Source organism: Abramis brama (assembly GCF_963993115.1).
Source record: "Abramis brama genome assembly, chromosome: 10".
NCBI lineage: Eukaryota > Metazoa > Chordata > Actinopteri > Cypriniformes > Leuciscidae > Abramis > Abramis brama.
In genome coordinates, this window is record NC_139972.1 from 17174978 (window position 1) to 17463335 (window position 288358).

The following is a 288358-nucleotide window of genomic DNA, read 5'->3' on the forward strand; positions in this document are numbered from 1 at the left end:
AAATTAGAGGAAGTAAAACCGAACGGTATGTGGAGATCAGCTACTTCCAAGACTTCCCATGGCTGTTTCTGTAACCCATAAAACCAATCCTGAAACTGTGTCTGCATGTGACAAGCATAACATCAGAAATCTATGAAAACAAGATGGTGTTGCTGGGGACTCAGCTGATGCTTGTTTGCAATGGAAGTGACCTCTGACCCTATAATGTATGTTGGAGGTGGCCTTCTCATACTGTGAATCAGTAAATAGGAACCTAGAAAACAAGTCTAGAGGCTTGATTTACATCTTGGAGGAAATGTAGCCTGAATTGATAAGCAACGTATATCCTTTCCTGTGTTTTAGCAGAATTTAGGCTTGTTTTTGGCTAAAGTTCTGCATTGCGTTTTTACCATTTATTTACTTTCAGGCCTTCCACTTTTATTAGGTTAAGTTCACATACCCATCTCGGAACAGTATTGTAATTGTTAACTAAAACTTAAACTAAAGCTATTCAAATGTTTTTGTTTATTGAAATAAAGCTGAAATAAAATAAGATGAAATATAAACATTAAATGGAAAACCTGAAAATGTTGCCTTGGCTTTGGCAATCAAGTACAATGAAGTTGAAGTACTAAATGACTAAAACTGAAATAAAAATAAATTAAAGAACTAATAAAAATGACAAAAGTGCAACAAAATGACTTGTCAGACTGAAAATATAAAAATAAAAGCTTAAGCTTTGGCTCAAGCTTTTACACTTATAAAACACCATCATTTATGTAACTTAAAGGTATAGTTTACCCCAAAAATTTCAAGTTGGTCCAAACCTGTATGAATGAACACAAAAGAAGATATTTTGAAGAAAATGGGTAACCAAACAATTTGAGGGTGAAAACAGAATTTTCATTTTTGGGTGAACTATCCCTCTACTAAGTCACATAGTTATTAACAGTAGCATTTAACTAAATAGTACATTATTTTGTAAAGTTATTGTAATAAAATTTTGTATATCGCTAGAAAACGAGATGTAAAATGCTGCACATGGATCTGTGTAAGGACCCAAAGGAGTCATTCAACAATTGATTCAATAAAATGAATCAGATTCCCAATGACTCATAAAGAGGAAGAGGGATTTTTTTTAGGCAAGTCTGATTTCTTCAGTCTGCTAATTAAAGTAGCTAGGTTATACTCATATGGAAAGTAGCTTGTTACTGAAACTGAGCTGCTGCTGTCAAGCTACTTTTAGTTAGCAAATCGCTAACACGGCAGATAAGATGAGCACGTTCCACCTGAACTGTATCGTCGGCCTGTGGTTTGGTCAGACTGGAATACCCAGTTTCGGGATCCAGCACAGGGGTCAGTCCAAGATGTCCTTCAACGTGTTTCCCCCACGGAAAAGCTTCCTGCTCCACTCAGTAGATTCTAATCGTAGCTCTCTCTCTCTCTGAGTGAGACTGAAACCCACTTCCTTCCTCTACCTCCTTTCCCACACGAGACTCCATTGTGCAGTTAATGGAGCTGTTGGAGTTATTAGAACTTACACTGTAACAATGAGTTCCTCTTAGGCTTGGTCAGCAGTTTTGAAGATAATGTACAAGATATTGCTGACCTCACAGTCATAAAGTATTCAGTCAGGCAGAAGTAATATTCAACAAATGATGGGATCTTCCGCCTTGATGTGTTTTTTTTTTTCTTTTCTTTTTTCCAGTGATCGGTTAATAACCTAAATGATGCAACAGAAGCAGGCAGTTTTCTCAAAGCTTTAACCTCCACATTCATACTTGGCTGGAGTCCTGTCCTCATTCTTCATGATCACAGGGAGAGAAATGCATGATCGATATTCAAGAATGTCTGATTTATTTCTATTGGTTTAGCTTCAATAAGTCTGCCACTTACAGTGACATACGGAAGTCTTGAGATCTATAGTGAAAATGCTTCTATTCGTTTTCGAATTTAATACAAATGGTCTATTGCGCAAAACAATTTGAGTGGAAAGTTTAAAATAATACAAAATTATAATTTATAATTCATTTCATAATTCATAATCAGGCATTCTCTCCCTGTGATCACGAAGGTTGTGGGTACGATTGCAGGAAATGGTTTGCAGAAAAGATTGCATGACTGAGGTGCCCCTGAGAAAGACACCTAACCCCCAATCGCTCCCCGGGCGCCGCAGTGAATGGCTGCCCACTGCGCCGGGTGTGTGTCCACGGTTTGCAGTGTGTGTGTGTGTTCACTCCTCACTTCTCCTAATGTATGTGCACTAACTTGGATGGGTTAAATGCAGATTAAATGCAAATTCCGAGTAAGGGTTACCATACTTGGCCTTCACGTCATGTCCCTTTTTCCACTTTGATTTCTTGGATATGTTTAGTCTTCCTCCCCATCTCTTTGGGAGAAAAGGGGTTTGGCGAAGCTCCACTGACTGATGTCTGAGGTAGAGAGGAGGTGGACAGGTGGTCGGTCAGGTCTGCTAGAGTCATCTGTGTTAATGTCCCTGGTCACGCCAGTTCCCTATACTCTCTTTCCCACGCTGCCCGGGGTCAGAGGGGAGCAGCCTGCCGGATACAGGCCTCCCTCAAGACACCATCCACCAAACACTGGGCTTTCAGATCACCCTTAAAACTCTCTCACCAAAGCCAATGTCCAGCAGAAGCCATTTCTCTCTGATACACTTGTAGAAATACGAAACCCTTTAATCATAGATCTTCTGCCTCTTTAGGGTCATTAAATAATGACCTGTTAGAGAGCTCTCAGACCTCATATACAAACACGCACACAAATATTGCTACAGTTTTAATTTCATGAGAAATTAAGATCAACAGATCAAGATTTGAGTCTTCAAAAACATTCATAGATGAGGCAGTATCATAGAGTTGGGCAAACAGAAAGAAAAAGCATGAGAGCTCATAATTCTTCAGGGAGAACGTAAAGAGACAGTCTCAATCTTAACACTGGCAATTGCTGATTTACGAACCCCACCATCCTCAGCTAAAGTTCCTCTCTTGGGACGGGGTTTGGAAGGAAAAGCACGTGGGGGGATAATGTTCTCGGTCTGTATCCCACTGTTCTTGTTTTTATTTATGTGTGGGAGTTGATGTTGCCGCTGCTTTTTCTCGGGCTTGCAAAGCAGACAAGAAGCCTCCATCTGTTCTTCGCTAGAAAGGGGAACAACAACATTAAAAAAAGACATCATTAGCATGAGCAAGCATGTTTAGACACTTAAAGGAATAATTCACCCAAAAATGAAAACTCGGTCATCATTTATTCACCGTCATGTATTTTCTTGTAATGTCTCAGGGATTTATTTCTCTTGTATATAATGAAAGTCAGTGGGGTCCAATTATGTTTTGGTTGATATCTGCTCACCTTTGGATTCCCAACATATCAGAAGTGTGCATAAGCAAAATTGTGACTAGGTTGTTTCCCTCAGAAACAATAGCAGGAAATCTAGTGACCGTTCAGTTAGTTTTTTCTTCTTCTTTCAGTTTGCACTTGTTTCGCCGTGTTTCTGCTCTGTAAGTGCACATTGAGATTGTGGAACTAATTACAGTGAGGAAGGGTCTCTTGTTTTCTTTTGAAATTAGGTTTGTTGACTCTTGCTCTGGCATGTTTTTTTTTCTCTGTTTTGTTATTGCCCGCTGTGACAGCACCCACCCCTACCGCATTCTCTTTCCTCCCTCCACATCCCTTCCGAAAAATCCACTCCGTCAGTAGGGCCTATATTTGTGTTGGGCACTTCCTATTCGTTCTGACCTTTGACTTTCAGAGGCCGGGCAGCTGAACCGTGGAGGGTGGTGTCAAACCCTGACCTCACAATGTCTCAGTACAGACAACACTGCAACCACATTCCCAACATGACAAAGTAATGTTTTACATTGTGAAATCTCCTGTTGATGGGTCAATGACATGATGCTCAGTTTTTTGGGGGTTTTTTCCGTATCAATTAATTTATTAAAAATACACTACTGTTCAAAAGTTTGAAGTCTGTAAGATTTTTAAATGTTATGCTCAATAAGGATGCATTTATTTGATAAAAACAGATTAAAATGTGAAGTAACTGTTTTTTAAATGTATATATTGTATCATCAATGTTGAAAACAGTTGAGCTGCTTAATATGTTTTTAATATGTTATTTTGTGTAAAATATCATGCGTCTCACCAAACTTTTTATATTTGTTATTAATTATATTTAGGGAAATAACTTTTTACCTTGAAAAAAGTGTAATTAATGATTAATTGTGTAAGAAAAACATGTTACTTTTTATGTTCAATTTATATGCTTTTTACTTGATGGTTAGACTACATGACATTTTTAGTGTAACTGAATTAAGACTTTTCTTTACTTTCTTTTGGCTGTTTGTATATGAGTGAACATGTACGATCGAGGGTGTGTGGTCAGGAAGATGCATGGTTTCCTCCTCACGCTAAAGGAAAGAATGGGGCCTAGGAGTGATGAGTGTGCCAGAATAAGGTCCACTTCCCTTCCCATGTCAAGACCTATAAATACACCAAAAACAGGAAGCCAGGAGGGAAGGAATTGTGGGTAAAATTTAATCCTAGATAGACAAACTCCCCCCTATATTTCCCCCGACCTCACCAATATTTTTATACATATACAAACACGTACCAAAGCACACATGAAGTGTTTCCTTGAAACTCTCAATCATGCATATCTTGTGACAGAAGCCAAAGGTTTATAGTAAAATGAAAGAAGGCAGTTAGATCAGGGTGTAGCTGATTGTAAGTGGAGGAGCAGGTGGAGTGTCATTCTTACCATGACATGTTGATGTGTGGTAATGGGTCAAAGAGCTGTACTGCAAAGTTTTATTGTCATCTTTCATCTTACCTGTAACAACTTTCCACAACCAAGAAAGCAATTCATTTACAATGAAGCTGAGTCATTAAAATCCAGTTTGCAAATTTCCCAGATGTGGGAAATTTGAAAGCATTATTTCTGGAAGCTCAATGACCTGTTCACACAGTTCATAAATTCATACAAAGCTGTAAAAATACATTCAAAAAGCCATAAAAATGTTCACAATTACCCTTAGAGAGCTCTCAAACCCCCACAGATAAACACACACACACACATTAATATAGTCTCCAGCTTCACTGAAGTACTAAAATATTACATTATATTAAATTAAATTCATATAAAGTCATAAAAAAATCAACTTTTCAATACTCAATATTTGAACTTTGAATTACTCTTAAAGTTAATGTGATGTAATGTAATGTAAAGAAATGATTGTTTTCAAAACTGCCCTGTCTCTTATCTGTGGCTGGCAAGAGCTGCTTCCAAATCCTCAGTATTCATTTTGCTGGATCTGTCTGCTGCTTTGACACAGTTAACCACCAGATACTCCAGTCAACCCTCATGATGAAGGTATCTCTGAAACCACACTCCAGTGGTTCAAGTCTTACCTCTCAGGTAGGTCTTTCAGGGTGTCATGGATGGGTGAGGTTTCTAAGTCGCAACATCTAGCTACTGAGGTGCCTCAGGGCTTAGTGCTTGGACCATTTCTCTTCTCCATCTACATGTCATCACTATGATCTGTCATTCAGAAACATGGGTTTTCCTATCACTGATATGCTGATGACAGACAACTCTACCTCTTATTCCAGCCAGATGATCCGATGGTAGTTGCTCGCATCTCAGTCTGCCTGACATAAATGTCATGCAGGATGAAGGACCTCCTCCTTCAACTCAACTTTGTGATGACAGAACTGCATGTGCTCTCAACCAAACCCAACACTTCATCACAACTTCTCCATTCAGCTAGGTTCATCAACTATAACCCTATCCAGGACAGCCAGAAACCTTGTAGTTGTGATCAATGATCAGTTAAATTTCACAGACCACATTGCTAGAATTGCCCGGTCCTGCAGATTAGCCTTGTACAACATTAGGAAGATCCGGCCCTTCCTATCGGAGCATGCTACACAACTCCTTGTCAAGCTCTTGTTCTATTCAGACTGGACTATTGTAATGCTCTCTTGGCAGGCCTTCCAGCATGTACTCAAACCTCTGCAACTGATCCAGAATATTGTAGCAAGAGTGGTCTTTAACAAACCGAAGAGATCGCACATCATACCTCTCTTCATAAATCTGCACTGGTTGCCAATTGACGCTTGCATCAATTTCAAGGCACTGATGTTTGCCTACAGAACAACCACTGGCTCTGCACCCCTATAAAAAATCACAAAATCACTTCCACGGGCCATTACCTTGACTGTTGCTGGTGGAATAACCTGCCATGACTTACTCAACCCGAGCTGCTGAGTTTTTAGCCATTTTCAAGAAATGGCTGAAGATGCATCTTTTTCCTTGACCCATTAATACTAACACTTACTATTCTATATTTATATTTAAAAAAAAAGTTAAATACACTTGCTACGTGTACTGTGCTAGACTAACTGGGACTAGTCACAGCACTTGCATATTATTGGCCTTTTGTTAGTTTGATTGCTTCTATTGTTCTTGCTTTATAAGTCGCTTTGGATAAAAGCATCTGCTAAATGATTAAATGTAAATGTAAGTTACATAAACAGTCACCTAATCTGTCGTTGGCTAGACGTACAGATAGCCCCGCCCCCCCAACTCACACTACTGGTTGAGCCAAATGTTGCTATGCTGGGCTTGACAATATGAAAGATCAGATCAGACTTTTATTCAGCAAGGATGCATTAAATTGATAAAAGGTGACAGTAAAGAAATGATAAATAATGTTATAAAAGATTTTTATTTTTAACTTTCTATTCATCAAAAACATTCTAAAATAAAATGTATCATGGTTTCCACAAAAATATCAAGTAACACAGCTGTTTTCAACACAGATAATAATAAAGTGCATGAAGAAAAGTCAGTTTGTGGTTTTAAACATGGTTTATGTGGATGAATGTGAAAAAATATAATATTTTTAATGATAATTATTTCAGTTATTTTTGTCTCATATGCGCCTAATGACCTAAGTTGCACATGCACTCACAAACCAATTTTAAACAATGAACTAAGACCATCAGATCACCATGTGTAAATCTTTGCCACTGCCCATCAAAAAGAAAAGAGAATATGAGTTTAGCTGAGATTGGCAACTGTCCTTTTAGAACATGTGCGTGAATCGTACATTTCCTCTCTCTCTTTCACAGGACGGACTCCAGACGGGGTTCTTAGGGTCGTGAAAAGAAGGAAGAGGGGTGAAATCAGCAGTGATGTAGTGATGACAGGTGTGTCTTTAATCTATGTGGGTTTCTCCCTTTTACTGCTTAGTCCTTTTCCTCCTTTCTTCTGTCTTCATTTCTTTCTTCTGCCTTCATCTTCATTTGTTGCTTCCGTCCTCCTTTCTTATTTACATTTTACAGTAATTACAGTGGATAATTAAATTACTTCACTCATACTTATGACTGGAAGCTGATGTTCTATAGACCATAACCAGTCTCTAAATAAGGAAGTGATTACAGTAGTAAATTATCTTGGTATTATGACATCATGTTCTTTTGAACTGTTTGAAGATCAAACTGTTACCGATTCACTTGGAAATGTCTGGGACAGTGATGGGATGTAGTCGTTCGCCCTGCAGGGATACTTTTCAGTTTTCGAGCACATATTTCCCTGTGTTTTACAATTTCTCACTAAATACGTTCACAGAGACAACCCTGACATCCCCCACTCTACAGTCAAGAAAAGGGAAATACGATGAAATCCCCATTGTTGATCAACCACAGCTTGGTTTTCTAAGAAGTGTAGATGTCACAGTTAGCTGGACTTTTAGCACTAGCTAAACATCTAGTTGCAAATCGGCACTACACAAGTTCAAGACACAGTTCACCCAACAACTAAAAGACTTTCGATCACCTTCGAAACACAATTGAAGATATTTTAATGAAACCTACATTAAAGTTTCCTTCTACTTTGACAAAAAGTTATTAGAAACATACCAAGTAATAACATACCACATAACAAGTAATAGTAAAAAGTAAAGTCTTCAGAAGAGACACGTTGCTTTATATGATGAACCGGTTTTAATTTAGGCTTTTATTCACATATAAACATTAATCAACTCACATAACATAGAGCACATAAAATATGGTCAATGGCAGCTCAACCGCACTTGCTTGTAGTAGTCATTAATGTGACACTTTACGGCATGTACACTGTCATATAGTGTATGAATTTTTGATGGAACACTTCCTTTGATGGAACACATCATTTTTCAATATACAGGAACATTTGCTGTTCCATTTAAAGGAAATAATGTTTCAAATGCACATGATGTGTTGCTGTTAGCTTTAGCATGTTTAGCCTTAATAGCCCCATCCACCATGTAGGGAAGGCTGTGATAAAGTGTCCAACATTACACACTTCATTTTTGTGCATTTTTCTGTGTGAACTTTCTGTGTGAACACACTACTTAAGGCCTTTTCACACCAAGCACTATAACTAACTCATTTTAACAATCATTCTAATTCTATGAGAATAGGGAAGTTCACACCGCAACAACAATAAAAACCACATAGAGGAACAATTTTTTTTTTTAATCATTTGAAGAATCATTGTTTTTTTAGAATCCACAGGCTTTAATGAGTGTGAGCGTTTAAAGCGGCAGATGACAAAACTGCATAGCACGCTTATAGTAAACAGAACATTGTTGAGCATTCATGTGGAAGCTTGTTATTGTTATCTTTATAGTTAGTTATATAAACTGTTGTTAGTGTGAATTATTTTTATTCTAAAAAATGACTTTCTCTTACCAAACAAACCTTGCTAGCATATAACCTCTTGTTAGCCAGTTAGAAGCCACTCCCAGCTCTGTGTATGCAAATATATATCCTGTTTTGGCCTACCATATAGCCAGTTCAAATTTGCTGGTTATCACTCAAAAAGTTCAAACAACACAACAGTGACCAAATTTGGACATTAAGAACGTGGTGGGCTTATACATCATGACATAAGAATGCCAAAGCAGTTAATCATGTAGCCTTATCACTATCTCAATATCATCAGCAGGGTGTGGGTTCACACATTGACAGACTTCCTGATAATACAAAGCTTGAAAGAGAAAACAAAACCAATCGGTTTAAAAATAAAACATTGATGTTCAGTCTAAAGATCCTTATCACTGCATGAACTGATTCAATGACCTTCCCTTTTCTTTTTCTTTCAGTTTGATATGAAACGTTTGTGAAACTCAGCGTTACACATCGATGACCAACATTATTCTGCTCATGGTGCAGCTAACGTCACTGTGACCAATTAGCTTAGCCGCCCGCAGGTGCCTGCTTATCTGAGAGGCACAGAAAACTGCAGGGAAAAGATTTTAAAACTCCCACAAAGCAAACAAGACTGACGAGCGGACAGATGGAATGAAGAGTATGAAAGGGGAGTAAACTTTCATATCGGGACTTTATTATCAGTTTAAAAATCAAGCAGACTGTAAGCATAAGTGAGTGCTAACACAAGTCATTTACAGGAATAGGCTACAATGCTATGCAACTTGAAGCTAAAGGAAGATTAAGGGATTAGTTCTCCCCAAAATGAAAATTCTGTCATTAATTACTCACCCTCATGTTGTTCCAAACCCGTAAGACCTTCATTCATCTTCGGAACACAAACAAAGATAATTTTGATGAAATCCGAGAGCTTTCTGACCCCTCCATTAGACAGCAACGCAACAACCACTTTCAAGGCCTAGAAAGGTAGTAAAGACATCGTTAAAATAGTCCATGTGACTACAGTGGTTCAACCTTAATGTTATGAAGCAACGAGAATACTTTTTGTGCGAAAAAAACGACGACTTTATTGAAGAATTTCTTCTCTTCTGTGTCTGTCTCCTATGCTGTTGACGTAGTAAACACACTGCAGCGCTTCCGGGTTCTACGTCACAACGGTAGTTTTGTATTGGCCAGCTCCTGCGTCAGCATCACACGCATGCGTCATGGTACTCACGTGAACAGCCTCGGCCAATTGACATCTGCGTTCTGACGTAGAACACGGAAGCGCTGCAGTGTGGTTACAACATAGGAGACTGACACAGAAGAGTCTCCTGTGTTCCAAAGATGAACGAAGTTCTTACGGATTTGGAATGACAATTTTGGGTGAACTAACCCATTAAATGAAAATACAAGAAAGCATGTTATCACTTACACTATCATTTAAAAAAGGTTTGGTAAAAAATTTGTTTGAAAGATGTCTCTTAAAGGAACACTCCACCGTTTTTTCATATTAAACTATGTTATTCCCTTAACTAAGACGAGTTGATACATATCTCTCTCGTCTCAGTGCGTGCACTCAATCGCTCTGACGCGCGGCGACACTTTGATAGCACTTAGCTTAGCCCAGTTCATTCATTAGGAACCAAACAGAGATGAAGTTAGAAGCGACCAAACACCTCCACGTTTTCCCTATTTAAGTACAGTTACACGAGTAGTTACACACGAACAAGGAAGGGTTACACAAAATAAAACGTGGTGCTTTTCTAAGCGAGTAAAAAGGATAACTTTAATGTATGGCGGAATAGCACTGGGAGCACTTCGACTCGGCGCAGTAAAAAGTCACGCCTGAAAAATCCTCTCCCCCTCTCGCTCTCACTTCTGTCATTAGAACCAACGTGACTTTTTACTGCGCCGAGTTGAAGTTGAAGTGAAGTAACTTAATCTCTGTTTGGTCCCTAATGAATGAACTGGGCTAAGCTATGTGCTATCAAAGTGTCGCCGCGTGCCAGAGCGATTGAGTGCACGCACTGAGACGAGAGAGGTATGTATCAACTCATCTTAGTTAAGGGAATAACATAGTTTAATATGAAAAAACGGTGGAGTGTTCCTTTAAGCCAATCAAATACTGTAAAAACAGTAGTATTGTGAAAAATTATTACAATTTAAAACAACTGTTTTCTATATTAATATAAATATGACTTATTCCTGTGATGGCAAAGCTGAATTTTCAGCATCATTACTATCAGTCTTCAGTGTCACATGATCCTTCGGAAATCATTCTAATATGCTGATTTGATGCTCAAGAATATTTTCTTACCATTATCAATGTTGTTCTGCATAATATGTTTGTTTGATGAATAGAAAGTTAAAAATAACAGCATTAAAGCATTAGTTCACCCAAAAATGAAAAATTCTGTCACTCACCCTCGTGTTGTTCCAACCCCGTAAGACCTTCGTTCATCTTCGGAACACAAATTAAGATATTTTTGATTAAATCTGAGAGCTGGATCACTCCTCCATAGGCTTCTAAGTGATTTGAACTTGCTGGCCCAGAAAATGTATTAAAGACAACGTTAAAATAGTCCAAGTGACTACAGTGGCTCAATCTTAAGTTTATAAAGCGACGAGAATACTTTTTGTGCGCCAAAAAAAACAAAAAATAACGACTTTATTCCACTATTCATTTCCTTCTCTCTGGGCCTCGAGTCTTTTCACGTAGTATAACTGCGCAGCGCATCTGTGTTGTACGTCACACGTAGGCTCACTATTGGCTGACGCTGGTCATGTTTGTGATGCGTGTGACGTACAACACAGAAGTGCTGCGCTAAAACACTACGTAAAATAACTCAAGGCCCAGAGAGAAGGAAATGAATAGTGGAATAAAGTCGTTTTTGGAATTTTTGTGTTTTTTTGCGCACAAAAAGTATTCTCGTCGCTTTATAAACTTAAGATTGAGCCACTGTAGTAACTTGGACTATATTAACAATGTCTTTAATACATTTTCTGGGCCAGCAAGTTATAATGCCTTAGAAGCCTATGGAGGAGTGATCCAGCTCTCAGATTTAATCAAAAATCTCTTAATTTGTGTTCCGAAGATGAACGAAGGTCTTACGGGGTTGGAACAACATGAGGGTGAGTAATTGCTGACAGAATTTTCATTTTTGGGTTATTAAACTAACCCTTTAATTTGAAATAAAAAAAATCTTCATAAATGTATTTATTTAATGCAGCCTTTCTGGATCAGTTAACTCAGGATGATTCTATAATTATTTATACATTTTTGAGAGTTTTGGTGTGATAAATAGAAAATCTTAATGGTGGGTCTCTGTACAGAGACAAATCTGAGTGTCTGTGGGCTGGTGGTGAGGACAGGTGTCAGACCAGGCTGGGCCCACATGTCAACGCTCCCCAGGGAGAGCGAGAGCAGCTCAATCCTCCCTCCCCCCTTTCAAGCCCCGGCTTCTCTCTTTGAATAGAGGAAGAGGAAGAATGGGGGGTGAATGGCAGGTGATCCTGTCTGAGAACCATTAATAACCCTTCACAATTTTCTCTGCCTTCATCTGCACTGCTCTTACCAGAGCTGCTAACAGCAAATCTGGCTGCCAAACTAATTATACAACACAATAATTACTTTATGTGAATTAGTGAAGTTAATTTTAGAATTCTGATTAATTTGACTAGAAAATTGTACACTTACAGCTGTCTAGATAATTTCCTTTTCTAATAGTGATCAAACCTTGAATCATATAGGGTATAACATTAATTTATAAGTTCTTTGGATGTTGCATTTATGCCATAGGCGGTAAAACAAGTCTAATCTGATTCAAACTAAAAGCTGAATAGATCCATCCTGGAATAACCGATATCAGTTTCATATGAAGAAAAACAAGTCATGATACAAAGTAAATTATTTCAGGATTTATTGTATGAAAAAATATATATTTCTGGCCTTGTGACAAAAGGCACAATACATAAACATATATACATTTATCTTTTATAAATACAAATTATTTACAATCCAATTAAATAGTACGAATATTTTGTACAATATTGCATTGTTAAATTAAGAATGACAATATAAAATATAAAAGTATCTATTTTGGTTTAAATGGTTTAAAAAAATATTAGGAAACAAATGCCACATACAAAAAAAAAAAAAAAAAAAAGGAAAAGGAAAAAAGAAAAGAAAGAATTCTACTCTTGATGATACGTTTTTGTTTTTGAAAAAGACCCTAATGCAGAGGTTCACAAAACCAGGAAATCTTGACAATAATGAGGCTATCAGTTTGAACCCACTGGTCCTTTCGAGCCCTGGGAATGTCGGAAATAGCTTGGCAGCAGTGAACGGTGACAGGATGAAAACTGTAGACAACAACATCCATCATGCACTGCTGTTTAAACAATTTGAACCCAAGTCATTTTCTCGTTGAAAAACATACTCCTGTAGTTAAAAAAGTTATTTTTTTTAGTGTTTCTAAGGAGTACCTTCTTCATTGAGCTATAACACATTAAAAGACGAGGCACTTAATCAAGATTAGGTTTGGTTTGAGTGAACATCACTGATAGTCAAATCCATTGGAGGCACTAAGTAAAATCACAGCCATAATAAACTGTAGATTCCCAAGACATTTGTTCACAGCCGAAACAGTTTGATTGCTTATCATCACAGATCCATTTATAAATAGCATTTCGAACCATATCCGAAAAAATTTAAATAATAAAATACTCCACGGTCACAGTTCCAGATCCTTCAGTTGCACCTCCTTCGCCCATAAGGCTGATTGACTGGGCTTCGTGTGATTTATAGAGTGAGATGAACTTCAGGATGTCTGTTTTCTTCCTTTTCAAGGCTTCTGTGATTAATGAATCCTTGTTTCTTCTCAGCTCTTCCAGAGAGTCCTTGTTCTTTATGTACATTTTAAATATGATGAAATATATATAGATTCTATTTGGGTCATTTAAAAGAAAAAAAAAAAGAGGAAAAGAAAGTAGTGCAAATAATGCAAGTCTTCAAGTCTCTTGCTTTGTCTTCGCAAAATGTCCATATCAAAAAGTAGTCCTTTTACTGAGCAGCATGAATAAATAAATAATATAATGCAGATATAATATATACTCTCTTCACGTCTTCCTTTTGTCCTTTAAGACTGTAAACATTTTGGGGGTCGGGCCCTCTGGTGATTAAGGGACTCCAGATAGAAAAATACTGTTAAACCTGAAGAAGAACGAAAAGAGAAGGAAACTATTAACGTACGTTCTTTGAAAGCATCACATTGAAATCATAAATATCAAACTGTCTGGAGATGCTTACCTCAGTAGCAAATACACATTGTTCTATGTGTTCAGGGATGATGTACACAGGGTGATACACTCCCTCTTTCGGATAGTTCAAAGGTGGAACTAACAATGTCGATTCAGAGTTTTTCCTGAAATGAAGCACACATAAACGTTAGATTTGCACATATGATGCCATCAAATAAAAACATGCCATCAACATAAAAAGCATGAACACAAACTTACATGTCTAACTTGTTGTTTGTAGGTTTTTCGTCAATGCTCAGATTGTAGTCCACCATCTTCTGCTTGTAATTTGATTGAGAGTCCACGGTGGTAGATCTGAATGCCACATCCTTATTGGACACCTTAAACTGACCACCAGGAATGAGGAAAGCCTCCTTCTCTCTACCTAGTGTCGAGGACGGGTTCAAGGAGACGCGGTTGTTGATGGACTCCAGGTCGTTGCGCACGGTGGTCGAGGTGACTTTGCAGTCTTGTCGCATCTGTCTCAGCACCACGATGGCGGCGCAGATCACAAGAGTGAGAGTGATGAAGCCTAGAGTAAATGAGACCACCATGGCCGCTGGAAGAGAAGGGCTGGTCACAGGGGGCTTCTCGTTATACTCGCATCGTGTTCCCATGAAACCTGGTGGGCAATTGCAGACGGGCCCGGAGAAGTGGGTGTAGCAGGTCCCTCCATTCTCACAGGGCATGTGGCTGCAGGCAGCAGAGCGGACGCTGCAGTATTTGCCTGAGAAGCCAAGCGTGCATGAGCAAGTGTAGCCGTTGATACCGTCCACGCAGGTGCCTGCGTTTTGGCAGGGGTTGCTTGCGCAGTCGTCTATGTTTATTTCGCAACGTGAGCCCTTGAAGCCGGGGCGGCATTTGCATGTCAGTCTGCTACCCAAATCGAGACATTGGCCACCTTTAAAAAAACCCAAAGAGGATGTTAAAACCACAAACTATGTTAACGTATTAGCCTAAAAATAAGGGAAGGTGAACTGAATAAGGGCAAGGGAGTAAACCAGAGCAATTATAACCCCTGGGAATGCAATGGTGATTTATTTAGACTGATAAAGGTCTATTGCTTTATGACAGCTCTATCTCGCAATTCATATCAGTGTAAGAGCCTCACTGGCGTCTTTTCTATCAAGCTTGACTAGTACGTCATGCACTGTGGATGCATCTCAAAACAAAACAAAAACTGAAGGATCAGCAAGTTGCCTGAGACGGAGGACGATGGAATGCTGTGGTGGACAAAGTACACAAATCAAGTACTTAAGTAATCTTTTATTAGGGTATCTGTACTTTTGCTTAAGTATTATGTCCTTCTTTTCAATTTCACTTGAGTAAAAGTACAAAAGTACTTGAATTTGAACGTACTTAAGTATTAAAAAGTACTGTTTGATGAATGTATATTTATTTTGCAAATTTATACTCCATTCTACTGCTTTCATTCAAGCATTTAATACTATGGGCTTAAACACCTCACCTTTTACAGCAGATTTCATTTACAAACAGCTGACAGTCGTGACCTAAATATGATTATCATTTACAATAATAAATCCTAAAATTTCAATCAATCTCCGAGGATCCCGTTCTTGGCTCGTTTTGAGTCTGACTTGTAAATTCAGTGAATTGTTAACTGGAGACTCGCTCTGATCGGATCATTTGAATCAGTGAGTTGTCGACTTGAGAACAGATGCAATCGGATCAGTCCAATTCACAAATGAATCATTCTGTGCGATTTGCAAACCGATTTAACAGGTTCATTTGAAAAGAATCAGCTTGTTCCACGAAACGGACACCGCTATCACGTCTCGGAGCGGGTGACAATAAAAATACTCCAATAAAGTACAGGTACTTGAAAAATGTACTCAAGTACAGTAACTATGTAAAAATACGTTGTTACTGTCCACCACTGCTGGAATGTTTAGCATTTATGACTAAAGATAAGATAAAAATGTGCTTACCATTGGCACAGGGGTCACTGCTGCACCGGTCGATTTTCTTCTCACAGTTGGAGCCCATGTAACCGGCAAGACAGCGGCAGGAGTAGCCACCGGTCCCCTTTTCTGTACAGGTTCCTCCATTGAAGCAGGGTCCATCGGCACAGGTCATAGCGCTGACCTCGCAGTTCTTCCCATAGAAGCCCTGAGGGCATGTGCAGGTGTAATCGTTCACCAGGTCCTGAGAAGAAAAAGAAAAAGCCATTAACGTTCGAGCTCCACCAAAGACGAGAAGGGGCAAAACTCAAGCGTATAGTGTCGTAACCAGCTGCTTACATTGCAACTGCCTCCGTTCTTGCACGGATTGCTGTCGCACTCGTTGGTCTCGATCTCGCAGTTTTTGCCACTGAAGCCCGGCTTGCAGATGCAGGTGTAGCTGCCCTGGCCGGTGTTGGTACAGGTGGCGTCGTTCATGCAGGGCTTGTGATTGGTGCAGAAGTTCAGATCCTCGTTGCAGAACAGGCCGCCCCAGCCTTCCTTGCAAGTGCACTGAAATGGCTGTTCACAGGTGCCATGCAGGCACCCCGGGTATCGCTTGCACTCGTCGCAGAGGGGGCCTTCCCACCCGAGGCGGCACTTGCACTCACCCGGGGCCTCACAATAACCGTGCTTCTCGCTACAGCCAGACGAGCAGATGGCTGTTTAAAAGGGAGAGGGAGAAAAAGGGGGACATTAGAATGACTGGCATCATAAAACAACCCCCCTTCTAGAGGCTCAGGCACATCAAGTATTTGTTAAGTACTAAACTAAGCAGCTGGGGGACACACAAAAGAAACACATGCCGCCTTTTTCACGGAAGGCAGAGCATATTAGGTTTCAACGCGTGTCCTTGTTAAATTATGCTCTTTGCTTCTATTGTTACAGTGAACAAAAGCTAACTTAGAAGTTTTATGTGGAAACCGTTGAACTTGGCCGCGATTTTTTTCACTTTTTTTTTTTCTTCATGATCTCTACGGTGCACATAATAATGCACAACATTCGAAAAAACACTTACGTTCTGTTTTTGAATACACTTACGTTCTGCGCAATATTCGCCTTTCCATCCCGGCAGGCAAATTCTATTTCCAGCGGCGTCACAGTTGGAGTGGCCGAACGCATCATTGCGTGGGCGGCAGAAACCCGAGCAATCCTCGCCGTGGTAGAATTCATCGCACACGACGCGATAAGAAAAGTGCAGTTGGCTTTGCTCTCCGCGATGCACGTCCTGGGACCAGTCCTCGCCGATAGCGAGTCGCCGTTTGGTGGCCAAACGGCTGATCATGTTGTTGATATTCTCTGAAATGCATGTAAAATATGTGTTAAATACAGAAGTAGGCGTAACAAATAAAAGTTTGTTAACTACTGAAAAGAAGAAGAAAAAAAAACAGGTGAGGGCGCATACCTGTTGACTGGTCAGAAGACTCTGCGTTCCAGGCTTCGATTATCAGCGAGATAATCCCCTGTAATGACAGAAAACTGTTAAATATGTATGCATGCATACATAGGCCTACATAAGAAGTGATAGTGAATCGTATAAGGCTGATTGTAAGCTACTCACCGGCCACTTGAAATTAAAAGGCACGCGAATATGCGCACTGCTGGAGATGGAGTCCGCGCTGAATATGTCTGTCATTCCAGTGCCGTAAGTGCACGGCGGCTCGGGCAGTATGATGTCTTGTGAATGCTTCAGGCAAACGCGGAAAAAGATCTGGCAGTCGCTGGACTGTTTACACACACTGCTTGTGCTTGTGAAAGAGTGCACTTTCAACTCAAACACACCGGATGATTCAGCCTATGGAAATAAAAAACAGGACTAAGATTAGCACTGTGAAAACACTGGTCAAAGGAATCGGCTTACATTCAAATGCATGTGAAATAGCCTACTCACCTGGTGCGCTAATATCAAAATAAAAAAACACGTTAATAAAACACAAGCCATTTTGGATCTTCTTGTCTGCTACTGAACGATAGCAGACTGTAAGAGTAGTCCGATATGAATGTTTGTAGTGGTATCCACGATTTAAAGAAAAAAAGTAGTTGAAAAAAATATCAAATGCAAAAGCTAAATTAGGCTACAAAACTGTTTAAAAAATCTTAATGTCGTCTGTGTTGGATCTTAAAAAGCTAAGAGAAACAGATTTCTTGCTCAAGGAGACTTTGGACCCGTCAGTTCGTGGAGTGTGGAGTGCGCGTGGGGTTTAAATAGCGAGCCAAGAGAAGGCGTGGCTTATGTAATGAAAAACTCATAAAAAGTGCTTTAAAATGTGCATCATGGCGCTTTACGTTCATTTCATAGTAAAAGAGATATAGGGCATATTACAGAACAATATAAACTGTAAATAACACAGGCGTTTGGAAACTTTAAAAAGTAGGCTAATGTTTAAAGCAAATTAAATATTAACTAAATATTTACACTGCACTGGTTTCTAAATGATTTCAAACGCCAAATCACTTTTGTTTTTAAATGCTCCACACTGTGTTCCCAAAATTTAGGCTAGGCCTATAGGAATATCCTAAATTCGAAACCCCTTTTAAAAAATATATATTTTTATAAACAATTGTCTGGAGTGTTATTAAACCTGTGCCTTTTGCCATAGTTTTAAGGATGTGAGAAAAAAAATCGAATTAATGGCTCATAATGTCTTTAACCAACTATACGCACAGTTTATTATTTTTTCGATGCCGCGTGCCACGCAATTCTCCAAAAGTTTGTTTTCGTCTTAAGAATTAATGTTCGTCACCGATCGCGGAAGGGGGTGGTTGGGGGTGATCTGCTCATCCCATTTTATTCAGCCCTAAAATCTGTAATTGTTCTGACGCGTGTGAGTCGTTAAACCGGCAAGCGCTTTATTGTGCCCTGGAAAGATCCGGAGGGCTCTTTTGTTATCTTGGGTTTGGATTGTAGGTCTTTGGTAAAGAGGGTGAAATGGTGGGGGGTGCGCAGAGCATTTAAGATTGCAGATAATTGCTTTCTGCAGTAAGAGTGTGTGTACGTGTGCCGGGAGGGGGGCACTCGCTCACTACAGCTGTATGATAATCCTTGCACCTGCGCACTGTTTGCGCTTCGCTTTCTTCATTTATAAACACACACACATGGAAATGTAGGCTAGGCCTATATAGAATGTTTTATCGTCTTCTTTACTAATGTATTTATTTTCATTAAGTTTATTTAAATAACCCCAACTGGCATTCATGATATCAAAGTTTAGCTACTTGAATGCGCAACAACATGCATGCAACAGCAAGTTGCTGAAATGTTAATGGAACACAAAAGAACTGCAGGTAAAAAATTCCTTTTGCAAATGCATTAACAGAGTATGAAAGGAAGGTTATGTCGCTCATGTTAAGGGTAAACAGAGGAGACACGCGAACAATGCGCCGCGTTCCAAACTGTTGCTCGTGCTTTAGTGATTTTCTATTGTGATTCTAATGAGTGCAGCGCGTGCCTCCGCTGGCCCCATCTTTACCCCAGGCACGCTTTGCCTACTGGACGGCACCATGATTAGGGGGTTAAGAAGGACCTCTATTGTTAATTTATTGTCGGACAATTATTAAGACAGTCTGGTTTCTTGGCTTCTGATGAACACAAGGATGAATACGTAAACAATAGTTATTATCTGTGTAAACAAGAAAAGCAAGTAAATAACTGGGATTGGCGAATCATGGCTCTTGGTTGAATGGCACCATACAGCGATTGTGTGGTTTAATGCAATATATAGCCATGTCATTAGACAATATAATGTTAATATCCAACTTACCAACTTATTCGAGCTATTAAAATTGAAAACCAAATTAAAATGGTAACATTTTAATGTTCTTCCTCCATAAATTTCAAAGCAATGTATATTTTTTAAATTAATAATGCAACCAGGCTATACGCAGTCCAACAACCATTTTAGCATTTTTATATTTTTTGTTCATTTTTTGGATATGGATTAGCTGTAGGCCTATGTATACATTTTAAGGTAGTCACATTTCCAGGTATGTCTTTTAAAAAGTAGTTTTAAACGTAACTTAGGTTCATAATAAAATAAGAAAACTTAACTTTTTTTTGACCTGGCCCCATTCTGAGATACGTGCGCGTGCCCAAGCTCGTATTGATGTGCGCTATGGGGTACATGTTCAGCAAAATAGGTGTCGTGTGCCCATTATGTTCATTCGACAAAGAGAGTGATGAGGGGAAAGCGGGGAAAAGTCACAAAATCAATAGCCATCTGGCTCAATCGAAGACGCGCATGCTGCATCTCTGATGTTTCCTGATATAGGTGAACGATAGATCAAACTTACACCAACCCCCTTTACCCCGGGTACATTAATAAGTGTAATAAAGTCACCACTATAATGGTTTCATCGCCCGCTTTTGCGACTTACAAAATTAAGCGCTAGATGTTTTGCTTTGCGCGCCCGTGTTTAACACTTTCCCATCCACGTGTCTAACATCCAAACGGTGCGAGAGTCGTCGCGTTTGCTGGGATAAAGCGTGTCTGTGGGTGCTAGTGAATTCTGGCGGGAGGGGAAGGATTGGCACATGGGGGTGAAATGACACATGGCGACAGTTATGGTGAGGTGTTAGCCAGTGGCAGAAGGCGCGTCCATAAATGTGAATTGGTGCCCCTCTTCCAAGGTGTGAAGTGCGACACGCGGTGCCCGACGGAGACCGGTTCCCAGGCTCCCTGCACGTGCATGATGCTCGGAGGTGTCATTTAATTCGCATGTCATTTGTTCACACCTTTGGAAAAAATCTGTTCTGCAACTGGCAACTTCATTTCATTGGTCTGGGAAAACAGTTGTGCCACATTTGTACAAACTTTCCGAGAACCGAGTTCGGAATACGTAGGCCTACCATTAAAAAATAGGCTAGCCTACTTGAACTGAGTGATTTGTATGACTTTCGGTTATATCGCACTACTGTACATAATCAGTGTAGGCTAGGCCTACTCTTTGTAGCCTACTTATTATGAACACAAATTCGCGAACGAATAACTCTTTTCAGCTGATTATTTTTGGTCAATCAAAAATTCAGTGCGCTTTGCCATTATGAGTCGGTTCTTTTAAGTGAGTCAGCGTGAACAGTGTAGTTCGAATCACAGGCGAATGGCTTTAATGAGTCGTTTTTTTTTTAAAATGAATCAGGTTCTCAAACGAATGACTCCCAAGAGCCGGTTCAATTAAAATGAATCAAAAACACTCGGAGCGGTTACTGAATTAATTTATCTTACTAAAGTTACTTCTTTCGTCATGTCCTACTCTAAATTATGAATTTAAAGCTCGTCAGACTTTGCAGTTACGTCATATGACAACGTGTATTTAAAGTTTATAAGTTTGTTCACCTGTTTGTATAGGCCTAAATACAAATGAATGATGTCCCCTCATTTTTACTCACTAGTTTACTCTGCAGAGGCCAGACAGACGATTCGTGCAACTCAGTGGTTACCATAAAGGCATAATTGGCACGTGTGCGTCTGTCAAACGCAAAGGTGTGACATTGACAAAAGTTTAACACCTCGCATTCTGTCTCCCAATTGACTCAAATTGTGTGCGTTGTGAAGCGTGTTGCTGGGGCATCGGTCGGTCAGAGAGGTTGTCCACATTATGTGGGTGACTGGGTGTTATTTTAAGTGCACTTAGATCGAGTTAGAGTGTTGAAGTTAATAGTAAAAGAAACTGATTTCGTACTGGATTCTAATTCACACAAGAAAAAGGAACACAAGTTTGTGTTCACAAACATAACGACTTTTACAGTAGGGTATGAATTTGTAATATGTGCAACAAATCCATTAGTTACATTTAACCATCTAATTCTTTAAGTCTGATTATATTTTTAAGGCATTTTATTATTATTTTTGCATCAAAGACCATACAGAACAGAACAGTATTTGAAAATGGCAAGAAAATTCTAACTAATTCTCATCTCAAAATTTTGTTTCCTGAAATAAATACTGCAGCCACTCAATAAAATCAACAATTCACATTAATTTCTCTGCAATTGTTATATTTTTTTTATTTACAAACATAAAGGCCTAAAAGAGTGCACTTTTAAAAAAATAAATAAAAGGCACTAATAATAAATAAAACCATAAAATGCAGTGTTAAAAAGGCAGCGTGTTTATTTTTGTTTACATTACATTATGTGTTTACTTCAGGACCACATTTAACTACCTGCCATAAATATATATATAACAAATTATGATTTATGATAAACTACAGTACAAGTTTGTCATTGAAAGCAACACAATTAAAGGTGATGAAGGCAGATTTGCTCTGGATAAGACCTTTCAGCATTGAAAATAAAATACCATGACATCACACATCACACACATTATGTTATGGTTTGTTTATTGGAGATATTCTGGGTGTTTCACAACATAAGCAATACAAAGCACATCCTTAGACATGATGGGCCATTTCTGAAATAGCACCGGATTGAGCTCGCTTTATTTGAGAGGTTCTCCTCAACACACTGCAACAGAATCACCATGACAAAGACAGTCTTGCTGGCAGCATGGACACAAATCCAAGGTTTTGCTTCATGTGCCGTGTCATGATCAGAACTTATGGGAGTCTAATATCAGGCTATTGCCTACAGCATCAGTTATGGGTTTGAAATGGGGCCTACATGATGGAAACAAGATCAGTTCTTCAGTTCACGTGGTGCTATGCAGTTCTTTGCTCTTGCAGAGATGAGGGAGCCATAGAAGTGGACAAGAACAAGTCCAACAACCCTGAAACAATTTCTAATCAGTGAGATCATAAGTGAGGGCACCGTATCTGTGTCTGCTGTCCAGGAAGTGCTATCTCCCACAGGAATGAAACGTCTTTTGGAGTCGCTCGCTCCTATCCCAACACCTGTAACAAGGTAGCATCCCTCCAGTGTAGCCGATTGGATGTTCTTTCCACGCATGCCCTTCTGGTCCCATTCTCCCCTCCCGCCCACATACACCGTCCACCTGTTTGACTATGACCTTCATCTCAACGGCTGGTCACAGTCGAGGTGGGACCGTTTTAGGTGGGTGTGAGCAGGACGAGTCCTCACTGCTGCTTCCGAGACCAGAAACGACCTGCGATGGTACCTAATGAAATTCCCTGTTTCTTCTGTTGCGCAAGCTCCGAAAGTCTCTGTTCTTCTTCCTGTGTGTGCAAAAATATTCATGCAATATTAGCAAACACCTTGAAATGTGACACCTGACAGGGAAAAAGAAAATGTGATGAGTACCTGTGCAAGCTGTGCTTGCCTTCTTTTGAAAGCTTCAATGGGGTCTTCCTCGTGGGCGTAGTTCTCTAATACTGAACGCACATCCTCCACTCCGCTGATGGCAATCGCTACACACCATATACAAGGTCAATTGAGTTGTACAAATGAACAATACAATACAATCTGACAACATCTATTTGCCCCACACATGCATACTCACTTTTAAGGAAGGCGGCCAAGTCATAGAGCGTGCGATCCTCTGAGTTGCCGTCCCACTTGCACAGCGCCAAACCGTTGAAAGGCTGTAGACCGAAGGCCTCTCGCTTACAGTCCACCACAATGACTTTGGAGGTATCTCTGTTCAAACAAGACACGTCCTGCAAGACAAACAGAGTCATTAGTGAATATCATTTTTTAAATAATTGTTCAGACTTTAATTTCTTTGAGTCTTTGGGATGTGCTGGAGTAGACCTTACAGAGTGCTTGACTCTTGCATTGTCAGTACAAGATCTTGACCAAAAACTGATGATAACATTTCCATCAAGAGGTGAATTTAAGGTCTGGACTCAGAGGTGCCAATTCATGAGTAAAAAATTCTTCATGCTCCCTCCCAACCATTCTCTCACTATTTGAGCCTGATGATGTGTCTTCCTATGTAGTTGTTTAAGAAATAAAAAACTACACGCTCCATCAATCAAGGCCCTTTCACACTGAGCGTGACTCGATAAAGCCAAGCGAATCGCCAACGAACAGAGCTTTCACACTGAACGCGATGGATGACGCGGACCGAGAATACATTTTTCCTCATGTATGCATCTCGTAGGTTTCCCATTTGGCATTAACCTCATCCGCTGCACAACATACAACAGTAAATGAAGATAAATAAGCAGCAGCTTGGTTAAGCTCAAATCTAATTGGACGGCTTGTTTCATTGCAGGGCGATGAGAAAGAAAGAAAATCTCACAATCTCACTTTGTCGCGTTGCGATTGATCGCGCCCAGTGTGAATAGCTCCATAGGGATCTATTGTTTTCGCCATTTAATCGCTCTCAGTGTGAAAAGGTGCTTTAGGGTTAGAAGAACTGTTGCCAAACATATAACATGCTAGAAACATAATAATCACTGCAATAATGACCCAATCATGCTTATTCTCTGCTTATTTAAATCCAAACAGCAACTTTTTTTTGGCTGGGCATTCACACATACATATACACAAATTTGTAAAATTGTATATTCTTTATATTTTATTTTATATTTTTTATCTATCTGTATATATGCTGAACATTGCATTCTTTAATGATATGGCTGTGGTTAACGTTTAAAAAAAAAAACACTTGAGGCTGTGTGGTACTGTAACCCCTTACCCATGGTAAAATCACTAACTCTTGACCTCTTGCTGCTTATTGCTTCAAATGGCCTGACGTCTAGCAAAATAGGTCCAGTCTGAGTCTACTTATCACAGCTATACATACAAATTGAGGTTAAATGTGACCTCTCACACCCCCAAACGTTTGTGTGACACTGATGTGAACCATATTTACACCTATGCATTTGTGGAGGGGTGCAAAGACTTAACACCAGCCCATTGCCCCCAGTTTTCGCTCTCTCGCTCGCTCACACACGCACACACTCTATCCGGGCCAGCTGTCTCAGTGGTGGTCCTACAGAGCAGATGGACAGGGACGCTGCACTCTCTCTATCACTGAGGTCATCAGCATCCCCCAGAGAGACTGAAAAAGTTGCGTGTGCGAGAGAGATGGAGGGGCCCCGAAAGGAAAGCCCTCTTGACGGCGGCACACTCCGTAGCATTTACAATAAATTACCCGCATCTGCTTTCCCTATGAGACACGCCCAAACCCCACCGGGAGTGCGAGTGTGTGTTTCAGTGTATTTGTTATTGAGTGTATGAGCGTGCATGTATAAATAATGAGATTTTTATGGATTATAGCAACAGGCGAGCTTAATGGCGCCCAAATCGCATTCAAAATGTGAAACTGAACGATAATTAGTACGTTTTACGTAGCTAGTGTGTATTCAGTGATCTTCAGTGTGGGTGTGTGAGCAGAGCTGTGTAACGCAGCTGGGCATAAGAGTGTCATGTTGCCGAGTCAAACAGCCTCTTCAATTCCCCAGGTAAAACATTGGAGCACGAGCCGGAGGAAGCGTGCCGCTGACTATACGCACGTGCCACGCTATGCACCTGCCAATCAAAGCCCAGCTCGCCCCCCCCATCTGTGCGGAGGACCTTGGCTGGGGGAGGGGAGAAGCATCTACTGGTGTCATATCTGTATGAAACAGTTCACAGAAAGGTAGGGCCCAATCAAATCAGTTCTATTTTTTCACAAATTCAGTTTCTTCCATTTTCCACAAAATTTAAATAACGAGTCAATACATCATCAATCCTTCCAAAATGTGTTTTTGTCTGACCCTGATTCTGTAAGTCTATTAACTTTATATTTATGACCGGGCGGGATGGTTTTTGCCGGAAACTGCATATATGTGCTCGGGTTACTTTGACGCGTGTATGGTGTAAGAGTGCCATAGGTTAGTTGTTACAACGAGCGAGAAAGGTTGACATGGAGAATGCTAAATCTCGAACTTCCGGGAAATCACCCGTTTTAAGAAAAAAAAAAAACGTAGAATAGAGTTTGCTGGTAAATGAGAAAGCAAGTCACAGAGCTCGTAATAAATCGAGAATCAACACTGGCTTTTCAGAGATACTGAGAACTGAGGGTATTGCTACAGTAACGTCTTCAGCGAGTTCGTTTGAGATCCTTTCCATCTAAACTGGTTAAATCTTTTAAGTCTAGTAGTGCATGTTTTATGAGCAGTAGGATAACCATATTCATCCACACAGTCACCGAGCTGAAGCACAACCAAAACAATGTTCTTCCGCAAAATGCATGCAGTTTTTTTTTTAAACACTAGAGGGCCAAAAGTTACATAGTTTACCTTTAAATTGTATTAATCAAAGAGCATGTCCAATTAACTAAATTCATAAAACACAAAATTGGCGTTGTAAAAAAGAACAGACAAGTCGCATTTTATTACATTCAGAAATAATGTAAAATAGTAGTGCATAACCTAACTTAGTGGTGTTTATATAAACAATTTTTATTATAAATGCCAAGCCTAAGCGAATTTACAAAACATATCTGCACAGTAACACACTCAACCGCAGGAGAAAGCTGTTCTGCAAGCTTTCTCCTCCAGCTCAGGGCAACAAGCTTGTTTAGTTTTCATTTCATTTAAGGTAAAGTATGTAGTTTCGGCCACTCTTGTGGCACCTATGCTAGAACTGTATTGTTTTTCTTGTGTATTTGTGTGTATATTTTGTGTGCTTATAGGCCGAAAAATACGGTACATGTTGTTGATGAAACTGCGCCACTCATTCACACAGCATGCAGATTTCATAATTAAATGGCAGTCTTATGACACACACTAGTCAATAATCGCAATTTGTTTACAGCCCTACTTTTGATTTATTCATCCATAATTTGCCAAATTCCGTGATATTGCGCAATTCAGTCTGCATTGCCATAAACATGCCCAACAGAAAGGCCATCCTGGGAAACTGAACGCATTCGTGAGATTCTTATAAATACCAGGGAACTCTTCCTTCATGCATCACTCAAAGCGATCAAGTTCATGCTGGCCCAAAATGCATCATGGCGCTGTAGAATTTGCTTTCAGTGTCATTATTGTCATGTCACCAGTTTCACAATTATTTCACGTTTTTGTAACAAACTGTTTTAGTCATACATTCTTGTTCATCTGCAGCTTTTTAAAGCTTTTCCTTCTTAATTCTTCAGAAGGAAACTCATTCGACTGCATTTGATTTCTCCTTCCCCCTCCCGCTTCTGAGGGCCAGATGGGAGGTGAGGGAGGGGAGCGAGAGGAGAGGAGAGGAGGGTGAAGCAGAGTGAAATAAACGTGTGTTGGCAGAAGGTGGATGGAGAGAGAGTGCTGATGGGGGTCTGGTGGACAAGGCCAGACAGGCAGTGGTGAAATGTGACCGGAGTGAAGACCTATTGCACAAATACGCATGCATACACTGTTACTTCTGTACGAGCACTAAGCAGTTACCAAGTAGCGTGACTGTAAGAATAGAAAATGGTTTCAATTCTGCACATTAACAATTAAGGCTGGATACCTTTGCTGTTCACTTAAAAAAAAACACTGTTAAATGCAATCTTTAGCAAATCTCAAAATGATCATCTATTTTTCATGACTGCACATTATTATATTGAGATGCTTAAATGCACTTTGGTGAATGATCTACTTATTTTATTTAGACAAAAGAGTATATAATTTTAATAATATTGGATATATCAGTTATATGGAAACATTTTAGTAAATGAAAATTAGAAAAGACTTTTGCTCTAATTTGTTTCAATCCAAACATGTTCTACAAGTTTAAATGTAAAATCTTGATATTAATAATAGTATTTTAACTATATGCATTTAAGGACACAGAGTTAAATGAATACCTTTAGAATGTTTTATACACCACCATTTAAAAGTTTGTTTTAAAAGTAAAATAGAAAGTTATTTTGTTACATTATAAATGTCTTGACTGTAACTTTCGAACATTTTAATGCATCATCGCTGAATAAAAGTATTCAATTCTTTTTAAAAAAAGACCTGAAACTTGTGTATAAAGAATAAAATAATTCTATAATACCCTCCAGCAACATGTGACACTGTAATATCACCATGGATGCTAAAAACTGATTTAATTTGTACACTAATGCAATTGTAAATTTGATCTTAAAGGGATACTTCAGGATTTAGCATTAAGCTTTGTATTAGTAGAAAACCTGTAGTATTTTCGAATTACCATGCTTTCCACCCTCATATCCCCCTGAGACAAGAGATTGATGTATTTTTTGTCTGGAAAAAATCCTCCGATGACGCAAAAATCGTCATTTTGCGTCATCGGAGGATTTTCTGGCCAGAGGCTAAAGACTACAGCCAGTAGAAGGCGTTGTTCCGCATGTTTTCAGCCCGCCCATAGAGGGTGGGATCTCACTCACAGAATGTACACAGTGTCAGCCGTCTTTCTTTGGAAGCTAAACTAGCAGGCTTTTGTTCTGTGGAGAAAGCTGAGTATTAGGGGTTACCCATAGACTGTAAAAAATAGGGGTTACCATCCTCTTTTTCCCGGACTTGTCCGGCGGGCGAGATCGTTCAAAATGTCCGGGATTCGGCTTTTGCTTTCTGCAGTCGCCATTCATTGTTTACATGCACACCTTTTGTTTCAATCTAACTGAATTCATTCCGATTGGTGAATCTGAATGTAGTGTTTACATGAACGTTAAACAAGTGATCGGTTGATGTGCGTTTTACCATTGCTAAGAAAATTCCCGCTCCTCCGTGAGAGATGCGAGACCGCAGCGTCTCAGTGATGACGCCACCGGCCTCGCGCCGTTCTCCCGCGGCCGTCAGCCTCGTCCTGCTCGCCACAGTAAACATGATGAATGGCGACTGTAGAACGCAAAAGCCGAATCCCGGACATTTTCGGCGATCTCGAAATCCCTGGCAAACTCATCACGGAGTCACAATAGTAGCCTAGCCTTGTTGTTTTCAACTGCGCTCTCTTACCGGTAGGCGTGGCCTCCTATGGGCAGCGAAGCAAGTGCATTCTGGGAGTTGTTGTCTTTCATCCACATAAGCCAAAAATACATTTTCTGTCTTTTCTCAGTCTAGAAAGCTCCAAATTCAAAAATTTCTTCACATTTCTTCTACATAAATTACCTATTTTAAATACACATTCATCTTTCCAGAGGTGAAGTATCCCTTTAAGCTTTAGATGTGCACCATTCATAAGCCTAATGAGGAGAGAGTTTAGGTAACGGCGGACGGCCTAACGAAGGAAAAAGGAGGGGGAAGAAGGTTAATGAGGCCTGAGAAGAGAGAAGGGAGGAGGAGGAGAGAAGGAGGGGAAGAAACTGCTATTGTCTTGGGCTGTTGAGAAAAGAAAAAAAGAATAAGGACATAGCAGTGGGGAAATCAATGGGCGAACAGAAGGACGGCATGCAGCAGAGACACGGGGGGCATCGCGCCATAATGTTGCCCGGGTCACTCAGGAGAGGGGGCCCATGGGGCCGGGATCTTGAGCAATAAGATCAGACCATACTGTATTACATTCACATGGAGGAGCTTTACTCAGAGCGATTCGTAATAAATGAGGAAATTAGCAAATGTAACTAAATCTGTATTGCAGGATGAAAGCAAACATTTTGAAACTATAAATGGATTTCCCCAAGACGTGTTGTCTTTGTTGAGATAAACCATTAACATCTGTACAAGAAAACACAACATCTGGTCAAAAAAAAGCAGCTTCATAGTTTGCAACATATTGCTTATCTCTGATGATTTTGATGTGACTCAAATAACTTGTTGGGGTGAAATACCAGACAGCTGGATTTTACGGTAAGTGGCAGACACTGTTTACAAGAACAGAGAAGTGTCCTAAATACTGAGAGTGAGTTTGCACACGTCACCAACAAAGCATGATACTGAGAAGCAGACCTATAGGCAAGCAGACTGAAGTTTACCTTAACATGGTGGCCCTCCATGTAGCGTGTGGCATCCCGAAAGAGCCGGTACATCACGAATCCTTGAGGATCTATGCTGTCAATCAAGGGGTACGCCGTCTGCCCACACACAAACACACATTGCAGCATTCAGGAATCATTTTTATGTTTTACAATGAGAGATTGTCTTTACGTGAAGTTAAATATCGTGCAGGGGAAATCAAGAAATCTAAAATCTAAACATCATATTTACCCATAAAAAGCACACATTACAAATGCTAGTTGTTATTAAAAAAAAATTACACTGCTGAAAAGCTGAACTGACTTTCGCATGCATTAGAATAAAACAAAACACCAGCAGCAAAAGGCTGTTCAAACAAAACAAGGCTCATTTGCATGACTTTACAAGTGTGCCACACCAACAGACACACACAAACACTTGCAGACTGAAGCTTAGCATAAAGGTCCCACTAATGGCATCATTTGGGAAACGTTATATTTGAGCACAAGACGACGTGTTTGTAGAATCAACAAAAGCGTAGGTGTGCCACTGTATCCAAAATAGCATCTATTATAAGTGGGTTCAATGCCAAGCATGGTTCAAGAAACTTTTCCTTTTAACTGCAATTGAAACAGTGTATGCAAAAACAAATAAGCCAATCGTAATGGTATTATTGTGGTAAACAGTCCTCACCACCCCTGAGACTCACCATGCCTGTCTCTGATGTGAAGATGACTATCTCGTAGAGCGGGGCCAGTTGCTGGAACAGATAGTCTATGCCAGGCCTCTTCTTAAAACGCCAGCCTGTGGCCAACTAGAGGCGGCAGAGGAGATCCATAAAACATTAAAACTCAAAAAAAGAGGTCCAATGTTTTTACATATTTATTAGGCCTAACAATAGGGTTTAGAATAATTTAACATAACAGAATGACATTTTTTTTAAAAGTTGATTACAATTATTTTTAACTAGACCATTTGCATCCAAATATACACAATCATTCAAAAGTTTGGGGTCAGTACAATTTTTTTTCTTTGAAACAAAAGAATACTTTTATCCAGCAAGGTTGCATTAAACTGACCAAAAGTGATAATGTTACAAAAAGACCTCAGTTTCGAATAAATCGTTTCATCAAAGAATCCTGAAAAAAAAAAAAGAAAAAGAAAAAAGTATCACAGTTTCCCAAAAAATATTAAGCAGCACAACTGTTCAGCATTGATAATAATAAGCAAATCAGCATATCAGAATGATTTCTGAAGGATCATGTGAAACTGAAGACTAGAGTAATGATGCTGAACATTCAGATTTGCATCACAGGAATAAATTACATTTTATAAAATATTAAAATAGAACACACTCATTTTAATTTATAATAATATTTCACAATATTACGGTTTTAATGTATTTTTGATCAAATAAATGCAGCCTTGAATAGCTTCTTTGAATTTTTGTTTTTGTTTTTTAAACGACCCCAACCTTTTGAACGATAGTGAATATATTTTCCTTTCAAAATACAGTGCATTTTTTTTTTTATGCAGTCAGTTCCTTGTTAAAGTAAGAAAAAAATTAAAAAAGGAAATTCGTAACAGATTTTTGCCTAAAGCAGCCAACAGCTGGACGTCTTATGCCATTTACGACATGTTTTGCATATACACGAGTATTGCTATTTAAACTCAAATATCTTTAGACGGCCCATCTGGAATACATCTATGAATGAACATGAAGTTAGAAAGACTTTCTCAATAATTAACTGGAAGCCTGACTATTCCGATCATTAGTCAGTAGAAAGAAGGCATAGCAGAAAGCAGCATTTTACGTCAATTGACTGGGTTAAATATATGCCTTTAGTCACTGAAATTGCATTTTACCATCGAACTCAACTAATTCTTCTTTATTTAGATAGGATTCTTACTTTTGTATCATTTAGAGTAACAGATACTTTAATTGTGCTTTTATCTGGCACCGAACACCTATATCGGAGTATACATGTCAAACAAAGCCAAAAACAAGAGTACAGTCACAGACAAAGCTTCACTTGAGGTTCAACAAAAATCACTGTGCCGTGCGCCACGGTAACAGTCTGCTGAGGTGTGTCAGATTACAGGTAGGCTATGCTCCACCTGTCACCTGTGTGTGGCCCTTCCCTCACAGCTGGCCAGGTAGAGAGAACAGAGGGAAGGAGGGAGCAGGTAAGGGAGGCGACAGGTGGTTCGCCCAAAACAGCATTCCAGATGGCCTCATGCGATTAACAGGAATTGATAAGGAAAGTTTGTAATAAACAGATAAGTGACAAAGGGTCGTTTAATAGTAAATCAAATAGAGACACTTTATTGCATATGGGATCTGAGTGCACAAATATACACACAGCACGTAGAGAGTATGTACAAAATATACTAGAGTGGTTGCAGCTGTGTTTAAATTGGAACAGCAATAGGCCTGCAATTAGGAGTAACATTTTTTTGGGGGGGGATTTTACCAGAGATTTAGAGTCTAATGATATGAACTGGCATCAAGCAGACTGAAACAATCTAGATTTAAGAGTAATTTCATGTTAGACAGAGTTCTGAGAATGCTAAGTCTTTGTCCCACAGCTCAGTTAGAAGGGCAGTAGACATTCTAAACTCAACCTAAAACTATTTTAAGCAGCATTTCGATTATTTTATAATTATTATACATGCAGTATGGCAGCCGTTTCCTAAAACAGAGAACAAAATAAAGGTATTTATGTGATAAAGTGTGAAAAAAGTTAGATTTTTTCAATTAATCGAAAAATACTCAATAGATTAATCGATTGGAAAACAAATAGTCAGTTCCAGCAATATTTTCTATTTTTAATATATTCTGAAGTGAAGCTTTTTCAGCATCATTACTCCAGCCTTCGGTGTCACATGATCCGATTCCATTCAGAAATCATTCTAATATTCAGATTTTCTCCTTAAGAAAACTTTTTTTAAAAATAAATGTTGAAAACAGTTGTGCTGCTTAATATTTTTGTGGAAACCATGATATATTTTATTTCATTCTTTGATAAGTAGAAAGGTTGGAGCTCAGGATCAAAAGTGACAGTAGTGTACATTGGTCCTTACTTGATCCTCAAATGCAGATGTTCTCTTGGTTACATTAATTGAGCTGTGACACCTACCGACCACTCTGGATGGAGGAGGACATCGGTGAGCTCCAGCACTAGAGTGTATGGAGGCTGGTAATAGGGTTCTCGCAGTGGGTCTGGGAGAAGCTTTGGGCTTGTGGGCTCGATGATCATCTACAGAGAAGCAGAAAGAGAAAGAAAAGAGAAACATTTGGTACCTCAGATTCTTTCTTATGAGGATATAAATGGGGATTATTTTCTGTATCCTCTAACCTGTCGGTAATCTTTGAAATATTTGAAGGTTCTTCTGAGCTGCTGGATGACGGGAACATCTAGAGGACAAAAAATAAATAAATTATAAACTGATGTAGCCAGATCGATAAAATATCATTCATGATTAATAATAAAAATAGTTTCTTTAAGCTCTTTGTACGTCTTCAACTTACTGTATAAAATGCAAATATTAAATGTTAAGTCATTTTAAATGGTTTAGGGCTTACTGATAACAACTACGTCAGCACATCAAATACTAATGGTCACTTCAAGACACTATACAACATCCCCACATCATTCAAACTAAAGTGATTAGCCCCATTTTCATGGCTTTAGCTCCCTCCAATCGCCACATGCCATATGCCACCTCAAGCGGCAGAATGGACAGATAAAGTGGCGGCACACAGGTTCCATGCGCCTCCTGCCTGGCTCGCTGTGCGTCTGTTAAGGCAGCCAGCCCGCCAAGGGGCCCATCAACAACATCAGGGCACGAGGAAGGAGGTTGATTGGGGGAGGGACGACACAAACTGCCTAAACACCCTCTCCTCCAGCCCTATCCCTCCTTTTCTCCTGTTGGATTAGTTTGGAGGGGGAGTGTTTGCGCTCTTTGAGGGAGCATGTGCCTGTTGGCAGCCTCCAATGGAATAAGCTTTCCCTTGAGGCTAATGAGCGAGACGAGATGGACGTCTCCTTATCATACTTATGTTGAAGAGAGACAGTGGTGGTGTGAGTAGGTTCCATTTACATGATATCAGCATCACAGCTTTGTTTCTGAAAAGTAATGGATCAATGAAGAAACGTAGCCGTGTTAGACAAAACACCTGTTGAACAAGGAACAGTAGCTCCGTAAAAGTGGTCCATAACTATACCTCGAGTCTTCTGAAGCCATACGCTAGATTTGTTTAATAAAAACACCACAAGCACATCATTATGCAGATCTCAAATCAAACATGGCACCTGAGGTGGATGAATCACTTTATTTGAGAGTGAATAATGACTTAAATTTCATTGCGCTTATAACAATCAAGCGTATATCTTTCAGAGACATTACATATAAATATATTATTTATAGGGCTGCTTTTATGGTGCTTTTCTAACTTTGTGGCACATTACCCGCTTTCTGACCGGAGGAACCTTTTCACAGTTCCTAGAACTATTGGCTAATGTACCCGGATGTCGGCGTGTTCGCACCGCAGGAACTAGGAACGATTTTAGTTCTAGGAACTCCATTTGGAGGAACTAATTTAGGTCCTACTTCAGAGTAGGGTCTAAACCAGCACTATAGGAACTACCCGTGACGTTAGTGTACGCTGATTGACCGAACGCACGCGGAACACCAGCACCCGCCATTTTTAAAACAGCTATAGGCTAACACACAGATTATAGCCTATATATTTACTCCAGAAACTAACTATACAAACATGGAAAACAGTGATAGATGGGTCTCTAAACCTTTATGCTGAAGAGAAAATCCAACGCAACTTTGAGGGGACCAAGCCAAACATGATTATGTTTATCTGCCCAGCTAGCAACACTGGACATCAACCACACGGCATAGGCTAATAGCCTTTTTTTCATATACTGTCTACTTTCTATATCAGTTCTATCTAATAACATATTAAACAGTACTGTTAGACAGATCGCTAACTAATAAACACAGAGAATGCGAGCATTGTTTGCTATGGCGTTCTCAGCGCCGCCAAAATAAAGGTCCGTCGCGCCGTCAAAATAAAAGTCACCGTGCTTGCGTCACTCCCTTACCCCTCCTACCAGTTCCTATGGCCACTTGGCCAGTGCGAACGCAAACAACAAAACCGAGTTTGGGGGAGAGTAGTTCATAGAACTGTTTAGAAGTTCCTGTAACTACTTGGTCGGAAAGCGGCTATTGTAAATGTGAACAGAAAAGTAGAATAACATGAAGGCGAGTTAATAATGACAGAAGGTGCTGAATTAAAGAATACATTTCTTTCCCTCTCCCAAAAAAACAAAAAATCTGATCCCAAACCTTTGAATGGGGTTGTCAGTATTACTTGTAGTGTTTTCTAAAGAGATTTGTTTAGAGAAAGTTTATCCTCTTCACATCGACCCCAGTCGTCTGTTTAACTCCATCCAAACTGGCACACATCTGTCCCGGCATAAGTCCTTCCTTCTCCACAAGTCCAAGATCAATACAAAGGGTTGAACAGTTGCAAGAACCGTTACCAAGACTGATCCAAGACGACACCGGAGAAGCGGGGAACCACTGGGTGCGCTTTGAAGAGTCTCTTGTGCTAACCTTGTTTGTCAGTGTAAATGGCGAGGAGTCCCATTGTTGCTTCACAGAGGGCCTGTGTCTCTCTGGAGGGATGTCCACTGAGTCTCAGGCGAGGAGAGAGGGAGAGGAAGATCGATGGCTAGGCCTCTGGACACAACAAAGGCCTCCTTTAATCCTGCACTGGGTTAGCATATGCTTCGCTAGTTTGCCAAAGGCCATTACTCAATTGCCTTTCTTCCATCCCTTTCTTTGGGAGCCTCTTGCTTTTTTCTTCCCTGTCAATCGCTCCTTTCTGCAGCTGTGAAAAGTGGTCTTTAGGTGCAGCCCTTCTCTCATTGCTGTCATATGGGAACCTAACCGATCTGTGGATAGAGTACCAGGCCTGTGCTACATTTTCCTGGATGATCTACAGCTCGCTGTTTGTTTTCTTTGAGAACTGGAGGTTCTCTAAACACAATGTTAATGTAATGTAAACAAGAAAAACCACAAAAAATAAAAACACATCTAATATTTTGCTCCATATAACCATAACTCTACAATATTACTGGAGATTTTTGAATCATTTTTGATGCCAAACTGAAATAATCACAATTTAATAGTTGACCAATATATCGTCAAAGCCTTCCTTAAATATTAAAACAGCTAAATATGTTCATATTTAAAAGATCCATATACAACTGTTCACTGTGTAGACTATCAGAGGGATGTTAAATGTTTACTTCAAACTATTTTGTAAAGTGCTTTTCACAATAAATATTGTTTCAAAGCAGCTTTATTTAGAAACAAATTGTTTTAAGCACATTCGTTTGAAGTCAGTAAGATGAAGAAATATATACTTTTCTTAAAGCAAGAATGCATTAAATTGATCAAAAGCGACAGTAAGTAATATCTGCTATATTTAATGCTTTGTCTGACACATGTACTTCCTCTTTAGAGAGTTTGGGAAAAGAATTTAGGTCATGGAATTGATAATGCAGATTGGTCTGCTGTATGTAACAATTTGTATCTTAAGTATACTTCATTGGGGGTTCACAAACTTTATTATAAATTCATTAATAGAATCTCTCACACACCATTACGGCTGAAGAACATTTACAGAAACTCTTCTGGTCTGTTTTAATTGTAAATTCACTGCTTTTGGTACTGTGATAAAGTCCAAAATACATAACTTCCTACAAGAGCTCCTAAAGTTGTCATTTTGTTTCTCTTTGGAATTGCATCTGTTATCTATCAGAGTGGAGACAATGTTTGACTCATGCTAAACAAATGTTTTTAATTTTGGTTTATCTGGCAAAGAAATATATATAGTTTCTGTGGTCATTCCCTCAGGTGCCGCACTTTTCAAAATGTGTCTCAAATATCTGCATTACTACCACTCGAGAAACTCACTTATAAAACACATCAAAAGTCTAACGACTTTTGGCAGATATGGACACCTCTTTGGCACCATGTTAATAACCTCTCCTTATTCCCTACTCTGCTGTGTATATTTACCGTTCTGCCTGAAGTTATTTTTTTTATGGATTTATTTTTCTCCCTTTTGTCCCTCATTGTATGTTTGAGGCTGTATTTGAATGCATCTGGACATTGGAGTAACCGACAAAAAAGAAAAGAAAAAAAAGTGACAGTGAGAACATTTATAGTGTTACAAATGATTTCCATTTCAACTAAATGCTGTTCTTTTGAACTATGTCCATCAAAAAGTCCTGTATAAAAATATTACTGTATTTAACAATAATAAGAAACGTTTCTTGAGCAGAAAATCAGCATATTAGAATAATTTCTGAAGGAAACAGAACATTATCATCTATTGGTGTGGACGCTATATAGTTACCATTAGTTACAGACTTTTAAAAAAGTTTTTCTTTAAGTTAAAGTGCAATGCCTTAAACAAAAATTGAGCTTTCACACCTGAGCATGTTACACAAACCATCCTTTTTTATTTCCAGTTTGTTGTTGTTGCGATTGGTTGGAGATTAAATCTTTGTATGTATAAGCTCAAGCAAAACAACCCCTCCTCCTGGCACATTTGAATTCACACTGTACCACCTCAAACAAGACTACACTTGTCATTTCAGATATCAGACCAAGTGATGGGTGAATCTGTCGTTAAATTCCACTCCAAAAATACCAGTAACACAAGTATAAAACCAAGCGGTTTCCAAGGTTTTAAACAAACAGAGAAGACAACTTATTTATAGTCTCTATGATCTCATAACAAAAAAAAATTCATGCGACTCCATTAATTATGGCACTGGCCAGTTGCCATCCTGTACAAATTGAGTGATGCAGCTTTGTATGAGGCGGCGGGCTGGCACAAGATGTGCATGTATGCGTCTTCCATTGAATGCCTTCACTTGGCACGGCAGAAAAGGTTTTTTTTTTTGCAGTCGCGCCTCTTTGCCTTGTCCCTTCTCCCTGAGGATGCCGCTCATCAAGGGTCCACTCTTCGTCCCCACGCTGGCCTTCTGCTATTTTATGCAGGGTGATCATGGGCCCAGGAGGCAGAAAACCTGCTTCTCCACTCCCATGAGGGAGTAGGCGTTTCACATCGGTCCCTAAAGTAATCATGGCCCTTCGTTATGGCATTAAAAGCTATAAGAGCATTAGTGTTGGACAGCAGCGCTCCGGGCTCGGAGGTAATAAATCGAGGTGGGGGGAGAAAAGGACACTTCAGGGAACGTGTGGAATTAATTACGTAATTATTATGAGACCGAACGATTGCATAGAGCAAGCGAAAGCAGCCTGTTATCTCAATTGGCATCAGAGGTGAATGAAAAGCGCAGGTGGTTTGCTTTTATCTGATATGTGGCGTCTCTACCTCTTACTCTATTAATGATAATGCCTGCTCCGAAGACAGCATACTGGTATCTGTTGTTGATGGTGTTATAAAGACGTCAGTCAAATCACCATAAAAACCAAGCCATTTCACTGACACGAAGCCAAACTTAAAGAAACAGTATACCTTAAAAAAATGTAATTCTGTCGTCATTTACTCACCCTCATTTAGTTATTTTTTGGAAGACAAATGATGAAAAACGATCAAGCATGTAACACTACCGTTCAAAGGTTTGGGTCAGTAAGATTAAAAAAATATATATATATACAGTGAGGAAAATAAGTATTTGAACACCCTGCTATTTTGCAAGTTCTCCCACTTAGAAATCATGGAGGGGTCTGAAATTGTAATCGTAGGTGCATGTCCACTGTGAGAGACATAATCTAAATAAAAAAATCCAGAAATCACAATGTATGATTTTTTAACTATTTATTTGTATGATACAGCTGCAAATAAGTATTTGAACACCTGAGAAAATCAATGTTAATATTTGGTACAGTAGCCTTTGTTTGCAATTACAGAGGTCAAACGTTTCCTGTAGTTTTTCACCAGGTTTGCACACACTGCAGGAGGGATTTTGGCCCACTCCTCCACACAGATCTTCTCTAGATCAGTCAGGTTTCTGGGCTGTCGCTGAGAAACACGGAGTTTGAGCTCCCTCCAAAGATTCTCTATTGGGTTTAGGTCTGGAGACTGGCTAGGCCACGCCAGAACCTTGATATGCTTCTTACAGAGCCACTCCTTGGTTATCCTGGCTGTGTGCTTCGGGTCATTGTCATGTTGGAAGACCCAGCCTCGACCCATCTTCAATGCTCTAACTGAGGGAAGGAGGTTGTTCCCCAAAATCTCGCAATACATGGCCCCGGTCATCCTCTCCTTAATACAGTGCAGTCGCCCTGTCCCATGTGCAGAAAAACACCCCCAAAGCATGATGCTACCACCCCCATGCTTCACAGTAGGGATGGTGTTCTTGGGATGGTACTCATCATTCTTCTTCCTCCAAACACGTTTAGTGGAATTATGACCAAAAAGTTCTATTTTGGTCTCATCTGACCACATGACTTTCTCCCATGACTCCTCTGGATCATCCAAATGGTCATTGGCAAACATAAGACGGGCCTTGACATGTGCTGGATTAAGCAGGGGAACCTTCCGTGCCATGCATTTCAAACCATGACGTCTTAGTGTATTACCAACAGTAACCTTGGAAACGGTGGTGCCAGCTCTTTTCAGGTCATTGACCAGCTCCTCCCGTGTAGTTCTGGGCTGATTTCTCACCTTTCTTAGGATCATTGAGACCCCACGAGGTGAGATCTTGCATGGAGCCCCAGTCCGAGGGAGATTGACAGTCATGTTTAGCTTCTTCCATTTTCTAATGATTGCTCCAACAGTGGACCTTTTTTCACCAAGCTGCTTGGCAATTTCCCCGTAGCCCTTTCCAGCCTTGTGGAGGTGTACAATTTTGTCTCTAGTGTCTTTGGACAGCTCTTTGGTCTTGGCCATGTTAGTAGTTGGATTCTTACTGATTGTATGGGGTGGACAGGTGTCTTTATGCAGCTAACGACCTCAAACAGGTGCATCTAATTTAGGATAATAAATGGAGTGGAGGTGGACATTTTAAAGACAGACTAACAGGTCTTTGAGGGTCAGAATTCTAGCTGAAAGACAGGTGTTCAAATACTTATTTGCAGCTGTATCATACAAATAAATAGTTAAAAAATCATACATTGCGATTTCTGGATTTTTTTTTATTAGATTATGTCTCTCACAGTGGACATGCACCTACGATGACAATTTCAGACCCCTCCATGATTTCCAAGTGGGAGAACTTGCAAAATAATGGTGTTCAAATACTTATTTTCCTCACTGTAAATATAAAATATATATATATATATATATATATATATATATATATTATTTCATTAAGCAGCAATATATTACATTTATTAAAAGTGACATTAAGGACATATGTAATGTTATGAAAGATATGTATAAATGCTGTTCTTTTGAACTTTCTATAAATAAAATATAAATTATATATATATATATATATATATATATATTTTTTTTATAAAATTAAGTGAAAGAGGACACAGGGTTTCAAGCTCCAAAATAATGATGTCAAATGTTCATTTTATGCGTAAAAACACAAAAACAATGTGTGTTTCATGGATGAAAGAAAGTCGTACAAGTTTGTAACGACAAAAAGGTTACAAATTGGTGACTGATTTTCGATTTTTCTGTAAACCAACCCTTTAAAACTGACAAAAAAGAGGCACAAGCCTCATAATTCAACAACCCGCAATTAAGAGTCAATGCAGCATGAATGAAAGCAATGAAACAATAGCCAATGTGACTGGCACATGTGCCACAGGCCACTGGTTAAGGGCCAATCAGGGTATGTGAGAGATTGATGCTTGCAGGGGTCATGTGCAGAGGTTCGGTCCCATGAAACATTTGGCTGTGAAGTGGGTTGAAACCCGCTGGCACTGGGTAAAGAGTGCTGCATGGCACCAGAAATCCATCATGAGCCTTGCTAACCTGACAGGTGAACAAACACACAACAAGCAGGCCAGAAGGGTCCTCATCTGCTAAAAAAGGACCGCACAAGGGAACGAACAACAATACTCTGCATTCAAAAGGACGGGGAATAACAGCATTTCACGCTTGTAGACCAAAGGTCTGCAAATAATGGAGTTCTCAACTTTCTGTCATGTTAACTTCCTCCTGAGCTTAAAGCAATGCCTTTCAAAGCCTTTAAACAAAGTGAAACTAAATTCTTAGTCTTATCAGTTCAGTGAACATCTGTAAGACATTGGATTAATGCGTGTAGGAATAAAATGGCCACTACAACAGGCCCACGCTTAGGCTAATATATAGATCATTTACGGTTATTTAAAAAAGCATAGTTGGAACGTGTCCAAATCGTTTAAAAAACGAAGGGAGATAAACTTACCGTTATCAAACTCATCTGGAATCTGAAAAAAACAAAAAAAGAGAGAGTTAAAGTACAAGACGACATGTTCTTCATGCACACTGGTATATCAAGTTATGTTTGTACCACATGTGGGTATGAGCAGAGTTCAACCAAGTGTCTTTATACAAACTAGACACCCACACCAAATGAACAGTAAAAGTTTGGAGAGAAAAAAACGAGTCTTTTAGACGAACAGGGTTTAATGGATGGAAGCCTTTGGACACCATGTAAAAATTGTGTAATTCTTTGTGATGTTTCCTGAATTCCAAAGAAGGAAATGTTTTTCCTCACACACACACACACACACACACGCGCACACACGCACACACGCACACACGCACACACACACGCACACACGCACACACGCACACACGCACTATAAAAACATTGACAGCCAATCAGAATCCATCCTGCTTTAAAGAACTCGAGCATTTAAAGTGGTGGACGACAAACCTGCAGTGCGTGCTTAGAATAAATACCTTTTTTGGCATATTGCTGTTAGACATTATTGTAAAAAATAAATAAATTATATATTGGTCTTTTAATAACAATACACCAGTTCACCAATAAGCGCCAGACCAATGAATATTCAGCTGCATCTGTCAGCGTGTTCTGGCCCACTTGGGATCCAGGATCACCACATGCTGCCTTGTTGGGACCCCACACAGCACAACAGGGGGCAGAGGGCCTGTTTAAAACCACTGTCATTCTCCTACTACTGCAATCATATATTGTACTGGAACCGCTTTGGCGCCCTCCACTGGACAAATGGCTAAGTGGTATTTTTGGGCTGAAGGGGAAAATTGAATCCTCAAGCTCCAACTTTCTGGTTTATCACAGACAAAAGTCACTCAATAATATATAATGGTTATGGTTATATTATAATGGTTAAGTGAAAATAGTCAGTATAAATAAATAGTGTTAAGAAAAGCATCAACACCCTTGTTGAGAATGAAGAATATACTCTGCCTCCTGCTGGTGAACTATATTTTTGCACTTTGTCAGATTTGAAGAAAACAAGGAAACACTGCTTGATTTAGCCGATTTGTTAAAAGGGACACTTCACCCAAAAGTGAGAATTCTGTCATCATTTGCTCACCATGTCATTTCAAACATGTAAAACAAAAAAAATATTTTGAGAAACGTCTCAGTATTGTTTTGTCCATACAATGGACAAAATTGAACGGACAGAACTATTGGTTATCAACAGGCTTCAAAATATCCTCTTTTGTGTTCCACAGAAGAAGTTTTGGCTAAATTATAAAAAGATAAAGAAGCCCGATAATACAATGGGAGAGATTGCCGTTTATATTATTATAGCCATATGGATAATTATATCCATATTAAGTTATGGAACTAACACACAGGACTCTGGGCAGCATATGCAAGTGCCAACTTGTCAATGCCAAGTGAGCATGCAAGCAAAAACAGACCAGATCTGTTTTTGTATTTATTTGCCATGAGTGAGCTATGAATTTTTATAATAAAAAAAACCACAACCACTTAAGATGAAAAAAGTGTAACTACACTGTACTCTTATCTACCCACAAACACACTGCTGTTCAACATAAATTAGAATTCCAGGTGAATACACTACCATTCAAAACATTAGGGTTGGTAAGTTTTTTTATTTTTTTTATTTAAGAAATAAACATTTTATTCAGCAAGGACACATGCTGAAGCACAGAGACAAACTTCAACAGCCACTGTAGCCATTATATGAACCAATAAAGATTCGATTTTGTTCTATGAGAAGAGGATTCAGCCTTTGGTCTCACACTGTCACTTCCTTTAAGTGCCCTTCAATTAAGACCTTGGGTTGTGAAAAATGGCACCCAAGAGCCTGGCACACTCCACAGATATCTCCAAAAAGGCCTCAACTACATGTGAAGTGTGCCCTGTTAGGAGACCACCAGTCCAAAAGGGTCAATATACCAAAGAAGTGTCGGCAACAAACATTACCACATTGTGCTAAGTCTGTCCTTCAAGTCTCTTGTTTCTGGACATCACTCAAAAGTTTATTTCACAGGACAAATGCTGTATAAACAGTCTGTTTGAAGGCTATGCTTTGGTGAAGGTTCCTCCTTTCAAAATAGTCCTTGAGCTAAACTGTCACGTAAAATTTGTTCCTGCTTGCAGGAAATGATAACAGCCAAGCACTTTTTTTGTAAACACATAAATCAAGTGAAATGTGTGCGATTGTCAAATGTGAAACAGTGGGTGAGGACAAAATGCACATACAGCGTGCTTTCCAAAACACTTTCCTGTTACAGGTTAACACTTTCCTGTTACAGGTTAAACTGGTTGAATGTTCTTGAGACCTTCCGAACACTAAATGACTGAGGTGCGAAAAAATTCTGGCAGTGTGACAAGACCTTCTGTTGAGAAGGCTAATGAGCGTAGTCTCGCTCAGTGTCTTGTGCACGAGACGCGTGACTCATCTTTGAAAGGCCAGGCACACGCCATTCACAAGTCTCATTACATCTCAACTGACTGCGAAGTGTGCCCATTCAAAGTGATTCACAGCCTACAGGAACACAAGCTTTGAGGTAGCAATCTTCCCGAGGAAACACCTCAAGCCTTTTTACTAGGGATACACCGATACCACTTCTTCTGTAATATTACAACAGCTGTACTGTTTTTACTTACATATACAATTTAGTTTGAATCCAACTGACGCTTATGTGCTGAGAAGTGCTTTCTCTCTCTCGACCTTCAAGAAACATTAGTAATGGGTGCACGGCTATCTTTTTTTGCTATTGACGCGTCCAAATCTAAATGACCTATCTAACTTTTCAGCGATTGTCTGTGAGAAAGGGATGAGAAACATTAGAAATATGAAGCAAAGACTCGACTATAAATTGATTCTCGATTTTATAGTCGATTTTATTCTGAAATTCAAACAATAGGTTAAATGTTGTTTTGGCACACTTTAATATTTTGTACAATTCAGTTTTAGCTATTTGAGGCCTGGTTTCACAAACAGGGCTTAGATTGAGCCAGGATTAAGCGATAGTTCAATTAAGAAATTTAATTAGCTTTTATAAATGTGCCTTAGAAAAAAAACTAAACAATGGCACCGGCATAATTTAAGATGTGTCGGTCCAAGTTACTTTCAATTTTAGTACATGCATTTTATTCTGGGACTAATTTAAGATTTGCATGGCTTGATGATTATTTAAAAAGTTTGATTAATTGATTGATTATTCATTTTTTTAATTGATTATCTATTTTCGGTTTCGGTTTTTGGCCAAGTGCATCCTGAATTTTCGGTTTCAGACCAGAATTTTCATTTCGGTTCATCTCTGATTAGATATATTTACTTCATAGACCTCTTTAATCTCTGATGTCTCCATATCTCTGTTTGTTCTGTTGTCGTGTTTCTTTGTCTGGATTCTCCGATTCTGAGCCGGTCCATTTTGTTTCCAGCGGCACAGGCAATAACGTCAGCTGCGCGTTCTCACTCTCTTCTCTCCGACGGCGAAGTGACACGCACCCGCCTCCTCTCACTCACTCGTCTCATTCGCTCTGGATAAATAGTGCTTGTATTGTGCATAATTTTACTAATTCCCGCAGGTTTCGTTCCCACACAAAAAGCGCGCACACCACTGATCTACAGTGAGGAAAATAAGTATTTGAACACCCTGCTATTTTGCAAGTTCACACACTTGGAAATCATGGAGGGGTCTGAAATTGTCATCGTAGGTGCATGTCCACTGTGAGAGACATAATCTAAAAAAAAAAAATCCAGAAATCACAATATATGATTTTTTAACTATTTATTTGTATGATACAGCTGCAAATAAGTATTTGAACACCTGTCTATCAGCTAGAATTCTGACCCTCAAAGACCTGTTAGTCTGCCTTTAAAATGTCCACCTCCACTCCATTTATTATCCTAAATTAGATGCACCTATTTGAGGTTGTTAGCTGCATAAAGACACCTGTCCACCCATACAATCAGTAAGAATCCAACTACTAACATGGCCAAGACCAAAGAGCTGTCCAAAGACACTAGAGACAAAATTGTACACCTCCACAAGGCTGGAAAGGGCTACGGGGAAATTGCCAAGCAGCTTGGTGAAAAAAGGTCCACTGTTGGAGCAATCATTAGAAAATGGAAGAAGCTAAACATGACTGTCAATCTCCCTCGGACTGGGGCTCCATGCAAGATCTCACCTCGTGGGGTCTCAATGATCCTAAGAAAGGTGAGAAATCAGCCCAGAACTACACGGGAGGAGCTGGTCAATGACCTGAAAAGAGCTGGGACCACCGTTTCCAAGGTTACTGTTGGTAATACACTAAGACGTCATGGTTTGAAATCATGCATGGCACGGAAGGTTCCCCTGCTTAAACCAGCACATGTCAAGGCCCGTCTTAAGTTTGCCAATGACCATTTGGATGATCCAGAGGAGTCATGGGAGAAAGTCATGTGGTCAGATGAGACCAAAATAGAACTTTTTGGTCATAATTCCACTAAACGTTTGGAGGAAGAAGAATGATGAGTACCATCCCAAGAACACCATCCCTACTGTGAAGCATGGGGGTGGTAGCATCACGCTTTGGGGGTGTTTTTCTGCACATGGGACAGGGCGACTGCACTGTATTAAGGAGAGGATGACCGGGGCCATGTATTGCGAGATTTTGGGGAACAACCTCCTTCCCTCAGTTAGAGCATTGAAGATGGGTCGAGGCTGGGTCTTCCAACATGACAATGACCCGAAGCACACAGCCAGGATAACCAAGGAGTGGCTCTGTAAGAAGCATATCAAGGTTCTGGCGTGGCCTAGCCAGTCTCCAGACCTAAACCCAATAGAGAATCTTTGGAGGGAGCTCAAACTCCGTGTTTCTCAGCGACAGCCCAGAAACCTGACTGATCTAGAGAAGATCTGTGTGGAGGAGTGGACCAAAATCCCTCCTGCAGTGTGTGCAAACCTGGTGAAAAACTACAGGAAACGTTTGACCTCTGTAATTGCAAACAAAGGCTACTGTACCAAATTTTAACATTGATTTTCTCAGGTGTTCAAATACTTATTTGCAGCTGTATCATACAAAAAAATAGTTAAAAAATCATACATTGTGATTTCCGGATTTTTTTTTTTAGATTATGTCTCTCACAGTGGACATGCACCTACGATTACAATTTCAGACCCCTCCATGATTTCTAAGTGGGAGAACTTGCAAAATAGCAGGGTGTTCAAATACTTATTTTCCTCACTGTACATAAGGAGCGCGCACAAGCCGCCTCTCAGTCTCAAAGCAGCTTGCGAGTCACAAGTACCAAAATGAGTGGCTTACTGTGCTTAAACAGTCAAATACACACAAAATTATGTCAAAATGCCCATCTTGGCCAGTATTCAGTTACACAGTCAGTTCTGGAACCTAATTAGTTGAAAAAGATAATGCTTGTTGTGTAACAGTATATTGGATCCCATAAACTCTTAAAGTGACAGCGGTCTAATATTCTTGCTGCCGTCTGTCATGTTAATAAAAATACAAAAGACAAAGAAAATCACTCTCTGCTCTTGACTGAATAACTTCTGTAACTAATTGTAAGCATTAATCTGTATTTGATTTTTACAATGAAGACTATCCAGTGTTATTTTACATTTGATTACTTTAATTTCTGTAGTATTTCTTATCTGAATACTGAATAAAAACACCTGAAAAACTTAAAGCCATATTTATTTCATATCTCTCTTTATTCCATTGCATCTATTTGAGCTGTTGTTTGAAAATTGTTTATTTGTTCTTATTTTATTTGTATTTTTATGAAAAATAAATTTTGTATTGAAGAAAATTGACAATTGCATTTTTCTTGGCCGATTCCGATTTCCAATTTTTTTTTGCAAATGGTGCATCTCTAACCAGGACCGGTGGAATTTCAGACAACAAATTTCAGTCAAAATGGATTTAGACCAAAACAGTGACATTTATTTAGCGTTGCTCCGATGACGCATTTTGACTGTCAGTGTCTATTTTGCGCAAATTTTGGATACAACATGACAGCTGTGTGGACGCTAAGGCTGAGTTGACAATATTTATTTCTCATTTTTAATTAATACTGATATGGGATCAAGATTAATATTTTAGTCCAAGTTGTTTTCTGTCAATAAAACACATTGCTTGTAAAACGTTTTGGGTGAGCCTAAGGCACAGTAGACAAAAAAGATATTTAAAAACAAATTCAAAGCAATTTGAAAATAAAATGGCACCTAACAAATAATTTTCTGTCCTAAATTTAAAGGTAAATGGTTCTTAAATGTCCACCTGGCGAAAAACAAAACAAAAAACCTGTCCATGGGAAGAGAGCGAGGTTCCCAGTCCCACACTGTCACACAATTGACATCCAATTGGAGTGGACAGAGGTGACAATTTTTACAAGCAAAGATCTGGCACACTTCACATTTGTCTCCTATGTGGTTGCAAACATATGTTAAAGTGTGCCCTTTGAAAAAGGTGAAGGAAGCAGACCAGGAGAGGTGGCACCAGCGAACAAGATTTTCCCATGCACACACCTTAGCCCAGCACATGCCACAGTTTAAAGAGAACTTGAAAAGTGTGTGGTTTATAGAGCAAGCAGCAATGAGGTGACACCCATGATCTCACCCCGAGAGCTGTGAGAAGCGTGTCTGTGCAGCGGACCCTAAAACATAGAGGCCTGATAATGAACACCTAAACATGTGGTGTCTAAATCCCACAGTTAGGAGAGCTGGCAATCCTTCTGAAATTAACATTTTCCAAGATCAAGACCAATAAGGTGTCTACAAATTTTAATTTCATACCTTACTCATACTCATACCTTACTCATACTCATACCTTAGTTTTAATAATAGAAGTAATTACCTTTAATGCCATTTGATCCTTCAGCCAATCTACTTTACAGTAACCAAACTAGCTATGAAAACATACTACCATGACTCCAGCTATAACTACTAGATTAAAAACTGTTGTTCATTATTAGTTCATGATCCAATGATCCACCCCCTGTGGTGAAAATCTAGTTTTTAATGTTGTTTATATGTCTATGTGGTGTTTTTAATATGCTTTAAGACAAACCATGTGCAAATTCATAAGTCAGCATCAATGCTGAGTATTTTCTCCTTACAACTCCAGTGAACCAAAGACAGTCTCAAAAACACGGTTTGAAATCGCTGCTGTTTCTTACACCACAAACTACCTCGTAACCAATCACGTCAACGTGCCGGCGGGCTTCAGCATATCATTACTATGCTGTGAAGCAAGGGAGTCTCAAGAGAAGCCATTTTACCCTGGTATATTTTTATGTTGATATTAAAATTAATTATTATTACATGTAGCAATATAGCGGTGAAGTATGTGATGTATATTATGATGAACTATATGCTTTTTTCCACTGACATTCTATGATGTTCAAAGCATTTCTAAGTATGCTGATTTTTAGAAGGCAGACTGAGCTGGCGAACGGGAAATGGTTTGTGTAACATTAGAAACACATTATTAGCTGTTTGATAACATAGTCAAGCAAAAGGCTAATCATATTAATTACCGTTATGTGTCCGACATTGTAAAGAGCGATACCATTGTGCAGCGTTTACTACAGTAAGTTGACCGAGTGCATCTCTGAGCTGGAGTGAGTGAGTGGAGGCGGGGTTAATTTGCATATTCATAGAACCACGTATACTAAATGAAGCAAAGGTTTGGAGTAACATTCAAGCTATTTTATTTTTCACAGGAAAAAATATTTAAATATGTCATTTTGGTGATCAAAGATGAGTTTTAAGGGATAAAAGGATTGACTACTACAGGGGGATTTTAACAAATTCTTATTTAAAGTTTTATAAAATATCTCAAAGTTTTACTAACTAATATCAACACTAAATTAAGGTTACTGTAATGCTGCTCATAATTCATCTATGCAAAATAATTATCAAACTAAAAGCATATATTTACATATAAAGCACAGATTTTTTTAATTAATAATTTTATTAAACCAAGATGTTAAAGATATGAAATATATTAAAGATATTAAAGTGACAGTAAAGACTTATAATATTACAAAATAATTATTTTTTAAATAAATGCCATTCTTTTGAACTTTCAATTCATCAAAGAATCCTGTTTCACGGATTACACAAAAATATAAAGCAGCACAACCGTTTTCAACATTAATAAGAAAAAAATATTTATTGAACTTTTTTTTAGGGTTGGGTGGTATGATGATATATATCACCATGATGATGTAAAGTGTCTTATCGCTAGATAGATTGCGGTTTGTAAATGTATCCACATTGCACAGCACTACTTAAAGTTCTAGACACTTTAGACTGATAAAGAAACCTGAATGAATGAGGAATAAAGAGTGGGACATGCATAAGAGTTAAGCGTAATAAGCCGTGAAAAACGAACCCTGACTGACGCATCCAAAGCAAGCGCACAAAAGGACGCCTCTCCAGACACCATGCGATCCCAAATTCAGTTCTCTCTCACAACTTAAGGAGCTTGAATGGTAAAACACACACAATTGTACAGAGAAAGTCAACAATGCACTGTTATTTTTACATTTAGTCAATTACAGGCCGATCTCGAATTTACCTTTTCTGTCAAAATTAATAGAAATGGCAGTATCCTCACAATTATGTTCCTTTCTTGAAAGAAATGATATCTGCGAGGATTTCCAGTCAGGATTTAGACCATATCATAGTACTGAGACAGCTCTCATTAGAGTCACAAATGATTTGCTCTTATCATCCAATTGTGGTTGTATCTCTCTATTAGTGTTACTGGAACTTAGTGCTGCATTTGACACTATCGACCACAACATTCTTTTGAATACTTGAAAGTTATGTTGGCATTAGTGGAAATGCACTAGCATGGTTTAAATCATAATTATCTGACCATTATCAGTTTGTAGCAGTAAATAAAGAGATGTCATATCGATCAAAAGTTCAATATGGAGTACCACAATGCTCAGTACTAGGACCGTTGCTGTTCACTCTGTACATGCTACCCTTGGGAGATATCATTAAGAAGCATGGAATTACTTTTCACTGTTATGATGATATGATCATACGCAGCTCTATATTTCTTTGCGCCCCGACAAAACACACCAATTCACAAAATTAACGGAATGCATAGCTGATGTAAAAATTTGGATGAATAGTAATTTCCTACTACTTAATTCTGAAAAAAACAGAGTTTCTAATTATTGTGCAAAAAACCTCTGCACGTAATAACCCAGAATACTCTCTAACAAATTGATGGCTGCTCTGTCAAGTCTTCATCGTTGGTTAGGAACCTGGGTGTGCTCTTTGATAGCAATCTTTCATTTGAAAGCCACGTTTCTAGCATAGTCTAAATTACGACATATGCTCTCATTGACAAATGCAGAACAGTTAGTTCATGCGTTCATGACCTCAAGGCTAGATTATTGTAATGCTCTATTGGGTGGTTGCCCTGCACACTTAATAAACAAACTCCAGTTGGTCCAAAACGCAGCAGCTCGAGTTCTTACCAGAACCAGGAAATATGACCATATTAGCCCTGTTCTGTCAACACTGCATTGGCTCATTATTAAACATCAGATACATTTTAAAATATTGCTGATTACTTACAAAGCACTAAATGGTTTAGCTCCGCAGTACTTGAGCGAGCTCTTAACTCATTATAGTCCTTCACGTCTATTGCGATCTCAAAATTCCGGCCAGTTGATAAAACCTAGAATATCAAAATCGACTGCTGGTGGTAGATCCTTTTCCTATTTAGCAACTTTACTTTGGAACAGTCTTCCTAACATTGTCTGTTCCTAACACACTCTGTCAGTTTAAACCAAGACTAAAAATGCATCTCTTTTACCTGGCATTCACATAGAACATTACATTTCTATTATTCAAATCAGTTAATTGATTATAAGGCTGCATAGATTAGGTCAGCCGGAACCGGGGACACTTCCTATAACACCTGATGTACTCGTTACATCATAAGAAGGATAGCATCTACGCTAATGTTAGTCTTTCGGTTTATTCCGAGGTTTACTGAAGACAGCCGGATCCGGGCCGTATCCAGATCAGATGGTGGACCTGCGCCTGGACCCATCCACGACGCATCCCTGAGGTGCCAGCCTGACCCTCAACAAACTCGTCTCCATACCAGCGTGATGACTCCGACTCCTAACCAGATGGAACTGGATAAATATTCTGAATGTTCTGATCCAATCTGACTTCTGACCTGTAATGCTGCCTGAATCATAATCATACACTGTTCGCTCGTTGGCCAGAGGAGAACTGGCCCTCGACTGAGCCTGGGTTCTCCCAGGTTTTTTTTTTCTCCATTCTGTCACCTGATGGAGTTTTGGTTCCTTGCCACTGTTGCCTTGGCTTTTGGCTTGCCTAGTTGGAGACACTTAATATTCAACAATATTATTGATCTGCCTTACTTAAGGTGGACGATGACGCAATTTTCTTCAAGAAACAAACTTTGTTGTATTATTTTCATGTTATCACTGTGAGTGTGAAGCTGCTTTGATACAATCTGTATTGTAAAAAGCACTATATAAATAAAGGTTACTTGACTTGACATTTGATTATTCAGTTTCTGTAGTATTTCTTATTACATGGTAAATATAACTACTGTACCTAATGACAATAATATTTATCAAAAAAAAATAATACAAACATTTAACTTCAAATTAGTTTCTTTGTTCTATTGTATTTGTCCTATGGTTTGTAACTTGCTTCTTTGTTCTTATTTTAGTCACAAAAATTAAATAAAATAAAAAAAGAACTATATTGTGATATATATCGTTATTGTGAAAAAAGTTTCGTATAGTGAAATAAGATTTTGGTCACGTTGCCCACCCCATAGTATTTTAGATCAAATAAACGCAGCCTTGGTGAGCACATGAGACTTACCGACCCCAAAATTTTAAACTGTGGTGTATATAAATGTACAATTGTTTCTGCTATAAAAGTTTCTTAATATTGTTCTTCTTCTGATTTACAATAAGGGCAAGAAGACAGAAGCGTGGGAGACCGATCATAAAGCCAGTCCCTGAGACGGAAATTTTTTTTTACAGTACGGGAACAGGACGAAGGTCTCGTGCTCACAATAAGATCACAAGAGCTGAGAACAGTAAAACCCCTCCAATCTAACGAATGAGGTGTGTGATCAGGCACCAATGGCCCTCTGAACTCATGTGAGGTCACACTGACCTGTGAAGTGTGCCCTTACAAGTGGGCTCTAATTAAGCAGGTAACAAAACAGGATGTCTAACAACGGTGGAGGTGTGCTCTTTAAAGTGACCACCTTCCTTAATCCACACCTCATACCTCTGGCACATGCCTCCAGACTAGGTGCATTTGGCATCTACTTGTGAAGTGTGCCCCTTTGGAGGTGGGAAACAGTGGGTGGCTTCCAGACACATTAAAGTAACCTTGCTAATTTGATCTTTAAGAAGCCAAACAGGCATTAATGCTCATTTATGAGCTCCAAGGCCTTTAACACCATAAAAAAATAGTTCACCCAAAATCTCTATTAGTGTTCCACAGATTGAAACAGTACAAGTTTGAATCAACATGACGGTAAGTAAATGATGACAGAATTTTCATTTTTGTGTGAACAATCCCTTTAAGACATTGCGATCACTCAGTCATATTTATATAATGATAGTTCACTATGACATTGAAAATATGGCACTGAATTTATAGAAAGAATCTCTTCGGAGCATTACATACTATATGCAAAAGGAGCATCAAAAATACTAAATACTGGTCCTTGTCACAACATCAAAGTCAAGCTCCAATTACAGTAGCACAGGTCTTCCACACAGGGGAGAGAGAGGTACAAAACGCAACACCAACAAGCAAAACACATTTCATAGAGTCTTCTGCGAAACTGGCTTTGTAAAGTGAGTTGTTTGAAGTGGGCCACCTCGAGAAGTGCTAGAAGTCTGCTCCCTGAATAAAGGAAATTCACAGCACTGTGAGAAGTGTGCCCTACAGAGCGAAAATCTTCACACCGACACCTGATTGAACTGCCTGTAAACCAGAAGCCATTGTAGTTTCAATAGAAAGAGACTGGTGGGGGAGTGCAGGTGAGAAAGTGTGCCACGGGAAATAGCACAGCGTTAGAGCTTGTTAAAATAATCATATTCTAAAAAAATGGAGGGAAACGATGGGACACCATTAAGACTGCTAACTTAATCTATTCAACAAATCTGATATTAACTTTTTTCTTTATTTGAAAGGTGGTGAAATTCATAACTCATTAGAACGTGTAGCCTATAGAAAATGTATGGGCGATGTCAAAAATGTTGAAACACTGCTCACTGATTCCTTGTCAAACTCTTTAAAGGAATTTATTAATTTTTTTGCACACAGAAAGTATTCTCGTCGCTTCATAGCATTAAGGTTGAACCACTGTAGTCACATGGCCTATTTCAACGATGTCTTTACTACCTTTTTGGAACTCGAAAATCGAAACTCAAAAGTGGTAAGAACATTGCTTGCTCTATGTGGGGTCAAAAAGCTCTCGGGATTTCATCAAAATATCTTCATTTGTGTTCAGAAGATGAACAAAGGTCTTACAGGTTTGGAACGACATGAGGGGGAGTAATCAATGACAGAAATTTCATTTTTGGGTGAACTAACCCTTTAATACTAAGGCTAAAAAATAAATAAATAAAAAACTATAAAACCTGGTTTTATGATAGTTAATGCTTACCTTATTTCCTTGTTCATCCACGGAATTGCTACCTAGAGACCAGAAACACTCAATTTTAGTCACATGATTTCAAACCTTTGAGAGCTTATGCAAGCAACAAAACATTAAAACAAAATTAAATGAGATAATAAATATCTAATATCTAATAGATATTAGAAATTTATTTGAGCTTTTTATGATACATAGAAGTCTTTTTTTTACATTTGCATAATAAAATGTCTAATATTTTACACACACGTTTATCCACTTAATTCATTCTTTTATCTAAACAAAGACAATGCATTATTATTGAACTTGCATGCAAAACAAACATGTTAAAAGGTAATACGCAGTGTTGGATACGTTACTCTAAAAAAGTAGGCCAATTAAGCTACTAATTACATCCTCAATGGAGTAACTACATTACTGTACCAATTACTCTCTCTAAAAAGTATTGCATTGGTTATTATTAATTACTTTCTAAATACCGCATCAACCTAGACCAGTTGAACAATACAAGGACAGATATAAAACTGCTCTTAATTCTTTCAAATAAAGTATATATAAAATTGCATACATTATTCTTGAACTAACCAAAGCATTTAAAGGGAGAAGGTTTAATTAAAAACATAGACTTTAACATTAGACACTAAACTTTGATGCTTTATATAGAATTGTTCTATAGTCTATACAGTATTTAATGCAGTTCCATCAGAAGTAACTAATTAAATTACAGAAAAATTTAGAGTAATCCCTTATTTTACTTTTTATGGGAACGCATTTAAATTACAGTAATGAATTACTTTGTAATGAGTTACTCCCAACACTGGTAATAAGTATAAAAATGCAAGTTAAATAAATTTTTGCCATTACCACAACTTAATCTTCCAATACAAAAAGTATTTAAAAAAAATAATCACCATAGTAGCCCATATATGTTGATCACATATGTGATGATTCATACAAATTACAGGAACAATTCCATCCCAATGTCTTCATGATGATCCAGAATAATCCAAACAATAATCCAATAATATAAAAAATAATCCAAAACATGCCAGTCACAAAAGTTTCGAAATAATCCAACGGATGTTGAAAGAAAATCTTCAAGCTTATAAAATTCCAATCCTCTAGTGCCCAACCTTAGCTTAAGAAAGCAACAGGCAAACTCACCGAATATGTATACGATTCCGACTGTGCCTCCAAGTCCCATAATTCCCGCTAACCGAAGGACCATCTTCTTAGCGTATGCCGTGTTCTCTTTCTGTTTCTTGTCCTCACCCTGTTCATCTTTCTTGTGAGCGGAGTCATCACCCTCTGGAGGAGGCTGGTCCTGTAAACGTGTCAAAAGCATCCCACTTTATAACTGCCTACATTACAAACCATGGGATTCAAGTCAATTTCTCAACAAGACTGCCAACTCTTCAACCTGGAACGTTACACAGCAGCCAGTTTTAATCATTCCTGTAATATGCACAAATTACATTTTTCTGAACAGCTGTCACTGTCACTCGATGAAACTCACGGTCCTTTGACAGACATTCAGCCCTCAGCCCTTATCTGTATTCAACAGTCAAAAGAGGATTCCTGACCTTGCATGATACAGCTCTAATGTGAAAGTCATTCAAATGTCATTTTAAACCACACTCAATTGTAATTTAAGGATATAACAAAATCAAACTTTTTTTAAAAAGTAAAGTTTAACCCTATAAAGTCTACTGTATCATATTTGGTACATGATTTTCTATGGCCTCTAAATTATCAACATGGTCAAAAAACATGTTGCCCACCATATTCTACACGTTTTCAGGCACGTGGACTTTTTGCTGTGAAATCTTTAGTGATTTTTCTAAAGTAAATGTAAGAATAACGTTTACACGTTATTTTCGTGTTGTTGCCATTTCAAGATGAACATTTACTTCATAAAAATCATGTTAAAATGCAAGTATGAAATGTGATACAAAGGGCTTTTAAGGAATGTTTATTATGTTTTGCCCCACACAACAAAAACTTCAGAGCTTTGAACTAAGAATTTAAATATTTAACTGAGACATATTATTGGTAGATACAAATGATATTATGTACATTTTATGCAAGTAGTCTGCTGTACTGTTGCAAATCTCATTGATTTACATTACAAGCCATCAGAACTTCATCTTAGTTTTTTAAGTCTCAAAGTAAAATTGAGGTCTTTTCCTCCTCGAGTTTGGGCTCCATATCATACAATAGGAGCCACAAATTTTGATGTATCAAGTATGATACAAAACATAAAAAAACCATGCCAACCTTTTTAAGATGTTATTTTCTAACAGTTCCATTTAAATAAATTAGATTTTTTTCTTACATTTTTTTTTTTTTAATCTGTCAGGCTTTATAGAAACTCAGTATCTTCATACAATTAGTATATGTAATCTATCTCTTTGTATAGTCCTTTCATAATGCTACATATTTAAGACTAAAGGTTATAACCTGCATTGATTTCTACTGATGATGTGAACATGTAACCAATGTCCTTGGTCTATCATACATAACATTGTCTGCTGTGTCTGAATTCATTCAAACCACCACCTGTCGACCTCTACTAATCAGACCAAAGTGTGGTCGTTTGTGCATCGACATACTCAACACCTCAGTATTAACATGTAAGAATGTAAATATTTTTACATAGGCAATAATTGGCTGTCTAATACCCTGTCATGTAGGAATGTCAGGCGGTCATTCCTACCTGGCTTTTCTGCTGCTGAAGCCTGTCTTGCAGTATTGCTTGGGCCAGTCCACCTGTGGCACTACTGCTAGATGTGTCAGCGGAGAGTGACCGGACAACATCCAGCACCGCAGGGGTTATGGATCCATTGGCCCCCTGCCTCAGTCGGAGGAGGCCCCGGCTCGCCCGGACACACATGGGATACATAGACACCGCAGACATCTTGAATATGATGCAGCTACTACCCGGAGCGCGAGTGGAAAGGACAAACGACTTTGATTGGTTACGTCTGTCGTGATTGGCAGGCAGAGAGAGCCAATCGAACATATGAACTACGCCGCGAAGGCGGTTCTTAGAATGTCGTCACTGTCACCCTCAAAAGCGGCTAAAAGTTCCCACAAACTACAAATAGCATAATTAAATGCAATGCCTACTTTATTAATAAAAATAGATATTGTATAATGGCTAACATGTAGAAGTCTTAGAATAATGGAGATTTACATTCTATATTTCCAGAAATCTAGAACATTCACTTGTGAAATGGGTACATTTCAAAATAAAAGTACTTCATTACTTGTGAAATTAAATACCCAACTTGTGAATATAAGAATAAAATACGATATTAAAGATATATTAACTAATTAAAACGAAGATATATCATTTTTTAAATGTGAAACAAAAACAGAAAAAAAAATCAAGTAACACAATGTTTTGAATTAAAGTTATTACAAAGTGGTTTGGCTGAGAGACTGGTTTTGTAACTATTAAAATGATACCATATATAATTGAACATGATTTTAGGTCATGGAAATGGATATAAAGGTAGGCTAGTTGACTGAAAAACTCGGTTTTACATCATATTGTAAATGTTATTTATTATGAAAGATAAGATTGTACAAGTAGGTTGACAATCCCTGCACTAGCCACTGGGTGGCAGTATATCCTTATCATGGTTTAACCTGTTGCTATTGTTCTTTCAAAGAAGAAGAAAAACACACCTTTGTATTACTACTGAAGTTTGAAGTAAAAAAGTGTTTTCCCTTTCTAAATCTTCAGATAGACCTGTTTACTTTTTTCTTATAAAATATGCTCGAAGTAAAACTGTCGAACTAATCAAGTCTACGGGTTCAGTTCAACGCCCACGAGTTACCGCAGCAGAGTGGGTGAGTTTTCTAGATTATGAACAGTTTCATGATGGCAAACTTGCCTTAACATTTCAGTGTTTTGAATTAAACCAACTTGACTACTTTTAGCTTAGCATTAAACTTAACTATAGTCTAGAAAAGGTGTGGGTCGTTTGATTAAGTGGACCAGACAGGTTTTGTTAGGAATCGCCAGTTTATAAACACAAGTATTTGCTAGTGTATGTATTATTATATAATGTTATTATTATAGGGTTAGGGTACATATATATTTAATAAATAAATAAATAATAATAATAATATTTTATATATATATATATATATATATATGTGTATGTGTGTGTGTGTGTGTGTGTGTGTGTGTGTATATATATATATATATATATATATATATATATATATATATATATATATAGCCTATATATATATATATATATATATATATATATATATATATATAATATTATTATTATTATTATTATTATTTTAAATATATGTAATATGAGAGAGAGAGAGAGAGAGAGAGAGTGTCAGTCAGTTACGGTCAAAAGTGTGTAAATATTACTGTTTTTCATGTTTTTGAAAGAAGTCTTATGCTCATCAAGCCTGCATTTATTTGATAAAAAATGCAGAAAAAACAGTAATATTTGGAAATATTATTACAATTCAAAATAACGGTTTTCTATTTTAATATACTTTAAAATATAATTTATGTGATGCAAAGCTTTATTTGCAGTATCATTCCTCCAGTCTTCAGTGCCACGTGATCCTTCAGAAATCATTATAATATGCTGATTTATTATCAGTGTTGGAAACAGTTGTGCTGCCTAATATTTTTTTGGAACCTTTGATACTTTTTTTTCAGGATACATTGATAACTAAAAAAGTTAAAAAGAACAGCATTGATTTAAAATGTAAATCTTTTTTAACAATATAAATCTTTACTATAACTTTTTATCAATTTAACACATCCTTGTTGAATAGAAGTATTAATTTCTTTCAAAAAAAAAAAAATATATATATACGGGGCCCCAAACTTTTGAACGGTATTGTAACAAATACAATTACAAAGGTATTGTTCTTTTTTTAAACTTTTTATTCATCAAAGAATCCTTAAAAAAGTATCACAGGTTATAAAAACTTTTAAGCAGCACAACTGTTTCCAACATTGATAATAAATCAGCATATTAGAATGATTTCTGAAGGATCGTGTGACACTGAAGACTGGAGTAATGATGCTGAACATTCACCACAGAAATAAATTATATTTTAAAGTATATTCAAAAAGAAATCCATTATTTTAAATTGTAATATTTTTTTCTGTGTTTTTGATCAAATAAATGCAGACTTGATGAGCAGAAGAGACTTCTTTCAAAAACATAAAACAGTCATGTTTCCAAACTTTTGACCGGTACTGTGTATATAAAGCAAATATTAGGCTAGAACACACAAATATGTATATCTCTTTAGTTGTACACATGTTGTTCTAGGTGATGTGTAGCATGTAGGTTTGGCATCACAAGCAGCCTGCCCAGCAACATTCACCACGGCGGGGGAAATCAGACCCATCGTGTGCAGGGTGGTTATCTACCTACAGCGGGACATGTCAGGAGAGAGCTGCCTGCACCAGCTTCAACCGCAAACTGGGCCCATTGTGTCGGTCTCTTCAGTGGCCTGCCCCAAGACTAACACTTGCACCTACCGCGGTGTCACCGGCAACAAGTATGTACAGCTCAATGTTGGCGGAAATCTTTACTATTCCACACTGCAAGTGCTCACCCGACAGGACACCCTGCTGAGATCCATGTTTAGCGGCAAAAAGGAAGTGCTCACCGATAAGGAAGGTAAAGTTATTTAGACATTGCAGAGATAAGACCTCTTTAACCTTGACTAAGTGCTGATGTTGTTAAAGTGAATTCTCTGTTATTTTTTCTTTAGGTTGGATCCTAATAGATCGCTGTGGGAAACACTTCGGTTTGATTCTCAGCTATCTCCGAGATGGATTTGTGACTCTGCCCAAGAGCAGACAGGGCATCATGGAGCTCCTAGCAGAAGCCAAGTATTACCTGATCCAGGGCTTGATAGATTTGTGCCAGGAGGCCCTGCAGGTTGGTTTAGAATAATGAAAGGATGTTGTGCACTCGCTTGATTATGTGTGTTCTTGCTTTTGTGTTATTCTCTTGAAACCTGTAAAAAAAAAAAAGAAAGGTTTTTAAAAAAAAATATATGGATATGCAAGTCAAGCACATTTCCACCACACATTTTTTATTGTTATTCATTAAGATTTCATGGTAGTGAGAATTGGGGCAAATTCCCATAATGTTGCTTGTTAAAAATGTAATATATGTTAAAAAAAATAAATATGCAAAATATATGTATATATTTTAAAGGGATATTTCACCGCTGGAAAGATGAATGTGTATTTAAATTGGGTCATTTATGTAGTAGAAATGTGAAATTATTTTAGAAGTTGGTGCCTTCTAGACTGAGAAAAGCCAGAAAATGTATTTTTGGCTCATGTGGATGAAAGACAACAACTCCCAGAATGCACTTGCTTCGCTGCTCTACGAGGCCACTCCCAAGCCACGCCTACCGGTTACAGAGGGCAGTATGGAAGAAATGATACAACTAGGCTACTAGTTGACTCGAAACTGAAAAGACGCCGTTTTATCGTGAGATCCCCCTATGGGCGGGTTGAAGAAATGCGGAACTAGCTCCTCCTACTGGCGGTAGTCTCTCGCCTCTGGACAAAAAAGCCTCAGATGATGCAAAATGACGTTTTTTGTGTCATCGGAGGTTTTTTCCAGACACACAATACAGAAATCTCTGGTCTCAGGGGGACATGAGGGAGGGAAGCACGGTTATTTGAAAGTAATACCGGGTTTCTACTGATACAAAGCTTAATGCTAATCAGTGAAGTATCCCTTTATAGTAGTATTCATTAAGAAAAAAGTATTTTTTGTTTGTTTATTAGTTGAAATGAGACCCAGATATTTTTGACAGTCTTTTTGAGATGGATGTTTGTTTGTTGATATATTTTTATGTATTTGCTTGCTTGTTTTGTTGTGTAGGATAATGAAGAAAAGGCTCTGTGTGTTATCCCATTCATAACATCTGCTAAAGAGGAGGAGAGACTGATACAAGGCTGCGTAAGGGTGAGTCTATCCCGCGATGCAAATATTCCCCGTCTTTTGGTGTCTATGTTCATTGTTCACATAAAAACAAGATAATCTACAATTCTAAAAGTCTCCTGGCATTATCATTTTCTCACTTACAGCCTGTTGTGAAACTACTTTACAACCGAGGTAACAACAAATATTCCTATACAAGGTAAATACAAGTGTTTTATCCTCCTTTAACATTCAAGGTGATTTCACTTTTTGAGAGATTCGCATAGCTTCTCCTGTCAATACTTGTCTTCTTGATTGGTTTTATCTTCCTCAAAAGCAACTCGGATGACAACCTACTCAAGAATATCGAGTTGTTTGAGAAGCTGTCCCTGAGCTACAGCGGTCGTGTACTCTTCATTAAAGATGTCATTGGAGACGAGATCTGCTGCTGGTCCTTTTACGGACAGAAGCGTAAACTAGCAGAAGTCTGCTGCACATCCATTGTTTATGCTACTGAGAAGAAGCAGATAAAGGTAACTCCCGTTTGAATAGGTATTTGCAGAGACACGTTCATAGCCTGTTCAAATGTATCAACGAAGGACTCTTGTAATGCTCTCAGGTTGAGTTTCCAGAAGCACGGATCTACGAGGAGACACTAAATGCCCTGCTTTATGAGACTCTCCCAGTCCCAGATAACTCCCTGTTGGAGGCCACCCGCAGACGGAACAATTGTTGCTCACACAGTGAAGAGGAGGAGGCCGTGGAGCTGAGGGAGCGCGTGCGTCGCATCCACATTAAAAGATACAGCACTTATGATGACAGACCGCTTGGACATTAGCCTAACTGTGAATTGAGGCTTCCAAGACACTAAATATCCTTCCAACTAGTGCTTCAGTTTTCACATTGTCTGTGGAGAACACTAAACTACCAGCACCCTTTAACCACTTTGTAATTTGCTGCCGGTACAGACTGCTGCTTTCTTTTTGTTTTGTAGGGGCTTGACAATCAGTGTTTTGAATGAAATCTGTCTTAAACATTAATGTGAACCGAACACAAAAAGGTTGATCTTGAATTAGCATCAATTCCTATATTTTAATTTATTGTTATTTTATGAGGAAAACGCTATGTTTTTAAATTGTAATCACTAATCTAATCATAGAATGTTTTTATAACATCTTGCCTAGATAAATCTGCCAAATACAGTACATCACTCTGTTTCTGCTAACCATACAGGATCATATATTCTGTTACAATCTTGCCTTATGCCTACTTAATCATCCATACTGTGATTTAAGATGATTAATATAGGAAATAGATTTGAAAACAAATTCTGTATATGGACTTGGGGTGATGCATTTGGGAAAATTAGGTTGTAGTGTTTGATTTTTTGTGTAGTGTGATGAGAAATGTGATGAAAAAATTTGAATGCCTAAAGAATGAATGAATGTGCCCTAGAAGTTTACTGCTCATGAAAAATGTCTATATTAACTTAAAGTGATAGTGCATCCAAAAATGAGAGCACAAGAAAAGATATTTTGAAGAATGTTTTTTTGCCCATACAGTGAAAGTCAATGGGGTCCAAAACAACACTGCTCCTCTTTGACAATGAATTGACAAAAAAATAAAATAAACGGACACATTTTTCAAAATTTCTTATGTATGTTTCGTTTTTGTTACAGGTTTGGTATGTAAATTGTACCTCAAAGCCCTTAAACAGCTTCTAAATATTCTGTATCAACTCAATAGTTTCATTATTTTGGTTTCATTTGGATGCACCTGTGCCATTTATAGGTAATAGCTAGCTGTGCCTTCCATAATAGGATGTGAGACTATAACCATCACGCTTATCACGTATCTTTTCATCCAGTAGGTCTTATGAGCATCATGTCTTGATGAACGCCTAATGACAATGCCTGATTGGTTGAACCACCGCGAGCGCCTCCATCTGAGCTGTCAAATGTGGAGGGGAGCTAAAAATAAATCGCCGTCACTGCCTTGAACAGCGTACGGCGCGTGAAGAGATTTATCCCATTGATCAACAATGAAGAGGGGGCGGGGTCAGCGGCGATTGCGTCATAAAGGAACCGAAGATGGCTTCACGATGCGCTTCGGCAATGCTTAGATGCGTCAACGCTCAGCTGTCAGTACACACGTTTATATGAAAGGGGAGGAAGGATTAAATAAAACATTGGGGGAAAAGGCAGGCGAGCCGTTCAGATTTATGTCTCCAGACAGTTTATGCTGCACTTGGGTTGTTTAACAGTCAGGGACAATGGGTTCGACTACAGATGAAGAATTTAAAGAGAAATTACTATGGAACGTCAAAAGAGAAGTAAGTATAATTCACTTAAATATATTCTCTTAGTTTTGATTGCATGCTGAAAACACGCTTGCACTATTATTTTGCAAGCTTTGTTGTTGCGATGTGCATCCGAATTAAGTGCATGCATATGGAAGTTTCAGATGTGCTGATGGTTACAGTGAATCAATTTAGCTTACTATTACAAGTCACAGTTTGAGTCTCCAGGTAGGCTATAATATCTCCTTTAGATTCACGTTCAAACCCTTTTACCTGTAGAGCTGAAGGGTTCGGATATTCCCTTCCTCATCCGCGTAAAACTTAATATGGCTATGGGAGACAATGATTTAATCAATGGTTTCTGCGGTGATCAGATTCGTCCCTCTGCAAATGGCTAAATACATCCTAAACCGCATGGACGAATTCGTTTTTAGTGTCGAGTATGCTCCTAGTCGTTTGCAATGTAAACAAAAACGAGCCGACACCGAATTTCCATTGACAGATACTTGAGGGGCTGAGCGCTCAGAGCACGCGAGGTTTATTTATAACGCGACTGCAAGAGAAAGAGCGTTACTTTATTATTTGACTGATTAGAAGACATCGGTTGCGTTATGTGCTTGAATTGAATGTTTGCTCTGGGCTTATTTTCTTTTTATCGCATGCAGAGACTAGTTAAAAAAAAAAAAAAAACTTTCTCGTGTGGAAATTCAACAGTAACCTAATTTTTCGAGCTGTTTACACTCATTTCAATGATCTAAGTTTTTATTTTATGTGAGGGGATTAGTAAAATTAATATCTGCATAATATAGGACCATTATGGCCGTTGTTGGTTTACGCTACAGGTTGAACTGGACAAGGCATAGCCTACTTTTGTATTGTAAATTCAAACTCATTATTAAAAACCATTTAATTCGACCACTAGATTAAATTAAGTAAGAGATAATGTATGTAAAGTGTATAATGTCATTAAATCACGGGTTTATTTTGCTATAATTGCCGGCGTATTGATAAAACTTGACATTTATTTGTTAATTGACCTCTATGCTAGCATAAATCTACTAATAAAAGTTGACCAATAGTCCATTACAGTACAGAAAACAGTATAGGCCTACGAACATCTCAGTGGTGAAATAGTTTAGTGATCATTATACAAAATATTATACGATTGACCAATCAGAACCAAGTATTCCATGAGCCTTGTAATAGTATTGGAAAACAGATTTATCCAAGTATAATCTTAACCTAAAAGAAAAATGTGTAAACAATATTAAAAAAAATTATGTGCTAACCATACCACTTCAAAAATAAGAACACTGAGATAACATGAATGCACTCTTGAGCATATTTTGCATTAATTATTTGATAAGACTTAACATTTGCATTGAGTTTCGAATGTTTTCACTCCAGGAACTGTATAGTGGAAGAAGCTGTTACATTCTTTTATATCAGTATAATTAATTCTTATCTTTTCCCTTACAGTGCAGGGAACGCTAGTTTTAAACCCAGCCCTCATGAATAATAGAAATCTTGAATGAATTGCTGCAAAGAATAGATCTCCTAAATTGGTACCAGGATGTCTCATGTGTCAGAACAGACTGTGTCCAAAGCTGATTCAGCCTCTTCAACTTAATGCCCAATCCTGGCAGACATAATTTCTCATGATAGTTAAGGGCATGTCTAATAAAGGCCAATAATCATGCATGTGAAGAGCAGCAGTAATTCTTAAGGTGTCTGGCCTCATGTGGCCCGGCGGCCTGGGTTAATAAGGAAATCAATTTTTAACGTCTCGGTCATCAAGTTTTAAAGAACTTTTGTGCGTCATATTCAATTAAATCTCCTATTTTTGCAGCTAAAATTAGTTACTTCCTCTACAGAGATGTCCTGGACTCTTTTCACCAAAACAACAACAACAATTTCCACTGATTTAACACAGTGTTTCTCCTTCAGTGACTTCCACAATTACCTTTCTTTCTTCATTTGGGGCATAGAAGTACATGCTATTTAAAATGAAACATATCACTTCAAAAGACATTAGTTGGGTTAAAACATTCTTTTTTTTTTGTTATTAGTTTCCAGCTGTTTAAACAACTTTATATATATATATATAAGGAAATAAATGTCCCGTTTTACAGGAAATAACAGTCCCGCTGCAATACACACAGAATTAGATTTTTCTTTCCTCCATTGACTTTCTTTGTGTAACATCCCATGTCTCTGTCGCTTTAAGCTGCAGTCAGCCGTCTTCTGGTTGCCTAGGAACTGAAAGCATCAGCAGCTACCTAAGAAGTTAAATTGCATCAGTGGACGATTAATACAGCTGCATGAAGCAGGGATCCTCACAAATGGCTCCCACAAGAGCAAAACAACTTAGTTTTGTTTTCCTGTTCTCTGCTTTCCCCCCCATCAATATTTATTGGTTGCACCATTGCAATTATCTATTTAATAGGTACTGAACATTTTTGCATTTGCAGAAATACATCCCCAATTTTATTATTGAGGTTTGTCTGATTTTCTGTCAAGAAGCTTCAGTAGCACTTTATTTTACAGTCCTGTTTCGCATTACATTCTATGTACTTAATGACACTAACTGGGTAATAATTAGGTATCAACCCTTAACCTACCCCTAAACCTAACCTTAACCCATGTTGTTACCTTACATTACTCATTTTTTTCCATGGGTAAGTATACTGTAAGTACATTGAAAGTGCACATACTGTAAAATAAAGTGCAACAGACTTTTCATTTTATAGCTGTGTGTGTGATTGACTGCAGGGATGTGTGATTGACTAAAGGGATAGTTCACCCAAAAATGAAAATTTTGTCATTATTTACTCACCCTCAAGTTGTTACAAATCTGTAAGTTTCTTTATTCTGATTTAGATATTCTGAAGAATGTTGTTAATCAATGGTAGCCATTGACTTCCATAGTAGAAAAAAAAAATACTATGGAAGTCAATGGGGTCCATCAACTGTCTGGTTACCAACATTCTTCAAAATATCTTCTTTTGTGTTCAGCAGAAGAAAGAAACTCATACAGGTTTGGAACAACATGAGGGTGTATAACTGATTACAACATTTTCATTTTGTGGACTGTGGAGCATGGGTTACAATAAACATTTACAATTTTGTGTGTGCCATTCGAGCGTCCAACCGTTCTTGAGTCTTTCGAGGCGTGTTATGTAATGCATCAGGCTACTGTAGTTAACTGGCTCCACAAGTTAATTTCTTTTCTTTTTAATCCCAAGGACAACTGGCCAAACACTTGATATCAGCCTTTAAATCATCCTTCTCTTGCTGTCTGTTGGCCTTGTGGCAAATCTCATACCATAGGGTGCGCACAAATCATGCCCGTAATCAGAAGATGCCCATAATTTGCGCCTTCCTGTTGCTACAATTACCCTTCTACTGTTCTTCAAATTACACACAGTATAAAGCCGCCTGCAAGGATTGTGATTAATTAGTCTGGGATTTGCTGTATACTGACAGTTGGAGGAGAAAAATGTGACAAAGCCTCATTCTACACAGTTCCTTGCACTCCCAGGGAAACTTATCAATTGAATGATGCTAATTAAAGCATCTGTGGTTCCGCTGTCATGATTAATTAGTTGCTTTTGTGCACCCGATTCCAATGTGCAGAAAGAAGTTTGACTTGCCATTATTTTTCGCCGGCTCCTAATTGCATGTCTTTCCATGTCTAGGTGAAGCAGATTATGGAGGAGGCGGTGACCAAGAAGTTTGTACATGAAGACAGCAGCCACATTATTGCACTTTGCAGTGAGTACAAATCAAGAGGTGTTTTTTTATCTGATTCTGATTGGCTGATTCAATCCAGTTCACTTAAGTTCACATTTATTTGTATAGCGCTTTTCACAATGCTCGTTGTTTCGAAGCTGCTTTACAGAAAATGTATATTTCTACATTACAATTTAGAGTAATCGTTCATCAGAGGTACAGAAATAATGTCCATATGTTAGAAATGTGCAGTTCTAAGATAATACAAATCATGCAGATAGTTAACATCATGTAGGCCTATTCATTTAGGCAGAAACAGTGAGCTCATTAAAGCAGTTATTACAGGCTGTGATCATAATGAGGCTGATGTGACATACGGAATGTTGATTGCACTGATTTGAATGTCAGCATGTTATTTGGCTGGTTAACGGAGATAAGGTTTGAAATTGTGAGAACTTTCAAACTTTCAAGGATCTTTTAGAATTGGTTGAAAATAATCAACAGTATAAGTTGAAATCGACAGTTGGTTGAAAATCATCATAGTTAAAGTGGGTTTATGAATTTATCATAGTCAAAATGTCATGAATTAAACTACAGCTGCAGAATTTCCTAACTTTTAAGCATTATGAATGAATGAATGAATTAATATGCATTCAGTATAACTTATTTTGTAAAGAAAGCCTAATAATTACTCAGAAATGTACTCTAAATATAGATAAAAAATAAAATAAAAATAAAATAAAATAAAAAATTAGCTGCTCAATTTCCCATTGTGAATGAAATTATTAATTAACTAATAATTATTATACATAAAAATAACTTTTTGTAAAGAAAACCTAATAATTACTGAGAAATATATATGTATATATATATATATATATATTATATAAAAATATAAAGATATAAAGATATAAATAGAAATATAAAAATATATTTCTTTCTGACCTATAAAAATAGACACAGTTTCCTAGCTGTAATTGCAAATTCATATTGCAGAATAAATGATTAATTAACTAATAATTAATATATATATATATATATATATATATATATATATATATATATATATATATATATATATTGTAAAAGACAACTTGGCATTTAATGAAAAATATCTTTCAGACATATAAAATTATGTTTGCTGAAAATATAATAATAATAAACATTTTTGCAATGTGGGCAGTGAAAATACTGGCATGGCAGGCACTAAACTGAACCAGGACCAGCAGAAAAAAATAATAAAATGGCTGGGGCTCCATGGCATGATAGTTCTGGAGTTTTGGATCGCTGCCTACAATAAGGTTAATTTGTCCAGTGCGGATTACTGGGAATGTGTGTTTGTGCATGTGTGTGTGACTCACACGCTTTACTCCAGTGACACAGAGACAGGCCAGAACATTAACCCATCCTCATTACGTCAGTGAAACACCAGTGCTGCGTGGCACCACAGATATTGCTTAGTCAAGTTTCATCAGTGCAGAAGTGTAAATGCTGTTAGTATATGAATGGAAATACATATAGGAATAAGAACAGGGAAAGGAATAGTAGTACAGTAATGTACTACTGTATTTCACTGCTTTGTTACCATTTACATGCTCCTTTTGCCTTTGTGTTACAGTAAACAGTGCATTTACCACCAGAAAGCACTTGATCTGTGTGTTTATGCAAATATGAATTCAGTTTATAATTTGTGGTCAATCTGTATTTCACACATAGCAGATATTCTTGCACTGCCGCTGCATGAGCTTGTTGATATTTACAGTTTGTGTCTCTTTTCATCCAATATGGCGTGCCAGCTTTTGCTTTGAGGCTCAGTTGTTGTGTTGTGTGAATTTCAAAACCACAGAAGAGCAGTAAGATCTAAACACAGTGTACAAGACATCAGGACATGTCACTGCAAATCAAAATATACAAAATGCTAAATTTATCCAAACTCATGTTGTTTTCCATGACTGCTCTCATTTAAAAGACTAAAATGGAACGGCTTCTGTGTCTCGAGGTTAAAGGTCACACGATAACAAGCAGTGATGTCAGCCCTCGGCTACGCCGTGACTCATCTCTGTCCTTCCGTTTGCCGGTTAGCGCTTTTTAATTGTGGAACATCTGCTGATAAATTTGAATTATTACTTCTGCTACTCAGGCACTTTTTTTTGGATACCGTAATGAGTACATCTTCATTCGGTGCTCCTTTTCATTAGCTCTAAATTGCAAGTTGGAATATGAGATTTGCTGTGTAAATGCTGTAGCAATACCTGTTTAACTCCATGACTACAGCAGATCTAACCTTCTTAATGCTTAATGTTAGTCCTTTGAGATAATGTGTTTGCACTCAGTTTATGTGAAACCCTGTGGTTCACGGGAACCTTTCAAGATGTAAATCAGGTGAACAGTGGCACAAATAATACAGTGCAAAAACTACACAATTTGGATACCAATCAGGGACATGCCAATATCAATATATAGGCCTCTATAGATTAATAGGCATATATATATATATATATATATTAATACTGTATTCATGCATATGTAATTCTAATTATATATAAATATCTATTTGGATTTATTGAGAAGTGTAGGACTGATGCATTCACATTCTTGTGTAGTTTGTAGTTCTTCTCATTTCTTTTATTTAGAGTGGCAAAGAAAGAGGCTGATTTTTGTGTGCTTTCTCCTCTCACTCTGGTTTTCACACTCTCACTGCAGGCGTTTTACATGATGATTTGGAGTGTTTTTGGGTGTCTGAGGATAAGAGCATCTGAGTCGTGACTCGTGACCGTGAGCGGGGTGATGAGGTTTGGTGTGTGTGGGGAGGGGTGGCCTGGGAGCGCTGCCAGTCTGTCATCACTACCAAAAAGCAAGAGCACATCCCCTGTTTTCCAGGCAGTCGACGGGCACGGATTCCCCCACGCAGCCGGCCACCCCCTCACTTTCATCCTGGAACACGCACTCACCCACGTCACACCAGCTTGTGACAATGCACTTCCCAGCTAAATTATGTTTCAGGGGAATAAATCAAAAGGAATTGTGCCTGTGCAACGTAGGCTGGTTGAACGGTGTGCGTGTTATGGAGGCGGCATGTTGCATTTGAGCACTAACATAAGGCTTTGTTCTGATCTAGAAGGAGAAAGCTGTCCGTTAGCATTTCTGTTCATCTCAGTTGCAGTTGCCTGGCTGGACTGTGCCATGATGCCAACCAACCAAACCTTGACCGCTCTCTTCAGACAGTCAAATTATTTTTTTGGCATATTTGATTCGTATCCATGAAGTAGTTTGTAGTCTGCAGCAAAAAATAAAATCATGTGGAATTTGTTTGAAATTTACAAACGAAAGGGTCGATTTGGGACCCATTTTTTAAATGAAAGATAAGCTGATTTGCTGCTCAAGAAACATTATTATTATTATTAATGTTGAAAACACTGCTTAAATGTGCAGTATGTAATACACATATTGGTTGAAATGGGTACTGCAGTCTAAGTTCAAAATATTGGAGAGAGTTGTTTCTCTTCAGACTCTGTGCTCATGCGAGTTGCCAGATTGAGGACACGCAACAGTAGCACGCGCAATTGACATTGGGAAGTTGATCAGCTAATGTATATGTTTGCAATTTTTTTTTATTGCCGAGGCTTTTTAGGTTGGGTACAATCTGCGATTTTTGACCTAGTTCGTTTGCTGGCTTCAGTGGCCGCAATGCACTGTGTTTTCCAACAACTGGCAACCCGGGGTGTTTTTTTTTTTTTTTTTTTTTTTTCAGGATTCTTTGATGAATATAGAAAGAATAATTTGTTCTTGCTGAAGAAAAGTATTTCTTTTTAAAAAAAACGTACTTATCCCAAAATATAGCAACATGCAGTGTCTGAAAAAATGGATCTGGCTGTATTATTTTCAGAATAACTGATATAGTCAGTCATAACATTGAAAAACCTCAAACATGTTTATGTGCTAAGTCACAAAGAACTCTCTTAGTCTGGCAAGAACATTTATTTCCTAAACTGGTCACTTTTTTGGCTTCTCTTCAGAAATGAGATGAGTCAAAAGCCTAAAACTGGGTTTCCCAGAAAGCATCTGTCAGATGCTTTGATCCCAATGACGTCTTTTTCAGTGTGTTTGCTATTGGTGTTGCTGTCTGATCATGTGCCTGTACCCTGCTGCCTCCCCATAATGCAGAGCACACACTGTACGGACATGCCAAGCCATTAGCCACAGCAGAGTTGAATAATAACCTCTGTCCTAATGCTGCCACTGTTAATGCCTGTTTGAGAATTACATGGGTGTGTGCACTCACAGATCTCTCTGTGTATGTAGTGTCAAAAATAAAATCACACTTAATCATGATAAAATCATACAGTCGTAATCATCTGTCAAATCATACAGTGACTTTTAAGGCTTTTATCGTAGCTTACAATAAAGTTTTCTGTTAACATTTTTTAACACATTTCGTATCATGAACCTGTTCATAGGGTTAATATTAATATTTACATGCGCAATGCCATTTAAAAGTTTTAATTCGATGAGTAGAAAGTTCAAGAGAACAGCATTTATTTGAAATAGAAATCTTTTGTGACATTATCTTTATTGTAGTGTGTAAACTTTGAAAATTTCAAGTTGTATAAATTATTAAAACGTTATTTTTTATGTATTATGAACAAACATGAATTGGCGCTAATAGAAGAATTCAAATTTAGCATTAATGTAGATTAATAAAAGCTGTTAAAATGTTATTCATAATTCATAAAATTAGGTATCATTAATTATCTATGATAAATCTTTATTATGTTAACTAATGTTTACAAATTAGACCATATTGTAAAGTGTTACCAGAATTACCATAGTAAATGTTTGCCATACAATTTGTTACAGTCAAACATAGTTAATAAAGTGATTGAAATGATAAATAATATATTTATGGTTTGACGAAATTGGATAAGTGCTACTTTCTCAGATGAATACAATTTCTGTTTGTGATACAACTCACAGGTGAGTCCTGGCTAACTTGTGATATAAGATTACTGAAACTGAGTTCAGGACATAGGCCCTACCTTAGTTTTGGAATCAGGGCATATTTAGGCGAGTTATAGCTGCTTTTTTAATCTATGCAACGTAAAACATAAAAAATACTATAATCTTAGTTATCAACAGTATCTACATTTTCTACATGATTCATTCATTTACTCCAGCATGAAAGGAATGTCCTACTGGTTTCCCATGGGTAGTTTCGTCATTGTGCTGGTGTTCATCTTGCAAATAAACATGTAACCATTTTGACTTCAAGACTTATAGACAGCATATATGTATGTCCATCACTGTGCTGATTTTGCCTCAGAAGAGTTTGGCTAGCATGTTCTAAAAGTTTTTGTCCTCTGCATATTAACAAGCAGTGGGTTGTGTCGAGGGTCAGTTGGCTCCAGGCTGTGTAGCCCACTGGCTGATCAATGCAAAGAAAACACACAGACCTAGTAAATCCTTCAGGCTGTGTTTCAAACCAGAGCTGAGTGTGGGTGGGGTCAGGGGTCACCAGAAGAGGGTGAGAGCCCAAATTGCTATTTACAAATTTAATATGATTTAAAAGTTTTTGAATTGTCTTTGGACTACATTGTATTATTCATTAATGGCACCAAATTACAGAATAGAAGCAGAGATAATTAGTCAAATCCTCTAAGATGCTGATTTTCTGCTGTTAATATGTATTCGTAAAACTGCATCAGTTAGTTAAAATCAATGCAACCCCCAAGTTGTTGTGATATTAAAAGTTTACACATTAAATTGACATCCCTAAAAGCGACTTTAATTTGAACGAGTGATTCAAATCTGATTATTATCGGTCACAGTCTACCCTAATATGAAAATCCATGCCGTTCCAAATCTGTGACTTTACACAAAAGTACATTTTTGAAGAGACATCTCTCAAAATATTTATTTTATGATCCGCAGAAAAAAAAAGTCATACAGGTTTAGAATGACATGAGGGTGACTAAATTATGGCTGAGTCCGAAATCGCATACTGTCTTGAGTAAGTACTTATTTTGATTTGAATAAGTAATTACTTCACGACCGCTAATAAGGTACGTTCTAGTATGAATGTAATCTGGACGTACTATATTCACCATATTGTCATTATCATGTGACCTACCAGCATCAGTTACACCCCTTCACTGCCATTCATAAATCCTTTCCCGTGGCCGACATGGGATAGTAAAGTGTCTATCGCATGCACACTTCAGAGTCTCACCGGAAGAAGAAGGTCATCCGGGGACTTTTAACCTACTCTTTTATGAGTACTGTGAATTCATACTTCTTTTGTCACATACTGTTTTTCACCTACTATATATTAGGGAAGTATGCGATTTCAGATGCAGCCTAACACAGAATGATCATTTCTGGATGAACTGTCCCTTTAAAGGTGCAGTTTGTAAAATGGACAGCTAGTGGTTGAAATGGGTACTGCAGTCCAAATTCAAAAAAAATTGGAGAGAGTTGTTTCTCCTCAGACTTGGCGCTCATGCTGGTTGCCAGATTAAGGACAAACAACAGGAACACGCACAATTGACAATGGAAAGAGATTAGCATTACACTGTAAGCTGATCAGCTAATGTATTATATGTTTGCAACATTTTTATTGCCAAGGCTTTTTAGCTTGGGTAGAATCTGCGATTTCTGGCCCAGTTCATTTGTTCGCTTCCATGGCTGTGATACACTGTGTTTTCCAACAATTGGCATCCAGGGTGTCAAAATACTATTGGATAAATTGGCAGTGGGTTGGATCACACAGACCAAAACAAAAACAGACATTGACATGAAATGCACATTTCAAGGTAGAAAAAACACCAAGTTCTGTCACGAAACTCTAGATGGCGCAGGCTGATGGTTCCTTAATGCTACCTGATGATATTTACATTGTTTACTATGGCACAATCTGATTGGTTCCTGTCGCATCTGCAGCCAATGAGTTTACTGCTCAACATTGAAATAGCTGATTAGAGTTTACTATAGCAGTTTGCAGCACTCTTCAGGGTTGAAACCCTGAAACCCACCACCTTCCCGAGCTCCACCTGTATAGATCTGCTACAGGTAATTTTATATATCCTTTGTGCAGCAGCAGTATGTCTTGCATGTCACAGCAGCGTGTCGGTGTTTGTATTGGAAAGTCCCTGTACTTGCACTACAGGAGCAGCAGCAATACAATCTACAACAAAAACAATAATCAATATCAGCAGCAGCGTAGTCAAGACCAAATACATTAACATTGTCATATCCATTACCATGCTAAAAATCTTTGAGTTATCATAACAGAATTGGTTGTAGCATTGTTTTTACGGAGAAATAAGTATTTAGCAACTTAGCATGTTTCCTAAATCTCTGCAAATATTATGGTATTCTTATGCTTACAGTACCTTTAAGTCAGAGACTTGAGAGGAATGACTGGTTACGGCATAAGGTCACATCATGTGATATCCGATACTTCCTGATTCATGGAATGCTAACAATACCAGAAGGCTCAAGGAAGTAAATCACTGTGTTGTTGTTTCCTATTTTCTTGTAGAAAAATACGAATCTTTTCACTTCACCCTGTCTAACTTCCTCTGTGCTGCATTTTTAAGTCTCTTAACGTCATAAGGAGCTGAAAAAGAACTTTCTCTCAAACACCTGCTCTACTGTGTTTAATTTTAATGAGTGAATGAATAGAGTTGTGAGTCATGTCTGTTTACCCAGCTAGGATGATGCTCGCAATGAAGCATCTTGTGAATGAGTCTTACTTGAGACACAGATTTAAATTAGACTGCGAGCAGACTTTATTTGTGAAGCACACAGCTGTTCGCTCGGATATGGCCAAGTCGAATGTAGAACAGGTAGTGAATTTTCCAGATCGGATGCTCCTTTTACCCATTGACTCAAAATCGCGGGAGTCATAGAGATTTTTTGTCGCTGCAACTGCAGGGTTTTAATTTAGGAAGGAAGCAGACAGAGCAGGGTTATTTTCTGAATGGGCATGAGTTGAGATTGTAGGACACGCATGCTTAAGAGACTAATAACATCTGTACGTGAGACAGCTTTTCTGTCTTTGTTTGAATCACTAGAATTGGCTACATGTGCAGATTAAACTGGTAACTGGCAACCGATAAGTTTTTAGTGTCGAATTTACAAGCCACGTCCACTTTAGAAAGTGGGAAATGGGAGTTAATCATATTTTAAAGCATGTGTCAGACCATTTCAGACCATGCCCCCCTCCCCCCACCCAATAGAAATACCATCTGAATGTTTATGACTGAGTGTTGCATTTTAAGTGTGGCCTATAACAACATGTCTATGGCATCATATTTATGTATTTACATTAGGTATGCACAATATATTAGAAACATTTTAATTCATTGATACACACACACACACACACACACACACACACACACACACACACACAGACACAGACACAGAGAGAGAGAGAGAGAGAGAGAGAGAGAGAGTAACTAAAGATCTAAACAAGGAGCTGGTGGAACAAATCAACCAAACAATAAGTTGCCATGACAACAAATGAGAAAATTCTAGAAACCAAGGAAATGCAGGAAACAAAGATCTAAAGACTGACGCTGCGTCCGAAATCAAATACTTCCCTACTATATAGCGACAAACAGTAGGCGAAAAGTCTCCAGATGACCTACTTCTTCCGGTGAGATTCTGAAGTGTGCATTTGATGGACACATTACAGGATATATGAATGGCATTGAAGCGATGCAATTGATGCTGGTAGGTCACATTATAATGACAACATGGCGGATGTAGTATGTCCGGATTACATTCATACTACGCACATTCATACTATATCGAACATACCTTTTTAACCGTTGCGAAGTAAGTTCAAATTCAAATGTAGTACCTACTCAGACAGTACGCGATTTCGGACGCACTGTAAAAGTCCAAACGAAACTGAACGTTACAGAAAACAGTTGTTCTGTTTAAATTTTTTATTTTTTTTTGTATTTTCAAGGTTATGATGAATAGAAACAAAATGCAATTTGACATAATTGGCAAACCTCCAGTAATACTGCAGTGGACTTTCTTTTAAAATGTTTATTATGCTTCGAAAAATATATACAGTTTTCCGTGTAAAATGATGACTGATTATTAAAATTCTATGTGAAAAAGGTTAAAATACCTGACATTTCTGTAATGTTTTGTTTTAAGGTTTCATATATTAACTCATTTGAGTGTATCCATGGAAACTAGGAATTCAAAAATGATGTCATACTCATGAAGAGAGGCTGATCAGATTTATAATAATCCACTCTACATTTTAATATTTCTCCTTATGCCCCTAGATGCTGATACTGTCAAAATGGTTAAACATCGGCTGACACATCATTAGTCTAGCTTTCCCTTTTGGCAGTCAGTCCTGTATCTCCACATATGTGCTTGTGCATCATTTAGGGAGACCACAGATGCTGCAGAAGACTCTAGTATTTCACTAATTATGGTCTATCTCCATGACAACACAGTTTCTATACAGGGATTTGGCCATGTCAGAGGCTATTACGCACACATTTGCTGAAACAAACACACTGGTTATATAACCCCCTCGGTCGGTGGTCTTCTTTAGGGTTATTTCTGAAGACAGTGTGCTGTGCCCTGAAGTGACCGTGAGGGTGGCCACAGCTGGCAACTTGGACACTGACCGCCCTCCAGATTTGTAGTAAAGGTGCACCATGCCTGCTTCCTCACAGTATGATACAGGTGCTAGGCTGATAAATAACATCGGCTGTGCCCACAATTGATAAGATTATCCCTGGCACGGTACTGAGGAGCTCACAAGCCCCCTGCACGCCATCGCTCTGATGCTGTCTGCAGGGGACTGCGCTCTGGGGACCAGGTGGCCTTCACAGCTTGAACTCCACCAAGGTTGTACAGTTCGCTCTGCTCATGAGGACAGGGCCGGTGTCATATTCCCGTCGATTTCATCAGCTACGAGAGTGCACCGAGAGACGCTTTATGTTGAATGACATGGACTTTCACGGAGCTGTCCACTGGGGTTGATGGGAAGACCTGTTTCAGGTGTCTCTGACGGAGGTATTTTTGTTGTTGATGATTGGCAGTCTAGATGGGATGTTATTTATGTGTTGCCATTTGGGGTTTGTGGCTGATTTTCACCAGTCGTTCAGTCGTGATCAGCTCACCTGTTGGAATGATGTGTGTGTGTGTGTGTGTGCTGGTGTGTGACTGGATGACTGTAGGGAGCGCTGCTTAGATTGATGGGGGTCTCTGATGGCTCGTTGTTATCTCTTCACTGATTGGACAATGAGACTGTTAGACCTGCAGAAAATCTGTCTATCTATCCTTTTATCTGTCTGTCTGTCTGTCTTTCAAACAAGTCTTTGTCAAGACATTGTTTAGAATTTGTCTTAATAAAAAAGTAATAAAACATTAGTTGGATTTCTTTATAATTGTCTATTTACTTTACTTATGCTTTTTTATATATTCAAATTTGTATTGCAATTCTGTTTCCTGTTTGCTACCTCAATTCAAATTCATAAAATTGATTTATTTGAAAGGCATTCTAAATTCAATTCTGACGAAGCATTGGTAATGATGTCGTTCTACATACATTCTCTGACACTTGTCACATATATTTCTGAATATAATTTCTAATAATAATTGTTTTAAAATTATTATCTTTTTACTGAGATAATGAACAAAAAAGTTTATATTGTGTGGATTCTTCTTTGATTTGGTTGGTTAAGTTTATGACTTAGAAACAAACAAACAAACAGAGACACATTTCAATCCTCATTACATACCTATTTGCAAACAATCAGGTTCTCAAATAATCTGGCTTAATCCCATCTGTACCAACATTGTGTTAGCCTAAATGATGTCCCACTGACTTCTCTAAACCCACCTCAAATCCCACAATCCCCAGCTGCCAGACGGACACGACACCTGATGCTCCTCAGCATTCCTTAAGACATTAACCTATGGCAGTATCAACTGTTGTTCTTGTTCTCTCAGTGTCTCCATGCCGGGGCCGGACTAGTTGATGTTGTTTCCCTTCATTAGAACCGAGAGAGGTAGTGCGTAGGAGTGGCTCCCCAGTGGGAGACATGCTTATTTGGGATTGAGAAGCTTTAGCGCATGTCCATTTCCTGTGGAGCATGGAAACTGAAGTGCACAAAATTCTCCTTGTCTTGTGATCAAGAATATAAAATATATCATTATATTTCACAAGCTTAGAATTATAAGGTTCTATCTCCACTTTTGATAGAAATTGAGTTTTTGACATAATCTGATCCATTAGGTGTTTTAATGCCTGTGTGGTGTTATTTTTGTAAAAAAATATTTTGTTAGTTATTAATAAAATTATACTACATAACAGTTTTGCCAGCTGGGATGTAAAAACTTTGATGCTCAATATCTCAGAACTACTCTAAACGGAGATAGAACCTTATAATTCTAAGCTCACGATTTGATATGGTTGCATGAAATGGGCCTAAATGTTTTTCTACAAAACACATTGGCCACAATTATTGGCACCCGTAGAAATTCTTATGAGTAAAATATCTCTGCATATATTTACATTTATATTTAATTTTTTTTTGCACACCAGGGTGATTAGGAACATGAAATTGTCTAGCTGTGACTTCTTATTTCACAGGAGTATAAATATGAGGAAACACAAAGGCCTAATTCTCTTAATCATCCATCACAATGAGTAAAACCAAAGAATATAGTTCTGATGTGCAGCACAAGATTGTTGAGCTTCACAAAATAGAAAGTGGCTGTAAGAAAGCTAAAGAATTGAACATCCCCATTTCTATCATCAAAGCAATTATTAAGTAGTTCCAATCAACTAAAGATGTTACGAATCTGCCTGGAAGAGGACGTGTGTCTATATTGTCTTAATGCACGGTGACGACGAGGAGGATAGTTTGAGTGCCAAAAGACTCTCCAAGGATCACAGATGGAGAATTGCTGAAATTAGTTGAGTCTTGGGGTCAGAAACCCTAAAAAAACCCTACATCACCACATGTTGTTTGGGAGGGTTTCAAGAAAAATCCTCCTCGCTCATCCAAGAACAAACTCCTGCATATTCAGGTGTCAGACATGACTGGAACTTCAAAAGGAACCTGGATCTGTGGTCAGATGAAACAAACAAAAAAAAAGAGCTTTTTGGCATTAAACCCCACCAGAAGGGTTTGGTGCAAGCAGGGATAAAAAGTATCCCATGCCCACGGTTAAATATACCGCTGGTATATTTTTTTGCTGGAGGTCCTGGACATCTTGTTCAGATACATGGTTAGGGTTGGGTATCATTTGAATTTGAACGATTCCAATTCCGATTCCAATTCCTTGTTTCGATTCCGGTTCCTAACGATTCTCGATTCCAATTCTTTTAAGAGGCAGGGTCAAAAAAGTTTAGATCAATTTTAATTCTATGAACTTTTTACTTTTTATGAACTTTACTATGAATTTCTCACAGGGCTGTTTTCAACTACAATATAAATATCAAATCTATTTTAAACAAAACTTTTTAGGATATTTTAAATGAGCTAGCTAACCAACGGTCTTTCTGAAGGAAATAGTCTGACCTTCTCCATCAATTGCTATTTTCACAGCTAAAATGGGCTATCAGGTAAAATAGGCTAAATAAGGTTGTTTACACTCATGTGTAAATGTGTTTTCATTAAATTTTTTTTAACGTTCGCCGTCATCGCGCGCAGTTTTCAAACGGACGAGCAGAGGATGAGAGAATATGGTTGCAACTTGCAAGATACCGAAGAATAAGAAAACATATAAGTACGTTTTTAAGGTTTAACGCCAGGGTTGTTTGCTCTGAATAAATTTTATGAGACACTGTGAGTTAATAAGGCAAATCACACAGCATCTCATAAAATGTATCGGTTCGCAGTTTAGCATAACAATCCATATACGCTTACACCTGTGCTAGTAATACACGCATTTACCATGCCGTGTGTACGTTACAGTTTACAACGTTTAACTAATGTGGGGAAGTAGGCTACAGCTGTCAGTGTTCAGCGAGTTAACATTTGGCAGTTTGAAATCGATTAGGTAGTTACTTCAGTTCAGAATAGGGCTAGAAATGATCAAATTGGTAACTTAGACAGCGGTTTCTTCTTCCGGTCAGCGGACTGTGAATCGAAACTAGGAATCGAAATTTAAACTTTTGAACGATTCCGGGAAAATCACAAAGCTAGTCCCGGTTCCAATCGATACTCGATACCCAAGCCTATACATGGTATCATGGATTCTAGCAAATACCAACAGATAAAAAATCAAACCTTACGCCCTCTGCTAGAAATCTTATAATGGGCCGTGGTTGGATCTTTCATCAGGATGACGATCCAAAACAAACATCAAAATCAACACAAAAATGTGTCCCTGGCCTGAGCACAAAATGGCCGTCCCAGTTCCATGACCTGAACCCTAGAAAATGAGTGGGTTGAACAAAAGAGGAGAAGCATCTGGGAATCTGAAGGATCTGGAGAGATTCTGTATTGAGGAATGGTCTCTGATCTCTTGTCAGATGTTCCTCAAATTCATCAGGCATTAAATGAGAAAACTCAGAGCTGTTATATCTTGGGAAAATGAGGCAGCAAAAGTATTTAATAAAAGGTTGCCAATAATTATGGCCAATGTGTTTTGGTGAAAAACATTTATTTCAAATGGAATGTGATTTTTAACTTTTTTTCCCCCACAATTTCAATTATTTTACTTCAGTGAAAGGTTAGATTTTTTTACTCTCCAAATGCAGTCCCTTGCAAAGCATTGCTGGGAACTACAGGTCCACTAACTACAGGTTAGTTGTCAACAAAAAATATTCATGTAGTCCCAAAACAAAATAATTAAACAAACTTCAGTTTTAAATACATTAGGTCGATTGAACACAATGAAATTAAGTTGTGACAAAATCATGTTACTTAAATTGAACAAGGCAGACATCGTTGAATTCATTTTTTTGAGTGTACAATACAGTTCACAAACAAACCATGGGTGCAAAACATGGTTTGTTTGATGTTTTAAGACTGAAAATTCACAAACCACTATCGTAATGTCAGCTAGCTAGACAACATTGATGACATATTCATCCAGCCCAAAACTCGTTCTCATTATTACTTTCAAAAATACCAAAAACAAAGTGTACTTGCATTTGTTTTTTAATAATAGTCCCTAAAAACACAGTGCTGTCTCTAACAGCGGTATCAGGGAATGTTCTCAGTGGGTGTTTCTGTCAAGTGAATGCAGCATTGTCATGTTTTCCTGTCTCTGGAACAGGTGTTTGGTCACCGCTCTACTCTTCCCCATAGTGTCAGCAGCTGTGGCTGAGCACTGCGCATCCCTCAGCTGATCAAAGCATCTCTATGTTTCGTAGGACAAATAGAGTGTTGATGAAGTAAACACTCTCTTTCACACGGTGGATGGAGGGTGGTGCAAGCAGATAGATATCTATTCAACCTGCACATCTTTGTCCAGAGAGATTAGATAAAACCCAAGCTTGCGATCACCGCTGTAATTCTCAGAGACGAGATTGCTGGTCTGATGGACCGTTAGAGTGAATCAATATTTAATCACCTGGTATGAGAGGATGACCTGCTAGGCCATGGGAAATGGAGGCACATTTGAACAGTATCTGTGTCAGATTTAAGGTCTTAGCATGTTAATTTATGCATCTATAATTTATTTTTCATCAATAAAAGTTTAATTTATGCGAAAATGCAAGCAAAAGTATTATCAGCATACATTTTTTAGTTAAAAGTTCTATAAAAAAAAGACGTGAGCTTGTCATGACTGAAGCAACCACAGCAATGTCACTGAATAATGTAGTGAAAGGAAGTGTGCTTATAATCGAGAGATTCCACTTAGGAGTACACTGTTGGTCATATTATGATGCTTGTACTCGTTCAGTTCATTTGAACAGTATCTGTGTCAGATTTAAAGTCTTGGCATGTTAAAGGGTTAGTTCACCCACATTGAACATTAGTTCACTGGATGTAACCGAAGCTAGTGATTATGGTTTATAAATGTATAATTATAGATATTTTTTATTACAAAACGCTTCGCTTCAGAAGGCCTTTATTAACCCCCTGGATCCGTATGGATTACTGTCATGATGGATGGATGCGCTTTTTTGGGCTTCAAAAAACAAGGTACCATTCACTCCAGTTATAAAGCTTGGAAGAGACAGGATATTTTTATATAACTTTGATTGTGTTTGGCTGAAAGAAGACTACTGTTTCTAATTTTGGGGTGAACTAACCCTTTAATTTAAACATCTAGAATTATTTTTTATCAATAAAAAAAATAATTTATGGAAAAAAAGCATGCAAAAGTCTGTGGCCACTAGTGTTTTTTTTTATTCTTTTTTTTATAGGCTATTATCAACATGATTTTTTTTCCCCAAATATTTATTTTTAATTTTATGTAATACAATTTTTTTTTTTTTTATTACCAATAATTCAAATTTATTTTTTATTTTTTCAAATTTTAGATTTTCAGTGTGGCCTTAGACTTTTGGATTCCACTTTGTCAATCTATCCTGGTTTCATACAAAGACTGAGATGAATCCAGCCATGTGAGGTTTGTTTGACTGAGAGTCACTGGTTTGGAAGGAGACACATAGCAGTTATTAGGATCATGAAAGCAGGAGTCTCAGGTGTCTTGAGAGCAGGAATGGGGTGAATACATCATAAACTGTGTGTGTGTGTGTGTGTGTGTGTGTGTGAGAGAGAGAAATGTTTTCTGCCATTTTGCAAGGCTTCCTGGTGACAGGAATGGGTTGTGTTCACACTTTACTCCTTCCTTTCACAAAAAACTACAGATGCCTATATTAATAGAGGTGTCTAACTGTTTAAACTCGGCTCATTCTCACCTCATAGAAATAGCATAGCAAAAAAAAAAAAAAAAACATTGTTTCTTTTGAGAACAGCATCTGTAGAGTTCACGTTGAAGACTCTGCATATTCTGTGTGTTACTACCTCCCAAGGTTTCTTCCTCATCCTATTGACCATCATATGAAGCTTTCCCTTGCATTCTTAGAACAGTCCAACCACCCTAATTATGAAAGCTTAAAGGTATACTCACCTTCATGTCGTTCCAAACCTGTATGACCTTTTATTCTGTGGAGAACATAAAAGAAGATATTTTGAGGCAATGTCTTTTTATTTTTCGTGGTGCGTAAAATGGAAGTCAGTGGTAACCAAACGTGTTTGAATACCATCATTCTTAAAAATATCTTCTTTTTTGTTCTCTTTTTTCATACAGGTTTGGAACAACATAAGGGTGAGTAAAAGGACCAAACAGCACCAACATCATCAGAGCCATACTCGAGCTTTGAATGAGAAACAGACTGAAATTTACATTGTTGACAGATAATCTTTCCCTATGGAGAAAATCCAGGTCATTCAGACAGAAGTGTGACTTGTCATGGCAGTTTCAAAGTCAGAAGTGATGTGCTTTCAAGGGGATAGACAACAAGATCTGCAGCAGAGGGGCGATTGGGAGATACCGACCTCTGCGTAATGGTCAACTTGAATCATGTCATTGATTTTCGCACAACTCTGACAGAAATTCAATCACTGTTTGTGGATAAATATATAGATATACATAGAAATGAATGAGAAGTGTCATAAACTGAATCAAAATGGTCTCAATCCAAAACTAATGTTTAATGACAAACATGGTTGGATATTGGCCGACAGGCTGTCGATTCTTTGAATGATAAGCCGTTTTATCACAAAAGCAGTTTATTCAGCATAGTGAAGCCTGTCCCCCATTGATATCAATTTGTTACACTTTTTTTTTGTGCCAACCTTGGAGGCTTGCCTTAAAGTGGATTTGATTTAGTTTAAGTTTTAGTAATTGTATGTGCCTTTGTCATCTTTATAAGTTCTGTTTTTTTACTTTTCTATTTAGCTAAATTATTATTTTATTTCAGTTTTAGTTAACAGTAACGACGCTGGTAGTGTCTTTGGGTGAATTTTTTTATTATTTCAGCTTGTGCAATTGAATTGATTCAGAATTGAATAAAAAATGTATTGAACTGAATCGAATATTGAATCGAATACCCACATTTTCTTAACCAGCACTTCCCTGTGGGAATGATCAGTTCCACATAGCACTGTCCAGTGGAAATTCTCATCTTAACTGGTCGTCATTGGTATTCAGATGAACAATCTGAACATGCTCTTTTCCATAAGGCCAGCGCTTGAAGTCCAGACTGAGGGACAAAGATCAGGCTGATTAATAAGTACAGCAATGCCAGAGAGCAGTGAGTCACTGAGCCTCTTCCATTTTCTTTCTTCCCCTTTATTCTACTTTATTAATCTCCTCTTTTGGGTCTGTAGTTTCTCTCACGCTCTCGCCTCTCTCATTTTCTCAGTCTTCATCACTTTAACTCTGGCTTTCTTCTGGCCTGCCTTTCTCTGCCCCTCATTTTCAGTCCTTGTCTATGCTGCCCTACAAAGGCAAAAGACCTTAAAGCGTTAGTTCACCCAAAAATGAAAATGCTGTCAGTAATTGCTCACCCTCATGTTGTTCAACCCCGTAAGGCTTTTGTTCATCTTCGGCACACAAATTAAGATATTTTTGATGAAATCTGAGAGCTCGCTCACTCCTTCATAGGCTGCTAGGTAATCGATATCTGCCAGCCCAGAAAAGTTAGTAAAGACATTGTTAAAATAGTCCAAGTGACTACAGTGGCCCAACCTTAAGTTTATCAAGCGATGAGAATACTTTTTGTGCGCAAAAAACAAACAAAAATAACGGCTTTATTCTACTATTCATTTTCTTCTGTGTGGGCTTCTGAGTGAGTTCACGTAGCGTAACAGCGCAGCGCTTCTGGATTGTACGTCAGAACGTAGGCTCACTATTGGCCGACGCTGGTCATTTGTGTGATGCATGTGATGCTGGCCAATAGTGATAAACTTAAGGTTGAGCCACTGTAGTCACTTGTACTATTTTAACGATGTCTTTACTAACTTTTCTGATAGCCCTCATCACAGGCGCTTCCTGAGATTCATGTGCGGATTTATTCCGGACGCTGTGATTGTAGATATAACCCGCTTGTAACAGCTGGTCTGATGTATATGCACTTGTTGCTTCATTATGTTGTATGCACCAATATACCCGGGCCGTGTTGCTTCATTATTAACACTCCATGTGATATATTATTCCTGCGTCGGCTCGACCGTGTTTAGGGCAGTGCTGAAGGCGAGATTTGGCACTCTGCCAGCTAGATGAATGAGTGTTTCAATCAGGTCCGGTACCTGAACTGGGTGAGGCGGGGCTTTAGTTCTTTGCTGTATTCATCTGCTACGGCATGTGTAACATTTTTCTGTCAACTCTGCATATATCCTTCGCGATCGATAACGCACGTTTGTCGATGGAGCGGGTTCAGACCATACTAAATGTTCTGACCGCGTTTGTGCAGGACAAAGCTCTGAGGACATCAGAAGTTACAGGGACTGATGGAAGCTGTACTTAAGTACACAGGCTACACCGTAATTTCAATTTTAATGGACAGTAAAACAAAGGCAGAACACTGTACAATCTGATAGGTATCATTATTTGATAGAACACCAGCACACTTCATATTGACGCAAAGGCAGAGTACCGTAACTCAATTTGAGCGTTCCAAAACAAAGCCAAAGAGCGGTAACTGGTGTTACGGTGTTCTGCCTTGGTTTCTCATGGGCTTTTGGAAGTTACTGTTAAGACAACCCATTATTTTCTCGAAAAAACAATGGAATTGACTCAAGATACTTATCCACATGATAAAGGAGGTCTTGAATGTGCCAAAAATATCAATAACTAATTTTCGACCAAAAACGAAGTTACGGTCTTTTGCCTTTGCACGGCAGTATGGTCCTCCCTCGCCTCCTACGCTCTGTGCAGCTGCCGAGTACCTCTGTAATGCAGTTCATACTGTCTATTATTGTGACTCACAGCTTGACTGCACAGTCTCAAGTGTGTTCCCCTACGGACGGCAGCGATCGCCACCATCCAGACCCCACCGCTCTCAGATAGTAGCTCTGATTACAACCATCGATCAGTGTGTATAGTCGGTTGTGAGTGCGTTCACGTGTGTTATGTCATAGCGCCTCAAAAGCTGATCTCAATATAGTGATGTGCAACAATATATGGCTAAAACGTGGTCTACTGTTTTCTGTCAGTCTGAGCTTGATAAAAGTTATGGTTAATTGTGCCTCTTAGCCTCAGATAAGGCAAGACACCATGAATAAGGTAAAATTGTTAACTGAGAGACGTCACCATACTTCCCCAGTTGATTAATCACAGTACGTTAAGTCAATTATTTTTGTATTAGCCTACAGGTTTTCTGCACTGTTATGTTTGAATGTTGCTTGGTTTTTTTTGTTTTTTTGCATTGTAAAGATTTTTCCAGAGAGGATTTTTGGATATCTCTTTTTATCGTTCGTTCGTCATTTATTTATTTATTTATATAGCACCTTACAGGCTACACAGTAGTTCCAAAGTGCTGTACATTACAATAGAAAGCAAAAGAACAACAGGACAAAACATACTAAAATGCCAAAGAGTACAAATAAGATTTTAAATGATCCTTAAAAACATTTAGAGTTAAGGAAGATCAAACATCCAATGGCAGATTATTCCACAGTCTTGGACCAGCGACTGAGAAATGATGATCCCCCTTCAATTTGAGACACGCACGGAGAATAGTTAGAAGAAACTTGTTCGATGATCTTAGTATTATGCCTGGACTGAAAAATAAAAAAATATAAGCATGGAGAAATTTCTTTTGGTTTCAATTTGATTATTCCTTAAATAGAAGAAGCAATTACAAACCACCGTCTTTATTTATCGATCAAATATGATGGATAGTCAAAAATAGCTGCCAAATTCTTTACTTGATCCTGCAAGTACCCCTTCCATGGGCCTAAGTTTTCGTTTAACTTAGGCGACAAGCTGTGTGACCAAAAACAACAATTTTTAACAAGGTTTTCAGCCATCCACAACTTTACTTCCTCCAGACACTTAAGAGGTATGGCATTGGAATCCTTACTACTGGGTCTCAACAGCAAGTAGACTTGAGTGTCATCTGTATAGAGATGGTAAATACCATACATCTTAAAAATCCTTCCCAAAGGTAGCATGTACAATGAAAACAGGACTGGACCCAAAATGGACCCTTGTGGGACCCCACAGGTAATAGGTGCTGGAGCAGAGAAATAGTTACCAATTTTCACTGAAAATGATCTACATTCCAATAAGAGGCAAACCATTTTAAGACCATCCCCTGAATACCAACAAACTGCTTTAAACGAGTCAGAAGGATCAATGGTGTCAAAAGCTGCTGACAAATCCAATAAAATGAATGCTGCTGGATTACCTGCATCGGTAATTAAAAGAAGATCATTAACAACCCTTAAAAGGGCTGATTCTGTGCCCACCCCAGACTGAAATTTATCTAAAATATTATTCTTTGTTAAGAAAGTGGATAATTGTTTCAGCACAAGTTTTTCAAGTACTTAAGACAAGCCAGGCAATCTATCACTCTATAAATCAGAAGAAAAAAAAAACATCTTTCAACAGCCAGAAATATTTTAAGGAATACATTTATGTATAAACCAGGTGAATGATATATGAACGAACCCATCAGTAAAAACCTTAAGATATAAATTAAACTCGAGCATTTAGTGTATGTAAGTGCTTCTGAAGTGGAGATTTCTGGCTCAGTGCATGAGGAAAAGAACTCTTGTTTGAGAAAACAAACATATGTATTGTAATTGAAATCTACAATTGCTTGATGTCGCTCTGGATTTGCATATGCTGAATAAATAAATGTAGATGCAAGCAGATGGAGTAAAATAAACATTGTAAATGTGTATTTTGGATATTTTCATTGCAGTCTGAAAGGAAGCATGTTCTGGAGGCTAAATAGACCAAGCTCTTGATATTGACCAGTGCATGAAAAAAAACAATACTTTTGCCTGTAGTCTTTTGCCATAAGCAGAGAAATGTTTAGATAGCACCACAAAGACAAATCAAAATTTGTCACATAGGAAAGGAATCTATGGATGGCGTACATATAGTTTTATAAACTTGGATAGAAGTATTTAAAAATTACATAGCTTCCATGATTGAAAGAACAATGGAGTCTTTCAGTCATTAATGCCCCATTAAGAATAGCAACTGCAGCAAATGATTTATAGAGGTAATATGTCTGATCTGTTGTTCATTAAATCCACATGTGGTCTGTCAGATGCTCTTCTAATGCAGTTCACCCTTGAACCAAATGGACCATTTTAATGTCTCTGTGATGGGATACTGATATCCCATGTGCATTGTTTCAAAGCTTTCTTAAAGGGGCTGTATGCAACTGTTTCCCCAAAATAAACGTAACAATAGCCTTTTTATTTGACCATGTATGACTCAAACATCTCCTGATGAGCATACTGACACCTTGTCCGCTCACAGTGGGTGCACCTATAAGCCTGTATCCTATTTTTCCTATTTTCTGTCGGGTCGGATTTTTCGCGCGCTGTCTGCGGATGTGACGTCAAGCGCGTTCATGTTAAACGTTTCAGATCACTCTGCCACCACCGCTAGTCAGCAAACAAACTTAGTTTCTCAAACAATATATGTATTTGACTGTTCTTACCTCTGTAAACATAATGTTGACTTCTTTGCAGCGGATGACTTGTGAAGTGTGCACGTACGAGAGCGAGCAGAAAGGACGAGCAGTTCCGTTTTTTGGCCACATGTGTCAGTCGCGAGTTTAAATTTCAGAAAAAAGCATATAGCCCCTTTAAGTTAAATGCACAAAGCATCTCACCCATATGAGATACGAGTTAAATGTATATTGTCATTTCCACAATGAACAATTGAATACAAGATGAATAGATAACATGAATAAACTAGTGAGAGTGTGAAAAGTGTGTTTATTTGTAGGCATTATTTTTTCCTAAAATTGTTGTGTGCATTCAAATGTGTGCTTCGAGCATGAGACCAGAGTAGCTTGTGGGTGTATGGATGCACACAGAAAGTAGTGCAAACCAGCAGGCACAGAGAGATTATGTAAATACATCTTCATGAGCGTTCAGCTTTTTTCTCAAATGCACAGCATTTTGTCTGCACATTTGTTGCTCATTGAATGATGGATCCGAGAAACACGGGAAGTGCCGTTTCTTATAGTGCCTCTCAGGGCATCACTGTTCAGATCAGAGATGCTTTTGGGAGAGGACGGTTATCGTTCTGGGTTCTCAAGGGGAAGTACTTAACAGCCACTTAGATGATTCATCTCGTTGTATGCTCTGAAATTAGACGTGTAGATTAGAAATATATTTGCAACTTGTTAAAGTCTCTTTCTGCATGTCTGCACATCTTCAGAGTAAAAAAAAAAAAAGTAAAATCTTGTTAAAAGCTATTGCCATAGTAGTTGACTCAAACTGTATGCGGTGATGGGCCCTGCTGTTCAGCTTCTTTTGTGAGGCCCCTGGAAATAGTCCTATGCAATCCCTGTCTGCATGCATTTTCCCTTCATGAATGTGCATTTTAGCTGTCTAAATGTATCATAAAGGCTGTTAACGGGAAAAACTTGAAGCTGGGAATGCTTAAGCCACTGCCCCCGGTGGCACAAGCCGAGCAATAAAAGTGCTATTACTGCCATAAACATCTGATTGCTTCCGCAAATGCAGTCGATTATGTAGCAGCGAAAGGACCTCGATACCGCTGAGATATTGATAGCATCAATCACACAGCGAGTCGATAGGTTGACTTTACTCAGCTGTCACGGCAGATGCAAATCTCATAACTGGCCTTTCATTGCGATCATGTAAAAAAAGTATTTTAGTTTCTTTGCTGGGCAACTCTCCTCATATATCTTGATTTATGTTATTCTTGGCGCACAAGCACTTGGCTACTTGTCAAGAAAGATGGACGAACACATTAGTCATGCTTTCGCGCCAATATGAACATCCTCTCCATCCTTCATCGGTGAGTTTAGGGGGCTGGGGAACTGTTGCCGTTGTTTATTTGTTTTTGAAGTGAGCCCACAGCGCTTGAGGCGGTGAAATCCCAGGCGCGGTAACAGGTAGTTCGCCCTGACTCTGCCTTACTGAAATATTTAGCTGTGCTCCAGGAACCAGCGGTAAATCTCGTTCCCAGTTGCAATTGTTTTCCCGTCATGGCTGTTTACCTCACAAAAGGAGAATGAGTATGAGGCAGAACACAATTACTTCTGCAATAAGATTTTCCTTTGCATCATGTTCATAGATAGCGAAGCCCATTGGGAAAGAAATGGAATTAAAAACTTGACTTGTGAGAACAAATGGCTGTTATTAAAGGAATTCATGAAGCAGTTGGAAATAATAAGATGCTAATTGCTTAAGTTTATTCAGTGTTCTGTTTGATCTTTCCCTGCATACCTCTTATCAACTCCTCCTTTTATGTTCCTGCAGGCTCCATTGAGGCTTGCTTAAGCCACCTGCTGAAGCGAAGAGCGGCCGGATTCCTCCGCAGCGATAAGATCGCCGCCCTCTTCACCAAGATCGGCAAGGTGAACACCACGGCGAGTGAGATCTGTCGCAAGGTTCAAGAACAGCTACAGCAGCAGGCCGAAATCACCAGGTCTGACTTCTTATTGTGCCCAAAACTATGCCCAATCTAATTGAAATTTGTATTATTTTATTCATCTTTTCATTTAATTAAACAATTTTCTTTTCAGCTGATATCACCTTGGCCATGTGGGCTATTGGTTAATCATAGTGTACACCAGGGTTCACCAATCTCGGTCCTGGAGGGCCGTTGTCCTGCAGAGTTTAGCTCCAACCAGCTCCAACACACCTGTTTGAAAGTTTCTAGTATGCCTAGTGAGACCTTGATTAGCTGGTTCAGGTGTGTTTAATTGGGGTTGGAGCTAAACTCTGCAGGACAGCGGCCCTCCAGGACCGAGATTGGTGAACCCTGGTGTACACTATCCCTTAAAGTGTTAGTTCACCCTGTAGCCCAAGACTGGCTGCCCACTGAAGCTAAACAGGGTTGAGCCTGGTCAGTACCTGGACGGGAGACCTCCTGGGATTTCTGCTGGAAAGGATGTTAGTGAGGCCATCAGGGGGTGCATCATCAACGTGCATCATCCTTCAGATGAGATGTTAAACCGAGGTCCTGGCTCTCTTGTGGTCATTAAAAATCCCAGGATGTCCTTTGAAAAAAAAAAAAAGTAGGGGTTTAACCCCAGCAAATTTGCGTATTGGCCTCTGTCCATTATCATGGCCTCTTAATTATCCCCATATATACTGATTGGCTTCATCACTCATCACATGTCTCCTCTCCACCAATAAGCTGGTGTGTGGTGGGTGTTCTGGTGCACTGTGGCTGCCGTCACATCTTTCAGGTGGATGCTGCACATTAGTGGTGGTTGAGGAGATTCCCCCCTTTCCATGTAAATATTAATGTAACAAATTATTATTATTATTATTATTATTATTACCTTTCTGGGCCTTGAAAGTGGTGATTACGTTGCAGTCTATGTGGGGTCAGAAAGCGCTTGGATTTAATCAACAATATCTTCATTTGTGTTCCAAAGTCTTACGGGTTTGGAACGACATGAGGGTGAGTAATTAATGAAAGAATTTAAATTTTTGGGTGAACTATCCTGTCCAAAGTATACTTGGGACAGTATCTTTTCGCGTACGCTAGCATATGCACATAGTCGAACACGTAACTTTTTAAAAGTATACTCCATTTGATAGAGTGCACGAAAGCAGGGGTCGACATGTGTTCTAGAAAGTTTCATCTTTGTCCAGTGTCTGCGCTATTTTTCTCAAAACCCGAAGTATACTTTGGGCTTTAGCCTTGTCGCGTCCCCCTTTTTATAACTTCGGGTCCCCCCTAGGGGTTGTGCCTCCCAGTGTGGGAACCACTATCATAGCCAGTAGCCACATAGCTTTTGCTTTTGATTAGGTTCTCCAGCCTTTATAAAATCTGGTTACCAATGAATAATGTAACAAAGTTTACGGAAATAATGTCAAATCACCTTTATTTATATAGCGCCTTATACAATACAGATTGTTTCAATGCAGCTTTACAGTGATAAACAGGAAAATAATTATTAACGATGCAAACAGAATTCAATTCTGTTGTAAATCAGCTCTAAAAAAGACAATTGTATCATTATTCATCTGAAGGCAGTTCAGTGTTGATTCGGTTAGGTTCAATAACAGTGTAGATGGTGCAAAATTCGCCAATTATGAATCAGTATATTAGGCTGCCCCAACATACAGCAATGATATACTTTACTTTTAACAGTCTCTTATTCTGCTTATTATTATGAATTGTAAGTAGAGTAAGTAATATGCTAAAAGGCAAAGAAGCCATAAACTGGAACTGATCATATTAGTGATATAAGCAATGCTTTATGACTGATAAGCTGTTGAGACAATGATGAAAGCAGGAAGCAGATCACATCTGGTGTGTGGAGAGGGATGATTTGCTGCGTTGACTGGCTCTGCACCACTCTAAATGAGGGATGGTTTGGGCGGATGCTCCAGGGCTTCGGTCAGCTTCTTATTTTCCAATTAACTCTCCATTAGCGGAGCCACATGGCCAATGTGTCACTCAAGAGTGGACCTCTCTGGTCTAATAGCCACAATCTCCAGGTGATGTGGTCAGAGATTAGTTGAAGCCACTTTGGTGTGTCAGTACAGTAGCTCACACACACATATTTAAAGCATTATTGTGGAGTGCTGCTAGTCACATGATCTGCGGTGTTCCCTGCCTGTCCATTTTAACCACCCATCCCCCACCGCACACACTCGGTTACTGACGTTGCCACAGCAACACCATGGTGTCACCATTGCTAGAGCAACAAGATGCTCGCTGGTTATTGAATACCTCTACCGCAGCGATTCAGGGCTCAAACTCAGATCTAATAAAGCAACTGCATGTCATTAATTTCTTATATTGCACTCTAAACACATTTGTACTTCAGTGGGGGGTAGACCCCTGGGGGAGGGGGTGCCAGAGTTATAAAAAGGGAGGCATGGCAAGGCTAAGGGATAGTGTACAATCAGCAGATTGTTATATAAAAGAAACCTCCTCAGGGTGATACAAGACCCCACTGCGAAATGATCCCGCTTATTATGTGGCTAATTCAAATAATTGAACACAAAATATTAATTTGACATATTTTATTACCTCAAGATGGCTTACAATACCAGCTTGAGTGGTCTGTTCAGTTGTAGCGGTTGCTATCATGGAATAACACACTGCTACATGTGAAGAATCGGGATTGATTATTGCAAGAAGCTGTGTAAAAATATAAAAGAATGATGCATGGTTCTGCATGGACAAGTTTGTGAAAGGACTGCCAGTGCCAGGTAAACGTAAAGCAGGTGATGAATCTACTTTAAACGTTAAAACTTTTAAAACAACGTGTCTAGATGTGACACGAACGTTGTGACGCGACAAAAACAAAAAGAACCCATAATAATCAATGATGCTGTCTACACTGGATGCGGCGTGGCACGACAACAAATTACCGACAGTTAACTGTTAGATTTCATTATATTCCCATTATATTTCTGACGTACTCCAAATGTTTGCGCAACTTCTGACATAAAGGACAAATAGATTTGCTGTACAACGGTGATAAGGGTATACCTGCAGCCTGGAGATCTCCAAATTGGAAATAAAAAGCTTACATTATAGATTAATATGTTTATTCTATATATAAAATAGTAGTTGATTTGTTGCTCCTCCCTATTAAAGACATGGTTATTATATGTCAATTAGCTTAAAGCTAAGACAAACACTGCAACAATATTACAGTTTGCAATTGAAGTTAATTTTTCAGTTGTTTAGCTAACATATCTGTGTGTCTCTTACAAGTTTGTTGTTTTTCTGAACTATGTGTTTGTTTTCTTGCTTTATAAATGGATACTCCTGAGCTTGTAATCATCTATCAGAAAGTTGCAAGAGTGAAATACATGTTGACATGAACAATGGTTAAATATACAGTTTAGCTGACGTTATACAAAAATACGTGCAATTTGTGGATTAAATATGGATTCCCTTTATTAATAGCCTCTGAAGCTGCTCTAGATGCTCTGCATGGTGGCTTTTGTTGGATCTGAAATGCACAGTTTCATCTCCAGAGCATCTGCATAGCTCATCTCAGGTGCATGGATTTATTTGCTTGTTTATACTGAATGTCCACCGCTGTGGCCAACACTCACACATACAGTGTAAGTGGCAGGCCATTATGGGATCAATGCTTATGTAAATCAGAGAAGATTAGGGCGCTGTTGCATAGACAGCAGACTCATCCATCTCTGGTGTGCCTGCAGCTGTGGTGTAGTGTGATGTCCGGGCTGGAGGGAGATTGATGGCTGCGGGGTGTTATTGGCTTACACCCCATGATGGACTCCCTCAACATTACAGAAGTCTTCCCAGCTCTCCACAGCCTCCGAACGGATCTCAGAATAGCTGGCTTAGTCACAGAAACTGTCTGAAAGGAATATTCCTGGCTATTTAGTGATAGTTTAAGTGATGAAGTGGTAGTTCACCCTAAAATTATTCTTTTACTCACCACCATGTTGATACAAAACTAGTATGATTTTCTGCCTTTCGTTAAACATAAAACAATAATTGAAGAACTGCTTTTTTCTATACAATGAAAGTCAATGGGGTCCAAAAACAGCAATAAAAAAAAAATTATAAATAGAAGACAAAATATGTTCTTTTGTGTTCCAAAATAGTTGAGAAATATTTTTTAACTCTTCCTCAAACATGCTGATCTCCACCACGGGTTTTCCTCATTTTTCTCTCTTATTTTTCCTGAACAGCTCTATTCAATCTTAGCTTTCTGCTCTAACTAGACAGTGCCCTAAAGCAATATGTTTTTGTTTTTGTTTTATCTTCTGTAATTTCTTTATTTTCTCCAGGTGCAGCAACGACTCTGTCACCCTAGAGCTGGTGTTTGGTTCTTAGTGAAAACTAACAGTGCTTACTGAATACTGTGATGTAATCTCAGCCAAAACATACAGTAGCATTCAAAAGTTTGGAGTTGGTAAGATTTATTTCATTTTATCAGAGAGAATTCTTATGCTCACCAAAGCTGATTTTATTTGTTCAAAAATACAGTAGACAAAGAAATATTGTGAAATATTATTACAATTTAAAATAACTCTTTTCTATTTGAATATATTTTAAAATATAATTTATTTCTGTGATGCAAAGCTGAATTTCAGCATAATTACTCCAGTCTTCAGTGTCACATGATCCTTCAGAATTCATTCTAATATGCTGATTTGCTGCTCAAGAAACATTTCTAATTATCAATGTTATTATTTTTATTATTATTGAGAAACCCTGATTTTTTTTTTTTTTTTTTTTATGAATAAAAGTTCAAAAGAAGAGCATTTTATTTGAAATCAAAATCTTTTGTAACATTATAAATACAAAGTTCTGTCATAAAACTCTAAATGTCACCAGCTGATAGGTCCTTGACTCCATCTGTTTGCAATCACATCATTCTCTATGGGGAACAACTGATTGGTTCCTGCTGTATCAGCAGCCAATGAGCTTGCTGCTCAACATTCAAATACTTGCCTATCGTTTGCTTGGCATTTTGCAGTGTGCTCTCAGAAACCCTCTACAATTTCCCCAGCTTTCATGTATGCTTGTACAGCAGCAGCATATCTTACGTGCTCACAATAGTGTGTCATGTCTGTATTGGCAGTGGCAAGTCCCGTACTTGCTCTGCATGCAACAGCTTTAATCAACAGCAGCAGCAATAACAACAGCAGTAGCAACCAAACACATTAACATTGTCATATTCATTACCATACCAAACTCTCAGAGAGTTGCCATGACAGAAATGCATTTACTGTCACTTTAGGTCAATTCAATACGTCCTTGCTGAATAAAAGTATAAATTTATTTTGAAAAAAAGAAAATCTTACTGACCCCAATTTTTTGAATAGTAGTTAATATTGCAGGGATTTTGCCCAAAAATACTTTTCAGGAATAAGAGGAAATACTGTTTTTGATGAGTTGAGTGGTCTGGATGACAGATGATGCAATAATTCTAATCTTAGATGTTCCAGCTCTCGTGTTACTCAGTCTTTTATCTGTGAGATTGATCTTTTTTAATACGCTGAGGTGAGTCTTTTGGGATGACACATGCTCTGCCCCTGTCATTGTGTAAATGTGTGTGTGTTGTCTTCATTGGCTGAATGGCCTGGCGGGTTCGAGTGGGCTTTGTGACTGCCGCTGGCCCTCCTGCTCTGTTGTAGATGAGCAGCCAGGTCATCCTTTTGAGATGCTGAATGGAGAAGTATATAGACGCACAAACACTTAGAAACACCTACTGACAGGCACAGTCATGATCCCTTATGTGTCTCTTGCTTCTTTCTTAAGACCAGACAATGTAAGGGATTGTTAGAAGGTTATATGAGGATAAACAGAAGTACAAAATGAGTGAAGGTCTAGTCACGACAAGTCTTTGTAACTTTTTTTGAGACTTTTGTCTTAAATTCATATGTTTTGGGAGAAAACTTGCAAATTGGTGTGCAAAAATGTGTTCAAATATTGTTGCATTTGGTCACATCAGACTTGACTTTATCTATGTTCTTATGTTAAGTGAGCATTTTTGTCATATTCACGTTTGATCTTGTGTGTGAATGTGTTTGTCATTGCTCGTCTCGTTCACAGGAGGACTCAGAGCACAGGACAGGAGGCTCTCAGGAGGCAGGGCTCCTCTGCCGGACGAGCACCTCAGCCACTCTCCGCACAGGCCATCAAGCACATATGGGTCCGCACGGCCCTCTTCGAGAAAGTCCTGGACAAAGTGGTGCAGTATATTGTGGATAACGCAAGGTAATAATTAGCATCAGTACTTATTATGCTTTATTTTGTAGGATTCAAATTGAATATCTATTTTTTTGTACTGTATATTATAATATTGTGATCTGGGGCGTTTATCTTTTAATCAATCCTGGGGCACAGGCCCTCCATCTGAAAAAGTGTGCCTATATTTTGATACTCTTTTTATACTGTTTTGGATATAAATGGATCTAAATCGTCTTTACAGAGTCGCATAACAGCTGCTTCGTCATTTACAAAATATTGAAGACATCGTTTAATAAGACTTATTTTTCGATGTAAGTACATAGTACTTAAAGCCACTTAATATAAAGTGGGACCTAATCATTTATTCCCTTGTTTTAGTAAAATCAAAACAAGAGAACGAATAAAAACAACGTGGCCAATTCTTAATTCGTAGTTATGATTTAACTAAAATGAGAGAACGGATTAGTAAATCGTGCCTGTGGTTATTGACCATAACATGAATATAATTATCAGCTTATTGATATCAGCCATTAGCCATTGCTCATATTTCTTATTCATGTTATTCTTTGTTAAGATTAAGGCTAGGCATTCCTTTTTTGTCCATTGTGATTGATTGGACTGTCATATGGAGCTGATTGAAATAATAATGGGTTATTTGTTCAGCTTTTGAAAGAGATCACTGGTTATTGACATACACATTGTGTGTGTTTGCTGTTGGTGTGTGTTTGCAGTAAGTATTATGAAAGGGAGGCCCTCATACACGACTCTGTATTCGGCCCTATACTGGCGGCACTGCTAGGTGAGTCCATCTGATGCATAAAACACACTCTCTATCTTCTCATAATGCAGCTAAAAGAGATTGACAGGCCATTGTTCATTGAACTTCTTAATTGAAAAGAGATATAACATATTAAAGCATTCAAATGTTGTTAGCATTTCATTATTTTATTATGATTCACTGTTGTATCACATTAGAATTTGTTTTGTGTGAAATCACTTTTTTTTTTTTTTCATCTATAGTTGGGCCTTGCGCTCTAGAGTACAGTAAGCTTAAGACGTCAGATCATTTCTGGACGGACCCGTCGGCCAATGAGCTGGTCCAGAGGCATCGCATTCACCGGGCCCACAGGGGCCAGGACGTGTCGCCAGGACGCAGGCCTGCACTTGGGGTGAGAATATCATACATATGGGGTGATTGTTCAGTATGTTCAATATAAACTGCATGAATATGTCATATTCATGGTACTTTCCTCAGATCCGAAAGCGTCAGTCCTCAGGAAGCATGTCTGAGGATAAGTTTGCAGCCTCGGCGAGAGAGTATGTCGAATCCCTGCACCAAAACTCACGCGTTCACTTGCTCTATGGAAAGAACAATGTACTCGTTCAACCGGTAAGACGGAACACACACACAAACACACACACACAAATGCACTTACAAGAAAACTAGTTAAATTTGCATCTACATTTCTTTTGATGGTTGCAACAAAATGGATTGATTGTAGATCAGTGTATCTCGTCTAATCAATAGAGTGGAGCTAAAAGACGGCTGGTTATAGGAAGTGAGCCACAGCGGTGGACTGTAGTTAGAAAAGATCATTGATCTACTGGTCAAAATTTGTTGAATAGTCAGATGGATCCGGCTCCCTTTATCCCTGGCATTTTTAGCTCTGCGGACTTCCTGGCTGATAGTTGTGAACTGGAAAAGGCAGCCTGGATTAGCCATTACACCACATTAGATTTGTCATCAGATGAGTCAGGCACGGACTGGATGTGTGCATGAGAGTGTCTGTGAGATTTGCAACAGTGACTGATGTAACTGGGCACAGAGAGTGCTGGGTCTGGCGAGGACTTGTAGAAATCAATAGTGTAAACGTCCCTTGCCAAAAGGATTGCAGTGATTCAGGTCTAATTGGATTTCTGTGTGAAACCTGATGCGTTTCGCAGTTCTCATCATCACAGTAAATCGTCATTTAAAATCGAGACATTTTATTTATGTCACTCTGTTGCTTATTTCACTCGCTTTTCTTTCATTCTGTGATCTCACACATTTTTTTTCATTTTCTTGTTAACTTTTAAACAGAGAAAAAAGTGTAAGGCTGCTGATTTTACGAGTTATTGTTAGACTTCCTGTAAGAGGAAATCGGGGAAGCCACTGTGTTTTATTGAAGAGACTTTGTTCTTTGCAGAAGAAAGACATGGAGGTGCTGCGTGGTTACTTGTCCCTTCATCAGACGGCAGAAACACTGACGCTGAAGTGGACGCCCAATCATCTGATCAATGGCACTCTGGGAGACTGTGACCTGGAGAAGAGGTAAAATATACTGTATACACACACACACACACATGGGGAAATCATGGAAATTAGGTCATCTGGTAAAATGCGCCACAAGAGCTTGATGAAATGATTTGAGATTGCCAATCACTGCAAATAATTTTGCCCATACTTGGTAGAAACTGATTTGATTGGTCTGAGATTGTTTGGTCAGACAGAGCAATTACTTTTACGGAGGATTTGCAGGAAAAGCATAAGATGATTGTCCTGATTTGCTGATTGCTGGTTTGCAATGATATGGTTGATGTGTTTGTGAAGAAGAAATAGACATCTGAATGTGTGGTATCAGGAATGAGATTAGCAAAGCAACCTGGTTGATTTTATGAAAAAGTTTATTTAGATTCTGATCTATTTTAATAGAACAGGGGAGAATTTTCACTCTCTGCCTCTTTCTCTCTCTTTCTTATGTTTCTAATTTTTTAAATCAACCTCTATCCCACTTTAGTATTTATTGGGACTACGCTTTGACTGTGCCTTTAAGACAGATCGTCTGCATTCATTGTCACCAGCGCCGTGAGTCCCCTTCCTACACCTTTGATTATATTATATTATATTATATTATATTATATTATATTATATTATATTATATTATATTATATTATATTATATTATATTATATTATATTATATTATATTATATTATAATGTTATACAGTTTTTCAAACCGCTTGTGCCATATAGGTTTGCTGGTGTATTATATTATTTAAAAAAATGTATTCATGTGAATTTGTCTTAGCGGACTGTGGCGGTACTCTGGTGTTAGTAAGTCAGGATGGGATCCAGCGGCCTCCTCTGCACTTCCCTCCTGGGGGCCACCTGCTGTCGTTCCTGTCCTGTTTGGAGACGGGTCTACTGCCCCGGGGTCAGCTGGAGCCCCCCCTCTGGTCCCAGAGGGGTAAGGTGAGCGTTTTACTGCAGCAGTTCTTAAAAACATCATGTGGCAGAATGTTTAGATGTGTCAGCAGCATTTGAACCTTCCACACTCATTCATTCTCATTGCCAGTGATCTACTGTTGATTCCCTCACTGCCTTTTTCTGCATTCTAGCTTTTTGCTTGTTGACGCATTGCAAATTAATTCGAAGATCTTTATTTGGAACCTGAGTTTAGTTTGAATACGGCTCTGTGTGTTTGCTTAACAGGGCAAAGTCTTCCCTAAGCTTCGTAAGAAGAACAGCACGGCCCGTTTGGTAGATCAAGACGTGGATGGAGAGGAACAAATCGCTGCAGACTATGTGTTTCGCATCGTTTATCCAGGGCATCGTCACGACTCAAGTGAGTTTCAGCCAAAATGTGCCTGACCTGTTCACATCTGTATGTACATCCAACTACAGTGACCCCAAAAGCATTAAACACTTAAAAGTCTTTAAGAATCTTTTTGCATTATAATTAAACTTAAACGTTTTAAGTACTCACGCATCCTGTTCAGCCAGACCTGATTTCCTGGATGTGTGAACACTGAAGAGGGCTGTATCAGACACCATCCCCGCATATCATTGTTGTCTGTGTGTTTTGTTCTCACTTTTTCCTGGAACATAACAGCCGTTGTGGAGGCTGCTGGGAGGGACGTGGGTATTCAACGCAGAATTTAGATTTTCAACTGTTCTTGGGATGACACTGCTCCTTTTTATATCTGTGTATGTTTGCACTGCAAAAAAAATATTTTTCATGTCAGTGTTTTTTGTCTTGTTTTCCAGTTAAAATATCGAAGCATTAAGATCCATTTACTCGAGAAGCAAAAAGTTATTAAGATTTGTTTGCAGAGAACATCAACATAAATTCCATCAAATAAATCAATGATTTTTTTTTAATAACAAGAAACGTGAAAAAATGTAGAGTGGGACTTGAGTTTGTCTATTGGGAATTAATTGGATGGTTGTGGTTTGCTATTGGTTGATCTCATGTGAGTGACTGTAAACACATTATCAGAGAAGAGAAGAGATGTTGCTTCAAGAGGGAGGGGAAGTTATTTTGATGAAAGCTTTTGAGTCGCATGTATAAAAAAAAATGACGTGCATGAATAAATCATTTATATTTACTGAAACATTCCATAATAAAACAAGAATTTTAATTTAAAAGCTTAAAATTAGGCTTAAAACAAGGCAAAAAAAACCTATAAAAATACATTTCAATTCAAGATGTGTTCTCTGACAACCAGTTTTAAAGTCTTATCTTATGCGATTTCACTTGTTTTTAGGATGTTTAGATATTTTACTTAAAAATAAGACAAAAGTACTGATTGAAAAATGTTTTTGCAGTGTGTGTGTGAGTGGAATGTGACTTTGCTTCAGAGACGGGTGCTAAACTGTGTTCTTTTATTGCCCAAGCAGTCACTATAAACTACCACCACACCACGGGCAGTCGTGCGCCCTCTCTGGACGACGATGAGGAGGAGGAAGATAGACTTCACGCTATGATCTCTATGATCTGCTCACGGAACCTCACAGATCCTAATGTCATGAAAGGTTTTTATCACCAGTGGCCCACTTCATTCTCCCTTCCTCCTTTCATACATCCTCTCCTCCCACTTTTCTTTCCATCCCAACTGTTACCTGGTCCCCACAAGGAGCAACCCAGCAGTGCGACCGGTTGTCGGTCAGTGAGGGCAGATTGAGACACAGTAGGCGTCTCATGGTTTCCTTGTCACTCTTTAAGTTGTTAGCCTGATCTGTGTGCTTGTAACCATGGTGATATTTGCGGCTAGGACAAAAGCTAGGTCAAGTCGCACAAGACCCTGAGTGTGTGTAGCACACATGCATTCCATTGATATAAAATATGCAAAAAATCTACATGTAGTACTTAGATGTTAGCTAAATGAAAAGTAGATCAACACCACAAGATCATACTGTGCTAGTGATGGGAAAGTGTGTAGTAAGATAGTATGGCAGTGTTGGGTGAGACTAATACATCATGAATTGCTCTTAAATGCCATGACCTCCTATGTTGCGTATTATACGCTTTTAAACATTTAACTGCTCACCTCCAAGGCTATTTTATTTTATTTCATTTTATAATTATTTTTTTTTAAAATGTCTATAGTTCCTAAACCTAAAATTACTAATAATTCTAATGATTGATTTTGATTTAATTTACATAATGTGAATGTATAAGTACAATCTATTCATCACAAATCTATTTAACTAAAATTGATGTTGTTCTAACCTGAAATAACGACAAATGTCGACAAAGTTTAAACATATATTTAATTCAAAAAATGTGAATGAATTCATAGAATTATATTATATTATATTATATTATATTATATTATATTATATTATATTATATTATATTATATTATATTATATTATATTATATTATATTATATTATATTATATTATATTATATCAATGTAGCACATATGTTTTCAGAATGAATTAGGGCCCAAGCATCGATGGTGTGAGGACCCTATTGGAATCTCTCCATTTATTATTGATTGAATTTTCATTATATCACTGATTATATTTTATGATATTATTATATATAGAATTTATTATATCTGTTCTTCAAACCGCTTGTGCTATGTAGGGTTGTGGTTGTATTATATTATATATTATATTATTATTAATAATGGAATATACCTTATTAATATAAGAGGAATATACCTTATTTTTACATTTGGGTTTGCAAGCAAAGTTTACACGTATGTGTGTGAGGTCAGCACAGTGCACATCTCTCCCCTCGACTCACTCTCCTCCACTCTTTTCCCTCCACGCCTCCGTTGCCGTGGGTTACCTACTCTAACCCTTTTCACACTCAGGAGAGCTTCCACTGCCCTGCCACGTTGTCACACTACTACTCTGTCCTTGTCCTTTTTCCTTCTCACACATACACAGACACAACCTGACTGGCCTAGGAGGTATATTTCTGGCGGTCGTGGAGTACAGACTCCTCACCTGAGCGCTCTCCTCCTCTCTGCACTGTTGGGCCTGACTGTGGTGGCCAGGCAGCAATGCTTCCAATGATTTGCTCTATTTTTCCTTTTGCACTCTTTGGTTGACATGAGTAAGTTCTTATGAGAAGTCTTGGTTATTTTTGGGTTCCGTATCTTTATTTGGTCTCACTGCCAAACGCTCAAGGGCTTTGCATGTCGAATTTGCACACGTTGTGTCTTGTATTTTCTTTTTTCTTTTTTATCTTTGCAGCGAATGTGCTCCACTGCTTACTTGTCAGAACTGTCTCCTTCCCTTTATTAATTCTCTCTTTTCCTCTTTGGTTTGAGTTGTTGTTGTCGTTGTTGTCGTCGTTGTTGTTGTTTTGATGTTCCTCCTGTGTTGAGCCGGTTTTCTGCAATGCTGTTCACTGTAATTCTTCACTAACTGCAGTCACCTTTCATTATATCAGTTAGGTCCTGTGGGGTTCTGGTGTAGTAGACACACGAATCGTTCTGTGAACGCGTCGCCCATTCGATCATAGCCTTATCAAAGTCCTATAGCTCACGTGAGACTTCTAGGGACACATATTGAATACGTGCTCTCCGTCCACTTTTGTTATTTTGGTTACAACCAGGGAAGTTACTGTGTATAGCAGGTCACCAGCTCCAACCTGAAGAATTAAGGTGAAGAGCATTTACGTTTACTATCGACTCTTTTGGTTCAGTTGGTTCACTATCACATTTAATACAACTACGCACAGTATACATTTCTCTTCTTTATTTGTCTTTATTTTTGTCATGGTTTAATCTGATGCATCCAGCATGGTAGGAATGGTTACTGTCTGTCCTTCTATATTCCTCTCAAAGCTCTACCAGTGCCTGGCTTGATTTGTGACACTGTGATTGATTGATCGACTGATTGGCAGGTCTCCTGGCATGGCATCCCCGCATCGTTTTACACCTTTTCCTTCTGTTCATTCATAGATGCATGTTTTTTTGATATCCTTATACTTCAGGTTTGCTTTGATTTCATTATCTGTGTTTAAGGACATCTGGTTAATGCCATTTCTGACAGGAAGAAATATCTGTAAAGATAAGTACATCTAAATTGGGGCTGTCAATTAAACATGTTAAATATTTAAAATAAAGCAAAATAATATGTCTAGAAAGGGATATCATTATCGAGACAGAGATGCTGTCTTAAAAACGTGAGATGCTGAAAAAAACAGCGAGACTTTACTCTACTGGCGTGAGTTTGTACATATGCCGAAGTTTAAAAAACCCACGCAGACATAATGTCTTATGTAAACAGCCCCAACATATAATCGGAAAGACTTATGCCCAATGATATGAAAATAAACATTATATCGACACTTTTTATAATGTTTCTTAAAAACCTATTTACTCATCTGCCACAATAATTTAATATCTTTAATGAATTATTTTGAATTAGGGGATGATTTCTCAATCGAAGTGAATATGGGAATAATTGCATTTATTTTGGTTTCATTAATCAATATATCATTAAATGAATTCATGTAATGAATATTTGATTGACAGCCCTAATCTAAATACCATCCAAAATGTAAAAATTGATAAATATATAAAACATTCAAATCAGATATATTTAAATGCAGTTTAGGATGCATTTAACTCTTCCTTAATTATCTCATGGTTGAGCTGAGGCCTGTAATTCAGTGAATCTGAGGCTTTTAAGATGAATATGGTGTTTTATGGCCATTCTATTCCAGCTGTAAGAGCTTAATTTCTGGGATGTGAAGTGAATTCCTGTATGGCATCTTCCCACCGTACAACAGCTTCAAATTGTAGAGTAGCTCTGAGAGGAAATAAAATCTATTTTCAATGATTCTAGTAATATTAATACTAATATATCTTCAAATGCAGGTTACTAGAGCAGGTTTCATAGTTGCTTATTCATCTCTTATTTCCTGTCTCTCTTTCTCTTGCTCTGCCTCTTTTCTGTCTGTTCCGCTCCCACGCCCTTGTAGACCACGGGGACATGATGGAGATGCAGGGTTTTGGCGGCAGCCCGTTGTCATGGCAGCAGGGCGAGTACCCCAGTCATATGTCATCTTGTCTGTCCTGCTCCACTGGGGGCAGCAACGCTTCCGTCGAGCTTCCAGCGAGCTGCACCTGCATGCATGACCGGTGAGTGAGAGACCTTTTACACTTCTGGCCCTGGGGGTCATTTATTCCTGTGATCATGTCAAAGCTGAATTTTCAGCATCATTACTTCAGTCTTCATAGTCACATGATCCTTCAGAAATCATTCTAATATGCTGATTTGGTGCTCAAAACACATTTTAAGGTGTCATAATTATATATTTAAGTACTGAGTAATATTATGCAACTACATGTACTTACTATAGGGTTAGGGTAGGATTAGGATTTGGTTGAGGGTTAGTTGCATGTAATTATGCATAATTTACTGTTATTACTATGGTAAGTACATGTAAAATATGTAACAAGGACACTGTAAAATAAAGTGTTACCAACATTTCTTAGTATTATCAATGTTGAAAACGGTTTCCACCATAAATATTAAGCTGCACAACTGTGGAACATTTTTGGAATAAAATGGCAGACAACTTTGTCTTGTTTAGCATTTTTTGCATGTAAATTCATGTAAATGCATGCAATTAATTAATGTTTTCACACTTTATTTAATATTGCAATTTTTACTGGAAATGACTCAAATTGACATTTTTCTTGGTTTTTCTTTGTTTCTTCACACGTCACGTCTCATTTTTCATCTTAAGATTTTTACTGACACTTAGTGAAAACTATATTAGTGGTAATATTGTTGATTGTAATGAGAATGACAGACAGTCAATTTGTGTAAAGATTGATATAAATCACATAGTAAAATTTTTATTGTTTGTATATTTCACTCTGTTATGGTTGTCAATAGATTTTCATATTTAAGATAATATAAAATGAATACTGTCACGACTACCTGGCTCACAGTAGCAATGACATAGGGGAGACCACACCGTTTGTTAAGTTAAATCATAAACATCATTTGAAAAGTAGCAAAAACAAATGATGAAGGCATAATAAAAAAAAATCCAAGATTTAAAAATGCTAATGAGTGCATAATATATACAAAGTTCTGTCATGAAACGCTAGATGGCGCAGGCTAATATGTCCTTAACTCAATCTGCTTGCAATTACATTGTTATCTATAGGGTACAGCTGATTGGTTCCCGCCATTTCAGTAGTCAGTGAGCTCGAATACTTGGTTAGCATTTGCCTTAGCATTGCAGCGCACTTTCAGAAACCCTACACCTTCCCCAGCTCCACCTGTATAGATCTGCTACAGCTAATTCATGTATATTGTACAGCAGCGTGTCGTGTATGTATTGGCAGTTGCAAGTTTTTCCTGTTTTTGCAAAAGCATCTGACTAGTCTTCCTGTATTGAAAGATGTAATGGATATTTTCCTTCTGTGTCTAGAATTCCACTGAAGATGCTGTGCCAAAATATGAAGAGACAGATTGTGTCTCGAGCGTTCTATGGCTGTAAGTCCAAAAGAATCTGTGGTATAATTCATATGAATTAGTATAATAAACCCTCAGCTGTGCATAAAGTGCTTTAATGCTCGTTTTGCCTCTTTCCCATTTGTAGGGCTGGCCTACTGTCGGCACCTGTCCACTGTGAGGACGCACCTTTCAGCACTGGTCAACCACAACATTGTCCCTCCAGACAAGCCCTGTGAAGCCTCTGGAGGGCTCAGCAAAGATGTGTGGAGTAAATATCAGAAAGATTGTAAGGTTAGCCTAGTACTCTTCAGCTCCAGTCACTAGAGGGTACTAGCGGTCAGTGTCACGTACCGTAGGTTGCCGTAGTCCCACTGTCTCCATCTGTCCCGTATTCTCTCTTGCCAGAATTATAAGGAGCTGGAGCTGCTGAGGTTGGTTTACTATGGAGGGGTGGAGCATGAGATCAGAAAGGAGGTGTGGCCGTTTCTGCTGGGACACTACAAGTTCGGGATGGACAAGAAAGACATGGCTCAGGTAAAGAAGTTCCTAAAACTTTGTAGTGTGTACATGGCTTTTGACCACCCTTGTGAAAAAGAAGTACACTTTGGCATACCTTCAAAAAGAGTCGGGTACAAAAGAATAAACATTCAGTGTGAGCTGGATGTCATGTTTGCAGTCACTTAATTGCATTACTTTTTAATAGTAATTGTTAATTGCAATTTAATGTAAATGTATTATAGTTTACATTCAGTTAGTTGATTTTTAGAGTGCTTTTTCTGGCTCACTTAAGTATGACTTAAGTACATCTTTATAATTAATTTCATAATTACTTTATTGTATATGAAGTATGGTAAAGTGTACCGCTGAGTGTACTGACAAGCTAAACTAAAATATAATTTCATGTAATTTCTATTGAAACTTGTGTCATTGCACATTTGTAATCATTAAGTTTAAGTACATTTAACTTCAAATGTAATATCGAAAAACACACTACAGTTAAAAGTATAATCAAGTACTTTACATGTACTTTAGTATGTTATTAATTGTACTTTAGTCAACACGTCAAAATAAGTGTATTTCAAAGCATGACAAAAGATTATTAAAACAATCATTAATTTACTTTAAAGTAAAGCTTTTAAATTTGCCAGTATTACAAAGTGCACTTAAATGTACTTAAGTGAGTTAAGACACATAGACTTTAAGTCCTTTTATTTTTTATTATATTATCTGAAAATACAGTTGTATACTTTTAAGATCTGAAGTACACTACAAGTGCACATTCAAAACAATTAAGCACTATTCTTTTTCACAAGGGTAAATTGTACTGGTGTGATAAACGTCTTGTCTGATGTGCCCTTGTGTGTTTTGTAGATTGATGATAAGATCACTGCAAGGTATCAGCAGGTGATGCGGGAGTGGAAGGCATGTGAGGTCATTGTGAAGCAGCGGGAGAAAGAGATGCAGACGGCCATCTTTGCTAAGTTGTCATCAGGGAGCAGTATAGACAGCCACGTCCTCAGACTCATCCATAGGGACTCCACCATTAGCAACGAGGTCAGTCAGGCTCTGTTTGAGCAAGAGAAGGCTAATAACTTATAAACTCTAGGTGCGTTCCAGTTGACAGGGTCCCTAAACAGTGTTCACAGCTCCCTATTCCCTGAGCATGGGATATCCTTTGAAATGGACTTCGCTGACAATAATCACTCATTTGGAACTCTCTACACCACCATCAAAGAAAAGCAACAACGGGGTCGTGCAGTATATGATATATCAAAAATATTGTAATTTACTTTACTTTCAAATTTAAAATCATATAATAGGCCTATACATATAAAAACACATTATGTATCTAATAAATATAATTAAAACATGTTTATTACATAGACTGCTTGTATTTAATTGACTATTACAGCTATTAAAATTGACTCAACAGATTTGAAGCTGTACTGTAACTGTCATTTAATCTGAAAATAAATTTTGATTTGGTTAACTATGTATAAATGTGTTCTTAATCAATGGTCTTATTAATTGTAACCGTATCATCAGTGCGCTGCATAGTAAACATTCCTGAGGTAAATAAAGTAAAAATAAAATATGACCGCGCCTCAGCTGCTTCTCAACACTTTTAGAATAGAATAGAATATGCAAATGTAACATTCATCGCCATAACTATTCATAAATATTCTAGTTGGTATAATAACAACAAAATATTTATGAATACTCAAACGCATGCGTAAACTCCTCCATCGCAGAGCCGTTTAAATATTCTGCTTTTCAACAGCTCTGCTGGTGATGTGATGCACAATGACAGAGTGGGTGATTTCGCTCTCCACTTCCTGTGAAGTGTTGCTCCCTTATTCCCTATGCTGTTCTCAGTGCTCCCTTCGGATTAGAATCTCATGGCGGAATATCCTAATGTTCATATAACTTCATAATTGAATGGTTTGGGACAGTAGTACTATGCAGCACTTGTATACTGTAAATAAAATGGCGTTCCACCTCAACTTGCAATTGATTTCAATCTAGTTTGCCATTAGCATGTTGGTAAGCTAAGTGTTCAGTAAGCATAAACGTGTGGCACACACAAATATGAGGTAAATTACACATTACACATTTTGATACTTTTGAATATTGAATGAAATTTATATGCATCATGTAGTTTTAGCATGTTGCTAATCTAACGGTTCAGTACTTTAATAAGCATAAACAAATGTGGCACACACAAATATTGGGTAAAATTGTGTTTTTGTTTCAATATGTTTGAGTATTGAATTAAATGTATGTTTATTTATCATGTAGTATGCTAAGAAGCATTGTGTAGCGTCGTCATATCCCATGCATCCCATCTCTACTCTCTCTTTAGGTATTCATGTCTGTGGATGAGCCTGATGCAGGCGGTCACGACACCTCATGTGAGGGAGGAAGTACTCCCACCTTAACCACTGTGGTCACCCCGGCCATGTTAGCCCCAGATGAGAGGCCTCTGGTGGAGTTTGACTCTCCAGACTCAGGCCTGCCCTCCTCCAGAAACTACTCCGTAGCCTCTGGACATTCCCAGATCATGTCCAGCATCGAAGACGGACAGAGCATGGAGGAGGACACTACACCCACTGGGGTAATGGAGGAGCAGGGTGGACGGGACTCTTTGAGTGAGGACAAACTCTGCAGTCAGCTGGACAAGCTCGCAACCACCACTGAGGGCTCTACACCATCTTTCTCCTCCTATACGGTACATGTGATGCAGATAATACGTTATAGATATTTCATCAATCTTGTCAATCGGTCAGATCTAGTTTTGAATCCAATGCTGTGCTTGTGAGCAGATTGAGCTGTTGGACACGGTGGCGCTGAACTTGCACAGAATAGACAAAGATGTCCAGCGCTGCGATCGCAACTACTATTACTTCACTACCAGCAACCTGGAGAAACTGCGCAACATCATGTGCAGGTCAGTAAAGGACAGTGTTGATCTCTGTGATCTGCTTTGTGTCTCAGAATAGCAGCTCATTGAATTTCAAATCAGTCAGTCTGTTAGGTTAATTGAAACATAAATCATAGACTGTAACTAATTTTCTAAACCGGCTGAACTCAGTCTACCTCAGCCTCTCATGTCTTTGTCCCTGTTTTATGATCAGTTACGTGTGGGAACATTTGGAGATTGGCTATGTGCAAGGCATGTGTGACCTTCTAGCCCCTCTGATGGTCATTCTGGATGATGGTGAGTGAGACATAAATTTACAAGTCGATGACGTAAAACATCTGTCTATCATGTTTATCATACAAGCAATTTTATGAAATCCACTCGAGACTGCTGACTCCATCACAACTTTCAAGAAGCAGCTGAAGACACACCAGCCTTCACACACCACTTAATGCACTTACACGCATACTGTAAAAAAGTTTATATATTTTATATATTTTTTCAACAAATGTAATATTATTATTATTTTACAGAACTTTAAATAACATTTTTGTAATATTTTTGAATGGCGTATTATAAACTTTTTCTCAAAATCAAGATTTTAAAAGTAAAATCATATAAAACATAATATCAACATGATACCATTTTATAATATTTTTATATTATATATTGTAATCTTTTTTCAATAATAAAAGTTTAGGTAAATTTATATATAAAATTTATTATGTTTATTATTATTATCATTATATTTCATTCTCTTTAACCCCTAATATGATGTAATATGTAACATTAAAATATATATATATTTATTTATACTATTTTATAATAATTTTTTAAGATTTTAAGTTCAAATTATATTTTTTCAGCAAAATTTTAGGTTCAAATTATATATAAAATGTAACATTGTTATAACCATATTCTCTTCTTTTTAACCCCCTCTAAAGAGTACTTGGCCTACAGCTGTTTCACTCAGCTGATGAAAAGGATGAGTCAGAATTTCCCTACCGGAGGAGCCATGGACACTCATTTCGCCAATATGAGGTCACTGATTCAGGTAACATGACACATGACCTTTCCTTTCTTCCTGCCTGAGTCACGCTGTGATTTGTCTGTTCCTCTGATGCAATCTGTGACATTATGAGCTCTTAACTTGATGATTTTTCTTCAGATCCTTGACTCAGAGTTGTTTGAGCTCATGCATCAGAATGGAGATTACACCCATTTCTACTTCTGCTACCGCTGGTTCCTCCTGGACTTTAAAAGAGGTAGCGGCACACAGACACTCAAATGGAGCCTGTATGATATCAAACTCTGTGAAGATATTGTACCCTCATTGTTTAACTTGCTGTTTATTTTGTGCGTCTGTGTCAGAGCTTCTCTATGAGGATGTGTTTGCAGTATGGGAGGTTATCTGGGTCGCCCCTCGCATCTCCTCCAAGCACTTTGTCCTGTTCATTGCATTGGCTTTGGTGGAGGTGTACAGAGACATTATCCTAGACAACAACATGGACTTCACTGATATCATCAAGTTCTTTAATGGTGAGTGAACTGAACAGAGGACAGCTTTAAAGCTGAAGCGTGTCATTTGTGCACCACTAGCATTGCTAAATGAAATTGCAAAAATTCAAACAGATTTTCCAAACACTTCCCATCTTTCATTGATTAACTAAAATAGATAGCATCACCCCAAACTAACACAATTGGTGGAGCCAACTACATTCTGTGGAATCTTTCTCCATTGACGGCTAATCAAAATTAGTAGTGTGTTCTGACAAAATAAATGGTTTTGTTAACAACATACACTACCGTTTCAAAAGTCTCTTATGCTCACCAAGACTGCATTTGATCCAATATACAGTAAAAACAACAATATTGTGAAATATTACTACAATTTAAAATAACTGTTTTCTATCTGAAAATATTTTAAAATGTAATTTATGGCCAAGCCGAATTTTCAGCATCATTACTCATTACATTACATTGTCTTCAGCTCACATGATCTTTCAGAAATCATTCTAATATGCTGATTTGATGCTCAAGAAACATTTCTTATTATTATAAATGTTTAAAGGGGTGGTATAAATGCCCCTTTTTATAATATGTTAAATAAGTCTCTGTTGTCCCCAGAGTGTGTATGTGGAGTTTTAGCTCAAAATAACCCACAGATAATTTTTTACAGCATGTTAAAATTGTCCCTTTTTGAGTGTCAGTAAAAATGCGCCGTTTCGTGTGTGTCCCTTTAAATGCAAATGAGCTGCTGCTCCTGGCACAGAGGGCGGAGCTTCAAGAGCTTGTGTGTGTTAGCAGCTCCGATTACCTCACGCAGACAAGCACTAAAATGCCAGAAACTGTTCTGCCTTTTGTTTAAACTGGAGTCGGACAATGATGGACTCAAGAAGAAGTGACAACATGTAGAATGCAACAGGACGTTTCTGAATGGTTAGTTGATGAATTTATGTTGCTGATGTGGAGTTAACTATCTTTAATTAGTATATTCTGTCATGATAATCTATAAAATCGCTCGTGTTGGAACTGTTGTAAGATGCCTATAGAGTGCTATTGCATTTGTGTTACGTACTGTATTGCATGTGAAAAGACGGATGCGACAGCTTGAGCAGACTCACAAATGTGCTCTACTACAAAAACTCTTCCTCTTCTCAACATGGACTGCGTGTTCCCGGAGGCGGGGTTTATGTAAATTTTAGGGATAGTGATGTCACTAACCCGGAAGGAATGTCATGTAGTCCCTACCAGCCGTTTGTTGTAGTCCTTAAAAAACGATTTCTTTAAAAGCAAATATCTCCCTTTGCTTTGAACTTGAACTTGAGCATTGTGACTTTACAGATGTTGTTTATGCTCAAACAGCAACATTACACACTAACTAAAGTTAGAAAGGTGAAATCATAACCAGCCACCCCTTTAAAACAGTTATGCTCCGTAATATTTTTTTGTGGAACCATGATACTTTTTTCAGGATTCATGATGAATAGAAATTCATTCGAATTTTTTTTAAAATAGTGTACCTTTAACATAAAAAATCCATCAAAGTTATTACAGAGTATAACATCAAAAAAGAGACACAATTCAGCTTTAAAGTATGATGGCACAACAGAGTGAAATGTGCAATGTGATATAAGCAATGTGAAAATGTCACTCTTCTGAATCACTGTATTCGTTGTGTTCCTCTCTAACAGAGATGGCCGAGCGCCACGACGTGCAGCACATCCTCCGAATAGCGCGGGAGCTGGTACACAAGGTGCAGACCCTTATCGAGAACAAGTGAGAACAAGAGTAGGCTGCTGCCCACCTCGCCGAATCTCCTTCTCTCCTTCCCAACAAGGCTTGAGACTGCCCGGGATCTGCCTCGACGTCTTGACTCTTTATATCGTTTGCCTGCCACAGAATGCCGTTGTGTCAGACCCTGGCGTTGTCTGCATGCTCGTGGTGTTTGAGCACACTGTGACTGAGGTTTTTTCTTTCCCATTTCTTGCTCCAGCACACGCCGCACCAATCAGGTCCTTTTAGATCTGCTTTTGTAAGACATGAGAAGCCTCGTACAGGGGTCACAACCGTTTCCCTTCCCTAACGGCCGACAAATGTTATTATTCCACTCTTAATGGAGACAACGATATTGTCTGCCTCGAATAAAACATGCCGTTGGACAGTTTAGCTGAGCACAGTTTTTAATCCTCAAACAAGGCTGCGTTAGCTCCCTTAATAACTAAGCCACGAAAAAGTTGTCCAAACAGTATGTGACCAAAAGGACTGTGCCAATAACCTTGTACTAGTATTCATTGTTTAGCGTCTTGCCCCTTTTGCCCCTTTTCTTCTGTACAATTCGTTGATGGTGATGACGACGATGATCTCGGAATAAAAGTAGTTGACATTGCCTTTGTAACACGTTTCACGACCTGTGTCCATACTTTTGCACTTTGAATCTGTCACTCTGTGACACCTGTGATGCTCCTCTATGACAGGAAGTGAAGGGGCTGAGGTGCTCACCACACTTCCCTCAGTGTCCTAAAGTCTGGAAAGGGTCCAGACTCTTCCACGGGTCAGCAAACTGCTTCCGCATGATGGAAAGAGTGTGACGAGACTAATAAGCCTTTAGCGTGTCCCATTTTAGATGCTGGTTGTCTTTATCTACTACCTACATGCTTTGTTCACTCTACACTTACTGTACACTACTGTTTAAAAGTTTGGGGTCAGTAAGATTTTTTTAAAAAGAAGATAGTACTTTTATTCAGCAAGGACACATTAAATTGGTCAAAAGTGATGCAAAATTTCGGTTACACTTTATTTTAAGGTGTCATTGTTACAGTGTAATTATATAATATTAAGCAACTACATGTACTTACTATAGGGTTAGGGTAGGATTAGGATTTGGTTGAGAGTTAGTTGCATGTAATTATGCATAATTTACTGTTATTACTATGGTAAGTACATGTAACATATGTAACAAGGACACTGTAAAATAAAGTGTTACCAAAATTTCAAATAAGTGCTGTTCTATTCATCAGAAGCACAACTTTTTTAACACTGATGATAATAACAAGAAGATAGAGATATGCGAATGTCCTTGGCACCAGTGGTACCAGTTTTCAAGTCAATCGGACTGACTGTTGTGTAGCTATAGCTGTTTTCATGTTTTTGTCATTTTATAGCACCACCAAGTGGCCAGTCGCCGCGTCTTTTTTCACGTGACCACAGACCAAGCCCATACATAGGTGTGCCGAGTTTGGTGAAATTATCTCATTCCGTTCAAGAGTTATAGCTGCTTTAGTAAAAGTGGCCACGCCCACTTCGACCATTTTGGTGTCCCGTCATGGACGTTAATATTTTTTTTTTTACTTTTTTTGTTGTTTTTGTAACTATTGACAATCAGACTCTTTCTGCGAGAGAATCTTTCTGCACTGGTTTGGTTCCGATTGGGCGAAAAACAAAGGTCTAGTTCGCGAAAGTAGTTTTTTCGAAAAATCCAAAATGTCTGAATCCAGAATCTGAGATGTGGATTCCAAGCCAAGGATTCCATTGATATAAGACACTTGAGCCTGCGATGAATGGTTTAGAAGTTATGAGCTATTGTACTGTAGCGCCACCATCAGGCCGATTGGGGGCGATTCTTGGTGACGTTGTAGACAGGGAGAATGCTGATCCTTGGAAATTCTAACAATTACAAATACAAAGATCTTACCAACCCCAAACTATTAAACAGAAGTTAACATAAATCATGTCCCTATTTTCACATCCAATCTTTACGACTGATTATCATGTCCCGAATCATGAAAAACAACTACTTGAATAAATCTGATCTGACTGTTCAAACTGAAATGCATTTCCGAAATGTTTATTTTAAATGACAAATGTCACTAAATTTGACCTGCTTTCAGCACGTTATGGCTGTATTTCATCAAATGTGTCTCATTGCTCTTGTTAGACACATTGCATACTGGTTGCACATTTTTAAGTATAATTCATCTCCATGCTGTCTTCCCCATTTTCCAACTATTTGATGCCTAAGGCTGTTCAGAATGGATTACTAGCTGACTGAACACTTCATACAGTAATACTGCCTACTATTTGTTCATGAATAGTATATAGTGCAGTATATTTTGGAAATATTTATAGTTAAACATTTCCACTTTTGGCATGCTGATCAAATTAATCAATTATATCGTATTGGAAATGGATGGTTAAATATACTGCACATTTGGTCATCAGGGTATTTCACGCACATGGACAATTCACACATTGTGCATAGTATGCATGCTTTACACTACAGAAGTAGTAGTATGGTAAAATGCTATTCTGAACAGCCTAAATCAGTCCAAGTCCAAAGCAACAGCTGACAGAGATTATGGGAGAAGAGTTCTTATGATGTGACTATTGGTCACCGCCTCACATCTTGCCAATTCCGTTATTTTGGTTCCGGATGAATGCGTGGGATTGTTTCAGCCCTTATGAAAGGTTTCCTTCTGACAGGAGCTCATGTACCAAAGTTTCTAAAACATCATCATCCTTGTCATACACACACGTGCAATGTTAAACCATAACTCAAAGACTGTTGATAGGTGCATACAAGGCAAATCATTTCTTTTTATTTCTACTGTGAAACATTTATTATCCTCCTTTCCATGTGTATTATTGCACTGTAAATAAAGAAAAAGCCCTGGATTTCTATGAGGACACTACTGTCAGCTGTATTTTTTACTTCAGTTTAGAGACTGTGCTAACCTGGAGAGCTGTACAATTTGAATGTGGGAAACCTTTGTTACTTGTTGACTGTTATGTCCCTTATCAACATCGTGCACTGGTTTCTAATCGTTTAAAAAATATATATATGTACATTTTTGTTTGGATGCCAACATCAGAATGAAGTATGTATTGTAACAGATGTATCATTAATCTTGAATGTACATGTATTATGACAAAAAAGTTGTTCCTTCCAATTAAAACATTTTCATATGCAGAAAAACTGTCGCTTTTAAATTCTGAATTGCTTGCACTGATAACATAATCTGGATGACAATATCAGATTCCTTATTATATTACATACTCGTAATCAGACTATGATTACATGTTATTCTCATTCTTTATTTGATTTATCACTGTTATTTGCATTGCATATGCTTCCCCTGAGCTTTATCTATCAGAAGTACAGCATATCTTAGCTCTGTTATGCCGATGATTCCCAGTTTTATTTCCCAGTGAGAATAGACAAAAATTGCTCATATGAGAATGCCTTAAATTGTTTTAAAGATATCAAACATTGGCTGGCTAATAATTTTTTACAATTAAATGAGAGCAAAACTGAAGTCTTGATCTTAGGTTCCTCCTTGTCCTGTTAACCTGGCCTAGCTGTCCAGTTAGGCCCGTTATCGTTGAACGTTCAAGATCATGTGAGGAACCTTGGAGTGATTATTGACTCATCTCTACTTTTCAATAAGCAGATCATTGCTGTTGTAAAGAGTTGGTTTTACCATCTGAGATCAATTGCTAAAATAAAAACTTTCCTTTCCCATTCTGACTTGGAAATTGTGATCCACTCATTTATTTCATCTAGGTTAGACTATTGCAACCCATTGTATAATGGTCTGCCCCAAACTGCATTATCTCGTCTACAACTCATCCAGAATGCTTCTGCCAGGCTGTTAACAGGATTGAGAAAAAGGGATCATATTTCCCCAGTTTTGGGGAAATCTCTACACTGGCTCCCGGTGAAATTCGGGGTGGATTTAAAAATTTTGACTTGTGTTTACAAGGCACTGTTTGGTCTCCCACCCAAATATATTAGTGACCTTTTAAACCCTTACTCCCCAACTAGAGCACTCAGGTCTTCTGACCAATTGCTATTGACGGTTTCTCTTTGCCGTTATAAATCTAAGGGTGCCTTTTCGGTCCGAAATTATGGAATAGTCTTCCTTTCCATGTGAGGTCATCTTCATCGCTAGCCATTTTTAAGTCTTCTTTAAAAACATACCTGTTTTCTTTAGCTTTTGAATAGATCATGAAGTGGATTTTTGAAGCTGATAGAATGTATGATGTTGTATTTACAGTAAATGTGTTTATTTATTCTTGCTTGATCTGTAAAGCACTTTGGGTCAACTTCTGTTGTTTTTAAATGTGCTGTAAAAATAAAGGTTGACTTGACTTGACATTTAACCATTACTGTGTTTAGGTTTTTGTCTTTCAGACACATTAAAATGTACAAATTCACTTCATTTCATATTTACATGCAATGCAGGGATTCCCCAACTTTTTTTGTCAGCTGAACCTCTTTGACCAAATATATTTTCTTGATGTAACCTTGGATTTTAAGTTAATAAGTTAGGTCAATAACAATAATAATAATAAAAAAAATGTTGTAGAAAACAAAGAATGGAATATATTTTCTCTTTGTATTTTTGTCAATATGGTACAAGATTATCCTATTCAAATCAATGTGATAAACGGGTTAGGTAAAAAGTAATCTAATTAAAAAGTAATCAGATTATATTACCTTAAATGTGTAATGTAATGTGCAATTTTTGTCATGTCATTTGGATTCAGTAACTGAATCATTAATATAGCCTATATATTAGGCTACATACCGTTGAAAAGTTTGGGGTCAGTAATAAAAAAAGAAATTTAGTTTCAATTCAATTTATGCATTAAATTTATCAGAAGTTACAAAGTTTCTCATGAAGTTATGTCGAACTTTCTATTCTTCAAAGAATCCTGAAAAAAATTACGTTTTTCCACAAAAATATAAAGCATCACACCATTGATAAGAAATGTTTCTTGAGCAGCAAATCAGTATTAGAATGATCTCTGAACGATCATGTGACACTGAAAACTGGAGTAATGATGTTTAGCTAAACTCAGCTTTGCATCACAGGAATAAATTACATTTTAAATGTTATTTTAAACTAGTGATGGGGAACCAAGGCTTTCTGAAGCGTTTGAGGCTTTCATCAAATTGAGCCGACAAAATGTTTCATGACTCGAAGCTTTTAACACAATGCGCATTAGCGACATCTGGTGGTCAGACTTGTTTTCTCCACCATAAATCACGACAGAGCAGAAACAGCACGTGGACTTCGGAAGTCCGTGATATACAAAAGTTGGAATCAATCTGGGATCAATACAGTTCTGTCTAATCTGATCTAAATTATGTCAATGAGACCACAACTCGTGTCATGTGCAGCCTGGTCAACGGATTCACATATTGATCAATAATATAAAATATACAAATATATGTGATCATAATTAGTAATAAAAAATAATAATAATAATAATAATTAAAAAAAAAATATATATATATATATATATATATATATACTTTTTTTTTTTTTTTTTACACAATTTATGTTATAGGGAAGTATTGTGTTAAATCATTTAAATAAAGCCTCCTCGATAATCATTTCCCTTTTTATGCATCATCGGAAATCGCCATTTTTTTCAAACCAGCTGTTCCGACCTTGCGAATCGCTGCATGACGTTCGAAGCTTCAAACGTCATCAATCACGTGGTACTGTCATTTCGATACAAGTATCGGTAGTGTGTGATACAATAGTGCTTAGAAAACTGAGTCGGAGCATCGGAGCCCCGGTATTAACCGTCCCATGACTATAAACTGTAATTATATTTCACAATATCACTGTATTTTTTATCAAATAAATGCAGCCTGGTTGAGCATTAGAGACTTCACAAACATTTTAAACAGTATTGTACAGTACAGTATTGTGTAAATGAAAGAAGGGAAGAGCATGTGTGCAGTGTATCAAAGTAACCACTAGAGGGAGCCATACATATGACTTCTACCACATTATACTTCCACAGAGACTGTAAGTGAAAACCTTGTTTCCTGCTGCTAATACAAGAATCTGACTATCGTCAGCAAATTGGCTGCCAACAGCGCTTAGGGATTTATTTCATTGAAAGAAATAAAAGAGTACATAATTATGATTTACACAAGTACAAAAATAACAATCGTAAAAACAACATCACCGATGTGCGTTTCTCTGCCAATGGAGAAAATGTCAATGAGCCTCTTCCGTTCAACACTGGCAGCTCATTTATTACAGCTCTTCTCAAAGTACATAAGGTCACTCCAACGCAAATGCAGAGAACAAAATGCATGTCTATCTCTACACAAGATTGAATTCTTGCACATCATTCAGTACCCAAGGAATTGCACATTACGAAGGCATGAAAATAAAAACCAACATTAAAATTGCGTCTTCTAAAGCCAAAGCTCCTCCATAAATATTTCCTTGCTGCTAATTAAATCCACTGTATTTTCTTATAACAGAATCACAGGTTTATGAAGCCAGGAAAATTAACGGAAATTAAAAGAGTAGTGTGGAAAAACAGAAAAGAAGAAAACACAAAATTCAGAACAGCAATGACATTCTTAGGCCACAATTGTTACAGTACAACATCAAAGGCCAAAACTGTCCTACAAAGAGTGTTCTGAGTCCAGAGGCCTGTGTGTGTGTGTGTGTGTGTGTGTATATATTTGTGTTTGGTGTGTGTGTGTGTGTGTGTTTCCATGCATGGAGGTCCCAGCATAGCGGGGGTGACGCAAGTCCATCATGGTCCCACGGCATCTGCTTCTACTCAGCCCTGAAACACAGCAAGAGCCCGTCAGCGGAGTAAAAGGCCAACTGTGTTTAGCACAGTGCGCTACGTCACTACGTCAGCATCATCACCAGTCACTGCTGACATCAGAGGCCTGACTACACAACTGATCAAATTAACAGAATACTGTCACATTATTCTTTTATTCCACAAATCAATTACCACAAGCCAAATAAATGTTTGGCTTTTGTTAACCCTTTAGAACCTGAAGCTAAAATAGGTGTTTTTCACATAATTTGATTTTTTGACTGTAAAATTCTAAAACAGTGTGCTATCTTCATGTGCAAGGTGTCATCTTTTTCAGAAAAAGGTAAGCTTTCAACAAATTACAGTTATTGACCATTATTGTGTGTGGTGAGTTTGTAAATAGAATTTAAATAGACAAAAATAAAAAAACGAGAATAAATTTACTGATTTTTATTTAGAAAAAAAGCAGAAAAATCATGAACGAAAGAAACTAACACTTTAAAGTTGAAAAATGAACTATAATACATATATACAAGTCTTTTTTGTGACATTGGGTTGCACAGTTTTCATGTAGGACACTTTTTTTCATACACGCACACATACAAATGCACGCATTCATAGGCATGCACACGCACGCACTACATGCTTACATACGTGAAAGAGTAACGGCCATCCGCCTCCCAAATTTCATTAAAAATCATCCCAATCCCCTCTTCTGCTGTCTAACACTTCTTTCGCCATGTATTTGTTCGTTTCTTTTATTATTTTATGCAATCCAAAACACTCTAACCTGCCGCGCGTCGAATCTCTCTGTTCAAATCCTTCCATCTCGCGCTGCTGTCATTTGCAGACGGAAAGCATGAAAGCATGGTTCGCATGATGTCTACTTTCAGGAACTATTTAAATTATTTTGATAGTGCAAACGGTTGAAGAGTTACAGTGACATGAATACAGCTTGGTTGGCTGTGTCGTCGACGACACATCCGGTTTTAAAGGGTTAATCAGAATATTTACATGTCTATTCATTACCATAAAACTTTAATGGTAATGGGAAATTTAAAGCAATTATTTTTTGTTAATTAAAACATTAAATATCTGATTTTCTGTCTTCTGTTCAACATAATTATGCTGTGAAATTATTTGATATTTCTGGCATATTTAAAGGAGAGACAGAGGTTCATTCTACGGGGAAATAAATCAGTGATACTTTTTTTTACAGAAAAAATATTGTGCTTGGCACAAAACACAAGAATACTGACAGTAAATAATGTCACGTTGTAAAATAATAACAATATTATTTATTGTTGTTTTGTATCTAATTGTTTATAAAAACAATTAAATAGAAAATAATAATAAAAAACTTATTTTTTTTTGAGATTTGTTAAAACTAACAAATTCTTATAAATAATTAAATAGATAAAATGTATTATTATTAAAACAAATCAATGGATAATTTATTATTACGTTATTTATTTGTTTTCAATAATTATAATAATAATAATAACAACAACAAATTATGTTATATTTAAAAGTATAATATTAATATAATAATAGTAATAACAATAATGCAAAAATAATTAGTTTTGTATCGAATTATTTATAAATAATAATAATAATAATAATAATAATAATAATAATAATAATAATTATTATTATTATTTATAAATAATAATAATAATAATAATAATTATTATTATTATTATTATTATTATTATTGTTGTTGTTTTCAATAACAACATATCTATTAAATTGTTTATAATAATAATAATAATAATAAACTATTTATTCAATTGTTTATAATAATAATAATAATAATTAGAATACATTTTGTTATATATTTAATAGTGTATAATAATATATGAATATAATAATAATAATAATAATCATAATTATTATTATTATTATTAAACTGTATTATTAATAATACATTTTTTATTATAAATAAATAATATTATTATTATAAATAATTTAATGGATTATAATAATACAAATAATAGCAATAAATTATCCATTTATTTGTTTGAATAATAAAAAGAATACATTTTTATTATATTTATTTAATAGTATATAATATATTTATATAATAATAGTAACAGCAACAAAGCAAAACATTTATTCATTCTTCTAGCAGAAATGGCAGTTTTAACACACATACAGTAAATCTCAAAAGGCATGTTAAGAATGCAAAACACTATCTGATCCAAAGAGGAATAAAAGTTTTCAGAGTAGAAAATAACTCACTTCTATTGAAAAAGCTCTTGTCTTCTCCTCCTAACTTGGGTTTGGCTTTTCTGGAGACTTCTGAAGCTGTTATAAGACAAACATCTGTTACACATGTGTGGACACAATGCTGTACAGTATAATGTGTGAATGAACAGTTTCAGTGTATTGTACTGTTCTGAGCAATCATGTTAGTGCACTTCACAATATAGTTTTCATTTCCTATTTAGATCATTTTACATACAGGAGGAGCAGATCTGATGAGAGTGTATGTGATATGATATTCATTTGTGAATATGATTCATATTCATTAGCCAAAGATTTTGAATTACAGCAACCTCCGTCCCTCTTGAACTTCTCAACACCATCTAATCCAGGGGTTTTCTTTTCTTTTTTCCCTCTTTTTTTGATGCCAAGGACTCCAAAATATGATGATCTTCTTGCAAGGGAGCCCAAACTATAAAGGCAGCTAAATATTAACTATAAATATTAAAGAAAAATATTAAACATAATACATAGAGACAGCATTTTGTCTGGTAAATAAAATCATTGTTTTTTTATATTATCACTAAACTAAATCCAAAATAAAAAATGTAAATATTGAAGGCACAGTATGTAAGTTTCGCCGCCAAAGGTCACTTTTTTAGAACAAAGGCGTCGCTTGATGACGCTGTGAATGAGCGTGGAATCATGGGAGTTGCCGTCTTCATCTCCAAAGTAAAGTCAAAACAATCATACTAAATATATTTGAGTGTTGAAAGTTGTTATTACTATGTGCGTTCGTTCGCTCGGTGGCTGCTAAGAGACAATTGTTGCTCATTGCACTATCTAGATCGATATTAGAATATCATATTAATAAAAGCTGGATGACTTGTGTTGCTAAATGGCATGCAGTTAATTTTAAAATATATTGTATGATGGAGAAAATGCTGTATTACTGTTACTACAAATAAAGCTGTTTCTCGTTATGCTAAGTTAACTACTTGACAAAAATACTGTTGTCTCCGAGGAATGGCACAAGCATGGTTGTTTTCGCGGTAAATCAAGAAAACAAGAGATTCAAACAATAAGACTAACCGTGTTGAGCTTTATAACAATGATTAGTTTTCTGTCGATAAAGGTCGAAAACAGTTGCTCACCAGTCTAATAAAACGCATAATATATTAAAGTGTCTTTGGTGTTTCCATGGTCGGCGACGCAATGGCATGGGCCGTTAAAATGGCTGATTTCTCTGGAACTAAACACTGTTAAACTTTTGGGATAATGCAAGTACACAAGGCAACAAAATAAATAACATTGCTTTAGTGTTTTTTGGATATTTTATATATATATATATATATATATATATATATATATATATATATACTTACATATTGTGCCTTTAACTGAAAAAAAAAAGTATTTTATATATATATATATATATTTATTTATTTATTTTTTTTTTTTTTTTTTTTTTTAGTATTCCCACCCACTTTTGGCTTGAAAACCTCCAAGTACTACCTTAATGGCACTGCAAATCTAACAGGATTTGTTTGTTTTTCTATAAAATTTTTGCTTATATTTTGAGCTCAAAAATATTGCTAAATGCAAAATCGTTCCCATCATCTGTCCAAGAGGGGGCGGTATAAGCCTTCTATCTAGAAAGCAGAACTATGCACACAAAATGAGGCCACACACATTTCTAGCAGCTAATGTGATCAGATAAAAAAAAAAAATGAAACCATGAGATCAGAGGAGCGCAGGCTGGAGGAGATCAAGACACCTTATTAACCACCATTATGATCAGAAATTACGTGAAGAGAAAAGAATCAGAGTGAGTGGAAGCAGATGGGAAGTGAAGATCTCTAATGACCACCATTTTATTTACTAGCGGTGGGCATACTGTAACAAACAAAAAAGGAAGAAGAAAATCAATAAATTAAAAAAAAGAAGCCATTTATGAAGAGCTTAAGGACAGGCCGGATATCTACCATACCTGTGTCTGTTCTTTAAGAAAATCAGGTAGCTGAAATTCACCCTTAAAGACCTGGAAAAACAGAGAGCTGATTTTAGAGGCTGTCACACTGTGCAAACACAGGATCTACAGTCTTTCCACAAAGAGAACTGCTCATTCATTACACAGTTCAAACTTTTTTCTGTTTTTATTTCTCTACCTGAAGTTATTTTAATCTCTAAAAACATCCTTCTGAACAGCATCGATACAAACGGTTTTATATGCCTCCAGAAAGCAGTAATGGCCAAATGAAAAGTCCGGCGCTGAACGGATAACAGAGTCCTCTTATGTGAAACGCTCTCTCGCGCCGCTAGGAGGATATTGTGTGTCAATTCCCAGGGTGTCTAACTTCACAAAATTCACAAGCTCTATCCAGGGAAGAAAGAAAGAGTGAAAGACTGTGAGAGAATGAAAGAGAGCCAGACTGAATGCTGGTGTGAGAAGCAGCCAGTGTGTCTGCTCCAGAGAGGACGACAATCTCCAATTAAGACACGTCCAGCTGATCTCATTTCCTGGCTTTAGTTTCTAAGCTGAGGAAATTTGGAATGAGGAGCACAGAGAATCGTGCAAGTGTTTGGGGTGCCACAGGAAAGAAGCGCTGACCCGACAGGAAGCTGGACAACTTGGCGATGGAGCCGCGATCTGAAAACACTTTCCGCTGCGGGTCAGTTATTGCAGCTCTATGAAGGGGGTTTTCTTATAAACAACCCATTTCATTTGTGCAGGAGACAAAAACTATATGCATGAGAGGCAAAGATCCTAAAAAGTGATCAAGTCCTGAACAATAGAACAAAAGATAGATGGAACAATAGAATGATAGATAGAACGATACATAGATAGAATGGTACATAAAACAATAGATTGAAGGACCAAACAATAGAACGATAGTTAGAAGGATGAAAGACAGAAACATAGGACCAAACAATAGAACGAAAGATAGACAGAAGGACCGAAGGATAGAAAGAAAGACAGATAGTAGGACCGAATGAAAGATAGATAGAAGGATATATATATATATATATATATATATATATATATATATATATATATATAGAGAGAGAGAGAGAGAGAGAGAGAGAGAGAGAGAGAGAGAGAGAGAACAGATATAGACAGACAGATTTTTTTTTTACAAAGTGCACGCCAAATAAAGTTATCGTCTCATAAAAGAAAGAATCGATTCTGAACTATTGAAACAAGTCACGTAACATACCAAAGCAACAACGTAACAAACAACGTAACAAATTTGCATAAAGGCAGTATATGATCTTCAATGGCCGCCAGAAAACATCTACTTGACCCGCACTCAAACACTGTAGTTTTAGCGGAGGCCTAAAGAGTTTAGTTTGTGTTGTCGACATGTTGAGAAGATGCTGTTCTCAGCGCTGTGAATCCACTTTGCATGCACTTAAAAAGGATGAGGACTCACGCTGGAATTGATACAGAAAAACCAATGCCATAAGCAAGCAGACCAATAGACTGGGCCATCTGACCAATCAGAGTAGAGTATGCTTGCAGAAAGGAGGGGTTTAGAGAGACTAAATATTTGCACATCCCTTTTTCTGAGAGTGTTTGGGTTTTTGGTAGAGGAGAACTGAGTGGATTTTTACAGTCAGCTGAACTGTGGGATATGGTGGTTACGCAAGACTTCAGACCCAATTACAGAGAGGAGTTTCCGGGCTGCTGGTTAAAGAGAGCTGGAATCACTGGTGGGTCAAGAGGCGGGGGTTAGCCGGTGTAGAAGCAAGCGAGTTCGGTTGGGGTTCGTTTGAGTCAAGTTGGCTAGCCAAACTTGCGGTTTAGAGCCCGAGTGGAATTCATTTGCAATGAGAAAGGCATGCATGTTTCCAAATTCCCTGGGTTACATTTTGTAATGACCTATTGCTCATCCAAGACTGTTACCCGCACTAAATCCTGTTAATGTTGCGTTAGAGGTGGCGATTCGTCAGACATATCCCCATGGCTGGAGGACAATCGATGGTTAAAAAGAAAGTCCAGCTCACATGTCTTGGCTGTGACTGGTTCTGATTCGTTCATTTTGTTAGTGTGGATAACAAATGAACGAGTAGGATTTGTAGAAGTCCCAAAAAAGTCAATATTATCTTATCCAATCCCCAAACACTCCTTCACATCTCCACAACAACAAGCGTCTAAAAAGAAGGTCTGTGTTGGCTGCAATGATGTATCTGTTTCTCCATGTTGGATATAACAGAAGTAACACGCAAAATGAGACAACCAGGACCTCGTATGACATTTGTTTGGTTCGCTACCATGGTAAAGTAAATTTTTCGTCACTGATGTAACAGGACACACTTATTCTTCAAGCATAAGCTGTTAGTATAGAGAATAATTTGACAAAACCTGTGAGTAACTGAGGGCGCGTGCGACTGAGACGGGCAAATTCTTCAGATCCTCAAAGTTTCTGAGCTCCAGGGAGGCGGCGGTGGAAAAACTGACTGTGCGGCCCAGCAGGGGAATATTCTCTACTGGAATGTTTACATTCAGCCCTCCTGTAGCTTTCAGCATGGACCGCTTACCGAACAGTAGGTTTGACTTCTATAAATACATGGAGCAAGAAAATTAATCATTGGAATTATGTCATATTTGGCCAATACAAAAAAGGGACAAAAAACTATATAGAAGTAAAAAAAAATACCATATGTTGTTTCAAGACCCATATGCCTTTCTGTAAAACAAAAACAAAAAAGCCATAAAAGCAGTCCAATTGATTTGTTCACTATATTACAAACCAGCTGAAGCCTTTTGATAGCTTTATGTTAGGAACAGACCGCATAACAGGACGCATTAATGCCTAACATCTTTTCGTTTAACATTTTGCATTCCACAGAAATCAATCAAGTCCAATGTACACTACCGTTTAAAAGTTAGGGTTCAGAACGATTTTGTTTTGTACAGGGTATCTGCACTATTTTTAAAGTCAAATTTAAGGCTTTTTAAGACCTTTTTAAGACCTGAAGAAATCAAAATTAATACCATACATTAGGGGTGCGCAATATTGACAAAAATATGTCTAGATATTTTCAAAGTTTTGTTGATAATAATTAAATGATATTTTACTGATTGTATTTTTGTACTGGTACCCTGGCTGGTTTAGGCCTGTTGTTGACAGCAGACTCACTAAGATATTCATATTTTTTCTTGCAGTGGTCAGTTCACAGTAGTGACCGAAATTAACATTTTTATTAAGGGGCAATATTTGCCACCTTAAATTGATTTCCAGGGGCATTTTCACCTATATATGGATATTGTTTCTAAACGTATTTAGAGGTATGCATCACCTTTTATGTCAAATTCTAACATTCAAATTAAATTATATTAGAATAACACAGTACCAATGTCAAATTAAATCATTAAATTAAAATCCATCCTTGCAGTGCAGAGGTGACACAGAAGCGGCATCAAAACTGGCATTACTATATTCATTTACAATTGCATGAATAAAGCTATTCAATATTTAAATATGAAATGATTTATAATTTTAACGTTTTAATTAAAAGATACTTTAAATATGAAACTGAAACCACCAGTAGGTGGCGGCAAGTCACTGTCGTAATAAGCGAGTTGTTGGAGTCAACCGATTTGTTCAAACGGCTGATTCATTCAAGTGATTGTTCATTGAATCGTTAAAATGATTCGTTCAAAACGCGGATTTCAGTAAAAAAAATAATAAAATAAAAATAAAAATAATAATATATATATATATATATATATATATATATATATATATATATATATATATATATATATATATATATATATACATATACATCATCGCTGTCTGTTAGACCACGGCTTCATTATGAAATTCTCGTCGGCAATATAAAGTGAAAATTGACAATATTGTGTCCAAAAAGTAACTCACAATGTTAACTTTATTGTTAATTTAACTGTTGTATAAAAAAAATAGCACATTTGCAATTGTGCACAGGAAAACGGCACTCTTGCTCATGTGATATTCTAATATAACAACATATAATATAAATATAAGACAAAAACTAATTTGGGGACATCTATAACTGCACTGACACATCACGCAGTGAAAGCAAGCATGAGAGAAACGCGATGGCAGCTCGCACTCGCAGTGCCTCGATCGTACATAGTTAAACAATGATTACAATATCATCATAGTTCATAGACAATATCGAACACTCCTAAGCACATAAAGAATGAACTTACAATTGAACTGACATTTACTCGTTTTCTTCTCTCCTCTCGCGTGCAGGAGACAGACGTAGGCTAATATACTGCCGTAAGTGACGCGAATTGTCACGTGAACAAGCAAATCCACCAAGATAGAATTAAAAAATAATAAGAGCCGCTAATTAGATAGACTTATCTAAATGCTTTCGAAATTAAAACTAAGTCAAAGTGTCATCTAAAATTTAAGACCTTTCATAAATAAAAATAAGACATTTTTTTAAAAAAATATAATTTGTAAGACTTTTTATGGCCTTAAATTAAAAAATGTAATTTAAGACCTTTTAAGACTTTAAGATTCCGCGGGGACCCTGTTGTAGAAATCAATGCTTTTATTACCTATAAAGCCAGAGCAGAACTGTTGTGAGTCTCCGAGAAACACACGGCGGTGTTTCAATCGGGTGAACCAATGATTCAATGGCCCATTCATATAGAGAGTCATTTATTTAATTCCTGAACAAATCAGCTGTTTGAATGAATCGAATGACTCAATGACTTACTCATTTGCTGCCACCTACTGGTAAATAAAATATTTATTTAAAAAAAAAATATTTAGTAAATCAAATATTTATTTCTAAAGCTATTTTTTTGTTATGTCTATTTGATGCTTTTCTCCTTTAACCCAATAATTACTTCATTTTTTTCAGCCAAATTTGATGTGTGATTAATTAGCAATTAATTAGATTAACTAATTGGCACATCATGTAATTATTTCGATTTGTTTTGTTTTTTTAAATAATCGCTTGACAGCCCTAATATCCATTTCAAATAAATGCTGTTCTTTTAAACTTTCGATTCATCAAATAATTCAGATCAGAAATAGATCAGTTTCCACAAAATTATTAAGCAGCGCAACGGTTTTCAACATTGATAATAATAAATGTTTCACTTGATTTCATTTGTAGCATTTAAAATGATCAATTTTAGTTGAGTGATTTTTCAAGATATTTAGACCAAATAGCACAGAATTTTATTATTATTATTGTCTGAACTTGAAAATAATTATCGGCTTGATATCGCTGTATCCTTAAAAAACACATTAAATTAACAGCCCTTAAGTAAACAAACACCAAATTACTTTAAACTAGATCTTAACTTGAAGATTTGCATCAAAAGAGGTAAAAGGTATCAGCAAGGGAAATTGTCTTTCCTTTTCCCTTATGTACACACATGCGTAAAGATCTGATCTTATAGTGTAATGGCTTAGACACATTAGGGTGGTCTGGTTAATCCCTAATGGGCTTCAAATGGGAGGTGGCGAGCAGACAGGGATGTTGACAGATGTGTGCAGCTGACTGTGTCTCAGCCTCGGGTAGAGGAACCGTCGGCCCTGATCTCCCAGAATCACCTGCTGTAGCCTCTGACGACAGACGCAGTGGAACGTAGCAGAAAGCTGGTGCTCACTGTTCCATATCACAGAAATATGGCAAAAGCAATTCATCAAATGAATTAAACTGTGGTAGGACAGTCATACACCAACAGCTCCTCTAATGCAAGACGACACTGCTGACTCAATGTGTTAACACACACAGCAGACGCAGAGGGTTTTACCTCGGTGCCATGACTCTTTCACACCTCTTCTTACCTTGGGCGGCACTAGACACGCAGGAAAGGGACATTTAACATTATTACACGCTGTATCAACTATGGGTAAAAAGTTATAGCTTAAGTATTGAGCTTCAGCGTGTAACCACACTGGTTATCGTTAGCTAAAACTAAAACTATTCATTTATTTAACATTTTTAATAAAATGGACGTGTTTTTTTATTATTTTATTTTGTTTTTCCAGAAAATCTAGTTCTTGTTATACAAGTTATATAAGTATTACACAAAACTGAATCGAACTTCTAATCCACATGACCTCCTTTTCTGGTCAACAAACTGCTGTATTTGGCATGTTGCTGCCAAGCCTCCAGCTCAACACTACCATTTCCACATGATGCCACTGGCAGCGCAGTTGAGACCGACTTATTGACCATAATATCAATTTCCCAACACGAATCATGGCGAAGCTGCAAAGTCATTTAATAGGTATCGATTGTGGCTTTGGACAGGATTCAAAATGTACTAATTCACAGGAGACCGATGACAGACAATTAAAGGGTGGAGAAGCAAATGACTGTCACTTATTCTCTGCATTCTGCATTATATAGAAGCCTTTGTGAAGTGCAACAATATGGACCAGGAAGAGTCAATCTGTTGTAAAAAAAACAAAAACAAAAAAAAACACAGAAACTAACAGATGTCTTGATAAGATAATGTCACTGAAACCTGGGCAACTATATACATCCGTCCTCATGTTACCGGTGTCCTACATAGTTTGGGTGGATCATGTTGAATCTGCATAAACAAACCAGATGAAAGTAAGATAAGCAAAAGACACCAGCTAAGCACGATACATGAGACAGCTATACAAGCAGTTGACAGGGATCCCATGAAAATAGGTTTTTATTGCATTTAGTCCATGTCTATTATCATTAAGTGTATGTATAGTGTCTTTCACAGCTGTTTTTCCTCATTTCTTGCTTACTCATGGCATGACTACACAGGTCAAGATTGCTGTGACCTGGTAAAAATGTCAACAGGAGCTAAATTCACAGCTTCAGTAGACACAGTATGACCATTTGAACACTCAAAAGTGTTCCTTTTACCTTGCAAGCATTGAATTACGCTAATCTGCTTATTTTTCACTAAGTGGTAAGCAACTGGAGATGTGATAGTGCTACCTTCATTATGCCCATTTAGTCTGGAGTGCTCAGATCAATATTACCAACTAAAGCCACAATACTTAATTGCAGAAATGGTGCATTACTGCCACAAGAAATTAGGTCTAAGTTTAATTACCACAGGACACAAGCATTGTAAAAGTGCAATGATATTCAGAATGAATGTCAATAGCTTTCGGGCTGTAAAAACGCTGTAGTTTCAACAACCTGTTACTGATGTTTTATAGAAGAAAAAGGGTTCTTAAAGGGATAGTTCACACAAAATGTATTTTGTATTTTCCTTACAAAAAATATACTCACCCTCATGTCGTTCCAAACCCATAAGATATTTATTTTGCAGAATGAATCGCAAAAGAAGATATTTTGAAGATTATACACAACGGAAAACAATGTGGTGCGATGTCATTTTGGACCCAATCTACTTTCATTGTATAGACAGAAAGAGAAACAATTTCAAAATATCAAGAAGTAGTTAAGTCATGCACCCTACGAAAAATAAAAGTTCAATGGGGTTCAATGTAGAACTGTAGGGTTCTTGATTCAGTTTTAAAGAACCTTTTATGATAGTTCATCCTAAAATTAAAATTCATAATTTTTTTATTAATTTTGAGCGGAAATGTCTTAAATTATTAATTATTTCATGTTTAATGGGTTATTAAAATTTTTGTACACATAATGTATGTTTATTAGCTATTTAATTCATAAAATGTAATTCAAATTTAAAAATGTAATCTCATTAAAGCCTCTGTCACTTCACAAATTGGAAGTTTGGAGTTTTTTTTTTAAATATTACATAATAAATGTTCATTTTCTTTGTGGGTACACTAGCATTTAGATGCCCTCAATGCTAACAGACATGGACTAAAAGCCACAAAACTCTCAATTTGGTTTCATCAGGTCTTAACAAGAGACTTCATGAAAACAATTAAGTTTTTAGTGAAAATGCAAAGACAGGAATTTGAATTTGATCATGTAATTGATGCAACACTAAGAAATGCAACACAAATAGCTGGTTTGCCTCGAATCCGCCTCAAAAACAAGGCAGACAAAACCATGACATGTTAAGGAAGCGCAGCTGCAAAAGCCATCAGCTCTCACCAGACCTCAGCTGTGGCCCTGTGCTCGAGTCGAGGTCTCTTCCACAGACCAGCACCATGACTGTGCAACATTGCAGCTTTTTCTCTGATGAGCTGGAGTCTTGCAGTTCGCCCCTGTTACCAAGGAAACCTCGTTATTTAGAGGCTTGCGACTTCAGAGCCATTTCTACAGCTATCCAGATACTGTACAGAAATGGCAAAAAGACTTGCATTCAGAGCTTACAGCAAAGACATCATGTGAAGGAGACGGCCGAATCAATCAAAAACACAGACGGTCGCTGAGAAAACCAAGCATTCAAGTACATACAAGCCTAAATGCTCCTCTTACACTGAAGGTTTTCATTTTGAAACATTCCAGGCAGTTGTTTTATATGCAAATGTTTGCAATAAGACACACATTTTGAGTGATTTTATAGTCGAGTGCTCTGACGCTTAGAATGAGCAATTTATTGGAAATTAAAACTTACATGTATCTAACTTCTTTTACATTTAAAGACATTTTTAGCATTTCACATGCTTATTCAGAAAAAGAGGTGATGCATGGTGAAAGTCAGAGCCTTTTGCGTATGATTGCTTATACCGGTCTGACAAACGACAGTTTCTCGTGCACTTCTCAATTTCTTCGACAATAAGCAGATCCTCATCCGGTGGGACTCTAAGGAGAACTAAATATACCAATATGAATCAAAATACTGCCACACTTGGATGCTCATGTGGGTACAAACCATCACCTCTCATCACTTCAATACTGTATCCACAATGTCACCAACTGCATTCCGCTGTACTCATGAGAATGGGTGAGAAATTCAATGTGAAAGTACATTTCATTGTTGCCTATTACGGCAGTAAAAAAGTCAATTTGCAAGGAATTCGAGTGGTGTTTTGTCAGTCAACTAGCAATGATACGACGCTCATGTTTTGTCTGGATCTATTCATTTATTCAAATATCAAATTTCATTTATTTTATGACAAGGTGTAGGTTTGGTAGTAAAATGTCATGTGGTGCGACTTCCCAAAATCTTAATATGTATGAATTATTTTATGACATATGTAAAACTTTTTACCTTGTAATATACATAAATGTTCAAAAGTTTGGGGTCAGTATGATTTTTAAAATTTAACACTTTTATTCCATAAGGACGTGTTAAATTGATCAAAAGTGACTGTAAAGACATTTCTTATGTTACAAAAGATTTATATTCCAAATAAATGCTGTTCTTTTGAACTTTACTATTGATCAAAGAATCTTGGAATCATAGTTTACACAATTATTAAGCAGCACAACTTGTTTCAACAACGCTTCTTGGGCAGCAAATTAGCATATTAGAATGATTTCTGAAGCATCATGTGACTCTGAAGAGTGTTGTTGTAATGATGCCTGAAAAATCAGCTTTGCCATCACAGGAATTAAAATATATTTTAATAAAGTATATTAAAATAGAAAACAATTATTTTAAATTGTAATACTATTTCATTTATATTTTAGATCAAATCCATTAAGCCTTGGTGAGAATGAGAGACTTATTTTAAAAACATTAAAATATCTGACCAACTCCAAACTTTTGAATGTTATTACTTTTAGTTGATGTTACACTACATGACATTTTTAGTCATTAAATTAATTACATTAAATTAACCAAATCGTATTAAACCAACATGCATGTACTCAGAGTACATTTCAAGGCACAAGGCACATATTGGTCACTGACCTACATGCTTAGTTAGCATTGATTTCAGCACACCAAGGCCTGAGAATGCAGTACGAGCAAACGAGAGGCCTACCGACCTATCCTGAAAGCACTGCAATACTTCAAGCACAGAAAACTCTGAATTTAAAGGATGTTAAAACGAGTCGAAATAAAACGGCTCATATTCTTTGCCCTCTGAAGCTCAGCTTGCTTCTTAGACTTCAAAAATAGTCGCACCACAGTTCACACAAATTTTACTGCACTCGCTCTGTGTTACGGTCTGTCTGCATTGCACACCTCGTGAGCAGATCTTAGATCTTCGCTGTTGTGTGTGTGTCGTACTCCATGTCGGAGGAGGGAAGGGGGGAGGCTTAACGACTGATCCATGCAGCTGTGTTTGATCCAGGGGAAATACACATTAATGCGGTGCAGATGTGCTTCTCCCAATGTCTCGCTCTCTCTCACTCACACACACAGCCTTGAGTCAGAAAGATGGATCTGAATGTTGAAGGAGAGGGACTACAACAATAGCTTTTCAAAAGAATGCTGAATGAAATCTGGACTGCTTCGTGGGGCACAAGCATGCACAAAACCAGCCAATCCGTGCGTAAAAAAACACAACCAAACAAACAAAAGATGAAATACTAAATTACAAACAAACAGCACACTCCTGTGCCCAGTTTTAACCCCACCCCATACCCCTCAATTTCCGAGCGAAACAATAAACATTCACGATTTTGCCCATGTGCGTAGAAAACTTTAATAGCTTCACAGAATTTGTTAGTCGAATAATCCTCCTATTCAAAGAAAACAGGGCTTTGAAGATCACAGTGTTTCGGTGAGAAGAACATAATGAGTTTTACTCAACATAAGAAACATATGGAACTGACAGGGATTGGCGCCAATTGAATCGCTGGGAATGAAATGTCCATAAAAAAATAAAAATAAAAAAGCAATTGCTCAACTAAAAGGAATCTTCTCTGTGTGGGAAAAAGGGAACAACTGTCATGACAAAGCAGAGCGCAACTGCAGTATAGTACAAGGTTGACAACCGTTTCAGATTGTATTAAAGGGACAGTTCACCAAAAACTCATCCTCAAGTTGTTCCAAAATTTAATTTTTTTCTGTGGAACACAAAAGAAGATATTTTGAAGAATGTTTTTTGCCAATATAATTAGCCTAAATTCAATAAGGTCCAATGTTGTTTAATTGTATTGACAAAAACACAGAGACATTTTTCTACATGACATGAAGCTGAGTAAATAGTTTTCATTTTTGGGTGAGCTATCCCTTTAAAAACATTCACATTGGATTCCGAGACGGCCCGATCACAATCACGTTCCTACAGCAAAGAAAAGGGATGAAGATGTGGCCAGAAAACATTGCCCAGCCATTTCAATGCCACTAGATAATTTCCCAAGGATAGGAATCTGACACAGCTTTCCCATCAAACCCTCCGACGCACTGATAGAGCTCGACAGGGGCCTCTTCCAGACCTTGAAGGGGACAAAAAAACAACAACGCACTCTTCACCGTGACTGTGGTTCACTGCTCAAGCAGCATAAAAATGCTTTCCACCACAGTCAGCACTCCATCAAGTCATGCAATTTTCCTAAGTTTTGTGTTGATTCAACATGGAAAAAGACTAATATAGTGAAGATTTATCTTGACCCAGTCATAGTGAATGACAAGACCACCTAGCCCACCTTGAGTGGCATGGTATCCATTATTTAGTAAGGCACGTGGACAGTGCAACAACCAGGCACAACTGTAAATCACAGCACCTCAAAACCTTGAAGGCTCTTACGGAGTATTAAACACATTTTATATTCTTTTTTTCATAGTATGTTCCTTTTTTTTATTTTTTTTTCATAGTTTAGCATTTGATTTCATCATTAACTGCTGCAAATGGATAGCAGCTGTGAGGGAGTGTGGTGTAATACTGCTGATGTAAGAACTGAGCCCAAGTTCTCTTTACAAAAACGAGACTTCCAGTCAGAGCGAGAAGAAAGGGACACTCCGGGGTAATATTTCCGTCATGTGTGTGATGATTCTGAGCTATTTATGATAAAGTAATTCTAGCAGCTACAACTATTCTTGAACTGTCATAGACTAAATTAGCCTCCAAATTGGTCTAATCTTTAGCGCTGTAAAGAAGATCGAGACGGCAGAGATAGTTTTGCAATATATCCATATTCTGTAAGCTTCACATTAAAAAGAAATAACACATAATGAAGTGAAATTAATAGAAAATAATGCTAATGACGGAATGTCAATCGACAAGCTTGGCTCGTAATAGAATGTACATTTATTAAGGTTTAATAAATAGCAGGCGGTAAGCTGGGTCTACATCCACCAGTGAACCATGAATCATTAGCAATCAATAACCTCAGAGAAATGATGACGACTTCGGATTCAATAGTGTCAATCAATATTTGGTTCTTTATAAAGAATACCCACACCACACTCAAACACAACTATATCAACATAAAACAAAATGGCCAATGTTTAACCGTATTTATCCTTAATTTCTTAAAGACTTGTCTTTTTTGAGATAGGTGATTGCTAGCCTCTAGCTTTCTAGGTAATAATAGCTAAAAAAAAAAATTTATATTTTACACACACACACACACATACACACGATCTGCATAACCGATCTGCACTAATCCCAGACGTGCAACTCACACCTAAGTACCCGTTTCACACATGGAGATGCTCGCGCCTGCAGGATGTGTGGAATATAAATGGCTTTTAATACTTGGATTAGAAAGTAAAAAACAAATACTGAGCACAAAAGCTAAGCGTTACCAAATCCTCTGATCCCAGTCTCATAACATATAGCCCAGCTTGAGGAACACTTTCAACCCGCATACTTGGCAATGCGTCAAATACGTACATGTCTGATCTAATAATAGCAGCGAGATGATTTAGTAGCGGATGGAGGAAAATGAGGTCGAGGTGCTTTAAGGTACAATTGAAAAAAAGTCACCACAGAAGATAGAATGTAGCGATGCTCACCCTTCTAGTGTTGTCCAGGACAAGGGGGTCGGGCCGGCCGTAGTTGGGAGGGTTGGCGTGGGGATCATAGCCGAGCCTGGCCAGCATTGGGGCGATGACAGGCATGTCCCGCAGCACATCAGGGGGGATCTTACCCACCCACTTGGATAAGGCCTCCACGTTGACAGGCTTGATCACCTGGTCTGTAGATCTCTCTACCCTGTACAAGAAAAGGAGTGTGTCATTGGAGCAGGAACACTATACAGTAAGACTGTAAAGCACCTGTGTATGTCTTACTTAAACAAGTATTCATTACTTCAATGAGCTCATTGTTTCTGCATTAAATTATTTCATTGTTTATATTAATACATTTTTAGCCAACTGTGATTTTGTACATGTACATTTATAACTTAAGACAGTTACCTCTGTTAACAGATCACTCTAAATTGTAAAATGGACTCTCATGCAATGCACTTTCTGTAAAGCTGCTTTGAAATGTGTATTGTGAAATGCGCTATACAAATAAATGTGAATTGAATCTTCCCACAGTAATGGGTCTGATTAGATCAAGCAATACAATTAAAGAAAGCACTAGGCTGTGTGTTATGCTTCAAATGAATGGCCTTTCATTCTCCAAGACAATCTCCCAAATGTATCAATTCATATTCCACAATATCCTTGTATTTGATTAAGGTACAATGGCATTGATGAATGTTTCTTGATTTGCTAGTCTAGATGTGTAAGTTTCAGCACAACCTGGCAGAGTTTCAATGGCTTCATGCTGAAGTAAAATAGCTTACCGGTTTTATTGAACCCTAATAAATATTTATAGTCTAGTTTACTAGTTTACTATAGTCTTGCTTACTGTAGAGCATATCCTACTTTCTAACAGCAGAACCTGCTAAATAAGCCGCTTCCATCACTGCACCATAAAATATGTGGATTCAAATTTGCAGAGATATTAAAAATGAATCAGGCATTCATGTCACACCCTGGGTAAATTATTCATATGTCTGAAATTAAATATTTACAAACCCATGGATAAACCAGAAGATGTCAGATATTTGTTTAGAGAGAACTAGGAGTGGCTTACTCAATTAGTATTACATTTAGATACCATTAAACAATGGAATCAACTTCCAGACAGTCTAAAGTTGTCTGTAGATCTGAATAATTTCGCTCGAAACTTAAAGAAATACATCCTCGATAACCAGCTGTGTCAGCATCAGCACACTTAAAGTCTACAAATGTAATATTGAAGTAAATGTTTTTGATTATGTTGTATATATTTTAGGCTGTGGTGGTTTTTTGATTAGTTTTTCCATTTAAACATCTGATTAGTTTTAAATGATCATTGTTTAACTAATATTGCATGTATTTTTTAGTGCTACTGACAGTTTTTTGTAATGTAATGTTTTAATATTGTGTGCACCTGCCCGGGGACTGCAGATGGAAATTAGCATTTGCTAACTCTGGTACAAAACATCTTTTCGTAAGATTAATGTATTTTGTACATTGTCCCTGACAAATAAACTAATTAAATAAATAATTAAATAAATAAATTTTTTAGGTGTGCCGAAAGAACACCATAGACCCAGAACAATCAACATGGGAAAACCTCACAGTAAAAAACAAGCAGCTGTGCAAAATATGATACACCGGCGTTTTGCCAGAAGAGAAGTTTATCTATGTATAATCTTTTTACTCTTAATTCTTTTTATAACTATCATCTTTATATCTCTTTTAATTCCTTTTATAACTGTTTTAATTTTCCTTGCTTTTATTTTATTTATTTTCTTTTATTCCTTTCTGTGTAAAGCACTTTGAATTACCATAGTATGAAATGTGCTATATAAATAAACTTGCCTTGCCTAGGAGGATATAGGTAGATATCACTAATATTAGAAGATGGCGCATGCTCTGCTGCGACAGCACGGTCTCTTAACCTCATAGAACTTAATAATCGAGCTCTCACACGCATTGCAATTTCAATAGAACAGGACTCCACACATCCACTTAATGAGTTTCTAGCCCCACTGCCCTCAGGGCGTAGGTACAGGACTCTGAGGTGCAGGAGGGCTCGCTTTGGAAGAAGCCTGATTCCTGCAACCATTACATACCTCAATAACCGACATCATTGAGTGTTACTTGACTTTTTTTTTTCTCTCTCCTTCCCTTTTCTCTTTGTATTATGTCTATTTGTATTATATTGGTTATGTTGTGTGTGTTAAACAAGTGCAGTTCTGTGGAAAAGAATTTCCCCTTGGGGACAATAAAGATAAAGTAAGTATTTGCACAGATAAAGATTAAATAAATAAAAAAAATTCCAAGAACACCCATCTCCTATGACAGCAGATGGGAACAGCAAATATTGGGTCAATCTCACAAAGCCTGTCGAAAACATGTTTGGGTCATATTACCCTTGAAAATAAAATTATAATAATGTTTTCTTGACAATTAAGAACATTATTCCCTCCATCTCATTATTATAATATATACAAATAAGTAATTACACATAATTTTACATAATCTGTATGCTATTTTTTATTTGCTAATTTTTATTTTAAAAGTAAAGTGTATTACAATGATACTTTTTTACATTACAATAATCAGGCTTTTTGGTGGAAGTTAAGTTAAGTTAAGTTATATGTATATAATATTAAAATTAAACAGTATAGTGAAAGTGAAATATGACCTGGATATGACTCACAAATGCTCACTCTCTCTCTGTTTTCCCAACTTTCAATGCTGCCTCTTTTTTGGGCTGAGATGACTGCAGTTGGAGTCGGATAGAGTCATTGAGGCCATATTCCCCGTTTTATTATTTCTTCCCTCATAGAAAACACTGGCTCCAGATGGGAAACAGATTATTATACTCAATCCCCGTCTGCAGCCAAGACCAGGGGGATCGTCAGCTCCACATTAGAGTGCTGTGTGGATCCAGTGCAAAACAGCCTGTGAACACCCTGAGCCTATAATCCCTCAGTACAGCAAACAATGACACAAAACCAGCAGCAAGACTCATGCTGGCATGCTTTGTGTGTGCATGTGTGCAACCAAGCAAATGACCCAGAAGTCACAGTGACAACCTGCCTCGTCATGCCTCCTCAAACATCACTCACAGGGCCGTGACTGGAGACAGTCATGAGCTGCTATACTTTTCAGAAATACAATCGTAATGTCCAGTATTCTGAGGCGTGTATATGGCGAACTAAAGATTTTAAAGAGAAAAAAAAAATCTAGCCCTCGTCTCCTCTTATTCCTGGAATGCAAGAACACAGCGGTCTGTGAGTTATTGAATTCACCTTCCCATCACACCCTCCCCGACCTCAGCCTCAGCGTTAGAGACCTGCCTCTCTCCCCAGGCACCACAAAGTCCATTTATACTGGCAAGCCGCTCCGCTGTACATTTCATTGTTCAAGTCCCTGGCCGACGCAGTCCTTCACTTCTCTAATCCATTAACATTGGAATTGCACTTCGGCTATAACATGATTAATAGATTTATTCTTTCCCAGGACAGAAAGGACTGTTTTCTTTCTTTGCTGTAGTTATTTTCCTCAGTGGAAAACTTCAAATCATTCATTAAAAAACAGAAAAAGCAAGCACGAGTAAGCGTGGACAGGAGGAAAAGCCATTTCTGACAGCCTGGCAGTGGATGTGTCATGCTATTCTCTAGAAAATAACATCCTCTGTTCCGCAGTTGCTATGGCCAACACATGCCAAACACGCAGTCAGCCTGCACTGGTATGAATCTCTTTATGATACAGAGCTGCATCTGTAAGCTTTGTAAAAGCACAAATATAAGATGATTGACATGATCATTTTCATGGCCATTATGGACAAGGGGTGGGACAAAATATCGATATATCGTTGTACTTCTCTGTGCGATACGAGAATCGATATGCTGGCGCCAAATATCAATATTTTAATTAATAAAATAAGGCGCTCTAAATAGATTTCCCTGCTCCCAGCGTCACTACTTCATGGCTCCTCGAGGTGGCGCTCAACACATAAATGAGGGAAACGAGAATATAAGTTAACTAACCAAACATGTTTATTTAATAATTGAATACATAAATAAATAGTATAATGTCGCTCTGACGTGGCATTTAATTTACACAGTGTTTGATATGAAATCATGAGAATGAACAATTAAATATCCAATATCAACCAATACAACACATTTAAAATTGTATTATAATTTTTTGACATACAGGTCATGGGACTGGATTTAAAAACAGTGATTTAACACTTTCAAAAAAATGTGACTATTTGATTTTCTTGTCTTTATTTTTGGCCACTCCATTTAACAGAGAAAAGTGTAAAAAGGAGAATAGATGATGGAAAGAGAAAAGGAACAGGATGGAAGTCAGATCCAAACTCGTGTCACCCACATGTGTAGGAGCACAAGTGCCAGCCGCTAGACCACGTTCCCCTTCAACGACACATTTAGCCATGAAAAATGTTCTTATATTCCCATATTTCCCATAAAAGGGGAGTATCTTCAGTGCGTGTTCACCACCCACAGCGCATATGTAGAGTACAGTAACTGCTCCAATAGCAACACAAATCACTATGCTGTCTATAAGCGCCAGAGTTAGAGAGATGAAAGAGATGATTCAACTTCGCTACTGCTACATCCATTACTCCTCAGCAGGAGCTATATGACAGCAGATGCTGAATATATCATGATACTGACGGTGGCAATCCACTTGATTTTTGCAGCTCTCAAACAAATACGCTGCCCTTTTCTCGCCTTATTGCGAGTACACAAACACACGCATACGCGTTTGTAAGGTCACGCGGAGCTACCTTCTGGAAGACTGGCTTAATGGTCTCTGGCTGTTTGTCAATTATTCATGGAGGGCGCTAGAGCTTTTTGCATGGCGGTGTAGCACTAAATCCAAATAACAGAGCCCTGAGCTACATGGGCCACTCGTGCTAATGGCCAGGTCTCTGCTACCAGTCATTTAAATCATGCACTCAGAATTGATGTTAATTAGCAGGCTCATGTCTGGTGGCCCATACGTTTGTCAGAGACAGAGTCAGAAGTGGTGAGCCACTGATCAATAGCAAAAAAACAAACAGATAGAGACCCGCCTCTAACAAACCTAAGTGCAGAGAGCCGCTCCCCTGGCAGGTGTTGTGGGCCAAATTTAATGGACTTGTATTTGTACGTCCCCTCTGGGATGAAGGGCGAGGTTCAGTGTTTTATCGCCAACCATTAGATCCCTAAAGGCTCCCCTCTGCCTAAAATCATATCAGTGCCTTCTCCGAAATGAGCTATGGTGGTTTCGTTCCCCTCAAGGACTGCAGAACCATGAAGGCTTGAGCTGGCATGCTTTTTTCTGGTGCCTCCAAGGAGAGCAGAGACGCCTCTTTGGCCGAGTCCTACAAGAGAGCTCCTCTGATGGGCTGCAACATCATGTTTGAGAGGTGTTCTGACTGATGAAATATTCATGAATGTGTGCACAATGCTAATTTATCGGAGACCTTTAGATCAAATGTTACACAACAGACATGAAACCCCTGACATGAAATCGTTATACCTACTTGCTGTATTGGTGTTTCAGAGAAGATATTTTTGCATATTTTAAAGTGCCCATATTATGCTCAAGTTTAGGATTTTATTTTTAGGGTCTGCTATAATATATTTACATAATTTAAAGTTGAAAAAAATTCTCATATTGTACATTGCTGCAGCACCTCTTTTTAACCCTCTGCTTGAAACGCTCTGTTTAAATTCCTGTCTCTTTAAAGCCCCCCTTCCAAATCTCAGTCTGTTGCGATTGGTCAAATGCAATAGAGTGTGTGTGTTGGAAATGTAATGCCTTTTACCATAATTGGGGTCCAGCTCCCAAGGCTTTATCTGCAGCTGTAAACATTATTATATCTAGGGTAACTATGGTGTCGGCATTTGAAGTTCACACCATGTTTTTTGGCCTCGCAACTATTCTTTGAGGGAGGATGGCTAAAATCAGGTTGATCCAGTTCAACTCACTGGCTGAAAAGTGTCTTGGACAAAATATGTCCATAATGCATCTGCAAACAAGCTACATATAAATGTCCCCCTTTTAAATGTAGACGGTGTTCTGAAGAATGCATGTGCTATTATTTGGACATAAGAAATCAAGATCCACCCATCCTTTCTCCATCTCTCTCCTGAGGGATAGGTTAGGACCCTAGTCTCTCAAGCCTACTGTCACTGAGACGTGACAAACAGCAGTACCGGTCACTTAGCATTCAATAAGGATTTTTATGGATATCCAAAGCAGCCAGACAACCCTTCAAAGAGCCCACGAAAGTACAGGAATAGGGATTTTGTCAGTAGAAGGACTCTAGTTAATTTAACAGAGGCCGGGTTGGGTTCACTGAAGCAGACACCAAGAGCACTCAAGTCTTGCCTCAGGACACATGGGATATGGTAACTATGGTAAAACAGCAGCCACCAATAACATGCTGAATGCTCAAATCTCAATCCCATTTTAATACACAGAGATTGACTTCATATAGCTTTAGATTTAGTCTGCTTTATGTAAGACTTCAGTATTATTATTATAAATTATTAATTAAACTTAAGTGTTATTTTGTTGGCAATGTAAAATTAATCTTGAGACGCAATTTAACACGTTTTCATGTTGCCATTAAGTTTTCTAAAACCCTGCCAGTAAACAAGTTTCACACCCCCTCCTTGTGTCATGACTCCTGAGGATTAACGTCTCTAATATAAATTGTAGAACAATCTGTGCATTGATTCACACAATTTACCAAAATCAGTGTTTTTTACCATCACTCAGTTTCACAGAGGTTTCAATTTATTTGCTTTAAAAATAGCGAAAATATGTGAGGTAACCATCACTGTATATCTTTTTACCTGTATACCTGGTTTATCTCTGTATACAAAGCATATAGTAAATAAAAATGTTTATATATCTATTTTTAAGTTCATTGCATTATTTTCGTATCTAATTTTTAAACATTTGCATCTAAACATAACATTTTAGTAAATACATTTGCAGGTAAATATGACTGTTTATTTTAATTGCATGAAAAATCTAATTTTGAAATCATCCTTTTAAAATAAATAAGAGTACTGTACATAAACATTCTATGTGAAATAGTGCAAAAAAACAAGTTGTGTTGTTGTTGTTGCCTAGCTCTAATCTAAAGGAAGTGAAAAGAACTGAGGAGGAGAGAGGATAGAACAAGGTCAGAACAAGTTTGCGGTTCATTCAGCTGAACATGAAAGACAGACCTGAGATGCTTTGAGAACAAAGAGGGGAAAGAAGAGATACGCTACAGCATCCAAATTCCAAATAAAGAAGAAAAACAATGTGTGGGCCCTCTCTGACCATAAGCTTTTCATTTCTAAAAATAGACACTAGACAGAAGCCAAATTTCTTCATGGGACATAAAAGGGCTCAGTTGATTCATGTATCAATGGCGGTGACCCTTTGTGCTTTGGAGATTTCGATAACTTCTGCAGGCCATGTGTATATCTAATATGCCTTAAACCACAGCCACACCATGTGACCAGCACTCTGTAGTTGGGATTTTTCTTCTCAGAGTGATTAATGAAAAAGCGACTAACCTTGTTCTGTTCTTGAATATGTAGCTCCCTAAAGTGCAGAAATAAATTACATCTGAAAAGCATTTGACAAAACAAGGTTGCATTTACAAAAAAAATATATATATTTTTTTAACAAACTATGACATCAGATGGCAGTCTTTATATTATACATCAATTTTTCCTATTGAATTTTTTTTGGGAGACTCATGTTCCAACATGCAACTACGTGTTTTATTGCAGAAGGAATGTTGCCGGTGAACGTCATCCATTCGTTTGGTCTATTCAGGGCATGGACTGTGCAGAGAACTCATTAGATTCATGAACATACCCTAAAAGCTGCAACACAACATATTGTGGTCAAACTGATCCTGTACACAATTGCACCCTAGGGATTATCAAGTTGTTATCTGAGAATAACGCATCCCTAGTCAGTGAGAAATTCAACACATGTACAGTTATAGTCTGAGTCTGACAGAGAGAAAAACGCCCACACACATCTGCAAATAAATGATCACGGTTAGCGCATACACAAAGTGTTGTTTATGTTTGGAATAGCACACCACCATACTAGTCTGACTATTTCTGGAGCATATAGTATGCATACTAAGCACAGTATATGAACTTTCTGCATGCATACCCAGGTGATCTAATGCCTCGCACTTGACTTTACCATCCATTTCCATGGTGGCGACAGAAGTAATTACCAATCACGATATTTCATAGCTTTTTCTTGACTAATCACTTGTTTTTGTGATTAGTCAAGAAATTGTCAAATTGTCTTTGTAACTTAAAAAGCTGAAATAAAATAAAAATTAAATGAAAAACTTAAAATAAAAACAAACAAATGAATGAATATAAGAAATGTTTCCTTGACAACTAATTGCAATAAAATAAAAATAAATTAAATATAAATATAAAAATAAAAGCTATTTCAGAATATTAATAAATACTATAAATAATGCTAAAATAACAATACTATGACTTAGGGCTGGGTATCGATTCAGATGTTACAATTCGATTCGATTTCGATTCGCAAGCTCTCAAATCGATTCGATTTCGATTCTCGATTCGATTTTCGATTTCGATTCTCGATTCGATTTTTCGATTTCGATTCTGAATTAGATTTCGATTCGACTCAATGAATATTTAATACAAATCCTATATTTATTAAAAAAAGAAAAAGAAAAGAAAAGAAAAGTGAACATAAGTTTTCAAGTGTTTAATTAATAAAAAGAAATTAAGAGCCACAAACCTGTATATTAAACTCTTTTTATTTTAGGTACACTTGGGTATTAAAACAGAACCCAACTCTATATTTCAAATGCATACAATGAATAGACAGGATTTTGATGCAAGATGAAAAATTGATGCTGAAAATTGGACAAGTCAGAACAGTCACATGTCTTGATCAAACAGGTTAACAATCCTCACATAAACCCATATAAAAACATTGCATATAATTTTTATCTGTGCCCTTCCTGTCTAACAGCTAGGCCATATACATAAATTGAATAAAGTTATCAAACAGTCTGTGCTGCATTAATTATAAATTATATATAGACTAATCAAAGTTAAAAAAGTTCTTTAGTCAAGAGCAGTGAGTGTTTTTCTCTGTTCCCTTTGTTATTTGATTAACTTTAACGACAGAGATAATTAGTGGCTACTGTGTACTGTCCCTTTAAGACCAGCCGCTGTTGACAGAGACGCGGATCTCACACGCGCCTCATTCTCTCACGAGTCATAACTCTTCACGTTCATCATAAGACTGCTCTTATGTTATGAAAATACTCAACAAAAATACATTTTGGCATTATTGTGTGTTTTATTGTTCGTTCAAGCGCGAAAGATAACTCTATTCTGGGCTGTCTTGTGCGCACGCACGATATCATCGCAAGTTTTTCTGTCACAGTCAGGACATTCACAGGCAGCGAGATCTATTTTGTCTTGTCGCGTATGAATGGTTTAAAAGCATTTGCATGAATAAGAGCGGGATCATGTAACACTAGCCAAAGGATGACAAAAAATTAACAGATGCTGCATTGCGTTAAAAGCCCAGATTTGTTTATTTCATACAAAATCGCAGCATTTTGCGTCATATAGCCTAATTGCGTATAGGCTTGACATCGCGATTGCGATATGATTAAACGTGCAGCACTAATTGAGGTTATTTTATGATTTAGATAAAACTAACATAAAATCTCACAGCATTAGCTATAAAATTGAGTTTGCAAGCCTATATGAACAGTGGGTAATAGATAAATAAAGATGGAAAAAAATCGATTCTTGGCGTTTGAGAATCGATTTTGAATCGACCACATTTTAAAAAACGATTAATCGAAAAATCGATTTTTTTGCCCAGCCCTACTATGACTTGCAGAACAATGCAATGTGACAGCAATGTTCATCACACACTGTTCCACAGTTTCTGTATTAATGAAACAAGGAAGTCATGTAAAAGCAATGAAGTGTATTACTGTTTAAACTGTCATAATACGGCACTTACTTGGAGAGCGAAACACCTCCTACTTTTCCAATGAGATCCTCGTGGTGCAGAACTGCATCATTCCAAGGAATGTTCAGGAATTTCAGAAGCGTCCTCATCCACTTTTCTGGGTGCAGAACGAGCTGTTCGTAGTGCATAGGAAGGCACTTGTCCGCTGCCTCCAGGCACTGTGTGTACATTGTCTCAATGGCCCGGTTCCACTTTGTTAGGCAGTCCCGGTAGCTGCTCAAGTCAAAGCCAGCAATGGTGACCTTACGGGAGATCATAGAGTGGACGGAGGCCCTTCCGTCGCGGACCATGAGGATGAACTTAGCATGAGGGAAGATCTTAGCCAGATAAGTGAGTGATTTAAGAGCAAAGGGATCTTTATTACATAGGAAGTTGGCAGGTTCTCCGTGTTTTACGATAATCTCCAGTAGGAAAGCTTGCATGGCTGAATCCAAGACCTCATCCGTCACTCCAGCTTCATCTAGACGCATTTTCTCCCGCCCAGAGCGGCTCCACATCTGCTTCATGGCCAGGATGCGTGGGATAACACGCGTCTCTTCCCCACAGCGTACATCGGGGTGAGCGTCCAACATGGCCCTCATAAGAGTGGTGCCGCTGCGAGGGACGCCGCCGATAAATATAAGAGGCATGTCTTTATTGTAGATGAAGGGGTTGCTGAGGTTCTGGCCCGTACGCAGAGTGGTACGCAGGCTGCTCACCAGTGGCTGACTGCGCTCCTCTATCCGGTGGTGGCACTCCATGGCATGCCTACCCAAGTAGAAGACTGTGACGGAGCTGATGACCAGGCAGGCCACTAGTAAGTTCTGCTTCAGCTTGCCGATCATCTCGGGGGCGAGTGGGAGGGCCGGAAGAGGATCCAGTGGAGGAGTGGGATGGGGAAGAAGCAGATAAAGGAATGGTGAGGTCGGGCAAAGTGTGTTGATGTGAACGCCCGATACTCAGGACTGGCCGTGACGGAGCAAGTGGAGGCTGGGATCTGCTGTACGCAGCTTTCGTTGAGTACCTGAATCCATCAGGCCTGAAACACACAATAGAACAGATTAACCTCCTCATATAAGAGCAGCATTTGTTTGTCAATGACTATTATGCATGACCATGGTAAAGGTAACAGTCTAAGGAAACTCTAGTTTAAACATGTGCCATGTAGGGATGTCATGGTAAGAAAAAATTTCCACCACTTAATAAACTTAAGCTGCCTTTTCACATTCGAATTTGCAATCTTGATCAGGGAGCGGCAGTGGTGCTGGAAGTTGTTGCCCTACGCAGACTGCCTACTTGGTGTATAGGGAGTGGCGGTACTGACTGCATATTTTACAAGAAAAGATATTTGTCAATGACGTTCAGGATCCGTTGAGCTTAATTTTTCTTTCCGTTTTGCTACCAAATCCTCTACTATCGTCTTGTCAGTCATCTCTTACTCTTGTCATGTAATAAGTAAAATCTGACTCCTGCTGCACTGTGCTGCAACTTTCAGTTTATATTGTACCGTCTGTTGTCCAACTGAACTAAACGTTTTTTATTTCTATAAAAAGGCAAAACGACATTGGGGGCTGCGCCGCATGTAACAGTAACACCGGTAACAAACTACTGCAGCAAGCCTAGTGTCAAGTTCTTAGAAGTGTACACTTTGGGCCTGTCCAAACACCCACACTTGCGATCTTGCACCTGACCACTTGTCTACTTACATTACGCATTTCCTGTATTTGGCCCAAGTGTTTAAGTGGGCTTAAAGACCGCAAGTGTGAATAGAACTTTTGATTCTAAAGTTCATGACTCTAAAAATGTCATGTGGTGTAACCATAAAGTAAAAAGTAATCTGATATATCTCAAAAGTACATGCATATATACATAAATATATTTCTGTCATGACAACTCTCGGATTGATCGGCATGGTAGTGGGTATGACAATGTTGTATGTTCGGTCTTGGTGGAATAGATCTGCTACACTGCTGCTGCTTTTATTGCTGCTGCTCCTGTGGGTTATTGCTGCTGCTGCGGCAGAGCAAGTACGGGACTTGGTACTGCCAATACATACAAGACAAGCTGCTGTGAGCAAGTAAGACATACTGCTGCTGTACAATATAGCATACATGAATTACCCGTAGCAGATCTATACAGGTGGAGCTGGAGAAGGTGGAGGGTTTCTGAAAGCTGCACTGCTAAGGCAAATGCTACCCAAGTATTTGAAGGTTGAGCAGCGAGCTCATTGGCTACTGATACGGCAGGAACCAATCGGTTGAGTCCTATAGATAAACATGTGATTATGAACAGGTGAGTAAAAGGACCTATTAGCCTGCGCAATCTAGAGTTTCATGCCAGAACTTTGTATTTCTGTAATGACAACTCTCTGAGTGATTGGCATGGTAATGGGTATGACGTGTTTGGTCTTGGTGTAATAGATCTGCTACGCTGCTGCTTCTGCTTTTATTGCTGCTGCTGTAGGTTATTGCTGCTGCTGTGACAGAGCAAGTACAGGACTTGCTACTGCCAATACATACACAACATGCGGCTGTGAGCAAGTAAGACATGCTGCTGCTGTACAATATAGCGTAAATGAATTACCCCCCAACAGAGTACGTGACATGATATTTGACAATAAAATACAAACCGAGTGTACTGTACATTCCCCCACCCCCAGCAGATCTACTGCAAAAACATATGTACTGCTGCTGCTCCGAAGAGCCATAGGAACGTGCGTATGCTATCTATGTGTGCCTGAGTCTTTAGGTTTGAGTATGAGAAATGGGGCATATGCTTGGTCTTGGCGGACTAGATCTGACACAGTATTCCCCAAAGCAGATCAAGCCGTTAGACAAGTGGGCTGCCATGAGGTGCATATAAAGCGTGTGAAGCATCTCACAGTGTAGCCCTATGTGTACTAGTGTACCCCTTTTTTTCCAAGGGGTGTCCCTAGTGACTTACCAGTGTGGTGTTCTACATATGTGCCTATATACCAGTGTATGCGTGCCACTAGACTAAGTAGTTTTGGCCATAAGGCTTGGCTCTAGTGATCTATTAGACTATGTGTGCCTGGGTCTGCTTTGCCGAATGGCTTAACTCTATTGGCCTGTGACTATGAGGGCCTGAGCCAAAAGCTCAAACAATTAGTGATGGCTTTAACAAATGGTAACACGTTGCAGGCTAACAGAGATGATAAAAGAAACCGTGAACATTATATTTACGAGTCATTATTTTACAATATTTGGAAAAGAACTCAAATATTTGAGCTGATATTCTATTTATCTATTATCGGAGTTACATTGCTAATGCATTACTACTTGACATTTCATATCTGTCCCATGCAATGGTTATGTCAACAACACAATTTGAGAGTGAATCCCACGTCACTCCTGAACTTCGCAGCCTGCAACCGACTGTCTGTCCTCACCATGGCATGAACACTTATTCAATGAATGACATATAGTCACTAGAGCAGGGATGGGCAACTTCGGTCCTGGAGGGCCACTGTCCTACAGAGTTTAGCTCCAACCCTGAAAAAAAAATCACCTGTCTGTAATTTTCTAGTAATCCTGAGGACCTTGATTAGCTTGTTCAGGTGTGTTTGATTAGGGTTGAAGCTAAACTCTGTAGGACAGTGGCCCTCCAGGACCGAAGTTGCCCATCCCTGCTCTACAGTGTGCAAAACTGCTCACTCATCTCAGCCCGTGCAATCTCTATAAAGTGCCACTGCATCAATGAGCTGTGCAAACTGCAATGAGTCTCCTATTTATACTCCTGTTGTTAAGCAAATGCTTCTGTGGTCTAAGCAGTGAGTGATCCTGACTGATAATAAACACCTCTGATGCCACCACTCATGATCAACGACATGTCTGTGATCAAAATGCCCACCACTGCAAAATGCGCCGCAAACAGAAATGACTGATGTTCTCCAGCGCGCACACACATACCCGGTGGAGCGTTTGCCAAAATGATACAGCATTGCTGTGGTGCTCTTGCTTTTCGTTTGAGAAATACATGGAAACTGCCTTGCACGCTCTATAAGTTGAAATGACAATTATCATTCTACGTGTGAGCAGTAAATCTAATACGAAAGTTATCTGATATAAGCATACGTCGCTGTTCATCCTGTAGTTATGAAATACTAGCCCAAATATAATTCTACCGAAAATGCAGCTGCTCGCGCACTTCATATGTAAATAAGATGATTAAATTTTTTGCATTTTAAAAATGGTAGTTTACATTTCATGATCGACTCATTAGCCGACACATAAACTTCAAATTAGCAAACACGTACAAGTGTCTACTTAACCGCAACATCTGCTCGTGTTCTACTGCTGTTGATATTCGCCAACACTGCAGTCTGATTGCTATACATGTTGCTGCTGTACAAATACTAGGAATTGTTGTAGCTCTGTTAGATATGTGAATACAAATAAAAGCCTTTCACTTTAAAGAGTTCAGAAATGCTTTTCTCTGTATCTTTACATTGCCTGCTTGCTGCTGCATACATGTAAAATGCATATTCTCTAGCTGCTAATGCTAGTAATGTACTCTAAGCATTAAATCAGGACTGTTGACATGACACATGATTTAAACTAGGACTGTGAAACAATTAATCGTGATTAATCGCATCCAAAATAAAAGTTTGTGTTCACATAATATATGTGTGTGTACTGTGAAAAATTATTTTGTATATATAAATACACACACATGCATGTATATATTTAAGAAATATTTGCTTAAATATACTGTATAATATATATATATATATATATATATATATATATATATATATATATATATATATATATATATATATAATGCAAATTATCGTTTCAAAGCCCTAATTTAAACCTCATGAAATGGTTAGTTCATAAGGAATTGATTAAGCAGACTATGCAAAACACAGAGATATAGAGTAAAAACCCATGCACTTATCTTAGATGTTGAATTTCAGAGGATTTCTGAAAGCGCGCTGCACTGCTAAGGCAAATGCTACCCAAGTATTTGAAGGTTGAGCAACGAGCTCATTGGCTACTGATACGGCAGGAACCAATCAGCTGTGCCCTATAGATAACGATGTGATTATAAACAGGTGAGTAAAAGGACCTATTAATTATGGATCAAAGACAAATACTGCATTTGTAATCATACTTGAAAAAACTAAATGAATACCACTAATTGCCCTGTTCAACCAAAATATGGCCTCAAAATAAACTGAAAAGAAAGAAGTTTTAACAAAGCAAATGGACTGAACAAAAAATGCTAGCGGGTACAAAAATATATCAGACTTCAAAGTATTGGACGATAAGCACAATTGGATTTTGGAAAGCGACACTAGCAAGATATAGTGGTCTGAAATAAGAGACAGATCTGGTCGGATATCTTAAGATTGACTCATGTTTCCACCCACTCTCCAACACATCTCCACCAGCAACAAGATGTATGACCTTGCAGTCTTTAATTTGCACAGTGCGCTACACAACCTTAAGGAGTGGGTGTCCAACTCAGCACAACAAGCAGTGCACATAAAACTTGACCACACTCTTCTGGCTCAGGCACGTTGGGTTTGTTGCAAGGTTTTGCTATTCTCTGACCAAAGTGTAGCACAAGTTGGCCTGTGTCAGCACTGCACTGCATAAACATGCTGGCGAAGGGTTAATGGCAAGGGAGAATCCTTGTGGATAATGATAGGGATACATGATAATTGATTAATCAAATTGGGAGAGATCAGTCGTAATGTTCATTACATTACTTACAGGTCTCATCAAGGGAACAAAAGGTGTGTGAAGGCATTAAGCCACTTCGCTCAAAGCAGTCCTGTGAGACCCTCTCAAGACATCCGAAGGTGGTTACCCACAATGACCCACCCGGGAACCCAGCCAATTGAGTTTAGTGAGACACCTGAGCCTGGAACCGCTGGGAATCTATTCCAGGATGCTAGTGATGGTAAAGTGACCCTTAACTGACACAGCTCTTCATCTCTGTCCACACAAAGGAGATTATCTGTGATCACCATTATTCATTTTATAGCCAAGAAATTCTTAAATAACCAATATTGCATTATCTTGCATCATATGATGAGAATCCCCTATAGCCCCACACAGGTACTTGTGCACACAGACAGATTCAGATGCCATTAGGGAATCTATTGAAGCTGCAGGGAACAAATATTGATCACCAAGGCTGCGGTTTTCCTTATAAAACGGATGGTTCCGATCCTGGATGCTGATTGGACAATTCAGTCTACTGTGCTTAAACACACTATACAGTAAGAGATCAATTATGTCAGGAAATGATGGCATGTTAATTGGGTGGCAATAAAATTAGTTTTATAATATATTGGTTTAATATAATAAATTGGTTTAACATTTTAATGACTGTTCTTGTGGTTCTACAATAAAAAAGAGGGGCAGAGAGAAATAGAGAGTGAGTGATTATTGTTCACTGGCTGTTGACAGCTGGGAGGAGTTCATACCAACTCAAGGACGATGCAGCATAAGCAAGCTGAATTTAGAAAATAAACGTTCACGATTGAATTTGTTCACTAAGAGGCCATTCACACAAAACACGTTTTTGAGCTTAAAAATCTGAGACGCAGGGCAGTGGAATGAAAAACAAAATTGTGCAAAAGAGTGCAACGGTCAAGCACATCTGTCTAGAACGTTTACATACAAAAACTATGGAGAAGCAGTGCAGCAGCCTGAAAAAACAACAACTTGGCAGTTCATGAAAATACAATGGAAAAGCAGTGCATTGGAATGAAAATATGTGTTCTGTGTGAATGGCACCTAACAATGTTCAACGGCGTACACGCATGATGTAATTTTAACTGAAAGTAACTCAACAACATTCCCACAACAGTATCATTTACACCACCTCACAAATAACGCATTATGTTTAACAGCGAGGTGGAAATAACAATGAGGTAAATTACATTTTAATTACATTAGGCTAGCATTTTATGTGTTTTAAATATACCTGAAACAACGCACAATAACATACTGCTCACAAGTTTATGGCATGGTAAGATATTTACCTTGATTTTTTCGACATACCATGTCTCATGTTTGACCTCTAGCTCTTCACTAACATTGTGTTTCTCTTTGGTAGTCAAACATACTAAATGAACTGTTATTTCATAAATTTCAAATTCTGATCCTAATTCGTCATCTATATACGGTTAGTCACTTTCTTTCTGTATTCCTGACAGAAATAAAACTGCTCTGAAAAACAAACACTGAATTCCATGTCGATGTTGTTCTTGACGTCTATCTTACGCCGTTAATCATACGATTAGATAAACGTCAGAACCGCGACATCTTATGAACACCAGCCGCCTCTGATAAGCGCTAGGAACTTAAAGCTCTCTTTCAAGGTCTGTGCAGATTTACTTTGATGGAGAGGGCCTTGCTCGTGATGGATCTCTTGGCCACAGGCTGTTAGTGCTGACAGATGGTAAACAGGAATTCCACACCCAGAATCCTCAGTGTAATGGATGAGACTCTCCACAGGAAGAGGCGATGTTGCTCAGGAACATCTTCCCTGAAATGTGTCACAGGATGAGTCACGGTTTCATCCTCTTCCCTGTTTGTTTTAGATTCAAGCTCACTTATAAAATGTTCATATGTTAGAAACCCACTCAAGTTCATTCCACAGAGAAGAAACGGATCTCAATTTTTGGCTAAGACACAGGCTGACTGGGATGTTGCAGAGTTCAGACTAGTAAAGAGTATAAGACGGATACATTACTGATCATAAAGAAATCATTGAACAAATGGAAGGCATGGATGCTTAGCCATTTACAGACATTTTAAAGGCAGCATCATATGGATGTAAATCATTCCACACCAAAAAGGAGCAACCTCTTAGCTGATTTACTATTGTGGTAAAGCAATGTTTGGTCTCGAGTTTCACATTTGTGAAAAAGAAATCAAGAAGGTGTTGGTATTAAATTAATAGAGCTTCCACACTTCTGTTATGGATATCCTCCACTGGATTTGACATTGATCTGTTTGGGAATCCTCCACAGGCCTGTGCTGAAACCAGACCACAGCACCACTTAATAAGACAAAGAGTCTGAGAAACATTTCTTTAACAAGACATGAAGGGTGTCTCATTCTTCTTTAACAAAACAATGGTGGGGGGTTGCATTTTAGCTTCTGGAATGAAGTGTCCTTCTTGTCTTGGTTACACCTTTCCTTAATGATGAGCTTTTTTGAATTAATGAATGAAATTAAAGGGTTAGTTCACCCAAAATTGAAAATTACCCCATCATTTACTCAACCATCCTAGGTGTATATGACTTTCTTCTTTCAGCCAAACACAATTAAAAAAAATAACCTGGCTCTTCCAAGCTTTATAATGGGAGTGAATAGTAACTATGATTTTGAAGCCCAAAAAAGCGCATCCATCCATCATAAAAGTAATCCATACGGCTCCAGGGGGTTAATAAAGGCCTTCTGAAGCGAAGTGATGGGTTTTTTAAGAAAAATATACATATTTATAACTTTATAAACTATAATCACTGTCTTCCGGAAACCATCCGGGAGTCAAGTGACCTCTGACCCGACGCGTAGGATGTAGGAGCAGTGCAAGCTTAGGTGAGAGTAGGGTGGTCTCCTGTGGTTCAAACTAATAGGGCTGGGCAACAAATTCAAACTCCTCTTCTCTTATATCGAAATCCTCCGACATTTCTCTTTAAAAATTTACGTTCTAATTTGTGACCGGTGTTTTGTTTTGCTCTAACCTCTGTCCGCCAATACGTCATGCGTCAGGGTCAGAGGTTACTCTTCCGCCGGAACTAGACTCACGTACGGCCATTCCCGGAAGAAAGTGATAATGGTTTATAAAGTTATAAATATAGATATCTTTCTGACAAAAACACATCCCTTCACTTCAGAAGGCCTTTATTAACCCCCTGGAGCCGTATGGATTACTTTTATGATGGATGGATGCACTTTTTTGGGCTTCAAAATCTAAAGGTACCATTCACTCCCATTTTAAAGCTTGGAAGAGCCATGATATTTTTAAATAACTCTGAATGTGTTTGGCTGAAAAAAGACAGTAATATATACTGGCTTGAGGGTGAGTAAATTATGGGATCATTTAAATTTTGGGGTGAACTAACCCTTTAATACTGTTATTTAGCAAGGACGCATTAAATAGGTTGAAAATGACTGTAAAGACACCTATAATGTTACAAAAGGTATCTATTTGAAATAAATGCTATTCTTTTGAACTTTCTACTCATAAAAAGAATGCTGAAAAAATATATTGCTGTTTCCACAAAAGAATATGTAGTAGAACAACTGTTTTCAACATTGATAATGGTTAGAAAAGTTTCTTGAGCAGCAAATCAGCATATGAGAATGATTTCTGAAGGATCATGTGACACTGAAGACTGAAGAAATGATGCTAAAAATTCAGCTTTGCCAACAAAGGAATAAATTACATTTTAAAATATATCAACATAGATTTTTTTTATATATTACACAATTATATTTTATAGTTTTACAGTTTTTTTCTCAAATAAATGGCACCTTATTGAGTATGAGACTTTCTATAAAATAAAAATCTTACCAACCCCAAACAGTAAATGTATCAGCTATCAACCATATTAGAGATTAACTTAAATGCAATTGTTATTATTATTATTATTAATTATATATTTTTTGTATTTTATTTTTTTCTACACAAAATAGTATATCATTTTGATGTTTATTGCTTATCGGCCATAACAAGGCTAATAGGTTTCACTCACAAATCTCAGTGGCGGTGCATCCCTACGTTTTTTCCCTTAAAAGCCAAGATTGGATATTTCGAAAGCCTGAGAAAAGGGGTTTCTTAGACTAAAGAAAGTCTAACAATTCAGACATGAGAAAAGATCAAACTCAGTAATCTTCTCTTTCATACAACACTGATCCTTCCTAAGGAGGTTCAGTCTGGACCACTTGAACAAAACCCTTCAGAAAAGAAACCTCTGGAAATGAAATTCAGCACCAGTGAATGAGCAACAGACAAAGTGAGCAGGATACTTTTCATTTTAGATATGGAGGCTTTCTGTTCAAAGAGCGAGGAGAGAATGGGAACATTGATGAAAAAAGTGCTGCATGAGCAGAACCAGCTATCATTCTCGAATTTGACAGCCGTGTGTTGATGGCATTTCTGAGCGATTACAAAAGACACAAAAGGAGTGCTCCGGTCACGTGTCAACCGTTCCTTAACAATCAAGCACATGCAACCACTTTCTACCTACTGTCTCACCTATTCAATGCAAATATGCAACCATTTCAGTTTCCACAAAAAGCTTTTTACTTTTTACCACACACAAATTACAGTTTTAGGTATAGTAGAAATGCACAATTTATCTGTACCATCTCGATAACCAGTTAATATTAGTTTTTTTTATATCAGTTGGTATTGGTATTATTATTTTTGTTACCACTAATGGTAGTTAGGCTCTTCGTTTAACACTCACTTAAAGCTAATCTTTAAGAATTATTTTTGTATACACAAAATAGTACAGAATTGTAATAACAGCCGTAACATCCAATTATCCACTTATTGGTATCAGAATTGTAATATCTGCACATCCCTAAAATTTAGGAAATCCAAAGATGTTTCACTGAAACATGTTGGCCATTGGTTAAACTTGATTCTTCAGTCAAGGATGGGACACAGAGTGGCATTATGCCACTCGCTAATCTCTGATGGTCTTATTTCTTACGACCTCCGACCCCAAGGCATTCTGTAGAAAGCCTTTTAAGATCACATTACTTCATCCACATGTTGACAGCAATATTCTACATTTCGAGAGAAGCTTTTAGGTTCTTGAATGAGCTTGAATAAATCGTGCGATACCGAACACATTTTGCAGCACATTTAAAATGATCTATGACAATGTCGACTTGAAAACCAAGGGGCCTAATCTAATATTCAGATGTACCAACTAGAGTGCCAAAAGTGTGGTGTTGCAGTGCTACGAAGTGGCAATTCAATCAGCTCACAAGCACAAAACCTCCAGAGTAATTTCTCCATAGTTCAGAATTGGCTGACAATCTCGGAGTAAAAACCTCTCAATCCCCACTGCCTTCTAGTGGCTGGGTCAGAACTACAAAAGAAACACAAAATTAATCAGGATTAAAAATATGATCCGTCAATGTGGTCGTGAATGTAAGTTTTAGCCTCTAAAAAAGGGACACAACACCACAGGAGACACCTTTCTGCTTCCATGCATGTTGAAAGTCCATATTTCAGGTCTCTGTACATAATCATGATTGCGCAAAATGCAAGGACAGATCAATACACAAGTGTTGCGCTTGTTAAAGGAAACCACAAGAGAAGTTAATGTTACAGCAGAAGTGTTATCAGAAATAGACTGTCCATCGAACAGATATCAGTTGTTTAAGCAGACAGGGAACACTAGTACAATCCTAATCTAATGCTGAATTCTTAATTAGCAAAAAAAATATGAGTACTTAAATGTTATGCTTTTTCAGCCTATACAACTGAAATAAATATATTAAACAAACAAAAATACATTTGAAAATCTTTTCAAAAGTCTAAGAGACTAGTCAACTTCAGGGATCTCACCGATATATGTTTACAGCAGTGATATGTCTAAAATTTAGTCGAGAACCCAGTGAAAAGTCAATAAACAGAGACACACACACACACACACACACACACACACACACACACATATATATACAGTGAGGAAAATAAGTATTTGAACACCCTGCTATTTTGCAAGTTCTCCCACTTGGAAATCATGGAGGGGTCTGAAATTGTCATCGTAGGTGCATGTCCACTGTGAGAGACATAATCTAAAAAAAATATCCAGAAATCACAATATATGATTTTTTAACTATTTATTTGTATGATACAGCTGCAAATAAGTATTTGAACACCTGAGAAAATCAATGTTAATATTTGGTACAGTAGCCTTTGTTTGCAATTACAGAGGTCAAACGTTTCCTGTAGTTTTTCACCAGGTTTGCACACACTGCAGGAGGGATTTTGGCCCACTCCTCCACACAGATCTTCTCTAGATCAGTCAGGTTTCTGGGCTGTCGCTGAGAAACACGGAGTTTGAGCTCCCTCCAAAGATTCTCTATTGGGTTTAGGTCTGGAGACTGGCTAGGCCACGCCAGAACCTTGATATGCTTCTTACAGAGCCACTCCTTGGTTATCCTGGCTGTGTGCTTCGGGTCATTGTCATGTTGGAAGACCCAGCCTCGACCCATCTTCAATGCTCTAACTGAGGGAAGGAGGTTGTTCCCCAAAATCTCGCAATACATGGTCCCGGTCATCCTCTCCTTAATACAGTGCAGTCGCCCTGTCCCATGTGCAGAAAAACACCCCCAAAGCATGATGCTACCACCCCCATGCTTCACAGTAGGGATGGTGTTCTTGGGATGGTACTCATCATTCTTCTTCCTCCAAACACGTTTAGTGGAATTATGACCAAAAAGTTATATTTTGGTCTCATCTGACCACATGACTTTCTCCCATGACTCCTCTGGATCATCCAAATGGTCATTGGCAAACTTAAGACGGGCCTTGACATGTGCTGGTTTAAGCAGGGGAACCTTCCGTGCCATGCATGATTTCAAACCATGACGTCTTAGTGTATTACCAACAGTAACCTTGGAAACGGTGGTCCCAGCTCTTTTCAGGTCATTGACCAGCTCCTCCCGTGTAGTTCTGGGCTGATTTCTCACCTTTCTTAGGATCATTGAGACCCCACGAGGTGAGATCTTGCATGGAGCCCCAGTCCGAGGGAGATTGACAGTCATGTTTAGCTTCTTCCATTTTCTAATGATTGCTCCAACAGTGGACCTTTTTTCACCAAGCTGCTTGGCAATTTCCCCGTAGCCCTTTCCAGCCTTGTGGAGGTGTACCATTTTGTCTCTAGTGTCTTTGGACAGCTCTTTGGTCTTGGCCATGTTAGTAGTTGGATTCTTACTGATTGTATGGGGTGGACAGGTGTCTTTATGCAGCTAACGACCTCAAACAGGTGCATCTAATTTAGGATAATAAATGGAGTGGAGGTGGACATTTTAAAGGCAGACTAACAGGTCTTTGAGGGTCAGAATTCTAGCTGATAGACAGGTGTTCAATACTTATTTGCAGCTGTATCATACAAATAAATAGTTAAAAAATCATATATTGTGATTTCTGGATTTTTTTTTTTAGATTATGTCTCTCACAGTGGACATGCACCTACGATGACAATTTCAGACCCCTCCATGATTTCACAGTGGAAGAACTTGCAAAATAGCAGGGTGTTCAAATACTTATTTTCCTCACTGTACACACACACATATATATATATATATATATATATATATATATATATACACACACACACATATATATATATATATATATATATATATATATATATATATATATATATATATATATATACACACACACACACACACACACATATATATATATATAGAGAGAGAGAGAGAGAGAGAGAGAGAGAGAGAGAGAGAGAGAGAGAGAGAGAGAGAGAGAGATCTGAATTCCTGTGTCATGCATCACATTTAACAGTCAGTACATCAGGTTATGTCTCAGGTCTGACAAGAAATTACTCACTCAGTCAGTGGTCATTGCACAACCTCATTTCAATGAAAGGTATTTCTATTGTCCAAAATAATCTTTTGAATCTCAAGGGGGCTGTCTGGCCATAAATTATGAATTTGGCTGAAGTGACTGCCAGGCCATGAGACTACAGACAGCTCTATTCAATAAAACTTAAAGAGAACATACTGCCAATAAACAAATAAATGTCTGCAAGGAATCATTTAATTTTGTCACACTTAATAACATGTTCTTCCTGTTCAAGACAAAAATAAGCTTATATAAAACAAACCACTATAAATCTCGTGTCTAACTATAGGCGCATTGTATATATTTTGTTTTTATTTCCGTTGACATGCACATTATCATCATCATCATCATAATCAGGGTTGACACAGAATAAGCGGATGAATGACAGCTCGACTGTCGTCCTATACAGTTCAATTCATACGCTGGCACGTGCCAAGTCCGCATCATTTTCCCCCAGTTCAAAACATACGAGAGGCAAGACCAGTTTTTTGAAGACTCAAAAACTTAAGGCGGTCTACAATAAGGAAAAGAGGTGTTTTTGTTCTCGCCGAAGGAAAGTAGATTGATATGCGGTTAGTACATCAGATATGCGTAAATACATTGTAACGCTGCAACACTTTGGGGTTATATTTAAAGAGGCGTACCTGGTTTGGTAGATCCGTCGCAATAGACGATTACTGGGTTACACAAGAACTCTTTGTAGTCGGGCACCAACGCATAGACGAGCCATTCGCTTAAGCTGTTCCATTCACCGCTTTAAAATGCGACACTCTGGACGTCTCGTCTCGACGCTGCACTCGCCACAACTGTATCACATCGAAAGCTCGTCACCTTCACTGGGTTGCCAGATGTCCAGTGTATCGCTTTAACTTCACACAGAGGTATTTATTAGTTCACCATCTCAAACACGCACGACCTGAAAAAATATACGATTATTTGGAATGTATTATTTTATTTATAAATTACTGAGAGTAAATCTCCTCTCGGCATATCACTGTCCTTGGTGAGGAGCTTTTATCTCACAGGCAACACGATTACTGGTTCACTGTCTGAAGAAAAAAATAATAATAGCAACACTCTGATTGGCCCAGAGTCGTGTTGACGTGAGTGTATCGACGTCTGCTATAGGTTAATGCTCTCAGTTTGCTTTAACCCCGCCCTCTTTGGTTGTGTTTTGCAAGGGAGCACCGTGGTGCTACGGGGTTCTTAAAGGGAAAGCGCATATGAAAAGAGATCTTGTGCTGATGAACTAAAGACTGCGCCTACTTCATTCCCCCCGGAAAGTCGGTATTCCAGTAAATATCGCTGCTGACATTAACAGAGTAAAATATTTTCAACACTTTAAATAATTAGTAGTTATAGAAACTAAAACATAATTAAAAAAAAACATGCATCTCTTTTATTTTAGAATAAGCCTATATTCATGACGCATTTTTTTCCGAATAGACACATATCAAACTGAAATAAAAGTTTAAAACTTGCTCAAAAGTTAGTGTTCATTATTAGCTAAATAGTGCTACTCCCTGAGCACCACCATATGTGTATGGAATCAAATTTCCTATTTCTGAGCCCTTTTCCAAGTGACATTTTATTCAGCTGTTCCTTGTAGAAATTTGGAAACTCGACTTCAAGAGTTGAAACCTGGTAGAAATGCATGCAGCATTACTGGCAAAATAAGCTTCATGCAGAATAAGTTGAATTTGACAGCCATTACTGCACTAATAGACCATAACATGAAAACAGAGCACTCAGCTTCTCCAGAGCCAAGATATTTTGAGCCCATAAAAGCTCCCATCACCATAGTTTCTCAGCCCATGTTTCATGTTTCTTACTAATGCGGTGGTCAAATGCAATAGATGTGAAGCTGACATTCTTCAAAAGAGGGACGGTTTGTTTTTTAACATATTCAGCACAGCCATTTGTGCCACTAGTCTTGTATACAAAAATACAGTATACAGCTACAACAGACAACTCTTTAATTTGAAATATTATATTATATTATATTATATTATATTATATTATATTATATTATATTATATTATATTATATTATATTATATTATATTATTATGGACAGCACTTCAAGATGGATCAAAGTCTTTTTCCTCTTGTCCCTTTAAAATTGATACATCACGGTCAGATCTCTTTGAACAGAGGCTCTTCAAAGGGAGATGTGTAGCTGTGGGCGTAAATTATTGTATTGGTTTTAAACTATAGACCCAGTCAGATCTTGGTCACTTCAAAGGACTGGTAAACCGGTATCCAAAAAGCACAGATGATCATTAGATCCCACAACTTGCAATTTACAAGCTTAATTATGATTTTTCCTTATGTTCACTTCAGTAGGAAGCTCTCAGCAGTTCAGGGTTTTGTGAAAAATCATTCTCACCATCCTGTTCAGTGAGATGACAATCAAACAAAAGTCACATTCCCTCTGGGGGCCATTTTTCCTGGTCTGTAGCTCCGGCTATTCAAATATCATCTGTGAATGATGACAAAAATATGGCCGCTATATAATGACTAACAAGCAGGTGGGTCAGAAATGGCATCTTTAACAATATGTCCCCGGAGAGTGGAATGGATGGTGCTGAGAAAGCACACCAAAGTGTGGGAACAGATGGGTCCTGAGAGAATGGCAGGAAATCACAGCCCGTGTGGTGCAACATAGTGTGTCGCCGTATGGGCCTGTTCAGATCTGCAGTGGGACAGGCTCCGGGGCAGAAAAAAAAGGGCCACCCCCAAGTGTGAACTCATCTGTGCATTTTGCTTCATGTGGTTGCTTGCATAAACACTCGCTGCATTCTAAACACATACAGCTTTGGTGGAATGAATCTTTGCTCTAGAGAAACACTGAACCCCTGGATGTTCAAATGTGATGTACTCTGTAATTTGCACATAAACTGAAAACTGAAAGCTGCCTTGAATTTAAAAGCATTTGCTAAATAAACCCACCCTGGAAAAAAAAAAAAAAAAACATTAGGAGGACTGAATAAATAAAAAATAAATATATGGTTTGCTGTCATTTACCACAGAAACTAATTTAAATTGAGGGATACGTTTTAATTAATTAAGTTAATTGTATGTACATTTTAAACTACTTTCTGTGGTTGACATCATGCAACCAATGTGGCCAGTACAGTTTAAAGCAGTGGTTCTCATTTGTGGTAACATAGTTTTAATTCCATGATATTTTTCGACCATACAATGAAAATCAATGGCAAAAAAAAAAAAACATAACAAAAAAACACTGTTAAGTTACATTCTTCAAAATGTCTTCTTTTGTGTTCTACAGAAGAAAGATCGTCAAACAGGTTTGGAACGGAATGAGGGTGAGTAATTGATGGCCGAATTTTTATTTTTGGGGTGTACTATCCCTTTAAAAGTCATCTTGTGGTCCCCCTGGTTGAGAACCACTGGTTTAAAGTTCACTTAAAAAGGAAAATTCTGTCATTAGTTACTCACCCTCATGTCGTTTCAAACCTGCATGACTTTCTTTCTTTGGTGAAACACAAAATACGTTTTTTTTTGTCCATAAAATAAAAGTCAATGTGGTCGATGTCATTTTGGGCCCCATTGACTACCATTGTATGGGTAAAACAGTTGAAACCTTCTATTCTACAATATATCTTATTTTATGTTCGACAGAAAAACTAAAGTCATGCAGGTTTGGAACGACATAAAGATCAATAAATGATGACAGAATTTTTATTTTTATATGAACTATCCCTTTAATTTCCAGAACCTCAAAATAATCCTTATTTAATAATAAGTTTTTGAGCTCTATTTAAAGTTTCCGACTTCACCATAAAGTCAAAATTACTGTGCTAGCTGTTGTCAGAGAAACAAAAACACTGACTGAGGCTTAAGAAGATAAATCACATCGCCGCACAGCTTTTCTGTCAGGTCTGATCTTAGCAGCAGTGGTTGGAATCCGCAGTCCCATTCAAATCCACAGTCATACCAGTGAACAAGTTTAAAAGCACAAGCATACAACCTCATTCTTTATTAAAACCATTACGTTACCCATTGAGGTCTCCAAAAGAGGTTTGATGCAATAACAAAACTGGTAGGCTCTCGTTTACCAAGACGCATTGAAAGAAAAGGACCATGTGTCTGCAGACATTTAGCTTCAGGTTAGTGGCAATACTTTATTGGAAACACATGGTTACAAGTATTGGAACCATTTGGAAGTAGGCTACATTGTGTAAAAATTTTGATTATTTGTGATGTGCCCTGTAATTTCTGAAACAAAAGATTGGATGTGGATGAATGTGCATGCGTGAGCTTTCTGTCCTTGTCCTCCTCTCCTGCAATCAAATTCTTAATCAGTCACACAGTGTCTGGCTTGATTAGGTGAAAGCCTTCAAGCTCTGCCAAAAACAGAAGATTGGGGGACAAAGGGGAGGGTGATGAAGTGCTTGGCCCAGATAATGCGCCTGTTCATACTCAAGGGTACCCACAAGAATAATAAAAAAAAAATAGTTCTCTGTTTTACACCAATTATTTGATTAAACTGTCTCAGTTTGTGAGAGAGCACCGCTAACAGCCGTAGAAGTTCGTACAAATACATGGCCAAATGTACGCCAATTTGTCTTTGAACATTTATTAGCAAAATCCGTGAGCATTAATAGTTGCTCCAAATTCTGCTATAACTGCTTCCACTTTTCTGTGAAGGCGTTCCAGACACTGGAACAAGGATGCTGGGATTTGCTCCCATTCAGACACAAAAATATCAGTGAGGTCAAGCTCTGATTTTGAGCGACGGGGTCTCACTCGCAGTCTGCATTTCAATTCATCCCAGAAGTGCCTAATAGGGTTCAGGTTGGCGTTTTGGGAAGGCTGTCAAGTTTTTCCTCCAGATTCTGCACATTTTTATTTTTTTGATCTCGCATGTTTGTTTGAATCTATTAATTTCAACCAAAGAATGATAATTTCATTATCCCTCCCACAAATGACTGCAAATGTCAAATGTAATGTATATAACAATATACATCAATATTGATTGTTTTAATGTATAAGCACAGTAAGCGTAAATAAATAAAAAACACTACTGTTCAAAAGTTTGGGGTCGGTAAGGTTTTTTAATGTTTTTGAAAGAAGTCTGTAACACTGTAATTATTACAATTTAATATAATCTAAAATTTTCTATTTTAACATTTTAATTTATTTCCGGTAAAACTGAAGTTTCGGCATCCTTACTCCAGTCTTCAGTGTCACATGATCCTTCAGAAATCATTCTAATATGCTGATTTGCTTCTCAAGAAATATTTCTTATTATTATCAATGTTTAATATTTTTGTGGAAGCTATGATCAATTTTTTCAGGATTTCTTTCTTTGCCGAGTAGAAAGTTCAAAAGAACAGCATTTATTTGACATAGAAATATAAATATATTAATTTCTTTCTTCTTTTTTTAAACTTATTGACCCCAAACTTTTGAACAGTTGTAAAGATACTAAACATGTGATTATAGACCAGGCTTAATTTGCAACACTCATACAGCATGTACTGTAACTGAAAGGGCTGTCCACACTCTTTTGGAATATAGTGTAAGCCAAAGAAAGAATAATGTGCTGCCTTGCTAGATGTGGCTCCATAACTGTTTCTAAAGCACTTATACCGTTGTTTATTAAAAAACGGCTGCATCTAGTGCTCTAACACAATTTAGCAGTGGTGTCCAGCTGGCCTGACTGTAAGCTAGTCTTTAGTTTGTGTATAGCTCAGTTGTGAATGTTATATGCACTGAATTAGCAGACTTGTCCCCGCAGTTTAATTGAGGTGAATCGGTCTTGGCAGGGAGCCTGGTCTGATTTTTAACTAAGCTGATTTTCATTGGCCACTGTTTAGGGTTATGATCCTGAGGCAGATGGTACTGTACATCTAGTGGGATTTAGAGGTAAATCAACATTGCCATAGACAGTTACAATGAATACAAACAGGCCTATGTTTCATACTGTATGCCCTGAGTGAGAGCTGTTAGCAGGAGCGGTGTTTCTTAAGTAAAAGATACCGCTTATATGGATGTTGTGTCATCAGGGCTTACTTACATGCTTTCACAGCTGGAATGATTTAGTCAGGGTCAATAGGTGGGATTGCACTGATAAAAGTTGGTTAAAGAAACAAGGCAACTTGACATTTTTGCATTCCTGTAGCTCAAAAGGAGAGCATGGGTAGAGATTCAGTATGGAGGAATGGTCTCTGATCTCTTGTCAGGGGGCAAATAATTGTTCCCAATGTGTTTAGGAGAAAAACATTTATTTCATAATGTGTTTTCCCCTCATTTTCAATTCTTTACTTAAATAAAAGGTTAGATTTTTGCTTTTTTTTTTATTATTTTTTTAAATAAAATATCAAAAGGATAAACAATGCAGATTTATTTTTTACAGCCATCTTTGATCATATTTACCAAGGGGGGCAAATAATTCTGACCAGCACTATATATCATGGTTTATATCACAACTCTTTTCAACAAATCCTTCTTGAGCAAATCAGCATATTAGAATGATTTCTGAAGGATCATGCATGTGACACTGAAGACTGGAGTGAAATTTCAGCTTTGCAATCTCAGGAATAAATTACATTTGAAAATATATTAAAATAGAAAATAGTTATTTTAAATTGCAATTATATTTCCCAATATATCTGTTTTACTGCATTAATGCAACATAAAATGCAGTCTTGGTGAGCATAAAGACTTAAAATATTTAAAAAATCAGTAGTGTTAGCAGACAGACGTTAGTTAGAGAGTTGATGTTTAGATGTCTGTGCTTGTGGTGCCAAAATACAATTTACATTGTGTGAGACGATCCTCAACAGACTGGACTCTCATTATTGACTTGTCCCACTAACAAGCAACCGCAAAGATTTAAGCAATAGTTCAACACAGACACAAATGAAGCTTAACCACAAACGCCTATTTCGTTGACCAGTATAAACACACTGAGCAAAAAGATGAGCTCTTAACATCACTACACAACAAATAAATAATGTGATTGGCGACCAAAACAGCCACATAACAGCATACATCATCAAAATACAAAAGCCTATAACCTATAATCTATGTTCTGCAATGCATGCTGTAGCTCACAAATCTGACAAAAAAAGTTGTTTATTCGGATAACTGTTAAGCTAGTTGGAACAACATTCAGGGAAATATTGTTAGTCTAACATGTCTTTAATGTAGATTCAAAGTAATAATGAATATAATAATGATAAAATGTAATTGCTTTTTTTAGTGTGTAAAAAAGTCCTATGAACTGGCAGATTGTCCTTCCTAATTTATCGCTCTAAAGCATTTAGTTTTCTGATGCCTTTAAGGGATTTAGCCTTTACTGGGAGCAGCAGCAGAGACTGGGCTCTCTAAGTGGGGGGTTAGCGGGAGAGCGCATGCCGGACACGGCTGCAGGAAATGGCTGTATCCGGCCCATACAGCCAACTATGTGCGCAAAGGAGAAGAAAATTGGTCTTTCATTTGTTTAACATTCAGTCAGGCAGAAAAGTGAACAAATAGCCCTGCCGAGGTCACTGCCACTAAGCACACACTGTACGGCGTCTGCTGATATGTTAATGTTTAGCAGGAGTTAATTGGGCTGAAATAAGTTGTCTGACAAAATTACGACCATGAAAAATGACATTTTAGGTGATAACTACATTGTTCCTTTTTACATTGAGTCTTCAGCAACACAGATAATGAGATCACAGCATGTAGGATCGGAAGACGTCGAAGAATGTTGCATTATTCAGCTTGTGTGGTAACACTACCTCACTGCATGACCATATATCTTAACCAGTGGGCGGTGGAACATATCTGAGGGTCAGGAGACCCGTGGCCTTACTACTGCATTGTGCATTCCACTGGGTCCTTCTGAAACTGAGAGGGCTTCCTTTCAAGAGACATCCAGATACGGGACCTCCTGCAGGGTTAGGAGCAGAGAGCACTTTAAATGCAATAGACCAAAGATTTAAGAGGAAGGTTTCATGTTTCCAAAAAAGGAGGAACATCTGCATTATACCACAACTTCCTGACTGTTCTCTGAAACCCTTCTCTGCTAAACTCTGTTTCTGAGTCACATGCTAATTGTTTTCACTTACAAGGTATACAATGAGTGTATGTTCATTAGTTGCTATTACCCAGCAAACAGACATTCCCTTGATATTACTACTTGGTTCCTCTATGTTTTTGTTTTCTATGTTCATAGCATCGTACCTCATTTGCTAAACAGCAACTCTTCATGTCATTTAATTGAAATGGACAGTAGTACCACAGAACTTTTTGAGCCAATTATCTTAGCGCTAACCGCTAACAGATCTGGGGCAAGACGCACCAGTTACCTGAGCGCCCCTGCGCTCCACAATCCCCAAAACAACTAACCTGAATTTTGGCATGAAAGAGCTGCAGATTGGGAGAAAAAAAAAGAGCTTGAGCTTAAGAGCTTCTGAAAAGAAATCTGGCACTGGTACAACATCTACTATAATATAATGAAATATTATATATTCAAGCAATATCACACGAGCAAAAGTGCTGTTGTTGCTGCACAATTGTTTTTTTCCCCCAACGGTTAACTTATTATAGACACGATATTGTGTTATTTTGTTTATTTTTAACAGAATAACTTCCAAGCGATTGAATGAATCAGTGGTTTTGAACAAATTGTTTGATGGAATGATTCAAAGACTCATTCATAAGTCAAAGGCTGCATCCGAAATCGCATACTCTGTCAAGTAGGTACTTATTTTGAATAAATCAGTACTTCACAACCTACCAGCGTCAGTTATGTCGCTTAACTGCCTTTCACAAATCCTCAGAATTCGGCCAATCAAATTCAAGGACTGTTGTATAGCTGTTGTATAGCTTAATGTTGTTACCAAATAATTGTATTTAAACAGAAGATTTTCAATAGCCGTCTATGGAGAAAGATGATTGTTGCAGCCAAATGGTTTAGTTATGACATCTACCAACGGGGACTAAAAGGCAATGTTAACCAGCCAAATCCTAACCCCTTGGTTTGAACATCAAAAATGGTTTGATTTTATTTTCTTGAAAACACATTAGTCGGCACATTTAATTAAACTATACATTATTTCCATTCAAAAAAGCAGCTCAAGCCTGTGAAGGATGCCAGTGTAGAAATAGTAAAGCAGTGAGGCTGACAGAGAAACCAACAACGGATATTCTCTGCGGCTCTCACAGTTCATAAAAAGATTTGGTGACCTTAGGTCTGGCAGAATAGACTCTCTGCATAGTCAAATAAAGCCGTACTTGTTATAGAGCAAATAAACGCCAAGTCTGATTCATTAAAGTGAGCAGAGCTACAGTAATTCAAAGCTAATACCGCAGCTGGCAAGAGAGCGGCTGTCAGAGCCTCAGAGATATTCTTCATCTCCTTTCTTCTAGCTGTGCAACACACAAACAATGCATCTCAAACAGCAACCTCGTCATCCACCCACCATCCAGCACTTGTTTAAACATCCCTTGTAAGTTGCTGCAGTGATGAAATACTGTATGGTGGTGTGTTATTTGACGCTGTTTTATTGTCCAAAAACTATTGTTGAAAAAAAAAACCGAATCTCATAAGCAACCTACTTGTGAATTTGTTTATATCCTTCCTTTACCAATTGGGTCATAGTCAGGACAAAGCCTGCTAATCTGACATTTTAAGAGGTCTGGGTTCAGTACAAGTTTAGCTCAATCGACAACAAAAAATGCTCTGATGCAGTGAGGAAATTGGTTGTAGTTAAGACCAAATGGAAGTAAATAGGACCAATCTGTGAATTAAAAATAGTGTGTTTTAATAGTAAGCTACAGACAAGACCTAAACAATGTTATCATGTCTGAAAAATTTGCTTTCCAACCTTTTTTTGTGTAAAGTTCTAAAATAAAAATATAATAAGATAAGATAATTTGAACAGCTTCACAGCTCAAATAACGTTTTAACAGAAGCTTAACTTTGCTTTTTCTCAAAATCGGCCCTATTCACTTTTATTATTATATCCTGACTGTAACCTAAATTGCGCCAGAAATGCTGTCAAATGAGCTTAACTGGAATTATTGAAGATGGAAAATTCCTTTAAAAATCCCACGCAAACATCCTCACATCACACGCAGCTTGAATTAAACAGTCATTGCTTTTGTAGAATCAAACAAAAGCCAAACGCTTTTTACAAGCCTTGTGCAACTACATTATGGCTCAAAGACTGTTATGGTTATTGTGTCTATTATCCGGACACAGAAGAGGAGTGCAAAGTAGCAAACAGCACATACACACTCAAGATTTGTACTCCCACAACTCTTTGCCTAAGCAAATAAAATGGAGTGCAAATGGGAATTTATCTGAAATCACATGCTGCAAACACACTCTGCATTTGGTTAATGAAAAGCAACAGATCTGTTCTTTAATAAGATTTGACACTTAATTGTCTTTCTTCCTCAATTTATGAACGACCGAAGGATTCATTGCTTCAGCCGATGCCTGTGTGGCGAAATATGAGACCAATCAAGGGCCGAGACGGTTCTGGAGACTTCGTAAATGTGCAAGGTCAGGCATTCTTCTGGTCAGTATCGAGGACAATAGCACTCTCTCGTCTGGTATGTGCTATAGTATCTGCAGTCTCAGTGTCTGCCGTATCCACAATCCCCTGCTGTGCGGGGTGCTGCAGTCCCAGGCTCTGCCACCCAGGGAAAGGGGATTTGTCACTTAGTACAAAAGCCCATCATTGCTCTTCTCCAGTGGGCTCTGGTTACACTGTCTCAACACCATCTGCACAAAGCCAGTGGGGTCGTCCGGCTGCTGAGATGGCACAAATGAATGAGTTAACATTAGTTTGGTAATGAACTAACAATGAACAACAATATAGAGCATTTAATCAAGGTTAATGGAAATTTCCATATATATACTAACACATTTTAACCTTGATAGGCCTACATAATTTATGCAAGTTGCATAAATTAATGTTAAAGTCTCCCTGTGGTGAAAAATTACAGTTTTAATATTGTTAATATGTTTATGTGGTGTTTTTTATATACTTCAAGACAAACCATGTGTAAATTCATAAGGCAACACCATTTCTGAGTACTGCAGTGAACCAAAGACATAGCTTGGAAATCGCTGGTGTTTCTGACATAACAAACTACCTTTGCATATTCATAGAACCACATATACTAAATGAGGCAAGGATGTAAAGTTACATCCAAGCTATTTTAAGAAATGCAATCTTAAATAATGCTTAAATAATGTCATTTTGGTGATCAAAGATGAGTTTTAGGGATAAAATGATCGACTACTACAGGGGGACGTTAAGTAAGCAATAAGGTACGAGAGGCTGAGAGTAGGCTACCTTATTGCTTTTATAAAACGGTTGCCACACAATACAAATATTAAAGCCGAAAAATATTTATCTATGCAACTTTCATGAAGTAAAATCACTAAAAGCATTCCTTCCGCTGGAAAAATTAGTCCCTGACCGTAAACCGCAACAGAAGTTGCATACATTATTTCGCCAATAGATGGCGGCAAAGACGGTCTTATTATGAATGAGTCAGTCGGTAGAGAAGACTTTTATATTGAAAAGACTCAAACTTGTTTTCACGGAGAAGGAAGACGCAACTGACAGATGACACGGGAAAACCCCTTAACGGTTAACTGGTAAAAGGACAAGATATCGCAGCGGACATTCAAACGGAATATTTTATTATGAATATAGGACTGACCTGAAGGAAAATGCAATGTCTACTGTGAATGCAGGTGACTTTACACTCGCTTTCTCGATCTCTCACAAAATACTTCACTATAGCTTCAATGGACAATATCAATGAGATCGCACATGTGTTTAAGTTGCTAAGAGTGGTTGCTAGGGGTGTTGTAGTGATACATAGAACCATTGGGTGAAGCGGTCATCATAGCCGTGTTTTATCGTTAATAGGGCTTGGGCGTCGTGACGTCATACTTGGCGTGGCGGCCATGTTGATGGCCTGGCGAATGTAAACATACAGCAAGTCGAACGAGGAGAAGCAGAGTTGGGAGAAAGAAAAAATATGTTAAAATCCCGAAAAGGATGTGGAATTTACCGGGATACGTTAGGGAAACCAGGGACCAGTATGTGGACAAATTTTCCTGTAAAATATCCCGTATTTTAATACCTTACTCTCTCATAACATTAATGTTAGCCCTTCCATCGGACCTGTCAGTCTCTGTAACGTTACTATTGTACTGTTGCTACCCCCTTGCCCTTCCAGCGAAACAGATGTTTTCAAAGCATCGTTTTGCTTACTTGAAGGCAACCGTGATATTGGCCTTTTTAAGATAACAGCGTGGTTGTTGTGAGAGCACGATTTCACGCCAATCTGTAAGCAAAGTCACGTTAGATCTAGCTTAACAACTCGCTTAGTTAATGCTGCAGTTTTGTAGTACGAATTTTTGCTGTCAGCAGAGGGATAGCAACAGAAAGATGAATGTTGAAATTTTCATTTTTCGGGATATTTTATAGGAAAATACTAAAACGGGAAGACAGCGGGAAAAGAGCTCAAATGCGTGAGAAACCCGGAAAAAACGGGAGGGTTGACAGCTACTAACTACACTTTTTTGCCGATTTTGTCCACATAACGTTACTGGTCCCTGGCTTCCCTATTTAACGTATCCCCGTAAATTCCACATCCTTTTCGGGACTTTAATATCTTTTTTCTTTATTTTCTTTCTCCCAACTCTGCTTCTCCTCGTTCGACTTGCTGTATGTTTACATTCGCAAGGCCATCAACATGGCCGCCACGCCAAGTATGACGTCACGACGCCCAAGCCCTATAAAGCACAGCTATTGACCAATCAGAATCAAGGATTGAAACTAACCGTTTTATAAGTTAATATATAACTAAACATGAATTAACACCCCACTGTTTAACTACTGAACTAGTCAACTGTAATTTGGAATCTACAAGTTTTTTCAAGTTTCGTCTTATTCAAATTCAGTACAACCTCTTTTGTACATTAACTGAAAATTCTCAATACAAATCAAGGGCCTAGTTTCTTCAGTCCATTAGTTTAAAATGGAACTGGCCCAAAAACTTTTATCCACAGGGGATCTACAGGACCATCCATTCTCAAGAGGAAATAACTGCAGGCCTGGAATCTGACCTCAGGGAAAGAAATTTTCTCCTTTCTGCTTCATGCTGCCTAAGGGGTCTTTGATGAAAGTTGGCATGGTTTTAATGAGGATGACTGTCTCCCACACCGCTTCTGTCCATACACGCCTCAGTAATGCATGGACACTCATCTGTGTCTGCCTGAGTCTGCATTTTTGAACACCAACTCAATGAGGACATAAAATCAATGCCAGCGCATGGACGTTTTCCCATATTTTTAACAGAGCCTGAGCATTAATGTACAACTAACTAAATCTGGAACTGCCATGTGTCATGCTCTGGTTTAGATGCAATGACCAAACTGAAGTAAAACTCAAACAGGTAGGTTTATTTGCAGATATGGCAGGAACACAACGCATAAACAGGTAAGTGTTGATATACTGGAGATAGCAGATGAAATAGACTTCGAATGGTGGAGAACTGTTGGACCGCACAAACACACACACATACACAAGGGATGACTGGAAGATGACTTGGATGATGTAACAGCAGTGGTTAGTAAGGAACTCAGGAAAATTAAGCAGGGAAGTAGTCTGTAGAATAAGAAGAAGTCAGACAAAATTGCATACTCTCTTGAGTAGGTACTTATTTTAAATAAGTAATTAATTCACAATTGCTAAAAAGTATATGAATGTAGGATGAATGTAATCCGAACGTACTGCATTCATTATCACGTGATCAGTGTCAGTTACGTCACTTCACTGCCATTCATAAATTCTCTCCCATGACCTCATGGGTTGTAAAGTGTCCATCATATGCAAAATCTCGCCGGAAGTAGTAGTTCATCCAGGTACTTTTTGCCTACTCTGAGTACTGTGAATTCAGACATACTACTTTTTTGACACACACTGTTTTTGGCCTACAATATAGCAGGGAAGTATGCGATTTCAGATGCAGCCAATGACTGAGGGAGTGTGTGTGCTCTATAATTATATAAAGTGCTGGTGATGAGGGCTAGATGAGTTCCAGGTGTGCTTGGTTAGGCAGGGAAGATTATGGGAAATGTAGTCTATGACACCATGCTACTCTAGTCTTGACCATATAGTATCAGCTGTAAAATACACCCACCTAGCTATGATTTGTGTTATGATTCTTCATAGATGTTTACATTATGCTTACATTATATGCACTTGCGCGCCGATTGCCAACAAAACAGACATTTGATGCAGTTTTACTTATCGCCGTGGTTCCGACTCATGACAGGGATCTTTTAACGCTGGGACCGCTCCATCTTTCAATTTCAAACGATCTGCAAATCCAGCGTCGAACTGGGCCTTGCTTATAAAACATCATCACCGAAATTCCGGTAACAAACAAACACACTTACACAACTCTGTTGCTGCCCGGGAATAACAAACTGCATCCACTGTTCCCTTAACGCTGGGTACTTTGGGAAGCTGAACAAGGTTATCTTTACCTCACGACCAATAAAATTCTGTATTTGACACCGAAATACTCCTTCGTACGTCCAACTCTGGATTTTTTTTAAATTTGGGAAAAATTCACAGGAATTATTATTTATTTTTTTTAATGTAGTTTTGGTGATCAAAGATGAATTATAAGGGATAAAATGATTGACTACAGGGGGATTTTAAGGGCCAAACAGACATACAGAGATAAAAAGAGACACAAAGGAGGATGTCTGAGGATTCAGAGACTTACAGGTTGACCTCACAAGGTTGACAAGAAAGGATAAATGCACCTCATTATTTTTAATGCAGCAGCACATATGACTGAGACTCAAAGGTTGAAAGATGCTGAAATATAAAGGCGTCTCCACAGTATTACTGCTCTTTGAATGTGCCCCTTTATTGCTTTTGGTCTTTGACAGACAGTACTATTAAAAAACTATGAAAGAACATGAGAGGTTAATTTTCATATTGTAATATCAGTGAAACCACTATGTATTTAGACAGCTGCTCTGTTTAAATGCTTTTATTTCATTCTGAGAATCTCACAGTTTACCCATTGATATCATCCCTCAAGGCTCATTTCTGTTTAAACAAGGGTTGAAAGTAGTTAAACGTAATGGAAACAGCATTGTTTACAGCCTATAGGAAAGGTAATTAAGCACTTAGATAAACAGAAAGCACAAATGGCACCTTCTCACATTGATAATATTACGTAAATGGACACCCCCAGTTGGAAACTAGATCAATACTGTCTGGAAATATCAACATGTGAGTTTGGGCATAATTGCTGTGGTGAAAGGTGCTTACTTATCTGAAATCCATATTTCCATCTTAACATTGACATTAAGCCTGAGATGGCACCAGAAAAAGGAAATGCTCAATGAAAACAAATGACAACAGAAACCAAAGTGGAAAGTGGGGCTGCAGCAATATATCTAAATATTTGAACTTCTGTGCCAGATCAAACTGAAGCCAGATGTCGGCTGGAAATGACCAAATGTACGAGGTTATTCCCTGAGGTGATCATATCTGCTTCTAATTTAGCACAGCCATTTTGGGATTTCTCAAAAATTTATTCATTGCGTTCAAGCAAAGTTGACGCAAGGTTGACCTTAAAAATACAATATTTCTATTTTAGTCTTCATCTATCAGAATCAGGTTTATGTTTCCTGCAAGAATATCCAGCTAAAGATGCTTTGGAATATTGTCGCTCTTAGACCTGCTTAGACCAGAAACCAGCAACCATGTTCCAAAACAAAGCTACCAGTTTTAAAGGCGATTTACTAGCCAATTTTCAGTCATAAGCCTCATTTAGATAGTTGCTGGAGGCAACTATAGAATGTAACACTTATCTCATTAAATCTTTGCATTGACCTCTGTATCCCGATCTAAATCATGTTGTCTAGTGAAAGCTGGATTTTCAGGGTGGTTTAAGGGAAATTTCACCCAAAAATTTAAATTCCATTACACACCTATCATGTCTTTCTAAACCTGTATGACGTCTCATCTGCAGAAAAGAAAAGATATCTTAAAGAATGGTGATAACCAAACCATTTTGGTGACCATTGTTTCACGAGTTTGCACTTACATATAATCAGATATAGTATAATATGCATATTTGGCATGCTGTCCGAGGGGAGGGCTCTGAACTCGGAATTTGACCCAAACCCAGAGTACTGTACTGTAATTTTACAGTATTCATACTGTGAAAATATTTTACTTTTTTTACTGTAAACATGAAATGTAGTATAATTCTGTATTTTTTCCAAATTTACAGTAAAATACTGGCAGCAGAGTCTCCAGTAATCTACTGTTATTCTACAGTATTCAAACTGAATTATTTAACAGTTTTTTTTCTGTAAAAATTAAATGCAGTACATTTCTTATTTCAATTTACAACATCATTATGGTTACTTTAAATGCACTCTTTTTGTACAAAGGCATAAAATAATGGGTTGAAATAATTAGATTGAAGATTCATTATTTAATTTATTTTAAATCTTTTTTTTAGATTTATTACATTTAAAATAAATCTAAAAAAGGATCAATTAAATAAGTAATGGATCTTTAATCCAATTAACAGAAGAACATTATTGTTCTGTGGGCTACACACATCAACTTAAAATACATTATACTAAATGTTATATAAAACAAGCAAACACTTTAGAAAGGATATAAATCAAAATAAAGTTTTATTTAAAAGAGCAGTCAACATTCAACAAGGATTCTAAACCAAAAATAGATGACCCAGGTAAAAAATAAAAAACAGAAGAGAAAACAGATTTTGGCTAACAAATAAAAACATAAAAATAAATAAATAACAAATTACACCCCCTTACAACATGACAGCCTGAGACCAAACACATTCAATGTTTAAAAAAATAAATTGCACTACTAAGAACATGTAACATTTTAGTGAAACAAAAAAAAAGATTTGTTTAGGGGTTTTTTCCACTTTTTAAAAAAATGTTCTAGTGAGAAGGCATGTGTGCCTTCTAAGAGAGTCCTAGGTGAATGAAAATTTAATAATTTTACACCCAACCAACCATGATGAACATCACCTGGCTGCATTGTCTCCTGATGTATTTCAGGGTACCACTGTAAAACAGCAGCAAACTAAATATTTTAACAAAATAACTCTAGAAATGTAAATGTATAGTACAACCCAGATAACAAGATTAATAATTTTGTTGATTAACAAAACACTTCCTGCATGTCAAGTCAGCTTATTTTTCCATAACAAAGCAAAGTTTTTTTCACACGTTTCTACTGTTCAGATTCACTGCAGAATTTTTACATTACATCTCAACATTATTCCTAAGATGTTACCTTTTGTATAGATGGTAATGAAACGTTATTCAGCTACAATGCGAATAAACTGTGGTTGGTCTAATTGGTTTAATTTAAGTTTTTAGATTTTCATTCTTTTAGACTCCTGAAACATTTTTTAAAAGTTGTATTGCTTTTGTTCTTTTCAGCACACTTTTATTTTAACTTTTTTTAAAAATCAATGTGTTAAAAAGCGATTTACAACAGGCAGGGCAGTCTTGACCATCGGGCAGTCAGAAAATTATTTTGGATGCTCGAAAATTAACCTAACTGACAAAACAGTAACGCACTTTGACCAAACTTGTAATCGCACTCCAACACCAAATAAAAAAATACTGCATTGTACTGTAATTTAACACAGCCCATAATGCACTGCAAACAGTAAAAAAACATATTACTTAAATACAGTAGAGTACTGTTACAAATTGGCTGTAAATTGACAGCAAAAGTAATGCCTAGAATGCAATGTTTTCTACAGTATACTCTTTTAATGGAAAACAGTGTTTTACTGTCAGATTTTGGACGTTTTTAATAACAATTTTTAATAGCAGATTATATAGTGCTATTATTTGTGATCATACCCAACTTTGTTAATAAAAAGAGACAATTCTGAGACATTTCTCAAAGTGTCTTCTTTTATGTTTGACAGAAAAAATAAAGTCACACAGAGTTTGAATGACGTCATGAGTAAATAATGACAGAATTGACATTTTTGGGTGAATGATCCCTTTTAAGGTTTAAGTAGTGATGGAGACACTACTATAGACACCACCAGGACCCGTTGAACTCATAAACAAGCGAATAAATATGCACATCTGACCCTGCATCTGTCAATGAGCATCTGTGTTCAGTTTTGACTCAGCAAAATATGCAAAGAAGAATTGTTTCAATATGAGTGTTGAAACTGGTAACTGTTTTTTTCGGCCCCTGAGCAGTTTCTGGTCCTTCTGTATGAGGTCGAGTGTTTTGAGAAGCAGAGCACTGCAGTGAGACTATACAACATCACTGTAACAGTGGCAGAACACTGCTGCTAACTGACAGCTGCAGAATAGGGAGCACAACATACCCAGTGGGAAGAGGAAGATAGCATGCACACACACTGGCTTTAACAACCTTTTTAAAGACACAGCTGAGCCCCATAGCACTGCGATTTAATTGAAACCTTAAGTAAAAGCAGTAATTTTAATCAAAAATATATTTTAGCAACAGCATGAGAGTTATCAAAGATTTACTCAAGCGTTTATAATATAACGTTCTATTGAGTGTGTTTAGGTTGAAGTAATAGTAACTGACCCTTGGCTAATGGTGTGTTCAAGTCCTCCTGAAGTTGGATTTTTCAAGGAAGGATGTAATCACAACTGGTCTGGTGCGTTAAAGTCAGTTTGGTCGGAGCAAGACAACAATGCAAGATTTACAGCATGATTTTTCAATACTACTTCTACAAAAAGATGAATGAAGAATGAACTGAGGGTCTATTATCAACTTCAAATGCTGCATCCATTGTATCCGCAATGTTTTCTCATGGACATGCCCCCAACTCGGAAACTAAGGGCTTGAGGAAAATCAATGACTTTGTGATGCCGTTCATGCACATTCAACTTGTAAATGCGCAATAGCCAACTCGTAAATACCCAATTTGCGTAGTATACACCCTAAATATTATTTGAGATTAGAAATCTTGAATAATATTCTGGGTGGAAAGTATGTGGATAGGGACGCGGTTGTAGAAACATTATAGGAATAGTTCTTTGAGTTTTTGCCTGATTTTGATTCACAATATCTAGTTTTTAATTATGTTAATGTGTAATTCAATGATTTCTTTAAAGAAAAGTAGCAGATAAAAATGCTTTGCAATATCACAGTTCATTTATAAGTGCATTATACTGAAAACCTTACTGTTAACGGAAATGTCCTGTTCATTCCTCAAGAAATTCTAGAAAGCTTTTTTGAATTGGCAACAGTAACCATGGGGGTGGAGATTAGCAAAGGGTATTTAGTTAGGTCTTATCTACTAAAAATCCCCAAAACTGTTAAGATGAAACTCATTTACATTTAGATAGATAGATAGATAGATTTTTTGCTAAGAGGCGAGACTTCCGTTTTAAATATAGTTGCAATTTTGAGACTTGCAGTTTCACAATCATTTGTAGATTAGTGATCTTTCTCATCCTGTACTAATTCTGAGGAACGTTCTTTTAAATATCTGAAGAATAACATTTCTTTTTGAGTCTAAATAGATAAAGCTTGATGTATCACAATGGCGACTATCTAAATAATGCCACTTGTTTTTCTCCCTAATCAGTGAGCAAATGATTGTACTAAACCCATATTCTCTGTCTGACATCTTACATTAAAGCACCGTTCATTGTCTAAAGCCTCAGTATCAAAAGCTATCTGAGGAGCGAACTGCCTTGATCATGACTTGGCCTGGTAGAGGCCTTCTACTGATCATCCACACAGCAACTTATTTTCAGCCGGACAAAAAAAATACCTCTCCCGCTGAAAACCTGCTCAGCACTGGATAGATCTACCCCCACCACTCCACACCCTTGTCACTGGGACAGCGCAAAAAAACTGCTGCGGCTACATCCGTCAAAACAAAGCCCTCCCTCAACAATGATTTGAAGGCTTGAGAGGCAGCAAATCCTTATAATTCATGCAAAGGACAAGGGGCGCTCTTATGCCTCGCTAGCCTTTGTCAGCAGCCCTGAGAGCTCTTGCCATAGATGCTTCAATCGCTGCATCATGAAGCTAAAGGTCTGTTGTAGAGCGAGGGGTGAAATGCAGACAAGCATGAGAGAGGTTTTCTTACTTTTTGACCTTCTTGAGGTGGAAAAATTATTTGAAGGAAAAGTTTACAGTTCATGTCAAGTTTAGGCTTACAACCAGGGTTAGGTGCTTCTATATCAGTGTTATTCACCTATCACTTTCCTCTGATTTTTATAGGGATAACTTATGGGTAAGGTTTAGGGGTAGGGATATGGTTATGATTAAATTTTCGGACAGAAATGTTGTTCCAGGATCAACAAAATATGTTGATCCAGACGTGCAACAGCGTACATGGTGAGAAGGGTTAGGGTTAGTGAACTACATGGCTTTCTGGAGTACTGCTCAATTTTACTGTTGTATTTACATTCAATTTACATTCTGGTGTTACTCATTCCCTTTCTTTCCATATGCAAAAATGTGTGTCAGAACAGTAATCATTAGTAAGGGTGTGTTCACACTTGTAGTTCGGTTCGCTTTTTTTTTTAGTCCTGGTCCGCTTAGCTAACACAGAACCTAAAGATACCGAACCTAAAGGCATGGGGATACGTTCACAACCTGATTGGTCAGCTTTTAATCTTTTATTCTGATGCCTGTACCGAACTGTAATGGGCAACATCGCGACTTTGATGAGAAAAAACAGGTATGCTTGAGCATTCTGTCCTTTTTAGGGTCGCATCATGTGACATCATCTCCTGTTTTTGGTTAGTTTACATGTCTTTGGTCTGTGCTACGTTCATATTTCAATCGAACCACAATATAGTTAGTTTGGAAGTGGACTGAGACCCATTCGAGACCCGTCCACTTGTTTGGTGCGCACCAGAGTTCGGATGGTAGCGTTCACACCTATTCAAATGAACCGTACTTTTTTGCACCAGGGTTCGATTTAATCAAACCAAACCTGCCAAGTGTGAACAATCAAAGTTTGTAGTGTTGTGATTGACCTCATTACTGGTTGGCTTGGTTCATGGCTTTTTTTTAAATCTCTATGGGAAAAACGCATGGAAAAAATAGTTCCTGAACCAGTGGCGCTGATAAAGACCTGGTGGCGCAGATAAAGACACCAATAAGCACATCAATTGAGAAGAGATGTCGCTGCAAGAGGATGGGGAGTTATTTTAATTAAAGATTATGAGGGCACATGAATAAAAATAATAATAATGATGTGCACTTATAAATCATTTATAATAATAGTAATATTATAATATTATAATATTAATATTCAATTAAAAAAAATCACATGGTGATTTTAAGTCAGGCATTATGGCAAAACAAACCCTGAAGGGGTCATCAGGACCCCGACACGGAGCATCTATCGCTTGCGTAAAGCCTCCACAGAAAAGTGGAAGGTTAGTCAGAAGAACAAGATAGAGGTTGAGATTGAGAGACTGTAGGTTAGAGAAATACACTGGATTTTTCACTAATTCCTCATGAAAGTGATTTTAAGTGGGCTAGGGAGGGAATGCCTTTGGACACAACTCCTCAAATACATAAAATTCCTGCTTGTTTACAGGGAAACTCAATCCTTAATTCTTTTAAATAAAGCTCTGCTTACATATTACAACACAGGACTGCATGAGAAAGCAGCTTGCAGCAGGAAGAGGACATGAGGCGGAAGTAACCTGGACCAGCTGGGCCTTCACAGCCATCTAAGCAGCATGTGATTCCTCACAATAATAAAGTAAGATGAAATTCTTCAGTCTGTCAGCTAAGGTGTTTTAATTGGGGGAAACAGTATTGGTACATACACAAGAGAGCAGGTCTGTTCTGAAGACCACAGTTGGGAAAATGTTAATGCATAGTTAGGAGGATAGCATTTTTTCAATGCCTTAATTCTAATTGTGTTTCTCTTTTGCATGTCGAATGTAAAATCTGAGTACCTGAAGAGCGACCTGTTGAGAAGCAACTGCATTGGAATATCTGGGATGCCAAAGGTCAGCTGAACTTGTGTGATGAAAACATCACACAGCCTACAAGATTTTACATTTAGGGTCAGTCGATTTAGTCATTTGTCTCCCAGCAATCTGTTGGCGGAGACGAGAAAGCAAACACAGAGGGTAAAAGTGCGTTTGAACGGAGTCGTGAATGGAAAAAAGCGGGCATGGCGTGGGAGGAACAGTCACTTAGCGTTCACATTCATAGCCACCTAACATGCCAAGGTTAGGGGTTAATGTGTTACCATGGAAACTGAAACACTGGAGCCGTGAGACTGAGGAGAGATTTGCCTTCGATTTCTTTCTTTCTTTTTTTCAGACGAGATGAGAGGACAGATGACAGAAAGTGATACAGATCCAGAAGAGGAGACATGATGGCTAAAACATAGCAACCTAGATGAGGATTTTGACTTATGATGTAGCCTATAGGATTCTTTCCCTATTCAAGTAGATTCACTACTATTGGGGTTATTAAGATTTTTAAATGTTTTTAAAAGAAGTCTCTTTTGCTCACCAAGGCTGTATTTATTTGATCAAAAATACAGTAAAAATAGAGTAACACTTTTCATTTGTTCTGCAAAACTGGTTCAGAATTTTTTGTTATTAGTCAATGGTGATGGCCCTGTCCTAAATGGCGCACTTCATGCGGACTTTCGGTCTCGTGGACTTGAATTGCGCGTGCTCGCTGAGTCTACGAGTCCGTAGGCCGTCCCATTCAGCATTTTACCGCTCTGAAGTGTGCTCAGCAGCGCCCCCTTTGTACCCTTGAAGCGGTCTTCCGCGAAGCCCGCATAGAAGCAGGCTCCACGCACTTTAACTACCCTGGAATCCTTGCGAAAGGCCAATCAGACAACGGATGGGAGGAGATTTCACTCACGGATAATTGTTGACATGGCTGAGAAGAAAATATTACGGTTTTTATGACCTAAATGTACATTTTACCAGTTGTTACCTACAGTTTACAAACATTATGGTCATCGACCAGTGGTTGATGTCTCAAACATAATAATAGCGCGTTTAATAATACGATTATATACGGCGTGCCGATCGAGTCTGTCCCAAAAATACCTCTCAATGCGCCCTTGTGGACTCGCGCCAAGGGCCCTATAGGTCTGCACTACATGACGTCACCAAAGTGTGGACTCTGAGGAAGTCCACAAGTCCGGAGTGTGCCATTTGGGACAGGGCCAATATAAATGTACACTATGTTACTTTCGATCCTCTAGTGGTTAACAAACAAACCTGCATGCATTTTTCAGAAATAATGTTATTTTGGTTGTGCTTCGGCTCTGTGTGACTGTGCGGATGAATATGACCCTTCACAATAGATAATGCTCTACAAAGAACTGTTGGAGTAAAGCTACATATGGCATTTTATCTGGTAAATAAAAGCCTATAATAAAATCTCGATCTCCACATCTCTTTTACAATTTCAAATCCCTCAGTTTGCGCCATCATTGATTCTCGTTTTTTTGCAAGCTGTCGCATTCTCTTTTTGCCAGCAGACTCTCCTCTGTTCTGTGTTTTTTTTAACGGGTAATTCCCCAGAGGTTCAAGATGTGCTCCATGTCAACATTGTGACAACTATGCACGGTCTAAAAATATAAACACTTACAATAGGCTGAAAAAATCATTACATAATGTACCTTTAAACATTTACTTATACCTTTTTAAAATCCAAATTAATTGTATTTATTAACATTTTTGTAACATTTTTACAAACATTAAAGGCAATTTCGGACAGGCTAGCAATAGCAAGCTAGCTTTAAAAGCATAAGATCCCACCCTCCCTTCAGAGAGCTCTTTTAAACCTTTCCCCGCCAAACACAGAGTTTTCCGTTATTTGTAAGAAAAAGCTTCCTCACCAAACACAGAATTTTCTGTGTTTCCACTACCTAGGCCAATTCACACCACACCAACAAACATGTTTGTTGGGTTTTGTCTGTGTTCGGTGTCTGTTGGCATTAGTCTGGGTTGGTTTCCACCCGACTGAACATGTTCAATTAGCATCTGTCTGTGTCTGTTGGGGCAGTGTGAAGGTGACATAAAATTTTTTCCATAAAATTCTAAATCCAACAACCAACTCGTTTGTTGGAGTTCGTCTGTGTGGTGTGAACTTTATACGCTAGGGGGCGCTATGACAAATCTTCTGAAGAGTACTGATACTCATCAAAGCAAATGCATAGAAGATGCAGAAACAAACGATCTCATTAAATCATATTAATATGTGAAATAACGCTATCATCAACATAAACAGCATATAAATCAAAACTGCCTAATGTTACTGAATAAAATGTCTACCCAGGATGAGCTACAGGGCTGAGCAATTATTAGGGGTGTTGATCGATGATTTAATCCATATGTTTTGATCATCTTTCTGAACCTGATATGGGTGTAGCCTTTGACAGAAACGTGATTTTCTCAGCTTTTTGCTCAAAATGTTGCTTTTTTATTAAACTTACCCACATTCAAGTGTTGACAAAAAAAAAAAAAAAAAAAAATGCATGAAGGTAGAATAAAGCAGGGTTGTTGTTTTTTTTGTAAGGAGAGGGTCTGTTCTTTCTTTTGATATACTGCATGTTCAGATATTCATACAACAAAATATTCTGGGGGCCATGTCATTTTTGTGAAAATTATCAAAAACGCTTCTGTGGCTGGCAAAAAAACAACAACAAAAAACGCTGGCAGGAAAGAGTTAAGCCACGCCTCCTTCAAAACACATTTGACACACAGCAGACGATATGGCTTTCATTACCTCATGTCTCGAAGCACATAATTACAATAATAATGAACGCAAACAACTTACAGAGCTTGTTGATACTGTTGCTAGAGAAGCACATACATCTGAGTCAGTGGACATGAACAGTTCCAGGTAGAATGTCACAGGTTACCATCACGTAATTACGGTTATGACATGGCGTGAACGCAGACTCGTTGTTTTGGTTCAGGACAGGAGGAACTGTAAAAGGCGGCTGCTGTGTTGTGTGGCGCTCGGTGACTGTCTGTCTACAACTTTACAGAATGTGCTGATGATGTGTGATATCTGCGCGGGCAGGGTGCGCGAAGGAATGCATAGGTTGACAGGCAGGTAGGACATGGTATCATTGCATTCGGACCGAACATTTTTTGATCCTGTGACTTCCAAAGAATATAATGTACATGTTTTAATATTTTGGCCACTTCTATTATTGATTTATATCAGAACGTGAAGAAAGTTTATACCAGTAGCCTATAACAAAATGTGTTTATAAAGCAAATTGCATACCCTACCTGTAAAGATTTATAAAGGCTTTAAAAACATATTGCTCATTTTTATTTTATGTTAGCCAATGCATTAATTAATGTTAACAAATGAGACCTTATTGCACTGTTACCAAAAACAGTATCAAATGTTTTCTATTTTAATATATTTCATTATTCCTGTATGTTGAATTTTCAAGTCATTACTCCAGAAATCGTTCTAATATGCTGATTTGGTGATCAAGATCCATTTATTATTATTATCAGTATTGAAAACTGTTTAATAACAAAAATCACTGCTGCTTAATATTTTTGTGGAAACTTAATTTTTTTTCCCCAGGATTCTTTGATAAATAGAATGTTCAAACAAAACAGGACCTTTGTACTATTTCTAAAGGGAATGCACACAGCTCACTGTTGGATTGCAGTCACGTAGGAATGCATACTATACAGTACAGTGGGTTGATGACCTCCAACATTTAAATCGCTGTCATTGTGAACGCCCCATCAGGCAGTAATGCATGGAATTTGTCATAAAACCTGGTTAATCCTGCTAAATCCTACTGTCACGCTATTATCAATTATGTGGAATTTTGTTTATCTTAACATTCCTTCAAATGCTATAGTTTTATATACTGAGAAATTCTGCCAATTCTAAGAAGTCATCCATCATCCAGCTTGACAAACTATAGCAGATGTGCATTTGCTGTCAGCTACAGTATGTGAATGAAATATGTATTAGCTTTAAGTCAGATAGATTGTGTAACGGCAAATGTAAAGCTAAAAAAAATGGACAAATGGAGGAATGTTGGCTTGACTCCTAAGGAAGAATGTCACACCAAACCTAATGAAATACAGACTTGGGGTTGCATTATTATGTTTAGTAATTAGCTTTTTCATTTAAAGAAGGGGGAAAAAGCCCTAATTTCACAGAAAGTGTAATCCACTTTATCAATTGTGGAGTGTTTGACACTTACATGTTCATTATGACTGCAGTGAAGAAGCATGTGGTGCAGCAGAAGGGCTAATAATAACCAGACTGATGAAAATGGCTTTGAATTGTTGATTTAATTAACCCAACATATTTCTGGTGTAAAAATAAAGTCATCCTCTTGTTTTACAACTGATGTTAAACTGTAAGAGAGCGCCATCTGCTGAATATTGAAGGCAATCGTATGGAAATCGAGTTGAAAAAATAGGCCAAATATATCAGGCTGAATGAATGTTACTTATAAAATTAAATCAACATCAGATACAAAAATAAATAATAATAAATCCACAAGATAATAATAACTTTAAATGCTCTAATATATTTTAAATAATTGGACATTCTCTATTTCACATAACCAGAGATCATACTACCTACTATCATGGTAGATCTTTGATATTCATTGTTTTAGACTAAACAGAGACATTATAACAATAACAAAAAAAAAAAAAAATCTGAGGAATTTCCTTATTCCAGTGTATTTCCAGTGTATATTCTAAATATACACTGCTTAACAAATGTATTAGACCACCTGTCATAATAAAGAGAAAACACAAATATTTTAGGAATTTGTCAAAAACTTGTTTAATACTAAAAACGTTATTGTCATTTATTAGTCAAATAAAAAACTTTTTCTTTATTCACACATACCTACCAAAAAAAAAAACTTTTATATTAATGAACATCTTGGATGACGGGAGTGAGTAAATAATCAGGGAATTTCAATTCTTTAGTGAATTAATCCTTTAAGGACACCTGTTTAATGAGACAACAGATGTTTTGGTAGTGGGAAGCACACAGTTGATTGTGCAAGAACGTACAGGATACACTGATTGTGCTTATTGATTATAATGTGTTGGACTAAGCTTAATGGTGCTTTAACCATGCTTCACTGGTAAAGAGTAACGTTCAAGGAACAATATGGGCTATGGACAATGTGTGTGCTATATCTGCAAGGTTGGACTTCATGTGTTGCTGTAAACTTGAAAGAATGAGACGACACAGGAAGCTAATTGGAAGCAATGTTTATTCATTTAGAGCGAAATAAAGAAAGACACTGTTTGTATCTTACATCTGCGTTCATGGAGTTTGTACGGGTCAAATACTTCAATACTACTAACTCCTGTTACCAATACTAGTGGCTTAGTGGAAAGCAGTAGCATTAGCAATAATCATTCATTGGCATTTTGCTCTGAACTCATGCTCTGAATTTTATGAAAGCCTGTGTTACATTTGTTCCAAGACTATAATAAAGCTTTAAGAAAACAAATTTGCAACATCACTGAATCAAACAATCAACATTTTTGTTAATAAACAATCTTTTCTTTGTTGACATCATTATGAGTAAAAGCTTGCTGAAATAAAAAAACATGGAAGCTCATGTGCTAAAGCTCTCCATAACGTCCACTGCATAAAGAAGATAAGCTGGAGAACAAGAACAATGCAAGCATTGTACTGCTGCATGACAGGAATAATGCTAACTTGCCCATTTAGAATATCCAACTGTGCAGATTCTGTACAATTCAGCAGTTCAACAGCACAAACTCAACAGAAGTAGGAAAAGCCATATAGACAAATCTCATTACTTGTATTTAGAAGATTAAAATGTAGTTTGTGTTTTAAGAGTATTTAAAAATGTTTGTTTAAATCAATTAGAAAGTAAATGTACATGTTAAACACTTTTGTATGAGAATGATACAAATATTCAATATTTGTACAAATGATAAAAACGATAAAAGTGTTTCAGAAGTGACAAAATAAACAGCAGTGTATGCAGAGGGATCCGTTGCTTCAAACTGGATTCTTCTGTGAAAGTAGAAAGGAACATTGATTATAAACAATGACGCATTGTTAGAGCAATGGAATAATAATCAGTAATTAAGCAAAGTGTGATCCAAGCGGCAGACTGTTGGAAAATAGGCTCATTAACCGAACAGACAAACCGTGACAGAAAGTTCAATCGCTTAACATTTCTGAACAGTACAAAACCACAAAAATGCATGAATATGGAATAAATGACAATGGAACATTACATATAGGCCTAATTGAATGGAGACCCAAAATAGTGATGCAAAAAAATGTAACCGGATGTCTATTAAATTTTCAATAATAAAGGTACATTTAGGCCTAGCCTACACGACTACGATGTACTAAAAATTTAAAACTTTTCCGTTGAGTTTTTCGCGTACAGACGACAACGTTGTCAAAACGATCCAGCGTTCACACGGATCCGCGAAAATGACTAAAAACGCAGTATTATGCTGCCAGGCCAGTAGTTGGCGATGTCATTTTGTAAAGAAACACAACGTACTTATAGACTGAACACATACTGTAATACGCATGTGCACAAATTCATGTTTTTCGTAGTTTACACAGAGACGAGAATGGTATCATTGACAAAAACTTGCACTTTGTAATCCCATTTTCAAAAGTTTTCAGGCCCCCAAAATAGGAACGTGTTTATTTTAATAATATTTGTAAGGTTTTCTTCCCTAAAATGCTCTTTGGTGTAATAACCAAATATGGTATTATATCTCTATGGTATGGTATACAATATGGTATAAGCAGTAAAACCTTTTACCTGAATCAGCACAACTATTAAGCCAACAAGCAGACCAATTGCCAATATGGTGGCGATGACAGCCCACACACACACGCCACTACAACTGCACAAGTGATGCTGCGTGAAAAACTTGGCCTTGCTCAGTCGGGCTGCTGTTAGTGGAGGGTAACGTGCGTCATTCAAACTCTCCATAGCAAAAGACTTGATGAGACAGGAACGATGGTGACTCAGCTGGTCAAACGTGTGTCTCCCATGATATGCGCCCATTCCACTGTTTCCTTGCAGAGAAAGAGAGACAAATGGAGAGGTTGAGACAAACAGGTCAATATATCATTAGAAAGAAATTAAACTATATATATATAGTTTCTTTAATTAATTCAATAGTTGTATATTAACATTGATATTTATCCAAAATTGAGTGATATAAGTGATTTCTATTTTCTTATATTCTAATATATTCTTATATCTAAGTGATTTCTTATACATACAGATATAATCACTTAATAATTAAAACATTAAGATATTTGTTATAAGAAAAGAAAAATGTATTATCATATCACTTCATTATATATAAAATATAATTTAAATGACGGTTTCTATATCAAAAGTTGTATATTCAAAATTAATCCTTACCATTATTTTACCATTATTACTTTTCTTGAGTGATTTGTAATTGGTTTGCTTACCCACACCTCCAAAAGGTAAGGAATTGACAGTATAATGCATCAAGACATCATTAGCAGTAACTCCTCCACTGGTGGTTTCTGTTAACATTCGTTTGATCACCTAAATGGAACAAAGATTAACTTAGAGATATTGAAATTGACTTGAAATTTGAATGTCTGCCTTCCAAAAAACATTGGTAATCAAAATAATACCGTTTTATCAGAGGAAAACACATAGAGCGCCAAAGGCTTTTCCCTTGTGTTGATAAAATTGATGGCCTCACTCAAGCCATTAACAGTGACAATGGGCAGCAGCGGTCCAAAGATTTCTTCTTGCATGATTTTGAAATGGGGCAAAACATCCTTTAGAACTGTAGGAGCTGGTGGGGAAGAATTTTTTTTTTAAAAATGTGCTTGATCAAAGTCAACTTATAAGTAATCTCACTCTTTTATTATTGGCAATAATAGTTGCCCTTACCTATGTAACACTGTGAGCGATCACTCTCTCCTCCAAGAGCAATTGTACATTCGTTCATCAGAGCTAATACTCTGTCGAAGTGACGCGTGTTAATGATTCTGCAATAATCTGGAGAGCTTTTAGGGTCCTCTTGGTAGAACTCCTGAAATGAGTTAAGATTCTAGATCATGTCTAACTACCATCGTGGGAATGTAACACAATTTAATACAAAAGAAAGAAAAGTACACACCTGCAGTGTTTTTTGAATCTCTTTAACTATCCTATCCTGGATGCTTGGCTCACACAGAATGTAGTCAGGTGCAATGCATGTCTGACCACAATTTGCAAACTTCCCCCAGGTTATTCGTCTGATATAAAGGTGGACATTTGGAAAGCTGTTATTTTAACTGATTATCTGTTTCCCAAAAGCTTTAAATTACTTAGAATTTAAAGAGTTAGTGAAAATGAAAATTCTGTCATCATTTACTCACCCTCATGAAGAATTCAAATGAAAGTCAATAGGGTCCAAAACAAAACTGTACCCCATTGACAGTGACAACACTGAGACATTTTTCAAAATATTTTGTATTACACAGAATAGAAACAAAAATTCAAACAGATTTAGAATTAGTTGAAGGTGACTAAATGACAGAATTTCTATTTTTGCTGAACTATCCCTTTAACATAAAACTGTATAATACCGGCATGCCACGGCAATGTCACAGTTCTTGTCAATATAACAAGGGCTTTTCCCACCCAGTTCTAGAGTCACTGGTGTGAGATGACGAGCTGCCGCTTCCATAACCAGTTTCCCCACAGTGCTGTTCCCAGTGTAGATGATGTGGTCGAAACGCTGCTTCAGCAGCTCCTGGGTCTCTGGAACCCCTCCTGTCACCACTTTATACATCTCCTAAAATTATTCAAAGGTTTGTCAAGCTGTTCTCAAAGAACTTACAAAAAACATGAGACTGAATTATAAAAACAAGAGTTCATGAACCTTATCTAGATAAAGAGGAAGCAGTTCATTCATAAGTCTAGCAGAGTGCTCACTCAGCTCTGATGGTTTCACCACAGCTGCATTACCTAAATAAAAAGAAGTGGAAAACTGTGTAGGAGTGAAATCTCATTTGGTGTTGGTGATTCTTCTCCAATGAGCTAAAAGAGATTAAAAGTCAACATGAAATAAAAACTGACACCATTTACTTTCTAAATGCAAATGCATAGTCTTGAATCTTCCTTCAAAATGTAATAACTTGCTCCAGTCTCGCAACCTATGCAACCTTTTTAATTTCCGTCCCGACCTCGTCAAGTTAAGTATTGTGGCCATAAGAATTTTCTTTAGCCCTCCTCCTACCCAGAACCACCTGTCTAGATCTGTAACGGGGGGTTCTCCCTACTTTACCTTGCTGCAGCAAAAGGATGTATACTAATCCCTGTAATTCTGGGAAAGTTTCAGCAGTAAACTTAGCTCATGCCAGTAGCAACATAGCAGATCTAATCCTCCAAGATCAATCCTACCTCCATTCTTATCAATAAAAGTTGTCATGACTGAACACTCTTTATCAGCTATAATCACCTCCTACTACATTTATTAACCTTTTATATTCCAATCAATTCTCAATAGACAAAATCAAGTCTCACCCTACATTTTGTTCAGTTTTTTGTAAGTGGTTTACATTGTGGAAGTAGCACGGCTGAACACAAAGTTTCATGTTGGCTGTAATAAGAAAAGATCCTAGTACCAGCTGCAATGGCTCCGACGAGGGGCTGCAGGACCGTGGCCCAAGGGTAGTTCCAGGGTCCAATTATCAGCACAACACCCAAAGGTTCAGGCTTTATGTAAACATCATCAGCTGCGCTGTTGAGATTCTTCTTCACATGCCGAGGAGCTGCCCAGTCTGCCAAGTCACTCTCTGCCAACTTGATGTCACTCTCAATGCCGATCAGCTCAAAGAGTGAAGTGTTATACGTATTCTGTTTGATGACAGTGACAATAAGGATTAAAAGTGTTCCTAAAAGAGATGATTTTTAAAGTTTAAGGAAACATTGATAATTCAGGATGGCTGCCGTACCCTGTTGAGGTCTTGTTTTAGAGATTTTTCAATGTCTGCTTGGTGTTCAGTGATGAGCCTGTGCAGGGCTCTGAGCTGCTGTTTCCTGTACTGCAGGGGTCTGGATCTGCCCGACTGGAAGACCTCCCTCAACCCATCCACAACCTGCTTCTCCATTTGTACAGGCCTGAATTATACTTTTCCTATAGGTTTGAGCAGAATAAAACGTTTTTTTTAAGTCAACTAAATTGCAATGGGAAAAGAGAATAAATATAATTTGCATTATAGAGGATAGCCAGTTCTGATAATCTATATAAAGCAGGAGTCTTCCAAAGCTGATAAAAGTGTCAACATTAAAATTATTTCAGTTTTTTTTTAGAGTTTTCATTGGCCATTTCAGTTCAGAAATAAAGGTATTTTACTCCTCAGATAGACACACTGGCAAAATAATCACCATTGGCTAGTATCTCCTACAGGGGCTGTGTGGAAGGCTGCAAAAGATAAGGGTCTGTGGTTTCAAGAGGACTTTGAGAAGTGATTGTAAAGTAAGAAAAAACCTATCCCAGAGCTTCAAAAGGGTAGCACAGAAGGAAAGATGACACTTTGTGTAAAACTCAGAGGGCCTTAGATAATACCTCAGAGAAGGCATTAGGTCACAGAGTGCACAAAGTGTACTTCAGAAGCTCACTTCATCAGCCAGCTGTACCAACCACTGTGGAACATCAGATGTTTTATTATGAAGAGCCGTATATATCTCTGTATATATATACTTCACACTGATGCAAAAGACACTGTAAAATAGGGTTTTATACACTCACATAAAGGATTATTAGGAACACCATACTAATACTGTGTTTGACCCCCTTTCGCCTTCAGAACTGCCTTAATTCTACGTGGCATTGATTCAACAAGGTGCTGAAAGCATTCTTTAGAAATGTTGGCCCATATTGATAGGATAGCATCTTGCAGTTGATGGAGATTTGTGGGATGCACATCCAGGGCACGAAGCTCCCGTTCCACCACATCCCAAAGATGCTCTATTGGGTTGAGATCTGGTGACTGTGGGGGCCATTTTAGTACAGTGAACTCATTGTCATGTTCAAGAAACCAATTTGAAATGATTCGAGCTTTGTGACATGGTGCATTATCCTGCTGGAAGTAGCCATCAGAGGATGGGTACATGGCGGTCATAAAGGGATGGACATGGTCAGAAACAATGCTCAGGTAGGCCGTGGCATTTAAACGATGCCCAATTGGCACTAAGGGGCCTAAAGTGTGCCAAGAAAACATCCCCCACACCATTACACCACCACCACCAGCCTGCACAGTGGTAACAAGGCATGATGGATCCATGTTCTCATTCTGTTTACGCCAAATTCTGACTCTACCATCTGAACGTCTCAACAGAAATTGAGACTCATCAGACCAGGCAACATTTTTCCAGTCTTCAACTGTCCAATTTTGGTGAGCTTGTGCAAATTGTAGCCTCTTTTTCCTATTTGTAGTGGAGATGAGTGGTACCCGGTGGGGTCTTCTGCTGTTGTAGCCCATCCGCCTCAAGGTTGTGCGTGTTGTGGCTTCACAAATGCTTTGCTGCATACCTCGGTTGTAACGAGTGGTTATTTCAGTCAAAGTTGCTCTTCTATCAGCTGGAATCAGTTGGCCCATTCTCCTCTGACCTCTAGCATCAACAAGGCATTTTCGCCCACAGGACTGCCGCATACTGGATGTTTTTCCCTTTTCACACCATTCTTTGTAAACCCTAGAAATGGTTGTGCGTGAAAATCCCAGTAACTGAGCAGACTGTGAAATACCCGTCTGGCACCAACAACCATGCCACGCTCAAAATTGCTTAAATCACCTTTCTTTCCCATTCTGACATTCAGTTTGGAGTTCAGGAGATTGTCTTGACCAGGACCACACCCCTAAATGCATTGAAGCAACTGCCATGTGATTGGTTGTTTAGATAATTGCATTAATGAGAAATTGAACAGGTGTTCCTAATAATCCTTTAGGTGAGTGTATTTCACGAGTTCACACTTACATACAATTTGAGGGGGTAAAGTTTAATGCGTATTTGGCGTGCTATCCGGGGGGAGGGCTCCGAGCTCGGAGTTTGGCCCGAACCCAGAGTACTCCCCCCCTATGTAAGTGTTAGGACTAAAAGCGTGGAGAAGGGTGGTGGGGGATGCTGCAAAACTGTCAATGGATTGAGGTGAGACTGCTGAATGTATATATACCTCTTACCATTGATTGCTGAGTGCTCTCCACTTGTGTTAATTATCTGAACGTGCTCCTCCCGAACTTTGTTAATAAAACATCATATGTTGCTTTGATGATAAACCAGGTGACAGCTCACCACTATTAAGAATGGAGCCAAGAACAAAGATGATTGATTGGGTAGGATGTGTGAACAGTTGGGTACATAATTGGGTCAATACCGGTCTACCGATAAGCTTCTGAACAAATGATACTGTTATCGATATTTGCGTAGTTTTATCTCTGTATACTTTTGTGTTAATAGCAAATTAGAAGCTGCTGCTTGTCATTTTCCGTCCCTGAATAATGTCATCACATGGCCGACGTTTGCTCGTCGTACGTGTGATATCCATGCGCTGCACACACTTGTTATAAAATTAAAATTTCGATTCCTCTTATCGATTCCCTTGTGTGCATTTCAGTATGAATTTAAACCATTCAAGCGCGAGACGACTCACAAAGTGTTTTCTGTGCTGCAAGCACATCCAAAGCGCTCACAGAAAAAGGGATTTTAATGTGATTTTAAACCATTCAAGCACAAGGCGAATCGTACGCTGTTTTCTGTGCTTCACGCTTGCAGATCTGTGCAGCTCTTAAAGTGACAGCACTAATAATCCTGCTTTTGTTTCTATAACAACACTAATCAAACAAAAGACAAAGAGAAAATTTACTCGTTCTTGACTGAGTAACTTTTGTAACTATATTTGTAATGTATATTTAAGTGCAGTATTATTTTAAATTTGATTATAGTTTCTTAAAGGCACACTATGTAATTTTTTGCCGCTAGAGGTCGCTAATTCAAAACAAAGGCGTAGCCTGATGATGCTTCAATTTCGCAGAATCATGGGAGTTGTTGTCTTCACCTCTACAGCCGGTGGAGAGTACAAATCATATTCATGGATGACCGGTAATGTATTAAAGATTTATTAACGTTATGAAAACGTTACGAGAGGAACGAGGCTGCTGCCTAATAAAACACATAATATATTAAAGCATCTTTGGTGTTTCCATAGTTTCTACAAAATAAAAAAATGGAAATCAAGTGGAATGCATGGTCCTTTCCTGGTTAAAACGGCTTATTTCTCTGGATTTAAACATTCTTAGAAACATTTGGAAGTACACAAATCAACATAATATATAACGTTGTTCTAGTGGTTTTTGGATATTTTAATCCAAAAATCTTACATAGTGTGCCTTTAACCTGAATACCTGAAAATCGTAAAACATTGTTTATTTCAATCATATCTTTTGTTCAGTTGTATTTATTTGTTGCGATTGCTAATTTTTTTTTATTTGTCCTTTTTTAATTACTGGGTGTTTTACTAGTCTTTAATAACGCTTAAAATTTACATTAGCTAGACTAGCTGTTTTTGCTATGGTATTTTTAAACCATAGGCAGTGTTCCTTGTTTAAGCCTGTTGTTAATGATTTTCAGCTACAATGAAATGTTTTGCAATAAGACTTAAAATAAATGTTGAATGATATGTTTTTTTTCTTTTACCTTATTGGAATCAAAATTAGGAATCGATAAGAATCGGAATTGATAAGCAGAATCGGATCTGGCCCTTCCCCTACCTCTACCCCTCCAACCAAAAGAGAATCGAGACAATCGAGGTAGGGCCCTTCACGTGAAGGCGCAAAACAGAGGGGAAGGGGAAAGTGAAGGGGTAAGGGGTAGAATTGGGATTGGGCCTTAGTCTTTGCCCATTTAGTGTTTTAAATATCTTGTGCATAGTGCTTCATCTTTTGTATCAGGAGATTTTGATCATGATATTTCAACAAGAAAATGGAGTGCCCATATTTATATCCTGTATGTTAATGAAAACGTAATGCGATGCACGTACTGCCTCAGATGCGGCTGTTCCATTGACAGACAAATTATATCTGTCATTCGGTTTTCGCCCGACAGCGGAATCCGACGATATGTATCATTTCCGTGACGATATGTAAATTTGTCGTTTTATCATCACCAACAACATCATACTTATTGTGTTCCTACCTGACATAAGCTTTCACATTAAATGTGAGTACTACTTTTAAAACTACTTAAATGTCATTTGAAGCAATGCATGTTTGTGCAATTTTGTTATATTTTTATATAGTGGTGTGCCGTGGCAAAAAAAAAAAAGGTTAGCCGTCACTTCACCTCAGCTAATCCCGCCCATTTTCGGTTATCTGGGAGTGACGTGCAGTGACGCGCTGACAAGATGGCGACTGACAGCTCTGCCCACTTTGGGCTTCAAAAATGCTCTTCAGAAATTTACGGGTGACGTCACGGACACTACGTCCATATTTGTTTAGATGTTCTGCAGGCATCTTGGCTTTATTGTCTCCACCAATTAACTCTTAAGTTCTTTGCATCTGGAACTCCGTGATTTGAGTTACTTTTTCCACGACATAAAGCACCAAAAAGTTTTCGTGCACTATATTCCAAGACGTCTGAAGCCATTCAGCTTAATGTGAAATACAAATGAATATTTAAATCATTAAGTTAAAGTTGGAAACTTATCTCTCCTCAGTCATTCTCCATTCAGCATCCAAAAAACATTCGGTTATGACAGTAACACGACGAAACTCATTTCAAGATCAATGTTCCCATTATTATCAAATCAAATCAAATCAAAGTTTATTTATAAAGCACCTTAAAGTGTACCAAAGTGCTGTACAATTTCAAACGGATTAGATAAAACACAGTAAAATACAAGGAAAGAAATAATACAATATAAAAATGAAAATAATAATAATACTAATATAAACATCAAATCAAAGCCTAACGGTCCTTACAAAGTAGCAAAGGCCTCATCAAACAAATAGCCTATGTCTTAAGACGAGTTTTAAAAATGTTTACAGAGGTAGAGGATCTGCTAAACATTGGTAACCCATTCCACAACTTAGGAGCAGCGACTGAGAAAGCACGATCTCCTTTACTTTTTAAGTGTGGCCGAGGAATTTCAAGGAGCAGCTGATTTTGGGATCTCAGAGATCTCTGTGAGCAACTAAAATGCATAAGCTCGGAAACATATTTTGGTGCCAGTCCATGCAGAGCTTTAAAAGTATACAAAAGTACCTTGTGCTTTATTTTGAAATGAACTGGTAGCCAGAGTAATGAGGCCAGAATAGGGGATGATCCCTCTTTTTTGTGTCTGTCAGCAACCTTGCTGCCGCATTATACTTTATTTGTAGATAAATATCTATGCATAAAAGGACGTTATCTTGCTGGAGTTTATTGCACATTTTTTAGCCAAGAGATTTTATAATGATATATATTATGTTTCATTACCTGCAACTTATCCTTAAAATCATGTTTTTTATTTGTATATATGCTATGCAGTTTTTGATAACATGTTCCACTTTTTCTGGTTCATTACACTTATTGCACTTCCCTGTTGGATGTTTACTGATTTTTATCTAAGTTGGTATTTAATCATGTGTGTCCTAAGCAAAGTCGAAAAATTAATGATTATTATTTCCTTCTTAATATTGAAACCCAATTTCCTTTTCACTTTTTGTCGGCTAACAATGCCCTTCAGCCGTGACTTATTCACAATACAGCACAGCAATAAGGTACTATTGCTTACTTATTCACTCAAGTTTACCCAGGGTTATAAAAAATGTGAGAACTTTGCCTCCTCATTTTAAAACACCACCGCACACCACTGATATATCTATCTCTCTCTCTCTCTATTATATATGGGTGTTTCTGCAACCACGGGCACTTCTGACTATCCAAATTTAAAAAAAAATCAACCTCTATGAATTTCAATTTTAACCATCACAGTCTGTAATACATAAAAAATTACACAAAATAGAATGTAGTCGTTAAGATTTTAATCTGGAACATGTTTATTTTTTATGTTTTTCAGGTCATCTTCTTAAAAAGTGTCCTTACCGCAACGTTACAATAACGTTCATTTTATACATTTTTCTTTAGTAATTTCTGTAAAAAATGTAATATATTTAAATAGCTTTTTCAAATTTGATGCAGTTTTGTAAATACTGATATATATAAAAATAATATACAAAATAGGGAATTTCATGTTTTTTTCTATGCCATGTAAAAAATGTACAGTAACCTTAGATGTCAATTGTTTCCATACACACAAAAGATAATTGTTCAATTAACTTTTTATGACAGATGTTGCAATTTCAATGTGTTAATCATCTCAACTTAAGTGTAAAAATATTTTTTTGCAAATGAAAATGTGAAAAAAAAAGAAAATACAGCAGTGCTGCGGTAATGACATCTTGTGTCGGTAAGGACAAAATTATTTTTTTTTATGTAAAAAATGGCATGTTTATATATATACTAATATATACTTCAGTACTAATAATATACTGAATATTTGTAATTTGCTATACAGTAAACCTTGAATTTGTCTCTACCGCAACACAAGGTCTTTACCGCAACACCTAAATTTGCTGTGGTAAAGACATGTTGCGGAAATGACATTTTTGCTATTATTTTAGCTAATTGGCAGCTAGCAAGGCCTACCACATTAGTTTTGACTCTTAGCATCTTAATATACATGAATTCAACAGTAATATACATTTATTTTTAAAATGTAGTTCAAAAATACACAATTATTAAGCTGAATGGTAAGGACGCACAATAAATAGAGCAGAAAAGATGATGTTTACCTTATTTTTTTGGTATCTTGTGAGTGAGGTAGTGTGGTGACCCAGTCTGTCAGCAATGTGCTCAAGTGATAATTTCTGTTTCCATAGAAACTAGACTTGTTTGTGTTTGATAAAATTTCATAATAAAAGCTTTTTTCATTGTTGCGGTAAGGACTCAAAAGTGTGGGACAGGCACATTTAGATTAAAAAATAATAAAAATGATCAGTAAATAATACAAAGAATTTTAAGATGCTGTAAATGAATCTGTATATTAAACAATTCCATTTGAAATAATGTCATATTGTAAAAGAATGAGCTAATTTTGTAGCAGCTATCTCAACATTGAAACCACGGGTGTGGGACATGAGCAAAAATGGTGTTTGGACCTATAAATGCTTCATAATTTTACATTAAATAATATTATTTATTCATTATTTTTTTATGTCAAGGTGTGTATTGACACTACGTTTATATTTATGAAACATCAAATGACAAATTTTAACATAAATCTAAAATTTCACTCCTGGGACTTAAAAGTGCCCGTAGTTGCAGAAACACCCATGTATGTAGGCTATGTATACTGTATGTGTGTATAGCAGCAATGATGGTACACAAGCGTATAACTTATTTTCTTCTGTATTGTTATCCTGATTGATAATACACATTTATTCTCAATAAAAGAGCCTTTAAGTATGATATGGACGAACGTTTATAGTATGACATGCTTTATGGAGCTTTTACAAATCGTTGCCAAACAGCTCTGGTCATGTTAGGGTTAACACCTCTTTTTAGACTCCTCAAACTCAAAAGTAAAGTTAGTCACAAATGTTACCGGTGGAATGAAAAGAGTTTAAAGTTCACTGCTTGTTTACGGAGATACATAAACTCGTTCATGCCACGAGACTAAAGCATATTTTTTCATATTTATACAGTCGATCGCGTGCAAACAGTAAATGTATAAAACATTAAGGAATCTGTTTGTAAAGGTCATGCAACCATTCGGGGAAGATAAACCAACTTCATATCTGTCTAATACTTACATAAAATCGTTCGTGACTGTGCTGAATCTGTAACGGCTCCGGTGCAGTGACGTCGAGGGAGACTAGATTTAACAAAACAACCGCATTTATCAATGTTCATCACATCAGAGGGCGGCGCATCGGTACGGCTAAACCCACGCGACACACGTCCACTTACGAGGGAAAAATCACCACCTCTTTTAAAGAATGGCTACAAAAGTGGTTGTAACGCATTCAATTGTGTTTATTCAATATGATGCACAAAATTCTACTATTAATAGGAGAACGTGGGGAAATATATTGTAACTTTAATTATTAAAAATGTAAATAATTCAGATGGTTACACATGGCATAGAACTAAGATTTATGCTTTTTCCTTTATTACATAATGCTTATCACCAATTAATCAAAGCTAGTATAAAACACTGACAAGAGTATTGTACACCATTATGATTGCTTACTTGTTAACAGAACTCCAAGTAAAAATGAATCATCTGAAAGGGTGTATATTCAAGATCATAATATGCTCTTCTGTCTAAATTGTGAGTGATGGATATATTAACATCTTTAATATGCATGGAAAGATGTATTCATCAACAGCCCTGGGTCAAAAAGACAATCTTTAGGTTGTCCTTTGTTCATCATCTCAAGAACCTCTGCAAAGCACAAAACAAATGAAATAAATTCACATAAAATGTTTTACAATAAGAAGACCATTCAAGGCACGACATTCATGACTAAAGAGCAAATGTCTCTATTTTACAATCTGCTTAAGAACAATAAAACAGATATTTCAAGGTATATTAACTAATAACAGAATTTCATATTCTGAGTCTACTAGCTATTAGGGAGGCAAAAAGTAACTCTTATGCTGCAATTTTCTTTTTTAACTTAAATTCTTAAAACCATTATTTTAAATTGTAAAAAATATTTTACAATATTACATTATAATATATATATATATATATATATATATATATATATATATATATATATATATATATATATATGGATCAAAACATTTCATCAAAGTTATACATGAATTTTGAACAATACCTGTTCTCAACTTTAATTAACTTTTTTGATCCACTTCAAATGTTGACTACTGTTTATATATATATATTTGTATATATATATATATATAGTTACAGTACAGGTCAAAAGTTTGGAAACATGCTTATCAAGGCTGCGTTTATTTGATAAAAAAATACAGAAAAAAAACAGTAATATTGTGAAATATTATTACAACTTAAAATAATAGTTTTTTATTTGAATATACTTACAAAAATAATTTATTCCTGTGATGCAAAGCTGAATTTTCAGCATCATTACTCCAGTCTTCAGTGTCACATGTGGCATCCAGTTTAATCCTTTAGAAATCTTTCTAATATTCTGATTTATTATGAGTGTTGGAAACAGTTCTGCTGCCTAATATATTTGATGAATAAAAGGTTAAAAAGAACTGCATTTATTCAAAATAAAAAAATATTTTCTAATAATATAAATCTTCTTTACTATCACTTTTTATCAAATTAACACATCCTTGCTGAATAAAATTGATTTATTTCAAAAAAAGAAAGAAAAAAAATTGACCCCAAATTACTGACCAGTAGTGTATATTGTTGTTACAAAAGATTTCTATTTTTAAAACATTTGCTTCTTTTTTTTTTACTTTTTTTTTTTTTTTTACTTTTTATTCATCAAAGTATCCTAAAAAAGTATCACAGGTTATGAAAAAATATTAAGCAGCAGAACTGTTTCCAACTTTGATAATGAATCATCATATTAGAATGATTTCTAAAGGATCATGTGATAGACTGGAGTAATGATCCTGAAAATTCAGCTTTGCATCACAGAAATAAATGATAATTTAAAGTATAATGAATTGAAAACCAATTATTTTAAATTGTAATAATACATCACAATATTAAAAAAAAAATCTGTATTTTTGATCAAATAAATGCAGGCTTGATGAGCAGAAGAAACTTCTTTCAAAAACATTAAAAATAGTAATGTTTCCAAACTTTTGACCTGTACTATATATAGATAGATAGATAGATAGATAGATAGATAGAGAGAGAGAGAGAGAGAGAGCACATCTCACCTTCACCACAAAGGCCGCCAGCGCAACAAGCATAGCAACCTGCGCCATCTGACGCCACCGAGCCAGATTTACTTGCTTTAAGAAAAAAACACGGGCCCAGCGTAACTTCTCCGTTGTATGGGGTGGGTAGCGCATCTGATTCACTCCCTCCATGTTCAGCTTCTTAATAAGACAGCTGCGAAGGTGACTCAGCTGATCAAAACCATATTTGCCATGGTAACGACCAGTTCCACTATTCCCTGTTACAATTACACAATAAATCCATTGCCTGTGTACATATTTACAGCTGACTTAGAAAACCATGAAAATGAATAAAGATACTCACCAACCCCACCAAAAGGCAAATCACTTATGGTAAAATGCACCAGACAGTCATTTGCTAAGAGCGCTCCACTAGACGTCTCTGATATCATCTGTTTAATGACCTGTGAGAAAATATAAATTGTTTGTTTGCCGTTTTACAGGAGGTGGAAATAATGCATCACTCTACCTACCTTACTACTGGAAGAGAAAACGTAGAGTGCTAGTGGCTTTTCTCGTTCGTTGATGAACTGAATGGCTTCATTTAAGCCATTGACAGTGATGATGGGCAGAACTGGCCCAAAGATCTCTTCCTGCATCACTTTGGATCCTGATGCCACATCCCTCAAAACAGTAGGAGCTGAAGCACACAGGAAAAATAAACGCATGGTCATGACAGCATAACATATTTCCTTAACTTCTGCTACATGGGTTACATACCGATATAACATTCCGATTCATCACTGTCTCCTCCAATTGCCACTGTGCTACCCTCAAGAAGTGCCATTATCCTCTTAAAATGCCGTTGATTAATAATCCGTCCGTAGTCTGCAAATCTCCTGGGGTCTTTCGTATAAAACTCCTGTAAGTGAATAAATGAGACAGTAGTTTCGTTTACATGCAGCCAAATAATCCGTTAGTAATCAGTTACCATTTTCTCAATCAGATTCAACTGTGCAGTGATGCGTATGTTTACATACGTTTTTACATCTTATGAACGTGCAAATGTTTATTTCCTCCTTCGTTTTATGAATTGGTCAGTGGAGATTGAAGACTGAATTTACTAAAAAAAATTGCTAAAAAAGTTTTTCAAATGTCATCAAGGCAAAAATGGCAATTATGCTCACGGTAGCTCATCACGGTGGCAATTATGCGCATGCAAGGAAGTTTTGTTTGAAATACATCATGTAATGCACATGTAAACGAATATTTTATCAAAAGTTTATCAAAATTTAGGGCTCATATAAACAACTGAGAATCTGATATCAGATTGGATTCCTTCGGACTGACAAAATGTGCATGTAAACATACATAACATTGTCAAAAGAGCAATAAAATCTAAATGCATACCTGGATGCATTTTTGGACCTCATTAATCACTTTGTCTTGGATACTGGATTCACAGAGGATGTAATCCGGTGCAATGCAGGTCTGACCACAGTTCATATACTTTCCCCAAGTAATGCGACTAATGGTGTAAGAAGAACATTGTTGAATAAATTTGTTAATTATTATTTCTTAATTAGTTATCACATACACCAAGTAGGAATCAAACTTGATTATTCTCAAGCTCACCTGGGCTTTTTGTAAACTACTACATAATTACTTAGCTTTAGGTTTTGTGGTAGATTTTTCTCCTACGCACCTGACCTAAGTCTACCTGGGTCTCGTCTACAATTGACGTTAGTTTCCTATAATATTTATATTCCAGCACGTCTACACATCATCGTCGGCCGAGTCTAACCCTATACCCTAGCGCGTCTACACATCGACGTCAGCTGAGTGGTCTAATCCTGTACCCTAGGCAAGGCAAGGCAAGGCAAGTTTATTTATATAGCACATTTCATACACAATGGCAATTCAAAGTGCTTTACATGGAAGAAATTAAAATAATAAAAAGAAATAAGAATAATTAAAACAGTTTAGAAAAATAAAAAATAAAACACAGTACAGTACAAACAGTCGGACGAACATTGGCACAGTGCTCATTCAGTAAATGCACAGCTAAACAGATGTGTTTTGAGTCTGGATTTGAATGTGACTACTGTAGGAGCACGTCTGATCTCCTCTGGAAGCTGGTTCCAGCTGCGGCTGGCATAATAGCTAAAAGCAGACTCGCCATGCTTTGAGTGAACCCTTGGTATTTCTAGCTGATATGATCCTAGTGATCTGAGTGATCTGTTGGGTTTATATTCAGTGAGCATATCTGCAATGTATTGAGGTCCTAGGCCATTGAATGATTTATATACCAGTAATAATACTTTAAAATCAATCCTAAATTTAACTGGGAGCCAGTGTAAAGACCTGAGGACTGGTGTGATATGTTCATATTTTCTGGTTCTGCTTAGAATCCTGGCGGCAGCGTTCTGTATGATCTGCAACTGTCTTATGGTCTTTTTGGGAAGGCCAGTGAGGAGTCCATTACAATAATCCACCCTGCTGGTGATGAAAGCATGAACAAGTTTCTCTAAGTCTTGTCTTGAAACAAAGCATCTAATTCTTGCAATATTTTTCAGATGATAGTATGCTGATTTAGTTATTGCTTTGACATGACTACTGAAACTGAGGTCTGACTCTAGAGTCACACCAAGATTCCTGACTTGACTTTTAGTTGTTTGACCCCTAGAGTGAAGGTATGCATTCACCTTGAGAACTTCATCTTTGTTTCCAAATGCAATGACTTCAGTTTTGTCTTTGTTTAACTGAAGAAAGTTTTGACACATCCAACTGTTGACTTCATCGATGCATTGGCACAGGGAGTCAATGGGGCTGTAATCGTTAGGCGATAGGGCTAAGTAAATCTGTGTGTCGTCTGCATAGCTGTGGTAAGCAATTTGGTTCTTTCTCATTATTTGGCTCATTGGGAGCATATACAGGTTGAACAGGAGTGGCACAAGAATTGAGCCTTGAGGGACTCCGCACGTCATGGATGTCCACCCACATAATAACCTCTCCCATCTAAGTATGACCTGAACCATTTTAGGACTATCCCAGAAAGCCCCACCCAGTTTTCCAGCCTGTCAAGAAGTATGTTATGATCGACAGTGTCAAATGCAGCACTGAGGTCGAGTAGTACCAGCACTGATAATTTGCCTGAATCAGTATTTAAGCGAATATCGTTTATTATCTTTATGAGCGCTGTCTCTGTGCTGTGGTGCGGCCGGAAACCAGATTGAAAATTGTCAAAGTATCCATTCGAGCATAATTGAAGACAACTTTTTCAATGATCTTGCCTATGAAAGGAAGATTTGAGATCGGTCTATAATTGCTTAATATGGTCTTATCCAGATTGTTCTTTTTCAGGAGGGGCTTGACAACTGCAGTTTTCAGGGAGTTTGGAAAACTCCCAGAGAGAAGTGAAGCATTTACCACTTCTAGAAGATCTGCTTCTAAACTGTTTAACACACTTTTGAAAAATGATGTGGGAAGTGTGCCAAGAGCGGAGGTTGATGTTTTAAGGTGCTGTACGGTTTCTTCCAAAATTTTGCCATCAATTTCTTTGAAGTCAGACATAGTAACTACTTTCTCAGGTGGTTTGATCTGTCTAACCCCAGGGCAACTCAAGGATGTGCTGATCACCTTTCTGATATTATTGATTTTCTCAGAGAAGAAAGAAGCAAACTCACTGCACTTGTTGTCTGAGAGCATTTCACTGGGAATCTGGCTTGGGGGGTTTGTCAGTCTCTCTACAGTAGCAAAAAGAGTGCGTGTGTTGTTTAAATTACTGTTTATAATATTTGAGAAGAAAGTCTGTCTAGCTTTGCCTAGTTCCATATTGAAAGCATGAAGCGCATCTACACATCGACATCGGCTGAGTGGTCTAATCCTATACTCTAACTTGTTCCCCTAACTAACTTGCTGCGCAGCAAAACCAGACAGACTTCAGCAAATGTCCTTTAAATGCTTTAATCACAGCCGGGAGAATACTCGAGCAATTCTCAGAGAATCTCCCCCAAGGAGAAGCACGGAAGGAAGATCTCAGACAAATTTCAGAGAGAATCCCACCAGCAAACAAGAATACAACAGGTTTTATAGGATAGAGACAGACACGTCACCTTCTATCAATATGATTGGTTCAAATGGTAAAAGCAAGCCCAGAAGTGGTTTTTGGCATGGGCAAACCAGGCAGCCGTTCGGGGCGGCATTTTTTCATGACACATGGGGGGGCGGCACTAGCAGTTAAAAAATAAAATAAAAATAATCCTCTGTGCCGCGAAGCGGTTTTCTATTATCTATCATTTCACTGTATGGGAAATTGGTAAATTGGCGCCCCCTGCATTTGCTACAACTCTATTTCATGACAAAGTATAGTTTAACAAGTCATAACTAAAAGTTTGCCATGCATAGAATTCGAGGCAGTAACCAAGGAGCTAATGGTTCCTCCCTGAAAGTTAGATTAATATAGCGTGTAATGACAGACATTTAGCGTGTAAGGGCATGTTTATGTAACCCTCCTATTATGTTTGGGGTCAATTTGACCCCAGGCTGTTTTAGCTGTATAAAACATAATCCTACGGTCTTTTGATTTCAATTTAAACTGCAATTCAATTGAAATTTCTGGGGCATTTCTAAAATATATAATAAAATATAACTGTTTGTGCAGAATTTTGCTCGAGAATTTTGCCCTGAATCTTGCCCAGGATGTAATTCAATGTAGAACCGCCACTAAACAAGTTTCCCTTCCCTTTTTCCCCTCTCTCACTGACACAAGCAAAAACATCTCGAAACATAAGAAAAAACACAAGTAAAGGGTTAAGAACTCAGTTGATTACTCAGTGTGTCATGAGACAATGCAAATATGTCATCATCAGCACTTCAGAATTTTCCATAACACAATAGGCAAAGAACAGAGCGTTTTAGTACATTTGGTTCAAAGTGTTAGAATGTTAAACCTAAAAGGGGAAGTAAGGTTTAGATGTTAGAATTATGGATAGTTTGATATACAGTTTACTATTGTATTCATTAAAAAATCCATCACAGTTTATATAACTCAAGGCAAACTCACCGGCAGGCAATTCTGATGTCACAGTTCTTGTCAATATAACAAGGGCTTTTCCCACCCAGTTCTAGAGTCACTGGTGTGAGATGACGAGCTGCCGCTTCCATAACCAGTTTCCCCACAGTGCTGTTCCCAGTGTAGAAGATGTGGTCGAAACGCTGCTTCAGCAGCTCCTGGGTCTCTGGAACCCCTCCTGTCACCACTTTATACATCTCCTGAACACATTAATAGAGATAATAAATAAATTAAAGAAGTAAAATAAAATAAAAATCATATTTTAAGAAGCCACTGAATAAAGCATTACAGGGTCCAGGTAGAGAGGCAGGAGCTCTATAACTTTGGCTGTGTGAGAGCTCACTTCTGATGGTTTCACCACTGCAGCATTACCTACAGAATCAAACATTTCAGAGGCAGTTTACAGATCAGTTTACAGATAAAGAGAATATTAGTGAATGGTTGGGTCTGATCTCCACACAGCATATGATAAGCTAATGACAATAGAAGAAAAACCTTATTCCCCATTCAATATGACTACACACAATATTAATAATAGAATCTATAGAGCTTTATTTTGGTGGAAAACTACAGGGAAACCAATAATCGCATGACACTGAAGATGATGTCAACAAAAGGTGGATTTATGCTTTACCTGCAGCGATGGCAGCCACAAGAGGTTGCAGGGTAACTGCTATTGGATAGTTCCATGCCCCAATGATGAGCACGACACCAAGAGGTTCTGGCTGTATGTACACATCATCTGAGATGGTGAGAAGGTTTTTATTCACAGGACGAGGAGCTGCCCACTTAGCCAGATTGCTGACAGCCAGATTGATTTCTCCCTCCAAGCCAAGGATCTCAAACATCTGTGTTGCATTTTCACTCTATAAAGACACAGCCATCAAATTAAATACAAAGATTCATCCAAATAAAACAAGCAGAGATTGCAATTTTGATTCACCTTATAGAGGTCTTTTCTCAGGGCATTAGTAATGTCTGGTGCTCTTTCTGTAATGAATCGGTGTAGGTTTTTAAGTTGTTTAATTCTGTACTCCAGGGGTTTAGATCCTCCAGTCAAGAAAGCCTTCCTGGCCTGCTGAACGGCCAGCTGTTCTCGAGACATTCTAGAAAGTCAGTCTAGACTGTGAGTCTATGAGCAGAAATAATTCACAAAACAAAGTTGAACAGGTTAAAAGCATTCTTAAAATAATTGGGGACAGAATAGTGAAAAAAAGGAAAAAGCTTTAAAACGTTTGCACATTTTTTACTTTGTTTACATTAGGTATTCCTATGAAATTTACCTGAAAGATTTCAATGTCACGCCTGTTACTTTTGATGGCTGATGCCCAGGGTTGTATAGCAATCATAGCTAGCCTATAGTTTATAAGTTTGTTTGGGAAAGTTTTACTTTAGTTGAGTACTATAGTTCACTTTGTAGGTTATCATTATTTAAAAAATACTTAACAACTTAAACATACATAGCACATTGGTCTGACTCTAAGGTAATTACCAGAGAACATAATTTAGCCTTTGTTCACCAAATGCATTTAGGGTAATACACTGACAACAGAAGCCACAGGCAAGAAAGCCAGAAGGTTTATAAGCAGAAATGTGTAAATTGTACTTTTGATGAAGCACTTACATTAATTTTTCAGTTTATTTCAATTATAATGTTGTCGCTAAATCATCTTTTCTTGTTGGATTTTCTAGGAGGAGGATCTCTTACATAATTCCTGCAGGTGATTAATTGTTTGCAGTGCTACTTATGATTTTGATTCACCACGATGACTGATGATAAAAAATGTTTTAATCAGTTTTACCTCGGTTTTGTCAACTGCTGGGCATGACTTCAATTCCAGAAATAGAATAAACATGACAACAAAATAGCCTGAATAATTAGTTCAGTTACATAACCAGCACATTAAGAAAATTATGATTAAACATGTTAACCTGCTGCTTTACAAAGTTATGTGCATCAGAGAGAAAATTCTAAATCTTTTTTAAAGCTAGGAAACACTTGAGTTCAAAAGCAATTCAATTTGATACGTTTTTTACTAGCCTAAAAGTTGGAAAACACGTTTATTCTTCTGTAAAGTTTTGACACAGTAACCACTTAAAGTGCAATTTCTCTTTGCATTTTACATTCGTAATCTCTGACGACTGAAACATTCGAACTGAACCGTACGATAATTATTATCAGCAAGATTGTGCGATGCCAAACATCTCTGAAACAGACAGATTACCTGAACGCTGAGACGTCAACATAAAATGACATCATCATTTTGCGTCGGGGTCATTGGGAGGTGCACCTATGGCTATGGGAGTCACATGTAAATACCTGGTAAATACTATAAACTGTCAACAAACATACTTCTCTACGTTACCTACCTGAAGAGGCGCATGAAAGCTCAGAGAGCCCAATGCTCCATCGAGTCACTTATCTCATCGTGTTTTGTGTCTGGCCCCAGATATGGATATTCTAAAGAGTATAATCTTTTAATTACACCAATTCCAAGGAACTGTGCATGAGATGCTATTGGACATCGGCCCGACGATCCCTATAAAACAATTACAATGATTTCTTTATATCTACTAATTACAAACGTTTTTGATTGGTCCATCTACGTAGCCTGTCATTCAGTGCTGATAAAAGTACCAGGTACCACGTGACCACTTGTACGATCTGGCTCAGATGCGGCGTGGAAAATTTACACCTGGAAATGACATTGAGAAACGGACTTTGAATTAAAATATATATTGCGAAGAGTAAAATGAGATAGGGAGAGAAAACGTAAATTTAGACATATCTTACCTGCCCGCCCACTTTTATCATATCATCATAGAAGTCATCATGTCCCGTTCCATTCCCGAAGTGCCAAAAATGCCGTTTGGAATTTGATCCCTGATTGCCATTCTACTTTTTCGCTGGCTATTATTGACGTTTCAGACACTGCACGCCATCACACGCCATCCACTGTTACAGTGAAAAAAGCAGTATGACATGTTTGGATAATTATTTTAAAATAGTTAATAAGGTCTGCTGTTTGTTATTGTGGCCTAATAATATTACATTAATTAGACTTGCCCTTATAAGGAGACATGTTTTATCGCCAACTATGGTGGATGTATAATTGTCCGAGTAGATCTGTATTATAGACATTGTATAAGGGTTATATCATGTTTATTGTTTATTATATGTTATTTATTTATTATTGTTTTATAGGCCTATTTGATATATTAATATATGGTAATAATTTAGTCTCACAAAGTACCATGCATTTTCCTCTATGGTATCAGTGTAGTGTTTGTTGTGAGGGCTAATCATTTCTCATAGCAATACCTTTCTGCTTTCAAATTCAATTATACTAAAATCTATTTTGATCTAACATATGATGCAAATATCAGCTGTTGTGATATTCAGTCTCTGCTATAGTTCAAGTTTCATCCCTATGGTGTGTAAACTCTAGAGAATGATATAGGCTACATAAAAACAAGAGCAGAAAATGCAGCAGAGTTGGATTAATGAAAGTCTAGCCAAAGCAAGCTGGTAATGAGGGACATCATGTCTGTGGATTATTGCATATAAGTGAATAAATGGTGCTTGAACCTTATTACTGTAGAGGTAGGCCAGCATTCCCATTAATCATCTCATAACAACTTCTGGAAACTGACAACCACAATCATGCTGTTCTCCAACGCTAAAGTGACCATAGAGTGACACTGGAGAAGGGCTCATCCATGCCTGTTACAGCCTCAGCCCTTTTAGTTTGATGCCTCACATGTGAAAGGCATGTTGAGACATGTTCACTGTTAAAATCAATGTTATTTGTTCAAATTTATGATTTACAGTATATCATATATCTTGCACTCAAAAATTATGTAGATGCTGCATTGCAAAAATGAATTTGTCTATATATAAATATATTGCAAATAATTATTTTTTATTTTTTACAAAAAAGCTTTTAAAATGTGCGTTATCTGTCTGTGAGTGTATCAACTTTAAAACTTTGGACCTTGCATTACCTAACATTTCTTATGAAACTTTTCTTTATGAAAATTTAAACATAACATGACAAAAATTTGACAATGTATATTCGGTTGTGTTGTGAACTTTTGCAGCACGTTTCTGTATTTGGTTATGGTGTGAATTTTTTTTGTTGTGTTGTGATTAGGCTATTGGGAGCACATGTGTGTTGTGAAACGAAAAGACTGTAAAAGGACTTACCTTACTTATTATAAATATTTGAAAATAGAAAACAAGACAAAAAAGTTTTTGCAGAGTTTTACCGCCAGAGGATGCCAGTGAGTTCTTTATTGTCCAAGGTAAATATCTTTAGGTTTATATTGTTCATACAGGTCGCCGCCGCCAGGGGGCGCACCAAGCGCTGTCATATTTGTTTTGTACCATTTAAGATAAATTAGCACTAGAGCCTAGCAACAAACTTTGTAATTATCAGTCTTATTCAACAAACATTTAAAGTGCGTATTCTTGGTCATATGAGTTATATTTCCCCTTAATCAATCTTTCTTTCTTTCTTTCTTTCTTTCTTTCTTTCTTTCTTTCTTTCTTTCTTTCTTATGGAAAAAACACTGTTCCGTTTTTTTTCTTTTTACAGCGTCCTTAAAATATTCTTCTCATTTGCATGCTCTGATTTCTTGCAGAGCTCTGGCTTTGTTTTCGTTAGCTAACGGGACTATCCTTCGGGGCGGAGGACGATGCACTCGCGTGCGCGGAGGAACACAGTATGACAGCCTCCTCATGTAAGAGCTCTGTGTCATTGTAATGCAGCAAAGCAAGCTGTGATCACGGTCAACTTCTCCGAACGAACAGAAGATAAAGCTTAAACTCCCCTCACCTAACGGATCTTGCTTTTAACGTCTTGTCCTGCGTTTCATAAAAGTGAAGCGCTGATGTTTTCCTCCATTGTCCCGCGAAATCGAAAGCAGGACAGAGGGGTGAACTGAAGAAATGGTGTACACAGCTATCATATGGATCTGAAGAAGAGCACAATATCGTTGAAGAAGAACGGCATTAAACGGAACAGTTATTTTGTGAACTGACCTGCTATTATTCAGGCGATACTGCTATTCTAAAATGTAAAATCGATGTCGTTACACATCTAGATATTATTTATTTCGATTTTCCTGCTAAATTGTAATGGTAAAAATCTGCTACATTGTAAATGCAAATCTCTGGCTGTCATTTTAGCCAGCTCGCGATGGGCAACTCAATGACCCACCGCGCCGTTATTGAGCTAACGAGGCACTATAAAAGGGAGAGGGGGTTTGCAGCCCCTTTCTTTGCTTTTAAACTGAACTGACATCATGTAGCTCGAGAGGTTTGAGTTTGATTAATAGCCATTTCATCAAGCTATTTTGCGAAATGGCTTGTTAACTGGGTCAGAGAGTGACAGCGAAACATCCTGCGCATAGGCTAACTTATATATGACACTTCACATTTAACGTTAGCGATTCCTTTGTTTTGATTCTTACTTAAGCCAGACAGTTGTTAGTCAACTCTCAAATGTACTAAGTCGTCCTTCGCATTGACAGTTTGGGGATGACAGGATTCTTGAACAGACTGTCGTCGTCTGGATTAACGAGAGTTTGAAGAACTTGACAACCTCTCCATCACAAGCTAGTGTATCACAGCAGGACACTTGCCAAAAAAATGGAGACGGTGGGAGACTTTGAATACAGCCGAAAAGATCTCGTCGGACACGGAGCCTTTGCGGTCGTCTTCAAGGGAAGACATAAAAAGGTAAATAAACGCTAAGCATCATTGCAGATCTGGGCCATGCTTGTCATGCATCCCATTTAAAGTGGGGTATGCCTATTTAAATGTCAAATTTGCATAGAATAAATGTTTTCTAATATATACAAATATATATGCATTGTGCTTTTCACGTCTTGTGCGAGTCATAGCAATCCTTACTTAGAAACCGTGGGTTGTTTTATGTAAGGTGTGCTAGAATAGGTCACATACTGCTGGAGTCATTCATTCATAAAACAGCCTCCGCGAATAAGCCGTCTCTGACGTCAATATATTGACCGGTCTACTTTGGGCGGAAAGACAGTTATGATTTCTGCTTTATTATTTTTTTTATTTTTATTTTTTACATTGCCTAAATAAAAATAACGCACTGACTGGTGTTATGAGAAAATGGCAAGCCGTTTTAACATTATTGCCTAAACCTAACTAGCCTATCTATTTTTTAATGTAGGCTAGTGTTTTTTTAAATGGCTAGTCCAGTATCAACTAGCATCATTTTCATTTTAGTAGCTAGTCATTAGATTAGGTAACACTTTACAGTGTCCTTGTTACATACGTTACATGCACTTACCATAGTAACAGTAAATTAGACAAAATGACATGCAACTAACCCTCACCCAAACCCTACCCCTGTTAAGAAGCCTGCTGTTAATATTACTTAGTACTTAAATATAATTACACTGTAACACTGACACCTTAAAATAAAGTGTAACCTTATAAATCTGAAATAAATTTTAATAGAAACAATTGGGATAGATACTAGTGTTTTATAAATAGTTACTTGTAGATAAGACTTTATTAAGATCTCTTCTGAATCTCTAGTGAAGACAATTGTGAGGTTACTGGGCTATTTTCTCAGGTGAAACATCTGAGAAGCAGGCAACATCTCCAGTTTCTCAGTTTCTCTCCATGTAATGTCATTGGCGTCTATAGGAGAAACAATTAAGATATATCCGGTTATTAGGGCTGGGCCGATATGGCCTAACCCCCCGATTCACGATTTAAATAGATTTTTTTTTCCCCTTCTTAAAGGCACAATATGTATTTTTTTTGGTTTAAAAATATAAAAAATCACTATATCTATGTTATATATTTTTTAAAGTTGTGTATTTACATTATCCCGACAGTTCCAATTAACTTCTAAATCCAGAGAAATTAATATTTTAATTCGAAGACACGGACCGTGTCTTTATTTCCGTTATGTCGCAGTCAATGGCGTCATATCCGCGTTGTCCCTGGTTTCCGCTCGTGCTGCCATGGTAACCAGAGCTATGAACCAGAGCCCTCTGATAGTAACCAAGACGACAGACGTGGACCACTGTAGTTCGCAATGTCTATCTGCACGCTGTTGTTGTTTCGTTCAAACATTATGGACCATGGCAAGCAGACTTTGGATAAAAAAGGAGAACTAAAACGAGAATCAATATCAGCGCGGTGTTTTCGAGATGCCGAGAGCTCCATGAGCTAAATGTCCATATTCCTTTTATATCTGCGGGACTCGCGTCGCGTTTGGAGCTGATAGCTGTCTCTTAGCAATCCCGAACTGCTTCATATCATAGTCATGACAAAAACATCGATGTATTCAGTCATCCATAAACATTATTAGATCGGTCGGCTTGACGTTGACGACAAGATCCATAATTCTTAGCAAATGTTGCGTCATCAAACTACGCCTTTGTTATTGTAAATAGGTTAGCGACCCCAGTGGAGAAAAAATTCCATACTGTACGTTTAAAATCAATCTGCAGATGACACAGAAATTGTTCAAAACAAGTTTTAACTTAATTTTGTTTTGATTTTCCCTTCTGGGATTTGATCTGGATTTCCCCCTTGGGGTTAAAGTGCAATCAGAAAAAAACAAGCCAAAAAGACAAGATGGCAGGCCCTGCCTTTGTAAACAGTGAAAATGTAACATAACATACATGGGTGGATTGGGATTGGGGGGGATGTAAAAAAAAAAAGAAAAAAAAGAAACATATTACAATAAGTGTATTGTGATTGTCAAAACATTTGGTAACTAAACAGAATATTTTTTTATTTTTTTTGCGATGTAACAGAAGTAGCGACAGATATTTTCGATGTATTGTGATGTACATCCGATCCGAGTGCAACGGATTATTGAAAAAGAAAATATGTAGAGTGGGGACTTGGTTCAATCCACCGGTTGTTGATTGGATGAAAGGCAAATCTGAATGCAAGCTTGCTATTGATTGTAAGAAAAGAGCGGGTTTAAGGGGACTAAATGATTGGACAAGTCTGGCATACATCACCAGAAAGAAGTCTATTGTTTCACTAGAAGATCTACGGTAGTTATGACATTTTGATTAAATATGTATAAAACATTTTTTAACTGTAACATGCACGGATGAATTCACAATCAATAGCATATGCATTTAGAAAATAGATGAATTTCCATTTCCTGCCACTTTGAAAGCGTTTCAATCTCTCTAGAATGAAAACCAGGAATCAAAACCTTAAATGTACAGTTGAAAAAATGGTTAGGCTAACTGTTCAGTTTTGTTGAACCCTGGTCTTATCAGATCAAATGCTGATATTGATTTATTGTGCATAAGAGCTATCTCTGCATATATGTTTGTGTGTGTGGAAATGCTCAGTGTATGCACAGCATGTAGTACTACATCAGCTATATATAGCAGGAGTAATTCAATACATATTTATGATCACCTGCCTCATCCAAAGCAGCTGACTCGATTCAACCAGCGATTTTATTTTCATCCAATAAACATGGTGTTCATCATCACACATGCTTATGATCACTGATTGATGCATTCTAGCTTGAAGATGATGTCAAACATGCAGACATAGACATAAAATAGCTGTATATATAGGACATTTTTTCAGTAAAGCTTGAGCATTGAGTCTCTTCATTCCTTTTGAATGCTCATCTAGTAAATGGGGTCAATATAAAAGCCAACAGGGTTTTCTCGGGGATGCCTTTACCACGCTTGGCTGAGTTGGTTTTCAGTGAGGCCGGATGAACGCAACCGCTCTTGCGTGCTGCCAGCACTTTGCTATGGCACAGTGTGCCACAGGAACATCTCTTATTAACCTACATTTACATGAAAAGCATCGTTCTATTCATGGATTTTCACTCTGCGTTGGGGACACAGTTTCTTTAAGCTGGTGTGCGGCCCTATGGAGTCCCACCTTGCACAAGTGCCTCTCCCAAAGGCTAAAATCCCAATTATACTATCAGCTTTATGTGGTTGAGAAATAGATGCAGCATGCTGAAAAGAATGGCCTTTTGAAGCAAATGTTTGTGTCCTCAACAAAAGACTCCCACTTACAGGAATAAACAGTTAAACATTCAGAACTCTAACACTCAAAAATTAAAAAGTAAATGTTTTGTAAGATTCATATAAATGTAATTTGGCACATGTAACCCCTTTCTGCCATCCCACACTTGCTCTCTCTGTGTAATATTTGCAGAAGACTGATTGGGAGGTCGCAATCAAGAGTATTAACAAAAAGAATCTCTCCAAATCCCAGATTCTGCTTGGAAAAGAAATTAAAATTTTAAAGGTGAGTTGTTGTGTTTTGTGTGTGTGTGTGTGTTTTGAAAGAAATTAATACTTTAATTCAGCAAGAACACATTAAATTGATCAAAAGTGACAGTATAGATATTTAGAATGTTACAAAAGATTTATGTTTCTAATAAATCCTGTTTAAAACTTTCTATTCATCACGAATCCTGAAACAAAATGTATCACGGTTTACTTAAAATGTTATGCAGCACAACTGTTTTCAACACTGATATTAGAATGATTTCTAAAGGATTGTGTGACACTGAAGACTGAAGTAATGATGCTGAAAATTCAGCTTTGACATCACAGACATCACAATTTAAAATATATTAAAAATTAAAAACATTTTTTTTTTTAATTGTAAACTGTATTTTTGTGTTTACTGTATTTTTAAGCAAATAAATGCAGCCTTGGTGAGCATAAGATACCTATTTCAAAAACATTTAAAAAATCTTACCAAACTCAAAATTTGAATGCCAGTGTATATTATTTTGTGCAATTATTATTTTATTTTTATTATTTTAAATAATATAAAATGTATTTGTCTTATATTATTCTATTTATTTATGTTTATTATTATACTCTGTTAATTATAGACTGTTTATTTTTTGTTTATAGGAACTCCAGCATGAGAACATTGTGGCACTCTATGATGTCCAGGTAATGGCTTTTTACTGATTTATTACTATAATCTCTGAATGCTCTGCCCTCACTAATTCTGAGCAGATTTGCCTAGAGCTGTCAGTGCTCTACTATCCACTAAGAGCTGTGAGGGCCTACGGGACTGGCCCAGTTCTTATACAACACCACCCTTCACATGACAAGTCACATGACCTACCCTAGACTAAGCCTCACTGTACATTGCATGAGACCTCTTTGAAAATATCACACACATTATTCTCCAATGCTATGAAGTCATTAAAGAGGACGTTAATTGTAATTCTATAGCTATTTATGCAAAAAAATACATTGTGTGCGTTGTGCAGACCTTTATAAGTGTCTTACAGGGTACATTAGAGAATAATGTCACTGGCCAGGAGGAAATAAGATTATTTCTCAGCATCCTTGGGGCTGAATTCTGCATACTATGGTGAAAATGTCAGCCAGTTCTGTTAGCAAGCTAATTCATCCATCAATACCCTGCCTTCCTCCTTTCTGCATCCCACCAGCGGTATCATATAGGGGGAGGGTTTGCCTTCTCTGGAATGGTGTGGGCTGTTTAAACACCATTTCATTGGTCCAAACCCTCGGCTGACAGAGCAGGCACTGTTCTGAAAGGATGTTGATGTCTACGGCAGGATCAAACTGGGAAAAGCTGTAGGTTTAATTAGGCTGTTCTGACTCAGTCACCTACACACCTTTGACATGTAATGCTTCCCAGTATAGTGAGGTGAGTCGTTAAATATCCTGCACTTCCAACGCAGCGTGCGTCTTCCTGTGCTTATATAACACTCCCACCCGACACACACCTGCAGTGCTGATGGGGGCCCTTAGACCCCTCATCCTTCAGTTAAGCATGCTTCTCTGAATCAGTTTTTGTGCTGAACGGTGCAACATTTTTGGTCTTCTCCAGGAAGACACTTGAGAAGAAGAGTGATTTTTTGTGTGTAATCTATTTCTGCTCCAAGGGCAGAAGGTCTGAGGACACTACAAGCTGTTTACATTCATCTCACTGATCTCTCTAAGGCAGAACGTTCTTGAGGATACACTGTTTATCTCCATCAAAGAACTTTTTTTTTTTAGTTGGTGTGAGAAATTATAGCATTTTGTCTCGGCTGTGACAGTTAGCACCAAAATCTGCCCTGCTTGGCCCGAGGTGTGTTTTTCCTCTCTGCACTGAAATGGAGAAGTGGGTGTGAGTTGTGACGTACTGTAGCTGTTCATCAGCTGTTTCTGGAGACTTGCATGCTGTGTCGCTCATTCAGTCAGACGACCATAAATACATTTGTGCAACGCTGAGATCTGCTTCCTGCTAACTCTTGTTTTCTCAATCACGAGGTCAGTCTGACGGAGGTAGAAGTTGATCTTATTTTGTCCTGGAAGATTCAAGTCATCCCCCCTTCTCCCCCACTATAGTTAAAGGTCCCGTATTATGCCCCTTTTCACAAGATGTACAATAAGTCTCTGATGTCCCCAGAGTGTGTATGTGAAGTTTCAGCTCAAAATACCCAACAGATCATTTTTTACAGCATGTTTAAATTGTCATTTTTTGGGGCTCAGAAAAACGCGCTGTTTTAGTGTGTGCCCTTTAAATGCAAATAAGCTGCTGCTGGACGACCCAGGGGGCGGAGCTCCATGAGCTCGCGCTCAGTCTGTCAGGACAATTTCATCTCACGGAATGATGATAATATCAGAAACTCTCAGTAACGGTGTTCATTTCGAGTCGGACAATAATGCCTACAGAGTCAGAGTGCTGTATAGAGATGAAACAGGTATAGTTTAGTAGTTTAATTACGGTTATTATAACGTATTTGTCATCTGTTTGTATGTATCCATTATTTATTAATAGCCTACAAGTCTGCTGTTTCGGACCAGGTCCGAATGATGATCAGACATATACTGATGAGTTTAATAAAGTTTATTGTACATCACACAAAAGATGAAGCGTCAGTTTTACTTCAGAAAATCACCGTAAGAGCTGAGTAAACACAGTAAGTTATAAGAAGTGCGCAAGTACATAAACGAATTTCGGTAGAGTTGAGGGAGCATTCCTGTGGGCGGAGGTTAGTCAAAAAACGGTTCTAGTGACGTCATTAAAGAAGGAAGTAAAGGGATGTAGTCCAAACGGGCCGTTCGATGTAGGCGACTTCTGTTAAATAAAATATCTCGCTTGGCATTGAACTTTGAGCTTTATAATTTTACAGATATTATTTATACTCTAACAACAACATTACACACTAACTAAAGTTTGAAACATGGGATCACGAAGAACGGGACCTTTAAGCCGGGGTTTTTTCTGCCAGGAAAAGACCCAGATATCTGAATCATACTGAATACTCACATGGGCTTTTGCAGCTAGGACATTTGAATAGTAATTAGATTACAAATTATATGCGTCCTAAACACTAATAGTATTGAGTAGGTCTCTAGCCTAAGGCTTAAGTCTGGCACCTTTCTAGTCAGTGAATAAGAAAACAGAATCAGTTTTCAGTTTATACCATATGTTATCATAACTTTGTTGTATAATAGCTGCAATTATACTTTTCTAATTATACTAAAGTACTTCGTTTCCCAGTGCTCGCAAAATTAGTTTGGATGCCTGAAGGTAATACATTGCTTCTTCTCGATTTCATGAACTCACTATCACTCTGCGGATCTGTCACTTTCACTTAACTTATTGCACTGTAAACACAAAGCAAGTGGATACCTGCTTGATTGCTACTCAAATGAAATAAATGGCTGTTTACCTCAGCAGGCACCGTGAGCCGCACACTACAGAAGAACGTGACCTTTATCCACCACACTTCTCTTGATGGCAGCACAGAGCCCTGGGGAATACTAATGGCGTTCCAAGCTTCCAAGCCCAATTACGCTACCTTGGACTGTTTACAATCCACTGTCATTAAAGATGTTAGGAGGATTTACTTTTTTGTACCCAGCCAGAGGTGTCTAGTTAAAGCATAGCAACAGGGAGCCTTTGCCCTTTTACATTTCAGCTGTGCTGTGAGAGGTGGCCCTCAGATCCCACTACGCCACACGGAGCATATGCAGCGCGGTAGCACTCCGGCCCGAACCTGCAGCTCTGATAATGATCTCGTCCCACATGATGAAGAAGTGTGAATGAAGGCGGCTTGTGATTAATACCAACGTCAGTGCCAGTTCACACGTGCGTGCTTGCTTAGAACACATACACATAGAGATGTTAGAGCGTTTTTGAGCTTTTTCTCAATGGGGATCTGTACAGATGGAGCTGAAGATATTGCCATAGCTGTTTAATTACAGGCTTGCAGTGAGAGCTGAGCAGCTCCAGTCAAATGCTATTCAGTGGTGTTCCTGCTCTGGCAGAGGGAGGCTGGAGACCTGCTGTAATAACAGGGTGGCGATTCTTTCTTCTGCCTGAATGAGTGAACTTGTGCTTTTCCTTTAAAGGGATAGAGCACCCAAAAACTCACCCTCGTGTAGAGCCGCACAATTAATCAAAACAAAAGCAAAATAGCAAAATACCTTGGTGCGATTATCAAATTGCAAAGTCTACAATTTAATTCAATTAAAATATGCATTGAATTTTGCAGATTAAAAAATACCACAGTGTTCCTTTACACATGAAGAGCTGATGATCCAGTGTTTTCAGTGTCTCAGAGTGGCTCGGTTCACAGTAAATGGTGCTCCATAGTCCAGACAAAATCATCTCTGCACACGCTATAAGTTTACCTCACTTATAATGCATAGGTATTTTTGGGAATGCAACATCCGCCAAATCATCTTCCCAAACTTGTAATTAAAAGTGCTTATAAACAGGCATCAAAAGAGAAGCTTTAAGCTCCTTGTGGATTTTTGCCAAAATAAAAGCTTTATGGTTTAATGTTAAAAAAGTATTTAAAACAGCCATAAATATTAGTATTGTAATTTTACAGTTGTACTTTAAAATAAAATTATTATACATTTTTTTATGTAATATCACAATAGTAATATTTGCTTGATTGTAGGGCTGCTCAATTTGTTTTGATGTCAATATGACTGTATAATAATAATGATAAAAACGTCATTAATAATAACATTATTAATTCCTTAATTGTTATTATTTTATAGTCATAACGATATACATAAAATATACATTCTGACCAAACTTTGCAGCCCTACAAACAAGCACAGGAAACCTGGAGGTTTTTTTTTTTTTTTCAATCATAAAACTAAAAAAACTGAAAACATTTAAAATGAATTGCAGTCCTACCCTCATAAGGTTCCACACCTGTATGCCTTTATATTTTCTGTACAACACAAAAGAAGATATTTAAAAAAACTGCAATACAATGAAAGTTAATAGGGCTGTTTTGGACACCACTCACTTTTTTTGCATGGACAACATTTTTGAAACATTCTTCAAACAATCCCTTGAATAAACAGAGAAGTGTACAGTCATTTTAAGGATAGGGAAATATAAGGGCTGGAAGGATTCTAACTTGGAATCATGAAGTTGGAGGGAGGAGTGGGTGGGGTTTTGAGTCGGGGTGGGAGGAGCCAGGTTTGTATGCATGAGACAACCTATAACTACATGTATCAAAACAGAACTTGAACTTCCTGTTAGAGAACAGCGTGTCCCAGTGGAGGACGGATTGACTTGTTGTCTTCAGTTTTCTGAGAAGGAGGGGAGGAATGAATTCAAATGAAGCCTATCAGCAATGAGTGGTGGGTGCTGGAAAAGAAAGACAGCATGGGAACATATGGAAACTGTTAACGTTTTCCTCGAGAGCTGCCTGCAGGAACTAATAAGTGTTCAGCTAATAAATTGTGTTCACTATGGTGGATGATACCTCTTTGCCATTAAGCACTAAATCTATTCATTCACATTACAGTGTAGTAGTGTTCTCTAAATGTTCACCTTTAAGGTTTGTTTCTCATTTCTTACCACCAACCCACCAACATGTCACCAAGTGTAGGCTGTCTGTTTATTTACCAGCCCTTCGTGGGCTGTAGACACAAGAAAGCATGTTTATTTTTGTCTTAATCTCTTTCTCTATCTTACAACTGTGAAGGTTCATGGCCTTGCCTCAGGCAAAATGATGTGCTGTTGTTCTTCAATACCTGTTCTTGCTGATAACGATACTCAAGTGTGTCAATCAGAGCTCCAGGGACATTGCTTTAGAAACAATCTCATCTGAAAGGACAGTCTGTGTCTTTAGACTCACGACACCTTGAGTATACCTTACATCCCTAGAATGTTGTGTTCCGTTATCATGTAGATAACTAGAAACCGGTTGAGTTTCTAAGAAGGAACACATCAATCTCTCGCAATTGGTTGCACATGTGGTGTTTCTGAAATATTCCTAGAATTTAAAGCGCTGCTTTGGCTGGAATCAGAATGATGTAATCCAACACTTCTAGTTATGATGCAGTACTCCCTCTGCCTGGCGGGAGCATGCTGCCTTTTGACTTCATGTCATGCCTGTATTTTCTGATGTTTTGAAGCTCATGTTAGCTCTGGAGATATGATCAGAATGCAGCCTAGCTCTAGCTTTGTTTTTTTGTCAATGGTGCTTTGTTGTAGGGTTGACCCGATACCAAACTTTTACAGTCAAAATTTGCCAACTCTTGATGTCTGCTGTTGCACCGAAATTAATTTTGTACTGAAACACAGAAATTCTCATTTTATTTTAGGTGAAAACTTAAACTGAAAATAAAATTTTGTTGATTAAATTGGTTAGTCGAACTTTTTATGCTGTCGTGTTCTCCGGTGATTAAACCAGTCATAGTAAAGTTCTTAGGCAATGAAATGGCTCTTGATATTTCAGCCGAACAAATTTTACATATTGCGACTCTTGCATCCTTTTAGGTCAGAGTCAAGTTCGTGCATGACACGTTTACCTGTTGTAGCTCATTCATGTTGTGTGCATGAATATTTTAGCAGAATATTCCAGTTGCCAAAATTCCAATGCATTTCTAGTTTGTTGTTATCTCTAGCTTTTTTAAAATAATTGATATTGGCTGACTACCAATATGGTGCTGATATATCACATTATTCTCCATTACCATTTAGGACCAGGCATGCTGCCAGCTGCCAAATATGCTAACTTGCTCTAAACATGCAGTAACTAATGTTACTTTCCCACTGAATTTTGCTAAGTAGCAGCACATTGTTCTGAGGTACTGAAAGTTTCAAAATGATGGCAGTTCAGGTATTCTAGCCGTTTGTCCAGAGTCCAGTCTTTGGTAACTGACCTATTTTTATCCTTGTTCACATAACAAATATAAATGATATAACAAATGTGCTTAAATCATGATGCATATTGTTAGGCAAGATTCCAAGATCTCTTGCCAAGAAGTAAGGAAAAAATTGGCAGAAGATCAGGGCGGGACATTTGTGTTTGGACATGTAGTTCTTGATCCAAAGCTGTTTGTTTTTCTTTTCCTGCCCGCACTTGGTCAGCGGTTCCTCTTGTGCCTCTCATCAAATGGCCTGTGTGTTTGTTTGTGTTTGTGTATCATGCTCAGGGCCAGCTGGCTTCAGATGAACTCACAGATGGTCAAGTTCAAGAAATGTGATGGTTAATGACGTCCTTGAGTTGATCTACCCCTCCACCCAGCCGAAGCTGTTCCATTTCCTTTCTCCTTCCTATCCCCCACCACAGCCAGCTCAAATCAGCCCTATATGCAATCAGACTGACAACCAGAGGTTGTGCCCCTTGTAGCCCCTAGGCTGCATTGATCCCAGATCCCATAAACAGATCTACAGCAGAACTGGGGAGGTGGGCTTGTCTGGGATCAGATTACAGAGAAGGAAGTATCTTGCTTGCAGAATGCAAATCTTGTCAAGTCATGAGCCCATGAGCTGCTCATAAATTTTTTATCAAGATTATGAAGACAAACACTTTTTTTCTTCAGCATAACATGGACTAGGGATATAATTATTCTTTTACTATTTTGTCCAACTAAATTAAAAATGAAACACTAAAAACTAAAATCAATTTAAATGCTACAAGTGAATTCAGACATCAAAACATTATAATGTACAGTATGAACATTTTGCATTAATTACATTTAGCAGTATTATTAATGTTATGATCATGCCCTGTTTAGTTTTATTTTCTGTCACTGTTTTGCCTGAGTTTTAGTTCATTGTTTGTTACCATAGTTTCTAATTAGTATTGCACCTGTTCGTTATTCTGTTGATTGTATTATCTGTGTACTTAAGCCCTGTGCACTGTGTAACGTGTTGTTGCTTTGTTAATTCTTCGTGTTTATTGAAGTGACATTTAAATTATTAGTGTTATTTTTAATGGATTTTTTTGACCAAATCACTGAAACCAAAAATAAAGTTTTCATTTAACTGAAAATCGGAACAAAAATACAGTTTCAGTAATTAAATTCGGATAACTGAACTAATTATGCTATTCAGGGTGTTGAGTTTTCAGGAGATGAATTAAACCAGTTCTAGTCAAATGAGCCACCTCTCGATATTTCAGTCAAACAAATTTTTTACAGATTGCTACTCTTCATTTTTGATCATTGATGGAGCTTATCCATGTTGTGTGCATAAAATAGACATCGATGAAGTCAAAACACATCATTGAACAAGCACTGATTAAAAGTCACTATTTTGGTCAATGATTTCAGTCCTTTAAAACTCTTCTGGCCTGAAAAAAAACGAAAGTTCTTTTAGCCAAATATTTTCGGTTGCCGAAATTTTGGTGCATCACTAGGTATTAAGGATTAACTTTAAGTGTGTGTTATGTGATGGGAAGGGTAATCTTAATGTAAAAATAAGGGAAATTAGCACACAGAGATTTTGAATATTTAGTCATCTTGAATAGGTGAGGTAATGAGATATAGTGAGGAGGAACAAGAGGTGATGTGGGCAGATGGGAGTGTTGGCCGCTATTACAAACTCTCCCCACACACTCTCTCCACAGGCAACCACTTATGAGCAGCACATAAAATGGCCGCACTTTCCTTGTTAATGGACCAGTCCATCACAACTGCATTAATGGGCTGCCAACATCAATTCACTGAAAAATACCAGGAATCATAAAACTTTAAGATCAGATTGTGGAGGAAGTTCTATAGATTGGTGGCTTGTCTTGATTACTGTAACAGCCCGCTTTCTTGGAAAAAACCAAAGGGTCTTGTGCTTTTTATTTGGCCAGCATTCCGCATCTAATTCCTTCAGTATTGACACAGTAGCCCTAATAGCTGTTATGAGGCTAGTGTGTCTAATGGTTTCAGCACCAGGATGTTTGCATGCCAGGATTTGAAACGTGAGTCGTCTTCACTTACGCACGTGCCTGTATTTCCACAACCACGTGGTTGCTGGAGGACATGGACCTGTGTGCAAACAAATCAGTGTCGGTGATGGATGTTTGCTGTTATGGGCTGTTTCTGAGTAAAATCTTGTTTTTCTTTCTTTCAGGAAACGCCAAGTTCTGTATTCCTGGTTATGGAGGTGAGTTTAAAGCATGTATTCTCCCCTCTGTCTCTCCCTCTCTCTTGTTGTTTCTGTCTTTTACATGCTCTTGTTTTAGTCATGAGGCCACAGTGTGCCTCTGCCTAATGTTTCATGGCTATTCTTTCTAGTATTGCCCAACACTGCAGTCTCTGAAGGAGAAACAAACACATCAAGAGGCCAAACTAAAAATATCTGTTCAGGGAAAGCTGCTCACAAAAACAATTTCAAGAGCTTTAATATTAACTATCTTTAGCATGTAATATCAGTCCAACCCTTCTCTTGTATGTAGCTTCTGATAATGCAACCTGCTGGCTTTCTGAGTATAATTTATTGGGACCTTTCTGTGTGACCTGAGAGGGGGTTTGCAGCTAGAATTTGGCTCAAACTAGAGGTCTTCACAACTAAAAGCATAAACAAATTGCTCTTTTTGATTAATTCTGTAGAATATGAAACTTTCTTGCAAGCCAGAAGTAAATGTGTTTTTTTTTATTTTTTTTTATCAATCCTTCATTAAAGGTTCTATTGTTCAGTCAGTGTTTTATAGATGTTATGTCATGTTAACTGTAGTGTATTATCTCTGTACTCAACACCCAGTATGCTCAGGGCTATTTCTCTCCTGCCATCAATGATGTGGAAATTTACTGGCCACAAATACATGCTGACCATCCCATAATTCTGCATCACTTCATCAGATTCATTGATGTGTGTGTCACTAAACCAGCCTTCCTCCTCCTGTAGCCCATGAAATATCCAGTCCTCGAGCTTCGACATAGTTTTTTATTGTTCAGTATTGGTTTCAAAGTTGAGTTTTATTATCTCTTTTTGTTTCCTCTTCAAGTACTGCAATGGAGGAGACCTGGCAGACTATTTGCAAGGTAAGCAGCTTGTGAGGTAAACACATCATTTGGTCAGACTGCTCAAATAAAAAGAGCATTGTTTTTAAAGCACATTTTAGGGAAGTCCACCTATAAATGGGTTTCTAAAGTTTCTTTGCACATTAAACAAGGATGTATTTCTCTGCGAGCTAGAGTTGAAGTGTCTGTCTCCAGGGCTCAATCTCAAAGCACACTTACCACCAACACTCTCACAGAGTCACTGCTGCCTCCATTATCATATAAATTTACAGCTCATAGAGGTTTGTCCACATATCCCACAGACCCATTGTGAATAAACTGGAGTCTGTGTACTTCAGTTTGATGTTTACGAGCAATCTTTGTTCCGTCAGAGGAATCTGATTGGTCTATAAACCAAGTTTTCACCGAGTGTGTGACACAGAGGGCATAATAGAGATTACTCTGGTGCCATTTACTTAGTGTGAGTGATGTTGGCTGGACTGTTACCTCTTGTTATGTTCAGACAGATTGTTATCTTTGTGTAACCATGCTCTTGTCCTCTTACCCTTCTCCCTTGTTTAATTATGCAACCGTTTCTTAGTTATACAACCTCACAGCTATGCCAAATACTGTTTTGGGATCAGTACGAGGTTCATTGTGATCATAATTGCTTTGTTTACAGAGCAGATTGAGTGAAGGGAATCCTCTTAACAGCTCAGTGGATTACACCAGTTTTGTTCTAACAGGGGACCCGGATCTCCATGTAAAATCCCTGAGCAGCTTCTGATTTTAACAGTCTCACCAATCAGGGGCCTAGAGAACATGACTCTGATGGTCTTGGATTAGCTCAGTGCAGTGTACATCCTTATTTAAAGGGATAGTTCATCCAAAATAGTTAATCTCACTTCATCACTCACCAAAGTGCTCAACAACAATTAGGGTGGCCTGTTGGCCTGGGCCAAAAATCATGGAAATGAATAAAACCTTAAAAGGTCACGATGAACATTTCAATCGTCAATCTACATTTTTCTAGTTATGCTCAGTTCTACAGTATTTTGATATAAATTACTCACAACATTTTGTCTGTTTTATCGCTTAAAACAGACATAATGGTCACATTAGCAAAATTTTGTTGAAATTTAGTGGGCAAAAAACTTCCAGGCCCGGTTTCACAGACATGGCTTAGATGAAGCCAGGATTAGGCTTTAGTTCAATTAGGGCATTTAAGTAGCTTTTATAAATGTACCTTAGACAAATATAAATATACAAGATAAATATATATATAAAAGATATATTAGTGCAAGTTGATTTCAGTTAAAACAGCTCAAACATGTATTTTAGTCTGGGACTAGGCTTAAGCCTTGTCTGTCAACCGGGGGTCATTGTCTGTAGTCAATAGTCTAGCGATTTATGAAGCAAAGCTCACATTGAAGTCACTTTCAAACCAAGCAGCTTTCTGTTGGTCAACACAGTGAAGTTGCGACCCACTTTAACTCAATGCAAAATCTGCGGTAGGAATTTCACAATCTTGTGGACTCCTATTGAAATTACTTCTTCTTTTTTTTTTGCTCAAAATTTGGCGAACAGTGGTGAATGTGACCACACCTTAAAGATTTTGCTCTTCAAAACTAGTAAATCTGAGGTTTCTTGACACATAAAGCCAATTTTCAATTTCAGCAAATGAAACATTGTATGATGTGTGTAAGCGGTTATATCAGCTGCAAGGCTATCTGGTTAAATGAGGTTTTTATAGAATGTCTTAATGGATTTTATAGCCATGTTTCTCAGAGGTACAATGTCTTTGCTCTTCCAGCCAAGGGCACTCTGCGAGAGGACACACTGAGGGTCTTTCTACAGCAGATTGCGGCAGCTATGCGCATCCTCAACAGCAAGGGGATCATTCACAGAGACCTCAAACCTCAGAACATCCTGCTGTCCTACACGGGACGCAAGAAGTCCAGCATCAGCGGCATACGCATCAAGATTGGTAACACTCTACATAACGATTTGTAGCTAATATTACTATATAGACCTTATTATATCTACTGTATAATTCAAATGTCTGAGACCACATTACAAATCTGATATCCAAAATTAAACTTAAACCTGGACATAAATATCTCAAGACGTTTGTAGTCCACTGTGTATGTATGTACAGTCTGTATAATAGCATCATACTCTTTCTGCCCTCTGATCTCTCACACAGCCTGTTCTTTGTTTCCATTGTCTCAGTCTGTGCAGAAGATATAAGTCGTGACTCTCAGACAGCAGTATGTTGCTATTAATAACACCGGTGGTCTCTTTGTTTAACAGCTGACTTTGGTTTTGCAAGATATCTCCAGAGCAACATGATGGCGGCCACATTATGTGGATCCCCAATGTACATGGTCAGTAGCCACATACTGAATTCTGTCTCACTGTCTCAGATTTGTGAAATACATCAGCGGTGTGAGACTTTGGCAGCATCATGTTCTCATAATTTGTAATCCATCACCTCTCTTCGCAGGCCCCAGAGGTGATCATGTCCCAGAACTATGATGCCAAAGCTGACCTGTGGAGCATTGGGACTGTCATTTATCAGTGCCTCGTGGGAAAGCCACCTTTCCAGGTGATGTTCATGACAATGAAGCAAAACTGAGATCATATAGGACCTAATTATCTGATTTGAAGACTTTGCTGTTTTTTTTTTTGTTGTGATGATGTTTTAATGGTGTTTTATGTGTGTATATACTGAATGACCAGGCTAACAGTCCCCAGGACTTGAGGATGTTCTATGAGAAGAACAAGACTTTGGTGCCAAAGTAAGAGCACTGACTATTTTTCTTTTTTCTTTTGTTGTGTTTCATATGTGTCATAATGCTCAAATTGTTGTTTTCCCCAAAAATATTAAGCAGCACAACTGTATAAAAAATGTATAATAATGAGAAATGTTTCTTGAGCACCAAATCAGCATATTAAGCTGAGTTCACACTGCCAGCGACACGCAGCGACAAAGCAACATGATTTCAATGACATGAGCGAATGTAGGTTTGTCTAGCAGTGCGACAAAGTTGAGATACTGTTAGGTCCAAATATATATGGACCTAACTGTATGTTGAACTGTATGCAAATGAAGAGCAACTTTCAGGAGCGACAACCAGAAGGAGTGAAGTCAGGTGTGATTGAGGAAAAGAGCCATCACTAGATCCTGTAGTGGAGTGTTGTGATAGAGGAAAAGTTATTTTAGTGGTCAGCAACTTTTATTATATATCTCTGTGCTGACTCCCACGTAAACCCAGATAGACCGGCGCTTGCACTTTCGCTGCAGATAAATAGCCGAAATGGAAAAGAGCACTCGCTGTTTCTTGTTCGCCTTTAGTATTAAGCAGTTTATGTACTGAGACCATTTATATTTAGTCTTTTCCCTCCAAGAAAACGAATTCAGTGTCTACAGCATGGAATAACATCCGTGAATGTCATTCATAAACGTTACCAGGCAATCGGTTGTGGGAACAGCCACTAGTGACCCCACCTCCAGCCACTGGCGACATGCAGCGACAAAGTCACTGGCAGTGTGAACACAGCTTTAGAATGATTTCTGAAGGATCATGTGACACTGAATACTCAAATAATGGCTGCTGAAAATTCAGCTTTGCATCACAAGAAATAAATTACAGTTTGAAATGTATCAAAATAGAAAACATTTATTTTAAATTATAATAATATTTCACAATATTACTGTTTTTACTGTTTTTTTTTAATCAAATAAATGCAGCCTGGGTGAGAACAACAGACTTTTTTCAAAAACATAAAACAATCTTACCAACCCTAAACTTGTGAACAGTAGTGTCTGTACACAAAGTTGCTGAAATGACAAAACTCTTCATTAACATATTCTTTACTCAAAATTCACTGAAAAATTAAAAAAGATTTTTGATTATATTTTATTATTCAGCCAATAATCTCGATATGGCCAATCATTAGGCCCTATTTACTGAATAACTAAAGCTTTCTGTTCACAGCATCCCGAGAGAGACGTCTCCTCCACTGGAAGATCTGCTGCTGGGGCTGCTCCAGAGGAACCAGAAGGATCGTATGGATTTTGGTCAGTGTATTTCTGTTGTTTCAGTGCATTGTTGGAGGATTTCCACCTTGTTTTTCCCTTTCCTCATTCTCATATTTGTCTGTCTGCAGACACTTTCTTCAGTCATCCTTTCTTGGAACCGACATCAACTATTAAAAAATGTAAGTAAGAACCATTTGATGAGCAAATTTAATGAATAAGGTGTGGCTGGACACTAAACCAGTTTTTTCTTTTACCCAGCATCACCTGTGCCAGTGCCAACGTGCTCTGGCTTGGTCTCAGACAGCACGTGTGGCAGCTCTCCTTCCTGTCGTTACGTGTCTCCTCCGGTAAGCACCTTACATTGTCATTGCTGAATGCGCTGTCACAGACATGAGCAGTTCCTAAACTAGGGTGTTGCATGAGATGATTGCGGCGTTGAGAAGTTTAATAGCACTGACTCAGCTCAAGGTAATCCAGTGTTTACCTCCACCTTTGTTTTGCAGTCCCTGCCAGACATGCAGACTCTCCCCGAGGACGTGCTTTCCTCTCCACCTCTCGGCCCTCCCAACTACCTGCAGCTGTCCAAAGAGTCGGGCGGCAGCACCAGCAGCAAGAACTCCTCCTGTGACACGGACGACTTTGTGCTGGTGCCACATCTTTCCGGAGAGCAGTCCTGTGAGTCACATTACTTCACCGAACACGTCACACGCTTGCACTGCAAAAATCATTTAATCATCAGTACATTTGTCTCTTTTTTTCTGTAAAAAAAAAAAAATCAAAACATCCTTAAAACAAGATCAATTTATTTGAGAGGCAAAAAGGTTTTTATTAAATTTTTTCAACAGTATTGTCCATTAATGGGAGATAATATAATTAAAGATGTATTATTCCTCTATACGCAAAACAATATACTTTAAAACTGTTGTAAATGTAATTTGAATCCTAAATCTAGAGACAAGAAAAACACTTATATTTTCTGAAAACAAGTATTAATATCTTAAAACAGTTTAGTAAAATCTTAATATTTTAATATTAAGTACAATATTTTAAGAATTGTTTAGTATGTTTCAATTTTTTTAACTGGAAAACTTTTCAGATAAATAGTCTTGAAATAAGCCTCTTTTTTTTTTTAAATAAATCTTACAAAATATAAAATTATTGAAGAAATATTTGATATCAGAAATATCAGATTTTTTTTTAGATTTAAAAAAAAACAATTTAGTGTGATTTGTAAGCTGTTTTCCTCATGGGACCAAAAAATGTCTCCACAAGGACAAGGATTTTGGAAATTGACAGCTTTGCGGGGGAATTTTGTCCCCATAACATATGTTATACCTGAACCACACACACACACACTAGATTTGAGCAGCTGCTGGAGCTGTTTGTGTGTGTTTTAGAGTATAGAGAGGCGTCTGCTGAGTCAGCGCTATGAAACCCTTCCAGCGCTGATTGCGCTCTCACAAGCTGTGATTTGCTGGTGTTTGTGAGACTGTGTGTATTTGTAGTTCTCATGACTTTCTTTCTCTTCTCCTTAGATGACCTTCCAATGGGGGCAGTGGGCCGCAGGCCGTCCAGTGAATTCCTTCTGTGTGGAGGGTGAGTGTGACATCACTGATATGGTTCACTCACAATGCATTACAATGCTTTCACGCATGCATGTTTACTTGCGTCAAATGTTAAACAAGGTTTATAGGCCAAAGATGCACAGTTCACTGTCAAGTCCGACATGCGGACAGGAATATTAACAATGGTTAAATCATCTTAATCCTTTTTGGCTGTTTGCACCATGGAAATATGGAGTTATGGATTAGCACACTGATCTGTTTGTTTCGTTGTCATTGGAGATATTTTTGGTGCCTTCTACTCCCAAACTATTTAATCATGGAAGTGAAAGCCAGGGCGAGTTCACGGTTGTGTGACTCTGGGTGGTGTGTCTGTTGTTATTGCAGGAGGAAGCTGAGAGGTGAATCACATGGCTGGTGAATGAGTCCTGTGGGAGCGAATATGTGTGTGTGTGTTTGTGCTCCTGCCCTAAGAATAGACACCCTGCTGTCATTTCTTACCATCTGCATGTGATATAAAACTGTTTCCACACCGTTTACTTGTGACCCGACCTCTATTTTTGTCCAGAGGTGCAGAAATAATCACCCATCGCATCGGCTGTTTTGTGGCTAGACCCTTGTTATTGTGCAGTTATGCAGTGGATCTGACATTGACAGTTAAAACATTCATATGCTGCTCATTTTTTGTCTGTTACTCATGTAAAACAGAAGTTGTGAGAGTCGGTGCATCTTCTCCGAGTCACTTCCTTCTGCTCTGTGGCTTTTCTGTTTCCCTCTCTTGTTCAAGCGAGGCATACTCCACCTTCACTGTCTCCTCTCTGTCTGCTTATTCTTTTTCACACTTATACACTAACTGCCAAAAGTTTGGACACACTTGATTGAATTTGATTTCATGATTTATTTATTTATTTTTAATATTAGAGATGCACCCAAATAAAAACTGATAACCAATAAATGGCAAATATTAAAATTCCTACTATTTTGTTTAAATAAATTAAAAATAAAACACTAAAAACTTAAATGCTGCTACTGAATTTAGTCACAACGGCATTATAATGCAGTGTGTAAAATGTTCATTCTGAGATTTGCTAAAGATAAAAAGGTAAAACTTTACAATAAGGTCTCATTAGTTAACATTAGTTTATGTATTAACATGAACTAATGAATACTTTAACAAATGTATTGTTCATTGTTAATCTTTATTAATGTTAGTTAAAAAAATACAGTCGTTCATTGTTTGTTCATGTTAATTCACAGTGCATATACTAATGTTAACAAATACAACTTTTGATTTTAATAATGTTAGTAAATGTTGAAATTAACATTTAATAAAATTTGCAAATACTGTATGTGCAGTTCATTCTTAGTTCATGTTAACTAAAGTAGTTAACTAATGTTAACTAATGAAACCTTATTGTAAATTGTTACCGAAAAAATTTCAATGTTATTAGATGATTTGTGCTTTTAAAGATTTAAGTGAGAAGTCTTTTATGCTGTATTTATTTGATCAAAAATACAGTAAAAACAGTAATACTATGAAATAACTGTTTTAATAGATTTAAAATTTGTATTTATTCCTGTGATGGCAAAGCTGAATTTTCAGCATCATTAGTCCAGTCTTCAGTGTCACACGATCATTCAGAAATCATTCTAATATGCTGATTTACTATTATCAATGTTGAAAACAGTTGTGCTGCTTAATATTTTTGTGGAAACAGTGATAGATTTTTTTTTTCACATTATTTGATGAATAGAAAATTCAAATGAACAGCATTATTGTTTTAAATAGACATTTTTGTAACATTATAAATGTCTTTACTGTCACTTTTGATCAATTTAAAAACTATATATTTTTTTCTGTATTCAGTTTGTTACTGACCCCAAACTTTTGAACAATAGTGTCATATATAATATATATAGATGTATTATTGTATATAGCCTCATCATTTATGTCCTGTTTGGTTTGTTGTGCCATGCTGAACTGACTCTGGGTCAAACAAAGAAACTCTCTTTGTGTGCAGTTGTTGTGCAGCCTGGTTAACCGCTCACGTGTAGCCCACACTCCTCCCTCACTCATTACATAATCCAGGAGACTGGAGCTCAAACAGTAATGTGCAGCTTCCTTTCTCCCTTTTAGCTCCCCTTCCTTCTTATCAGACCTTTGCACGGTGCGCGCACTTGACCCAGTCATGACATCTGTGAAAAAACATTGTGTTCCTGATAAAATAAGAACGAGCTGTTTTGTTTTCTTTGTCTGTGACTGGTGAGGGTAGGTGGACCAAGCACGTGTCACTGCCTAAAAAGCACCGCCCACGACTCCTCCCTCCTCCTTACTGATTGGTCAGGGCTTTGTGTTTACACCCGTAGCTCCGCCCTATGTGGTTCGGCCATGCCCTCTGAGCAGAAACGGCTTTTGCTGAACTCGTTTGACAAAGTTGGAAACGTCTCGCACTTTACATTTAGCGATCGCATGTTGAATGAGACTTTGATCTTGAGGATTTTGTCGAGGTTTTATGGCCTAAATGGGTTTGGAAAAGCATTCTGACTGGATTGAAACCTTGTTTTCTGGGTTTCTCAGGCCACCGCAGCCATCCACCGGACAGACCCCAATGGTGTCGCCACGAAGCGAGACCACGCCAATACCTGTGCCCACACAGGTACGAAACTACCAGCGGATCAAACAGAACCTCTCCAGCAGCCCAACCACAACACTCTATGGCTCTCCCAGGTAAGACATCCAACAACGGGAATGTTTAACTCTGCTACGTACTGTATGTGGCATATCCATGTCTTTATAATGCTATGTAAAGATTTCTTTTCACTCTCGAATTTGCATCTGTTTCCTAAACTTGCTCACTTGTATAGCTGAGAATTTTCTAAGTGGTCTTTAAGAACAGATGGGTTTAGGGTCTTCAGGCAGGTTTTTAGTAGAGTCTGGAGATTTTGACTGTTGCTTGTCCCCTATTAGTCACGCCAGACCTCAGCAGCTGCTTAGACTACTTCACTCTGACCTGCCCTGCGTCTCAAAAAGTGATTAATCTCATCACAGCATCCTTGCTGTCCTTGTGCCCAGGGCCAGGCTGGTTCACTTTATACTACCCTGTTAGTCAGCTCGGGCACGGTGATGGTGAAGTGGCCCCGGGCACCAATTCAGACCTGATCTTTGAGTCATAACTGTCTTCCAGGTGCCAGTGCACTGAACTATGTAACATTTCTGAGCTTACCAAGTTTTGACATGAGTGATTTTTTGTGTCACTAAGCTCATTTATGAATTGTTTAGGAAGGGAGGAATATTGAGTATCTCACTTTAAAGTTAAAGAAAATGCGAACCGTAACAACGCTGATGACAGAGGACGTCCTGCAAATTGTGTTTCATATACAAGGGCCTAAAAAAGTAACATGTATGAATTTCTTACCATTCAAAAGTTTGGGGTTGGTAAAAAGAAGTCTATTACGCTCAACAAAGCTACATTTATTAATAAAAAATACAGTAAAAACTGTAATATTGTGAAATATTATTGCAATTTTAAATATGTATAAATGTAATTTATTCCTGTGATGGCAAAGCTGAATTTTTTAAGCATCATTACTCCAGTCTTCAGTGTCACATGATCCTTAAGAAAACATTCTAATATGCTGATTTGCTGCTCAAGACACAGTTCTTAGTATCAACAATATTGTGGAGCTTAATATTTTTGTGGAAACCACGATTTTCTTCAGGATCCTTTGATGAATTTAAAGTTCAAAGAACAGCATGTATTTGAAATAGAAATGTTATGTCTCTACTGTCACTTTTGATCAATTTAATTTGTAGTTAATGTGATAAACTACACCTGTGTGATCTTGAGGAGAACTGACATCATATATCCAATAAAATCACATCGAGACCAGTTGGTTTAACATAATTGCATACTTGTTGTTTATGAAAAGTGTCATTTGTGCTAAGAAAAGGTTTCAGTGAAATACAATTGTACGGTTGTCAAATACCACACTTTAGGCCACACTTTAGATTAGGATCCAATTCTCGCTATTAACAAACTATTAACTACGACTTTTGCCTTAATAAACTCCTAATTACTGCTCATTAATAGTTAATTAGGTAGTTGTTAAGTTTAGGTATTGGGAAGGATTAAAGGATGTAGAATATGTAGCTTTATAAGTACTAATAAACAGCCAATGTCCTAGTAATATGCATGATGATAAGCAACAAGTGAATAGCGAGAATTGGACCCTAAACTAAAGTGTTACCATGTTTTTTATTTTATTTCTACAGGTCAGGCACAGTGCGGCGCTCCAACACAAGCCCCATGGGCTTTCCTAAAATGGTGTCTGGGTCACCAAGCCCTGCAGATACGGTCCAAACTGTTGGGCGACGTCTCTCTACGGGCAGTTCCAGGCCCTACTCTCCCTCTCCACTGGGTAAGAGTTGCCACTGTCATTCCTGTTTTATGTTTACTGGGAAACTGTATTTTTAAAGTCTGACATGTCCTGACGTGCCCATTTGATGTGTGTCTGTCTGTTTCTGTGTAATTGTTCCCCAGTGGGCACTATTCCTGAGCAGCTTGGCCACTGCTGCTGCGGACACCCCCAGAGCCACGAGGCCCGCAGTCGCAGCTCCTCAGGCGGTGAGTTTATATGTCAAAGATGGACACCAAAGAACTCACAGCACTGCTGTTTCCTCTTCAAAGTGGCACCATTAACAGTCCCACAAGCAGTAGCCACAGTGGCTTTCTCCCGGTGGGTCACAGCATGCCTGCGTTTTTCTAATCTCCATGGAGACAGCTGCTCGTTATGACTGAGAACTCAACAAGCGATCAGGAACAATGCATGTTGTTGTAACAAACTGTGCGACACGTGAGCTTTTGTGTGAAACCTCTTCAAACCTATAGACCTTCAAAACTGTGAACTCAATGATCATGTCTAAACAGCAGACAAACTCACTGACCTTCTTTCAGTTCACTGAAGTCTTCTGGTGCACATCTTAAATATATAAACTGCAGTGGCACCTAGTGGTTGAATCATGTAGCATCTGATGAGTTATAGCAGCAAAATGTTACCTATCTATTTCAGAAATTATAGATCTCATTGTAAGCTAAATTCATCCATGCATATTTTTCATTTTTAAAAATGGGTAACGTTTTACAGTGTCCTTGTTACACGTTGCATGTAGTTACTATAATAATAACAGTAAATAATGCATAATCACATGCAACTAACCTAAATCAAACCCTAACCTGTACATGTTGTTAATTAATTTTATTCAGGACATAAATGTGCAATTACAAATACCTTATACCTTAAAGAGAAACCTAAAAACTGGACCTTCTGGTGAATGCAACAGACTTCTCTCTAGTGATGTAAACAGGTCTTCTCCAATCATTTAGTCTGCTTAAACCCCGCCCCTTTCTCTAAAACTGTTTTAATTATTCTTATTTCTTTTTATTATTTTAATTTATTCTATGTAAAGCACTTTGAATTGCCGTTGTGTATGAGGTGTGCTATATAAATAAACTTGCCTTGCCTTGCCTAAAGGTTCATCTGCCTTCAATTTTGAGTGCAATGCCCACATCTCAAAATCCAGTCAATAGCTGATGGAAATAACCCCGCTCTACATTTATTTCTTTTTCGATGGTCCGTGGAAGAAAAGATCTGTTGTTAATTTCATTCATTGCAACTTTAAATTTTTTTATTTTTTTAAACAAGGACACCTTTTATGTTTCAGGTTCCCCTGTGCCATCCTCTCAGTTACTGGGCACTCGTCTTCAGAGTGCGCCCACGCTGACTGACATCTACCAGAACAAGCAGAAGCTACACAAGCAGATGTCTGACCCAGTGCACCCCTCCTCATCCGCCTACCCCACCAGCCACTCCCCTCAGCTCGGGCGTCCCGGCAACCTAGGCACCTCCCCAACCAAGCTCCTTGGCTCCTCCCCTCGCACCTCTGACTGGCTAACAAAGTCGCCGCTGCCCACCATCATCGGCTCGCCCACTAAGGTAAGCTGCAGGGGTTGTCGGGTAAACGTCTTTTTATCCTAGATCAAGAGCTTTTGACATTACAAATCTCGTTTGTTCTCATTTAGGTGAGCGCTCCATTCAAAATCCCTAAAACTCAAGCCTCGTGCAACCTCCTGGCCCTGGCCTCGCAGCAGGGTATAGCCGACAGCCCCACCCCAATCAGGATGCTGATGGATGGACGTGACCTCTGTGCACATCACTGCTCGGCGTATCCCAGCAGCCAACAGCCTGCTCCAGAGGCCAGCAAGACTTCCTTTGGCAGGTCGGCAAAAGTTTTGATATATTTTACAACATTTGATGCATAATGCATAATAATATAATATTATATATTAATATAATAATATACACTACTGTTCAAAAGTTTGTGGTCAGTTAAATTATTATTATTTTTATAGAAATGAATACTCTTATTCAGCAAGCATATTTTCAACTTTCTAATTATCGAATAATTCTGAAAAAAATGTAGCCGTTTCCACAAAATTATTAAGCAGCACAACTGTTTTCAACATTGATAATGGAAAGTTTCTTGAGCTGCAAATTAGCGTATTATAATGATTATGTGATAATGATAAATTTCATATGCGTATAAAATCAAGCTGAACTTGTTTGTTTCCTCAGGTCTGTAAGTGCTGGCAGACTTTCTGAGCAGCCGGTACGGATCACTTTGGGAGGACAGCCGTACAAGGGCAGCACAGACAGCCTGAACACAGAGAGGCCCATGGACACAGGTGGCCCCCTTTTCTCATTTTGTTATAGTTTTTTTATAAGTTATAAGTCCAGTTTTTCATGCCAATATTATTTCTGCCTAATGCAACCCCATTGACATCATTTGAGCTTCTCCTGAAAGCTTCTGGCTTGCATGAAGTGCTGTGATTGGCTGCCAGTGTTTGTATGTGTTAGTCTGTGAGTGACCCCTGTGTGTGCATCCCTTCCCAGCCCCGGCAGGGATTTGCGGTTTGGCAGCGGGCGGGGCGAGTCCCCGCAACGTTGTGTTCACGGTGGGCTCGCCCCCGAACAGTAGCACCCCTCCCACCTGCAGCCATCTCGCCTCCCGCCCGCGCACCACCTCAGGTGAGGGGCTTCGTCTCGTAAACCCGCCTCATACACCACTGCTTCAGCTGCCACACCACATTTAATGCCGTGACACTGCCACTGTTTTTAACTCAAGTAGTCGCTAAGGCTGATTTCTGTGTCTATGTGTCCGCAGTAGGTTCCAACAGCTCTGCCGGCTCGCTGTGCTCCACCAGCGGTAAGGTGTACATGGGTTCTCCCCCAGGCATGACCATCGGCAGCTCGTCGCCAGGAGTGGACGCGGCTCCCAGCAGCCTGCGCTACGTCCCTTACGGCACCTCCCCCCCCAGCTTGGATGGATTCATCACCTTTGAAGCGCCAGAACTGCCGGAGGAGACGCTGATGGAGGTGAGAGCGCTAACGTGTAGAGTAGGGCTCACACCACTGATTTTACTTTTCTAGTTACGTAATTTAGTCAGTGTTCATTTTAAGACATTGACTCACAATATGCCATATAATATCAACAGTCTCAGATGCACAGATATTAAAATTCAGGCTGATACAGATAATTCAATAATTATTTTCATGTAATGACCAATAACTGATAAATGTCATATATTAAAAGTATGTTCTGGGCTTTTTTCCCTTTATTTTGAGAGAACATTAGTGATAGGGGCAGAGAGAGGGGAGTGGGACTGGGAATGGACCAAGACCAAATATTATAATTCCACATTATTTTGTCTAAATAGATTAAAAATAAAATGCTAAAAACTCAATTAAAGGGATAGTTCCCCCAAAAATGAAAATTCTCATGAGTTACCCCCCCTCATGTCGTTCCAAACCCACGTTCAACACGTTTGAGCTTCTGCGTCAAAGTGGTGGTTGCGCAGCTGTCAATGGAGGGACAGAAAGCTCTCAGTTTTCATTAAAAAGATCTTCATTTGTGTTTTGGAGATGAACAAAAGTCACAAAAGGGGGGGTTAACTAACCCTAAACAGTGTTAACTAAATAATTAACTTTAAATGAGTGTTAGATGTGTAAGGGTAATCAAAATATTAAAATACGGGAAATGAGAATGAACAATTGTATATTCAATATTTGGCCAATACCAATACATAAATAAATAAATAAAAAAACTCTAATATTGGCCAACTAAAGTCCTGTGACTAGGTTACTCAGACCATTACTCAATGTATTCAGTGTACTCAGTGTATTTATTGTTAACTAAAACTATTGAAACAAAGCTGAAATAAAATAAAATATGAATATTTGATGGAAAAACAAATTTGCAATAAATTATGGTTAAGTTCAAGTGCTAAAATCACTAAACTAAAACTGAAATAAAAGCTAAATAGAAATAAGTAAAAAAGGCACGTTGCTAAATTACTAAAAATAAAATAAAATATAAAAATTAAAGCTAATACTTAAAAAAAAAAATACTATAATAGTATATAAATAATACTAAAATACATAGGCGTAATTTGCGGGTGGGACATGTCCCCACCACTATTTTCTAAGGTCGATATTGTCCCCACCACTTTTGAAACATCTCGCGGCACGAATGTACCAATACAAATAAACAAAACATCTCCAGTTAACTAGCAGAGCATTCATTTCGTTTGTTTTTTAAATAAGAGGCGATCTAGCGCTGAAATGTGTTTTTTTTTTTTAAATCAACTGATCAAAGTGCTCGTTGCCGCTGCGATCAGTGGCGCGGATACTATGTTTGTTTCTGGCTCGCGCACAGCCGAAACTCAGATGCGCGCTTCAATCCGTTGTGGAGAGACTCTCTATTGGTTCCGGTGAAATTAGAAAACAAACAGCACAAAAAAAGTGTCCCTGCCTGATATACAACCACTGAAAAACATAATCGGTTTTAATGAAAAAAAAAACAAAAAAAACTATATGAGTGCGGATTAGAACTCAGAACCTCTGACAAAAATTCTACCCCTAGACCACTTAAATACATGCTTAAAAAAGTCGGATCAACATATAATAGGCCTCATTGAACGACCACTTAAACCCAATCAATGTAGGCCTACTATTTAAATCGATTGTTGGACATCGTAATGTTATATCTGTTTTATGATTAAGCATTGTGTTACAACCCCCCCCCCCCCCCCCCCCCCCCCCCCCACACACACACTTTTTAAAACAAAGTTACGCCACTGCTAAAATAACACTGGTGGTCTAGTTGCTCAATCCTGTATACTGGTCATATAGCTCAGGATTTCAGTTAAAGCACATCAATTCATCCTGTTACACACAGAGAACAGTCTGTACTGGATAAAGCTTTTCTTGGGAAACACTAACAGGTTTATGTGTGTGTTTGGCAGCGTGAGCACACAGACACCCTGATGCACCTGCGGATGATGCTGTCCTTTACGGATTGTGTGCTGGAGATCGCTTCTCTGCGGGCCGGAGGACCTGATCTGGGTGCGTCCGCCGCCTCTCTCTATCCTCCTCAGGACAGCGTGGTGGTGGACCAGATCAGTCAGCTCAGTAAGGAGTGGGGGTAAGAACAGTGCGCACGAACACACGGGACCTTTAACAATGAGACCTCCTAACGTACAGTATATAATGTTTTGATCATCATCTCACACAGGCAGGTGGAGCAGCTGGTGTTGTATATGAAAGCCGCACAGCTGCTGGCCTCCTCGCTGCACCTGGCCAAAGCTCAGATCAAGTCTGCCAAGCTCAATCCTTCCTCGGCCGTCAAACAAGGTGAGCTGATACATTTCATGACTCGGATGACAAAAAGTGTGTATGTATATCACTGATGTTGCGAATAACGTACTTTCTCTCTGAACTTCAGTGGTCAAGAGTCTGAACGAGCGCTACAAGAGCTGCATTTCCCTGTGCCGCCGCCTCACGGACAAACTCAACCACTTCTTCTCTGACAAGCAGCGATTTGTGGACGAGATCAACAGCGTTACAGCTGAGAAGCTCATTTATAACCATGCTGTAGAGTTGGTGAGCGAGGACGGGCATGGCAGCCTAACTTTGAGCTTTGTTGCGTGATTTTACGAGTGGCTAACATTGGTGTCATGTTTGTGTGTGTGTGTTACAGGTGCAGTCGGCCGCACTAGACGAGATGTTTCAGCAGACAGAGGACATCGCATATCGCTACAACAAGGCATCCATGCTGCTGGAAGGCCTGTCCAAGATCCTCCAGGACCCAGCTGATGTTGAGAACGTCATCAAATGTGAGTCAATTTAAAAATCAGTTTTAATCCTCTGGTGCTGCTCACGTGACAGTCAAAAATGACTGTTTTTTATTTCAATGAAATTAATGTACTATATTTATTTCATACTTTGTATTTTTAGGGGATTTCATGGTACTAAATAATATTTATGGAATAGTTATGATCCATTTATCACCTGTTAACCACATTTTGAGCATAGACCTGAAAATGAAACTGACTTAATTCCTGAAAGCTTTGGAGCACAGACTTAAGTTTGGTCTCTTTTTAAAGAAGACACTTGGCAAAACATTTTTTTTTTTAAGTGAAACTAAAATGAAGGTATAGAAGTTTAAGTTTATTATTATGAAAAATGCAATTTTTTAAAAGTTTTATATGAAATATATATTTTTCAAAACATGTTTTAGTTTGTGATAAAATCAAAGCCATACATCTAAACAAGTTGTGCTCCATATTTGAGCTTGATATCTCAAAAAATTAGCTTTCAGTAAGACTTTGTTTGTGTGCAGTACCGAATGTTTCCACTAGATGAAATTCGTCTCCTATTCATTTCCATTTTTTTGCTCACATAGCAAGTGCCAAAACCTTTCCCAAGTTTCGTACCATTCCAATGAAGTAAAAAAATGTTTTAAAATACGTACAATTTTTCAGTCAAAATGATCAAACTGCACCAGAGGGTTAAAAAAAATATTAAAATGATTTTGATGATGTCCATTTCATTATGATTGTTTTTTTGCTGACGCGACCAATATAGTTCTCTTATGATTCTAGTTCAATAAATTGGTCAAAAAGACTCGAAATTAACTGTTGGAATTGAACAGCAAAGTGTGACTTCTGACTGGTTGTTTAAATGACATTGAATACTAAAAGATACACTTTAAGAACAGAGTATTTTGTAATAAATGTTTTATTGTTACACTATTATTTTTCTTTATTATTTTTGTTTAGCATACAGTTTGGATCAAATATAGGCTGGTGGTTTGTCAAAAGTTCTGAAAGAATTGATAAGGAACAGTAACCCATTGTTGTTAACTCAATATTAGATGAAAAATTAAATGAAATGTTACCTTGGCAGCTACTTAAATTAAGTCTAAGTTGAAGTACTAAAAGCTAAATAGATATAGTCAACAAAAACGAATAAAATGACAAAAGATCTAAAATTTACGCTAAAATTCAAATGCAAACTGATATTATAAAAAAAGATTCATATTAAACGCACACCGAGTCGTAGTAGTATATAAATACTACTAAAACAACACTGCTGGAATCATTTCGATCCAGGATTGTTAAAACATCTCGTTCATGTGTCTTTGTTTACTGCTTTTACATCTTTTCTCTTTGTGTTTCCTTTGCCACAGACAAGGCAAGTGTGGACCGGAGGATCTCAGCTTTGTGTTACTGCACCGTTACCCTGTACGAATAAAGACTTTCACTCCAGGGACCATCATCTTCATCAACTACAAAGAAGACTAAACAGATCCCTTGTTTTTGTTTTGTAGCAGTCAAAGCACTTTCAGTTCCTTTTGATTCTTTTCAATCACAAGCAACAGACCAAGTATTACGTTTTTTTTTTTTTTTTGCAGATGACATTTTGAGAAGGATGTGCACAAGTTCACTACCAAAGATGAAAATTAAACAGAGACTTTATAGTACGAAAAAAGCCTCTGGACCTGCATTTAGATTCATCTTCTGTTTTTACGACATCATTTCTCTTTTTTTACATAAACTGAAAGGATTTTGGACTGGGAATCTTCAAAGGCCCAACATTGAACGTCAATGCAAATCGGTTCATCTTATTGTTTTATACTGCACTCTATTGCTCTGATTATTTATTGGTTTTAGTGTTATTGATGATAGTGTTGAAAGACGACATGGGGCGGATGTGCAGCCCAATGTTGGACTGTAATTACTGGTACCACACATACACAGTCACGTGGTCAAACTTAAGAGGAATCTGTAGTATTTACAAAATCAGTTTTGAAGCAAATGCACTTTATTGAGGCAGATGTGGAAGACGCTTGTCCTAGGACATCTGGGAGAAGGTGGAGATGATGATCCTTCCATCCGTCTCCAAGATCAGCGTGTGGCTCCAGGTCCTTCTCATTTCCATATCTATAATCCTCTGAAAATGAGTGTCTGGAAGGCCCGTGAGCATCAGGTCGGACATTGGCGTCTCATAACAGCCTCATGGTGAATCAGACATAATGGTCAAAATACTTGAGTCGTTACTTACCTTTTGATTCAGCCGTACTGAAACGTTTTTATGTTCATATTAATACTGTAGCTTTTTTTAACTGACGTGCGTGAGCTGTAAATACTTGTACATTCTACATGTGTGTTTTTATTTTGGAGTGAATGTGAGCGAGCACAGCTTGATTGAAGAAGGTAGATGCTGCCGCCGCCATCCCTGCCTCTCAAACGAAGAGCACAAGATTTCCTTGTTTTTAGGTTTTTTATTTTGTTGTAGAGGTAATAGGACAACTTCCACAGGTTCTTCGAGACCTCACTTTGCATGGCAGCTCTTGACTAACGCCCATGAATATCTTGTGTACGACAATACAACGACTGTGCGGGACGTGGATGTTGCAGGTAAATGGGAGAGAGCGCGGCCCACTGCCAGGCTCTGCTTTTCCCCGTTCATCCACTGTGCTCAGGACGGTGTTTGTGTAACTGCTCTTCCCAGATGCAGTGGCCAGTTTCAGGATACTGAAGAACTGAAAGCATGACTTCGGGTAGTCTACTTTCCCTTGTACATGTTTTGAACACCTCGCTCCCTCTCTCCTGCACTCTGCCTGTGTTTTTATTTTTAATAACGGCCCCCCGTGAGCCTACAAAGCCTTTTACTGTACAGAAAGAGAAGGCTGATGTCCTTTCTGCCAGTTTGTTATACAAAATCCATGCATATCTGTAGTTGTCGGACTTCCTTATCCAGGTGTGAGCAGAATTGTGTACAGGTGATCCATTAGAGAAGACTAGTACAGAGTACATGTACCTGTGGAACATTAGAATGTACTTGCCCTTCCATTTGCAACTTTCCCTCTCCGAATAAACCAGCCTATCACAGCCCAACACCACATGATCACGGTTGATGCAGCCTGAAGGTTCATGATCCCTTGACTTTCAGTGTCAAAAATGTTTTAATCAGTGTGTGTTTTACCAAGGGCATCTATGTTGTCTGAAACTGTAGAAATACAGCTTTTATTAAACAGATCAATTGTATCCTGTTATCTGAGTCTCCGATTATGTGCTTTGCAAAGGTATACTGCTGTATTTGCTACAAGGAAATAATGAAAGTGCAGCACAGGTGACAACAGTAGCAGAAAACAGATAAGGTTTTACAGGGTGAAAAAGAGGGATGATTTATTTCCTACCTAAAGGCACGTTACAGCAAGGATGATAACTAAAAATATAACGATAATGATATAGTTCTAAAAATCTTTCTCAAAGAATAGCAGCGTTCACACCAAAGCTATAACAATAACGGCACAGAGGAACGATATTGTTGGAATCACTTTCAGAACGATTTTATGAAAACAAAAACATAGTAGGCCTACTATGATATTACATAGCCTATAATAAAAGATAGTGGATTTCAAACCTGAACCAAACATATTTTTATTCAAAGATCAACAGTCTGTCATTAGTCTTTAGTATGCCACAAAAAACAACAGCATTAAAATCATGAACAAAACAAAAACAATGACTGTTGTAACAGTGTGTAAATCAGACCTTTCAGGGTCAGCCTAACGCTAAGCCAAATGCAAAAATTATTATTACAACTAAATTGTCGGTCATTAAATAAGAAAATTAAATAATTGTGCAGATGATTTGCTTTGTGTAACCTACCCGACAAAAACGTTTTTTTTTTTTTTTGCAATCAATCGGTATTTTTTGCTGAATGCACATTCACTGTTTCGCGGCTGCTGCAACTAATAAATTCGCGCCTACGGTAGCCTATCGTTGTAGAACTTCAGAATAAGAAAAGAAAAGACAACAGCTTTGATTTCGGGACGTCTGGTCACCCTACCTCAGAAATATTATTGACGGTAAGGTGAAACTTTAATGCTTGGCTAAATTTGCTTAGGCTTACACATTGAGGTAGCCTATCTTCGTTCACACAATTTACAGTTATAAATCCTATTTGGAGTGCTGTTTTTTTGTGCCAAATTCTGACCCCTTTCAGATTATTACCTCCCTAATTACCCACCCTTACAAAAATAATAGAGGTGAAGTAATAATGGACACTACCAGTGGACTAGCCTACACAAAAATGCTGATACTCAGAATTAGGAGCATATCTGCTTTCTTTATGAATCAATATTTTCAAATAATGTAAGTTTATAAGACAGTAGGCTACGTAAAACTATGTGTTAAAAAAGTATTTAATAGGCTCCTCAATCAAAAGAGTTAAGCCAAGTATACTTAAAATACTTGACACACCGACACACCTTAGAATGGACCGACACACGAACAAACTTATGATTACATTTATCTACACTCACATGAGATGAAGATTTGACATGGATCGGGTCGCCGACGTGCAAAGATCACATGCTGATGTATTTTCTCTGTTGTTGGACTTTTTTTTTTTTTTGAATAAATGAATCATAAGTTAAATTAGTAGGCATCCACCTGTGTCTCATTACCTTGTCAGTCTCAGCCTATTTAAACCACATACACTCATTCATTCCCTGCGAAGTCTTGTATGTTGTTACACTTCATCTCTGGTTCTATGTATTTCGGTTTTTGCACTCTCTGCCTGCCTTTGGATTACCCGTTTGCCTTGTGTGTTTTGTTTGTTTGGACTGTCTACCTGTGTTTTGACCTGTTGCCTGTATATTGGATTGCGTGTCTGGATTGCCCCATTATAAAAAGCTACATTTGGATCTCAACCTTCTTGTCTCAGAGCAGTTCATAACAGATATAGGGCTAGGGGACAGTAAAGGACAGATTAAATAATGAAAAGCTCAATAATGAATTACAATGAGATTACATTTCATAAATATAAGTTGATTCTCTGTGTTCAACCAGTGCTGGCACTCATTCGCTTTAAAATGTTAAGCAGCTCAGTGACCTGAGTATAGTCTTCTGGACATTTATTGTTCACAACATGGTACCTGTGGCCACACTTCCTCAAGATCTTCTGCAAAGGTTCACCCGTCTTTTCAATGTGCTTTTCAATAGTCTTTCCTCTTAACTCGTCTCCCCACGTAAAGAGCACCAGAGCGTGTGACCACACCGCGTCCCCGAGGACACCCAGATATTTCTCTATCGCATGTCCGTCTCTCTTGCTGAAAGAGTCCACTGGGATAACGAGGAGAAATAACTGACATCCAGAAGGGGCCAACATCACACCGCGCAGGATCTCCTGTTTCACCTGTTGGGCGTTAGTCAAACCGAAGAGACTCCACCCTGGAGTGTCGACCACGGCCAGCCTCACGCCGTCCACCCAGCCAAATCTCCTCACACACCGAGTCGTCGTCTTCCCGTGCTCAAACTCACTGCGTCCGAGGATGAGGTCTCCCACCGAGCTCTTACCAGCACGCCTTCGACCCAGCAGCAAGAGTCCCATCGCAGAACCACACTCCGGACCGACTAACCAAGACATAGAGAAGTCAAATTAAAGGTAATGAATGTTCCCGATAAGCAGAACTGGTTAATGTTGTTGAAAGTTGAAAAAATCTATCATCTTTTCCTGAACCTTTTTGCCCGTTTCTGTCATAAGGCTATATATTTTAACCACATACCTTGCCAAAAGTCATATAGCCTAATACACTGAGTACAAATCTGTTGTTCCCATATCACATGTGAAGTGTCCATTAACTTACCATATGCTGTCACAGAGCTCACTGCCATTCTTCATTCCTCCACCCAATTGATCCGATCTTTATGTTGCATAGCCTACAGTATATCCGCTTAACCGTTTGCTTGAATAACTTAAGTCCATTTAACACACAATGAACTGTTTACAAAGTTTCAAAGTTCACTTCTCAGTTCTGTGGAAGTCATTTAGTGTGTGACGCACATGTTTAAACATGGGAGGGACAGTCAGGTCAGTTTAGTTAATAAAACGTTTAGAAAGGCTATATATGTGGACATTTCCAAAGATAGAGTAGCCTATAGGCTATGTTGGTGTCCTATCACTTTTCTAAAGCAATAAATGAACAAATCCAAGGTTCGTTAGAGGTATAGTTATTAGATAAGTTATATAAGCTTTTATTATTATTCAATGTGCTTTTCAATGGTCTTTCCTCTTAACTCGTCTCCCCACGTAAAGAGCACCAGAGCGTGTGACCACACCGCGTCCCCGAGGACACCCAGATATTTCTCTATCGCACGTCCGTCTCTCTTGCTGAAAGAGTCCACTGGGATAACGAGGAGAACTCGTATTGCTTTAGAAAAGTGATAGGACACCAACATAGCCTATAGGCTACTCTATCTTTGGAAATGTCCACATATACAGCCTTTCTAATCGTTTTATGAACTAAACTGACCTGACTGTCCCTGCCATGTTTAAACGTGTGCGTCACACACTAAATGACTTTCCACAGAACTGAGAAGTGAACTTTGAAACTTTGTAAACAGTTCATTGTGTGTTAAATGGACTTAAGTAATTCAAGCAAACGGTTAAGCGGATACCGCACATCCAGATTCAGAGACAGTTTTTTTCCCACAGCCATCACAACTTTAAATACTCACTTACTCAGTGGTGTAGTCTACGTGATACGCAGGTATACGCCGTATACCCACTAGAAAAGGCCAAGGATTTCCGTATACCCACTTAAAAAATCGTGAGGATACTTAACAACTTCGTTTTGTGTCAGAACTTTCACACTTTCATTCATAAATTCACCCCGTCAGTGTTTGCGAAGCGACACCGAATCGCGGAATCCAGTCACAAATGGAGCTTGCTAAGCAGAACGTCATCACGGAATTTGGCTATTTTTGAATTAATAAATCAAAAGTAGGGATATGATATGGATGGACTAGTGTCTGTGAATATTAAAGTTAAAAGAGACTGCAATTGTTCTACGCGTCTCCGGGAATGAGCGCTCAATGTGTGCTCCACTACGCACGCACACACACACACACACACACACACACACTGAAGCACGCGTGACTCACGCTCGTGGTGTTTTCAGCGTTTCACTGTATTGAGACATGATGTAGGATAGGATACACATGTGCACTTTCATCGCAGAGCTGCTATGAGAGTCAATGCACGAGAATTTCACCATTTAATTTGACAAAACTATCATCATTCATTCGTTTCATATAGCCTACACATAGAAACTGTAATGTCTTCAAAACAACCTGTCAAAATAAAAGTTCGGTATAACTTGAAGAAATTATAACAGAAATATATTACTATTGCACAGTAGAGTATACTTCAAGTAGGCCTAATAATAATAATAATAATAATAGTTTATTAAAACACACAGAAACTCAAATGTCTACAACCCACCAAAATAAAAGTTTGGTCTAACTAAAAGAAATTAGAAAGAAATTGCACAGTAAAATGAATTTTAAAATAATAATAATAATAATAAAATCTATTAAAACGTTATTTTAAGGGAATATCACACAAGTTTTCATACATGTTATAATTTAAACAGTAAACTTGCCAAACCAATAACACCTTTTTTTTTTCTTTTTTTTTTTTTAAACACCATTTCTAAAGGTAAATTTGTATTTGTGCCTATAATGTTTCATTATTTAATTTTTTTAATTTTTTTTTAAATTGTCAGCTGATAAAACCTGTGCTTCAGGGACCATATTCATATAACATCTAAGGCTAAATGTAGCTCTTAACTGGCTAAATTAGCCAGATTCCCAGTGAAATGCTCTCAGACAACAAGTGCAGTGAGTTTGCTTCTTTCTTCTCTGAGAAAATCAATAATATCAGAAAGGTGATCAGCACATCCTTGAGTTGCCCTGGGGTCAGACAGATCAAACCGCCTGAGAAAGTAGTTACTATGTCTGATTTCAAAGAAATTGATGGCAAAATTTTGGAAGAAACCGTACAGCACCTTAAAACATCAACCTGCGCTCTTGACACACTTCCCACATCATTTTTCAAAAGTGTGTTAAACTGTTTAGAAGCAGATCTCCTAGAAGTGGTAAATGCCTCACTTCTCTCTGGGAGTTTTCCAAATTCCCTGAAAACTGCTGTTGTCAAGCCCCTCCTGAAAAAGAGCAATCTGGATAAGACCATATTAAGCAACTATTGACCGATCTCAAATCTTCCTTTCATAGGCAAGATCATTGAAAAAGTTGTCTTCAATCAGCTGAACAAATTCTTATGCTCAAATGGATACTTTGACAATTTTCAATCTGGTTTCCGACCGCACCACAGCACAGAGACAGCGCTCATAAAGATAATAAACGATATTCGCTTAAATACTGATTCCGGCAAAATATCAGTGCTGGTACTACTCGACCTCAGTGCTGCATTTGACACTGTCGATCATAACATACTTCTTGACAGGCTGGAATACTGGGTGGGGCTTTCTGGGATAGTCCTAAAATGGTTCAGGTCATACTTAGATGGGAGAGGTTATTATGTGAGTATAGGAGACCATAAGTCTGAGTGGACATCCATGACATGCGGAGTCCCTCAAGGCTCAATTCTTGCGCCACTCCTGTTCAACCTGTATATGCTCCCAATGAGCCAAATAATGAGAAAGAACCAAATTGCTTACCACAGCTATGCAGACGACACACAGCTCTACTTAGCCCTATCGCCTAACGATTACAGCCCCATTGACTGCCTGTGCCGATGCATTGACGAAGTCAACAGTTGGATGTGTCAAAACTTTCTTCAATTAAACAAAGACAAAACTGAAGTCATTGCGTTTGGAAACAAGGATGAAGTTCTCAAGGTGAATGCATACCTTCACTCTAGGGGTCAAACAACTAAACATCAAGTCAGGAATCTTGGTGTGACACTAGAGTCAGACCTTAGTTTCAGTAGTCATGTCAAAGCAATAACTAAATCAGCATACTATCATCTGAAAAATATTGCAAGAATTAGATGCTTTGTTTCCAGACAAGACTTAGAGAAACTTGTTCATGCTTTCATCACCAGCAGGGTGGATTATTGTAATGGACTCCTCACTGGCCTTCCCAAAAAGACCATAAGACAGTTGCAGCTCATACAGAACGCTGCCGCCAGGATTCTGAGCAGAACTAGAAAATATGAACATATCACACCAGTCCTCAGGTCTTTACACTGGCTCCCAGTTAAAATTAGGATTGATTTTAAAGTATTATTACTGGTATATAAATCATTCAATGGCCTAGGACCTCAATACATTGCAGATATGCTCACTGAATATAAACCCAGCAGATCACTTAGATCACTAGGATCATATCAGCTAGAAATACCAAGGGTTCACTCTAAGCATGGCGAGTCTGCTTTTAGCTATTATGCCAGCCGCAGCTGGAACCAGCTTCCAGAGGAGATCAGACGTGCTCCTACAGTAGTCACTTTCAAATCCAGACTCAAAACACTTCTGTTTAGCTATGCATTTAATGAATGAGCACTGTGCCATGCTCGTCCAACTATCTGTACTGTACTGTACTGTATTTTATTTTTTATTTTTATAAACTGTTTTAATTATTCTTATTTCTTTTTATTATTTTAATTTCTTCTATGTAAAGCACTTTGAATTGCCATTGTGTATGAAATGTGCTATATAAATAAACTTGCCTTGCCTAAATTAGATGGTGATTAACAATAAACAGTAGAAAATCAGTCCAGTCTCCCCAGCTGTAAATGTCATTGGCTGTTAAAGTCTTGTGTTGCTTATAATAAATTGACATGTTGATAACACCTAATACTTCATAATGCTCTCAATTTCATGTCGATGCATACTGTATGCATTAGTGAGTGTGGTGGTGCTTATGGGGTGACGCTCTGGGATGGGTGAGTATGAGGCGGTATATTACAGTATACTCACTACAAAAAACTAGACTACACCACTGCACTTACTGAAATAGGACTATTTCATGATGAAATGATTGTATTACTTGCACTGCATCTGCACTTTCTACCATGTGACCAGTCTTATTATGTGTATGTGTTGGTATGATTCTGTGTGAGAGTATGACTTGAGAAAGTGTATGAATGTATTTTTTCTTTTTATATATGCACCAGGAGTAGCACTTTTAATTTCGTTGTAAACAACGTTTTTACAATGTTTTTTATGATGACAATAAATCAATCTATCTATCTATTTAAAATCAAATTAACTTTTCTATTAAAATTAAATTAACTAGCTAATTTTTCCATTCTGAAAATTTGCACCACCTTCTTTACTCTCTATAACAATTTAACAGACTTAATCTGTTCAAAATATTTAAAAAATTCCATTACTAAAAACTATAATTAGCTGCCTGTGTTACCGTGTGATTTATTCAATTAAAAGTGGAACATTTCATAAAATTGACAATTTGAAAGTGAAGTTACTTGGATTTTATAGCATGGAGGGAAGACAATCATTCCATTTTTACCATTGTTGTTATAGTTAACCTAAACTAAAATATTTTTTGTTAAATAAAATAAAGCTAAAATAAACTATAAATATTAGATGGAAAAAAATCCCAAAAAATGATATAAAATAAAACTGAGAAATATAAACAACCAAAAACGAATAAAAATGACTAAAGCACAAAATTACTAAAAGCTATTTCAAAATGTTAATACTATCCAACTATAAATATTATTAAAACAACAGTGGTTTTCATATATATGGAAATGTTGACTATTTTTTGCATCCTTTCAAACAAATCTTGATATTTATGTTTAACAGTAAAACCAACATTTGCTCTCAAACTAGCTAACCCCTACTGAGAAACAGCATAATTTAGGATAAATTTGCAACATTTTTACTTAAAATTTGGACGAAATATTGTCAGTAGTTTATAGAATAAAACAAAAATGTTAATTAACACATACATATAAATTGTAAATCCAGAGAAACTGCTAATTTTCCAGACAGTCTCTTCTTTTTTTCCAGAGCTGTAGCCTTCTGTATACATATACAGTGAGGAAAATAAGTATTTGAACACCCTGCTATTTTGCAAGTTCTCCCACTTGGAAATCATGGAGGGGTCTGAAATTGTCATCGTAGGTGCATGTCCACTGTGAGAGACATAATCTAAAAAAAAAAAAAATCCAGAAATCACAATATATGATTTTTTAACTATTTATTTGTATGATACAGCTGCAAATAAGTATTTGAACACCTGTCTATCAGCTAGAATTCTGACCCTCAAAGACCTGTTAGTCTGCCTTTAAAATGTCCACCTCCACTCCATTTATTATCCTAAATTAGATGCACCTGTTTGAGGTTGTTAGCTGCATAAAGACACCTGTCCACCCCATACAATCAGTAAGAATCCAACTACTAACATGGCCAAGACCAAAGAGCTGTCCAAAGACACTAGAGACAAAATTGTACACCTCCACAAGGCTGGAAAGGGCTACGGGGAAATTGCCAAGCAGCTTGGTGAAAAAAGGTCCACTGTTGGAGCAATCATTAGAAAATGGAAGAAGCTAAACATGACTGTCAATCTCCCTCGGACTGGGGCTCCATGCAAGATCTCACCTCGTGGGGTCTCAATGATCCTAAGAAAGGTGAGAAATCAGCCCAGAACTACACGGGAGGAGCTGGTCAATGACCTGAAAAGAGCTGGGACCACCGTTTCCAAGGTTACTGTTGGTAATACACTAAGACGTCATGGTTTGAAATCATGCATGGCACGGAAGGTTCCCCTGCTTAAACCAGCACATGTCAAGGCCCGTCTTAAGTTTGCCAATGACCATTTGGATGATCCAGAGGAGTCATGGGAGAAAGTCATGTGGTCAGATGAGACCAAAATAGAACTTTTTGGTCATAATTCCACTAAACGTGTTTGGAGGAAGAAGAATGATGAGTACCATCCCAAGAACACCATCCCTACTGTGAAGCATGGGGGTGGTAGCATCATGCTTTGGGGGTGTTTTTCTGCACATGGGACAGGGCGGCTGCACTGTATTAAGGAGAGGATGACCGGGGCCATGTATTGCGAGATTTTGGGGAACAACCTCCTTCCCTCAGTTAGAGCATTGAAGATGGGTCGAGGCTGGGTCTTCCAACATGACAATGACCCGAAGCACACAGCCAGGATAACCAAGGAGTGGCTCTGTAAGAAGCATATCAAGGTTCTGGCGTGGCCTAGCCAGTCTCCAGACCTAAACCCAATAGAGAATCTTTGGAGGGAGCTCAAACTCCGTGTTTCTCAGCGACAGCCCAGAAACCTGACTGATCTAGAGAAGATCTGTGTGGAGGAGTGGGCCAAAATCCCTCCTGCAGTGTGTGCAAACCTGGTGAAAAACTACAGGAAACGTTTGACCTCTGTAATTGCAAACAAAGGCTACTGTACCAAATATTAACATTGATTTTCTCAGGTGTTCAAATACTTATTTGCAGCTGTATCATACAAATAAATAGTTAAAAAATCATATATTGTGATTTCTGTATTTTTTTTATTTAGATTATGTCTCTCACAGTGGACATGCACCTACGATGACAATTTCAGACCCCTCCATGATTTCTAAGTGGGAGAACTTGCAAAATAACAGGGTGTTCAAATACTTATTTTCCTCACTGTATAATCCAAGGCGTTAAACTTTATGTCCCAAATCTTGGTAACAGGGTTATAAAATGGCAAATAAAACAGTTCACATAATAATATTGAATAGAAAATAAACCCTTTTCATTCATAAGACCGCTTCTTGTCAAATGAACCGAAAGGCAAAGACAAAACACAAACTCATGAGAGGATTGTAACAGTTCATTCTTCTAAAATTTATTCATACATACATATATATATATATATATGCATATTTAAACTTTGACTGCCACAGTGTGACTCGTATCACATTATTTCCTGACCTGTAAGCATAAATAGATGCTGTTCTCTTACCTCTGTTAAATTAACTGACAACAGTAATGGGTCATTTTCAGCACCACTGTATATAGTACATTCTCTATATTGCATCATTTATAAAAATATACAGATTTTCTTTTGCAAAACATTCTTTCCATGTTGTTCAAATGGCATGAGATCAAGGATCCATATACTGTCAGCATCATTTCTCCTCCCGTCCTCATTTCCATTCACAGCATTTCAAAGATCAGTAGCAGCCACACTGAATAAAAGTCACGGCACACGCCGTTCTCTCACCACCACAGACTTTCACAACAAACTCCCGTGACTCCTTCAGGAAGTTGAGAAGAAAGAGAGAGTGGAGGAGAGAACAAAGCATACACAGAAAAGATGATGGGTGGCGGTGAACGGAAGAGGTGATGGAAAGAACAATCTGTACTGTAACAGGCCTGAACAGTCCGCTTCTGTAACTCCTCGGCAGCCCACTAGGGGGCGCCTCAATCCGGTTTATCTCCCAGGTTTAACAGGGTGGACAAATACTTAAAAAAGCATGAAGAAAATGTCAAAACAAATATCAAGTGAAACAAAGTTTTTTTGTATTGAGGCGTTCTTAATCAAGAGGAAGGCGCATCGGGATGAGAGTTTGGTTGTAGTGCATAGAGAGACGTCTGAGTCGGAGCCACTTGGGTTATTGCCTGATGACGAGCCGCCCGGACACTCGCACACAAACACACGGAGGCGTGAGGACCTCTTTAACACAGTGGTGGAGTGCGAGAGGGCATTGTGTGCGCTTCTCCCGATGGCCGGCAGAAAGCGATGTTCATTCTGCATCATGGGCCAGAGGAAGCAGCATTTGTGAAGTGTCTTCAGCCCAAGGGGCTTCTCTGTCCACAGTCCGTCCTCAGAGTCCAGCTCGCTCGTAGAACAACACATAGGCGTCGCTACTGCGAACTTGGCTGGTTGACATTGGCGTGACTCTGGAAGAAGAAATTGACACTCTTATTTAGTTGACAATCAATGTTTTATTGAAGATCTGAGATTCAAATTCATAACCATATAAAACCTACTGTATTTGCTATTTGAAATGCACATTTCTAAGGCCTCTGAACTATCACATAATCAAAACGTCTCTGAAAAACCTGTTGAATACAATCCACTAGTATAAAGTATAAATCTAAACATGTCCAACTTCAGGTTGTTACACGTGTCCTTTTTGCTGTGAAATCTTCACTGATTTTTATATTAGTAATATTTCAACACTTGCTGGACTGAAGCGACTTAGGTTGACTGGATTATCCAAACATCTTTTTTTTTCTTCTTTTTTTAACATGTTAAAATGTGAGTATCAAATAAGATACCTCAGGCTTTTGAGGAGCGTTTTTTTGTACATCTTGAAATCCTCATTCTATTCCATTATGATTTGCTATATATATATATATATATATATATATATATATATATATATATATATATATAAAATGGCCAATTATCAGCCAATTTTTCAGCCTGGCCAATATAATAGAAAGAAGACGTACGTGTGAGATTCGTCACTTTTTAAGGAAGAGTGTGTGGGAGGGAGGTGAAGGAGCAGGAGTGAGGGAGGAGGATGGGATACAGGAAAATAATGGAAGCTAGAAGGTGGAATGGAGCTCTGCTGACATGCTATAACCAAGAGGATAATTTCTCTGAAAGCTAACGCGTGTTATATACCTTTGGGAAATCTACCTGGTACTCTACACAGTTATGCAACAGGATAAGAAAGAGCAGGAGGTGAAGGTAAAGAAAGTACCTGGAGTCGTTATATGTGTACCATTCCCCGTTTTCAGGATTGCAACAGTACGCTGTGTAGTGGCCTCCCATAGTCGTGCCTGAGTGATTGGACACTGCATACAAGTTATACACTGCACTACCTGGAACAGGAGGATGAATAGACAGTCAGGGTGGAATTAAATGCCAGATACAGTTTATTGTGAACCAAAATACCAATAATATCTAGAGAAATATATAAATACTGCAGTAACTATAAACAAGCCAAAAATACACCGGGACTATGTCTATGCTTTACTACTTCCAGCTGCTCATTCAAAAAGATGAGGGCCATAAAATATGCATTATACAACCATATGCAACATATTACAATGTAAATACCATAAGGTAAACATTGTCAAAATGAATCAACAGTAGATCAAATGAAATCGCTTGGCATAAATGTGCGATATTCATCGACCGCAAACTGCTCTGAAACCATGAGCCTGTAGAACATAAAACCACCTCACATTTGAAACTTTTCACATTTATTTAATAAAATGACTCTTTTGAAGTATTCAAGTATTTAAGAGCTCCTAAAATTATATTTAAGAAATCTGATATACCATTTAAAATATTTAAGACTTTTAATGACCTTAAATTTCATCAAACTGAATTTGAGACATTTTAAGACTATTTAAAGACCCGTGGGAACCCTGTGTATGCCAATAATGGATCTAAAAGTTACACATTGACACAATATATATTTCAATATTTTGAATTTTATTACTATTCATACTGTATAATTCATTATTTATTTAAAAGATAAGTACTAAAATTTTACTACTGCAATGGATATATCACATTGTGGACTGTGAAGTAATTTTCCGTGCTTAAAGTTGCTATGAAACTGAAGAGGCAACAGATCTATAGATCTTTTCTTTTGTATTGTGACATACATCCACGTAAAATGGATTATCAGAAAAGACTGTTGATTGTATGGAGGTGGGTCTGAATGTAGGAAAGGGCTGGGTTTAAGCGAACTTAGGGTACGTTTACACAACAGCGCTGTATTCTGCATGCCAGGCCAGTAATTGGCGATGTGGCTTCACTGGAAGATCCTTTTTTTTATTTTATGAAACATATCTATAGATGAATTGTTCACAATAAGATATATAACATGCATTTAGAAAACAGATAGTGTGAATTTTCATTTCATGCCAAGTGCCTCAGCACATTGAAGTGTCTTCACTCACTGCTTCTGTCAGAGGCGAACTCCCTGAGGTCCAGGTCTTTCATGGGGAAGTTGACAAAAGTCGACAGTTTGCTGGTTCTGATGCGGGCTTCTGAGAAGCGCTTCAGATCTGAACAAGTGAAGCGGTTAAGGAGAAGAGACTCGCCACACTGCTGATCTCAGAGAGACCTTTCACAGAAAGCTTCAATCAGCACATCCCTGAACAGACGCACGCCGTCCCGATCTTATCTGTGCTTACTGTCAACAAGCACACCGATGACATCCCAGTGACACCACATTAAGATCAGATTGCATTAGAAAAGGATACGAAGAACTAATATTTTGGGAAACTTCTGAACTGTAAATTTCTTTGTGCATCGTCTCCTGGCTTTGCACCTGTAACACGTCTGGATGAAAAGATAGAGCAATTAGATGCTTCGTTATATATCTATTTCCACATTATTAAAATGATAGGAATGAACGAAATAAATTACCGGCTTCTCGTCCCCATCCAGCACATCTTCTTTAGTAAAGAGCCTCATGCAGTCCATTAGGCTCACCTCTCCATAGCCCTTCTAGGCAGAGGAACTCCATTAACACCCACTCATTTCTCCAAGTTTTCAAAGTGTGCATTATAAAGCCTGAATGTGCATGTACACTTCAATGAACTGACCTTGGAGATGGGTAAGGAAAGATCCCAGAAGGGATCGAACACAGTGGAACAATAGCCACATTCACTGCAGGTCAAAGAGCTCTTCAGCTGGCCTACGAACAAATCTGAGGACAGACAGAGACACGGCAGAATTGTGCTTAGTAATGGAGCACAATGATAACCTAAAACTCTTTGATCTGTGCGTAGTGCAGTGTTGTTTTTGTTAACTAAAACTATATATATATATGTATATATACACTATTATTTATATACTATTACAGTACATAATTAATACAGTGTACACTTACCTACAATTTTGCTGTCTTCTCTCTCTAAGTACTTAGCCCACATCTTTTTCCCTTTTTCCTCATCACTAAAGAAAAATAACAAGACATAAATTACAAAATTGTGATCACAACAAGTCATACCCACACTCATACAGAGAGTACACTTACGACAAGTGATCAAAGTCTTCTATGTTTCCCCGCGGCCGGACCGTGACTCTGTTCACTTCATTGTGCAGGCCGTCTAGCAGGAAACGTAGAAACTCCTGAGCATCCTGTTGACTGGAAAGATTACATAAACATCTCAATACTTTACAAAACCACAGCCAGCTACTGATAAACATAAATAACCTGAACTACATTATATTGATAAGACATTACATTATTACTGATAATCAGGCAAATATATTCATGTTATGGCCAAAAACCTGAAAAATATTCAATATTAATATTCTATGCTATTTTGTAAAAAAAAAAAGTGAATGTAGGCACCACCAAATCACAATGTACAATATGAAAAGCGATACAGATCAATTAAATCGGCAGATAACTAATATAGTATTTAGCGAAGTATTTTACATTTTCTGAATAAAAACAAATTAAATGTGAGTGGTGCTCGTCTGTGTAAAACCACCCTTTGCTTCCACTTTGAGCAGAAAAAGACGCATGTAAGATAAGACTTACTTGTAGCCTACAAATCTGGGGGCGAATCTCTGAATCTGTGTTTTGAATTCAGAGGGGCTGACGGCTTCACTGCTTGAAGAAGTCCACATTGTCTGGATCAGCTTGGCAAACTCTGTAGTCATGACAAAGAGGCTTTCAGTAAGGTTTGCGGTTTACAAGAAAAAAAGCATTGGCCGCTGTAAGACCGGCAGGAACCGCGTTGTGCCGATGCGCACTCACCTTCCATGAGAGCAGTGTTTGTGCGGCTGTTGTTGTTGAGGTCTCGACGGTGGGAGTTGTGAAGACAATAGTCTCGCAGGCTTTGTGTGTTGCTAAGACACTGGAGGATGGAGTTCATAAAACACTAGCGAGGGAAAGAAAGAGACAAAGGAGGAAAAAAATATTTATATTAGGCTGATAATTGATTTAATGAATTACATGACATGCTGATTATTTAATCAAATATAAATCTTTATTTAAAAAAACCCCTCAAATTAAGCACTAGGCATGATAAAACTTTTTTTTTTAAAGTTAGTTTTTTGACAATTGACAATTCATTATATATTTAAATGCATAAAAATATTTACAAAAAAGACACTGTGTACATGTTCACTAAGCAGAAAATAGCTACAAAACAAGTGACATAAGTCTAGAGTTTCATAGAAGCAGCAGACTTGACTGCAATGTGTAAGGGTTTATTTTTGGACTGTACACATACTGTTGCTTGGCAAAAGCAAGTTTAGTGAGTGCAAGAGCGAAGAGACATCATGAAAAATAATCTCGCCAAATGGAAATAGACAGAGGAATGTGAAAGCGATATGAAAACATTTCTGCTTCTTGCCACTTAGTTGTGTCAACCAGATTTCACAGTTTTTATCTAATTCTAGCATGTTTGATGTGTTGTATGCGGCCTATACTATATGACAAAAACATAAGTCTAAATGAGGACATGGGAAAACACTGAAGACCTTATACTCTTTAATGGAGATTTTTGGAATGAATTCGAATTGATTTGCTGGTGTGTGTGAACATGGGAATTACAGTTATCACATTCTAAAGGTTAAGCGTGCCATTTGTGCATCACAAGGAGCTTCAACACGTCTCCCACTGTTGGACAAACAGGTAGTCCAGCTCAAATGTCACACCAGTGGTTGAGCCAAAAGTTGACAAAAAAGTGAATCCCAGAGAATCCAATTACACACTTTACCTTTAAGAACAGCCAATACATCCCATTAAAAAACACTTACCGTATTTCCCAGATTACGAAGCCCCACCAGGCCCTGGGCACTCTTTGAGTTCTGAAAAACAGAGAGAGAGAGGGAACATTAGCACAGGTTAAAGGCTAGATGTCAGCAGTTACACATTTCAAGTAAGCTGTAAAATGCACTGAAACATTATTCTCTCTTAGGTGCATTCAAATTAGTCAAAATTTTGCAAAAAGTCTATTGTCTTTTGTCACTAGTGAAGTGATGCACTAAGCACCGCACAGAAGTCACTTTCAAAAACAAATTTTGGTCAACGTTGCGAATTCGCCGGACCAACTTAAATATGAGTGAAATCTGCGTGGAGAAATTTTTCGCCCTTATGCAAAACTCCTAATCATGTCGATTCCTATTAAAATGACTGGATTTCGAGATTCTGCCAAGCAACGTTGAATATGTCTGCACCTTAAGTCAAGTTTCTCATTTGTTCCAGGAAATGGAGATCCATGTTTCCATATAATCTGTGTTTTGGTAGAGGTGCTAGAGTGCTGAAGCCGACTGGCAAGTAATTTGACACTATGTTGTTTTCTGTCGTGCCAATGCACGGGAGGGGAAACATGATCTGTCCTGTGCTGGAACTGTGACGAACTTACTCGGTGCTGGCCAGGATGTTCACACTGACCACATTTGTCCTGGCACTGCAGTCAATATTTGGGGAACAAACAGTTAAATATCACACCAGTAATGTTTAACAAACTCATTAACTGGGTATTATCTTAATCCACGCTTCCATGGAAAATTCTTGTTGAACACATATTTCACAGAAATGGGCTCACCAGCCCAGTTTGTCCTACTCTGCTGAGTAATATCAGCACTGCCAAAAATAGCATCCTTTCACATGGGTTGTCCTCTCATTGGCTGACTTGTCATCGTCACGGCAACACTCATCCCGGCAGCCATCTCTGATAGCCAGCTATTTACATGCACTAAACCACATGTCCACATGAAAAAATGGCCATCCATTATCCATCAACCTTATACTATAATAAAACAGAGACGTCAAAACTAACGTCAAATGGGGAATACATGTCTTATGGCTTGTCCAGAGAACATTTGTACAAAGTAGGTCTATTTTAGGCAGTTGTGATTCACTGTGAAGCAGACATCCTTTGTGATACTGCTGTTGTTGCCAAAGAGCTTGTGGTTGTTTCTCAATATAGTCGTGCAGCTAATAACCTTCTGATAAGTTTACAACACTTGGTCGCCGTGTGAAAAGTGCCTAAAAAACCCTGGAGGAACCTGTTAAAAAAACACCAGCCCAAATGATATGAGTCAAGTCCCTACTGAAATTGCTCCAGCAAGGCAAAGCTGTAAACTTTGGGTGAGGAAATTCAATGCATTAGTTTTAATTAGTTTAATAGTTTAAACACCGTTTTATTATTTCCACGTCTAATGAAGCATTAGAAAATAATATAATTACTTGATATTGGGTTCTGCCTTCTATGTTGTTGATAGAGTGATTTTAGATGTCAAATCCTCCTCTATAACACTTTTTTTTCTCTATTTCTCTGGTGGCCGGAGACTGTGGAAGTGGGTCATGGTGTTCTGTTCACAGTACTCCCCGTTAAAGAGGTGAGGGAAGACTAATCCTGCTTTTATAACAGCTCACTGTGAAAGGAAAATGTGGAGCAAAAGCCCAGATAAAACGTCCAGACTGACGGCCTTCAGTCATCAGCATAAATTGACCCACATCAATATTAGTTGAAGTGCTCCGGTAGCCGGTTTAAAGATGAACCCGCCAGGTATTGTTTAGAGTTTACACCGTCTCTGTTTTATGTCAACTTTGTCTCCTGTCCTACACTCCCAGCCTAAGAATTCCACATATCTCACAGCTGTGTGTTGGCTGAGGTTTTCCTTGAAACACTTTTTTCTATTAACTCCGACAAATGTTCAAAGACCTGAGTTCACCACAGTAGAGGACAGAATCTGCATGACTTAAACAAGTGTGTGTAATATGAATGGGAGCACTGGGTTCTGTCCCATGTCCTGAAGCTGTGTCTAGGTGTTATACTGGTACAAAACACTCCATCTAGACAATCCTGTTATAAATAAGATAAAGGCACCGCTGGTAGTCCATGTCCTTCACAATCACATAATGCATGTCACACTGCCAGGTCAAAAAGGGGTGACCAGGGAAAGTGACTCACAAAAGGTGCAAGGAGAGAATCATGTGTACAATCATGTTTCTCATATCATGATGATCATACAGAATCATGTTTGTTTTATTGTGCCTGTTTAATAAGGCTTTACAAATAGTCAGTCCAATCATTGCAGGTGTAGGAAAAAAAAAAAAAAAACGCTCTATTATTATGTAACATTTAGGCACTAAATATATGGGTCCTTTAATATATAAGTGTCCTGATGAAAATTAAAGTGCATTCCATGAGGCTGAAACTAATCGCATGGCAGATAATGGAGGTTCAGCGGCAAAGCCGGTACGCCAGGCCGGTACTGACCTCAGTGGCATGGCGTGGAACTGAGAGCGCTGCCGGATGCAGGAGTGAGCTCTAATGGGATTTCTGCTCCTTACGTAACAATGAACGGCCATTCTGAACTGCCTCATGCGTCATACTGTACATCAGATGCATGCAGGCTGCCGCTGATTTGCATTGTGCTGCTTTGCTTCACTTCAAAGAAATAATGGTGTGCACTTTGTTACACTCAGTAAGGCAAGCTAATTGAAACTTAAAAAATATATATATATTATAGGATCAATAAGACTGATTTATCAATTTTCCAAGAAATCCAAGTTTCATTTACTATTATATAAGCAGTGACCGGTCACAATACTGATCCCTTAGAATGACTTAGAGCTTACTGATGGTGGTAAGTGCAATATTAATGACATCACACCATGAACTACTTTTTAAGGCTTATTCAATGGGCCTCAATAAGCCCCATTCATGCTTTAACATTTATCCCTTGAAATTAACTAGCATCTATTTTTATGTACGTTAACTAATGCATACTTGTATTGCTAGAAAACTGGTGAGTACTACTTTTTCACTAGTTAGACACTAGTACTTATTCCAGTAATGACTATATTTTTCAATTAGTCACTAGAATTTGTTCACTATATACAACTACTACCTGTGGTTCAGATATCAACAATTCACTTAACTTATTCACTTATAACAATTCAGTAGTGAAAATAATAAATGGGCCTAAAAATAAATGCTAGTAGCACAAAAATAGAGTTTAAAGTAATAAATGTTAAAACTGCTTGCCGTAATACGCCTAAGAAGCGTGTATTCATACCTTGGCATGATTAATCAGAAGCCCAACGAATGTAGAGACCAGCATGGAGCCGGACATAGTAGAGTTTTTCCTCCGCATGTCCTGTTTTAGAAGTGGGAACGCAGTCGCGGGAGGCTCCTCTGGTACTGTAACTGTATATGAATGTCGCATCCTGGACATAAACAATAAAATCCTTCTGTGGTGTATAAACACCGATTTTAAGAAACCGCCACTATGGACTTTCTAGCATCAAATATTCCAGTGTCCTTTTCCAATCAAGAACGGTCCTTCAGGTAAGAAACTTGATCAGGAAACGACCTCTACAGCGGCGCGAGGCAGCAATGGGGACGAATAAAACGCATCGAGCTTTTCACAATATAAAAAAGAAGAAGAAAAAAAGTTGTTCGCGAATGCAAAGAACAATTCCTTCATGTGTCAAAGTAGACGAGTTCGAGTTAAAGTTGTCAGATTGCAGGCTGGAGCCAGCGCGCGGGTCCATCTCTTTTCACTAGCGCCAGTCCCGCCCACACGAGCTCAGGGCACGAGCTTGATGCGCGAATCCGACGTCACCGAGGGCAGCGGGTTAAACACGCCACACACTTGACAGAGATTTACAATCATCATGTGGCCGTCAAAGACGCATTACTCATTTTAAAAGGACCACTTTCAAACAACCTTTCACAGCTCTAAAAACGGAACACTCTAAACCAGTTTCAACATTCCTATATCGTACCTCAGACAGAGTGCGCAGTTTAGTGGTGGGGCTCTGAATTACCCCCTTTAAATGAAAGCTAAAAGGACTTCAAAACATGTATATTCTTAATACATATCAACATTTGTTTCATCAAGGTTTTCAAATTGTTTTTGTAACAAACATTAAAGTTAGTTACATTAAAGAATAGGGGGATGGGGGAAAAAGACTGGTTATTTGCTACATTCTCAATCTGAGGACACATAATCAGATTTAAAACAGAACTACCAACAATGGCGAGAGCAACAAAAAGTGGGACAAAATGTGTAATCTTTTTGGCTTGGCTCCATGCTGAAATCAGCTCAGCGGTCGCCCTCACTAAAGTATTAAAGAGATGCATTAAACTTTGCTTGTAGAAGTGGCAGAGAAATTGGAGCAGGGCATGAAACACACTAAACCCCAAAAGAGAACACCAGACTGAGGCCAATATGCTCTTAAGAGATGGTCGGTCAAATGTCATCATCTGCAGCCCAGTTCTAGATACGGCAAAAACACTTATGTAGCATGAAAGTTACCTAAATGAGAGCAAGGTCACCTTTGAAGGCCATACTACATGCATCTCATAGTCCTTTTGGAAAAACTCATCATTTTTTAGTAAGATATTGCAGTTCCATGTCACGAAGACACATAAAATCTTACTTTGCATTTAGTTTAGTGAATCCATTTTTTATGACGCAAAAATGTATCTTTATCTGTCTTAATCATGCCATATTTCACCGAAGCGGATTTAATAGTAAAGAAACCCACAGAATGCTGAGCGTGTTAATCTGTTTATATAGAAACAGGAAGTTTGGTGATTTGCTACTGAAGTGCCATTTCAGAGAGGGAGAAGGATCACTCTGTCCCTTCCAGTCTTATGACTAAGTGTATGTACACAAAAAACAGCGAAGACAACATTTCCTTGACACGCTACAGAACACCATAAGGGTGAAAAGGTAAAGGCAACCGGATGGATTAATGCACTTCTTAAAATGTGTAATTGGACACTTTGAATGAGTGCCAGAGTTACATCTTGGCTTTCAGCCCAAATACTTGATGTGCATCAGGGCACCACTAAAGTTTAATTTAATACAAACTGCTGAAATGTGTGAAGACCCTTAAAAATAGCAGGTGACCCGTTATAAAACAGCAGCACAAATTTCGGATTCTCATGATAAAAGAGGACATGTGGTGATTAAAATTGAGTGAGTGAAATTCAACTCTGCAGTGAGTAAACCTCAAACCAGATGTGAAAAGTTTTCAGGACACAATAAGCTTAAAAAATAGGTTACTTAATGTTGTGGATCAGCCTACATACTAACAAACCTGTTATATAAAACATCTTGGCACAATGAATAAGTAGTAGAAAACGTGACAGGAATTGTTTACTCCTGAGTTTAAGAAGTAAAAAGTGTCTCTGTTTGTGAACAACTGGCATCATTAATAAAAACGCTGAATGTAAGGAGTCAGATTGTGGTGGGGAAAACTGTGTTAATGCTGGCCCAGCCATGCAAAGACTCTCAGTAACACTAACCTACCATCGGCTGGGAGACCAGAAGATAAGATTAATGATACACGGAGACGGGGCCAATCGTAAACCCGCTGCAGCCTGTGTTCTTCCTCACACTGATAAAACTGATTTGGTCAGTAAAAATACTTTGATTAAACCAGAATAAATACACCGACAGGTGTGCAATCCTGTATGCCTATCGTGTGTTCTTGCATTACTGTGGTGGTTACAAACGTCAGTACTCAAGAGGCTGATCATACAATTACCTTCAGATGTCTGTGCCACTACATCAGATGCGTTACAATAATAATAAACTTAAATAAACAATACTTTAACAGCTTTACAAACTTTAACCATGTCAGTAGTTCAGGATTGTGCATTATTCAGAACTGAATGAAGAATGTCTTTTTATTTTTATAGTATATTAAAAAAAAAATGTATTACTGAATAAGAGTTTTGAATTTGAACTGAAGTAGCAAACAGGAACTAGGATTGAAATTAAAATTTTAATTTAAGTAGGCAAAATCAGCTGAAGCTCAAATTCATCTAACCACAATAAGTGTTTTTTTTTATTGTTTTTTTTTATCAAGAAGGTTAAAAAAAAAGTTTAAAAAGTCTAAAGGTTTTATGTACCTTACAGACAGATAGATTTATGGACCAGGGTGGAGGTACACTTAATTTCTCAGCCAATTGTTAAAATTCAGTATTTTCCAAGATCTGCAAGAATAACACTGACCATAAAAGAAGACAGTTTACACTAATGCTCCTTATAGCACCTCTTAATGCACCACTTAAATCTAAAGCCTTTTCATCCTATATCCTACCATTCAAAAATAGCACAAACAAAATGTTTTCATCCTTTACAACAGTAATAAATAATGGTCTAGTAAATAAGGGTGATAGTCTGGCTGTCTTGAACGCTTTAGGGAAGCACTGAAAGTATCAGAGCATATCCTCCAGTTCTTGCATTAGTCCACAATAGCCTGGAGTAATAAGGCATAAATGGCCAGGATATCTGCATTAGTGCCCTAATTAAATAGAGTTGACAAAAGCGTTCAGACTTGCACTTTTTGAGCTGATTCGTTTCTGAAACTCTCATGTGCAAACTAATGTAGTCTAGACTAATAATTCCAGTCAGATAGACATTACTGCTCAGCACTCCTCATTTAGCCTGGACTCCCTTGTTGAGAAGTAGCTAAATGAATGACATAAACAGCAATTCATTTAAAAGAATAGCCACACCACAGACAGTATTCCAAAGCGCCTTATTTAGCATGGCATAATGTAAGCAGACAATTCAATTCATATTTAGAAGCTCTATTAATCCAGCAGGATTGTATAAATTGTTGTTGTGGCCCAACGGTTAGAGAGTCAGACTGGTAACCCGAAGGTTGCGGGTTCGAGTCTTAATACCAGCAGGAAATGCCTCAGGTGTGTGAGAGTCCATGCTTTGCAGTGTGTGTGTTCACTACTCGCCACTCCTAATGTGTGTGCACTAACTTGGATAGGTTAAATGCAGAGGACAAATTCCAAGTATGGGATACCATACTTGGCCTTCACATTCCCTTTCACTTTAACAATTTGGGCCAAATCACAGTAAACACACTAAATACTGGACACTTTGAGACTTTAAGTGTTTTATGGCAGTATGCTATTCCAAATATGTGTGACCACATCAATCATTTTATCTGCAGCTTGCTAAGATGTTTTCACTTATATCACAAGAGACACTTGAAACACAGCTGAATGCTACACATTCCTTAGTTTTGAAGCCTTTCAGCACAAACTCTCTGAAAGAAAGGGCTCTTGTGTAACACTAGGCTTGAAAAACGCAAGCCTAACATAAGCATGAAAAACAGTTTTACCAAGAATTTTGTAGCATGCTCTTACCTCTCTGACTGGTGACGTGGAGCGATAGCTGCGATAGCTGCTGCTCTTCAGGCCGCTGCTGCCAAGAGCGTCCTGCGTGGAGCTCCGCGAGAGGCCGTAGCTGGAGCGAGCGCTGCTGTAGGAGTCAGATGCGTCAGAGCCTCGGCTCCGGTAGGACTGCTTCAGGCCACTGCTGCTGGAGGTCTCGCCGAGGCCCAGAGCTGACAGATCGTGCGTCAAATCGCTCTGACTCACCGACTTCCTGCGACTGAGAGAGATGCTGGAGGACACGGGTGAGGTGGAGAGGTAGCTGGTGGAGGCCGGAGAGTAGCTGTAGCTGCTGTATCCTGAGCCCCCATTGAGGCCTGAGCCATAGCCCTTTGCCGGCGTGCGGCTCAGGCTCTCACTGCGCCGGCCGGCCAGCAAATCTGTGCGAGGGATAGGCCGACCCCGGTCCAGCTCGGACGATGAGCTGTAGTTGCGGGAGCGGCTGGCGCTTGAGCTCAGGTAGCTGGAGGAGTAGCCTGAGGAGGAACTCTTGTAGGGCAGCTTATCCCTCTCGTAGGAGCTCAGAGACGGGGTCAAGGAGGAGCCATATGAGCTGTAGTGATTGGTATAAGAAGAGCCGCCATAGCGCTTCGCCGTAGAGGAGACACGAGACATGCTGGGAGCTCAGCCGGAGGTGAAGCGATTTCAGGCCGCATGGAATCTGTGAACAAAAAGAGAAGTGGAATAAGAAAATGTGTGGCTTTTTCAGCAAAACTCTGCAAAAATCATTATTTTCATGTTAAATTCGGCTTGAATTAAAAAAGTTCACCCTACCGATTTTCTAAATACATGTTATCTTATTGTGAACGATTCATCCATGCATACGTTTCTTCTTTTTTTTTTTTTGACTTTGTAATTTTTAATCAAAATGTCATAACTCGATCTAGTGGTGAAATGACAGACTTCTCTCTGGTGACGTATGCTGGACTTCTCCAATCATTAAGTTTGCTTAAACACTTCCCCTTTCTTAAATCGACTGCAAGCTCACATTCAGATCTGCCTTTATCTAATAAACACGTAAATACACTAAAAGCTAAAATCAATTGTTTTGAATTTGGACATCACAACATTATAATATACTGTATGAGCATTAGATTAGACAGCAAAGATAATCTTAATGTAAAAATAGGGGAAATTATTAGCATGCACAATTTAATATCCAATACCAGCCGATACGATAAATAAAAAAATAACTCTATAATCGACCCAAAATGGCACAGATATATTGTGCATTCATATCAGCTATGTATAAATATAGTTATTTTCATGTGTATTCTATGTGAAAGTATAATAAGTTCAAACACTTATCGAAGTGGCGCCATCTGACATCTACACTGACTGACGAGACATTAATCATTTTAGCGTATACAACAAGTTTAAAAATTCTTCGAAATCCCTTTGAACTCACTTTCAGTGGCAGTTTCATTACGTGTGTACTTCAGCCTTAAAAGAAGAGCGTCTCTCTTCAGTTGGGCAATTTTAGTCAAAAATGGTAGGGTATAAACACGACCTGTTATGAATTTTGAATGACTATGTGTCATGTCCTGAGGTCTCTTGTGTTCTGTGTGCTTGATCCTGAAAACGTATTCGATGAATAGCAGCATGTGACTCTTGTCTAAACACAGCACACACTGCGAGGGGTACGTATTACACAACCTACGGGGCTTCGCTGCTAGCACAGGACCCTGAATGAAGCTGCGGAACAAAATGAGTGCCATTGTTTTCATAGAGCCCTGGCTACAGCCCGAGTGGAGCACTGAAGACCCCGCTGTTTGAATGAAACGAGAGCTCCCAGAGCCAGGCCATGTGTGTTAAAGGGATAGTTCACCAAAAAATTAAAATTCTGTCATAATTTACTCACCCTCAAGTTGCTCCAAACCTGTATGAATTTCTTTCTTCTGATGGGTAGAAAGTACAGTTAATGGGCTCCATTGACTTCCATAGTACTAAAGTACTATGGAAGTTACAGACATTCTTCAAAATATCTTCTTTTGTGTTCAGCAGAAGAAAGAAAATCATACAGGCTTGGAACAACAACAGGGTGAGCAAATGATGACAGAATTTTCGTTCTTGGGTGAAATATCCCTTTAAAGTGGCACAGTTTGTTCTTGTGGAGAGACGGGCTCTTGTTCACAAGGCAGTGCAGCGTCTGAATAAATAAAAGTATCTGGTGTTGTTGATCCGTGTTGGGTTCAGTGAGATGGCTCTTATTTCTTTAATCTGTCCCTCTGAGCACTCTCTCTCTCTCTCTCTCTCTGAGTACTGCGTTCACAGATGCATCAATAATTCAACACGTAGATCTGGGGTAGGCAGCACACTGGAAGCAGTCCAAAGCACATGGCATACCGACGCTAACATGCTTTTACCAGACGGGAACTTAAGACAGTTTTCCGCTGCTTTCACATTGTGTTCCCTTTCTTTGCCTACAATAACAATAGCCACAAGAACCCTACAAAATGATATTGAGGAACCTCCTTTATATTCAAACTGCTGTAATACCACAAAAATTAGTTTAAAAAGAGACAGTAGAAGATCTTTAGTTTGTGTGTTCATTACAAAACAACAGAAAAAAGTTTAATCCATAGGCATTTTCTTCACAGGTTTCACGAAATAGAAAGTAAAAAAAAAAACAGCATTTATTTGAAATAAATGATTTTCTTCCTGAATATAAGTCTTAACTGCCACTTTTGACCAGTGCAATGCATCATTGCAGAATAAAAGTATTAATTTCTTGGAAAAAATCTTACTGACCACAAAACTTTTCAACAATATTGTGTCACTCAATAAATATAAATACGCTTCAGCTACTGTATTTAGCTAATTCATAGAAGCAGGCTCTGTTGCCTCTTCTGTGAGAAATATTTGCAATGAAAAATGAATTACAAATAAATAAATTTTCATAATAAAGAAACATTCTAATAAGAATTAAACATCTTTTTAGTAGAATATGTTTGTTTTTTTGGTACTAACATTTTCCATTGGTTCAGCATGAAGGAAGTCAAGTCCACTGTGAAATGGGGGTTTAGTCAGTGGTCAGTGTCTAAGCTGTGGGAGTGTCTCTGACTGGGAACATGTGACAGGTGGGGAATTTTCAGCCTGTGATGCCTGACAGACATCCACACTTGCATCCACGCTGATAGATGTGCTGTCATTACATGCACAACACCACTGCTCCTTAACATTCGCATTAAACACGTCAGAATACCTACTTTTAGCTCTTCCACAATTGGAAAGCAATGAAAGCCAGTTTCTACCTCAGAGTAAAAAAATAAAAAGGTAATTGTGACTTTATTTCTATTAATTGTGACATAATATCATTCATACTTCAGTAATTTAGAAACTCGTGCAGGTGTTTTTGTTAGCAACATAAACAATATGATAAAGACTTGAGGCAAAGTCTAGGGTACAGCTATATTTACCCTGAAATGTGAGCAGATAAGACCAAACTGATGCCTCAGCCCTCATCGCCCCAACCCACCCCCACCACTTGACCAAACGCAATCTGGCAAGACTCGCCTCTCAACAATACTCAGTCTGCCAAGCCAAACTCAAAATCGACCTTTTATATCTGCAGCTATCCAGTCATAAAACAGGACCTTTACACAAATCAAATGTGTACAGGACCAGCATGGGTTTTTAAAGCTTATTCATTCTGGAAAGATTAGACTACAAATTTAAACAAATCATTTTAGGTTTTTAAATCATTTACAGTAAGCGTAGACAACCTGAATTAAGAATGTGGAACAGACTAACATTAGGGCCACTGTCAATGAAAAGGAGATGATGAAATTGACGACATGGGGATTAACGTGTACAACTAAAACTGCAAATCAAGTGTGCAGACATACAAAACAGCTTTGGTGTTTTTCAATTTCAAAGGATAAACCCAATAACCTGGATTGGATTAACACATTCTAAAAATCTCCAGAGACAAACTGCAACCCTGAATGTTGTTTTTAAGTGCCACGGCTCTCTTTTGGTATCATGTGCGCAGAGTGCGCTCCGCTAGCAGGTGGGTGTTAGGTTCAGGGGTACCTACTGTAAGTAGAGCCGTTCTCGGTTGTAGCGGACGGAAAAACAGAGGTGGCTGTTCATTATTCCATTATTCACTGCTCAAACCTAAAGAGACAAAAAAATATATTATAATACAGAGAAGAGTTTAGAAATATTTGGGCAAGACAACATATTAATTAAACATAATATGAAATAGCACTAGACAAATATGAATGAAATAGGCCTATATAGAGCCTATGGGACACAAGAAATATAAAAGCTTTGCTAGGTAAATAAACCACTTATGAGAGCATCTTTTAAAAGTAAGTGAACTAATATTCAGTATTTTCAGCCATCAGTTTAAAATGCCAGATTTCCATTACAATTCAGATTCTGGTTACGGCTAACAATAGAGAACATAATAAATGATGACTTGAGAATGTCATGAGCTCTCCCCCCGCAGACCTCATAGCATTGGATACCAGTCAAAACAGCTTAAAGTTAAAGAAAAGAGCGAGTATAGTGGAGAAGAGGCTCACCGGTAGCATTTTCCATTGACAGTGTGTCGCTTTAAAGGCTGTAGCCCCAGAGTGAGAGGACCAGGGACGGATTGCATGAGCACAGTGATCCAGAATGCTAGAGATCATATTACTGAGCTGGTAAATATAGCGATTGCCTATGACCTCCGTGGGTCATTCAACACTCCTGCATTCCAGTTTGTACTTAGAGGAATCGCATTAAGACTTTTCATGGGCAAGACTGGTTTTACAATATTATTATAATAATTACATATAGTTAAAATTCATTTATATAAACATAATAAATAAAAAATGTTGTACATGTTTATAATAAGTATATAATTAAATGCTGATATCTATATAAAAATAATTAACCAACATTTTATATAAAATAGTGAAATTATTTAGTTTATTCATATATGTATTTTATTTTTATATTGTATAATATAGTTATATATTACATTTTAAATGCTACATCTTAAATTATCTTGATAATTAAATTTATAATTAAATGTATATAATTAAATGCTGATATCTATATAAAAATAATTAACCAACATTTTATATAAAATAGTGAAATTATTTAGTTTATTCATATATGTATTTTATTTTTATATTTTATAATATAGTTATATATTACATTTTAAATGCTACATCTTAAATTATCTTGATAATTAAATTTGGTACAGCACTGAGAAACCGGTAGGCTAAAATTACATCTTTTTGAGTTTTTGATGTCTATGGCTTGTTTAACTGGGCTTAATACCTCAATAATAGAGTAACACAAGTACTAAAAGGAGTATACCTGCATTACAAAGGTCAAGATAATCCAGTCAGGATAAATATGGGAGCGTAAGAGTTAGGCTAAGTAATGATGGAAGAGTTTAATAGTTCAGTAATTATAAGAGATTGTAACCTTCAAAAGTAACCACCCACACCCATGACTTACTGTAACACTATTGAAACAAACATAGGTTTGAACACCATCAGTTTAACCTCCGTATTTATCTGGGTGAAAAATATTAAGGATTTATAATCTCATAATTGTGGCAAATTTCAGCATATTTACTATCCCTTTTATATTTAATCTTTGTTCAGTCCTACGTTTACACAAAAAAAAAAAAAAAACAGCAAGATTTTGAAGAAGTAAAATAAATTCACAGAAAAATATTAAAACGTTTTTTTTTATACTACTCCTGGTTGTGTGGTAGGTAGGTTGTAACTAATGATGACACTAATTTACACAGTTTATTAATAAGTTTTAGATTTATAAACAAATTCAACTAGAATCAGACAAATAAAGGGAAATCAAGGTTTGAGGAAACACCGAGTTACTGCCCAGTCTCTCGTACTAGAGCAGCATGTCACGTGATTGAGTGCGCGCTGATGGCTGCAGTGTGCAGCGTTACATCACGAAACTTCGCCAAGTACTCGATAAAGAAGCACTTGGAATAAATGTCAAGTGTATATTTATGTTTGCTTAAAAAGAAGAGAGATAATGCACCCGACTGACATCCAATTACACAGTACTTAACGTTTATTACATTTACAAGACAAAAATATATATACTTTGCATTCATATGAATACATTAAATCTGCGGGACTGGGTCTGGAGAAATAAAAACCTAACTCGCGATTTACCACTGCAGAACAGTCATTTCATTCATTTTTACACAGCACAACTCGCCGGCCGATGTTATGTAATTAGTGAAACGTCTGGAAGCTTCCAAATCGTGAGAGTAAATTAGTGGGAACGGTCGGCAAAGCAAGAATGTGCAGTGCGAGCATTCATGCATTACTCACCGGAGTGAGCGAGACCATTCTCCTCTCCCCTACCCGCTCCATCAAGGGAAAGCCCACCGTAAGTGAGCCCTCCACGCAAGCCACTTTGAACTCTTCCAACCGATACACGATAGTTCACCGATGCTCTTCAAGTCAGTACAAACAATAACTGAGACATATTAGTTGTCTCTGTCCTTGTAATATTACAAGCTCTTGACTTCTAGTCAAAAAACGGTCTCTCACTTTAACGGTGACGTCGGCGAGCTTTTCTTTCAGCTGATTGGTGGGTCCTGCTCTCGAACGTCAACTCGATGCCGCCGCCCACACGGTCACCATGGCGAAGGGAATAAACACTTGGAGATTAGTAGTGGTGGTAGTAGTCAATGGTAGTAGTGCTTGGTCCAATTTAAAGGTAGTTCAAACAATAACCAAAATGTCATAATTTACTCACCCTCGTGTTGTTCTAAACCTGAATGACTTTCTCTCTCCCGTGGAACACAAAAGGAGATGTTAGGAATGATATACACAGCTTATATAGGCTATTAAAGTCCCCATAAAACCAAAATTTAAGTTTTTTGGCCTTTAGTATAAATATGTCAGCCTTACTGTTATCTATAAGCTAGTGTGCTCCAAAACAATGACAAACTTCGCATTTAGAAGATATAAGCATTAAAAACTTACAGTCTCTCACTTCCACCAATATGGATCAATCTGCACTTCATCACTCTGCACTTCAGCTTCTCAGATTTTCTGTTCAATCAAATGCTCTCTAGAATCTGAAGCATCCAGCCCCCTACATTATAAATAGATGCTGAAGCTGCAGCTGAAATCGGTCATTTGTTCACACGATCATTTACAATTTTCTACATGGTGAATGACACATAATCCTCTTTATAGGGGACAGGAAACAATTCAAACAGTGACAGCTTTCCATTGGGGCGAATAAAGTCTGGTTTCATGTTAGTGTCACACGAAACCGCCGCAGCACGCATAATATAATGCCTTATTCTGCATGGCTATATTCTAAACCCCCAAATACCCAATAAATTATAGTATTATAGCATAATAAATTAAAGCTAAACAGAAATATTTAATAATAGAAAAGCCTATTACAAAATTACTAAAATGACAACTGAAAATATACAATAAAACCGATTCAAAGTATTAAGAAATATTATAATATTACACAAAATAACACTGTAATGACCGCCAGTAAAAGTTTATTTTCCCTAATCCTTTAAGCCATTCAACTCACAAACATACAGTAGATACATTAGTGTGCACATATGTTGGTAAATCAATGAAATAAAACACTCAAATCTGATTCAGAATAATAATGCATTAATGGTGTGACTGTGTGCAACTCGACTCGAAGTATGTAAGTCTTCATTACAATAACAGGCTTAATGCATCCATTAGATAAATGGCTTTCTGGAATTCACATCCCTTTGACACTTAACAGCCTTTTACGCACCCCTAACAAATTAACTTAAACTGAAAGATTAAGAACGGCTAATGTACAACATTTAATGTAAATTGAGAGAGACACAATTTTTAAACTATACTCAGCACATAACATCCGAACAAAGAGAGTAAAATAAATGTAAAAAGTACAAATAGAAAAAAAAATAGTGTACTGTCACACTGATTGAAAAGTAAATGCAGTAAATTTCACTTGGTAAACATTGTCTTCAGTGGTAAATTTAAGAATTTTCATCTTCACACTTCTTACCTGTCAGTCACAGTTCAAGTGGCATTACCTTCAAACTGGAATATAAATAATGCATACATATAGAAAAAAAAAACATTAAATAATTATGCAAAAGTGAAACACTAATATCAATAGCATGTCCTGTGTGGGCACAGAACATCAAATATTGATACTGTAAAGGGGAATTCTCTGGAGAAAAACAGTGCTTCATTCTGCTTTAATGTTTGATTAGGGGGTCACAGGTAAAGGCATTAAGAGTGTTAAAGGCATGGTACAACCTTCATATATATAAACTTCATCATCTTTATTCGATCAAACAACAAACCTTTAAATTACTTCTACAACTATTAGGGATCTGATTTTAACATTATGCGTTCCACTTCAGTATAAGTTATACACATATAAGTCTATTAAATCTCTGACTATCTGACTGGCTCTTTTTGATTATAAAATGATAAAGATCCTGTCTTATTGATGAGTATATGTAATATGTACAGTGCTAGTCAGAATTATTTGCCCCCTTGGTAAATATGATCAAAGATGCCTGTAAAAAATAAATCTGCATTGTTTATCCTTTTGATATTTTATTTGAAAAGAAAAATGCAAAAATCTAACCTTTTATTGAAGTAAAATAATTTAAAGTGGGGGAAAAAATTCACATTATGAAATAAATGTTTTTCACACGTTGGGAACAATTATTTGCAACCTCCTTTTTCCAAGATAACAGCTCTGAGTCTTCTCCTATAATGCCTGATGAGTTTGGAGAACACCTGACAAGAGATCAGAGACCATTCCTCCATTCAGAATCTCTCCAGATGCTTCAGATTCCCAGATCCATGTTGGTGCTTCTCTTTCCACTCATTTTCTATAGGGTTCAGGTCAGGGACTGGGATGGCCATGGCAAATGCTTAGTTTTGTGCTCAGTGACCCATTTCTGTTTTGATTTTGATGTTTGTTTTTGGATCACTGTCCTGTTGGAAGATCCAAACATGGTTCTAAGATTTCTAGAACAGGCTGTCAGGTTTATCTTGTTTGGTATTTGATCGAATCCATGATGCCATGTCTCTGAACAAGATGTCCAGGACCTCTGGCAGAAACTGTTAGAAAACAACAAAAATGGGTCACTGAGCATCAAACCAAGCATCTGCAATGGCCATCCCAGTCCCTGACCTGAACCCTATAGAAAATGAGTGGAAAGAGAAGCGCCAATATGGATCTGGGAATCTGAAGGATCTGGAGAGATTCTGAATGGAGGAATGGTCTCTGATCTCTTGTCAGGTGTTCTCCAAACTTATCAGGCATTATAGGAGAAGACTCAGAGCTGTTATCTTGGAAAAAAGAGGTTGCAAAAAGTATTTAACAAAAGGGAGCAAATAATTGTTCCCAACGTGTTTTGGATAAAAACATTTATTTCATAATGTGATTTTCCCCCCACTTTCAATTCTTTTACTTCAATGAAAGGTTAGATTTTTGCTAATTTTTTTAACAATGCAGATTTTTTTTTTACAGCCATCTTTGATCATATTTACCAAGGGGGCAAATAATTCTGACCAGCACTGTATGTCTGAAACCTGAAATGTTTAATGAGAAAAAGCCTTCGACATTTTCTCACATCTTTTTATACACTTTTATATATCAGTACATAATAGAAAATGTAATCTACTAACCTAAGAATTGACAATACGTGTCAGTGTAAAAAGCACACCGAAATTATCTCAGTGCTTTTCCATTCAGTCCATCCTTCGAGTCATGCTATCATGTGAAATAAAATTGCAACAAACTAAGTTTTTGTTTTAGTTGCTAAACATGGGGGATTGTGTTGAATTAAGTTTAACAAACAAATAAATTGGTTCATGCACCGATTTGATCAAAGTACCAGGTATAAATAAATAATTTGCTGGTTTCATATACTGTCTCTCCGAATAAAACGTACCACTTTCGGCATCGGAAGTCGGAGTCTTGCATTGCACATTTCAACGCACATTTTAGTCAAGCTGCAGCATAATTAAAGGAATAGATCACAAAGAAATTAAAATTCTGTCATGATTTACACTCCCTCATGTTGTTCCAAACCTGTATGACTTTCTGTCTTGTGCAGGAACACAAAAGGAGATATTTTGAAGAATGTTGGTAACCAAAACAGTTTTGATTTACCATTAACTTCTCAAAATAACTTCTTTTATGTTCCACAGAAGAGAGAAAGTCATACAGGTTTGAAACGTCATTAGTAAATGATTAAAGAATTTAATCTAATTTGAACTATGCCTTTAATTTAACACAGGAGCCCAAATTCCTGGTTATATTATACTGGCCGGATACAGTCTTACACCATGATTGGTTTGCTACTGATTTCTTTAATAAATAACACCAATCAGTGAAATCATAATAAATACTGTACTTAATAATAATCTTAACAATCTTTGGTGGACTGTGTTGACTTTTTGTCACTTCACAGATCTAATTATTCTGAAAATAAAAAGTCAGAATCAATGCACTCCATAATATGGACATTAGTGAAATAAAAATAAGCACTTTTCCCAGCGTATGCTTTGTCTTGGAGGTACAAATTTGAGCGCCCACTTCCAAAACAACAGAGAAAGCACTAATAGAGATTAGACATATCAAAAAGGAACAAAATAAATACCACAATTAAATTGTACAGGCATGCGGCTTCGCAATTCTCTTCTGGAATCAATCAGATTGTAAAAAGGCTCAAATGAACTGGATATTTTAAAACATTTGTGAATAAGATGTTTCGCAAATATTTCCTCATGTGAATACAACACTGCCCATACAGCATATGAGGCCTGAGAGTCTTTAGCATGTAATTAATGGACGACACAGCAAACGACACACATCAGCACGCGATGATTATCCATGACCATCAGTGCAGTGCAGTGCAGTTTTCTTTCAGCTATGGGTGATTGTCTTAAGATCTGTAAAAAGCACATCCTGCCAGAGCCCTTCGCTGTGCTCTATTTAAAAATAAACGGGCCTTTGAAAATACAGGGGTGCTCGTGAAGTCTAAGACAAAAATGAAACCTTAATAACAGCAACAAAACCAGAGGTGCACACGAGTCAGGGTGTTTCTTATGACCGCGTAGTGACATGACACATGAAGTGCCGCTTGAGTACAACTGAAGCCCCAGCAAGTCCTAGGAGTTTTCCCCTAAAAGACAGTCTCAATCACTCTGTGGAGCTTAGATAGCGCTAGTTCAAAGCAGATTTGGTTATTTAAATATAGCATTCCGTGATCCTGGTGAAAGACATTTATTTTTTTTTGGGAACTACCAGGATCTCATCCCCGTCTTGAATGCTGTAGGAGTGCAAGGCCAGTGCGCTGTACTTCAACTCATCGGGGCCGAAGGCAGTGCCCTTGTCGATGTAGTAAAGGCGCATTTTGCTGGTGGGCAGCTGCACCACAGTCTTCAGCTGCTTCTTCAGCTCCGCGACAGTTTGGTCCAAACGGATGCTCACCTGCTCCACTTTGTCTTCATAGCGCACCTCCACCTTGGCGTGGCAACGCGGTCGCAGGTCTATCTCAGCCAGGGGAGCCAGTTTCCCATATTTGGTCACCAAACAGTGATATCTTCAAAACAAAATGCAAATACATAATCTGTATTCAGCTTTCCACTATATGGTCAAGCCAAAATAATACCCATTTCAGTTTTTATTTGAGTGTAATTACATCTGAAAATAAAGAGTAGTCGAATAAAATACCTCTACCGTTAATTTTAACCTCAAATATTATAGTAATGTACCAAATGAGAGGGTTCCCTGTATAGTTTGTATAGTTGCATGTAGTATAGCATTATTTGGGAGAGCATTCTTTTTTTCCTTAAGAAAATCAAACTAACGGTATCGGCAGATATCATTTTATCAATATTATCACATTTATACAGATATCAATATTATCACATTTAGCTCCTAAACTGTGGAATGGCCTTCCTGATATTGTTCGAGGCTCAGACTCGCTGTCCCAGTTTAAAACTAGATTAAAGACGCATTTCTTTAGCCAAGCATTCACATAATACTTACCTTTTATATTACAGTTGAATCAGATTGAATGCATTATTGTTATGAACAGCAGCTACGCTAATTATTTCCCATCTGCTTTTCTGTTGTTAGGTAAACACAGATTGTCAGCTCCAGTTTGTATCCAGCCTCCCATGGAAACTACAGATGCCCCCACACCCGTGCAGAGACGACTCGAAGCCTGTGAAGAGACGACTCGACGCCTGTGAAGAGACGACTCGACGCTGGCGATATGTTTATGCCCTAAATTAATGTATGATTAACTAACTGTATTTTTCTATGTACATTTCTGAAATGCACTTTCTGTAAAGCTGCTTTGAAACAATATGTATTGTGAAAAGCGCTATACAAATAAATTTGAATTGAATTGAATTGAATTTTGAATAATCGGCTATCGGCTGACAAATTTAGTATTGGTACATATTCTTTACTAAAAACCTACCCTCAACTTTAAACCTTGCACCAACCATAGTACCCTACCCTAATGAAAATGTACTGTAGAGTTTCAGAATAAAAAATACTTTAAAATCTGAGGAAAAACAAACGGGATGACTTACGGAGTCTGCTGATCAATGTAGTACGATCTGTATGCCTTATCACTAGGTGGCAATAGTGAAGCTTAAAGTTCCCATTGCATGGACTATTTTATTATTTTAGAATGTTTACTGGGGTGCCCTTATAATGTTAGTATGTTTTTTAGATCAAAAGTTGTTATAATTTAGAAATAAAAGGCATATTTCCTAGCCTGATTTTAGCCTCTGATTTGAACGCTCTGTTTGAAGGGGTGTGTCTGCTGTGAGATTTCAGTGTAAACGCCCACTGCTGTGATTGGCTGACATGCTTGCATATGAAATATCTAGCGTTACATGTGGAACTCTCTCGAATACTTTTACTATTACAGCTATTATACGTTTTTACTATTACAGCTATCGGGATTAACGAATCGTGAGAAGTGTTTTAAGTATTTAGATCTATTCCCATCACATAAAAGGTTGCAGTGATGAGCACTGAGCAGATGACAGCCTGTTGATCGCGTGAATGAAGATCTTATCATTGCAACGCAGTTTCTGCACTCTCACTAATGCTTTCACCAATGCAAACATGAGGTAAGTACAGTAAGAGCTTCGTTGTGCAGTGTAACAGCGTCATTGATTTCATAACGAGTTTTGGCAAGTGTCCAGATAAACTTGCGCTGTGTGATTGACAGCTTGGGCAATTGGAAAGGGATTGTTCTTTGATCGCTCTCTGTATATATATTAATCAAAGTTTAAGTAAGATTATTTTCATCCTACTAAGAGAAACGACGTGAAGTTGATCGTTTAGTCACTGGCTTGATTTACTGATGCATAAACAGTATTGAACGACTTTGAGAGAAAGATTATCTGTCTGAACTTCAACAATTACACATCAGAAATTCACATAACCCACTGGTTTTTCAGAGGCTCGGATGAAGGAACTAAAAAAATACTTTTGTGTTCATTTGTACATCCAAACACTGAGCAACTGCCATGCTTCGCTCGTTTGTAAGCCATGATGTCTCTCGAGGAAAAACCAATATCGTGCTCGCGCAGCTCATTTTCTCATGGGCGGACCAAATTCTTTTTGCGGGCAAAGAAGAGAAAAGGGAGGTAACCTTTCCCCTTATGACGACATAAGGGGAAGATTTCTAGATTCGCCCATCTGAGCTTTCATTTTCTCAAAAATACCCAGGGCTTGGTTTACACCCATCAAAACGTCTAGCCACTGGGGGACCATAGGCAGGCTAGGGAAACTCATATTAAGGTTAAAAAACCTCATAAAGTGAAATTTTCATGCAATAGGACCTTTAAAAAAAGCAAGGAAAGTGAAGTAGAAGATCGATCGGTACTGACATCAGTGATTCTAGAGGGATGTGCTATTGGCGGTTTTTATTGTAGGGGGCGTAACTTGTTATAGAGGGCGTAATTTGTTAGTCTGTAGTACTGCGTGAAGTCGGACAGACTTGCAATGGTTTGTTTTGCCATTTTTGACTGAGCTGTGATATTAGACACAATGACACTGAGACACACCAAAGCCTCGTGACTAGCACAGTGAATTAATCACTCCCGGACCCTCCCCTTTCACACACAGGCCTACACTGGTGGACTCGCTCCCTACTCATTTTTCAACATGAATTAAAAAACATCTAAATTTGCAGGTCGCAATGAAAAAAAATGCTTGCACCTTATCAGCAAAATGAGACCATCTGGTCGCAGTCTGGAGCTCTGATATTAGAATGATGGATGATACTGAAGGATAATGTGATGCTGAAGTCTGGAGTAATGGCTGCTGAAAATTCAGCTTTGCCATCACAAATGCATTTTTAATCAAATAAACGCAGCCTTGGTGAACATAAGAGACTTTTTTCAAAATCATAACCTTAAACATTTGATCAGAAAAATACATTAAGATACTTTTAAAAATGAGTGGAAAAGAAACCTAATAGACTAGGTTAGTAGGTGACTAGTCAGCCATCCTGACCCATCCATACTATACACTACAGCATTCATGTCTGAAATTGACCTGTGAGGCAGCTCCTCCTCTGAATAATCCAAGTGATAACGGATGAAGAATCTCTCAGCGTCCTCTCTCTCGCCATCCGTCACAACACTCCCGTTTAGGTTGGTCACTGATGGCAGCCTGCGGACGAGTGCAATGAGATCATCTCATCAACATTTCTAGAGCATAACTATCAGTTTCTAATGTAATGAAGCTAAAGAGATCATTCACCCAAAAATGGTAATTCTGTCATTATTTACTCTATCATCATGACGTTCAGACTGGTATGAAGTTCTTTCTTCTGTGGAACATAAGCTAAAATATTTTTGGTAATATCTCTGTTTTTTCTTTTTTCGTCAATACAATGGAAGTCAATTGTCATTGAACTGTTTGGTTACTAACATTCTTCAAAATATATTTTATTTTGTGTTCCACAGAAGAAACAAAGTCATACAGGTTTGGAATGACATGAGGGTAAATAGATGGCAAAATTTAAATTTTTTGGGTGAACTAACCCTGTTATACACACTGGACTTACTGGGCTATCATTAGACTGCGACGCTCCATGCTCGTGTAAGGCTGCAGTAGAGGAATGCCTTGCAACCTCACCTCCTCCAGTTTGGGCAGAAAGTTTAGCTTCTCAATGTCCTCCCATTGCTTAAGTCCTGACTCACACAAAATTATAAGAAAAAACAGTTGTCATGGAGTTTATGTAATTACACTGTAATAAAATAGTAATAATGCTAAACTGAGCAATTAATCACATGGTATGATCATTTAGACCCTTCCAGCATACGTTAAGACATTTTTCAACATTGTCACAAACAAAATGATACCAGAGTTGTGCAGATTGATGCTTCGTAGGTTAGGGAAGAGCCGCTGAAGGATTTCTCCCGAGTCATGAATGGAGCTCAGGTTGTTGTTGGCCATGACCAAAGTGTCCAGTGCAGGGAACATGGAGCCAAATTTTCTTACTTCGTTCCACTCATGGAGGCTGTTGTCTGTGATGTGGAGCAGACGCAGTGTGGGGCAGGGCATGGCAGCCGGTGTCACAGTGGTGTACTCATTAAGGCACAGGAACAGCTCCTCAAGCCTGGACAAAACCAATCGATATTATACCTTCGTTAAATATCATGGATCAGATGATATTTGGGATAAGCAATCTTGTTTTTCCCTAAATGTTAAATGATGACATTTCATTAGGTCAGGTGTGTAACATATGAAGCAAAGAACCAGCGAAATGGACCATGGCCATGAACTTTAAAGGGATCATATGATGCTTTTTAATGTTTTCCTTTAGTGTGTAATATATCTGTTTGTGCATGTATATGATCTGAAAAGTTACAAATCTCATAGTCTTCCACAAAGTGATTTATTCTAACAGAGAATGCTAAACCAGACCTGCCTAAAATACAACGATCCAGATATAACTTCTTCAAATGTCCACGTCACACAGTACAATATTAGCATAATACCAGGCTACAGCCAAAGGCATAAGCAAAGAAAGAATGCGAGGATTCAATGAATTGAAGTGCTGTTGGCATGTCGCGGAAACACTGTGTGTTTGGATGCGAAAGCAAAACCGCTTTTGCTTTCAGAGGTTAATCAGAGGTTAGACTTATTTGTTCCTCAGCAGTACAACACAAATGTTTGCTTGTGCATTGTGCATTTTACAGAGGACAGCCTCCTTAACCTATGAAAGTACAACGCAGGCTATAAACAAAGACTGACTTACCACTGAGAACCTGCTCAAGTCGTGCTTGCAAAGTTGGTTCCAATCGACCAACTTGATCATCTGTATTTTTTCAGAATCTGACTCGGGCTCGAACTTATATGGTAACGACGACATTATTATTAACAGTGTTTACTGTTTACAAATGCTTTAGAAGTCTTGGAATCTGAAGCTTGCAATTATGGTAAGAGGTGTTACATTTCCACATGCTTGAGGTATTGCCAATCACAATGCACTGGGTCAGCTGGCCAATCAAAGTACTCTGAGCTTTTCGTAAGGAGGTGCTTTGCAGAAATCAGGATGTTTGAGTCAGACTGGGAATAGAAGAGCTGCAATAATGTATAGTATGGGAAAAATCTATATATATTTTAAAGCATATTAACCTATTCTATTATACCCAATAATTAAAATATGCAAGTTTTGTTCACAGGATTGCATGTATACAGCCATTAAAATACTCTTTATGTAAAAAAGATATAAAATCAATACCATAATGTCTCAAAAATCTCAAACTAGCATACACCAGGGTTCCTCAAATACGGTCAGATCGGCAGAGCTTAGTTCCAACCCTAATCAAACACATCTTCAGCATTACTAGAAAATTGCAGATAGGTGAGTTTGATCAGAGTTTGACATAAACTCTGCAGGACAGTGGCCCTCCAGGGCTGGATTTGAGGAACCCTGCTATTCACCACATACACCTTCACTATCTGTTATAAAGGATGCCAGTCTATTTTCTTTTCAATTATGCAGAAATATTACGAGTTCAAAGTGACTCACTCAGGCATTTCTTGTGTGAAAGTGTGCACCGTGTCCCAGGACACTTGGGTATTGTTAAGAACAAAGCGACGGATGCCAGAAAAGGCCTTAGCGCAGCCTGGATCTAAGACGGCATCATTCAGCTTATTAGAGCTGAGGTTCAAGAATGCCAGGTTCGGGATGTTAGAAACAATCTTGCGGATCTGGAACAGATTAAAGGGTTAAAAAAGGGTTCAGTGGACACAACAGTTAAAATATTTAAAGAATCGTTATTCAGCTCTTGCTATACAATGGTAAAAAAAATATATAAACGACACTCAAGTTCAAGATTTTTTTTTTTTAAAGAAAGCAAGGATGCCTTCAATTGATCAAAAGTGACAGTAAAGACATTTATAATGTTACAAAAGATAATAATATTTCAAAATATTACTTTTAAACTGTTTAACTGTAATTTTGATCAAATAAATTCATTAAAGAATCCAGAATTTTTTTTTAGCACTATTTCCACAAATATATTATGCAGCCAAAATTAAGAGCATTCAAATCATTTAATACACAGCTATCAGTGGATTATCCCACTTATACCATGGTTATTTGCCAGCATCGACAACTTAAAGCTGTTATTGATGTTTGCAGTGCAATATTTGACCGGAAGGCTAAAAATAATGGTTATTTTCACCAGCTACAACTCGTTAGATCTAGCATTCTGCAAGCTTTGAATTAGACACAGACATAAAGTAGTGCATAAGATTACATTTATTTCAATTAATGAAGTATAGCATTTATTTGAATTCATTATCTATAGAGAGAGAGATGAGAGATGCGTGTGTGAATTACCTGTGTCTGTTCAGCGTCTCTCTCTTTAAACAACGAATCTGTTAGTTTCATTACTTCAAAACCAGCGATGTTATGTTATGTGCAGCACGCTCTACAAGTGACGTATGCGTGTGTGTGCTTCAATGAAAACAGCACAGTTAATATAGAACGGTGATTAAATGGACTTGGAACTACCTGTGCATTAATAGTTTTACTGCACAACTTCCAACCAATCAGAATCGAGTATTCAGACAGACCATGGTATAAAGAACAATGTGAGGGCGAGTTAATGATGAATGTTTATTGTTGGGTGAACTATCCCTTTAAATCTTTTAAAATAAAATTGGCCATTTGCATCTGTATTATTATACAATGAGGAAACAAATCGGAAACAATGAGCTCCACAGATGAACTGACTTACCTCATCCCAGTCTTGGAGCTTGTTGTGGGACAGATCAAGTTCAACAACATGAGCACAGAAGGCAGCGATCTCTCCCTCCTCTCCTGCATGACTGATTCCACTGCCATTCAAAACCAGAACACTGGGCAGGTTCAGACGGTCTGAAGGCAGATTGACCACACAATTAATGAACCATGAAACACAGCAACAGCAACAGTAAACACTAAAAATCACCTAGGAAGGAACCTTACATAACTTTTTAATTAACCCAAGCCTCACCTTTCATAGGTGATCCCTGTGGTCCAGATGGCACAACCACGACTCCCATGCCTGGACCCCGACGGCAAGGAAAGTTCTCCGGGCTGTACTTCTCACTGATCGCCTGCATAAAGGTGCGGCCTTCCATCTCAGAAGCTTCCATTGCACTGTCCCACGCCACGCACCTTATGCAGCTGTGGATACACAATTATCAAAATGTTTTATATAAAGATAAATTGCCATTGTTTCCCCAATTCTAAATAGTTCCTAGTTCAATGTGCAGAGATAGGCAATCCATTTGTAGGTTAATTTCATAAAACGGTGGTTTCAAAATGGTGATTGAGGAGTCCTTACATGTCAACTTCTATCTCAACCAATGGCGTGAGTTTTAGGTGGGACTACCCGTTTGTTTAAATGACCCTGAACTAGCCTTGCGTTGCAATGTTCAAATTATCGGATATTTGAAGAGACTAATAGACCTTGCCATATAGACATGAGAATCTCTACAAGGGCAATATGTCATTATTTCCTGTTTTGATTTTTGTTATTGCATGTTTGTTGAACCACATGACTTCCATTTTGCAGATAAAAGTTTTTCAAATATTAAAGGGATAGTTCACCTAACATTAAATTACTCACCCTCAAGTTGTTCCAAACCTTTATGAATTAAAGCAGTTTTGTCAATATATAACATATAGCAGCATTATAAATCTGCCAACTCAAAGTCATATGGTGCAACAAACATATATTAACAACACTGATGTAGCTTTTTTATTTTAGTTATGTGCTTTTGCCATTTTTATTGGTTTAATTATTTATTTATTTTATATAGCTTTAATTATTTTTTATTTCTGTTTTAGTCATTTTAGAGCTTATTTATTTCAGTTAGTTGCAACATTTCTAATTTTTAAGTTTAAGTAAAACATTAATCTAATATTTTTATTTCAGCTTTATTTCAATTATCTTTTTTTTAAAAACAATTTTAGTTTCAGATAAAAATAACAACACTGTGCCAAACAGGTTTTCTTTTCATCCTGACATTTATGCCCCCAACATCCCCGCCCCCATACAAATATACAAAAATAAAAACACATTCATC

The 288358-nt window shown here is 37.8% G+C and overlaps 9 protein-coding genes and 1 pseudogene across 22 annotated transcripts in view; 3 read left to right on the forward strand and 7 right to left on the reverse strand.

The window, feature by feature from the left end:
• Positions 1-12592: 12592 nt before the first annotated feature.
• Positions 12593-18131, reverse strand: dlc (deltaC). The gene is made up of 9 exons (XM_084125337.1): positions 17845-18131; positions 17515-17748; positions 17359-17416; positions 16995-17252; positions 16254-16615; positions 15942-16158; positions 14212-14893; positions 14003-14117; positions 12593-13906 (listed from the first exon to the last, which is right to left on the reverse strand). Exons 1-9 carry the CDS (start codon positions 17893-17895, stop codon positions 13901-13903), a joined length of 1983 nt encoding a protein of 660 aa, XP_083981463.1. The 5' UTR covers positions 17896-18131; the 3' UTR covers positions 12593-13900.
• Positions 18132-22275: 4144 nt separating this feature from the next.
• Positions 22276-56750, reverse strand: timm50 (translocase of inner mitochondrial membrane 50 homolog). Its single transcript, XM_084126846.1, has 11 exons — positions 56520-56750; positions 54968-55127; positions 53816-53847; positions 41096-41117; positions 33047-33105; positions 32828-32947; positions 30397-30501; positions 29708-29806; positions 23369-23525; positions 23170-23276; positions 22276-23084 (listed from the first exon to the last, which is right to left on the reverse strand). The coding sequence occupies exons 1-11, from the start codon at positions 56718-56720 to the stop codon at positions 22986-22988; spliced, it is 1161 nt and encodes a 386-aa protein (XP_083982972.1). The 5' UTR covers positions 56721-56750; the 3' UTR covers positions 22276-22985.
• A 709-nt stretch (positions 56751-57459) lies between these two features.
• Positions 57460-62400, forward strand: tnfaip1 (tumor necrosis factor, alpha-induced protein 1 (endothelial)). Its single transcript, XM_084127413.1, has 7 exons — positions 57460-57661; positions 59131-59484; positions 59579-59748; positions 60712-60795; positions 60918-60970; positions 61088-61283; positions 61370-62400. Exons 2-7 carry the CDS (start codon positions 59244-59246, stop codon positions 61586-61588), a joined length of 963 nt encoding a protein of 320 aa, XP_083983539.1. The 5' UTR covers positions 57460-57661; positions 59131-59243; the 3' UTR covers positions 61589-62400.
• A 420-nt stretch (positions 62401-62820) lies between these two features.
• On the forward strand, positions 62821-116208 carry sgsm2 (small G protein signaling modulator 2). Of its 3 annotated transcripts, none has more exons than XM_084125338.1 (24): positions 62821-63082; positions 66748-66823; positions 90217-90385; positions 96473-96637; positions 97342-97409; positions 97631-97779; positions 97866-98000; positions 98797-98921; positions 99388-99455; positions 99678-99841; positions 100082-100214; positions 101267-101404; positions 104820-104979; positions 106287-106351; positions 106458-106603; positions 106718-106846; positions 107684-107866; positions 109176-109541; positions 109636-109760; positions 109948-110030; positions 110678-110787; positions 110902-110998; positions 111105-111272; positions 112928-116208. In XM_084125338.1, exons 1-24 carry the CDS (start codon positions 63023-63025, stop codon positions 113014-113016), a joined length of 3171 nt encoding a protein of 1056 aa, XP_083981464.1. In that variant the 5' UTR covers positions 62821-63022; the 3' UTR covers positions 113017-116208. The 3 variants fall into 3 exon arrangements, with proteins under 3 accessions (XP_083981464.1, XP_083981465.1, XP_083981466.1); XM_084125339.1 differs by having other exon boundaries at positions 101270-101404; XM_084125340.1 differs by lacking the exon at positions 101267-101404.
• Positions 116209-119110: 2902 nt separating this feature from the next.
• On the reverse strand, positions 119111-161475 carry tpst1 (tyrosylprotein sulfotransferase 1). Of its 2 annotated transcripts, XM_084125725.1 has the most exons (6): positions 161073-161475; positions 146833-147859; positions 136780-136978; positions 124018-124068; positions 122064-122129; positions 119111-119840 (listed from the first exon to the last, which is right to left on the reverse strand). In XM_084125725.1, exons 2-5 carry the CDS (start codon positions 147663-147665, stop codon positions 122094-122096), a joined length of 1119 nt encoding a protein of 372 aa, XP_083981851.1. In that variant the 5' UTR covers positions 147666-147859; positions 161073-161475; the 3' UTR covers positions 119111-119840; positions 122064-122093. The 2 variants fall into 2 exon arrangements, with proteins under 2 accessions (XP_083981851.1, XP_083981852.1); XM_084125726.1 differs by lacking the exon at positions 124018-124068 and having other exon boundaries at positions 161073-161467.
• Positions 161476-187738: 26263 nt separating this feature from the next.
• Positions 187739-210410, reverse strand: LOC311090336 (annotated as a pseudogene). The gene is made up of 20 exons (XR_014609632.1): positions 210293-210410; positions 210085-210194; positions 208442-208630; positions 208133-208364; positions 207788-207870; positions 207490-207698; positions 203835-203952; positions 203205-203346; positions 202958-203124; positions 202789-202888; positions 202464-202702; positions 192485-192655; positions 192155-192386; positions 191410-191495; positions 191114-191322; positions 190434-190780; positions 190169-190335; positions 189977-190076; positions 189309-189568; positions 187739-188533 (listed from the first exon to the last, which is right to left on the reverse strand). The product of XR_014609632.1 is annotated as an uncharacterized misc_RNA (transcript).
• A 1790-nt stretch (positions 210411-212200) lies between these two features.
• Positions 212201-245786, forward strand: ulk2 (unc-51 like autophagy activating kinase 2). 3 transcript variants are annotated; one of them, XM_084126829.1, is made up of 27 exons: positions 212201-213241; positions 216704-216796; positions 217417-217458; positions 225863-225895; positions 226737-226773; positions 228545-228718; positions 229045-229118; positions 229238-229339; positions 229474-229532; positions 230733-230815; positions 230905-230955; positions 231035-231123; positions 231280-231451; positions 232312-232372; positions 234917-235066; positions 236612-236757; positions 236880-236963; positions 238061-238332; positions 238419-238615; positions 238972-239081; positions 239290-239424; positions 239561-239772; positions 241701-241879; positions 241970-242088; positions 242180-242337; positions 242435-242570; positions 243926-245786. In XM_084126829.1, exons 1-27 carry the CDS (start codon positions 213152-213154, stop codon positions 243988-243990), a joined length of 3123 nt encoding a protein of 1040 aa, XP_083982955.1. In that variant the 5' UTR covers positions 212201-213151; the 3' UTR covers positions 243991-245786. The 3 variants fall into 3 exon arrangements, with proteins under 3 accessions (XP_083982955.1, XP_083982956.1, XP_083982957.1); XM_084126830.1 differs by having other exon boundaries at positions 239564-239772; XM_084126831.1 differs by lacking the exon at positions 239290-239424.
• Positions 245787-245904: 118 nt separating this feature from the next.
• LOC311091096 (GTPase IMAP family member 4-like) lies at positions 245905-249031 on the reverse strand. The gene is made up of 2 exons (XM_084126847.1): positions 248396-249031; positions 245905-248162 (listed from the first exon to the last, which is right to left on the reverse strand). Exons 1-2 carry the CDS (start codon positions 248421-248423, stop codon positions 247591-247593), a joined length of 600 nt encoding a protein of 199 aa, XP_083982973.1. The 5' UTR covers positions 248424-249031; the 3' UTR covers positions 245905-247590.
• A 6366-nt stretch (positions 249032-255397) lies between these two features.
• usp2a (ubiquitin specific peptidase 2a) lies at positions 255398-275272 on the reverse strand. Of its 8 annotated transcripts, none has more exons than XM_084126841.1 (14): positions 275053-275272; positions 272778-272857; positions 268712-269399; positions 261330-261380; positions 260323-260446; positions 260104-260215; positions 259591-259701; positions 259444-259508; positions 259157-259260; positions 258978-259055; positions 258812-258890; positions 258506-258613; positions 257293-257413; positions 255398-256480 (listed from the first exon to the last, which is right to left on the reverse strand). In XM_084126841.1, the coding sequence occupies exons 3-14, from the start codon at positions 269351-269353 to the stop codon at positions 256405-256407; spliced, it is 1671 nt and encodes a 556-aa protein (XP_083982967.1). In that variant the 5' UTR covers positions 269354-269399; positions 272778-272857; positions 275053-275272; the 3' UTR covers positions 255398-256404. The 8 variants fall into 8 exon arrangements, with proteins under 8 accessions (XP_083982967.1, XP_083982964.1, XP_083982966.1 ...); XM_084126838.1 differs by having other exon boundaries at positions 258978-259058; XM_084126840.1 differs by lacking the exon at positions 275053-275272 and adding an exon at positions 273271-273398.
• Positions 275273-276234: 962 nt separating this feature from the next.
• Positions 276235-288358, reverse strand: part of tbcela (tubulin folding cofactor E-like a) — a 14064-nt gene continuing 1940 nt past the window's right edge. Inside the window, exons 3-9 of the mRNA XM_084126845.1 lie at positions 287281-287453; positions 287023-287162; positions 285807-285988; positions 284131-284387; positions 283833-283959; positions 283319-283435; positions 276235-280331 (exon numbers count right to left, since the gene is read on the reverse strand). Of these exons, the coding sequence (XP_083982971.1) occupies positions 280013-280331; positions 283319-283435; positions 283833-283959; positions 284131-284387; positions 285807-285988; positions 287023-287162; positions 287281-287422 (1284 nt within the window). The 5' untranslated portion in view covers positions 287423-287453 and the 3' untranslated portion in view covers positions 276235-280012. The remainder of the gene's footprint in view (positions 280332-283318; positions 283436-283832; positions 283960-284130; positions 284388-285806; positions 285989-287022; positions 287163-287280; positions 287454-288358) is intronic.

What these genes read in the sequence shown, in the direction of transcription:
- dlc (XM_084125337.1), bottom strand. Translation starts at nt 17,895, where the DNA reads ATGGCTTGTGTTTTATTAACGTGTTTTTTTATTTTGATATTAGCGCAC. An exon ending in GTCTTCTGACCAGTCAACAG is followed by an intron (nt 17,253 to 17,358) that starts GTATGCGCCCTC and finishes CATGCATTTCAG; the next exon opens with AGAATATCAACAACATGATC. An exon ending in ACAAACAACAAGTTAGACAT is followed by an intron (nt 14,118 to 14,211) that starts GTAAGTTTGTGT and finishes GCTTCATTTCAG; the next exon opens with GAAAAACTCTGAATCGACAT.
- timm50 (XM_084126846.1), bottom strand. Translation starts at nt 56,720, where the DNA reads ATGTCTGCGGTGTCTATGTATCCCATGTGTGTCCGGGCGAGCCGGGGC. An exon ending in TCACATCAGAGACAGGCATG is followed by an intron (nt 29,807 to 30,396) that starts GTGAGTCTCAGG and finishes GTGTGTGGGCAG; the next exon opens with ACGGCGTACCCCTTGATTGA. An exon ending in TGGAGGGCCACCATGTTAAG is followed by an intron (nt 23,526 to 29,707) that starts GTAAACTTCAGT and finishes TTTGTCTTGCAG; the next exon opens with GACGTGTCTTGTTTGAACAG.
- tnfaip1 (XM_084127413.1), top strand. Translation starts at nt 59,244, where the DNA reads ATGTCAGGAGAGAGCTGCCTGCACCAGCTTCAACCGCAAACTGGGCCC. An exon ending in AGTGCTCACCGATAAGGAAG is followed by an intron (nt 59,485 to 59,578) that starts GTAAAGTTATTT and finishes TTTTTTCTTTAG; the next exon opens with GTTGGATCCTAATAGATCGC. An exon ending in CTGAGAAGAAGCAGATAAAG is followed by an intron (nt 61,284 to 61,369) that starts GTAACTCCCGTT and finishes TAATGCTCTCAG; the next exon opens with GTTGAGTTTCCAGAAGCACG.
- sgsm2 (XM_084125338.1), top strand. Translation starts at nt 63,023, where the DNA reads ATGGGTTCGACTACAGATGAAGAATTTAAAGAGAAATTACTATGGAAC. An exon ending in TATATTGTGGATAACGCAAG is followed by an intron (nt 96,638 to 97,341) that starts GTAATAATTAGC and finishes GTGTGTTTGCAG; the next exon opens with TAAGTATTATGAAAGGGAGG. An exon ending in ACAAGAAAGACATGGCTCAG is followed by an intron (nt 106,847 to 107,683) that starts GTAAAGAAGTTC and finishes TGTGTTTTGTAG; the next exon opens with ATTGATGATAAGATCACTGC.
- tpst1 (XM_084125725.1), bottom strand. Translation starts at nt 147,665, where the DNA reads ATGATCGGCAAGCTGAAGCAGAACTTACTAGTGGCCTGCCTGGTCATC. An exon ending in GGAGGTGTTTCGCTCTCCAA is followed by an intron (nt 136,979 to 146,832) that starts GTAAGTGCCGTA and finishes TTTCTTGTACAG; the next exon opens with GGTAGAGAGATCTACAGACC. An exon ending in TCCTGGACAACACTAGAAGG is followed by an intron (nt 124,069 to 136,779) that starts GTGAGCATCGCT and finishes CTGTTTTTCCAG; the next exon opens with GTCTTTAAGGGTGAATTTCA.
- ulk2 (XM_084126829.1), top strand. Translation starts at nt 213,152, where the DNA reads ATGGAGACGGTGGGAGACTTTGAATACAGCCGAAAAGATCTCGTCGGA. An exon ending in GTCGTTACGTGTCTCCTCCG is followed by an intron (nt 231,124 to 231,279) that starts GTAAGCACCTTA and finishes TTTGTTTTGCAG; the next exon opens with TCCCTGCCAGACATGCAGAC. An exon ending in AGCAAGACTTCCTTTGGCAG is followed by an intron (nt 238,616 to 238,971) that starts GTCGGCAAAAGT and finishes TTGTTTCCTCAG; the next exon opens with GTCTGTAAGTGCTGGCAGAC.
- LOC311091096 (XM_084126847.1), bottom strand. Translation starts at nt 248,423, where the DNA reads ATGGCAGTGAGCTCTGTGACAGCATATG. An exon ending in GAGCTCTGTGACAGCATATG is followed by an intron (nt 248,163 to 248,395) that starts GTAAGTTAATGG and finishes TGTCTTGGTTAG; the next exon opens with TCGGTCCGGAGTGTGGTTCT.
- usp2a (XM_084126838.1), bottom strand. Translation starts at nt 269,353, where the DNA reads ATGTCTCGTGTCTCCTCTACGGCGAAGCGCTATGGCGGCTCTTCTTAT. An exon ending in AAACACTGCTCTCATGGAAG is followed by an intron (nt 260,216 to 260,322) that starts GTGAGTGCGCAT and finishes TCATGACTACAG; the next exon opens with AGTTTGCCAAGCTGATCCAG. An exon ending in TTTCCTTACCCATCTCCAAG is followed by an intron (nt 259,059 to 259,156) that starts GTCAGTTCATTG and finishes TCCTCTGCCTAG; the next exon opens with AAGGGCTATGGAGAGGTGAG.